Below are 288,358 nucleotides of genomic sequence, written 5' to 3'. Positions count from 1 at the left end.
AAGAATATTCTAATACTTTAATGTTTTATATTCATACACTAATCTATTAAAATAATGAAAGTCCTGCTGCGCAAGGAAAATGCATCCATTCTGTGACTCTATATAGGTAATATATAGCATAGACTGGCTGCTGACTAATAATTTGGTTGGTAGTCAGCTCCGTTTAGACTGGAAAGATGAGAAATATGATGTGTAATATAATTATTTTTCAGACTATTGTTATCATCAGATTGACTATGGAAACCAGGCTGTGTGTTGACTTCTGATTTCAAGAGATTGCACTCAAATTCCATCACTGCAGCTGTAGGGAACATGAGGCTGACTTTGTGAATAAAATATTATCTCATAGCCTCGGGGCAATTACACAGTATTGTATCAGGCAAAATGCCTACAGTGAAAACGGTTTAACTGTCACTGTAAGAGTTTTGTGTGGTTTGCATTTATTCATCATAACAGTTGGTTATGCTTTAGTGAAGACATTTGAAAAGGAAAATCGCTTTCCTTTAAAAAAAAAAAAAATCTTGCGAGGGTGTATTTTGCCTTGTTAGCGTGGTGACAATAGACTGATAATTTGACAAGTGGGCTTCGAATATTAGATGTGGGTCTAAGAGATGCACATACATTTACATTTTACTAAGGCTCTTTCTCTTTTTTTCAAACATGTTTCCTTTAGGCAAATATAATGACATATTAGAATAATTATAGCCCATCTTTTTAAACCATGAGAACTCCTGATAATAGTCTGTACACGTGAATCAGAGACAGCGACATTATTAATCCTTGGACTCTTGTTGTCATTTGTCACAATGCAATATGACTATCGAGAGTTTGGTTGTAGTTACCAATGAAGTTATACAAAGGTGATGAAGTGACATGGCTTGTGACTCTGTCTGGATCATATAAGTCTTTTGCAGACCCGTTAGGCTGTTTTTTGTAAGTCTAAAGTTGTTGCCCTTGCCATCAAACATTTGAGAATTTACTGAAAAGCTGTATGCAATTCAGCAGCTTCCAGAGTGCTATATTCTTGTTGATTCACAATGGTGAAAACATATTTTAGTGAGGTTCAATAGCGTGCCATACAGCTGTAATATGAAATCCAAACACTTAAAAGAGCAATTTTGTTTTTCATTTTAAAGCTGCATTTAAAAAACCTGCCACAAGAGGGCAGATAAACATTAATTATGCCCCTTCACTGTTTCTTCCTCTTCTATTTTTTACATCACTGACAATATGTCAGTATGACTGCTAATTATCATCAGTCTGTTGGAAAGGGACTGACATTTATGTAACATTTTTCCCATCATACTCAAAGCAATTCAGACATACCTAAATCACATTTAACCATAGATTTATGCACTACATTGTTCTATGCACTTTAACCACTTTATCTACCTCACACTAATGAGTTAAAATCCCCAGTTAGACTAACATACGTGCTTTTAGGCTGTGCCAGGAAGTACCCAGAAGAAAGCCAGCAGGCCTGGTTAGAATGCTAATACAGAAAAAGGTGACCATGAGGTTTGAAGCAGGGACTTTCTTGTTAACCACTGCCCCCCTGTGCTACCCAGGAATGGAGGAAAGTCACAATCCTATGTACCAGTGTCTTCAGAATGAATTGTGTTAGAATGAAGTCAACTTTAAAGTAGAATTTGATGTCTTTAGATATGAATTCCACAAAAAGAAAGCCTTTTTAGTTATTACATATGCTGGAAACAAGATGCTTATTAAATATGAACAGTATGGGTCGGCTGCAGCAAGAAAGCGGAGGAAGGGTGGTGTGCATTAATTACTTCTCCAGACAGATGGAGCCAGTGCAATGAATAGATAAAGGCTTTTCCTATTTTCCTAAAGAAAGACAAGTCTTTGTTCAAATAGAAGGGATGTTAAAGTCCCACGTTAATCATCATCCAGTCCCTTTTTCATGGCTTTGCCAACTTTAAAATGTTGAGATCTTGTTGACCTCGGATACTAATGCTGTATTTCCTGATTTCCTGCATTCCCACATTTCAAAATTCCACTGTTGCGAAAGTGGAGAGGAAAAAAAGGGCGTCACAGTCTACTGAAGGAGAAAATAAGCTGTTAGTTCAACTGAATTCAAAACACTGTTGGAGATATTTAAGAAAAAAAAAACTTTATTTGTGACATATTAACAAAACACATTACCAGATTGATTAAATCATAAGAATCACTATGATCACCTTTACAATGATGAGCAGGTGTACAAAAAAGTTATTAACAGATCTGCACTGTCACAGTCGACTGGTATGTGCCACTCACCGCCACACCCAACGACTGAGGAACATTCACTATACACAAGCAGAGAATACATCAACTTTATTTTTTTTTTATTTCATTTTTTTGTATTTTGATATTTTTTTTCTTATTTTTCTGCCTTTTTCTCTACTGGGCAAGGGAAAGGTACGGAGGGTGAGCAAATTATATAATTTCACAATAGTGTCTGTTTGATCATCATTTCAAAGTTGAACACAAGTTAGTTTAAGGACTGATTTTCTTATCCATGAAAATCATATGGGTAAAAACAGAAAGAAAAAAAGGCATTTCATAGCATAACACAATAGCATTATGTATATCTAGAAGATTAAATTTATTTTCAACATGATAAAAAAATGTGTTTCTTTTAGGTTTTTCCACAAATTGCTGTTGCCATGTCTGTATTTACTGTATGTTTGTGTCTGTATGGAGAGGTGTGTGTATTGTCTTTGAGAATGTGTATCAGAGGTATATGTAAATATTCCAATACGCATTTCCCAGTGGAAAAACATATCTATGTATATATATATAGTATCTATATAGGATCTTTCCTTTGCTTATAACATGCAAACAGCCACTTGGTGATCTGACAGCACAGAAGTACACCTGAAGAACGGGGCAGGTGAGGAGGGAATAGTGTGCATGGGAAGGACTGAGCAGCACCTATATACCCCTATAGTGATCGGAAATATGGTGGTCTAATAAAAGGAACAGTGAGGTGAGATTTTATGACACTTTCAATCATGTTGACGCTGCTCCCATTTCTACCACACTATGTTTATACACAATATCAGTGCCAAAACTTCCCAGCAAACTTTTTCCCCCCATATTCATGTGGAGCCATAAAGCAAAAAAAGGGAAATTTTAAGGTGATGCCAGGTGAAGCCAATGAACCTTGCATTTTGTTACCTTTCAGTCACAATTTTTATCATAATAGTAATTATCATAATTTGAATTCAGCCTCCAGCCTCTTTGTACTGCAGCTGAACTGTACTTCCCAGTCAGCGTTAACTGCAATACATGTGCTTGTGCAAAGGAGAAATGACTTGCCCAATAGTTTCTTTGTCTCCTACACTGTATCTACACAATGGACTACTATGACTACTATTTTCTGACTCGCACTCCATCTTGCCTCATATCTAGCATAGCATAATCTCAGTTCCTGCTAAGCTCTCAGGCGTCTTCGCAATTCAGTGCATACAAGTCATGCGAGAGATGACAGAGCTGTCAACAATGAGCAACCAGAGGAGACATTCTGGCAGAAGCGCCTAAACTCAGCTGAAGTTGAGACAAAAAAAATGTCTATGAGAGTGTGACATGTGTCTATATGTCTATGTGTCTGTATCTGTGTAAATATGCAAATACACACATGTTACTGTTGTACAGTTCATTGAAGCAAAGTGGAAAGATGTCCAACCATGTTGATTTGAGGAAACAGGAGTAGAGCGAGGAAACAGGCGGCGGGCAAGCACATCCTACAAGCACTGAAGCAGGCGAGGCAGTGGCGCAAGGCTTAAAGAACAACTATTTAACATTCAAAGACAGAAGAGGACGGATCGGAACAGAAATGAAGCGACAAGCAGCGTTCCTGCTTCCTAGCCATATAATACACTCCCATGTTAAGGGTGGCATTGGCCTTCAGTTTTTGGAGTTTCCACAAAGGGCTGCGTATTCTTTTCGTGTATTTTGAATTTATGTGTTCATGTGTGCGTATGTTTGATTTGTTGGATTGTGTGTAAGCGGCGGAGAGAAAATCAGTGTTTGTGTACAGTAATGTGTGTTTCAGACTGGGTGTGCTAATTCAGACCCCATTAACCTGTGTCATATTCCAAGAGAAGAAGCCATGTCAGGGGCTGGTTGCATCAGCTGCACGTAGGTTCCCTAGTTATGGCCGAAGTCGCCACTAATCCCATTTCAGGCATTGCTAAAATTACAAGCGGTACCACTACAGAAATCTGTCCAAACGTAACGTTAAGTAAACGCTAAAAATATTAAGCAAGCAATAAAGCAGGTGCAAATGATACAAGTCACACAAATGCACTCACTAACAATAAAGAATCTAGTTTTCTGCACGCAGCATTTTTTTTTTCTTTAGCAGTTCCCTGCTGTTTTGCAACTTGAAGAGCCACAGCCATGATTTTGAATGTTTCTGTCCATTGTCTACACATTGCACAAACACTTTGGGCTATTTTCAACTATTTAGTGTGTCATTCCTTTTCTGTTGGCATTAGATTCCATGGAATGTGAAAAATAATACGCTGAGACTGGCCTTAGGTACTGTACCTAATCTGGTTAATTGTGTCAGTGCAGTAGCTACACTATAGTGTGATGAAAATACGGCTTAAAGCAAGGACAAAATTCGATGTGTTCACTTTGATGAACAGTGTGAAACAGTTTCGAGTCTCAGCTAATGCATTTTTGTGCTATAGTCCATTAAAAAAAACAGGTAAAAAAAAACCCCAATAGAATTTCCAAAAACAAAATGATGTGCTTTAGAAAATGATTAGCCTTAAAAAATGATTGGTAGAAAGTGGACTAAAACATTCAAATACTAGCATTTTTCTTTAAAAGTCAAATGAGAATCGGCCATGTTTTATGCCAATCTAGTCCCAAAACCATCCAGTATATTGCTATTACTTATTTGCTACTCATTCTAACTTTTAATAATATCAAAAGATCTCACCTTTGAGCTCGCGTCTTAATACCTACTCTATCATTGAATTTAGCGACATGCTAATTGCAAAGGAATTAGCAGTTATGAGGCCACTACTTTATACCCTAACCTGGGAACAAACTTGCGCATAGTTGGTGCAACCCAGTCCAGGTTGCAGGTCCTCAGCCTCCACAATGTGCTATGTTACACTGAAACAGAGCTCTTTATTTGAGCGTGGTCTAACTTCTTTCAGGCACCTTGTAGTCTCAAAGGTGCTAATCCTATGCTACGCATACTATATGCTGTTGTCTTTGCTCATTTTATTATATTTTTTACGTATTTATTTTTTATAAAAGCCCACATTTTTAGATTTTCTACAACGCCTCCATAATACTGAAGACAATAGCCCCGTTTATTTTTTTTTTAAATTTTAAAGTTATTTCTTTTACTTTTTACTTACCCTTGAACTAGTCAAAAAGGAGGAGGGCCAGAGATGTCATCACAGGCAGCCTCAGTGGACAATGGTCGTTACAAATAGTACACCTTTTTTGGGTGCTATTTTTGTTGTTGTTATACAAACTGGGGGTGGGGGAAGGGGGTGGGGAAGTGGGGGTGGGCAGCAAATCACAAAGGCTAATCTAAGACAACAAATCATTTTCTGGTGTAATTTGGTCCATTCTTTCGATAAAGAGCATTTGTTTAACAAGTTCGCATGACGTTTGGAGCCAGGCCTGGTCTAATGAGGATTTGGCCACTATACAATGTCTATGCAAATATGGCGCAAGGAGGCTCCCTTGGTTCTACAATATGCATTTGGCTTAGTTTTCTGGCTCTCAAATTGGGTAGTTTGTTAATAGCTTTGCTGTCATATCACCACTTCTCTAGTCATCACCGCTTTCATCTTTTCCTTTCTCCTTCTTATCTTTCTTGTCCTTCTTCTTCTTTTTCTTCTTCTTGGCATCCTCCTTCTTGCCAAAGCTTATGAATTCACCCTTGTCATCCACAGGACCTGGGTCGTGGCGGATAGAGATGATGGCTGGAGATCCAGGAATGATGAAGGCTTCAGGTGGAATCTCTCCTGGTTTCAGGGGCTGAGGAAGGCCATAGCCTTGTCCAGCGCCGTATCTGAAGTGCCAGCTGTTGCTGTTAACTCCAGCGCCCACTGGAGGTGATAGCTCTCCACCACCTTCTCCATCTACACAAGCGTTATTAAAAAATGGAAAAGAACAAAAAGGAAAAAGAAAAACAAAGAAAAGAGAATAATTCATTACATTTTATTTATTTGTTAAAGGAACTGTTTAAAACTTTAGGGAATCGATATACTTAGCATTCTAGCTGAGAGATTCTGATTAAAAAAAATAAAAAAATAAAAAAAAATATTAACTTTTTAAAAACATCACATTATCTGGTACCCAGTTGCACCATAGAGATGCTAGTAAGCAGACTTAAATACCTTTAATCAGAGCTAGGCTAAAGCTATCCATTTGTTTCTAAAGCTTCCAAGCCAAACTATCCCAAAAGCCAAATAATGAAAAACTCAGCTAAATAAAATAAATGCAATATCACAGACCAAAATAATTTGGAAATGTTAAAGAAAGAGCAAAGTTAAATTGAAATGACAAAAAAGGAGAAAAAAGCTGAAATCAAAGCTATATAAGATATATTAAGGAAGTAAAATCTCAAATGAAAGCATCAATTGTCGAAAGAAGTGGTAAAGATGTGTAACTTGACTGATATTGACTGATATCAATTTTCCATTAATCTTTTATCAATGAGGTGCATTTTGTTGGTACATTTACACATACGCGTTGTATACTCTTTCACTGCGGCCTTAACACGCAGCGATATTTTGATCGTTTTGCTTGTAAGTGGTAGAAGCATGATATGATACATTTGGCATTACAGGGTTAAATGTTGGCCTGACAATAGCCAAGATTCATATACTTTAAGGAGAGCAATGCAACCCAGTTCACTGAAGGGACAGGAGGGGACTAACCTTTAAACCACAGGGATGTTTAACTTGGCAGTGCGATTTGTATTTGGATGATGGCTGCAGCATAATCCTACTCTCATTGGAAGCCAGAGACAAGGATTCAACAGTGCATGGATGTGAAAGATTAAGAAACCCAGATTGCGAATTGACAAAAAAATAAAAAATGAAGAAGGGATCTATAGCCTATATTGAATAATTATTTTGAAACGTGAGAAAAGGACCCATCTATTGAGGTCAAAGGGTCATACATTTCGTAATGCAAAAAGAAAGCGGATGCTAGATGAGATGAAGACGGAGAGAGAAGGGAGAGAGAGCGTGAATGAGAGAGAGGCAGTAAGAAAGATGGGGGTGGGCGGGTTTTGCAGACACGGCGCTCTCAGGCTCACACCAGTTCCCTCTGCGCTGACCTACTTTCAGCCTGGATAATATTTAGATCAAAAACGGGCCCCTACAAAAAGATTCTGTTTGATTTTTCTTTGTAGGCTATTTATGACATTGCTGGAGTGCTGAAATGATTTCAACCACTGCCCCACTGGGAAGTACACTATTTTGAAAATGTGTGCTCTTCAGACGCACAGTGTCCCACAAAGTCCCCACAACGAGTCCATTGAGTATAAAAATATATAACACGTACAGGCTACAATGACAGCAGATGCAATGATCTCTACTGAACTGGTCAGTCAGTCGCTCTGCATTATTGTGCTGTTTAACCTCAGTGAGCATATAAAGTGTATAGGCATTCTTCATATATGATTTATCATTGACTCATTGCAAGTACATTAGATATTAAATAAAGAAACTACAATGCCAGAAAGGGTCATTGATTTTAATATAGAAGGAGTAGTCAGATAAGAGACAAATAAATTATTAGTTCGAATTAGTTTCTGCTTGCAGAAGTGATCGTTTAATTATTACACGTGTTTAACATTTTATAATTAGCACATAGAAGACAAGGTGATGGAAAAAAAGCCAAAATAAAACAGAAACAATGGGGTATGGCCAGGGGTCAAATTGGGATTTGGCAGATGGGGGAACTGGAAGCTTGGGTGTCGCAGTGCAAAGTGGGGGAAAGAATTACTTAGAAATAAGTCAAATAATAATTTGTTTAGCAAGCTCAGTAGAATTTTCTTTGCATGTAGACTGCGATCAGCTGACCTGTGCTGCTAGTCCAATATTCACTGCTTTAGCCAAATGAATTCAGCAAGATTTAAGGTGATATTTAATGGGGTAATGAGGAATTATAAAAGGTAGATTCAGTGAGTGAATCTAATCGGCATCATCATCTTAAATATACATTTCTGTGTGCTACCCTTATTGTAGTATAAGCTAGTAATAGTACCCTAGACGTAACCAGCCCAGCATAGTGCATCACTATATCAACTATATGTTTTACCAATGTTTAAAATGAATGAGGGTATAACATGTAAGATTCAAGTTTCTAGTCTATAAAATTTAACTTGCTGAGCAGTCCTTTGAAAATTATCTCCTTTCCTCTCTTTCTTACATCTTTCTCCATCTCTGATAGTGTCACACATTAACGTTTTATTTTCTCTCCGTGGGAAATACCGCAATTATCTGATGGATGCATTTTGTGACAAACTGTGCAGAAAGCGTTTGTTTGTTTGCTGATATTTGTTGAGCTGTTTGAAAAGATACATTCGAGTTTATGCTCCCTCCTGTTCAGCAGCTAGTTAAGCACTTCTACCAACTTTACGTCTGCGCCGTGAACGCATCACAGGGAAGAGAAAGGAAAAAGGGATGTGTTGAAAGTGTAAGCGCGCTGTGGGATGTCATTATTTTCTTACCACTGAGCAAATACCTCCAGGCTGTCACTGAAAGCAATGCTAGTCTGCAGCGCATGAAAATGAACTCATTCAATAGTAATAAGCATTAACCTGCCTATCAGATTTTATAAGTCGCCAACTGTGGGAGCTGGACTGCTGTTCTAGATCCTTCCAGGCCACATTAACACCTGGGTATTGCTACTGAAGGCATGCAGAGTAATCTGGTTGACCTTTTTTCTTAAAATTCACCCAACTTTCTGCATTTTTTTTGTTTCTTTGCTTAATAACCAGCTTCTTAGTAATTATTTAGTGTCAGATGCTATTATCTTACATTAACATTAGTGGACTTACTACTAATAAACTCTAATGCCAGTCGTTTTAGGATTAGGATTATACCATTTGACGGTCTGTTAGCATATGTTTAATCTGTGCTCAACAAAGTCCGATTTAACTGATTCCATTGCTAAAGTGAGAAAGTCCACTTCTCATGTGGAGAAGAAAGAACTTTAAGTAATAAAATATGAAAAGATAGCTGCTCAGATGCATGAAAAACTGCGGGAGAAAATATAGTGCACTTTACCGCTCTATACATAGTATACAGTTCATTTTTATGTAACAGACACACCATTTCCTGTTACCTGATAAGTCCTCTTAAAGGAAGGTGATTTTTTTGCTTAAATTTTGGGAGTTCTAAGTAATATTGTCTTATCTAATAGTTAAATGTTCACAAAGGGTCTTTCCACATTTTACATTTCATTTTTACAGGTTAATGTATGTAAACATGCAATGTGAAAACACAGTATTAAAATTAATTTGGGGCAAGCGTTATAACCTGCAGTTTACTTTTCACCATAAAATTACACGTGACACAGTAGTTGAGAACAAGCCATTTAAAGGTTATTAAAATTTCAACCTCATGTATTATGTATAATGTAGTCGGTGTAATTCGATGATTACCATACGAGTTAGAAACATTTTGTGTACTTTAAGTTTATATTCTGGTGGTGAAAGGTCAGATTAGGAGTTCATCTTCATGGAATATCAAGTTTATTTAAATACATTTCAGGTGCCAAGGAAAATCCTGAAGTTCACCTATAGACTGTATATAAAAGAGACTTATCCATGTGATATGTGATGTCACACTGTTTGTGAATTCCTGTTCTGAAGGCCTGATGCCTGCATGGCTTGTGTTCTTTTGTGTGTGTGTGTGGTGGTGGTAGGGTTTGAACAAGCAGTGAGCATATTTGGATCAATGGATATAAAGATATCAGTTGTCAAATATCAAAACTCAAGCAGAAACTCTTAGAAGGTCTATACCTCACAGCAAACCATATTATTTGTTAGATAACTACACTAAAAATACTCCAGAAGGTACCAGAGAGACTTCCAGTTCAGTGACTCAAATTAGCTGAGGTAAAGCTTAGCGTCTACCTATCAGTCAAAGGGGCCATGGGCCTAATAATACATAGTGTTAAGCCTTTAAGCAATTTAAACAGGTGATCTCAATATATTAAAACTCACTCTAGAGTTCCCATAAAGGCCAAAACATTTCTGGTCTCCATAGAGGCTGTAAAACATTTATTTCTGCTGTCTGGCAATTTACCATTGGGAGGGAGGGATTGGCTTAACCTTTGAGCCAGGGCTGCTTAATTTTTCATCCTGAAATGTTGCTACTTGCGTTGGTGGAAACATCTGGATCTATAATCTGTAGTAAATAAATGTTTGGATGATCTTTAGATTTTCTACAATTTTAATTTTGATTTGTAACCATGTTACCATTACCTGCTTAGAGTACCGAATGTGTGTGGATATAGTATACACAGAGCAGAGGTCAAAAAGTTTGTATTTCTCTGCATGATGTACAGAGAAGTACAATATCCACTGACACAGCATACCGAAACAAATGGGTATCGCCTTAGTGTCTTGGAACATTCTAGGGCTTCATGCACTGCTTGAAAAAAATCCAGACCTCTGGCATTGTTAATTTAAAAAAAACAACCCACGTTTTAATTCAGACATTTCCTGTTTAGGTGTATATAAGCTCTTCATGTCACAGAGTGCAAAATTTTAAAGAGCTTTGCTGCCTTTGTGCTGCTGTTTATCTAACATGCTCCAGCCAGTGTTTCTTTTTAACAGCCTATACTTCACAGCAAATGGATTACACTGTAACTGCTAGTGAGCAGGGAAGTATAGCGAGGAGCATGTAGTGGCACCTGATGTGAAAATATAAGGGTGTCGGAAGCCTCATTTGGTGTAACCTACATTTAAAATAGGCTACTCCGAGACACGGTTCCATCTGTAATGAATCCCTCTGATGGCTTGTGGCACACTGAAATGAGACAGTCACAGTTCTCGTTAGGGCTGCACGATTAATCGTTAGAAAATCGCGATCTCGATTCATACTTATGTGCGATCTCATTTCCAAATGACAACGAAAAGACGACGACGATTGTACCGCATTTTGGTCCGGGACGTAATCTGCATGAAAACAAGCGCTCACTCTTCCTGCTCAACAAATGACAAGGGCGGAGCCTTATACCACGTGATACAGAAGCTGTGCCGTGTGATGCTAAAATTAGCAGGGAAAAAACAACGGAGAGCACGTCAGGGATGACGAGAAAGTGACAGGAGAAAATCCGTCCCGGTCAACCACCCAAACATCAATAACGGGAACCTTATACAGCGCTTCCCTATACACGTCGAACTCCCGCAGGCACAAAGAAATTACGGAGGCTATCACTTATCACCTGACCAAAGATATGGCTCCCATCAACACTGTGCAAAACGAGGGATTTAGGAAAATGATCAACACCCTAGACAAACGCTACACAGTGCCGTCCCGCAACTATTTTTCTATTGTTGCACTACCTGCTCTATACACGCAGTGTCGAGCAACGGTGGAGACGGAATTTCAAGCAGTACAACATTTTGCAGCAACAACAAAACGTGAGACATTTGTTGTTTTTATGTTTATTTATTGTTTTTATGTTCAGTCTCAACTGTGCAGTTAATAAGTGCAATAAATATTTATACTGGAAAAGAAAATCGTGAGAGAATCGTGATCTCAATTCTAAGCCAAAAAATCGTGATTCTCATTTTATGCAAAATCGTGCAGCCCTAGTGCTCGTACATATATGTGACATGTACCACATGTATTCTGCATAGGAAGCATAAACTTTGCTTTTCCACCTGCTATCCTCTAAAATGCCTTTTCTTTCTTTCTTAAAACCATGGTTTTGCCAAGTCCCCTTCCCCTTTACTCCTCTGTTTTTTTTGTCTCTAAATATTCCATTCAGAGATATGACCGGTTGCTATGGAAACTGCCTTCGCCCACTCCCTGCTGATGGAGGGTGCGGCTGCTGCAGCAATCTCTCAGTTAGACAGTGTTGCCAGGCAACAGGTCACATGGTGTTCCCTAGCAACACCACTACTGCAGGAACCTGCCAATCCTCTTAACCTTTCTCTCTCTGTTTCTCCATCCCCCCACACCTCGCTTTTTTTCCCTCCATCCCCCTGTACGTCTTCTCTGTTCATCTTCTAATCACAGTTTCTTTAAATGCTGCCACATCTTTCTTTTTTTTATGGCACTTTCTTGTTTGTGATAACAGCACATCTCCCCCACTGGCATCAGACAAATGTCTCCTCATCTGCACCAAGGGTCACTTACATAAACACAGTTTTGAAGGTGCCACATTTAGATGCATCACAGCATGTCGGAAGACTTCATTGTGATAAATCGCAGCAAAGATTTCTGGCACAAATTCACCTATTTCCAAGGTGCATGGAGAGGATGAAAGAATTCACAATGCAGGAACTCCAGCAACACTTGATGGAAGATGAAGAACTTTAATAATTGGCCAATTATTAATAATTGGTCAATTATTAAAGGCTTCATTGTGATAACAGTTTGCTACAGATGTTAAAATGTGTCACAATAAAGGATGACGTGTAACAGAGAGGATAAACCTGTCTGTGCTATTGCACTAAGCCACTCCTAAAAATGTATTTCCTAATGCATCAGCAACAACTGGAAGGACCGCAGTATGCTGAGCACTCCGCTTAAAGATAATATTTGAGACAATATTTGAGTCTTTATAGGGACAGAGTTGGCCAGATGGTTTCCATCTGCTGTAAGTAAAAAAATTGCACATTTTTTGCTGCACTCTGGCAGAGGGGAATACACTAGAACTGGGAAATGATGCAGCTGGTATCTCAAACAATTTCGCAACTTCCTTTTATACAGAGAGAAAAAAATCTTTATTTATTCATGTTTACTGACAGGCAGTAAAATCATATTCTGTCCCTGGTTTGCCAAGTGATTTACTGTGATGCTACTCTTCACCCTCAAGTGTCTACGTATGTCCTAATTCCTGAAGCCAGACAGAAAATCAATGAATGGAAGCGGGGGTGGAAGAATAGGGGGACGGTTCACAGTGCTGAAACATGGTTTTGAAATCTTGCTTACCAAAGTCTTCCAGCCTCTGTGCCCTTGTAAAGTTCCACACACAAACTTTTAAGCATGAGCTCTAAGACACACTTTCTGTAAAGCACAGGTCTATGAGTCCAGCTTTCTTTACACATCAGTTGTGTTGCAACATTTTTCAGCACTGTCACCCACTCACTAACTCATTCTTATAAGAGACAGCTGCCTTTTCTGATTTCTAGCTCTTGCTTGCTGCTGTTGTGGAAAGTGACAATATTCTAGGTATGAAAGTGCTCTGCATAAGAGTCCAACGGCTCTGGTGGCTATCTGACTATGCATGTTGCTTGGCCTATGGAACTCTGCATACATACTAATTTGTTTGTTTGCTGACAGTTACATGATGAGACAAATGTCAATTACTTATTTATGGTAAATATTAATGGTGGATAAAAAGTTATAGATTAGGGTGCTGGTTTAGCTGAGTGGGTGAGCAGGTGACTGGCCGGGTTCAAGTCTGACCCGCGGCCTTTTGCTGCATGTCTTCCCCCCTCTCTTTCTCTCCCCGCTTTCCTGTCTATCTACACTGTCTCTATCCAATAAAGGTTAAAAGGTCAAAAAAATGATCTTACAAAAAACGTTGCAGGTAGAGATTGAACACGGGTTCTTCTTCAAAAGAAGAACCCGTCAAATTTAGGAAAAAAAACTTTAAAATTTTGGCATAAGGTGTTGACCTTAGAACTTTTTCCTTTGCTTTATTTTATTGTTTTGTATTTTATTTCATTTCATTTTATTTTGTTTTATTGTGTTTTGGATTTTTAGTCTACTTTTTCTTGGGACACTTTTTTCTACTGTACAGTACTTTGGTCAACACTGTTGTTTTAAATGTGTTATATAAATCAACTTGACCTTGACCTAGATGGTTTAACCCAAATTATATTTTGGGCATCTGAACTATTTCTAGCTAAATATTCTGAACTACATCTAGCTAACACAAAATCAGTTTTAAAAAAATCTTCATCCTGTATCCTGATTCCTACATTTCCACTCACCTGCAGCACTAGATACAGTGGGCCAGTTCTGAACCAGCATGCCCTGGGCTCCCTGCATCACAGAGGACTCCTCCATGTGGACGGAACTGAAAGGCAATCACATTTAGTCAGTGAAAAATTTGCAAACATTCAAATATTTAAAAATAGGACACATTTTCCTTAACATTCGGAGATTTTGTTATGAAATTCAAATGATTGTTGGTGCAGACCCTGGAATCCATCCACAACTGAGCAATTTAAAATAATAGTCTAATAAGATGACATTTCTGTTTAATATAAGGCAAATTAAGTGGTATTCAAATAGCTTAAAAACTTTCAAACAGCAATACTGATTATTTTAGACATTGACAGTGGCTTTCTGGCTCTCCAGAAAGAGAAGTTGTGGATAAATTCATGTGGTCTTGTTGTAAGTGGGTACAGCCCCCCACCCCCACTTTAAAAAAAAAACCCAAACCCAAACCATCCCACCCTTCAGGCTGAATACCTGTGCTTTGCCTCCTATGACAGAATATCTAAAGACTCAGGGCTTTTGTAATGCATTTAAATTGGTCTAGGAATAGCTATGAAGAAAGACGGAGCACATAAAAGAATGAGCGACTTTTCACAGAATAGAAATATGCATACTGACGACTACTGTAGGACTACATGAAGTGCTCTTTAAACTTTGCTGCTTATAATGGAAACTGAAAATAGCTGTTCTGTCCCAGATAACCAGCTGTTTTATGTGGTTGTGTTTGTGGTTGAAGTTGACCAGGATTAAGAACCGCTAAAACAGTGCGCACCAGTATACACTATAACTACACTAAAATACTATAACTATGCCCAAACACCTTGCTACATGAAAACAGTGCCACTTGCAAAGAATAACAAAGGTACAAAGCAAGTCTTCATTTTCATTCATTTTGGAGCTTCTATGTAAAATATGACTTGACGGATTTCTGCAATTGTAATCGTTCCATAGCTTTTGAAATTTATAAGCATAATGAACTATCCTGATCCATGCTCAGTGTTTTGAATAGTAATTGAATATGTCTAAATGACTTTGATATCACAATAGAATAATGCATAAAATGCATGTTTCATTGTGTGCCTTTAAAAAAAGTAATTCAACACTTTAAGTGACAAATACTTTCATATTCACTTTGAAATAATAGCATAATGTAGGTTAATGTAGTTGTTACATGTTTATACAAATACACAAGAATACTACTGATGACAATAGTATATATAGAGCTTTTCAAATATAGAGCTTTTTAAAAAGATCAGTTAAACCAGTGAAAAAGTCATTTAACAGTCTATCAATCAAATTTTTTACTAATTACAGATTTAGTACAGTGTGAGACTTTGTTTTGCCATCATTTTTGGGTGTGCTAGCTTTTCATCTTCCCTGTGATCTTTGTTTCACCTTGTGTGTGTTAGCAGGGGCTGAGCTATAAGAAGCACAGTAGGGGAGAGACAGGTGAAGTGAAGACAGCAAAACTATTTAAGTTAAAGAGCACTTGCTACTTTTCTACGAGTGCAATAAGCCTACCAACAAATGTTAATCCGTTTGCATCCAAGGATGAGCAGATGTCGATCCCAGATGTCTGAAAATCAGGCCAAAATATCAGCATTTTCTAAATCAGCCAACCTGAATCTGCCAGCAGTAACAAGGTTGCTAGAAGTTCTCCTTCTGATGGTAGGAAAGCTAGTTCTGGCCAGTGCCCTAGCAACCCCCAAACAAGAGGAAGAGATCTGGCTTTCACCTACACTGGCTGCTAGAGAGAAAGACTAACAAGGGTACAATTAGGTGCAAAAATAGGAATTTAACTCAGTTCTGAGAAAGAAAAACAATTATTTTAGTTTGTCCAATTTTCTGAGTGACTGAGCAAACCTGCCCCTTTCCATCCTGGTCTCCAGTTTTTAAGCTAAAGGAAGCCAACTGACAGCTTGTTGTATAGCTTTATCTTTACCATGCTGACACCGTGGTGTGAAAACAACCACATTTGAGGAAATGCATTTGGCAGAAAGTCAAAATATTTGACTAAATATGAGTGTATGAGCTTATATAAAACTGCCACACCCACCCTAGCAAAAAATCTTTTCCCTCATCCATTTGTTATAAATATATAGTTAATTGTTGTTGACTAGGTTTTCTGCAGCACATTAATACTATCATCTGCAACCTGCATTATCTTGATTTCCCCATGAAGAAAAAATGACCAGGTGTATTCTAAGCAGTTTGATGTATACGAATATGACACAGAAAGTACTGATGTACTGCACTTCTGTCTACACTCAGAATATGGGTCAACAGTGCTGGTGTTACATGCTGTTACATTACAGCATGCCTGTGTTGTGGCTAAGTGTTGATGTGAGCCATCTCTGTGTCTCCGTGTGTTTTACAGTCACTGTCATTTAAGAAGTGGCAGCGGCAAATTGCAGTGATGATTTATCTGAATCCATGTCATGTAACAGTGACTTGATGACAGAGTGCACATGATCCATACAAATTAACACTAATATCCAATTAAATCAACTTAGACTAAGAAGATGACTTCACAAATGAGCTGTAAGCACTGGTACCATGAAATTTGGGAGAATTTTGCAGAAAGCATAGGCGTGTGAATAGTAAACACATTAATTCCTGATGTCCCTGCTGTTTTTAGATCAACTTATGGGGAAATAAATGACATTTTCTGACATAATCATGGGAAAACTGTTAAGTTTTGTTTTTGGGTAGAATTTTTTGTGATCGTTGGTGCTTTTTTCTATGATCCTCTTCATTTCAGTATTCTCTGATTTGCAGCTAATGACACTGCTTAAAGTGTAGTGCTTCATTAATTAGATATATGTAGGTGGGAATACTCGAATATTCATGAAAGAGCAAGCACACTAAAATCACAGCAATCTATTGTTGACACAATACCTAGGAGAGGTTTCAAGCCCAAATCTTAGAAATCATGATTTTAGGAGAGGATAATCATAGCTAGAGTACTACAGTGTTTGTAGACTTAAAACAATTAAAATGTTTTAGTTTAATATGTCTTTGGAGGTGTTGTTTTGTGTGGATTTGGTCTAGCAATAAGAAGTGGAAAAACTTAGAGATGTAAAAAAACATCATCTTTGCACAATAATATGTGATACACAGAGAAATGCAAATGCATGCATGGGGTGGTGGTGAGGGGCAGTTGTACATGCAGACACTGATGCACATGTGCATGTGATAATCTAGGAAATGTCATCATCTGCCTGTTTGTCTTTCATGCTTCCAGCTTAAAGACTGCAAGTGAGGGAGTGATGCTCAGAATGTAGATGACCTATATAGTATTTCACTGCAGAGGACCAAGGCTATGAATCCAGTGACCGAACCGCAAAGGCCTTTTCCCAAAGGGAGAGGTTGAGGTTAAAGGTTCAAACAAATGCTTAGGCGCCACTCACAGTCATTTCTGAAAAGCTACAGCATTAGTGTTGCAGTAGCTTTTTGAATCATTTCCATAGAGGTGTAGGGATAAATGTAACTGTAACATGTGAATAAATCATTTGCTTGGGGAATCGTATATGCTATAGCTGCAAGAGCAAAATGAGGGGTCTCTCTAATGGTGCAGACTAGATGGCGGCACGATGAGTAGAGTGGAAAGGTGGAACCTTTTTTGAGATGATAAAAAGTTGCACAAGACTTTAACGTGGAAAATGCTTACCTCTGCACCCCTGCCCTCAAAGATGCAGAATATCTCCAGTCAGCATTCGGGGCTTTGGGCTGAGCGAGCAAGAGGGAGAGAGAGGTTGCGAGAGAAAAGAAAATGAAGGAGAGAGAGGTAGAGACAGAGAGGGAGGATGAAGAGAGTAAGTTTAGCTTGATCTCATACTGTGCAGAGCCATGGCCTCATCAATTAATCATGATACGCATCCCAGCTCTGGACGTGATAGGAACACTGCAGTTGTGTCACTGATTGCAAGCACAAACACACACACACACTTATGCACGCTAGCACGCGCGCACACACACACACAAACACACACACACACACGAAAGGACTTTAAAAAGGACAATGACTGCAAGCCATATTGACAGCTTCTGGACAGTCTCTCATTCCACTGTTCTGTAAATGTGTGAGCTGGGAGAGTAATGCCCTTTAAAGGAATACTATGATGACAGTACAGACTGATGCGTATGTGTTTGTGTGTCACTGGAGTAAATCTGTCTGCTCCTGATGAACCTAGCTGAGTGCTTCAAATTCCCAGCAGCCCTCTGGTAAATAATTGCCTTTAAACTCCAATAAAAAAGAGAGACCAGCCACATCCAATATCTCTGGCCTGCATTGGTCCTTGCTATATTAAGATACGGCTATCTCAGCTATCAACACATAGTATTTATAAAAGTATTTCCTCTTTACTTGTGTTCCTTTTCTGAATATCTCATCTAAAACATTAAATTATCATTAATCAATGGTAACTGTATGGACACATTTTAATAGTACATAGCACATTCTATACTTGCACTGAAAACCTGATAAACAACATTCCACATGAGCACAGAAATTTAAAAAGTATTGGTGAAGTTCAGATCTGGGGCTTGAGGCTATTCACCATTGAAAGCCTGCTAGGACTCCCAGAAATGAGTGGAAGTCCCAATAGGACTTTGGTCATTGTAGATTTCACTGATGATTCTACATTTAAGTTCAAAGAACGTCCCCCTCTTTGCAATATAAATGGCATAGAAGGGGCAAGTCATTGTTTTAATGAGCTAATGCTTCACAGCCATTAATTATGCCGGACTCTTTCATAATCATGTTCTTCATGAGTAGGCACATGCACAACGCTGAATTTAAAAAAAAAACTGTGTTTAAGAAACAAACCTGCGCTGGCAGCAGCAAGTGTCCCAGATAAAGAAAGCACATCATGTTCCTTAGTTCATATCAGGGGGGAGTATTTTTTGCTGGTAGACCCAGCCCATTTGAGTAAATTTAATTTGCAAGGCTGATGAACACAGTGTGGAGGTTAATTTCATTTACACTGCTACATTTGTCTTGATCAGATTTATTTTTAAAATAACTAATTTACCAGAGACTGCCACCTGCTAATTAAGACAGGGAACTCGTGGAAAATCCAAACCTTCAACATCATATAAATTAAAAAACAACAACAACAACAACAACAAAAAAAGCAAAAAACTAAAAATAACTAAAAAATGAATATTTGCATCATCAGCAAGCATTAGTGATAAAAGCAGAATGTGTCACCCCAAACTTTTTTGCAAGAGTCATTTAAGACATAATCTAAATGACTTTAGAATAACTTTAAAATAAACACAAATGGAAATAATGTGCTCAGGAAATCACATAAGCCAAACCCTTGATTTTAATATTGCCAGTTAAAAAGCTCTATTATTAAATGAGGTTAACTCATTAATGATTCTCTCTTTTTAAAAAAAAAAAAAAATCACCCAGAAGTCATAAATGCAATACAGCCATAAAAATAAACCTCAAAACTAACCATAATCAGAAATCAAGTCAGGAAACCCCAACTGCTCCTATGTCACTGCCTTACTCAGTCACACACAACAAAAACACAGACAAATCAAAACTGCATGCAAAGAGGGTGAGCAAGTAGTAGGAATGATACATGACCTGTTCCTGGTGTAGACGTGATGACAATCTCAAGGTGAAACACAAATCTCTGAATCATCAGAAATAACATAGGACCCTTGAAAAGCATCACAACTGACACTAATTCGGTGTGAGTGCTGAGCTAGGCTACACTGAGTAAGTTTGCAGTGCAAGTGGGAACTAAACAAAGAGACTGAAGCTTGCAGGGATTCAGTTCAGGAGAGGGTAAAAACCTGACGTGCAACATGTCATCTCCCTGCAGCAACAAAGTGACAGTGACAGAGAATATGGTAACACTGCACACTGGCACAATATTGGAATGAAAAGTCCGGTTTGGCATGTTTAAAAGTGCCTAATACTGCTTACACCTTGGTCAAATTCAAGACACTTTTTAAAACTTGAAGGTTCCTGACCTTCCGGCTATGCGGACAAAAGGTAAAAATAAAAAATTCATGACCCACCTCTGGGCAGATTTGGAGGGAGGCATCGGGCATGCTCAGTCTGCGTACAAATCCACTTCCACTGGTGAAAAAGCGGTCGGCACCGCTGCCCCAGGTGCCGCTGATGGGTCGTCCTGTGTTGTAGAACATGAAAGTGTCACTGCCAGACGTGGCAGTCAAGCAGGTCTTGTAGCAGTAAGTCTTCGTTAGGGAGCCATTCCCACGTACTTCGATGTAGTGAGGCTCCACTTTAAGGTCTCTCCGAAGCACCACATTGTTATTAGGCTGGCCTGGAGCTCCACTGCTGCCACCTCCGCCAGCACTCACGCTGCTGTTCCCACCATCTGGAGGGGGTTTCTGTGACACACAGCATGGGGAACAGGACCCAGGCTGGGTGCAGTAGGCGTGGCAGCGGACGATAGCCAGCACCACCACAGTGACCAGGAAAACAAAGGTCGTGGCACTCAAAGCCACGGTCAAGTAGACGGTCACTTTAGACAAAGGGATTGGGCCTTGAGGTCGCATTATCCTCTTGGGATCAGACACCACTTTTGGTGGCACCTCCATGACTGCCACGTTAATAGTAGCAGTGGAGGAAAGAGCAGGCTGGCCATGATCCTTTACAAGAACAGTTAGAGTGAAGGAGGTGGAGTTGTCTTCCAAGATCCTCCGAGTGGTCCTGATCTCTCCGTTGTGTTCGTGCACCTTGAACAAGTCCGGGTCAGTGGCTGTCTCCAGCACATACCCCAGCCAAGCATTTGGACCAGCGTCTGCATCGTATGCCACCACTTTGGTCACCAGGACACCAGGTTCGGCATTCTTTTGTACCGTCTCCAAGGAGCGCGTGCCATTGCCAGGGGGGTTGACTATCAGTGGTGCATGGTCATTCTGATCCATTATATAGATGTAGACTGTGGCGACGCGGCTGAGCGGAGGAATGCCCCCATCTTGGGCTTTGACCTGGAAGTGAAACTCTCTCAGTGACTCATAGTCAAAGGCTCGCAGGGCATAAGCCTCCCCTGTATCGGCCTTCACAGACACATATGAGGTGACAGGAATGCCGTGGTTGTTGTCATTGAGCACTGTGTAGGTGATGCGTGCGTTCTCTTTGATGTCGGCATCTCGAGCTTTCACAGTACACAAAGAGGCCCCGGGGGCATTGTTCTCAGCCACATAGACTGTATATGAGGTCTGTTCAAATCGTGGAGGGTTGTCATTAACATCTGCCACATCCACCTGTATAGTCTTCTGGGAGGATAGGGGAGGATTTCCTCCATCTGTGGCACTCAGAGTGACATTGTAGGCATCAGTGGTCTCACGGTCCAGAAAGGCTGAGGTAACCAGAGTGTAATAGTTTCTGAATGACTTGATCTTGAATGGAAGGCCTGCTGGGATCTCCAAGTTCACCTGCTTGTTAGCTCCAGAGTCTCGATCAGTAACACTAATAAGGGCCACAACTGTGTCTGCACGGGCATCCTCCCTCACGGGGCTCGACAGAGATGACAACACTATCTGAGGGACGTTGTCATTCACATCCACAACCTCTACTACCACCTTACAGTGTGCTGCCACAGCACCGGGGCCCCTGTCCATTGCCTGAATGTACATCTCATAGGAGTTAGTCTCTTCATAATCAACATTGTTTCTCACTCTTATCTCTCCTGTATTAGTGTCCATGCTGAACATCTGCCTCACTCTCTCCGGGGTGTAGCTGCTGAAGGAGTAATAAATCTCCCCATTTGTGCCCTCATCCAGATCAGTTGCATTCAGTTTGATCACCAGGGTGTCTTTGGGGGAGTTTTCTAACACTTTCACTTTGTACACTGAGCTGTCAAATGAGGGAATATTGTCATTTGAGTCCAGTACCCGGACACTGATTTTAGTCGTCCCTGTTTTTTCCGGCGTCCCACCATCCACAGCACTTAGAATTAATTGATGGTAAGGCGTCTGCTCGCGATCAAGGGGCTTTTTGAGCACAAGCTCGATGTGCTTTGTATTTAGAGAGGGTTTGTTAGAAACCAGCGCGAAATGGTCGTTTGTGCTAAGCTGATACATGCGAACAGAATTTGACCCAGTATCTGGATCTTGAGCGTTTTCAATTGGGTAACGAGACCCCGGTAAAGCAGACTCTATTATTTCCAATTGATACTCGTCTCTGGGGAACTGCGGCGCATTGTCGTTGGCATCTACAATCTCCACCTCGACGTGGTGCACTTCAGTGGGGTTTTCAATCAGCACCTCTAGATTAATGAGGCAGGTGCTGGATAAATCGCACAGTGCCTCCCTGTCAATCCTTTCATTGACAAGCAATTTCCCATTTTTGGGGTTGACAATCACATTGCGTTTGCCGCTGTTGGAGGTTACCTTGATTTTTCGGGTGGCGAGCTTTCGAATATCCAGCCCCAAGTCATGCGCCAGATCACCAACCAGTGCCCCATTTTCTAGTTCTTCTGTAATCGAATATCGTAACTGTCCAAATGAAAGGCCACAAAATAATGAAAATATCACAAAATAAAAAGGCACATTATTCCCTATCCGGTTGCACAGCCCAGCCACAGCCATTGCAAGCTCACAGGATCCGCAGACGGATTAAATGCAGCCTTCCGCCTTTTTAGCTTGCAGTATCTCGCATCCCAGCACCTCATTAAGGTGGGCTAATTGGTCTCCCGGTAAATGAAACAGAAGCGGCTCATCCACTGTGATACCCGGCTGAAGCGAATCCTCTCCAGCGCATCCATATTACCTTTGTCCGTGAGGCGCTTTTTTTTGTCTCCAATGCGCGCTGCTGACGGGTGTGTTTCCCTGTCGCTGGAGCCGTTAGATAATCAAGGCAGGCGAAGTTTTACCTTATGGAATCGGAAAAGACTGCTGTCCCTTTCAAAATAAAATTATAAGCGGTCTGTGCCTAAGTTTGCTTGCACTAGAAGAGAAGAAAAAATGACTTAACCAATCCAATGTGTGGGATTATGTTAGGCGCTGAAATAAAAGGAAAAAGGTCACAGCTTGTCAAGGAGTTCTGTAATTCCTTGCTTACAAAAAAAATTTGTAAAATTTTGAACCATTATGAATAATAATTTGTTCATAATCACATAAAAATTGTGATATGTCACTTAACTATTACCATTTTAAATAGTTATTTTAGTATTGATTAAAGACTTTTATGTGAGACGTGATACTTGAACTGTATTACATTTTTTTATGCCTCATGTTGTATGACATGATTAAAAAGTATTATGTTTATGTATTTAATTTAGTTTAATAAATGGAACTATGAACCAAGCACTACGGATCAAATATTTACACAGTATGTTCTGTGCAAAAAAAATAAAGCAGTGCAGTCTGTTCATATTAGGTTTATTTTGAATGGATAACCGGAACTCATAAAATTCAATGTAGGTGACTTGACCTTGGAAGGACACTATCCGCCCTAGCGCGCACTCAGATTTCAGCTCTCTCCTCTCCGCTGTGGCGCAGCTCCCCGCTTCCCCCTCCACCCATTTCTCTCCTCTCATCCCCCCATTGCGATGTCGGTGTAAGGTCTGTGAGCTAACCACATATTAAAGCACCTCCAGAAAAAAAAAGAATGGCGACCACACAAAAAGACCACATAAATATTTGGCGTATGCATCCAGTCTCACCAGACTTTCATCCCGTAATTAAAATTAGCTGTGCAGCATGTGGCAAAATATTAATCGCAGACTTACAGGGAATTGATGATATAACGTGAATATTTAGTTAAAATGTTTTATTTGGCAGATTCTCTTGGATTCACTATTGCGCAAGAAGTGAGGGGTGGTGGTAGTGAATGGATCCGCCGAAACTCTCAGCGTAATAAAATACAAATGTGGGGAAACGTGTTCACAAACACAGACACATGTCCGGGAACTGGCTCATGTTTGTCGTCCTTTGTCTGCTCCGAAGTCGCAAGGATGGTTAATTTGCCAGTGGCGATTCTGCAGCGCAGCCTACCGCATGGCGATCATTTAGGCAAGGCACAGCAGCAAGAAACCATTGTACTGACAATCACAAGCTCCTCTCCACATGGATCACTGTCAGAGGCAGACCTCAGACTGTCAGGTCACATAATCGTATTAAAGAAGCCCCATAAAGGACCCCATAAAGCAGAAGTCTCATTCCTTGTATGAAACATGATATACGATATACGGGTGAATGATGACAAAATGATGACAATATATATATATATATATATATATATATATATATATATATATATATATATATATATATATATATCAAATCAAATCAAATCAATTTATTTATATAGCACTTTTCACAGGATAAAAACCACAAAGTGCTTCACAGTAATATAAAACAGAATACATTAATAATCAAACATACAGCACAAATCTAATTAAAAGCCAATCTAAATAAATGAGTCTTAAGCTGCTTTTTAAAAGAATAAATACAATCAAGGCGACGTAATGATGGAGGGAGAGCATTCCACAACCACCTCTAGTCTTAAAACGAGTTCGTGGGACTACCAACAGCCTTTGATTAGATGATCTCAGGCTGCGAGAGGGAGCGTGGGGTTCTAAAAGATCAGAAATGTAAGCAGGGGCATCACGAGCTTTAAAAGTCAGTACCAAGATTTTAAAATGAATTCTAAAATGTACTGGAAGCCAGTGTAATGAACGTAACACTGGTGTCTTAGTTAAAAGCCTTGCAGCAGCATTCTGGACTAACTGGAGACGGTCAAGATTCCTTTTGCCCAAACAAAGAAAAAGACTGTTACAATAATCTAAGCGAGATGAAATAAAAGCATGAATAACCATTTCTAACTCAGATTTAGACAACAAAGTTCGCAGTTTGGAGATGTTTCTTAGCTGAAAAGGGCAATTCCTAATCAACTGGTGAGAGTGTTGTTCTAGGGACATGACAGAATCAAAGATCACACCAAGGTACCTGAGGCTCAGGTGAACAGATGAGCCAAGAGAACCAAGATGCTGTTTGATTAGAGATATCTAGTATATATATGCGTGTGTGTGTGTGTGTGTGTGTGTGTGTGTGTGTGTGTGTGTGTGTGTGTGTGTGTGTGTGTGAAAGGGGGGGTACTAAAGGAGCAACAAAATCATAGGAAATGATCACAAATCATAGAAAACCATGACAGAGGTTTGCTAGGTCAGTAACCATGGCTTGGGGTAGAGCCAGAACATAACACCTATCACACTATGAATACAAAGGAAGCTCTACTGATTACACATTAGGAAGCTCAGAGCTTTATGGTGAATAACACGGAAGAGTAATGGCAATTTGAGGTGAAAGCTAGCAAACCACTGGAAAAAAAGAGTGACTTGTATCATTTCAATGTAAAAGGGCAGCATTTTGTTTCTGATTAAGCTAAGGTCTGGGAAATCGTTCCAAATCAGACAAGCAAAGTCGGTCACAACAGCTGGCAAGGCTGTCCTGATAGCCTTAAGCAGAATAGATCACTGGATGAATGCATCCAATGGAGGAAAGCCATAATGGCTCCTTTGGCTATTTATGCACAGTTAGCTGGACCACTAGAATGTGTTGCAATAATAATCAAAGTTTTATCAGTATTTCTGCAACAAAACATCACTTTAATGTCAATGCCATATGCTACTGAGATATCATGAATCACCACATAGCTGAAGTAAAGAAAAAATGAGGAGAAAATAGGTTAAAACAGCCATCGATGTGTTTTTATTTAGTACACAGAAGATATTTTGCTACTTGCACAAAGCTGTTTCCCATCCTGCCCTAGAATTAGCATGTCTTTAGTCCCTAATTTGGATTTTTACAAGCTATTAAATTTCATCTTGGTGCTAATGCAGGGTTGTGATAGTGAAAAACAACAGGCACAAAAGAATTAAAGTTTTACAATATTAAGTCTCAGACCTCCTAATGTGTGAACTCCGCACAGTTATGAAACAATATAATAATATAATAATAATGTAATAAAAAATATAATTAAGTAATTATTGAATATCGCCATATATAGAGAGGAGATAGAGGAGGTGGTGGACAAAATGGTGGAGGCTATCCAACCGGACATAGTGGTGGTAGACAAACATGAGAAGACGGCCGTAGTGATCGATGTAGCGGTTCCGAATGACAGCAACATCAGGAAGAAGGAACACGAGAAGCTGGAGAAATACCAAGGGCTCAGATAAGAGCTCGAGAAGATGTGGAGGGTGAAGGTGACGGTGGTCCCAGTGGTAATCGGAGCACTAGGTGTGGTGACTCCCAAGCTAGGCGAGTGGCTCCAGCAGATCCCGGGAACAACAGCGGAGATCTCTGTCCAGAACAGCACAGTCCTAGGAAAAGCTAAGATACTGCGCAGGACCCTCAAGCTCCCAGGCCTCTGGGAGAGGACCCGAGCTTGAAGGATTGACCGCCCACAGGGGCGAGTGGGGAGTTTTATATATATATATATATATATATATATATATATATATATATACACCAGAAGGCAACATTGCAGACATAGAGGACATAGAGGACAGTTACAAGTACCTGGGGATCCCGCAGGTTTATCACACCAGGCAAGACCCCAGGTGCAGGCTGTGTAAAGATGCCCCAGAGACAATCCAGCACATAACAGCAGGGTGCAAGATGCTAGCAGGCAAGGCATACATGGAACGCCATAACCAAGTGGCCGGCATAGTGTACAGGAACATCTGTGCCGAGTATAACCTGGAAGTCCCGAGGTCAAAATGGGAGATGCCCCCAAGGGTGGTGGAGAATGACCGAGCTAAGATCCTGTGGGACTTCCAGATACAGACGGACAAAATGGTGGTAGCTAACCAACCGGACATAGTGGTGGTAGACAAACAGAAGAAGACAGCCGTAGTGATCTATATAGCGGTTCCGAATGACAGCAATATCAGGAAGAAGGAACACGAGAAGCTGGAGAAATACCAAGGGCTCAGATAAGAGCTCGAGAGGATGTGGAGGGTGAAGGTAACAGTGGTCCCAGTGGTAATCGGAGCACTAGGTGCGGTGACTCCCAAGCTAGGCGAGTGGCTCCAGCAGATCCCGGGAATAACATCGGAGATCTCTGTCCAGAAGAGCGCAGTCCTGGGAACAGCTAAGATACTGCGCAGGACCCTCAAGCTCCCAGGCCTCTGGTAGAGGACCCGAGCTTGAAGGATAAACCGCCCGCAGGGGCGTGCTGGGTGTGTGTGTGTATATATATATATATATATATATACATATATGTATGTATGTGCATGTTATAGATAGACACATTTTTCATTCAGTTATTCTCCTTGCTGTTCACCTGTTCATCTGGTTATAGGAACCATTTTGCATTTGTTGCGTAAGACTTCTGTTTCCATAGCAACAGCAATTTGATGAATATGTGAGCTAAATTGGATGTGCTGTCCTCACACAGATCTATGCTTATTTATATTCCAACATAAAGAAAGGTTGTTACGCTTACCAACAAAGAAAGAAGTGTGGGAGTACACCTTTCACCACAGAGATTTTTGAACTGATCTTAACTTTGCCTGCTGGGGAAAGTCTGTGCCTGTTCATGTTAATGTTCGATTTAACACAAGCCTTTTGTGACTTCTGCGACAGACATGGCCATTTTGCCAAACTGCACAGTATTTAATGGACTCCTGCTTGCATATAAAACAACCAGCAGACACATCATAAATGAGTGCAGCAGTAACCCCATGGCAAGGGCAACCATGCACATAGATAACCGGCCACAGGCATCACTCAAGATGGAGCATAAGTCACACTGCACTTCACTCCATCATAGTACATCCAGAAGATTACCCTCCAGTTCAACATTCACTATTTCCATCACTGGTCTCCCTGCGAGTGGGAAGCTTGCTTATTAGTATCCTGGTTATTCATGTTTGCATATCCACATCTTTAATATTCAATACATAAAACAAATTACAACAAACATACAAAAAAAGACAGATGTTGTCTGTGGAGATCTAGTGAAATAAATGGTAAATTTTGTAGATTCTGCAACAGATTTGTATCAGTGTCTTGTCCAGTGTGTCTCTCTAAATCAGAGTGACAGCCTGGTCATGTCCTTTTCTGCAATAATGTAATAACTGTTTTATCTTTGTCACACAGCCTCCTCACAAAATCAAACAAATGACAGGGATACTTTGCAGGAAACCTCTTTAGTTTTCTTTTAGCTGTAGTCCAGACCAAAGCTCTAGGTGATAAGACTCATGACCCCATTGTGCATGGGCTCCAGCCAGGGTATCTTGGCTGCTCATCTGACTCATGCATAAATGGGTCAAGTTCTCACATGCTGTCTGACACTTTGACCGATAATGCTGCCAATCTAATAGCAACATGGATTCCTAAATGAAACAACAAGGGTAAGCTTGTGTAGCAGGTAAAGCTGCTCTGATCTGACCTGATTAAATCAAACGTTTAAAATTGTTTTTTTCTGAACATCACATCCAGATGACAAGTGTGATAACTATTTTATACTGGACGATCCAGCATTGCTCCTCTTCCATCCTCAGAAGTCAGACTGACCCAGTAACTTCTTGCCAAATCTGAGTGATGTCTTTATTATCCGATTTTAACAAATATGGGTCAGGTAAACCTTGTTTAACTCCGCCGTTGGAGGAGTTAAAGGAGGAGGGTTGGACCTGGGGTTAGCAACCCCACCCCAGAGAAAATCTCAACCACTACAGGAAATGCCAATAAGAAAAACAGAGACTAACTTTCTGGAAGATGGAGGACCCCCGGCAGTTCAGGGACGAATGACGCTAGGTGGTGAAAGCCGAAAGGAAGCCACCGAACCGATTCTCCTTTCAACCAGGAGAACCACTCTGGAGATCTAACTTTGGTGGCCCATACCCTGGGAGTGGTGCCGGCAGTAGTAGTAGAAACCTACGGTAGTTTAGAAAAAACTGTAATGCTAAGTTGGAGTAGAGATTCCCTGCTAAAGGATAATCTTAATATTGCAAATACAATAAGTCTTAAGAGTACACACATTTTACCATTGTTCACATTGATTAAGAGTTTCTAAATAATATTTTTGCCAAGGTTATCTGACTTTGCCTGAGTGTTCTGGTAGTGTAAGCGTCGACCTCACAGATTTTTGCCAAAAGTATTTGATTGTCTGCCTTCACACACATATAAACTTGTGTGACATCCCATTGTTTAGGGTTCAATATGATGTGGGTCCACCCCTTGCAGTTAGAACAGTGTCAACTCTTCTGAGATAGGCTTTCCACAAGGATTGGAAATATGTTTATGGGGATCTTTGACCATTTTTCCAGAAGCAAATTTGTGAGGTCAGACACTGATGTTGAATGGGAAGCCTGGCTTGCAGTTTCCGCTCTAATTCATCCCAAATATGCTCTATCAGGTTGAGGTCAGAACTTTGTGCAGCCCAGGCAAGTTCTTCCACACCCTTCATGTCTTTATGGACCTTGCTTTGTGCACTGGTGTGCAGTCATGTTGGAAGAAAAGAGGCCATCCCCAAATTGTTCCCACAAAGTTGGGAACATGAAATTGTCCAAAATATCTTGATATGCTGAAATATTAAGAGTTCTTTTCACTGGAACTAAGGGGGTCAACTAAGGGGGGGACTAAGGGGGCCTCCACACACCTCCACACCATAATCCCCCACTCCACCAAACTTCAGACAAGTTCTGCTCTCGTGGCAACTGCCAAACCTAGATCTGTCCATTGGATTACCAGACAGAGAAGCGTGATTTGTCAGTCCAGAGAACACGTCTCTAGAGTCCAGTGGCGGTGTGCTTTATATCACTGCATCGGACACTTTGCATTGCAGCTGCTGATGTAAGTCTTGCATGCAGCTACTCGGCTATGGAACCACATTCATGAAATTTGGAGGTCTGTAGTGATTGACTGCAGAAAGTTGTCGACCTTGTGCGACCTTGTAATTTGATGTGCCCTTAGTTGCAGTTGTTCCCAATCACTTTGTTACACAACCACTAACATCTGACGGTGAAATATTTAGCTGTGAGGAACATTCACAAGTGGACTTGTTGCATAGGTAGCATCCTATTGCAGTTTCACACTGGAATTCACTGAACTCCTGAGAGTGACCAATTCTTGTTTGTAGAAGCCATCTGCATGCCTACATGCTTGATTTTATACAACTGTGGCCGTGGAAGTGATTGGAACATCTAAATTCAATAATTTGGATGGGTGAGTGAATACTTTTTGGGAATATAATATGGGCTTATATAGAGTTATCTAGAGTGGACGATCCACAATGTAGGCACCAGATGTCTACTTTATATTTTAGGTATAATATTTGGTCATTGACTCCTTTTTTGAACTTCGTTTATTGGAGAAAAAAAAACCCTGCTTAAACATGTGTTTAAAGCAACTAAATCAAAATCACATTAATTCATAAAAAGGAGAATTGTTTTAGGTTGATTATAGTTAATGCAAATCCACACACTGAAGCTGATCTAAAGCTGATCTAAAAGAAGCTTTTACAGTGGCCAAAATATAGACTTGAGTCAGTCCAGATAATCTGGTAAAAATATGCTTAAGCAGCTTCCCCAAAGCTCTGTTTTGAATATTGTATCTCAGTACTGAAGATTAAAACACACTGCCACACTTAACGGATCGATATAGTGCTGTGTGATGAGCTAGCTGCAAACAAAAACATTTCTTTTTACTGTGAGGCAGATAGATTTTAAAATGATTTATAATGAAGCCCACACATTAGATATGGAAGCACTGCAGCATTGCAGAAAAAAGTGGTGATGATGTGTAATGGGGTGCTTAATTGCATACCTCTTCAGACCACAAAGTTGTCTGAAAAAAAACCAAAACAACTTCTACTACATTACAGATTACAGCAGAGAGGAGTTTGTTTTTTAAGTGCTGCTGCTTCACAATAAGTGCACTCTGAAAACACTTAACCTAACCTAACATCGGTTTGATTTTCCACATTTGCCTGCTCTGTTTGGGTTCACGGTGGGACAAGAATCACTGAACAGAGCACCCTGGGCAGGTCACCAGTTTTATTGCATTGAAACTGTGTGGATCCCTAAACAGATCAGAGCTGGGTGGCTAGACAGTGCTGCCCTAAATACTGCGGCACAGTTATTAGAGGTTTTGGCTTCCAGAGTGAATCATGACAGTTTATTTTTTATTGGTGGGAACTGTTTCAGTTTAGTCTTTCTGACAATTTACACTGTCAGGAAAATCATTCTTTTCTTTCCTCCTGAAATCTACTTTTTAATTTGTATTTACATTTTGGTTTACCTTTTAATTACAGTATGATGACCTTGTGCAGTACAGTACTTATAAACATTGTAAAACAGTTAAACATTCTAGGAACCAGTGTGATTAAAAGTACCCTTTTGAACTGTAGTTGCACTCTGCTCGTGTTTATCACTGGTGGGTTGCACAACAATTTCAATAACATGGACTGCATTGGTTTAAAAAACGTAGCTCTCCTGAGGGAAGAGTTGGCGGGAACAGCACTCAGCACATGGGATGTAGCCACAGTTGCACTGCTCATTTGCACTGACCTACTTCAGGGTCTTTTAAAGCACAAGTTACTTAAGAACTTTTGGGCCTTCTCTATAGTATTGTGTAATTTTACAAGGTGCTGTATTTCTGAACTGACCGGCATATAGCTGAGAAACAGGACTGCTTCTCAATTTTATTATCCAAATCTACTAGATTTCAGTCAATACTATTCTTAATAGTTTTATTATAAACAGGTATTGATTTTGTTTGAAAAGCAAGCCAGATCATTACTGTGAAAGACACTGTAAATCACATCAATCCAGGTATGGAAGTTGTTATTATTTAGCCAGATAACAGATAGAAATTTGCTGTTATTGATAACAGTGGCAATAGCTAGTGATACAAATTCACAGGACTCTCATACACGAGTCTGCCATAGGACTACAAACTAAAAGCCCTGTGTGGCCACAGCGAAGAGCAGACTACTGCAATTTGGCTCATGGCTTTTACTAATCCTGACAAAGCTATTATTTGTCTGCTTCTGTGATTTGAACTGCAGGCGCATCTCCTTTATTTAGTTTTCAATTTCCAAGAATTAGTACAGAGCGTTATAAAGAGAAACTGGGTCAAAATGTGTGTATGTGAGGGAATTTGAGAGAGCAAGGAAGAGGGGGAAGAGAGAACATCATATTCAAGAAGTCACTTCTGATCACTTCAGCTTCATTCTTCATTAGAGAAACAATAGAAAGACAGATTAAAAAGCTTTATTCAAACTAGCATGATCAGGCAGAACATTTAAGCCAAATAAGCAACATCAAAATCTGACAATTGACTAGACTTGAAAACAAAGCAAGACCATTCTCACCCATACTGTCTTTGATTCATTAAATGGGATGGAACTGGCTAACATTTGATGCGACTCTCAAAGCATACTGTACAATCTGACTGGCAAATAAGCGAGAAGGAGAAAAGTAAAAAAAAAACTGAGCTGTGTACGCATGAGAATTACTCACGTTTACAATACTGAGCACAAGCACCTCCTGTGCCATTCAGTCACAGTGAATACAGAAAATATCAAAAAAGTCTACTGTAGAAAAAACAAAGTACAAAGCAGTTCATTTTACAGTAAATGCATGTTTTTTTGTTGCTTTTTTTTGTTTGTTTCTTTGTTTTTAACTGAAAACCTGCTCTGAAACCAAAAGGCTGAGCCCCACCCAACAAGAAATTCAAGGTATTGTACCATGGGTGTCAGTGTAATTTGTAATACTAGTGGAATGCCATTATTTCATTCATCAACAGTCATGTTTATCTTTTACAATGCAGAAGGCACACAAAGAGCTCATCGTATGTGCAATTCTAAAAAAAATCATTTTAAACACTGTTCGAATTGGTTCAGGCATGAATTAAACATATAAAATGTTCTTCACAGCGAGAAATCGCTTATTACGTGACATCGTTAGCCTGACAGACAGCCAGAAAGATGTGTTTATGTCTGGGAAGCCTGGTGCAAAAGAGAGGAAGAGAGGTTCAATTTCACTGACTCTAAATGTGAAGACTGATACTTCCTGAAATCTTCTACCTTCACTGCATTACTGAAGGGAGTGCTCCGATCACATTTAGATTCAGATTCAAAGTGCTGGCATCTGCTTAATGCTTTTCACGCTCCACGTATGGGTTCAGCAGATTTCTGAACTTGCAGAGTCTGCACTTTAATGCTGTGAGCATAATTAACACTGCGCTCTTCTTCTCATAATTCAATACTTTTACCACATACAGTTACATTTGATCAATTAGCACCCTAATAAGTGGTATTAATAAGCTCCTTATTTCTGAGTCATGAAAGTCCTGGGCTTATTCGTAGTGCAACAGCGCTACTTTTGAGGTCAAGAGAAGTATTCTAGTTTTATTATTTATATATTAATATGTACACCATCAAAACAACATTACGTACACTAAACTACAAATATGCAACAAAAAATGCCCTCAAAGAAGCTCACAAAAGCAGCATTAAAAGTTACTACCAAAAAATATATAAAAACAATAATATTCCTAAATTGCCATGCCTGTACCTGATATCCCTTTGTACCCTGGCAAAGATAAATACATCTGGATATACTTGCTCTATATTATTCCTTTGTTTTCATATTAAATTAATCAATTTGCACTTTGTGCAATGAGTGAACACAGTTATTATTTGAACTGTGAACTTTTAAGGAAATGAGCCCGAAGAGATGATAGCTTGTAATAAGCAAATCTTCTTACAGACAGTTAAACTGACATTTGATATTTGATTGTGTTTTTCAAAATACGGTTCATTGTGTCTGAGAGTTGTACATGTCCCCCACTCTGGCCTCACCCCACTCTGTGATTACCTCAGTTAAAAAAAAAAAAAAAAAGAGGTGTAAGCACACCCCTCCTCCAGACCCCCTGCTTAGTACAACGTAATGAGACAGGCTCAAACTACAGTGTGAAAATGAAAATTGTTCAATATTTATGTAGTTCAATATTTTTGTGTAGCTAATACACGTCAGATAGAAAACGTAAATCTGTTGTTAGTTAACTTTTGTAATCTTGTTATCGTCCCTATACGACTAATCTATCTACAATCAAATGAAAAGAGAAACAATGTATCACCTATAATGTGTTTTTTTTTAGTTTTCTTGTCTTTCATTCTTTTTCATCACTTTGACACATTCATAACTTCTCTAGTACAACAAATACTGTTTAAAAAATTTAAAATTGAATAAAATCTTTTTTTTGCTCTTTTTCTTAGAAACTTACTACAGCTGTTTTCACACTTGCACTGTGGGCCTAAACTTTCCTCAGCATTAACCAGCAGAGCTCTACGTGAGAAAGCAAATGTCATTTTGGACATTTAACAGTCTTTACCCTGACAGCTCTTTAGTAAAAACACCATGTAACATCTGAATGCACCCATTTGAGACTAGAGCAGGTAATTGCCCAGTGAATTCACAGCAAGTGTGCTTTCTGCACACGCCGCCAAGGCAGCACTCTCGTCTATCTGGTAATGAGAAAGCATCTGACACCGACTATTCCCCTTTTGCGTGCTACATGTGAAAAGGGCAATTGTAGACAATGTCCTTCAGTAATTTTCTCAATATTTTCTGGAGCACATGTGTGAAAACAGCTAAACTAAAAGTATATGAATCTTACTAACCAGCAAGACCCATAATAGAGTAGAAACGTTTTATTAAAAACCGAAAAAGAAACAAGACAAAAAGGCTGAATCAGTGACATAACCAGCTGCAGTTATGTTATATCAGTATTATGGAAGAATCATATTCACCCTGATTCACTTGTATATTTAGGTTTAGGCATATTTTGAACTCTTGCTTATATGAAATGCTGCCTGACTTGAACTTAAGAATATTGCAAAGTACTGAAGGTTTCTACAACTACAACACTCAGCTTAAACTCTGGAGAAAAAAGGCAAAACTGTCTATTTAAAAGTTTCAGAACATCATGAAGAGAATGATTTATGACATGAGGTCTGCTCAGTAATGTCCACATATCCTGCCAGAAACTATTTCAAATTGTTGTCTGAATACTTAGTTGTAGAATCATGCAGATTCATGCTTAAAAGATTAACAAAGCTGGAAGGCTGAGGTGGTTAGTGGTCAATGGAGGAAGCAGAGAGAAAGAACAGCTGGAGCAGAGGGACTAGCAGATGTTTTTTTTGTTTCTGGTTTTTTTTTTTTTTTTTTTACATCTTCTTTGTGAGTCACAGGGAAGATTTTTTAGCCAAAGACTCCCATGAAGAGATGATTATATCATGGCAGTTCTCTTCTGGGCCCCTGCTGAGAGAAAGAACATAGAATTAGCCAACACAGGAAGTAAGTCTTAATATAAACTTACAGAAAGTCCTCACTCATGCAACAGTGGATCGTGACTGGTTACTGCCACCATCATTGACATGTCAATAGACGTTAGGGACATTTAAATTGAAAGATAAGTCACTAAATCAATCATAATCAGGATTGTTTTTTAAATTTGTTTTTTTTTAAAAATCAATCTACAAATTTAAAAATACAAAAAAAATTGTTTGACTAACATACATGACTAAAATAAAATATCAAAGTCATTAACTGAAATAAGGGAAGCGGAAAGTGTGACTAAAGCATGCACAAGCAAGCATCACAATGTGCTATTTGGTATTTTGGTATGCCAATATTAAACTGTCTAATGTTTTTTTGACGTGGGGGAAAAAAGAATAGGGCATAATTCATTTGCGACATTTAAAATGTCACCTAACAGAGTTTATATGTGGAGATCTGAGTTTATATAGTCACTGCTCTCAGGTATGCTGAGAATCCACTCAGGGCAATTCATTCTTTAATCCTTTTTTTTATGTCTGTGCCATCATTTTTGCCCTGAATCTCTACCAAGCTAGCCAGATGTGCGCAACACAGATCTGACAAGCAGCCAATTTTATTCTAATCTCAGCTCTTGTTATAAGCTGATACATGGTTTTCTCACTTCAGAGACCAGCCAATTTAGATTTTAATGCTCACAGTAGCAGTGAATTAGAGGGGAGTGTTGTTTTTTTGTGGACTAGTGTAACCTGTTCTATTTAATCAGGAAAATATCTTGGGAAAGGATTTCAGCAAAAAAAGGAAGAATCAGAAAAAAAAATTGTATAAAATCCAAATTTTTATTTTTAGAGCCAAACGAAGAACGAACACCAAATAGAAAGAGATAGAAAATGTCTACACAATTATAGTGGCTCTACAGATGTAGTTAGCAACCAGCATACCTCCAGTTGTAGAATGGACTTCCTTTCATTTTGAGTACTTAAGAATAGAAAAAAAGAGACAAATTCAGTGGTAATGCAGACACTCGAACTCACGCTCACAATACATCCACATCATACATGGGTGTTTGTCTCTTTCCCTCCATATGCCCCCGTACAACATGCATATTTATGCTGATCATTCAGCGGATCACTTGATTCAGTTTACTCTGCAGGTCCAGCTGTACAAACATAAACAACATCTGGATCATTTTTTTAGCATCCATGCATTGTTGATAGTCTACAGTGTGCCAGAACACTGCTAGAGACTCATGAGGCATCTCGCTTGTCCTTGAAGACAACCCTCCCACGTCTGATCTTCTTTGTAGTACTCCCCCTCTTGCACCTACCAGTTATGCTATTATTCTGTGCTATGCATCTGCAGTACATGACCTACATACTACATAAGACATCAAAAAGTGACAATTTTTTGTGGGGTGGGCTTGTTTGGCCTAATTATGCAATAGCAGCGCTGATGATTTGCTCTAGAAACACATGCTTGATGAAAAAACAAAACAAAACTAAATAAATTGAGCTGTCCTCTTACTTGTAACTTATTTCCAATAATTTTGAAAATAGGTGCATTATTATTCATTACAATATACATTTCACTTGATTAATGTCAATGAAATTACTTATAGTCATTATCAAATTCATCCATTCTAAAAACTTTAGCCCCACTTTTATTTTCAACTCGTATCAGATTTCAGACTGCAGAGAAAACTAGCCCACCAGACCCATGACACAGACCCAAGGTAAATAATAGAAAGCGCTTTGATTTTTCAGTCAGTCGTGTCATCCTGAATGCATTTCAAAGTACAAGCGAGGAGTCACTGCAGTGGAAGAAGTACTAAGATCCTTTGCCCAAGTTAAAGTACCAGTCCTACACTTTTAAACAGCCTGAATTAACATTCAAAATCCTTCATAAATATTATTATTAAACACACTGAAAAATTACACATTATTACATATTACAGTACGTCATTTGATTTATATACAGTTCAATAGTTTAAACTAAGCCAGGGGTTGGCCTCCTTCAGGGGATCCTGAGACTTGGTAAAATCTTCATTTCAGGGTTAACCTCAAACCTGCAATATTTACTTCTGAAATGTTGTCGAGCATAAGTATAGTATTTCTGATTTATACTTGAATGCAGGTTGAAGGAAACTTCAACTCAAGTGTTTTCACGCTTGTATGCTTTTCATACAAGTTTCACACAAGACAGATACAAACAGATACAAACTTTATAAGACTTATATATATCTTTTTACCAAACCCATCCGATATTTCTACATACCTCCAGTGTTGATGCTCTGGAATCTGTGGTCTCACTTGGCCCTATGCTCCTGGGTATGCTGGAAACAAAATACCCAGCTCCTTTGGGAATTATGGGCTGTCTCACGACCACTTTGCCCTTCCTGGTCTCTGCGAGGAACAAGCTGTACCAGTAGGCATCGCTGGAGATCAGCGTGGAATCTGCGATAGTGGAGCTTCTCTGGCTGATCACGCTGTTCCTGCTGATCACGCTATTTCTATTGGCTGGAGGGATCTTGATGGCCTTTGGCTTTGGTTTTTGACACTTGAGCACAATAATAACTAAGATGGTTATCAGTAGCAGAAAGGACACGGCTCCTAAACCGATCACTAAATAGAGGTTTAGGTCAGTGAACATGTCATAGTCTAGTGGAAGCTCTGTAGTCTCTGAAAAGGCCATTGCATGTTCCACTGTTGATATCTTGATGGTGACAGTAGCAGAAAGAGAAGGTTGACCATTGTCTTTGGCAACAATTACCAGCCTCTGTTGTCTTGGATCTCTGTAACTAAACATCCTTGTTGTCCGGATCTCACCGTTGTACTGATCCAGGCTAAAGAGGGTTGAATCGCTGATCTGAAGTAGCTGATATGTGACTCTGGCGTTCTGCTCAGAGTCTGCATCAATGGCGATCACTTTGGCCACCAAATGTCCCTTATCAGTCGACCTCGGTATCACCTCCTCTACAACAGAGCCCTGCGCGCGCCAAGGTGACACTATGAGAGGGGTGTTGTCATTTTGGTCCAGAATAATAATATGCACGGTACAATTGGTGCTCAGCGGGGGAACACCAGAGTCTCTTGCCTCAATGTGGAAAAGAAAGTCCCTTTCTCTCTCATAATCAAAGGTCTTCAGGGCATAAAGATCACCATTCTCAGGATTGATGGAAAACAACATCGACATAGAAGTGTTAACGATTTCTTTCTCCATTATGAAATAAACCAAGTACTGGTTCTCATTCAGATCTGGGTCAAATGCACTCAGAGATGTCAATAATGCCCCCGGTGGATTATTCTCCATGACATGGATTGTGTAGAACGACTGGGAGAATGTAGGTGCATTGTCGTTGATATCCAGTATCTCCAAAGTGATGGTTTCATTTTCCGATAAGGGTGGCACACCTTTGTCTGTCACTCTCAGTATGATGTCATATTTGCTTATTACCTCTCTGTCCAGTGGTTTTGACACTAGCATTTCAAAGTAACCCTCAGAGGACTTGTTTAAGAGAAACGGTAACGTTTCTTGCCTATTTAGAGAGAGCTCCACTTCTCCGTTGGCTCCAGAGTCCCTGTCGCTCACACTGACCACTGCAATCAGCGTCCCTACAGAGACATCCTCAGTCAGCGAACTTTTCAGAGACTTGATAGTCACTTCAGGGTAATTATCATTGAGATCTGTAACAAACACTGTGACTTTACAGTGTCCGGACAGAGGGTTCGTCCCTCTGTCCTGTGCCTGTATGTGCATCTCAAAACTCTGACTCACTTCATAATCGATCACCCCCTTCACCTTGATCTCACCTGAATTTGGATCAAGTGAGAATAGCTCTTGTGTCTTCTCCGATGTGTACAGTGTGTGTGAGTATACCAACTGGGCGTTTGTGCCTTCGTCTAAGTCGGTTGCATTTAAGGTCATGACCACCGTTCCTGCTGCCGAGTTCTCCGAGACATTGACTGCATATACCGGCTGACTGAATATGGGGGCGTTGTCGTTGATATCCAGGACGTTAATAATGATGCTGGCTGTGCCGGAGCGAGGAGGCACACCTCCATCCACAGCGGTTAGAATTAAATCGTGAACAGCATGCTCCTCACGGTCCAAATTACCACTAAGCACTAAATCGACATATTTGGAGCCATCGCTGCCGGTCTGGATGTCGATGTTGAAGTATTTGCTTTCACTGAGATAGTAGGTCTTGATTGAATTCGCCCCCACATCCGCATCCACGGCGTTTGTCAGTGAGAATCTCTCACCGGGAAGGGTTGCCTCCGAAATGTCTAAGTGCATTGTCTTTCTGCGAAACACCGGCGCGTTGTCATTTATGTCCATAATTTCCAGCTCGATGTTAAAAATGCGAACCGGGCTTGAAAGTATGACATCCATTTTCAGAAAACACGAGGTTGTTTTAGTCATGCATATGCTTTCCCGGTCTATCTTCTCGCGGATAACCAGCTCCCCCGTATCTTTGTTGATGTCGAGGTAATTTTTACTGTGAATGACATCGAGTTTTGCTTTGCGCTCCTCCAAACTGCGAATATCCAGACCCAAATCTGTGGCCAGATTAGCAACAAAGGAACCCTCTTCCATTTCCTCCGGAATAGAGTACCGAGTGATGGAGAGCGCAAATCCCCACATTGCAAAGAACGAAAAAACACCCACCACTAACCGTGTCCGTAAAGATGCAGGGATAAGCGCCATCGTGTTTTGGTATATATCTTATTATTATTTTAAAGGAATTAATGAAACAAATCCGTTCTTACGCTCAAGTTGTCTTGATGTAGGGGAGCGCCGGTGTCATTCTTGCCTCCACGACTTGTAGCTGTAGCTGCAGCAGGCCATTTACAGCACAGTGCCGCCGGAGGAGGAGAGGGGGGGCTCTCACAGCTCTGCTCTGCAGGGGCGTATGCAACATCTGAGCAGGGCTTGAGCAGACTGGCGAGGTCTCCTCAGTGAAATTAAAGGGTGCCCATATGGAACCCTTCTTTCTTTCTTTGTGTTTTTTAAAGAATATTTTTGGCATTTTGTGCAACAGCTTGCATCATGTGTTGTCTAATAGAGCATCGAGCAAAAAATAATAATAATAATGAATTGATTGATTAAAAAAAAAAAAAAAAGAAATGAATGGCTGGCTGACAGATGGCTGACTGAATTAAGAAACACAAAAACAAAGAAAAAACAGCAACAACAGCAATAATAACTAGTTCTGGTTAATGTATTTTTTAAAATTAATATTTGATAATTAACTCATTCTTTGCATAATAGCAGCGTCTTTGATTAAGAGCATATCATAGGCTTTAGAAAAATCATAAATTTGGTGAGCATGTGTTTGCTCATCTCTGGTCCTCTGATGTTATGAAAGTCCATTCATTCATTCATTCACTTCCACTTATCCTTTTCAGGGTCGCAGGAGCCTATTCCAGCTGTCATAGGGCGAGAGGCAGGGTACACCAGTCTGTCGCAGGGCTAACACACAGAGACAGACAACCATTCACACTCTATAATGATTAGTCAATTAACATACCCCCACAAACTGCATGTCTTTGGACAGTGGGAGGAAGCTGGAGTACCCAGGGGGAACCCACGCAACCACGAGGAGAACATGCAAACTCCACACAGAACGACCCCGGCCGATGGTGGAATTGAACTCAGGACCTTCTTGCTGTGCAGCAACAGTGCTAACCACCATGCCACCGTGCTGCCTGTTATGAAAGCCAAACAATATAATCAATTGAGTCAGAAGAGTTAACAGAATCATATCCCTTTATGTCTCATTTTTGAAATCATGTTCATTTCATCACCGTCGTCGCTCTGGGATGCCTTTCTGTGTGGAGTTAGCATCTTGTCCCCATGTTTGCGTGGGTTCTGTCAGGGACTTGCAGTTACTGGGGTTAGGTTAACTGGTGATTCTAAAATGTGGCATCAATGTGAGTGTGAATGTTGTTGCTCTCTTTCTCTGTGTTTGCCCTGTGCCAGACTGGTGACCTGTCCAGTATATCGGTGTACCCCGGTGTACTCCGGTGTACTCCATCTTTCACCCTATGACAGCTGGAATAGACTCCAGGCCCCCTCTGAAGTGGAGAAGCAGAAGAAAAGGAATGGATGTCAGAAACGGACGCCATGGAGGTGTTGCCAAATTTATCTGCTGTAGCTCTCACTGTTACTTGACAAAGAAATGAAGGAGACGCTTTTTATGACCCTCAAAGGTGCTCAGCGGTAAACATGATACAGTGCAACCTAAGGCACCCACACGAAGAAGAAAAATGTACCAAAGTGCCCAAATGGATAGAGTATGTATGAAATGTAACATTTTTTTGTAAGTACCCAAACAACAACAAGAAAACACAATAAAGTGACTTTGAATGAAGAATGGTGCTTCAATTGGGGTGAGCTGAGGAAAAGTGGATACTGGAGTTCAGGACAGTGCCTCATTCATTTGAATGAAAGTTGCTTATCAGTGCATATACCAAAGGTCCTCCATGAGGTACTTACATCTGCTTCCACATTTTTAGGCCCGTGAGCATGCACATTAGTTCTCATTTAGGACATGTGCAACCAAGACCCTCATTTGCTGAACTGATTGACTTTCTGTTGGCTCCCAGCACACATGAAAGGCCTCTGATAAGATAATCATGCAGCTGTTACAGACTCTCCAGAGCCAAATTAAATTTAATTCAATTCAATTCAATTCAATTTTATTTATATAGCGCCAAATCACAACATAAGTCGCCTCAAGGCGCTTCATAGATACAGAGAAAAACCCAACAATCATATGACCCCCTATGAGCAAGCACTTTGGCAACAGTGGGAAGGAAAAACTCCCTTTTAACAGGAAGAAACCTCCGGCAGAACCAGGCTCAGGGAGGGGCGGCCATCTGCTGCGACCGGTTGGGGTGAGAGAAGGAAGACAGGATAAAAGACATGCTGTGGAAGAGAGACAGAGGTGAATTAAACAGTTTGAAAAAAAATACAAAACAATAATTTCGGATGCTCTGAAAAAAAAAAGTATCCATCATCTTACAAGAGTTCTTTTTCCAATGTATGTGTAAGGGACAAACGATCTTTGGATCAGTGTGCATCATGTGCATTGTTCGTGTTCTGCTTTTGATTCTATTTTCAGGTTTTTTTAGTTTTAGATATGATTACTTTTTTAATCATTAAATATAGTTATTGTTTCACTTTTCCTGCCCTATTGTGTTCTATGTCTGTGGTTTAATCTCAGTTTCGGTGTTCATTTTGTTACATCCTGTTTTATTTGGGCAGCTTCAGTCGCTTGTGTTTATTCCCAGTTTGGTTTCTTGTCTTCTTGGATTCGTTTCAGCAGTATCTCATTACCCTGGTGTTTTGCATATCCTCTCCTCCTGTGTCTGTTTTCAGTTTGCTTTAGTTCATTGTCCCTTTGCATTCTTTTCCAGGCTGTTCTCTGAAGACAGCCCTCTGCTGTCGCCCCAAGGTTTTGTGCACTTTGTTTTTGGCTGCCACTTGGAGTGAAAAAAGCTAATCACTTAATAAATTATTTGGATCCACGAAACATTCAAACATGACAGAGTATCCTTCTGACCACTTAATGCATGCATTTCCAGTGAAACTGCTCCCTAGAGGCCCATACAAACTTTTTCAGTTTGCTTGAGCAACTGAAAAATGCAACTTGCATTTGCAACAAGAACGATTTTTAAAGGGTTATTCTGTTATTAATGGCCAAAAAGAGTCAAGCTCTTTAAAAATATGCTAAATGGAGGTAATGATTCAGTCAAAGGTTAAAGTTCCAAAAGCAAGGGGAAAAACAGAAGATTGTTTGCAATAAGGACAAAGAGTCCAACTTGAAAATCCAGGCATATAAAAAATATATATATAAAAGCTTTAATCATTTTAAATGGTCACATTTTGTTTCATGTATATTTTAAAACCATCTAAAAGTGTTATTTTAAACTGGAGATGCAGTCTTTCTTCTTCTTCTTCTTCTTCTTCTTTTTTTTTTACTAACTTTACTGATGAGGTGTCAGTGAAGGCAACCCGTCACCCTTTAGTTTAGCTTCTTTTTTTTTTTTTACCTCCATGTCTTCATGCAGCCTGAGTCTTCTACTAATCCTGTGATGAAAAGTTTCCTTTTCCTTTTGAGCTAAGCTACTGCAAAGAAGCTTCAGTCTCCCCCTTTAATACAGCCTATGCAGCATACAGTGCTTCTCATTATTTCTCCTAGCTGTCATATTTTTACTTGTCAGCTTTTTCTGCAAGCTTAAACCATTTTGTGTTGACATGGCAGATGACAAGATGAGGGTGATGCTTAATCTCTCTCTTTTCCTTTGGCTCCATCCAGTGACAACACAGAAAATTACAGAAAACACTGTACATGCAAAGCACACACCATGTTGTCTTTAATGCATTTGAAAGAATTGCTCAAACACTTTGCTCCTGTGCCATATATGTAAACACTGTTATGTTTTTATTACTATCGTGAATTCTTTCAATCTTTCCATGAGTTGACTTTGAGTCTGTGCAGAAAGTAAAATATAGTTCATTACATACCTTCTGTTGTTGGCTGTTTTCCTCAACTTATAACTGCGATTGCCAGGGCAGCAACTTCACATAGCCCACTGTTTTTGCGTTTTAATTAATTTTAATTAATTATGACACGTTAACTCATTTTAACCTTTTACTCAAGAGGAGGAAGAGATCAAGCTCCTCACCAAGCCTAACAAGAAGCACCACATACCCCATCCGAGCCTTAATTAGGAACAGAGATTTACTGAATCAGTTTGTTTCAGCTTGTTTAATCATTTGCTAGAAAGATTACAACTACAAGACTGTGCAAAAGTCTTGAACCAACCCTAATTTCTTTTTGAAAAGTGCCCCCCCTCACACCCCATCCTCCCATCCACATTAAATGTATTATTTAATTATGTATATATCCATGATAACTGGATACTTTTTTCATTTTGCGTTTTCAGTGCAGTCCTTGTACCTAAGCATTTTTTGTTTGTTTGTTAAACACTACCTATGAATCATTCAAACATAACAAAAGCATCCTCCTCAACCGATTAACCAGTGTTGTGTCTACATATAACAGACAACTTAGCAAAGAACCAATTTGTTCACATTTCTTGCAAGTGGCAAGCTTAAAAATTAAATTAAATTAATATATATATATATATATATATATATATATATATATATATATATTTAATTTTTAAGCTTGCCACAAGGTCTTGGAGAACTTGTGAAAACTGACAAAATATGAAGGGAGAAAAGAACCATCAAATAATGACCTGCTGTGCAAATACTATCTGACTATCTGAAACATCTGATTGGCAACAGGTTAATTTTCAGTAATCTCAAACAGTGTGAAATCACCTTGACAGAGGACAGAACAAGAGACTACCCACGTCCAAAAAAGAGCTTTGAATGTCCTTCAAGAAGACTGGAGGACCAGTCCTGAAGACTACTTAAAAAAATTACAATAGAGCTTGTTTAAAAAATTTCTGGCTATTTTTTTTTTTTTTTTTTGGCTAAAAAAAAGGAAGTCATAACAAATATTAACTTTCCAACTCAGAGTGGTAAAACCTCTGTTTTTGCCTTATATACTGGATTTCTGTTTTCAGATGTATCACTCTGTTTTCAGGATCTTGCCTTGTTCTGGTTTCTCCTGGCAAAGTTTTCAAATATATACTTTTAAAACATTTGGAAAAAGAAACAAAAACAATGAGGCATAAACTTCTCAGAATATAACACAATTCAGGTTTTCATTTTTTAAAATAATGGAAATAGTAGTAAAACTTTCAAATGAAAGGAGGTGTGCTTCAGGGAACATAAATTAAAAAATTTCATTTGAGTCTGTTTTACATAATTGAATTAAAAAGCTGCACTATCAATGAATCAGTGCTGACTTCCAAAGATGTACATCTAACATAGATTGAACACTACACTGATCAATAATTATATAATATATTATATCAATATATTATTAGGCTTTCATAAAAATGCATTTCAATTATTAAGGAAATTTTAAGAAAATTTCTTCATTTTTTGTTATTTTATATGTAACAGGAAATAACAGCCTTAACATGAATTTATTCCACTCCTAAACCTTGCAAGGTTTTCTACCAACTGATAACTCAATCAGTGATCTTAGAACAGAATGGTCTGACATATATATATATATATATATATATATATATATATATATATATATATATATATATATATATATATATATATGTCACGGCCCTGGGTCGGGTCGACCCAGTATTTTGAGTTTCTTATGTTTTGGTTTATTTTGCATTATGGATTAGTTATTCTCTGGTGATACTGTTTTGATTACAATTATATTCTGATTCTTTAGTTATCTGATGATGATGTTGATGATGATTATTTCTGGTTTGGGTTTTGTTATCTTGCCCTTATGTTTGGTTTAGGTTGCCTGTGCTTAGTCTTCTCTGCCCGTATGTCCCTCTGTTTGTCCATGATGTCATTATGCCTGTTTATGAATCTGTCTCTGTCTGGCGTGTGCTTCCTGTTTTATTTTGTAGGTCTGTGCCCTTTGTCAGTGCGTTCAGCTTTGTGCTCTCCCTGTCTCGTCAGTGTAATCAACGTCAGCCGTGTCTCCCAGCTGTTTCCTCTTTGCTCCGTTCACCTCTTGTATTTAGTGTCTGTGTCTTCCCCTACTCTGTGTCGCATCGTTAACGTCTGTTCACTCTCGCTTCCTCTGTGTGCTCCGTTTGCCAGCCAGCCTTCCTGCCTACTTATTCCGTTCTTCCAGTTTAGTTAGTGTTTTTCTGTTCTGCTTCTTACCAGCAATAAAGCTGTGTGTTTTGAATTACTTCCGCCTCAGTGAGTCCTGCATTTTGGGTCCTCTCTTCCTGCCTGCCCACACTCAGACATGACAGAACGATGCGACCACAACCTGGACCCAGCGGACTCGTCCCGGGAGTATGACCTCTCCCGCATCCAAGGTTTGATGAAGCGGATTTCCCACACCAAAGACACTAAGACCATGGTGGTTGGGATTAACGCCATCAAAGCCGTCCTGGAGGGGAATCCTCACCTGCGCCAGCTGAGAGGATTTATGGGCTATATGGACCAGCTGCACGAAGCCCAGGAGGTGCTACAAGCTCGGGAACTCGCGGCTTTTGCCCGCTCCCAGTTTGCTAACCCGAAGCCACCGCAGCAGCAGCCGCGGAGCACGGAGCTTCGCGCTACGCAGCAGCGACGGTCACGGGGGAGAGGCGTCTCCACTCCTCTGCCGCGGGATTCCTCCGCGTGCTGTTCCGAGCCAAATTCACCGGCCTCCTTCTTGGCAGCGATGTGGTCAGAGGATGAGGAGCAAGTTGTCATCCCTCCGCCATCACAAGTTTCCTCCGCCACTTCCGTTCCCTCGTCTGGGAGGAAACGCCGCTCACGCCGCCGGCACCCCTTACCTCAACTGGATTCGGGAACTTCTGAGCAGCCGGCTGGGGTGAGTGACAAGAACACTTTTCCTGTCTCGTCTGCGGGGGGCTGTTCCCTCTCAGGGGATTTAAAGGACTTTGTTCATTCTCCTGTGGAGCTTAGAACCATACACGACAAACCGAAGGTTAACCCAGAGACTAAAAATTCCAGAGAAGCGCTTGTTGCTGCTAAACTAGCGTCTCCTGACCCTATTGGGCTAGTGCAGCCTGCTCTTCCCCCCACTGGCAGCTCAGCCGAGCCGTCTTTGCCTCCTATTTCTACTAAGAGCCCAGACGTGCTCAGCCTGCCTGCTAAAGACTGTTTTTTACCTGCCCACTCAGAGCAGGGGAACCCAAGGAAAACTGTTTTCTCTGAGCCCATCCAGCGGGTTAAACTGTGCTCTGGAGGCTCAGGAGAACATAGGCCACCACCCTCTTTACGTTTGCTACAAACACCTCTTCAGCCAGAAGCTCAGTTAGCTGCCCGGCGGTCCCCGGTTCAGTCTCCTCCTGTTCTCCAGTCAGTTCAGTCGAGTTCAGTGCACTCTCTTGTATTGCCAGCACCTCAGCCACTAGCACTGCCTGCACCTCAGCCACCATCTCCACCCACTCGTTTTCAGGAGGAGGATAGCCTCACACAGACTTTTGTTGCTCCACAAGACCTGGCTACCTTTGTGACTTTTGCTCTCTCCAGGGCCTCCCCAGAGGTTAGATGTCAGCATTCAGTTAACTCTGGCCCCCTGGATGTAAAGAAGCCAGCGCTACCTGTTTTTTTTCCCTGCCAGAGGTCCTCGTGCCTGCTGGTTCTGTTCCGTGCCTGCCAGAGGTCCCCGTGCCTGCTGGTTCTGTTCTGTGTTTTCCAGAGGTCCCCGGGCCTGCTGGTCCTGTCCTGTGTTTTCCAGAGGTCCCTGGGCCTGCTGGTCCTGTCCTGTGCCTGCCAGAGGCCCGTGTGCCTGCTGGTCCTGTCCTGTGCCTGCCAGAGGCCCGTGTGCCTGCTGGTCCTGTCCTGTGCCTGCCAGAGGCCCGTGTGCCTGCTGGTCCTGTCCTGTGCCTGCCAGAGGCCCGTGTGCCTGCTGGTCCTGTCCTGTGTGTTCCAGGGGCCCCTGTGCCCACTGGTCCTGAGACTATTCTCACTGGAGGGCCCGAGGAGCCCGTCCAGCCTCCTTCCTCGTCAGCTGGGGGGCCCGAGGAGCCCGTCCAGCCTCCTTCCTCGTCAGCTGGGGGGCCCGGGGAGCCCGTCCAGCCTCCTTCCTCGTCAGCTGGGGGGCCCGAGGAGCCCGTCCAGCCTCCAGCTGCTCCACCAGCAGCCTCATCCACGCTTGCAGCAGCAGTGTCATCCATGCAGCCACCTGCTGCAGCGCCTCCGTCTGCATCCTCCACGCCGTCGCCTGGCCCGGCCTCTGCTGCATCCTCCACGCCGTCGCCTGGCCCGGCCTCTGCTGCATCCTCCACGCCGTCGCCTGGCCCGGCCTCTGCTGCATCCTCCACGCCGTCGCCTGGTCCAGATTCAGCATCCTCAGCGTCGCCTGGTCCAGCGCCTGCTTCGGCTTCATCCGCTTCACCTGGTCCAGCCACTGCTTCATCCTCGTCGTCTGGTCCAGCCACTGCTTCATCCTCGTCGTCTGGTCCAGCCACTGCTTCATCCTCGTCGTCTGGTCCAGCCACTGCTTCATCCTCGTCGCCTGGTCCGGCATCCTCATCAGCATCCTCGCCTGGTCCAGCCTCCGTGTCTTCACCCTCGCCTGGTCCAGCCTCCGTGTCTTCACCCTCGCCTGGTCCAGCCTCCGTGTCTTCACCCTCGCCTGGTCCAGCCTCCGTGTCTTCACCCTCGCCTGGTCCAGCCTCCGTGTCTTCATCATCGTCTGGTCCAGCTCCCGCATCACCTGCCGTGGCCCCCTCTTCAGCATCAGCCGCTTTGCCTGGTCCAGCTTCAGCATCCTCATCGGCTGCTTTGCCTGGTCCAGCTTCAGCATCCTCATCGGCTGCTTTGCCTGGTCCAGCTTCCTCTGCTTCTGCTTCAGCCTCGCCTGGTCCAGCTTCCTCTGCTTCTGCTTCAGCCTCGCCTGGTCCGGCCTCCGCTTCTGCTTCAGCCTCGCCTGGTCCGGCCTCCGCTTCTGCTTCAGCCTCGCCTGGTCCGGCTTCAGCCTCCTCACCAGCTGATGCCTCGCCTGGTCCAACTTCAGCTTCAGCATCAGCTTCGTCTGGTCCAGCCTCCGCTTCCGCCTCGTCTGGTCCGGCCTCCGCTTCGCCTGGGGCTGCAGGGGCCACGAAGCCTTCAGGTCCCCTACTACCGCCTCCACATCGTCGGTCGTCTGCCAGGCCGCTTGTTGGGCATCTCCGCCACCGTGGGCGCCCTCCTGAACACCCTCCTGGACGCCGCCACTGCCTTCCGCGTGGCCGGCCCCCGGATCTGCTCTGTCGCCGCCACTGCCTTCCGCGTGGCCGGCCCCCGGATCTGCTCTGTCGCCGCCACTGCCTTCCGCGTGGCCGGCCCCCGGAACTGTTTGCCCGTCGCCGCAGTTGCCGTCCACACGGTCGGCCCCCAGAACTGAACTGTTTTGGCCTCCTGCGCTGTCGGCCTCCGGGTCGGCCCCCTGAACTTGACCTTCTGGGTCTTTCTGGGCTCTGTCCCTCCTTCCTGGTCCCCCGCCGCCCGCCCTGGTTGGGTTGTTTTCTGTTTTTGGCCGTTTTTTGTGCTTCTGTTGGGCGGTCTGGGGCCTGCCCTTGAGGGGGGGGTACTGTCACGGCCCTGGGTCGGGTCGACCCAGTATTTTGAGTTTCTTATGTTTTGGTTTATTTTGCATTATGGATTAGTTATTCTCTGGTGATACTGTTTTGATTACAATTATATTCTGATTCTTTAGTTATCTGATGATGATGTTGATGATGATTATTTCTGGTTTGGGTTTTGTTATCTTGCCCTTATGTTTGGTTTAGGTTGCCTGTGCTTAGTCTTCTCTGCCCGTATGTCCCTCTGTTTGTCCATGATGTCATTATGCCTGTTTATGAATCTGTCTCTGTCTGGCGTGTGCTTCCTGTTTTATTTTGTAGGTCTGTGCCCTTTGTCAGTGCGTTCAGCTTTGTGCTCTCCCTGTCTCGTCAGTGTAATCAACGTCAGCCGTGTCTCCCAGCTGTTTCCTCTTTGCTCCGTTCACCTCTTGTATTTAGTGTCTGTGTCTTCCCCTACTCTGTGTCGCATCGTTAACGTCTGTTCACTCTCGCTTCCTCTGTGTGCTCCGTTTGCCAGCCAGCCTTCCTGCCTACTTATTCCGTTCTTCCAGTTTAGTTAGTGTTTTTCTGTTCTGCTTCTTACCAGCAATAAAGCTGTGTGTTTTGAATTACTTCCGCCTCAGTGAGTCCTGCATTTTGGGTCCTCTCTTCCTGCCTGCCCACACTCAGACATGACAGAACGATGCGACCACAACCTGGACCCAGCGGACTCGTCCCGGGAGTATGACCTCTCCCGCATCCAAGGTTTGATGAAGCGGATTTCCCACACCAAAGACACTAAGACCATGGTGGTTGGGATTAACGCCATCAAAGCCGTCCTGGAGGGGAATCCTCACCTGCGCCAGCTGAGAGGATTTATGGGCTATATGGACCAGCTGCACGAAGCCCAGGAGGTGCTACAAGCTCGGGAACTCGCGGCTTTTGCCCGCTCCCAGTTTGCTAACCCGAAGCCACCGCAGCAGCAGCCGCGGAGCACGGAGCTTCGCGCTACGCAGCAGCGACGGTCACGGGGGAGAGGCGTCTCCACTCCTCTGCCGCGGGATTCCTCCGCGTGCTGTTCCGAGCCAAATTCACCGGCCTCCTTCTTGGCAGCGATGTGGTCAGAGGATGAGGAGCAAGTTGTCATCCCTCCGCCATCACAAGTTTCCTCCGCCACTTCCGTTCCCTCGTCTGGGAGGAAACGCCGCTCACGCCGCCGGCACCCCTTACCTCAACTGGATTCGGGAACTTCTGAGCAGCCGGCTGGGGTGAGTGACAAGAACACTTTTCCTGTCTCGTCTGCGGGGGGCTGTTCCCTCTCAGGGGATTTAAAGGACTTTGTTCATTCTCCTGTGGAGCTTAGAACCATACACGACAAACCGAAGGTTAACCCAGAGACTAAAAATTCCAGAGAAGCGCTTGTTGCTGCTAAACTAGCGTCTCCTGACCCTATTGGGCTAGTGCAGCCTGCTCTTCCCCCCACTGGCAGCTCAGCCGAGCCGTCTTTGCCTCCTATTTCTACTAAGAGCCCAGACGTGCTCAGCCTGCCTGCTAAAGACTGTTTTTTTACCTGCCCACTCAGAGCAGGGGAACCCAAGGAAAACTGTTTTCTCTGAGCCCATCCAGCGGGTTAAACTGTGCTCTGGAGGCTCAGGAGAACATAGGCCACCACCCTCTTTACGTTTGCTACAAACACCTCTTCAGCCAGAAGCTCAGTTAGCTGCCCGGCGGTCCCCGGTTCAGTCTCCTCCTGTTCTCCAGTCAGTTCAGTCGAGTTCAGTGCACTCTCTTGTATTGCCAGCACCTCAGCCACTAGCACTGCCTGCACCTCAGCCACCATCTCCACCCACTCGTTTTCAGGAGGAGGATAGCCTCACACAGACTTTTGTTGCTCCACAAGACCTGGCTACCTTTGTGACTTTTGCTCTCTCCAGGGCCTCCCCAGAGGTTAGATGTCAGCATTCAGTTAACTCTGGCCCCCTGGATGTAAAGAAGCCAGCGCTACCTGTTTTTTTTTCCCTGCCAGAGGTCCTCGTGCCTGCTGGTTCTGTTCCGTGCCTGCCAGAGGTCCCCGTGCCTGCTGGTTCTGTTCTGTGTTTTCCAGAGGTCCCCGGGCCTGCTGGTCCTGTCCTGTGTTTTCCAGAGGTCCCTGGGCCTGCTGGTCCTGTCCTGTGCCTGCCAGAGGCCCGTGTGCCTGCTGGTCCTGTCCTGTGCCTGCCAGAGGCCCGTGTGCCTGCTGGTCCTGTCCTGTGCCTGCCAGAGGCCCGTGTGCCTGCTGGTCCTGTCCTGTGTGTTCCAGGGGCCCCTGTGCCCACTGGTCCTGAGACTATTCTCACTGGAGGGCCCGAGGAGCCCGTCCAGCCTCCTTCCTCGTCAGCTGGGGGGCCCGAGGAGCCCGTCCAGCCTCCTTCCTCGTCAGCTGGGGGGCCCGGGGAGCCCGTCCAGCCTCCTTCCTCGTCAGCTGGGGGGCCCGAGGAGCCCGTCCAGCCTCCAGCTGCTCCACCAGCAGCCTCATCCACGCTTGCAGCAGCAGTGTCATCCATGCAGCCACCTGCTGCAGCGCCTCCGTCTGCATCCTCCACGCCGTCGCCTGGCCCGGCCTCTGCTGCATCCTCCACGCCGTCGCCTGGCCCGGCCTCTGCTGCATCCTCCACGCCGTCGCCTGGCCCGGCCTCTGCTGCATCCTCCACGCCGTCGCCTGGTCCAGATTCAGCATCCTCAGCGTCGCCTGGTCCAGCGCCTGCTTCGGCTTCATCCGCTTCACCTGGTCCAGCCACTGCTTCATCCTCGTCGTCTGGTCCAGCCACTGCTTCATCCTCGTCGTCTGGTCCAGCCACTGCTTCATCCTCGTCGTCTGGTCCAGCCACTGCTTCATCCTCGTCGCCTGGTCCGGCATCCTCATCAGCATCCTCGCCTGGTCCAGCCTCCGTGTCTTCACCCTCGCCTGGTCCAGCCTCCGTGTCTTCACCCTCGCCTGGTCCAGCCTCCGTGTCTTCACCCTCGCCTGGTCCAGCCTCCGTGTCTTCATCATCGTCTGGTCCAGCTCCCGCATCACCTGCCGTGGCCCCCTCTTCAGCATCAGCCGCTTTGCCTGGTCCAGCTTCAGCATCCTCATCGGCTGCTTTGCCTGGTCCAGCTTCAGCATCCTCATCGGCTGCTTTGCCTGGTCCAGCTTCCTCTGCTTCTGCTTCAGCCTCGCCTGGTCCAGCTTCCTCTGCTTCTGCTTCAGCCTCGCCTGGTCCGGCCTCCGCTTCTGCTTCAGCCTCGCCTGGTCCGGCCTCCGCTTCTGCTTCAGCCTCGCCTGGTCCGGCTTCAGCCTCCTCACCAGCTGATGCCTCGCCTGGTCCAACTTCAGCTTCAGCATCAGCTTCGTCTGGTCCAGCCTCCGCTTCCGCCTCGTCTGGTCCGGCCTCCGCTTCGCCTGGGGCTGCAGGGGCCACGAAGCCTTCAGGTCCCCTACTACCGCCTCCACATCGTCGGTCGTCTGCCAGGCCGCTTGTTGGGCATCTCCGCCACCGTGGGCGCCCTCCTGAACACCCTCCTGGACGCCGCCACTGCCTTCCGCGTGGCCGGCCCCCGGATCTGCTCTGTCGCCGCCACTGCCTTCCGCGTGGCCGGCCCCCGGATCTGCTCTGTCGCCGCCACTGCCTTCCGCGTGGCCGGCCCCCGGAACTGTTTGCCCGTCGCCGCAGTTGCCGTCCACACGGTCGGCCCCCAGAACTGAACTGTTTTGGCCTCCTGCGCTGTCGGCCTCCGGGTCGGCCCCCTGAACTTGACCTTCTGGGTCTTTCTGGGCTCTGTCCCTCCTTCCTGGTCCCCCGCCGCCCGCCCTGGTTGGGTTGTTTTCTGTTTTTGGCCGTTTTTTGTGCTTCTGTTGGGCGGTCTGGGGCCTGCCCTTGAGGGGGGGGTACTGTCACGGCCCTGGGTCGGGTCGACCCAGTATTTTGAGTTTCTTATGTTTTGGTTTATTTTGCATTATGGATTAGTTATTCTCTGGTGATACTGTTTTGATTACAATTATATTCTGATTCTTTAGTTATCTGATGATGATGTTGATGATGATTATTTCTGGTTTGGGTTTTGTTATCTTGCCCTTATGTTTGGTTTAGGTTGCCTGTGCTTAGTCTTCTCTGCCCGTATGTCCCTCTGTTTGTCCATGATGTCATTATGCCTGTTTATGAATCTGTCTCTGTCTGGCGTGTGCTTCCTGTTTTATTTTGTAGGTCTGTGCCCTTTGTCAGTGCGTTCAGCTTTGTGCTCTCCCTGTCTCGTCAGTGTAATCAACGTCAGCCGTGTCTCCCAGCTGTTTCCTCTTTGCTCCGTTCACCTCTTGTATTTAGTGTCTGTGTCTTCCCCTACTCTGTGTCGCATCGTTAACGTCTGTTCACTCTCGCTTCCTCTGTGTGCTCCGTTTGCCAGCCAGCCTTCCTGCCTACTTATTCCGTTCTTCCAGTTTAGTTAGTGTTTTTCTGTTCTGCTTCTTACCAGCAATAAAGCTGTGTGTTTTGAATTACTTCCGCCTCAGTGAGTCCTGCATTTTGGGTCCTCTCTTCCTGCCTGCCCACACTCAGACATGACTATATATATATATATATATATATATATAACACCCAGCACGCCCCTGCAGGCGGTTTATCCTCCCAGGACTGCGCTCTTCTGGACAGAGATCTCCGATGTTGTTCCCGGGATCTGCTGGAGCCACTTGCCTAGCTTGGGAGTCACCGTACCTAGTGCTCCGATTACCATGGGGACCACCGTTACCTTCACCCTCCACATCCTCTCGAGCTCTTCTCTGAGCCCTTGGTATTTCTCCAGCTTCTCGTGTTCCTTCTTCCTGATATTGCTGTCATTCGGAACTGCTACATCGATCACTACGGCCGTCTTCTTCTGTTTGTCTACCACCACTATGTCCGGTTGGTTAGCCACCACCATTTTGTCCGTCTGTATCTGGAAGTCCCACAGGATCTTAGCTCGGTCATTCTCCACCACCCTTGGGGGCGTCTCCCATTTTGACCTCGGGACTTCCAGGTTATACTCGGCACAGATGTTCCTGTACACTATGCCGGCCACTTGGTTATGGTGTTCCATGTATGCCTTGCCTGCTAGCATCTTGCACCCTGCTGTTATGTGCTGGATTGTCTCTGGGGCATCTTTACACAGCCTGCACCTGGGGTCTTGCCTGGTGTGATAAACCTGCGGGATCCCCAGGTACTTGTAACTGTCCTCTATGTCCTCTATGTCTGCAATGTTGCCTTCTGGTATGTATATATATATGTATACATTTAAGACACACCAAAACACACCAGAGATGTATGAAGTAAACGCGCCCTCTGGTGGAGATTAGATGAAATCCCTGCACTTGGCCAGAGATATGGGAGCTATGGATTGGTGGGGGGAATAGTCACTGGAGATAAAGGAAAATAAAGCAGCACAGATTTGGCTGTGAATAGATTTTACACAGAGCAGAAGCTGGGCATATGCTGTCTGTCCCTGCTTAGAGCACATGGGACTGCTAAGCTCGGCTGTTTTTGCTTATGATACAGTCAAAGATAAATCTTGGCTTCGTTATCTGTAATTTCTGGCAGGATGTTGTTACGGGCATAATTGGACTTGTTTTCTAAATTCCTAATAGTCTCTGTATAACAGAGTAAAATGTTCTTTTTTTTTCAGGTTTTATCCTCATGACTTGATTTTCAGAGTCCAAAATGGCCCTTGGCACTCAGCTTGAAGCAGTTCACTGAGGCAGTCAGGCCCTAGCCCATGATTAACCCACTAGCCTGTAATAGCTCAGTTAAAGACAATGGATCCTGTGAATAATTCCCACAGTGCAGTTTAAAAGCCGTGTCTTTACTAAGGAAAGCTTCATGAAGAAGGTTAAAAGGCATTCAAAGCCATATGCCCAAACACATCATAGTTTTATCTTTAAAATATGACTGGATGCTTCACCTCTGGAACCAGTGGAGCCCAGCATTAGTGTCAGCAGCTGGCAAAGAACAACTGATTTAATGTGAAGATTAGATTTTTACTCATCGTTTTCTAAAAGCGTTTTAATGGAAGACCACATTGAAGTGGTCTCTTTTAATAGGTAGCAAAAAAACATCTATTTGTTTCACTCTTACACCATAGTGCACTGATGTAAATGGACGGGATCTTATATAAGACTTTTGTACTCTATCTGAACACTCGAAGTGCTTTACCTCATTCACGCTAACATTTACACACATTCGTACCCCCACTGGGGCACTGGAGAGCAACTTGGGGTTAGTATCTTCCCCAAAGACATTCAGGATGCACACTGGAGCAGACGTGGTTCAAACCACCAACCTTCAGATTAGTAGGTGACCTGCTCTACTACCTGAGCCACCCCATGTGCATAGTTATTCATGGTGAAAGTGACCATCACTTTTGAGTCACATTAACTTCCAAAGTTAACTTTGGTTCTTCACATAGCCATAAAAATGTAGCAGCTTTGTCGAAAGAGCCCCCCCCCCCAAAAAAGAAAAAAAAAACATAACAAAAACAAATGAAGTTTTAGAGCTGGTCTCAAGTTTATTCATTTATTCTGTACATAGCATATATACAGAGTAATAATTCCTACTAAGAATAATTATGTAAACACTCATTAATATACAAGCCCAACCACTAATAATGAATACATCATGAATACATGCAACCCATAAGTGAATTATGTGCTCTTATGCTTTCCATTTACTGTCCAGGAGCTGTAAGTCTTTTGCCATAACTTTACAGGATCTGCATCACTTCACTGGCGTTATTGCCCTTCAAAATGTCACCAACAATTCACTGTGACGTGTTAGTGTGATGGTCGACTGCACGAGACAGAGGAAATATATTATAGCTGTGATGTTATTCCCTGTAACAAAATCCCTCAGTGTAAGATGTACAGCTTCAGTGCTTACACTCTTCAACTTAATCCTCTTTTTTTATTTATATTTGACAGATTAATTGCTTTAATTAAAAAAAAAAGATGTTACATTGCTTTTCTCGACTTCTCTTTCGGTACATTTCCATACTGTTTTGCATTGCCTGTGCATTATGCACAGTAAATGGATAAAGACATGCAGGATACTAGTCGCACAAACCTTTTATTGTCGTAGTAAAACAGTTGTAGTTTTATATTTTAGAAAATAAATCCCACCTTAAAAGTACATTTGTTAAATGCTGGCTATTAATAGAAACCTATGAAAGGTACTGCTAGCACAGTTACAGTAGTTTATTCACAGCTTTGACACAGAGAAGCTACGGAAACATGACCAGTACATTGACAACAAGTGTTTGGCATGTCCTCGCTGACGTTTTGGATTACTTAAATATAGAATTACTTATATGACTGCCATCTTTGTCAAAAGATTGTTCATAGTTTGAGATGAATTTCTTTTTCTTTCCAAAAGTGGAGAAGGTGTTGTATACGTCCAGTTCTCCTCTTGGTGCCAGCTTCAGAGTGCTGTATCCAGTTGTGGTGCCCGGAATGTACACATTGTGCTGGTAGTCCGGTGTTTCAGGATGAGGCTGTGTGGACTTGTTAGTCCATGAATAGTTTGGAGCTGCTCCCTCTTGAAGAGGCATCTTGCAGTCTGTAAAAATATGCATGCATTAAAATTTGCTTTTGGAGATTATTTCTTCATATTTAAATACAGTCTTTTTGATTTGAATAAGGCGGTTTTAAAGGCATTTTCTTAATTTTTTTTGTGCAAATAACACTTCTTTCAGGGACTTATAATCCTCATGTTGATGCATTAAAATTCCCCCGGTTTAGGGGCCTGGTATTATCTCCCTTTTGGTTTCCCCATTTTTAATGTCGCACTAAATCCTCAGGCACAGAAATCCCAGCCACACCGCCACCCTCGTTTACATGAACAATAATGTGCCAAAATTGCACATCTACCACCCACCATTCACGTGGTTCCCCCAAGTCCAGTACTGTGGTGCCACAGAGCAGGAAAACCCATCAGAGTCAAATTTTGGTTGGCGTGAAAACGTGCCCTCCATATTTGCTGAGCTATACCTGGAAAGATAAGAGAAAACAGAAGTGTAAATTCAAGTGTGTGTGTGAGTGTTTGCCCAACTGAATCAGCTATGTACTCACCTCTTGTATGCCGAGTTGCGCTGGTTGTTGGTCCACGTCCAGTCCTTGTTTGAATACTTGAGCTGCCAGTTTAAAACATAAAGAAACTTTGAATATCAGTGAGAACTTCAGGGAGAACACTGCTGTGTAGGTGTAGTCTTGTTGGCTGTCAGCGGTGGATAGGTTTGAAGTTAAGAGAAAGCCAACAGAAAGTCAGTTTAAAGCTTTAAACTTGTGACACATTTTTTTCTGTCTTACATATCTTTTGCGACTGTCAAACATAAAAGTAAGGCTTTGAAAAGTGATAAAGGAGTTACTGCTTAATCTGAGAATATGTGGCTAATGTGAGGTGCAGACACTAATGCTGCTGACTAGAGCACAAATGCGCCAGGAGTTGTGTTAACATCAAAAGATAGCTTCAAGTTGGTGATAAAAACGTGTATCTCTTTTATCCCTGCAGCACCTTTTATGCCCGTGTTACACACCTTGTCACACTGTGATCTTCCAAACAGCAGGGTAGCTTACTGCTACAAGGTACAGGGTTGAGGCTGTATTTTCTATTTCATTAGTTACTAGGTGTAGAGTCAACCTTATTTGTTTTATTCCAAAAAAAAGGGATGAATAAAATAAAGTAGTAAAGTATATAATATATGTATGTATGTATCTTTATATGTAAATGTATCTATGTGTGTGTGTGTGTGTGTGTGTGTGTGTGTGTGTGTGTGTGTGTGTGTGTGTGTGTGTGTGTGTGTGTATGCGTGTACACAGCATACATAATAGCATCTAATCTGACTTTGGGATTTTACAGATTAGCATACATGTGTTTGGAAACCATCAGTAAAGTAAAGTAAATGATTTTGCTCCATCTTCTCCCAGCATATTAGATGTTTTATGGCAGCTATGCCTGTAGAAGGCCTATAAAATGCAGCATGGCAGGAAGAGGGCTGGGATGAGACATGACCGAGTGGATGTAGTTTGTGATGCCTTAAAGTGGATAGTAAGACAGAGAAGGAAAAGCACTGTCTTAGTCTATTCAGTCACTTCATTTCAGCACATTACCTCGTTTGGGGTTGCTGCTCTTTTGTTGGACAGCTCATTGTGGTCCAGCGCGCTCCATCCAGAAGTCAGGTAGTCTGTGCTCTTGGCATTATTCTGCTGAACTGACATTACCGGGCTGCACGGTTTTAGGAACATGAAGTCGCTTTTGGATGATTCTGGTGTCAGGCACATTTTGTAGCAATAGACCTGGGGGAGTGCGCCATTGCTGTTTACCTCTGACGCGCCCGTGGACATGCGGACATTTAAGTTGGACTTTTTGAACACCTCTGTGGTAGTGGATATTTCTGAACGAGAGCAGCAGCAGCAGCAGCTGATGGAGGGGAACTTGGACTCTTTGTTGGAAGGTCTGCCTTTCAGTCTCCTCACCGCAACGAGGACGATAATAGCCACTAGAAATGTGAAGGACACTGCGCCCAGAGACACGATTAAGTACAGTGTAAAGTTGGTGCTGTGATGTGGGCTTAGTGACAGGTCACCCAGATCGGGCGGGGAATCTGGCAGGCTGTCAACCACTGACAGAATGATGGAAACTGTGGCCGAGAGGGGTGGCTGACCATTGTCCTTCACCAGAATGACCAGTCTATGCCTCGTGGGGTCTTTCTCCACTAACTGGCGTATCGTCCTGATTTCGCCCGTATAAAGAGCAATGCTGAACAAACTCGGGTCTGTTGCTTGGAGCATCTCATAGAAAAGCCTCGAGTTCTGACCCGCATCTGCGTCCTCCGCGCTGATTTTGGTAACAAGATAGCCGGCGTCAACTGATCTGGGCACAGTTTCGCTGGGCGCAGTGCCGTTTTGCGGAACATGTGAAACTATAACGGGTGCATTGTCGTTTTGGTCCAAAATGAAGATGTTCACTGTAACGTTGCTGCTCAGAGGCGGGAATCCCGCGTCTTGAGCTTGAACCGTGATCTGAAAGTTTTTGAGTTGCTCGTGATCAAAGGATCGCAGTGCGTAAATGTTACCGTTGTCTGAGTTTACGGACACATACGTGGACACGGGCATTCCGTGTATGTCACCTTCTAGGACTGAATATGACAAGTACGCATTTTGACCAGAATCGGGATCCAGTGCAGTCACCGCACAAATAGACGCCCCCGGCGCGTTATTCTCTGTCAGATACACAGTGTACGAAGGCTGTTTAAAGTTCGGCGTGTTGTCGTTCACATCAGACACTTGCACTAAAATTGTTTTCCTGGTGAATAAAGGAGGGGAACCCATATCTCGGGCAGTGAGAGTGATGTTGTACTCCGCGACTGCCTCCCTATCCAAAAAATCGCAGGTAACCAAAGTGTAGTAATTCTTAAATGACGAGTGGAGCTGAAATGGGACGTGATGGGGGATCTCGCAGTCCACATTCCCGTTTTCACCTGAGTCTTTGTCCATCACGCTTATGACGGCTATTACCGTCCCGGGAGGAGCGTCCTCCTGCACAGGTGTGGATACAGATGTTAAGATCACCTCTGGGAGGTTGTCATTTTTATCCAAAACGCTGACCAGCACTTTACAGTGAACTGCTACGGCAGATGGGCCTTTATCTTTAGCCTGGACATAAATTTCATGCATCCTGGTCTTTTCATAATCTATCACTCCTTTGACTTTGATCTCCCCCGTTTCTGAATCCACACTGAAAAGCTGGCGCACCTTGATGGGAGCGTGGCCACTGAATGAATAGCTGATATCAGCGTTGGAACCCTCGTCAAGATCGGAAGCGTTAAGTTTTATAACAACTGTACCTTTGGGCGCGTTTTCGGCCAGCCTCACTCTGTAAAACGACTGATCAAACACAGGCGCGTTATCGTTTGCGTCCAGAACGGTGATGTCAATTTGCACAGTGCCTGATCTCTCCGGTGCGCCTCCATCCACGGCCGTGAGCACCATCTGATGCGCACTCTGCTGCTCTCTGTCCAGCGGGTTTTGCAGAACTAGCTCTGCAAATTTACTGCCGTCACTGCGCGTCTGTATATCCAAGAAGAAGTGTTCGTTTACACTTAACAAGTAGGTGCGGAGGGAGTTGGATCCCACGTCTAAGTCTTGTGCGCTCTCAAGTGGGAAACGGGAACCTGGCGCAGATGACTCTGATATGTCCAGATTAAATTCGGTCCACGGGAAATTAGGGGAGTTGTCATTCACGTCCAAAATTTCCATCTCTACCCTGTAGAGTTCCAGTGGGTTTTCTATAACCACTTGCAAGTGAAAAGAGCAGGACAAACTCTGCTCGCACAGTTCTTCGCGATCAATTCTTTCATTAACGAACAAAACTCCATTTTCCAGATTTACCTCCACATACTGCTTCTTAGTGCCAGAGACTATCCGGAATCTGCGCGCGGAGAGCTTATCCAAATCCAAACCCAGGTCTTCTGCAATATTGCCAACAAAAGCTCCATGCTCTAGTTCCTCTGGGATCGAGTAACGTATCTGTCCCCAGACTGCATCCAAGAAATACATGAACAACGCCAAATAGTAGACTACATGCCATTTCCCACTCAGTCTTTTCATCGCGCCCTGTATGTCCATCTGTAGGCAGAAGCAATTCGGCAACTCACAAGGACTATGTCTGTAGTGTACTCATAAAAGATGATTGAATCTGAACTGTCCAACATACAGCCGGGATAAAACTTGACACTGGCTGGACTGGAACAGCCACTGCCTGCCCGAGAGAAAAGAGAAGAGAAGAGAGAAAGGGACGCGCAAGGGCTACTCGCCTGCCTCAGATTACTGTGTCTGTGAGTGTGTGTGTTTATTATTGGCCCCACTGTTCCAATAGAGGAGAAACGACATCTGGTGGGATAATCTTTCGCCTACTAGCCTGATCAAATTTATGTCACAGTCTCTAGACTTTGACTGCAGGTCAAAAGTACAACATTCAATTTCTTATAACAGAGTATAACAGTGAAATGAAATCGGACATAAGCACACCTTACTGCAGTGTAGTCACGCTAACCCACAAAACTGGCAAAAAGTTATAATTGTGCAATGTAATCAAACTACTTTCAGATTTTCAAAAAATGCCTTTACTATATCAAAATAAGGAAATAAAAAGGGAACAAAAATGATCCTGTTACAAATGACTGAGAAATTAATAACACGTGTAGAAACTCATAAACTTGTTATCTTATAAAAAAAAAAATGGAACTGTGATAACGATTTATTAGAATAACATCGGTGTAAGAATCTCGTTTTAATCTTTGTCAGGTTAGAGGAAAATAAAAGGGAAAAACAATCAGTATATATTCATTTATGGCAAAACATCAATGAAGTTTCGAAAGGTTAATGTCATTCTGACTGCGAAGTCTGTAAGCTGTAAACATGTTATGAATAAGCGCAAACCCCATCAAAGTACCCTGGCAGGCACTGTTACTGTTTAAAACATCTTTTTCCGAGCATATTTCAGTGTATTAGTACTTAAATAGAGCAGTTGCATTATGTTTACTACCCACCTCAATGCTTACTTCACCCATTTGCTCAGAAAAAAAGAAAAAAAATCCCCATTCCCCTGTTTAAAACTGAAAACACAATCTGTCCGCAGGAATGAAACTGCAGCAGATGGTGAGGTTTTCTACTGGCTCATGCTCTTTTTAATTAATGGAATGGAGATTAGAGGGCATTTTCCCTGGATCATTAGTGAACAGTGGAATTAAGACATTTTGTGAGGAATAATCCCACGGCTATCCATGCGATGCACATGTGGTTTTCTCTCAGTGGTCATACTGACCTGCTTTTCATAGCCTAAGTACATGGCATCACTTACGCATAGCAGAAACTAAGTAGCTGGGATAAGGGGACACAACCACCACATTTAGGGATCAAAAACACAAAAGAGATTATCTTACTGTCACCCCCGACTCTTTCTCTCTCTCTCTCTCTCTCTCTCTCTCTCTCTCTCACACACACACACACACACACACACACACACACACACACACACACACACACACACACACACACACACACGCACACACCTCACTAAAGGGCTAAAGTAGACTATCAATCCCTTTGTCTTTAACCACTTTTCAGCTTTAAAACTGCAGGATTAGAAAAGGTTAGCCTACTTTTGCCTTAAAAAAAACAGAAAAACGTTGGAAACAGTGTTTTGCATTCTGCTTAAATGGTCTGCTCATCATGTAACATGCTCTGAGTGCAACTAATCATTTTGAATTCCATTTAACCCTTTACAAAACTATTGCAGATGTTACGCATCACCTGGCATGAAACGCCGACAGCCAACTGACAACAATGTCTTTTCACATGATCGACTGTCATGGTTCCAAGGAACATTCATAGCTACCTATCCTGTTTTTCTTGCCACAAAGTGTTTAGATCCCCCTCTTGTGTTCCTGTTATTTCATGGACAGTCACCGAATGGGGAAGGGGTGCTAAACACAAACATTGCATGGTTTGTAAATTGCTATGAACAGCATAAATTTCCACAGTCTGGTAAACAGGAAAAGGTTGCTAATAATATGCCAGTCTAGTGTGCATATTCATATAGGGTAGATAAGAAAGTAAGTGATGATTTGAGTTCATCAAATGCACCCAGTAAAAGAAATAGCACTACTGGAGAAAAAAGAGGGTTTACTTCAATTTGTGTAATCCATCTGTAAACACAGATTTTCATTAAAAGTAATTGAACAGTCTTGAAAAAATCCATTTGGATATTACCTCATGCGTGCGTTTGATTGTGTTTTTTATTAAAGTCTTTGTTGCACTGCAAAACTGTTGTTCTTTACCCCACAGAGTAACAAAAAAATCAGTTAATGAAAGAATGGAGAGGAAATTAGATGTTAAGGCCTTTGTCTTCATTCGATTTTTACAGAAATTGCTGTGCAGCAAGAATCGGCATACTATTCATCATAAAACTAGCACAATGACAGGTACTTTTTAACATAACACAGCAGTAAAATCACATTGTGCCTGTGCTGTCTAAAGTCTCCTCAAGGTTTTACATAAAACCCCTTTCCTCCCTGGACCAATAAAGCAGAATTCTTTTTTACGTGATAACATTATGTCTTGCTTTATCTTTATTTTGCATTTCCCCGAACTAAAAAACACAAAACAAAACAAAACAAGTCAAAAAGAAATCTTGTACTAATATCACCCTCCATTGGAAAAAATGAGAAGTCAGAAGTCAACATATGAGCCAATTAGTGGATATAAACCCAGCTCTACTAGAAGGACCTCTGAATTGGACTGTTTGGCGATATACGGATTGAGTGTAATATTATAGTAATTAGTATTCTTTCAGCATCTTATTTCTATATCTCTTAAAACCAAATAAGAGTAAAAACATGGCAAGGTGCAAAAAATGGATACAGATCTGCAATTCCAGTTAGATTCAAATAGTTCACGCACCATTCTGACTCCTAACCCCCCCCCCACCCACCCACCCACCCACCCCCAACCAATTCACACTAAACCTCAAGCTTAATTAGACAAATTTAAACTTTATTCATTTTTTCTTTAAGATTTCATTTGCAGATGACTAAAACTATGAAACACGTAACCCATGACTAGACCGTTTATTAATATTTCTTACACAGGTCTATTATTGCCACTGCAAAGTCACAACATTTTCTGACTTTGCAGTAAATAATAATAGTTGTAGTCATCACAGGTGAGAAACATACACACACTAACAGCAGGAAATGCCTTTGCCTCTAAAGAAGAAAGTTCGTCTTAACCGTTCAGGCTCAGAGATTATGGAATAATTCAGGTCACTGCCGGATACAGACAGCCTAAACAATTGCCCCCGCCAACAAGCAGATGTTTCTGTGCTACAGCTCACAAGCATGCTTCAACTCATAGACTGCTCACTCTGTGTAGAATAGTATTCTTCACTCATAGGACAGTCTGTATACTGTAGCATTTTGAGAGAAGTTTCTCCTTTCTTGCTGTATTCATAACTAGCAGGGATGAAGAATCAGTCTGGAGACAGGAGTTGGGACTTTTCTTCAACGTCTTTGACCTGCATTGTTAATTTATCATGATAGCTTGGTATCTGTAGGTTGTTGAAAATGTTGTCAATGGCATTCTTATTTTGTCACTATAATAATTTGAAACAGGATGTGTGAAAAAAGACACTTTGGTGAAAATGAGGGTCTCATAGCTGATGACTGAAATTTTTTGTATTACTGATGATATATAATAGGCATATGACACTGTCTTCAAAGGCACTGAGTGAAATATTCGTGTCTTTGGATGTGTTGCAAAAGCCGCAAGATCTTTGTTCCCTGTTTGTTTTGTTCAACCAACAATCTGGACCGAGCATATTTGCAATCATACCAACCAGCTAAAGTGGCATTTCCTCACACTGGACATGTCTATTCAGTAATCAGTATGTCTATTTCTGCTTGGGGTTTAGTAATTTTCATTTTCATTTTCAGTTGCCATTTTAACTTTTTTTTTTTTTTTTTTTTTTTTTTCTTAGCAAAACACACATGTATCAATACCTGCTGCAATTACATGCCAATTCACTGGCTTGCTCAAAGAAGTAAACTCACACTGCTGGTTGTAAATAATATGGCAGGTAAAACCGATTTTAGTTCTTAAAACCCAGAGCTTGAGTCACATGGTGTTATTGCAGTAACCTGTAAACATTGGATTTAGGCATCAATGATTTTGTAAGAGATTTGGCCAAAAATTAACACAAAGTAAACATCTCAATTATGTGGCAAGTTGGGAATTTTAGCACAGGAGTCTGTGGGGAGTGACTGACTTTTGAAGCCAGCTTCAACTCGTCATTGGCACTGACTTCATTTTTTAAGTCCCAGAGGCTGCCACATGGTTGTGTTCAAGCTTGATGAAAAGATACTTTTTAATTTTCCTGGAATTTTTTTTAATTTTTTAATTTTTATTCATTATTAAATGAATGAATACCATTAAGCTGCTTTCAGGAACTATGCCTGTTTGCTCACTGTTTCACTGTCATGGTATACAAAACTTTTCTCACTAGTTATTTACTCACTGGAATTGTGGCAATTGTGGCATTGGGCCAAGCAGCACGCACTTGAGCCGCATGAACAAGTTTGTGCGAAACCTTCTGTCAGCACGATCCGAGAGTTTCAAAAAAATTTCTTGTGACTTCAAGAATGCTTTGCTCTCTCAATTCATGAATATTGAGAGGGGTGGAGGTTAGATGACTGTAGAGAAATATCCATATCTGTCAGTACTCTTTGGTCTTCTAGTAGTTCTTGCAAAACTTTGAGGTGTTTTGGGGCTCATTATCCTGCTGCAGCATACTTCTCCATTCCTCCTCTCTCTGTTTTGTTTTATTTTGTCCTGTGGTCTGCCTTTCATGTGCCACAGAACAGGAACTTGCTGTAAACAAATTAGTCAGATCAATTTAAATATAATGCTTCTGAATTATTTACCAGTGAAATGACGAGGAAAAAACAAAGAGACCTTTAGCCATGTTTTGATGTTCAGAAAGTCCCTCTTGGCTTAGAAAAACAATTTTACTGTTTGAATCTCTTTAACCTAGCCCTGATGTTTCCTATTTTCATACTAATGTTTAGTAAGTAATGCTCAGCCGTAGACTTGACACACAGTCGTATTTCAAAGCAAGTGAAGAATAGCTGCATGCTGACAAACCTCTGATCTGTAGTTCTAATGTACACCTGTGAGGTGGTGTAAGGACTGCAGCATGATCCATCCACCCATCAAGCCATATTTCATAATTGGTTATCCAATTCAGGATCTTGGATTGGCTGGAGGCTATACCAGTTGTCATAGGGCAAGAAGTGGGGTTCACCCAGGACAGGCCCACAGTTTATTGCAGGGCCAACACATAGAGTCAGACAAATATGTACACTCACATTCACTGGAATCTAGAATCACCAGTCAACCTAACAAGCATGTCTTAGGACTGTGCTGGGCAGCTCAAGTATCCGGGCAGAACAGGTAGAACATAACAATTCCAAACTGGAGGATTAAAACTCAGGACCTTCTTGCTGTGAGTTGACAGTGCTAAGTACTTCTAGCCCCACAGCATGATCTGCATTTCAAAACCTTTATCAGAAAAATAGTTTAGCTGGGTAGTAATTGCTGTTGGATTGAGTGATGTCACACTGTGTGAAATCACTGTTTAAAAGTCTCTGGATTTTGTCATGTTTTGGACCTTATGTTGAGTGGACTGCAGTTAAGGTGTTCACTCAGGTGACTAAGTTGCTGAAATTAAGTTTTGTTGAAAATACACTGAATTAGAACCAGACACTCACTTAGAATTGGATTCTAAAATTTGGTTTTTTTTTTGTAACACAAACTTCACACCAAAATTTATGGCATTGAAATGCAGCAGCACCTGAGGACCCGAGGGGGACAGAGAAAATGAGGAAAAGCATCTGACTTTAGAGATAAAACCAGAGAAGCTAACATTTCATCTATGATAAACCGGGTCAGGCACCCCCGTTAACTCCTCTCCTGCCTCTCCACGGTCTGCGTCTCGAGTCGCAGTAATGGGCCTACACATGCATATCAGCGAATTTTATTCAAACATGTACTGAGATTCTGTACCCGAGTTGCCACATGTGAATATTTCTTTTTCTGAAAACATAATGAAATGTAAGCCATAATGCTTCACACATGCATGACCTATTTTGTGCTGCTGACCCTCCAGAGCAGCTGTAATCCAAGCACACTAATGAGTGGAAGGTTATTAAGATATTACGCAGAGATGGTCCATGCTGCCCCCATTATTTATTTTTAGGAAAATAAATGAAAATGGAAATGGAAAATTATGCTTTTCATTCTACATTACAATATGATTTTTTTTTAAGTTTAGTTTCATCACAGTAGTCTTGATTGAAGAGTGCTCTTTAGTCAAAAATGAATTTTTTTTTTTTTTATATATATTTAATTTAATTCCTGAGTGGAAATGCACCATTTTGGTGTACCAGTATAGCTTGCACACCACACATAAATATTGATTTAGCTGATTTTCAACTGTGTGTGTTTCACTGACACCACTTCTCTGTCATCCTCTTATCAACTCAAACCTATTATGCTATCCCTCTGCAATATGCACACCTCTCATGGCAGATAATCTATATATATCTGACAATTACTGAGCATGCCTATTTTAAATTCTTTCTCTCCATTGCTTACTTTTGGTGTTGCTGAGTGTTATCATTTCTCTGGCAATAAATCTTTCATGTCTCTGAATATGATTTGCCACTTATGCTCATTCATGACAGTGCTTCAAAGTACATAAGCATGCTCACAGTCAATACAGGGTTGCAGCTTGGACTTCTCAAACAAAAATACACACAGATTTACAATAAAGCCTTAATTCTTATGCAATATAACTGCTATAACTGAAATGAACTTTATATGATTAGAATCATCGCTACAAAAGTGATCAGAGGACGTATTTTTAATAAAGATCTCAGACTAATGGCATGCTTTTGTTTCCAGATAGCTAAAGCTGCACATGTTCATTCAGTATCATTTTTGATCATGTCTTAACACAGCATGTTCATAGCATTTGCAAGTGTAATGCTGCTTCTATACCCTGCGCTGTAAGCACTCTCCTCTGTCTTGCTAAACTCTATGGAATAAAGAAAGAGCCAAAAATCATCTTTTGTATTCTGTTTGTGTTTTTATGTTAAACAAGGCCTTGGGCAGCCAACCTCAGACAATCAGCAAAACAATGTGGTTTTGACACTTGATTTCATCAATGATCCAGTTAGCACTTATGATAAGAGGGGCAAACATCTGTAAGCTTTGAAGAAAATTGCTTTCTGTGAGACACTCTAGCTCTGATAAAAAAAAAATAAATAAATACTATATTCATACCACAGGAAAAAACAAGCTGATAAACCATATCTTAAAGCATTACAAGAAGAACAGTTCAAGTTCACATTTGTAGCGAACCACAGCTGCAAAGTAGCACAATTTAAATACAATTCATAACAAAAGTAAACATGCTTTTTTTTTACTCTTTTTTCTTTGAAGAAGAGAAAAGCGTTTAGTAGGCTCCCTTCTGTTGGGTCTGGGGGCAATTTAAAACTGCATAATTTAATAACAGATAAAAGTACACTGTATTGAACATCATAAAAAGCTGGCAGACACTGTCCTATTGAACCGCCAAAGCAGGTCTCGATGAGGACTTCATCCTGAGTCACCCCCGTGTCCATAGCTCATGATTGATCGATAATTTGCCAGTGCCTTCTCCAGTACTCCCAATACATCTCCTTATATCTTTGTAAGTACACAACCATGCTTAACTATTTATCTAGCTTTATTTCTATTTTTTCATTAGCTTCTTTCTTACTTTTTGTTCCTCTTTCACAAATGTCCTCTTTTAGACTGAACAGAGTTGTGCTTAGGAATGATGCACACACACACACACACAAAACACACACTCATTTTAATGTTTATACCAAATTATTATTTTGTTACTATTTTGTCCCGATATCGTCTTCTGTTCCTTTCTTTGGTTTCAAAATAAAATATATAAAAAAATGTAAAAACACTCAAGTAAGCAAAATCAGTATGATCAAATACCAAATGGTCCCCATTAACTAATGAACTGGTTCAAATAGATAGTAGCTTTTACATTACAATTTGGGAAAGTGAGATGTTGTGTGGGAATTTGGTAAGAAAGGCTGTTGATATGCTGGAAGAGCTGTCATTATTATTTCAAAACCGAGCCAGAGTGCAGACACCAGAGGTTTGTCCTATGATGCAGGATTAGGGGCTTAGTGAGGTAACCTTAACCTTAGGTTTTCAGACCTATGAAAGCAATTTATGAACAATGTAACAAATGGAAAATCTCTCTATGGACATTTAAGTGTATAGCTATAATCATACTACAATCCTGTCAAAGCTTTTCTCTTTTTCTTTTATCAGTACTGTTGCTTTCAGCTTCTATTTTTCTTTAGCCAATATTTTGATCTTTATTTTTAAAATATAGTGCTCTGCTCTGCTGTTAGTAGGACTGTCTATGTCTGTGACTGCTTAGCAGGATTGCCAATGTTGGTGTAAGTGAAGCCAGATAAGGGAACAATATTGGGTAATTTGAACTTGCTTTGTACTGTAGTGGAGGCCCCAGGAGGCAGACAGGCATGTGGATAATACAACAAAAGTAATTTTAACAAACTTGTGGGGTGAAAAACAAAAGGTGTTGTTTGGGAAAGCAGTTAAGTCCCATCAAAACACCAACATACAGAATAAAAAAAATAAAAAGCTTGATGATAGTTGATGAGATGTATTAAAAAATTCTAAATTGTCACATGTAGAGGTTATGCAGTACTACAGGGTGGGCCCTTTATATGGATACACCGTAATAAAATGGGAATGGTTGGTGATATTAAAGTCCTGTTTGTGGCACATTAGTATATGTGAGGGGGCAAACTCCTCAAGATGGGTGGTGACCATGGTGGCCATTTAGAAGTCGGCCATCTTGGATACAACTTTTGTTTTTTCAATAGGAAGAGGGCCATGTGACACATCAAACTTATTGGTAATGTCACAAGAAAAACAATGGTGTGCTTGGTTTCAACGTAACTTTATTCTTTCATGAGTTATTTACAAGTTTCTGACCACTTATAAAATGTGTTCAATGTGCTGCCCATTGTGTTGGATTGTCAGTGCAACCCTCTTCTCCCACTCTTCACACACTGATAGCAACACCGCAGGAGAAATGCCAGCACAGGCATCCAGTATCCGTAGTTTCAGGTGCTGCATATCTCATATCTTCACACCATAGACAATTGCCTTCAGATGACCCCAAAGATAAAAGTCTAAGGGGGTCAGATCGGGAGACCTTGGGGGCCATTCAACTGGCCCACGACGACCAATCCACTTTCCAGGAAACTGTTAATCTAGGAATGCTCGGACCTGGCACCCATAATGTGGTGGTGCACCATCTTGCTGGAAAAACTCAGGGAACGTGTCAGCTTCAGTGCATAAAGAGGGAAACACATCATCATGTAGCAATTTCAAATATCCAGTGGCCTTGAGGTTTCCATTGATGAAGAATGGACCCACTATCATTGTTCCCCATATACCACACCAAACCATCACTTTTGTTGTTCCAACAGTCTTGGAGGGATCCATCCAATGTGGGTTAGTGTCAGACCAATAGCGGTGGTTTTGTTTGTTAACTTCACCATTCACATAAAAGTTTGCCTCATCACTGAACAAAATCTTCTGCGTGAACTGAGGGTCCTGTTCCAATTTTTGTTTTGCCCATTCTGCAAATTCTGTGCGCCGATCTGGGTCATCCTCGTTGAGATGCTGCAGCAGCTGGAGTTTGTAAGGGTGCCATTTGTGAGTAGCTAATATCCGCCGAAGGGATGTTCGACTAATGCCACTCTCCAGTGACATGCGGCGAGTGCTACGCTGTGGGCTCTTGCTGAATGAAGCTAGGACAGCCACTGATGATTCTTCATTAGTGACAGTTTTCTTGCGTCCACATTTTGGCAAATCCAACACTGAACCAGTTTCACAAAACTTAGCAAGCAGTTTGCTAACTGTAGCATGGGAGATGGGTGGTCTCGTAGGGTGTCTTGCATTGAAATCTGCTGCAATGACCCGGTTACTGCGTTCACTAGATATCAACACAATTTCGATCCGCTCCTCATGTATTAACCTCTTCGACATGTCAATGGCTGTGAACAAAGAGAAACTTGTAAATAACTCATGAAAGAATAAAGTTACATTGAAACCAAGCACACCATTGTTTTTCTTGTGACATTACCAATACGTTTGATGTGTCACATGGCCCTCTTCCTATTGAAAAAACAAAAGTTGTATCCAAGATGGCCGACTTCTAAATGGCCACCATGGTCACCACCCATCTTGAGGAGTTTGCCCCCTCACATATACTAATGTGCCACAAACAGGACTTTAATATCACCAACCATTCCCATTTTATTACGGTGTATCCATATAAATGGCCCACCCTGTATTATAAATCTTCGATTGATTGCCTTTTCTGCTCAGAAGAATCCCCATTTGATTTAGGTCTTGTAGAATGTCACATGTTAGTCTCTAAAATTAAAACTGGTGAGTGCTACTCTTGCAATCACATATGATTTTCTTTACTTGGCTTCTCCTCACTGTGGAGGACTGGCAACAGTACAAAGAAACTCTGCTAACTTTACCATTCTAAATAAGACTTAAAGGTCAGTGGTGTAAAACATCATTATAAACAGCTGACCAGCTGACCGGTAAGCAGCAAGTTACAGCCTAAGCGAACCTTCTGAATGAGACCCCTGTGTCTGTCTTTAAACCATGTGCCAGTCACCATTAATGCTTGTTGCACCAGCATGGCTTTTCCTTCTGCCTGACACTCAGTTGTACTCAGTCTACCCTCAATTGCTGTCACTTGTGTCCTAAAGGCTGTCATCTCCACTTTGTGCTCCATTGCCGCCATGTCTTCTCCACTGCTCTATTTTTCCCAGTTCAGTCAGGCTTGTGGCTGTTTGTCAGTAGAGGCTGATTGCCCAGTTATTTGGTTTAGCTGTCTGCCTCCCTGTTGCTCTGCCACTACATTTTGTCTCCAGTGAGACATTTCATTATCTATCAGTGCCTCAGCAAGACCACATTTCTTAAAGTACCTCATGCTCATCATTTTGTTCCCTTTAATGAGCTATTGTTACCCTTTCTACAACTATACAGAGCATACAGCCATGTATGCCTATAAACTTTGCTTAGTAACAGGAGCTTTGTGCATTGCAAGCAATGTCAGTGCATCCTAGTTTGTTTTGATGAAAGCAACATTATGAGTCTCACAATATGAAGCGATATCCATCAACAATGCAAGGCAGCAACACACCTGTAGAGGTCAGCATCTGTCTAATCTTTTTCCCATGGAATATGGATATTGTGTTCAGTTTTAACAGCCTTTTCCTTAAAATTCTAAACCAGTACTTTTGACCACAATAACAGTCGGATGTGGTCTAGTCATAATAATAGTTTTAGAGAAAAAAAAATTTAAACAAACAATTTCCTTCTCGTTGTGTCTTTAAATTCAAAAGCAAGTGTATACTTTTCTGCTTGCAATATACGTTAAAACCTATCTGGTAAAAATAAATAAGTAAGCTGTAACACTAGACTATTTTCCCAGCTGAATTTGATGCATAGTAATCATTTCAGGAAATAATCATTTGATATATCTTGTCAAACAGATGGACTTATAATTCAGCAATCTTGTTTTGAGTAATTGTTTATGAAAATGAACTGTTTATTTGGCGCAAAATAATATAGTTGACATGCAACTATTTAAATTCTCTTTTTTTAATAGGCATAAGATGACTCGTTTAATATAGGCAATTTAGACAACTGTTGAACAGACGATCACAATTCTCAAACAAGCCGAACACATTTTTATTTCAAGACAAATAATAATTAATTGTATCAGTTCCTGTTAGTGCTCATGCCATTCTATTTGTCATTTCTCAGCAGAGTGAAAAGCCTGAAAGTTACAAGGCAAAAAAAATAAAAGCCCTCTGGCAACAGACATTTGTCAGTATACAATTCTTTAATTAACCATAATTATGTGTGCCATTTACCTATTTAAAACACAGTGTGAAACACAGTATATGTACAAAGTATATCTATGGGATGTAATCAAATTGCAAGTGGGATCACACCTGTAAAAAACAAAAGATTGCACGCTTCAAGTTAGTCTCCTTGGCAGGTTTTCACCACTCACTCACCACTCATTTGGATCATTCCTTGGTAGTCCTGTTCTTACCACTTGCAGGCATATACAGTATTTGTAAGAAATTCTACATTTCACCCACTTTGTCAAAATGTTGACCCTTAAACTTGAATACAAGGGAGCTGTTGAAAACAGGATGTTCAGGGAGCCATCTCGGGGTAATAGGATCACAAGTAGGGGTAAATGTCCTAAGAGATTACCTTATACCTTAATAGAGGTCAAACTTAAATCAGTGGTTTTTACTTTTTAGAGACACAGTGTCATAAATTCTTATCACATTTCAAATATAACTTCACTCACTCAAACATTTCTATTTCCTCTTCTGTTTCTTCTAAGAAAATTTGATAAACTGAAATTACTCAGTGTCAAAATATGGTAGAATAGATTAATATCTAAATTTATAGATGGTGACTGCCTAAGGTGTAGCCTGTAATCTATAACTCAATTACACCACTTTGCTATTTAATTTGCACAGCACACTTGGCACAACCCCTTTCTGAATGTCAGGCTAGTATGTTTTTTTTGCATTGTAGCCTTGATGAACATTACATTTTCTACTCTACTCACATTAATAAGAACATCCCTCATAGATACATAGCCTAATAATCTATTTCATGTGTACACTTAATTGGAAATGTCACGGAGCAAAACTGTCATCAGGATTGCATCTGGAATGTAATATCACTTTTGACTACTGCATCATCTCAAGGACTATATTATAAAGGACCATATTCTGTGTAAAGTCAGCATAATATCACTAACGTCACTCTTGTAATGTCACTCTTGTAATGTCACTCTCTAAATACTCCAGCACACAATTTAAAACCAAATCAAATGAACACACTGGAACTTGACAGGTGGTGTCACTGAAGGGATACTCGAGCTCATCTGACAGAGCTGTGGGTGGGAGTATATCAGACAAGATGATAAAAACACCCACAGGGCCACAAAAATGCAAAAAAAAAAAAAAGTTTAATATGTAATACTGCTGACATTTGAAACGGAGCATGTTGAATTTGATCCCTAAACATTCAGCAGAGAAAACGTCTCAAAAGGTGACAATAATATGAGGCAATTGTGCTAGGGTGACTGCTTTAGGTGGATAAACAGCAAAAGATCATTTACAATGTAGGGTTTGCATGGAGGCAGTCAGATGAGAGATGTAGTTCAGGTTGGAAGGCTAGCTGAGTAGGCGGACAGGTATTGGGAAGAGCCTGTAGAAGTGGCAGGCAGAGTCAGTGGAGATGGACTAATTCCACCTCCCACAAATCCTCCAACAGTTGATTGCCTGGGTGGGCAGTGTCGGAGGCAATCCTCCCTGCCCTCCTCTTTGCTCTGGCATTAGGCGACTGCTCAGTGGAGAGCAACTGGCAAGCAATGACCCTCTCAGCTGGATGACACACTGCAGCTTTTCCCCTAGAGCAAGAAGAAATGGAGCTATGGCAGACTGCAGAGGATATCAGGACAGTCTTGATTGCCGATCTTTATCCGAAGACAGGATATGTTCTGATATGTTTATCCTCATTATTTGTCACAAAGAAAAATATGCCTTTCTGTTTTTTAATGGAAAGCTGCTCAGCTCAGATTTTGGTGCAAGCTTAAACGATAGTAGCAGAATTGTTTTTCATTGAACATTTCTAAGGCAATAATGCTACAGGCAAATAAGACGGGCAAAGGCTTCGTTGATCTTTTTACACTTCTATTCCATCCTAACATTATACCATGAATTAAATTCATTTTAGAAATAGAATTTGATGCTATGACATGTATAGCAGTGGTGCTGCCTGTTATAGCATCTAAAAGCTTCTGCTTGAATAGAGCTTGCTGGCTACTACACTGAAGCACTGTAAATAAAATGAACAATGAAAGTAATTCAGAGCATGAAATGACCAGCATTTTTTCTGTTCCAAAATAATCTGTTTGGAATGTATGGTATGTGGTATTCCCCTGTGGTCAGCTAGTTCATCTTGTGGTACTCATAGCAGACTATGAGAGAAAAAATAGAACTATACAATTAAAAAATAACCTTAATTACATCCAAAAAGTAGTGGAAATCTTTTTGTTTGGCAAATACACAATCTTCTGATGTTCTGATCTTTCATTGTTCTGCGATTCTCATCATTCCTGAGTAATGTCATACAGGTGTCTGATTGGTCCCATGTTGGTGATGAAAAACTGTTTATTCACACGAAGAGCAGAGTCCTGCATTGTCATGGAATTAGCCTGGGATTATAACATTTTCTGTTTAAAAATAGTCTGTTCTAAGTGGAATGGATGAAATAAAAATGGTAATAGGTATCCTCTTTGGGCAGGTGTATATCATATTCAGTTAGAGTTAATCTTGTGGGACTCTTGGCAGAAAAAGATAGAAAAACAGAACTACACAATTAAAATATGCTTGATTATACCCCAAATGTAATGACCCAAATATACATTAATGTGTAACATTCCTGTTCTTTCATTGTTCTGTAATTTGTAGCATTCCTCAATATTGTCATCAATACTGGAGGTGTCTGATTGGTCCCATGTTGGTGAGGAAAAATTGTTTATTCAAATGAAAAGCAGAATCGTGCACTGTCATGGGATTTGCCTTGGAGTACAAAAAGACAGTGAGTGTCTAAATCCTGCAAAAAAAATCTGGAAATAGTGGTGTAATATTAAAGTAAAAGCATAGAATTACCAAGGCAATAATAACTGCATAAGCAAGCAAAATTAATAAAGGTAACGTGGTGATTCTTGAGGTAAGGCACCTTTCAAATGTGGAAAATTAGATCACTATCTAGTGTGTATACTATTTTAATATTAACAGTAATGTATTTTATGAGGTTTCTTACAAAGCAGGCAAGGCTGCTATATGGCCATTTTTTGTTTTTGTTTTTTCAGAGTGCATCTGAATATATTGAATGAAAACTGATGTTGCAGAGGCTCTGGTGTCATCTTGTGTCTTAGATTAGTAATAATATGATGTAGCTTTGTGAAGTGGAATTATGAATAAGCCAGCAGGGAAGAAGCATTCCCAAGTAGAAAATACAGAGCACTATAATGCATATGTTGTCCAAACTAATACTAGTCACATATTTCAGTGTTGTACTACTGATGAAGAAATTTAATCACGGTTTCATCATATTCAAAACTGAATATACTGAATAAACCTCTGTGAATAGTACTCATGGCCACTGTTATGACAATTAGCATATTAATGATCATGAAACTGACCTCACGGCCCATTGGTAGTCAGTGGTGTCACTCATTGTGCAAATGTACTGTTTATGAGAGTGGAGGAACCTGCTGTCAGCTGAGACTGAAGAAGTCACTTGGATGAGTGATGAAACATTGCTACCACTGAAAATGCAACATCCAGATGAACAGAATCAACTTTTTGGGATACTGAACCTTTAGCTGACCTTTAGCTGTGACAAAGGCAAATGAAATATTGACTACAGAGGGAAATGATCCCATTTTAAAGACCCATGAGGTCTGTGTGTCTTGTAGCATAACTCGCTGAATGCTTTGGCCATAGAAAAGGCTTTACATAGTTCCTAATGCATTGCTTAATTTCACTTTAAAAAACAAACAACAACAAAACAGTAATACACTATTTTTTTTCAGCATCCCAGTTGGATCTGTATGTTTTGCATTTTAAGGCTTACTGAAAAGGAAGTTTGAATTCCATTCCACATATTCAAGATTAATTAAAGGTTAAACTTTTTGATTAAAGGTTTTAAATGTACACTTAAGCTTAAGGTCATGAAATGATGGCCAGACAGTCTCTAGATTTTCTGGTAGAGAGCAGAATTCATGGTTCCATGAAACATGGCAAATAGTCCAGGTTATGAAGCAGCAATGCCCCAGATCATCTTTTCTCTTGTCAGTCCTCAGAATAAGTTCAAAAGTCTTGGAGATCATCAAAATGTTCTTTAGTATGTGTGAGAATCTTTGTGTTCTTTTTGGTCAGCAGGGTTTTCTTCTTGGAACTCTCGCATGGATGCCATTTTTGCCCAGCCTGTTTTTATTGTTAAATTATGGACTCTGACCTTAACTGTGACAAGTGAGGCCTGCAGTTTTTTAGACATTTTTCTGGGTTCGTTTGTGACCACCTGAATGAGTCATTAATGTGTTATTAGATTAATCTGGGTTGCCTAGCCACTCCTGGGAAGGGTCGCCACTCTTTAAAGTTTTCTCCATTTGTGGATAATAGCTCTCACCGTGGCTCACTGGAGTACCAAGGCCTTAGCAATGGGTTTGTAGCTTTTTACAGACTCACTTAGATCGTGGCATGATGTCTTTTCAGATCCTTTTGCCTACTTCACTTTGCCAGACATATTATGTTTAAGTGATTTCTTGATTCAACAGGTCTGGGAGTAATCAGGTCTGGGTGTGTCTAATGAAAATGAACCGAGTTTTCCAAAAACATGTGGTTAATTACGGTTATTTCATGTTAATAGGGGTGAATTACTTTTTGGATAACAAATGAAATGATCATACATCATTTAAGAACTGCATTTTCTATTTACTCGGTTATCTTTGTTTAATAGTGAAATTTGTTTCAAACATTGAAGTGTGACAAATATTAAAATATGCAGTCTTTGATTTTCAGGTTTTGCGTAGCTACTGTCATTTTCTTATTAGCAGATTATCATAAATACTGTTCACAGAATAGCACATTTATTCATCCATAATTATTTTGAATGCATTCTTTGACTTAGCATAAGAATTTGCTGGCTGCATATGCCCTGAGAGCCAAACAGTTACAGTCTGAATTTGTGAGCTGTTAGAGCAAAAGTTCTAGGTGAGAATCTGTGACTTCCCTGCACACTGTAGGAGTTAGTTGAGCAGCCACCATGTAGATCTTGCAATGAACTGAGCAAAGCCTGCTTGGTTTTGTTCTGTCACAGTTGAAAAGAAAAGTACATAACACTAACATGTGCACTACAGACTTCATGGACATGCACCTGGCAGTAGACTATATTCTAGAGACACCAGCCTATGCTTTGCTAAATCTAATAGGAAATGTACTTGAAAAGATCAATAGCTGTAATGTATAAATGTATAATAAACTAGACTATAAGAGGCAGAATTATATGTGCTATATGAATGTTAAATTAATATTTCAAATGCTGTTGTTTAAGTGCAGGTTCGCAGTATTTTGCATGCCATATTTGATTTAAATAACAGTAAACATCTTGCAGCAGACGAAAGCTATGTAGCATTACTTGTTTTGGCCAGCTGAAATGATGTATCATTGGATTCCACATTATATTAATACAGTAAATCTCTGTGTAGTTAATAAAAACAGAAGCACACATACATGTTTTTGCTTGCATATACCGCCCAAATACCACCCAAGCATAAGCAAGTATTTTTTTCGACCAGTAGATGTACTGGGCATAAATATGTTTTCTGGAAACAATAATGCCCATCATTGTATTTATATGTAGATTTATATTTGCAATATTTGCTTATCCAGGTTTACTGAAAGCACTATATGGCATTTACTGGCTGTATGCCCATTTACAGACTTGTTTGATGGTGGCATCTGCTGTTATTCATACTGGTGCATAATGAATGTGTTGTTTATAAAATACCACTTCATATGTCATGGCTATATGCTGGAACTATTATACATCTTAAGTTGTGAAAAAGAAAAAAAAAGTTTCTGTGATGTGACAGAAACTAGAAACCCAGAGCGTTCGATTTTTCATGAACTGACGTATAGAGGATTATCTACAGGCTCTTGATGAGATTATAATTCAACTTCTCCGTAGCAGTTCTCATTCCACATTACTCACTCTTATTTCATCCTGTTTTCAGCACTTGGGGACTTTAAACTAAATATCAACGATGAATTAGTAAAAAGCATACTTTCGTACATCAAGTGCAGATCTAAATGTCACATTTGGAGAGGCAGAGGCAATCGCTGCTTCTTTTTCTTGCAAACACGCACAATGGTCCATTCTAAGAGCAACCTGCATCAAAACCAAAGAAGAAACCAATGGTAGTTATCAAGAAGAAGCATGCTGACAATAGGCTCACCGTCTTTGTTGACCTAATAAGGGAAATCAAAAGCAAGGGCTGAAACAGACTGCTGAATCAATATAAAGCACTTACCCTGATTGGACACTACAACAGAGACATCGGTGTTAAAGCCGGTAAGGGGGGTTAGCTCACTTTTACTCTCTGCCTTTCTGTTGTCTCCTTTTCAAACAAAGAGTGATAACTCACATTGATGTAAACATCTATTATTAATACATCAACCACATATCATTGTTATGTTGCAGGATAGTTATTTTGTAATACAACGCAGAGCACATATAAAGAAATGTTACAGTACAGTTTACACTATCACTCAGATCTTTCTCATATGAAATATCCATTTGTTAAATGCAACTTATCATCAGTAGGACAACAGCTTACTACAAGAAGGCAAGCTGCACAACAATAAGAAGGCAATCTTTGTATAGCATTATAAAATACAATCATACAATCATAACTTTTCAGCAGCCATAACACAATAAAACACATTACAAATTTTACATGAGGAGGAAATCATCAAGTATCCACCATTAAACTTCATAATCTATGTGATGCAGCTTGTAAGGTATATTTAAAAAGTGGGATTGTTGCTCATGAAAGAGTGAGGGACGGCTCTTATCATGGTTTGGAAACTGAAAGGTTATATTTATTATTAATCATATAGATATAGTAGTTTCTCATAGCCAGGTACAAGTCCGTCTCAGGTCCTTACATGTTATGGGAGTCTGAAAGACCAGTTGATTGATTTCTCCTGAGGCTTTGAACTGTGCCCTCAAACAGCTCCACACTTTTGGCGAGTGGGAGCTGCCCTTATAAAAGCTAATGTATGCATGGTACGACACTGGGCTCCAGTACAATCAACGAGCACTGTTAACGGATGCAGTTCATTTTGTCCAATAATGTTATTTAAGTCTCTTACAGTAATTCCATTCCAATTAAGCCAGCTAAATTAACTTACTCTCCTGTCTCTTTAAACCACATATTGAACACACGCATAATCATTTTGGTAAGCATTATTAAAAACGACTTAAAAAAGAACAAAACTATACATAGTTTATGTTCATAAACAGCATCAGTAAACGTGCTGATAACACTGCTAACACTTTAGCAATCTTACCGCTTAAAAATTTTCAGCAATTAATATCTGTGAAGCTATTTTTTTTTAATCTAGTTTATTACACTTGCTTGGGAAGCAGGTGGGATAAAATTGTAGCTAAAAAATTGTTGATATTAAAATGTTCATATTTTGTTTCATGGACATTGTTTGTTTACATTTCAGCAGTCAGTTGAATCAAGTAATCACTTACAAGAACCTGTCTTTATTTGTATTTATTTTACCTATTTGTTTTAGATTAAACAGAGCACTGTACTGGGGTACAGTTTGCTTGACTTTTTATAGATGCACATTTTACTGGACATAAGATAAAAAAAACGGAGAATCCCTGCTACCTGTGTGCTGATGACATGTCTCAGTAACACAAGCTACGCTCATTCCTCCTCTTTGAATAGCGCCTCTCTCTGCCAACCTATCTGATGACATCACCGGGTAATGCAATTCTCTCCTTTTTTTTGTTTGAGTGTAACAACTGAATTCTCATGTGATGCAATTCATAGCAATGACTTTTAAACTATTGAAAAATAAAATGATTACAAAATCCCCAAAATTATACCAGCTGTAAACTACTTCTGTAAGAAAAAGAACCAAAGCATTTAAAAATACTGTATTCTGGGTCTCAATGTAAGAATAACACACAAATATATTACTTGGAATGTGAGAGAAGCTGGAAAAATTGAGGCCCTTGACAGACCTTGGGGTAAACTGAAATAGAAAGACGTTTTAAAATTATCCAATCACACACCACATAACTTGCAATATTTTAAAGTATCCAGTATCCAAACACTGCCTTAACCTCCTTATGAACTTAATCTACAGCTTTTTGCCCCTTTTCCTGTTTCAGTTTTTGTATTTATATGTACTTGATACCCAAGTGCATGACATTTGGGTCTAAGCTCTGAGATGTCAGACAAAATGTCACCCTTTAGGTGCTATAGGTAAAAATACACACTTACATTAACAATTTGACTTTTTTTTTATCCCCTTCTCCAATAAACCTACTCCTTGTACAGTATATTTGGTGCAACACATATATAATGTAAGGCTTTAAGACAATTATTTGTTTTTACTCATAAAGGCAGGATGCCACAAAATGAACTGTTGCTGAGTATTAAATTTCATTCAGGGCATTATGGGAATCAGCAAAATGCACCTGACTTCCATTGTGGAACTACACTGCAGAAACCACTTATGGTGACAGAAGGGTAATGATTTATGTTTTCTTTAGAGTCCTCAGAAAATAGACTGTAATGTAATTTATTTATGTGAATCACCCTTTCCTTACTGTGCTTCATTATTCTTGTAAAGGATTTGTTTCTCTTAGAGACAAAGTTCAGGTCAATATGCAAGAAGGATATAGGTAACAACCAGTAATACAACACAAACTATCAAACTCTAAGTAAATGTTTGCCAGATGGGCAATTAGGTATCATGAAACAAAAAAATGCATTATTTTATTAATGGCTTTACAACTTGAAAGGAATTTCAGAGAGCATTTTTTCGTGGATTATTTTATGCAGATGTTTTCATATTTTTTTTAGCTATGCAAATTATAAGTGGGGCAAATATGTTTTCCAGTCATATCATTATAGATGAAATAGATAAGATTTACCACCCGCTTACAGCCCTCTTTGGCTTTAACATAATTGTGCCTTCCTGCTGTATGATATAACTGTATGCAAGCTGACAAGCGTGACCACAGTATATTAATGCATTGAGCAAACTGGGTCACAGATTCATCCATAATCAAAATACACCTTGTACAAGGTTTTTTTTAATATTACAAAAATGTCAGAGATGACCATGACCAGAGAATGAGAAAAAAGAAGAAAATGCAAATATAGTTAGACTGTCGGAAAACAATGTGGTCTAATGAAATTCCACTAAGCTGAGCTATGATAATAGGATTTGATTTAAGGTTACCATTGGTTTTGTATTAGTGACTCACTGAAGTAATTAGCTTATATTGTCCTTTTGTTAATATGTAGACACTGGTGTTAAATAATGCCTATCAATTTACTAAATAAAGGCCACTGGAATTAATCATCCTGGTATTAATTATTGGAAAATAGCCAAGTAAACGATGAAAGAAAACCCATTCATTGTGCTTGAAAGCAGGATAGATGCAGTGATGGGACTGATTAATTTACTTCTTAAACTGTCAAAGCAGAGGACTCGGTGATGGGGAGAACCATTTCAAATATTCAAAGGGGTGAATGTTCTTGTGAAACATCTATTAATCATGGAGATTTTGGCCAGGCAGATGAATTGTGGTGTCGCTTTTCTATGCACGCTGCCACAGAATCATTAGCTACAACATTCGCTCAAGCCAGAACAGACACGGAGGCTAATCAGCAGCGGTAATGGACACACTTCATAATTGTCAGTCTTTTGGTAACGAGACCTAATCTGGGGAGACTGAGCGCATACTACGAAGGCAGCTTTGATCGTATGAGCTGAGAAAGCGATGTGCCTATATACTCATTATTTTACTTCAAGACTTGTGTCCAAAGAATACATCGGCTTTTCAGCATTTAATACCACAGTATTTTCAAACTACAAATGTCGTCCTATTCTTACAGTTACTGAAGCGAAGTGAGTTCTCTATAATTAAGGCAACTTTATAGGCACTGTTCCCAAGCGAGTGTATGTATGAGTACCTGTGTTAGATGTTTCATCTTTATTAGCCAGAGCATGGTAAGCCTGGCTCTTCATGCACTAATCCCCAGCTAAAGAAACAGCTTTCAAGGAATTAACATCAAAAGTAAAGCTTTGCGTGCCGGCGGGGGAGCTTTCAACAGAGCCTGCCTCAACTATCTCCTAAGTATTTTCAGAGCCTCGGGGATGAAGTGGAAGTTAAGTTTAACTTGCTCTGTGTTCTTCTGCAAGTCTTTGACCTTGTTCTCAGGTCTCTTAATAATCCCTGATACGTTTGAATCCGTACAGCGTTTGCGGCGTTTCCATGAGGCACTGCCAGGGGGTGAGGAATTTTCCCTGCGGCTCATTGCCCATTCTTCTCTTTAACCACGATTCCTGTGATTAGCAGGTTAGGATACAAGTGCTTGAGGTTTCGGATCAGCACCTTACATACAGAACCACCAAGAGTGTTGAATACAGTGCACAGCAAATCTGCGAATTTCCAAATGTTGTACATGTTCATTATGATCAGCTCAGTAAGCTTACAAACGATTGCATAAATGTATTTATTTATTTTATATGACATTTATGACGTTGCAGGAGCTCACGGCTGATTAAGTTGTTTTGTGGAATCATTTTCTATCCATTTAAATAACACTGCAAAAACCCACAACTCTCTCTCCTTCCTGTTCACTCCCATAAGATTTTGCAGATGAATTGAACTAGAAAGTGTTTGGGCGTTATATAATCTTTATTTTTAATCTCTATAAATTTGAGACAGCAAAGCAACACGTCACAGTTCTGCCTTTTAAAGCTCTTTTCAAGAGATGATTCTTTGGCCAGTAATGATTGCTTTCACAATACTTCCTCTTACTTATGTTCCCATAACTCATTTACTCTTTCATAGACTGTGACAGCTTGGATTGAGCTAAGGGACAGCGATGACTGATTCATTGTGTCTTTCCAAAGTACAGTTGCAGAAAATGACATTGGCAGCTTTGCTTTGTAGCTTAAAGCAATAACAAACAGTATATCTCCTGTCTTGTGAAGTCCACAATGAAATCTCCATGGCGCAATAAATTGCTTGTCTACCTGATGTTAACATCCCATCAGGCAATCATCAGCAATCCACTTTCTCCATTTGGAATATGTTTATATGTCTTCCTTGAAAGACGTGCTGTGGGATTTATTTTCTTAGACACTTCACAGGCTGCGAGCCTCTGAAACGGGCTAAACTAGGGTTGCATCTTAATGCCTCCATTACACACTCATGACAAAATGAGGTAGTTGGACTAGGACACCTTTTTTCCACCAAAGTACAATATAGTATAATAGCTACTATTGCACAGTTACATCTGTCTTTGGCCATAATTTTTTTCTGTTTTTGTAACTTTGTCTGTGTACACTATTCACACTGTCCACTTATATTGTGAATCACACTTTTTCAGCATTTGGCTGATTCTCAGCAGAGTGTGTAGCTCTGTACACGTGTGAATTCATCCTGATACTTTGTCAACAGTCATATCATAAATATACATTGGTGGCCCAGTTTCACTGGCAAATGCCCATACCAACCTGTTTTACGTCAGCTGGTTTGTCTATGAAGATGTGATTGGTTAATTTGAAATTTTTCTCTATTTCTGGTCCTTTATTTAAGCACAAATTGCTTTGAAGTGATGTATAATAGTAACACATGACTCTCACCAGGGTCATAGTAACACATGACCCTGGTGAGGGTCAGAAGCCTAAACGCGTTGGTCAGTTAATAAAGTTGTTTACCAGTTCCTGGTTTGTTAGTTTCTTATCCTCTCCATGCACCTTGGAAGTAGGTGAAGGTATGCCAGAAAGTTTTTGCTGTGATCATGCCTGTACCGTGCCATTGCCTCATCCATGTTTTACAGGCGTTACTTTCTATTTTTTTCTTCATAATTCTTGATTATAATTTATCTTTGTTATCCCTTGGTTTAACCAGTCATTTGCACCTTGATTAGATGTGACGGGTTTTATTCAAAAAAAGTATTTAAAAAAAATAATTCTGTCATCATCCACTTAAGCTGTTTTCTGCTGTTGCTGAGGTGGCCTTTGCATTTCTTTTTCTTTAAGAATGACCCATATTGTCGATTTAGCCACTCCTAAAGTTTTTGTTTTCATTTTCTCAGTCTTCACTCCTTTACTTAAAGTCTTAAAGTCTCTCTGAACCTGTGGATTTTCTACTGTAGATTATAACATCCACTGTAGATTTAAATCCACTGTATTTGTGTATTTGCACAACCAACAAAATAAAATAAAAAATGATGGCACTAATTAAACATTATCCAAAGACCTAAATTCGATTGAAATGGTTTTAACTATATTTAGGCTACAAGAACATGTTATGTGAAAAAAGCAATATTAACTAACATATATCCATTGACAAAATTCTTTTATATTTTTTGGTATTGATGCTTTTTTTTCAGTTGCTTAAAGCAAACCACATACCTAAATGGTCAGACACCTGAAAGATCACAAAAAATCACAAGAACCAGCTCAACTAATTCTTGCATTTTGACCTGGAGTAAAAGCTTTCCTGAGAGCTTCTATTCAATAGATCTTGAGATGGAGATGTTAGAGCGCTCCACTCATCTACACCTGACTTGTTTTGGAATTCTTTCAATAAACTGAACTTGAGGTTAATTTTTCTTTTTATGACCTGGAGATTTGAAGTTTTTCAGAAGGGATAGTTAGGAGTTTTGACATCAAACTGCATTTATAAATCCTGTGCAGAACAGCATGTTTTTTGTGTGACCAAGATGCTGCATCCACAGCCACATATATATCACATATATATGTATGTATGTATATATATGTGTGTGTGTGTATATATATATATATATATATATATACACACACACACACATACATACATATATATGTGATATATATGTATGCATGTATGTATGTATATATGTGTGTGTGTGTATATATATATAAAAAAAAACACCCAGCACTCCCCTGCGGGCGGTTTATCCTTCAAGCTCGGGTCCTCTACCAGAGGCCTGGGAGCTTGAGGGTCCTGCGCAGTATCTTAGCTGTTCCCAGGTACATATATATATATATATACACACACACACATATATATATACATACATACATATATGTATGTATATATGTATGTATTCAGCTTTGATAAATGATAGCAGTGTCCTGTAGAGAGAAGAGTCTAGACCTGCTTATAAATCCCTGTGGAATTTATCAATATATTGTTTCTTACTCATGAAATTGCAAGCGCAACAATTGAGATATGTCTTTAGAGAGTCGCCATAATTTTTTTGGCATCCCTCTTGCAGACTTTTTCATTTTTACTTGGACCTGGGGTTTGTCGGTATTTTACATTATACAACGTATTTACTTGTATAGCTGCTAAAGGAAGCAGCTCTTGCATGACTTTTGACAGCAAAGTAGGTGGTTTTAGTGATTTAATGACTAGTTGGCCAACAAACTACTGTCTCTTTATCTACAGATGGGAGTCTTGCCACTTTATTAAATAGGGTGAATATGAAAGTATGCTTTCAAATGTAAATTTATTTTACATGACAGAAGGGAAAGAGAGAGTTCTTATCAATAAAGACATGTGGTTATAGAAAAGAGGTGCATTTGCACTACAGATGTCTTTTATCTCACTCTTCTTTGCCTTTTTGGTGTTTACATGTAATTTACATGTGTTCAATTCATTGTGAGAAGGCTCCCTGGAAGCAGAAGTGTAGCAGTGCTGTAGATGGTAGTGCTCCTGGGAATTCTAAAAGAGATAGAGCATGTATATGTGCCGAGTAAGCTTTTTTCTGAGGAAAAAACATTCATGCTGACAATAAGGACACAAAACTTGATTGTCAGTATTAAAGACCACTGACTATAATTCCAACAAAATGCCTAAACCCTACACTACTGCATGTCTTATTGGACTGTAGAATGTTTGTTTCAGACTTTTACTTACTAACCAAATGTGGCATTAAATGTAAATGCCAGTTTAAATTTGTTTAATTTAATGATCTGCTGATAAGATATGACAAGGTTGCAGATGGTAAAATGTGCCTCTAAACTTTCTGCTAGACTGGTATTCTTAAGCTGTAGTTAATGATGTAGAACTGGTATATTTTTTCCTTTCCTTTTTCATTTGTTTTTTTTTTTAAACATATTCAAATAATTTTGTTGCTTAGAGCTAAGCAAGCCTTAAACCAAACCTTAAACCAAAATAATATTAAATGAAAAGGAGTATTTCCACCAGCCCCAAAAATAGAATATACATGTGTGTTGACACGGCTTCTTAATACTCATTGTTGTTAAAATACCTGTAGTAGCTGAGTTAAAAATCAAGGCCAAGTTCAAAGATGGGTGTGGTCCACCATACTGTATATCTACTGACTACTTTTGTAATATTATAACAGCCATGAAGGACTCATGGACCTGAACCTCAGCATGTTTACAAGCATTGAGACTGCTGTAATCTCATTATAAAATTGTCTTTAGCATTTATCATTCCACTGCAAACCACAATGCATAGCGATAGTAAGAGCTAGCAGCAATCAGCAATAAGCTTAGGATTTATGATTTTAAGAAATAATGATCTTATTGTTGAAAAACAAAACAAAAAAGAACAATACCTACTTTTTATACATGCTACTCTAGTTATAATCACTAGTGATCAAATGGATACTTGTCTTGATAAATAATTAGATTAGATAGAGTTCTGTACTCTACTTTTCTATTGCTCTTATCAACAAACCAGGGATGTTTTGGCAATTATAATGTCAGGGTTGGCGGAAGGAGAACCCAAATGCTGGACTTTTAGAATGGAGAAAGTGAGTCTATTTACACAGAAAACAGTGCCAACACTCCACAGTGTGTGCTTTCCCAATTCCCCGTGCCGTGATTCCTCTCCGTGATGCGTGGTTGTGCTTCGTCCTCCTCGGTGCCTGTGTTCAACTGTGTACTGCTCCATCCACACGTTTCCGTAATCACCCTGGAAACAAGAGATGCCACAATGAGTACTGCCCCATCCACTGGCCGACTAAACACGTTAACCATTCCAACAAGAAAGTATGGAAAACACGAGCTCCGCACTAACTGTATTTCTAGTTTAACGATCCCGCGCTGACTGCTGCTCCACTGCTCTCTTAAGTAGAGCCCCTTGATTAGGCAGATCAGCAACAGGTGAGTTATTATCACAGGTGTGGCTGGCTCCAAGGCAGGGACTCTCCAGACCTGGTGGGGCAGCAAAACTGACACAACAACACACAGGGAAACGAGGAACGAGGAGCAGATCACACCACAACCATAAATGATTAACAAAGACAAATAAAACTCATAATATTCATTAAACTCAAAAAATAACACATGATCCCCGGGTAACAGACCCAGGCCCATGACATATAAGGCATCTTTTTGCCAAAAATGTGTCCCAGCAAAGTCCCTAACTCAATATACACTTGGACCAAAGCCCGATAATCCTTAACAGATGCTTGTGTGGAGTCGTATCCCATTACTTACAGGGTTCTTTAGGCTTTATAAACCCAATCTGGGCCAAACACCATACTGTCTGATTGACAGGCATATTGCTGTGATCATGATCTGGTCTTTGGTATTATCTAGAGACACAGAAATACCCCTTTTTATGCTGTGGTTTGCATTAACAAGACTTGTGGTGGGATAGGTGTAGATGGTGGTTGTGTAGCAGTAAAGTAGATGGTAGTAGGGATTAACAAAAAAAAAATACATCCCATCCCATCAGAGGGCATTTTCCCCTCATCCAATGAGAAGTACAAGATGGGTTCACAATTTATTTTGCCACATTACATTTAATAAACTGAAGTTGGCAGCTGTTGGATAGTTGAGACTGGCATACCATTTAAATACTACTACTACTAATAATAATAATATGTTTTATTGAATGTTAAATACTTTCTTTCAGTACTACTAACAAGCCAAGCAAATACTTGTGTTTTTAGAAGTATCTTCCCAGCACAAACATCTTGTGATTAGACTTTGGTGATTTGACGTAGGTCATTAATGGATAATACTTCAAAACTGAAACATCTTGAAAATAGCACACCTAAAGCATCCAAATACAACTCATATAGTTGGTAGTATAACACAAAATGGATCAATATATAAGAACACAATATGCTTAATAACTAACTATAAATATACTAAATATATACATTTGTGTAAAGCACATGCATTTGTGTGTTAGTGTCACTCAGGCTCCTTCAGGTTGTGTCCTCTAGCACTTTTCACTCGCTCGTGTATGAGACATTTCTGGTTAATTTTCCTTTTTATTCTTAATATATTCAGTATAATACTGTATATAGTCAGATGAAAAAAAAATAAAACCTTGGTTGTTTCTAAACACTTAACAGAATGATATAGACATGTAGCAATGATAGATGCATATATATTTATTCTTCTTCTTTACAAGCTACATAGTCTACTCTGTAAACCTTGGGTTTTGTGTTTACGTGTAATACCGTAATGTTGATATAGCAGGGGATAATCACCAAAAAACATAGGTATTTTGGTATCTGGTCAAAATGACATACAATGAAAGTGACATGCAACAGAAAGTGTAGAATCTGCAGGGGGATGATGAATTCATCATAATTTATATGAAAATGAAAAGATCACAATTTGTAATAAGCCTTTTTTTAAATATAGACGTTAACAACTTCTGTTTGTGTATTGCATTTTAATGACTCTGTTTTTCTTGTCCCTGGTATTTTCCCCACTCTTTGTAGGTAACTGTTTGTCCCTGCTGTGATGCAGTTACTTCATGCAGCATCTTGTCTGCACATATTGGATTGAAAGCAGCACATGAGTAGCATGGCATGATATTCAGCCTGCAGCTAGTATTGTCAAAGTGTGTTCAGACACGGTATTGCTGCGGAAGTTCAAATTGACCCTCCTTGTTATATGATGAATTAAAAGATTAACTACCTATTTTGGAAAGCTGAGCTCAATATTGCTAACCAAACCCAGGCCTGATTACTGCCAGACCTACTGAATCAAGAAATCACCTGTCTGAAAAAGTGAAGCAGTCAAAAATCTCAAAAAGCAATATATAATGCCAGTTTCCACAGAAAATCAAGAACAGATGAGAAAAAGGTTATTGACATCTATTAGTCTGGAAATGGTTGCAAAGCCATTTCTAGGACCCCAGCGAACCACAATGAGAACCATTATCCACAAAGAGAATGTGATGAACCTTTACCTGTATGGCTGGCCTACCAAAATTATTCCAAGAGCACATCAATGACTCATGCAAGACATCATAACAAAATGCAGAACAGCATCTAAAGAACTGCAGGCCTCACTTGACTCAGTCAAGGTCTGGTTAAAAATGGCGTCAATGGGAATTTTAAGGTGAAAAACACTGCTCACCAAAATGATCATCATTTCATCAAGTAACAGCTGTCATAAAATTAACACAACAATTTAAAAAGGCCAATATGCCAACAGTCAAACATAGTGGTGCTAGTGTCATGGTCTAGGGCTCCTTTGCTATTTCATGACCTGGTAAATCCTGAAAAAGAATGTCTGGCCATCAATTTGTGACCTGAAGCTCAAGCACACTTAGGGTATGCAACAGGACAATCATCTGAATGCACTAAGTCTAACTCTCATCTACAACAAAATACATACTCAAAGTCTAGACTTAAATCAGATTGAGATGCCCTGTTGTGACCTTAAAAAGGCTGCTCATATTCCTTTTTTTTTTTTTTTTTTTTTTTTTTTTTTTTTGTGTCCCGTTTGGATCTTTAGCCATCAGAATTGTTGTCTTAAGGCCAAGAAAGATGCCAAGCGGATTTATTTTACCAAGTGGATCATCATGGCCTTGCCATATTGGTCCATTTGATTGACCTTTATTATAATTATGAATTTATTTTATTTTCAGTTGCTACAAACGGGACAGACATGACTGGGGGATAGGACAGGGAGAAAGAATGAAAGAAAGAGAGGGAGAGAAAGAAAACCAAAGGGGAGAAGAGACGGTGAGAAGGGGAAGAAGAAAGAAAAAAAAAAAAAACAAAAACAAAACACCTGGGTCACCTGTATGGAGAAAAAAAACAGAAGAGAAAGCAAACAACAAAGAGCAACATAATAAAAAAAACGGCACCATCACAATAAACTAGCTAGCAGTAGATATCAGTAGATACTAAATAATAAATGATATTGTGCAGCAAGCAAGATAGACAGCGCACAATGTGCTTTGAGGCAGCAGCCAAGAAAGCTGTAGTCCGCGTCTGTGAATACCCGTGTGTACACCTGTGTGCATACCTGTGTGGATCAGCATGCTTGCATTCCAAAGGTTTCTCCATGTAACGATCTGCTAGAGGGTGTGGGGGAGCCACAGCCCCGTCCTCCAGGGCATGAAGCAGGTATGGAGGAGATCAAAACTCCAGACATCCAGAGGCCCCCAGAACACAAGAGACCAAGGAAGACCAACAGAGGGGCAGCCGCGCCACTGTCCCAGTAAGAGCTGAGGAGAGTCCCAGATGAGGGCTCACTCAGCAGCCGCGGAGCAGAAGCCAGGGGGAGTTGCAGTGACGCGCCCGTGAGCTCCGCCGGCAGCCAGCTGTGCCTGAGTGACCTCCGAAGTGGCCCGAGCGAGCCCCAGGCTCCAGGCCCCGATAAGCGGCCGCCAAGGAGTGAGCCGGTGTGTACCCGGACGCCCACCCCCAGACACAAAGAACCACCAACGCACCGACGCCTGAGGGAGTCCGCCACTGGCAGGGGAAGTGGTGGTGGGTGGAGATAGGCCTCCAAACCTTGGAGGGCCTGAGATGTCCCCAGAGAGGTGGCGTCTGATACCCAACCTGACATATAGACACAGACATACAGGCACACACAGACACAAACATCCATTCCCACCCTCATGCTCTCATATGCACTTAAGGCTGCTCATATTCCAAAAGACTCACTGCCTAGACACCCTATACTAAAAGAAAACATTGCATCACATCGACATTGCAAACTGATCCATGTTTCCTTCTTCAGCATGCGCACGACTATGTGAAACTGAAACTGAAAGTTCCTGCTGCTGCAGCTTCTCATTAAGAACTAAATTTACTAAGAGGGAAAAATCAGTGTGGGGACAGTCGGAATGAAGCACTGAAGGAAGTTGAGAGTTCAAAGGTAATATACTACGGATACACTAGTTAATGAACACAAACACAATCAGTTCATTTCTACAATGACCACCGCGATCCACAGCAGTGCAAATTAGCTGGTTGCAAGTTAACAGACCTGCAGTAGCGGTTTTTGATACGGGCGACATGGGCGGTTGCCCGGGGCGGCATCGTGGTGGGGGGCAGCATCACAGGCATTGGCAAAAAAAAAAAAAAAAAATTTGCTCGTACTCATGCTGCCCCGACATCAGCCAGCGCATATTGGGAATGGCATAGGCACCAATCGGTTTTCTATCGTCCATTTGCTGGGAGTAAGGGCGCCCTTCGTTTGCGAGGTGCGCCTGCTGCTTGCGGCACAGGGAGGAGAGGGCGGGGCAGCGGGGGATTCTCTGGCTGGCTGGAGCGGCATCTAATAACCAACTCGCAAAATAAAACAAAATAAAAACAAAACAACAAACACGAAAACACCAGACATCATGATACAGACTTATAATTCTATATGCGAAAAGTGAGCGCAGAGCCGTCAGTGCGCCTGCTCGCTGTTGAAGTCAAAGTAAACTTTGACATACAGTCCAGTATATATAGAGACGAGACTGCTGCTTCCAAATAGAGCACATTTCATTTATAATGTTGTGAATCCAAAGCCATCAGATGCTCAGTTTAGAAAAAAGAGAAAAGAAGAGGAGGAGAAACGAGCTAAAGATACAGGTAAGCAGATGTGTCATTGGATCACGGCAGGTCATCCTGAAACAATCAGAATCAGAATACTTTATTAATCCCTAAGGGAATTATGTGGGTTACAGTTGCTCCAAGAAGAAATGGTAAAAATAGCAACAGTAACAGACTAAACTCCAAACAATACATCATGTTACAGATTTTAATATTAATTAGTCATTGTCAGTTGTTGATTTGTCCTGTTCTCATTGTATGACGAATTACGATGGCTGTTTGGTAGCCATTTGCATACAATGCATACTCTTGCTCTCTTCATATGTGTGTGTGTGTGTGTGTTTCTCTGGCGAAATTCAGTATGGTTCCGACAACAGTTTTATGTTAATGTATAATCCTTAATATGTTTTATATGTGTGTGTGTGGGGGTGGGGGCACGCGCCAGAGCAGTGTTGCCAACTTAGCGACTTTGTTGCTATATTTAGCGAGTTTTCAGATCCCCTTAGCAACTTTTTTTCCTAAAAAGCGACTAGCGACAAATCTGGCGACTTTTTCTGGTATTATTGGAGACTTATTTATGACGATTTTTTGACGTATCGCTCTTACTCTCAACAAGCAGCGGTGCTGCCTTGGGCACCTCACCTGTGCCAAAGCGCTCACGGGCGGAGGATAGTCCTCCCCCAGCTGCTATTAGGGCAGGAGACGTTCACACCTGTGCGTCCAAACGGCAAATGAATCGCGCATGGGCTAAGCCGCTGCTCCCGCACTGACTGTAACGCAGTCAGTTCTTTTACTGTTATGCTGTTTTGTGGATCACAAGGTTTAAAACTACTTATAAACACTCACTCTCACACACAAAGTAACTCCACCAGAGTGCCTATTTCGGGTCACTTTTGCCGGTCCAGGCCCGGATAAAGGAGCAGGGTTGGAATTGTGACATTAAAAAACAATAATTGCTAAAAGAAATTTAATTTGTAGTTCTAAATAAACTCTAAATGCATTTAGGACGTTTTTTACTCACTTCATGTCTCTTCCACGATGTTATTTCTCTCTCCAACAACGTAGGTTACAATGAAATTAGCATGACTAATTATGCAAATTAGGCGATGACGTCATTTGGCGACTTCTAGCGACTTTTAGGACAACCAATAGCGATTTTCCTTACTGAGGAGTTGGCAACACTGCGCCAGAGGGAGTGTTCGCCCGGGGCGCCAAACAGGCTAGGACCGCCACTGCAGACCTGAATAGGGAGCTACGCGCTGCTTGTTACTAGCAATGTGACAAACATAATACAGAGTGATCACAGGTCTACACCTTTTTTCTTCGAGGAACAACATGACACGCAGTCCAAGTAGAGACAACAGAAAAAGGATCTATATGCTTCAAATTCTGTGCTAGAAAGTGAGGGGTGAGCTGTTTTCTGCATGAATCGTGAGCTTAGATGAAGCACAAAATTTATCCAGAGGAAAGCTGCTTCATTTCAAACTGTATAAGGCTGAAATTTGCTTCTAACAGATGATCTGTTGGATGTGTAGATGAACATGGAATATTATTAACACCAGGTCTGATGTTGAATAAAGTTGGTAGTGCTGTGCCACATGTGCAGATACCCACTTAACATAATTTTTCCTGCATGTGGTGTGATTCTCCACATATTTATTAAAGTCAAAGGGAAGAAAAAAATTGATAAACAGCCAGCTGCAGGCAACAAACAGGACATCAGTAAAACTACTTATGTTTCTGTAAAATCTGAAATTACATCCAGCAACACCTGAATAGCAATATTGCCAGATTTGGACTTTAATCTGACACTCTTCAGATCTATCCGTGCACAATAATAGCTGTATTTCAACATATTATGTTCAATATGTGAGAAAAAAATAATGTAAGTTGATTTGTGATGTTGGGAATCTTTGTGTGTGTTTTTCTGTGAAAAACATGTACACACTGAGGATTTGGTGCACTCTGCATTTTTGACTGCAGGACTCATCTATGCAAAAACAAGACTAATATTCTGAACAGCTACAACTTGCTCCATTCACCTCCAATGCTCTATGTTTAATTCTGTCGTATTAAATTAACATTCAACATTCAGGACTCAGTAACAACCCAGAGGATGGACCCAAAGCTCTGGCACTGCTCTCAAAGCAGTGCCAGAGCATCCATTTATTTTCACTTAAACAAGCAGCTGTTTTTTATGTGCATTAAAGCTGTATAAAAAGTTAACAGTGCAGATGTAAATTTCTTGCTGAAAGTTTAACCAAAAAACATTTCCAGTAGAAATGGGCTGACATATCTTGAGCATAAACATGTATAATATCCACTGAAGTTAAAAAGAGGTGCTTTGCAACATTAAACTGCAGTGTGCCAAATAAAAAAAAGTCCAATACATATTTTTCGGACCATAAGGTGCACGAGATTACAAGGCACATTAAGCGAAACAAAGCAGTCAGATAAATCAAACTTTATTCAACTCATTCTTCTTGCTTCCTCCACTTCTGTACCATTGATTCATTAATGCTGTATTCTATCACAGCTGTTCTATTCCCATGTTGTTGTAGTATATTAATGACTAACCTCGTATTGTGGATGGATTATCTCAGTTGTTCTCCTGACTGAAGTTTGGTCCGTTTACAGCATCCTGCTATGCGATTGCATTTGTCTCTAACCATCAGGAACCCTCACGTTAACTTTTATCGAGTGGAAAAAAGTTAACGTTCATCCTCCAGCTTCCCTGTTTATGTTATGCTAACATAGCTGTGTCGCTAGCGATCATGTTGCACATCATTATATACCACCTAGCCCAACTTCAATAACCTTACAAACGTCACTGCTGTTTAGTTTTCTGTCTTCATTTATGTTGGAAGTGATAGCAGAGCTGTACGTTTGAATTTTTTCAGAAATCTCTCAGTCAGAACATGCTACATCATGCTTAACTAACAAAACTAGCGAGCTAACTTCCGCTAACTTCCTGCTAACTTCTAACTCCGTTAAATGTAATAAATTCTGTTTTCATGGATGCCTGGATGTTAAACTTCATAGTTACACCTGGTAAAGCAGCAATGCTGATCGTTTTATTAAAGGTGAAAGAATTTAGACAGTTTTTAACTCTCAGTCATGCTGCAGTGTTCGTTTGACTTTGGGACCTAAAGGGACGGAGTTTAGGACCCAGATTTACGAGCACCTTAGTCCGACAAATACAGTAATAACGACGGCCCGCTTGCATGTTCTACAAAAAAAAAAGTGCTTTGGTGGGTATCTGACGAACAAACACCAAACCAGTTCCACATCACGGAAGTTGCACCATTTTTACAAACCAATTCTGGTTCATCCGTTTCACTTAACGATCCGCTTTCTCCCCTCTCATGCTCCGTTGCCGCCATGCTTTTTCGGCCATGTGCGTATGAAAACAAAGGCACTGCGCATGTGCGTTTTACCCATATTCTATCGCGATATTTAATTTTCTTATCGTTGCCTAACATTGTACCGGTATTACCGTGAACGGTATAATATGGCCCAGCTCTAGTGTGAATCATATTAGTGAAGGCTGTACAAGGTATTAACTGCCCAAACATGAATTCCCCTCTGTTGTGAAGTAATTACTGAAAATGCAATGTTTGCTTGGGATCTTAGATCTATCACTATCATTCATCAAAACACATCTAAAAGGCAAAATAGTGAGCAGTTTTGGCATTTTTCAACAAACACACACAGCATCTTCTTAGAAAAAATAAAGCAAAGACTGCTTCTCAGCAGGTAAACAACTTTTACTTTTATGATATGATGTTGTCCACACTCACGGCCACTGATGGGTTGTTACTCAAAAAAGTATCAGTATTAATAGTTATTTTTCTTCTAAATACTTTATTGCATTACTTAATTACTCATCAGGGAAAGTAATGTGTTAGACTACGTTCTACATTACTATATGTACAAGTAATGTAGAAATATGTACAGGTAGAAATGAAAGAAAATGAAAAGAATGAAAGAATTATACATACTCTGTTCTTCCCCTGTACTGTATGCAATAATCACTGCACCTATCTCCCATTTTCTTACCAAATCACAAAGAAATTATAATGGATTCAAGACTTTTGCATACTATAGTTACAGCCCCTATACAAGAATAAGAAAATATATATCATCAATAGTAGAAAATTAGAGGAGGAGTTATGTTATGTCATAATGGATGGTGTTAAAGTGCGATATCACAGTCCTGGTAGATATCACAGAATCCGTTCTATATGTAGTTGTAACAACAGCTCAGAAATCTCATGAAAAGAAAGCAAACTTTAAAAAGTTTCATGTGCGATACCACTGATTTTGTTTCCGATCCGATACCAAGTAATATTCAGGGTGGTATCGACGATACTGATCCGATACCGATACTTTGTACAAAAACTTATTTTATTTATTGTATCTCAAATTATACCATCATAATGATTACAGGACATCAGATTACTTGTTCTTATCACTTAATAATGCAGGGTTCATCATATAGAAATAAAAAAAATGAAGTTGTGCACTATTTGAACACCTTGCCTGCCTGCAGCACTAAAGGACTCTGTGAGAGACGTCTGTCTCGCCCTAGCAGCACCTGTCCCTGTCCTTCTCTTCAGTTCGCCTCAACATACGCTCCTCATATTCTGTGATATGATTTACTTTGAGGTGTTTGATAAGGTTAGTGATGTTGCCACAACCATACATGCCAACCCTCCCGATTTTTCCGGGAGAATGCCGAATTTCAGTGTCCCTCCCAAAAATTTGGACAGCCCCGCTGTTTCCGGGTCGGCCAATAATAACGGTGACATTTAACGTATTTTATCCGATAAATAAACCCTGTAAAATGTATTTACCCGCCCTCCCAACAGCCCTTTTAAATGTCTCCCTAGTATGGCCACCAGAGAAAAAGTAATCAGATTACAGTAAGGCGTTACAAGTATTGCCTTACTGTAATCTGATTACTTTTTTCAGGTAACAAGTAAAGTAAGGGATTACTATTGCAAAAAAAAGAGTGAGTGTAAACACACACAAAAAAAAAATTATGTGCTGGAATGTGCAGAAAATAAGTTTAAATGTTAAACAAATTTCTTCCAGCCAGAGAATGTTGCATATAATAAATTTTTTTCTTGATGCATAAAGTTAAAAGATTAAAACTAATAAAACAAGTTTTAAAAAGAGACTTTTCCATTTGATTACATTTTGTATGATGGATTATGTAGAAAAAGTAGAATTGGGCTGAAAGATCTCTCGCCTTATCACCTTTTCAGGTTGTAAATTGCGTTTTTAGAAAGTAACTAAGTAACTAATTACTTTTGAAAATAAGTAATCAGTAAAGTAACGGGATTAATTTTTTGGGGAAGTAATCGGTAATTAGTTACTGATTACTTTTTTCAAGTAACTTGACCAACACTGATGGCCACAACACCTCACTCTTGGAGCACATGTATCGCAAACCACGTCTCAGCTGTTTGTGGAGGTAAAATAAGTCCGCACATGACTTCAATTACACTCAGTCATTGTTGTGAGTGCGCATGCCAAGGGGCTGCGAGACATTTATACAGCCGTATTTCGCACATGACTATGAAAGGCGGAAGAGGAAGTAGTTCCTTTGAATGTAGACAATCCAAATGTTATAGTTTCTTTCCACTCTGTTCCTGTTAATGATAAACTACAATTTTTTTCTAAATTATTAAAATATCGATATTTTAATGTGAGAATCGATTCTAGAACATAGATGATTGGTATCGGAGGAATCGATATTTCAGGATCGATCCACACATCACTAGCGACAACTGTAATGCTAATTTGGGAAGAAGTGTGAGAAAACCTGTTTGGTGCAGCTTGTGTTGCAAACTCATTTATAAACCTTGAGAATTTATAAAAAATGAAACACTTTAATAATTCTAAACCTTAACATTTAGCTGTGTTCCCTTTAGCATCTTCACAGATGACATTATGCTGCACCAGTGAATTCATCCATACTAAACTTTGTAACAAAAAATGAATGAATAAGTACTTTGTAATGATGGCAACCTCTGGAACTTAGTAGTTTGTGCTACACAACAATGAAATGGTAATGAGACTATAAAATATAAATAATACATATTACAAACAAATCTACACAACAACAAAATATACAATGAATGTTTACTGAAAATAAACCAGGGAAATTCTTCCAGAAAGGTAAACAATGTAATGTAAAGCCAAGATTAATGACAAAATTCTGCCTTAAATAAAAGTGTCTAGTATTTAGTGTATTTACGATTGTGTTTTGTATTCCACATCTCTTGATATTTTACTTTGAGATAGAGTTTCTATTCTAATTTAAACATATTTTCACTGCTGTGTTCACACAGTGTTCTCTAAAATACTTTCTCCTTTTCAGTGTTAAACCATTTGAGAATTGATGACCTGAATTTAGCTTAACAGGGACTGCATATAGCGCTGTAAGAAAAAAGAGGTGAAGGTCATTCTTTGTTTTGTTTTCTTTCATTTATCGTTGATCAATGAAATTGCTGGATATATGTTTACATAAGTCTAAGCTTCTACCCTTTAAGTGGACTTTTATAGGTTGCTTACAAGAGCTGTCTCATTGTGTCTGCAAAATGATTTTAGTAACCACAGCCACCAACAGAGAAGATTTAGTTGGAGCTTCCACTCTACACTGGCCATGTTATGACTCGGTGATGTAGTTGAGAAGACAGTGCATTCTCATGGACAAAGCTGAGAACAAACAGGATAGCAAAAGGGACTATCCGTGTTGCATATATCTGAGATGCCCACATCCCTCTCCGTACGGTAGGATGAAGCAGGCCTGAAGGGGGGTGATTTATTGAGTGTGTGCAGGGGCCTGACAGGTATGGCTCTCATTAGACAGACAGAGTTTTAATTAGTGGGAACACAGCAGTGATGCAGGTGTTTACATTTGTGTAGAAAACTATGCCAAGAGCACAGGGGCTCACACAGCTCTCTCAAATATAGAACAGCATGAGTGAGATGCTCTTATAACCTCAGAGGGCTTAAACTGAGCAATATTAGTAAGTGTAAAAAAAGAAAAGAAAATAATCATGGAAAAGTAAGACAAAAAAAAAAGAACAGCCAGATTGGGAAATAAGAAGACAAGTTCGGTCTTGCTGATTGCTTGTGATAGCAAGCAATCAACAAGATATCAATTCTGCTCTTACAGTACACGCACAGGGAAAAATTGCTCTCACCAGTCTTCCTCCCGTAGAGGTGGTCGCCAACTGTCTCTTTTGATCAAAATCAGAATTTAGCCTTGCTTTACATAAATATTTTTCTGGAAGAAAATGTAGCAACTGTGCCATCCAAACTGGGCACACAGCTCCATACAAGCAAGGAAATATTGATCCCTATTACACAAAGCACATTTAAAGTTATCTAATTAATGTTCCCCAGCGTCAGTATAGTCCCATCTTGCAGTACATTACCAAATCAACCAAAACCCTGTTCTAAAAAAGAATGTTTCGCTTCACCATTGTCATAAACTGTGATCATAAAGTTTAACTGTGTCTCCATTTCTCACTTGTACTATGAGCCATGCTCTGGTGAGGATGTGGATGTGTGTATTCAGTATAAGCTGCAATGAGCTGTATAGCAAACCTCCAGGCTCAGAGCTAGTTCTAAACTCCCAGAGGATAGTTATGTGCACGGCAGAACCAAAGAATATACAGATTATATCTATTTTTGTTTTCTTTTTGACTCTGCTTTTATTTGTCAGCATCGACAAACATTTCTTTAGAAACATTTTTAAAAGCTTCATTATTCTCATTTGTGAGATTCTAATATATCCTATCTAATTTCTCCATATTTTGAAATGCATGCATGTATTTCTGAAGATAAGCAGACAAGCTGTCCTGGCGCATTATTTTATTAAATGTGTTTTGCCTTGTTGTTTTGCTTTTTCCATGCTATAGTCTGTGAACAGTCCAATTAACCTGAGTGTAAAGTGGAGTAATACTTGCATCTGCCACTTTACACTGCCACGTCTCTAACACACCAAGAAGGAAATAAACTGGATCCTAGTGTTTGAAGAGGAATGTAGTGCCTGGGTGCTATATTTGACGGGACCAAAAGACAAAAAAGTACAAAAAAAAATGCCCTTGCAGACCACAGATTGTAAATTTTAGGATTGAAAATGGTCTTCATCGGATATTTATACCCAAAGCCCCTGTAATGTAAATAATTTTTGCTTAAGAAAGTTGGATGATTATGTCTGCCTGCTTTCTCACTATCATCATATCTGTGCACCATTAGCCCATGCCTCATTGGATACTGTCACTCTGAGGCTTTAAAATGACTTGTCGTGTTTGATTTTAAGATTAATGACTGACTGGCGCTGGAAGCTGAATTATATTGATCTCTGGTTAGATGCCATACCTAGTATCCATGGCAGCAGACCTGAATACTGTGAAGTTGCATATCAATCTGAAAGGTCAGAAACTGCATTTGTCATCAGTAGTCACTTCAGGATTCTACATAGTGCTTGAAAAATAATACCAAGACCAAGTCTTAATTTCATATTTAAAAAAAACCCCCAAAACATATTAAAAGCTTGCATTCTATCTCATTGATGCTAAATATCAAAAGATCTGCTTGTCAAACAATACCTCTTTTTTATTTAGAGAGCACTGTGATTCAGAACGCATCTATCAGCTCTGTGTGTGTTGGGTGGATTTGTCTGTATCATGTAAGATTAAAAAGCAAGATTAGAAAAACAGTCACCAAATGAACATCATTTATCATGTATTTCTGGTGACAATGAAGCGTCAAAAACTGTCTCTGAAGATCAGTGATATAAATGCCCATCAATCATAACAAAAAAGGAAAAAGACTTGGATATAATAAGGCATACTGTAATGAGAAATGAAAGCAGGTCAGGCCTTTGGCTGACTGTTAGTGAGCCTTTATGGTCAGCATTAGCTGCAGTGCTGGAACAGCTCCTAAAGGCCATTAGTGCTTAATAATGACTACGTTATTACTTGTGTACTGTATTATTCATGACTTCCTCATTAGACGAGCAATTCTTAACCGAGAAGATCACATTTTTGTCCACGTGTGCTTAATTGTGAGTATGCTATGCTATGCTATGAAGAAGAATTGGATACAGCTGGTAGAACAACTGTTTACCCTAAATGGTATGTTTCCTATGTGGGCTAACTATAGCCCATGAGAATATGAAAGTATGAGATCTTACAGTGGAGTTTTTCAGAAACAATCTCTGCAGTGGAGAGAAAGAAAAAAAAGTGTGTCTACAAATATGCCCAAAGCTTATACCTTAATTTTGGAGAGAAGCATTGGCGATCATAATGTGGTCTTAGACCTTACACTTAAAAAAAATACATTGCTATGTTAATATAGTGTTTTTCTGTATCTGACAGGTTAATCAGATCATTAAAAGACTTGTATTATAGTTGTCTATTATACTATATACATTATGCTGTGTACTACTTAAGGTATCCTTTCAAGAAATAGTAAGAATTATATAATTATTGTATTGCCTGGTCACATCGATACTATGTACTCCAGTATTTGACAGATTAAATCTTCATCTCAGAACAACAATAAGCCGTAGTAATTATTAAGTAGTACATGATATAGTAAGTAAAATGCTACATGTGTCTAATAAGTCTAAGGAATTTTGGGGGGGCTTCTATAAGCTATGATAGTATGCATGCTACTATATATAATTCATTAAAAATGAATTTATTAGAGAAAGATAATTATCTTGTTCAGGTGAATACTCACAACATAATATGAATTTGATAATAATAGAGAATAATAGAAATTTTCCTGCATTTATGAAATTGCAACTTTTCATACAGTTTAAGGAACTTTAGATGTATCACACTTCCATTTATCTTCTATGTTTTTGTATGTGCTGCATAGTGCACATTAGTGTGTAAATAAGAAACTGTACATTTTACATTTTTGATCACTGGAAATACTTCTTAGAACCCAATCTATCGCTAAAGTCTCCCCTTTTGATATGTCTACATGATGTTTAAGCGGTAGTTACTACTACTTTATATATTATTATGAAAACAAATTAGCACAGCTGGCCACCAATTTGACTCCATGTTCAGCAGTTATATTTACCTCAGTGACCACAGTGAAGACTAAAAACTGAGCTAAAAGAGAATGTGTTTTTTTTTAATTTACATTTGCCAGGTGGCTAGAAACACAAGATTCAAATTAATTATCCTGTTGCTCTGTAACTGCAGGATGTGAAAATAAGGAACTGTTTTCTAACAAGTTGCCATAGCAACTTGAAAGGTGATGAATGCGTCGTTCACAAATTGCTTCTGCTGCCCTGAAGCATTTTAAGGCATGCAATATGCCCAAAGGTTTTTTTTTTTTTTTAAATATACTGAACAGGGGCCAGTCAACAGTGCAGTGATATGTTTATTGAAACTAAGTCATTAGCAGAACTAGAAAAAGGCTCAAAATGGGGAAAGAATAGTTAACTTAAGAAGAAGAAGCAGTAGTTTTGATCTACAGATATTACAGGGCTATGAGCAATGAGGTCATCTTTTGTTCCTCCTTCTTTAGCAAAGGTGTCTTAGAAACAGAAATTGTGTAGGAAATAGTTGTTTCTAGATATACTGCCTAGGCTCTCTTGTATGAGTACAAAGACACGGGCAAGGTTAAGAACCGGAAATGCAGGGGTCGGCCTCGGAAGCCGAGAGCATCGGAAGACAGACACATCAAGCTGACTTTCCTTTGAATTTGGACGATTTCCAGCAGTGCCGTCACCTTAGAACTGGCAGAAATCAGTGGGATGCCAGTACGCCCTACAGTCTACAACCAGGAGAACCCTTGTCAGAAGTGCCTCTATGGAACACTTGCAGCCAAAAAGCCATTCATCCAGTGTGAAAGAAAGGCAAACAGCTCACCTATGCACAAAAACAGAAGAGCAGTGTGCAGATAAATGAGAGCAGGTGCTGAATTAAAACTTGAAACATTTAACTCTAACAGAAGACGGGTTGTCTGCCAAAGTCTTAGGGAGCCATAATGAGTATCCGTATGCCACAGTAAAGCTTGGTGGACATATAATGGGATTGTACACCACTTATTTTTTATACATTGTAAGCTTTTCATGTGCAACTGTTTACACTGCTGAATCGGGAGGTGTTCATGTAGCATTCTGTCAGAGAAAAGTGTGGTCCTCGTGTGGATAGCTTGGTACGCATTTATAAGTAAGTATCATAACGCAGACCTATTTTGTTTAGTGTGAAATCTTGGTGCAGCTGATTTAGTATAGAGAGAATTCTCTTGGTGCATTGCTGAGTCCAGAACATCAGCCAAGCCACAGAAGCATAGTAGGGAACAGTGTGTAATATCCTGTCTACTACTGATAGGATGGCTAGCTGATGATGCTTGTGAACCAAGGAGCAAACATTTAAGAATAAAATACATTGTAAAGGGGGTGGGGGGGGGGATGAAGATTCCATGTTCTTAGCCAAAAAAACCACTAGCTTCAATGCCTTCAAGTGATTAATGTAGTTTACATAAAAATAGTCAAGCAACAGACAGATATACAGAGCAAATTCCTGTCTACACTGGATAGTACCATCTTGAAAATATAGCATTTGGCTGATTGCTGTTAAATTCTTTATGCACAATCATAACCCCCAAACATGTTTAGAAAACCATAAAAGAACAGTCTTCAGTGACAAGAAGGAGGCTGCAATACATGGTTTAGTCCCCATGACTGACTTCCACTTCAAAAATATTAAGTCAGTCTGTGATTATTTGAAGAGACACAAAATGTTTTGAACACCACAGCACATAATGTTTTTTGTATTCACTATCCACAATTGGAATTGGAGTTTGGAAAAACTGCTGTAATTTTTCATCTTGCAAAAGGTTAAGTTATAAAAAGAGGCCATAACAAGAAGAAGATAATGCATTAATGTGTACAAAGTATCATATTCAGCAATATGTGGTTAAAGAGACAATTTAGCCTGGCAGACTTTAAAGCTCAGGTAAAGTAGTCAGCACTGATTTTTTTTGGTGCATGCTTTTTCTGGATTTGTGCCTACTAAGCTTTAACACAACTACATCATGTTTAGCAATTTTTTGAAATGGCAGTCAAGAATATGCATTTTTCTCAAAAGCATGTTCTGAAGTGTTTTTACGCTGCTTGATTGGTATACTGATTGCTTCTACTGTGCTGAAAATTACACCGCTTACACCAGCTACAATATTTGAAGTTGATTACAGTTTGGTTTGTTTGCTTCTGTTTTCTGTGCTCTAAAGGCATTCTTGTGTAGCAATTTTACAACACCACAATGGTTTTCCTACAGTACAAAAACATGATGCTGTTGAATTCTCTATGCTATGATACTGCTTTCTCAGTAGTACTTACATTACTTACATTTGGTGTATGGATGTTTTAGAGTTTGTACTTGTAAGTTTAGAGTGCTTTAACAAGATAAACACTCTATAAGAATTACAGAGAGTCCTCAAGTGGAGGTTTTGGCTGAATGATTTATGCTAAAGAATAACTAGCAATGCTTATTATGCAACACGGCTGAGCTGCTGTAAAAAATTTCTAGAGTATGTTTGTTTGTTTTTTAAACAATGTCAGATATAGACATTCATGCCATGTTGCTATGATTTGGTGCTATACAAATAAAACTGAACTGAAATTGGATTGAATTGAATTAAGGCAGTAGAAAAAGCATATTTTTATGAGAGATCACTCGCCTCCAATTATTACCCTGCCGAGTGTCGAAGAGAACAAAAAACAAAAAAAAACAAAAAACAAGCAACTAAACAAAAAGTATTCTGGAATAGAATGAATAACACACATCACTGACAAATTAATAAAGTATATCAAAATGAAAAAATAATTGTAAAGCCAGGTTGTACTGACAAAAATGATACTTAACAAAGGTAAACAGTTTTTAAAGGTGAAATATAAAGGTAAAATCTGATAGGTTCGTAGCATAAACCTATTTGCTGGAATGTTCAAGACAATTCTACTACACAGCAAAAGAAAGACACAAGTAGGCAAAGTACTTTGTGTTACTCATGCATGAGGGAGACTCAACTGGAGCCAAGTGTCGTTCTGCCCACTTGACCTCTGTCAGACTCTCGGCCAGGTTCCCTGTAGCGCTCCTTTTATTGTGGTTACATGAATATGCATAGGTTCATTAACATATGACGTCTTACATAGGTATACATATGAACCAAGAGTACCTTGTCTGTGTGTTGTGTAGGTATGTGTGTGTGTGTGTGTGTGTGTGTGTGTGTGTGTGTGTGTGTGTGTGTGTTCAAGATGTGAACCTGTGAAGACTGCCCAAAGCTGGTGCCAGGAGTCTAGCGGTCCATCTAAACAAAGGGCTCTTAAACTCAAACAGATATACGTGTGTTTGCTATACCATATATCAGCAAGAGAAGATACGACCTCTCCTAGGAGGTGTGTGATCTATGCCAGAACACTCTGAAGAGGAGTGAACGCACTCCCCCCTTCATGCTACACTGAGTTGTTACAGACCTCCTAGGATGAGACATTCTTTCAATATGCAATCAAATACATACTTCTAAGAATATATAAATATATATTTCTAAATGACAATCCAACAATATAAACCTGACAAAATCAATGTCAATGGTAGTCAAAAAACGCCAATTACACTGTTGACCCCAGAGGGTTAATTTTATCAGTAGGTACATGGCAGGTATCTTGGTAAATGGACAGTCTTAGATAGTAACAGACAACAATTTTCTCAAATGAAAGCCCAGGAAACTGTTCTGTCAGATTGAAGGATATAACAAACTAGCATTGGCCATTTAATGCTAGTAGGATTAATGCTGACATCTCAAATGCCAAAGGATGACATCAGTTATAGCCCATGTTGTCTTACAAACTGACGCTACATTGAAAAAAGTGTGAAGGACCTGACCAATTACCAAGAAACTGCACAAGGGCAGGGATAGCTCAGTAGGTACAGTGGTTGCCCCATGATCGGAAGGTCGGGGGTTCGACTCCACTGAACGGGTACCCCTGAGCAAGGTTCCGTCCCTACACACTGCTCCCCAGGCGCTGCATTGGTGGCTGCCCACTGCCTCACTGGGTGAATGCAGTGTTGCCAACTCCTCAGTAATGAAAATCGCTATTGGTTGTCCTAAAAGTCGCTAGAAGTCGCTAAATGATGTCATCGCCTAATTTGCATAATTGGTCATGCTAATCTAATTGTAACCTATGTTGTTGGAGAGAGAAATAACATCGTGAAAGAGACAAAGTGAGTAAAAAACGTCCTAAATGCATTTAGAGTTTATTTAGAACTACAAATTAAATTTCTTTTAGCAATTTATTTTTTTTTAATGTCACAATTCCAACCCTGCTCCTTTACCCGGGCTTGGACGGGCAAAAGTGACCCGAAATAGGCACTCTGGTGGAGTTACTTTGTGTGTGTGTGTTTATAAGTAGTTTTAAACCTTGTGATCCACAAAACAGCATAACAGTAAAAGAAGAACTGACTGCGTTACAGCCAGTGTTGGGCAAGTTACTTTAAATTAGTAACTTAGTTACATTACTAGTTACTTCCATCAAAAGTAATTCAGTTACTTCAAGTTACTCGTTACTTTCAAAGTAACTAGTTACTAGGGAAAGTAACTTTGGTTTTACTCAGACTTCTCTTGTTAATGTGTTGTTAACTGGATACCCAGCAAGAGTGCCAGTCTTCTAGCTTGCTTACTTGCCACAAGTGCACTGTGCCACCTACCAAAGGAAAAGATAATGTGCATATTTCCACGAGAGAAATCCCATGCCTGGACCGTCGTTGACCGCCGCCATGATTCTAGCCTACGTTACACCGTCATGTGCGCTTTTTACGTCCAACACAAAAACTGCAGTCGTGGTGCTTTTGATTGTACTCAGAAATTCTGCCTTCCGAATAGGAAGATGTAGGTAACACCAGACTGCAGATGAGCTGCATACAGGGCTGGACTGGGACAAAAAATCAGCCCGGGCATTTTGACTAGAGACTGGCCCACCATTATAGCAAAAATCATAAAGCCTTTGAATGAAAACAAACACTGTTGTGACAGTGATGTATACTGTCTTGATGGTATATATGCATCAATCTATCAATCATTTGTGGTAAGACTCAGATAATTATTTTTTAAAGGCAAGACATTTGAAATGAGAATAAGAAAGAAAAGTATTTCCTTGTGCTCCCCTTTCCCTGTTAATGCCCTACCTGGCCCCCTGGCAACACTTTGCTAGACCCGCCCCAGCACAGTTACCAGCTGTCAGCTACTTAGAAAAGGATCCTGGTGTTATTTATCTCTCAGAAACAGTTCATAACTTCTCTTCAACTCATTCATATCACCTAAAAGGTAAACCTGTTTCTCCATCACCTGTTCAGCTCTGATGATTCAGTAAGGACATCTCCTGGTTTCATCTTCATGTTTTCCACTCACCACGTATCCAAACCGATATCATGACCAGCAGCTTTTACAGCTGTGACTCCAGCAAACATCAGCCGACACTAGAAAGTAATATTAAATAAATTCTAACAACAGCTGATCAAACGTGCTGCTGTTGTTTAACGCGACATCCGGTGGTTTCCTCTTTCTGGCGCAAAGTGGACGATAAATAAACAAGAGGGAAAAGCCGATCAGCTGATCATTGATCAGTTTCATGATTAAAGTAGCAACAGGAGAGGGAGGGGAGAGAATGAGAGAAGAAGAGGCAGCTGTGAAGCAAAGACAGAATAACTCCAGCTTTGTGTCTTTTTCATTGTAGCTGAGGTCCGGGACAAACTGTTCCTTTTCACCTCAATACGAAACGCATAATAATTTCTCTGCATACGAGACGATTCCGTTTTTTAGGGAACGATTGGCAACTCTAATAATTAACCTATGAACAAAATAAAGTTCAACATCAGTAACATAGCACCACCCAGCTGTATAGAAACCCCGTCATGCTAGCTAGCGCGCAGTACGAAAAAGTCAGCACAACGAAAATAAACTCCAACTAAACTTGGTTTATATCTGACCCAGATAGACTGCAGGTCATAACGTCTTACCTGAAATTCAGTTCACCTGACACTCGGCCGCTTCGGGTCTCTCCTCTTGCCTCCCCTTTCTCTCATCCACCTGCTGGCTTCTACCACTTGCTAATGTTACTGAATCTGTGGAAGCTCCGCGATAGCCACCGCACGAAGTAACGAATAACGAGCCTATCTAAATCCCAGCAACGAGTAACACGTTCCTGATTTTGGCATAATAACTAGTTACCGTGCTCGTTACCACAATAATAACGTAATTACTGTAACGCGTTACTTAATAACGCGTTAGTCCCAACACTGGTTACAGCACCCGCTGCTTGTTGAGAGTAAAAGCGATACGCGCTTTCACGTCTTTTTTTAGCGACTTTTTTTTAGAAAAAAAGTCGCTAGGGGGTCTGAAAACTCGCTAAATATAGCGACAAAGTCGCTAAGTTGGAAACACTGGGGTGAATGGGTTAAATGCAGAGAAGTAATTTTCCTACGGGGACTAACACATACACATTATTATTATTAAGCTTCAGTATCTTATCAAATGTGAAAACACAAAGTATGACCCTGATGTGCATCAAGCTAACTTTACTTTTTAGATATAAGGAAGTCCGTTTTGTTAGTTAGAAGAAGGACGTGGCACTGGATGAACCCCTGGTTGGACCAGAGGTCTTTTACACTGTATTACAACAGAATTCACCTATTCATGTGTTCGTATAGTACAGTATAGTTATATGAACAGTGAAAGAAAAAGGGCTGAGAGAAGAAAATGAGTTTAAGTTGGTTTAATTTACATGTTATAGAATTACTAATGTGCACTAGAAATAAAATCTGGCTTGTTAAAGCCGAACTGAAAAAAGGCTTGTTGGCGAAGAAATACTGAAGCTGAAAATAAGATGCAGTACTACTAAAAAAAAGGTTGGGGTGGGCGGTTGTACCTAGGGTATAATCTGCTTTTTACAGGAATCCTACAGATTGTATACTTAAGTGAAAAAGTAACAGTGGTGTCCAAATGCTCATATATTTCACAAGAGCTAGGTAAAAACAAAAATGTGATAAGACATTGCTCCCTAGATGTAATACACATCTTTAAGGAGTAGTTTATTTTGAAAAGGGAGAACAGCATGACAGACAGCGAGCGTCAAAGCAGTAGAGATATGAATCACCACCTCTGGTTAGAACTGTCCGAATAAAATTAGGAAGAAAATATGATGCAGAGATCTGTGAGTTGGACCTTTTGCCCTGAGTAAACGTGACAAGCTTTGTATCCAGGCAACTATATGGGTGCATAATTATGGGATCACACGGTTTCACATGAATTTTGCCAAATCTGTCAGGAGAATTTTAATTCAGATGTAACTATTTGGTCTGACCAGCCACCCATGGAACTGCCACCCAAAACAATGAATAAATACACAAGAAAATAATAATTATCGTCATTGTTCAAAGAAGAAATCGGAAATGAGTTATATTTTTTGGACCATGAACTTGACCATGAACTTATCATTATTAGTTTATTTAACCTGACGAAACAAATAAATAAATGGGGCACTTTATAAGCCCCAACTTCAGGTTTGCTTTTTCTTCTTGGCAGTCTTTTCACTCTGACTTTTTCCTTCTGTGCTGACAGGTTCTTTTCAGTGTCAGAGCTTTTCAGTTTCAACTCTCTGTCACTGTTTTGGCATTGGTAAAGGGCTTGAGGGGCTGACAAGAGCATGGTTTCCGTAGAATCTGCATATAATTTGCATACTGCAGAGAGAGAACATCACTTTTCCTAGGCCACCGTCTGCCTAAAGCCTGGATGTATTAACACACACAAACTGATAGATTGATCTGATAACATCCAGCTCTAACAGGATGTCAGTGGTTTTGTTGTCCTGTACAGAGTGAAAGCTGTTGGCAACTGACTTGATTGCAGCTTTTTGCCGCCCGCTTTCCAGGTAAGCCCCCAAAAAGCCTAAGGCCTTGCAACTTTACTGGCATGAGGTCAGACAGTAAAAAAAAAAACTCCAGAGAAAAGAAAAGAGTAGTATGTATGTATTTAGGATCATTATGTCATATTCTGGTATAGGGTAACGGACTATTTAAAAAAAAAAATGTAAAAAAGATGGAAACCTAATGTTTAAATCATGACACCCAATGGTTTTATTTAAGTGGAAATTCCCCCAAAATAATGGGTGGGCAATTAATTTTCCCAAGGGACTACTTAAAAAACTGGTACTAGTTTAGAGGATGATGCCAATAAGCTGAACATGATTCTGCTCAGTATTAATTTATCTCTTTATAAGCTCATTGCTGCCACCCTCCACATCAGTCCAAGTTTTTCATGTGGCCCCTGGGAAAATCAATTCCCCCTTTTAATCATGTAAGAACATAGAACCAGAGATGGGCAGTAACGCGTTACTGTAATCTGATTACTTTTTTCAGGTAACGAGTAAAGTAAGGGATTACTATTGCAAAAACGGTAATTAGATTACCGTTACTTTCCCGTAGGAACGCTGCATTACTGCGTTACTAAAACCGTGATTTTTTTGCGAGAATGTCTCATGACAGTGACGTAAGCGAGTGCAACGTTCGTGACAACAGCTGTGTGCAGATCAACAATGGATCATATATCGAGTGCGGGAGAGAGTATGAGCGTGCAGCGTTTAAAGCGTGGAAGTACTGACCTTATTTTGAGTTTGATTCCATAAAAAGTGACAAAAACATTAGTGTCCGTTGGGCGTGGGAAGAAAACTTCTTTTTACAGCAAAAAAACCCCCCCTAAACTTCCAAGCAAGCACTGGGAATGCGCTACCACGTAATGGGAAACTCACAGAGAAACTCGCGGATTCTTCAACTGACCGCTGCGGCACACCTGCACCAGGGCAAACCTCCGCCTACGCCACTCCTGCTTTACAGGTGAAAATAGAGCAACAGGACCGCTGAGTCTTTGATGTTATTTATTTTCTGCTGTGTTTTACTTGCATCTATTTGAAAGAGTGAGTGTAAACACACACAAAAAAATTATTTTATGTGCTGGAATGTGCAGAAAATAAGTTTAAATGTTAAACAAATTTCTTCCAGCCAGAGAATGTTGCATATAATAAAATTTTTGCTTGATGCATAAAGTTAAAAGATTAAAACTAATAAAACAAGTTTTAAAAAGAGACTTTTCCATTTGATTACATTTTGTATGATGGATTATGTAGAAAAAGTAGAATTGGGCTGAAAGATCTATCGCTTTATCACCTATTCAGGTTGTAAATCGTGTTTTTAAAAAGTAACTAAGTAACTAAGTAATTAATTACTTTTGAAAATAAGTAATCAGTAAAGTAACGGGATTACTTTTTTGGGGAAGTAATTGGTAATTAGTTACTGATTACTTTTTTCAAGTAACTTGACCAACACTGCATAGAACACATCCTATTCATAAACTGGGGCTAAGGTTCATGATACCTGAGAGTCATGGGAAATATGACACTAGCTCATAGTAATGTACAAATGCTATGCTGCACAATCAAAAAAGATCAGATTTCTCACACTTCATCCAAATCACAACCACAAATCCTGAACACAGAAGTCTACTCAGAACAACTGTATATAGTTCTTAGATGCTTCACAGGTTTACAGCACATATTTTCAAGATTATATAACACATACAGAAACCGATCTCTGAATCTTCTTCAGAGAAACTTGAGCTTTATAATGTGCTTGTTTACCAGTTAAACCACACAAGCATATGGAAAAAATGCAAGCAAATTAAATTTAACTTAACAGGATTTTGACATTAACTTTGAGTCTATATTTTTTTTTAGCTATACTAAAGATTCTGATTCTGGTCATACATTATGAAGGTAAGAATTTAAAGTGTGCAAGATTCAATAAAAGCTTTAAAACTCAAAATAGAACAGCGAACAAAGGGTTTTTAAGTATAAGACAGGCGTATGGTGTTTAGGGAAGCAAGAGATTGCAGGGGTTTACCAGTGAATTTGAGGAAGTGTGACATCTCGTGGGATCAAACTGTGGAGGTGATGTGTTACCTCAGTCCCAGAGGAAAGACTGTGGTAGACACAGTATCTCAGGCGGACAGGAACAGTGACAGCTCTTCCTGACCCTTTTCTCACTCTGGCATCATTCCTTCCTGTTCGTTGATCAGCAGTAACACAGAGAAAGTATTCTGCCCAAGCTGCTGAGACAGAAAAACTGCTGTCTTGTAGTGTAAATAGGAACTTGGGCTCATTGACAGAAGCTTTACAGTTGCTACGTATACAGTTTTTCTCTATTAACCATCTTGAATTAAAATAATATTCCAAACAATTTATTTCCATAAGAACATTACTTTGTTCCCAACCTTGAGAAAATTGCAAAGTCTTTATCCGTCCCCAGTAACGCTGCATTCCCACTAATTCAGCTTCTCAACTCCATCCTTTCAGATCAGAGAACCAAGCTGAATCAAAATCCCTTCTTGCCTCCTTCTCTGTTCTTAATCACTATAAATCCCATACCGTTTTGTTTTTCTCCTTATTTTAGCAAGTCACACCATTTACCTGAGCACATGCAATCCTTCTTCTGAATCCATAGATCTCCCCTTTCATTTGTCCCTCTGAGCCAAATTACTTCTGTGGCCTAATCTCATGCTCCTTTCAAATCACTGCCAACCATCCTTTCCTTTGGCAGCTGGACAAATTTTGGGTCATTAAATCACATTAGAGCATTTTACCCACGTCCTACGTCCCAATCACTGCCAGTGTACTCAGCAGCACTTTATAGTTTTCCAGCCACATCAACGTACACGTTAGTACAGCCTATAAAATTATGTTTGGCTTTAATCGCTTAATATAATAATACCAGTATTTATCTTTGTAATAATTTTGAGATTTTTTTCTATAATTTTCTAGATTGACTACACCAATTTTGATTTTTGGGTCTAAGATAAATATATAAAAAATACTACAAAAGAAAAGATTTTCTTTTGAATATAAAGCATCCCTGGAACTTTTGGATAATATCAGATGCTTACTCAACATTTTTATGGCATGGTCTCATCTAGTCTAGTTCTGGTAGTGGCTCCTTTTTCACCGAAAGACAACAAAATCCTGTGTACATACTGTTCAAGACCTTTACTAGTATTGTCACTGTATCACAGTGATGATACTGATACGTAGGTACCTAAAAATCTAGATAAGCAAGCGTACCAGATAGTTCATCTTCATATAGACACACACAGACACCAGACACCACTGCAAGAAACCTAAGACAAGCAAGAGTAAAAGAATAATAAATAATAGAACTCAGGACTTAAATACTAAAAAATGGGAATGTCAGTAAAAAAGGCCCAAACTTTGCAAAAAGGTGTGTGTCTACACCGTTTGTCTGGGTAGGTTAACAACAGTGTTGGGACTAACGCGTTATTAAGTAACGCGTTACAGTAACTACGTTATTATTGTGGTAACGAGCACGGTAACTAGTTATTATGCCAAAATCGCATTACTCGTTACTGGGATTTAGATAGGCTCGTTATTCGTTACTTCGTGTGGTGGCTATCGCGGAGCTTCCACAGATTCAGTAACATTAGCAAGTGGTGGAGGCCAGCAGGTGGATGAGGGAAAGTGGAGGCAAGAGGAGAGACCCGAAGCGGCCGCCCGTCCGAGTGTCAGGTGAACTGAACTTCAGGTAAGAAGTTATGACCTGCAGTCTGTCTGGGTCAGATATAAACCAAGTTTAGTTGGAGTTTATTTTCGTTATGCTGACTTTTTCGTACTGCGTGCTAGCTAGCATGACGGGGTTTCTATACAGCTGGGTGGGTGCCAGTAGCGGTTTTTGATACGGGCGACACGGGCGGCAAAAAATAAAAAATTGCTCGTACTCATGCTGCGCCGACATCAGCCAGCGCATATTGGGAATAGCATAGGCACCAATCGGTTTTCTATCGCCCATTTGCATCTAATAACCAACTCGCAAAATAAAACAAAATAAAAACAAAACAACAAACAGGAATACACCAGACATTATGATACAGACTTATAATTTGCACCGATGTTTTTTCGAAATTCTATACGCGAAAAGTGAGCACAAGAGCCCTCGGTGTGCCTGCTTGCTGCTGAAGTCAAGGTAAACTTTATTGTCATCTCCGCTACATACAGTCCAGTATATAGAGAGACGAGACGACGAGGCTCCAGTTACAGCAGTGCAAGTAAACAAACAATAAATATAAGAAGAGTAAGAAAATAAATATAGACTTTAGGACCAGAGGTAAAGGGATCAATAACAATTTAAAATTTATAATTTACAGTTTGATGATTTAAAGTCTCACACACAACCCGTCGAAAGCGGAGGGGGCCTACTGCTTCCAAATAGAGCACATATCATTCATAATGTTGTAAATCCAAGCCCATTATGTATTCATGATTTGAATCCTGGGTTGTGTGAAATCCCAGAAATACACCTTAGACAAAGTGAATCTGTGAACTAAGGTGTAGGTCTATTAGGTTATGTTGTGGCGATCCTCGAGTTGGGGGATTTGTGTTCATACTGGAGTGCAAAATTAAAACCAATGTAAGATGGACAAGAAAAGTTCAAAGCCATCAGGTGCTCAGTTTAGAAAAAATAGAAAAGAAGAGGAGGAGAAACGAGCAAAAGATGCAGGTAAGAAGATGTGTCATTGGATAATGGCAGGTCATCCTGAAACAATCAGAGTCAGAATCGGAATACTTCATTAATCCCTAAGGAAATAATGTGTGTTACAGTTGCTCCAAAAATAAATGATAAAAATAGTAACAGTAACAGACTAAACTCCAAACAATACATAATGTTACAGATTTTAATATTAATTAGTCATTGTCAGTTGTTGATTTGTCCTGTTCTCATTGTATGACGAATTATGATGGCTGTTTGGTAGCCGTTTGCATACAATGCATACTCTTGCTCTATTCATATGTGTGTGTGTGTGTGTGTGTGTGTGTTTCAGTGTGGTTCCGACAACAGTTTTATGTTAACCCCTTAGCAGTCCTACAAATTTTGCCTAAAAGGGTTAGGAGTCGGACGTACCGTGGGCGGTACGTCCGACTGCTAAGGGGTTAATGTATAATCCTTAATATGTTTTATTTGTGCGTGTGTGTGTGGGGGGCGCCAGAGCGAGTGTTCGACCGGGGTGCCAAACAGGCTAGGACTGATGTTGAACTTTATTTTGTTCATACGGTTAATTATTAGCGTTGCCAACCGTCCCCTAAAAAACGGAATCGTCTCGTATTCAGAGAAAATATTAAACGTTTCTTATTGAGGTGAAAAGGAACACAGTTTGTCCCGGACTTCAGCTAGAATGAAAAAGACACAAAGCTGGAGTTATTCTGTCTTTACTCTGTCAGCTGCCTCTTCTCCTCTCATTCTCTTCCCCTCCCTCTCCTGTTTCTACTTCAATCATGAAACTGATCAATGATCAGCTGATCGGCTTTTCTCTCTTGTTTGTTTATCGCCCACTTCGCGCCAGAAAGAAGAAACCAGCGGATGTTGCGTTAAACAACAGCAGCACGTTTGATCAGCTGTTGTTAGAATTTAGTGCGGCTGGATGAGTTGCAGATAGACAAAAGTCTTCACAGCTTTCACACTAACTTCAAGCTTCAGTTTATGGATGCATATTTTGGAAACTACTGAACTGCTCTTCAGTGAATGAAGCACACGACAATGGGACACCTACTTGACCCTACGGTGTGCTGAGGTCACTTCCACTTCAGCTACTGCCTGCTCCCACTGGATCAATCTCTATTTCTGTCCAGTAGGTGTGTCAGTACTGGCATACTGACTTCACTTTACTCTGAGACATTCAGCTTATCCAGCTAAAGAACACTTTGGCTCAGTATCTTATATGTTCCACAATTTTGATTTGATGCAAAGCTCAAACCTCTGTAACACAGTTGTGATACTGTATTAATTTACAAGTAAGTTGTGATGTCCCATGGTTTGTCATAGGACATCAATATATTTTTTTGGTCTTACCAGAGAAACTCTGGAATAGCCGCCGCTATATTATTTAGACTATTAGTAAATGTACTGGTACATACAACCTGTGTCCCAAACCGTAGGCTGCATCCTTCGGAGGACCCGGCCTTCGCGGTCTACGTGGGCCGGGTCCTTCGAAGACCGAGAAGGCCGGAAGTGCGAGGCTGTGAAATGGGACGGTCTAGCCTTCAGATTTATAACCACCGCTGTGTCGGTGGAGTTTAATAAACTCGGCCATCTGCTCCTTGCTATCTAAAATATAACAGGACACTGGCGTAAATTCTTGACCGTCTCACACTTTAACGTTTGACGTTTATTCAGCTGTGTGAAAATCCCGGAGGAACCCACCCAATGGATTAATAAAGTTTTTTTTAATCTAATAATCGAATAACTTTGATCTCAGCCAAACCGATTTACTCCGGAACAAATACAACACCGAAAAAAGCCAAACAATTACATTTTTAAGTTATCTGAGTGACTTATATATCATGTTTAACCTGAGTAGCGAAAGACAGCGGGGGTCTGAAAATGATGAAGCCGGGAGTCTGCAGCTCTCGCCAGCTCGAGTGACCATTGAACCCCCCGGCTAGCTATCGAGCGGGTGGGTAACAGACATGTCCGAAAACATCGGCACACTTTTGCAAATATGCGATGTCTTGATAAACCAAGCAGATAAGTTTACACAGCTACTTTCTCGCCTGAAAATGTGTTAGAAGGTTATTTTGTGACCCCCTAAGATTAATAAGAATAATTTTAAAACTTAGTAGCGGCCGCCATTGTTGGAAACTGAAATTGGCTGGGCCGCGCTATGAATTCTGGGATATGGTGGGCCACGAAGGACACACCCGACCCATCCTTCAAATTCGGGGAAATGAAGGCTGCATTTGTCGGCCGCATTTGAAGGAGTTGACGAATTGGGACAGCCTTCGTCGCCTGGCTGTGACGTAATCGGCCTTCAAATGCGGCCTCCGAAGGATGCAGCCGACGTTTTGGGACACAGCTACAGTGTTGGGGAGTAATGGAATACACGTACCAGCTTTACATATTTAAAAAACAAAGTATGAGTAACTGTAGCAACTATAGCAATAAGAGGTTCCGACTGGAAATCTGACCGTGCAATGCAACCAACCTGCTCTCCAAGCAGCAAGCAAGACTCCACCTGCAACATAAAGAAACATCTGGAAGTAAGTTCTTTTTTTAAAAGTAATGTTCGCCTACTGCAACTACCTTCTTTTAGTTGTGGTAGCTACCTGGGTTATGTACCAGTTCACTATCTTTGATGTGCTATTGCAGTGTGATTTTATTGCTATTAATGAAGGCTGCATTTCAACCTGCCAGCTGCAAATAATCATGTGCAGTTCTGAAAGCAGACAGAAAGAAAACATATTACTGGTACAGAAATAGTTTTCTATACAAGATCACTGCAAAAAGTTCCTTAATGTCCACCCTACTCTTACTCATTTTATAGTAAGTTTTATAAATCTAGTTGGCATTGCTTTCAGAACTGCACATGATTATTTGCAGCTAGCAGGTTGTTAATGCTATCCATCAAGTTAACTAACGTCAACCAACGACAATCAATCAATCAATCTTTATTTATAAAGCACTTTTCATAAAGAAATGTAGCACAAAGTGCTTTACACGGTTAAAAGCAGCCCACCCCACCCCCACCCCGCCCTCCAACTCACTCCCCACACTCTCATTAACATAAACATGGATACATACATACACATCCCCCCCACCCCACACACACACACACACTTAAAGAGTAAAATTGGGCTGGGCACACATGAGCCAGGTGAGGAAACACTATCACAGGGAGCCGTCTGCACCTGGAGCCGGTCACAGACCGCAGCCTCCAGGCTGGGTACACAGCAGGAGGCTGCGTGCCCAGCCTCTTCTTCAGAAGGGGCCTCACCACCGCCGTTTTCAAGGCAGCAGGAAAGACACCCAACTGAAGAGAGCAATTCATCATGTATAAAAGCTCAGCTTCAAAAAAAATCCATAAAGTGTTTTAAAAAGTGAAGAGGGGATTGAATCTAAAAGACATGTGGTGGGTCTCACTGTGGAGAAAACTTTCTTAAGGTTCTCAGCATTAACCAGGACAAACCTGTCCAATGTCTCCTCAGGTACAATCGAGCCCTCAGATGTGTTTAAAATCATATCACGAGAGAATAAAATATCACATCTGATGGCGCTGATTTTTCCCCTGAAGTGGCTGCAAACTGCTCACAGAGTGAGTCTGCGGGGGTTCTTTGGGAGCTGTTAAAATCAGGGTTAAATAAATGATCTATGGTGGAAAAGAGGACCTTGGGATTATTTTTGTTAATACTGATTATTTTGGTGAAGTATGAATTTCTTGAATTCCTTAATGTATTATTGCACATTTTAAGTTGCTCGCAAAGTATTTGATGGTTGATTGCATTTTTATTTTTCCTCCATCTCCTTTCTGATGCCCTGCAATTTCTTTTGAGTTTTTTGACTTCTTCGTTTTCTCCAGGGTGATACATGTTTTACGTTAATCTTTTTGGTGGTGAGTGGAGCAACGGAATCAAGGTTTTTCTTCAGTTTGCTGTTAAAATAATTAAAAATAAAATCGCAGGGTGCAGGAAAAATCACAGGGGGGCATTCGTCTAAAACCCTGGTAAAATTTGCAGCCACTTCAGAGGTTAGATAGCGCCTCCTCACAGTTCGCACCGAGGTCTCCCGCTGAATAAAACCGGTGATGTTAAAAAACACACAGTAGTGGTCAGAGACAGCCAAGTCAATAACAGAGGACACGCTGGTGGACATCCCATAGGTGATGACCAGGTCCAGAGTGTGTCCTCTGTTGTGAGTCGGCTGCGTGACGTGCTGGGTAAAATCCATACAGTGAAGAATGTTTAAGAATTCTTTTGATGCAGGGTCAGAAGGATTATCTATGTGCAGGTTAAAATCACCGGTTAAAATGATCATGTTATATTTTGAGTGTATGTTTGTTAAAAATTCTGAGAATTCCTTGATAAAAGCAGCACTGTCTTTAGGTGGTCTATAAATTGTGACAGATAAAACTGGGCTGCTAAAAACAATAGCATGGAATTCGAAAGTGGTAAAATGGTCAAATAAAATTTGTTAAAAATAAACAGTCAAGTTTATTATCTAAAATTAAATCATTAATAATAAAAGACTTGTTCAACAGAGAGCGGACATTTAAAAGTGCCATACTGATCGAGACTGGTGGATTTTTGACAGTAGAGTTCAATGGATGTTGACATTTTTGAAGGGGCCGGAGGTTATTAATGTTTTTGCAGTTACTGGATTTATGATAATTCTGTTGCTCTCTGTTTGTGATTATGACGCGTATTGTGTTGACTGTGGGAGAGAGAGGTCCGAGTCCAGAGTTTTGTGTATTACTGTTAAAAGTGAAACAAATATAGGAACTGGGACCAGGGGGACATCAGTCAGTGGCGGACAGATCAGCAGATAATGTCGGTTTGGGGTAATGACAGGGCCGTGTGCGGGAGTGCTGTACGCCAAATGCCAAATTGGCGGACAGCAAACGGCGTCCCCAGGCATCCCAGCTACCAATGTTAGCTCTGTGGCAAGTAGCTTTCAGTAATAGTAATAAATCACATAGCAATAGTACATTCATGTATTTGTAAAAAGCATGACAATATATCAAGTAATCCAAAGTATTCAGAATACATTACTCACATTAAGTAACTTAACGGAATACTTTACAAACTACATTTTGGGCCATGTATTCTGTAATCTGTAGTGGAATACATTTTAAAAGTAACCTTCCCAACACTGCTTACATTTCTAATGACTTTTGAGCACTTAAACCATTTTCTACTACAAGTCTAATTCACCCAGTCACACACACACTGGGTGTTTTGATCTATACCTAAGCACTTCTAGCTAACATTCACACACTCAAACCCAATGAATGTGACAAGGGCAACTTGGAGTTCAGCATCTTGCCCAAGGATACTTCAAGACATGGACAAGGATCAATCCACTGACCTTCTGATTGGTAGACAACCTGCCCTGTAACCTGAGCCATGCTTGCCCCCAATTAATTTTCTAACCCAAGCAACGAATTAACTACTAAACACTTACTTTGTACCTTACTTGTCTTCTAACTTTCAGCATACTTTTGACAGATTATAACTGCCTCCTTGCCGGTCTTGACGCTAGAAGGCAGCATACATTCATACAAAATACCAAAAGAACACCAAAGATGAATGAGTTTAATATTTTAATATGCAAGATTTTAATATTTTGTTGTCCTTTCCCTTATTTAAAATCACAAAAAATCAAGTTTATTTTTTTGACATAAAGATACCTTAAGAACCTATAGTGTTGTACTAGAGGTCTAGCAGTATGTTTTTCAGTGCTGCAAACAAGTGAGTTCTGTGTGTGCCGCATGCGTCTGGTGTTCATTGGAAGTCCAGCTTTATGACTGTAATGCTTAGAGAAGACAGATACTTGCTTAACTAAGTATGTTTTTGTATTGCCCTTACAGCTTTTTAAAATGCTTACAATTGATATTGTATATGGTATTGTATTTTTATTTTTGTACTTAATGTTCACTCAAAGGTTAGAATACTTGCTTCACAATCTAGGAAAGCATTTACAGCTTCAGCAAACTGCATGGGGAGAACAGCAAAGCCTGTTTGTTCTCCTAGCCTGTGAAACTTTTCAATAACTTACCACCTGACGGCTGCTAAAAACTTCATGTTTGTGGTGTATCTACTGTGTGGTCAATGGGGAGTCAAAATAAATGGTCACACAACTGTAACTGATAAAATTTGAAACTTGATGGTCAGTGGCATGTCTAGAAAATTTTTGTTGGGGGGGGCAGGTAGGGGCACAGATTTGGAGAAAGGTGGCAGATGTAATTGGCAGATAATGTTTAAAAAAAATTCTACCAACCGTTAACCATAATTCAATAACCCTATAAACCTAATAACCGAATGCGCTCTTAACTCTTATTAGAATGAGATTTTAACCACTACGGTGCAAAGTTTTTAGATACTGTGTTGATAAAGTACAAGAGATACAATCAATGCTTTGTCAGTGTTTATTCAGCATTCAAGGACAGCAATATTTGCATAGTATTTTTACTGACATATAGTGCACATATGTTTTGGGCAAAAACATTTTTGAATATTAAAATACGAACATTTTTAACATACAATTGGCAAATTAGCCAATGCCAATGCAAAACTTTATCTGCCTATTATAAAAAACAAGCTGTTGTTTGATTTTGAAACAGGAAAAAAGAGGGGAAACAACTGAAAAGACTAACATTTGAATAAAACCTGAAAGCAAGTAAATACTTTCTATACTGCCTTATGGTAAACTTTGGTAATATTGATGTATAAAGAACAACACTGGCTGATGATGAAATACAGACAGCTGGCATGGTGACCCTGCCAGTATTAACCTGCTGGGCTGGACTGGGACAAATAAATTGGGCATTTTGACTAGAGACCGGCCCACCAGGTATTAAAGCCATAAAGCCTTTGAATGAAAACAAACGCTGTTGTGACAGTGATGTACACTGTCTTTTTGGTATATGTATGATTTCTATACATTTTATGTCAGATAAAAACTTTGTTCCCAAGATTCAGATAATTATTTAATAAAAGCTAGATATTTTAAATGAGAATAAGAAAGAAAGGTATTTCTTTGTGCCCCCCTTTCCCTGTTAATGCCCTACTTGGCCCCTCTGGCAAAACTTTCCTAGATCCGCCCCTGCACAGTTACCAGCTGTCAGCTACTTAGAAAAGGATCCTGGTGTTATTTGTCTCTCAGAAACAGTTCATAACTTCCCTTCAACTCATTCATGTCACCTAAAAGGTAAACCTGTTTCTCCATCACCTGTTCAGCTCTGATGATTCAGTAGGGACATCTCCTGGTTTCATCTTCATGTTTCCCTCTCACCACATATACAAACTGATATCATGACCAGCAGCTTTTACAGCTGTGGCTCCAGCAAACATCAGCTGATACTAGAAATTAATATTAAATAAATTCTAACAACAGCTGATCAAGCTTAAACGTGCTGCTGTTGTTTAGCGCGACATGTGACTGTGTTGTTTTCCCCTTGTATTCTATAATTGCATGCATGTTTACACTTTTTTAATAAATCATCACATCTCTTTGTTTTTATTTCCTCGCAAAACATAAAGAATTGAGATTATGGTTCCAGACTTTAGTACGGGTATACACACCACTGGCTAGCCAAAGCAAACTGATTCCATATCTATTTGCTTCAAAGCTAACTAAACTAAATTACTTACTTATATTACTCTGCAAAATGACCTGAAACACACTGCCTTAAAAACACCAGTTAACAATATAAATCTTAAGCTACAGTGCCATACAACAACAAAAGTCCCTATCCTAATGAGGACACACATATGATCTTTCTTTTAGTTCACATGTATGAAAAAGACAATACAAGGGAACATCAGAGTCGGCATGTACTCAGCTTTAATATCACTCCGGGTTCTTGACTAGCTTTGCATTAGTGTGCTGTTTGTGCAAATGTTTGCAAAAAGTGGAAGTTGTGCTAACAGTAAAATTCAGCTGTTCTGTCCTGAATGCAGTTTTCACTTTACCATTGCGCTCTTGTCCTTTTGTGTAATAAAAAGAAAAGATAATGTCACTGCTCCATTCATGCAGTATCAGCATTACAGATGGGCCACAGGGTCTAGGCCCACCCAATACAGTCACCGTGGGCCTCAGCTGAATTCTTCTGATACTCAATAACTATAACTTAGACTAATTCATCGGTTTGGCAACGAAAAACACAAGACCTATATCACCGATAAATACATGTAGGTGGTAAACTCAAGTTAGTTAGTTCTGTTCAAAGGTAATCAAAGGCTTTATGATTTTTGCTATAATGGTGGGCCGGTCTCTAGTCAAATCCGGCTGATTTTTTGTCCCAGTCCAGCCCTGTATGCAGCTCATTCGGCAGTCTGGTGTTACCTACATCTTCCTATTCAGAAGGCAGAATTCGGATCGGAGTACAATCAAAAGCACCACGACGGCAGTTTTTTGTGTTGGATTAAAAAGCGCACATGAGGTGTGACATAGGCTAGAATCATGGCGCGGTCAACGACGGTCCAGGCGAGGGATTCTCTCGTGGAAATATGCACATTATTTCCTTTCTATTGGTAGGTGGCACAGTGCACTTGTGGCAAGTAAGCAAGCTAGAAGACTGGCACACTTGCTGGGTATCCAGTTACGAAAGCAACACATTAACAAGAGAAGTCTGAGTAAAACCAAAGTCACTTTCCCTAGTAACTAGTTACTCTGAAAGTAACGAGTAACTTGAAGTTACTGAGTTACTTTTGATGGAAGTATCTAGTAATGAAAAACACAAGACCTATATCACCGATAAAATAATGTAGTGTAAACTCAGTTTAGTTGTTCTGTTCACAGTAGTTTAGTACTTGACTGCAACAATCGTGGTAACCAGCATGCCTGAGGAAGCTACTGGGCCAATGCAGGTCAGAAAAGAGGTCATTCATTAGTTTGTGCATTTAGTTTTAAAGCATGACCCTACTCAAAAATTGCAAAACAAATGGAAATGTGTGAAGAACATTGTGCCGTCTCAGTCAACTGCCCTAGTGTGTGGTGAGTTCACTGAGCCACTTCTTCACCTACAGGAAATATCTCTACTGTTTGTCTCCTGCGTTGCCTCTGCAATTTTTGCACTTTTAGAACTGTGGCTACATTTCTCTGGAAATATTGTTCTAAATGTGCATAGCACCATTTAACAACTGTCAAGCAGTTTTTATGAGACATGTTATGTTTGTTGGAGGAGTGATGATTTGGAACCTTGCAGGCAGTGATTTGACCATAAACTCATCTTTTTATCAAATTATTCTAAAATCAAATGTGAGGTCTTTTTTTCCCAACAACTAAAGCTTATTCCAAATCAGGCCATGCAGCAGGACAATGGTCCCAAGAACATCAGCAAATCTGAAAAAGAAATGAATCAAGGTGTTGCTATAGCCCAGGTGCAGTTCACCTCTAAACCCGATGTGGCAGGACTTTAAGAGAGCTGTGCATAAACAATGCCTGCAAACCCCAATGAATTGAAAAAGAGTGGAAGAAGAAGAAGGTGCGAAAATTAAATGCAAGAGACAGATAAAGCCAGTCATATTTTAAGTTATTGCTGCTTAGAAGTGGTTGTACAACCTAATTAATCATTTGGTATACACAGTTTTTTTTATATGACTGCATAGAGTTATTGGAAACTTTCCTTTTCACATGACTAATTCTGGAAAAAAAAACCCCACAAATAAATAAAAACAAAATAGAGTAATGAAATGGACAAATGACACCAGTAAGGGAACAGCTCATGATTATACAAATACGCCTATCAAACATGGTGGTGGCAATGTTATAGCATGAGTGTTTAGGGCTGCTACTGGAACTAAGCCATTAGTGTTTATTAGTGTCACTGCTGATAGTTACTTTTCACAGTGCAAATGGATAATGATCCAAAGCATACTGCAAATGCAACCCAGTAATTTTTCAAAGCAAAGAAATGGAATATTCTTCAATGACTGGTCACCAGATATCAGCCCAATAGAGCATGCTTCTCAGTTACTTAATACAAAACTGAAGGCAGAGAGACAAACAAGCAGCAACTGAAAGTGGTGGCAGTAAAAGCCTGGCAGAACATCTCAAGGGAGAAAACATCCCATTTTGTTATGTCCATTGAGATTTTGTTTGTTATTTAAGCTACAAAGTGAAGTATTACTAACTTACATTTAATTCAACATGCTACAATGGAAACTAATGTAGAAATTTCTCCAAGAAGAAATGGAAAGCATGTGGAGGTCAAATGGATAAAATTAGATATCTGTTATTGTCTCTGTAAAAAAGCAAGCTTTATTGCTGAAAACTGCAAAAAGGACAGACAAACTCTACTTAACTGATCTGATTGTTTGCTATTGAGTCTATGGATTGCTCCACAGCACTCCTACCAATTACTTACAGGCTTGTTAGCTGACATCCCAGCTTGTATGCTCACCTCCCCTTTAGACAGAGTGGGATGCTTATAGCTTCTACAAAACTCTAGACTATTATCTACTATTATTTTATCAGACATCACTGGTATAGTTATAGGGCTATCACCCTGAAGCACATTGGTGCTGTTAGAAAGTGTGTGTCTGTGTGTGTGTGTCTGTACTGCTAAAGTAATGCTAACAGCAGGGTTATGGGAGAAATGTCTATGTAATTGGTTGTGGCATTGTTTTTTTTTTCCTTCACTCACAATTTAATGTAGTTATGTTTACTTTGACAACTCTGTTGCAACTCAGATATTATTTAAATAAAGGTAGAATGTTATCAATAGTTGTGGAGAAACTAGAAAATTAAATTTCATTTGAATAATGTTTGTGCATATTTGCACTGCATATTTGATGCACTTAACTTAGATTTAAATCAAATATATAATATAATATATGAGTGCTGAAAATATATATCTGCTGTTGGGATTATATGTTCCATGACATTTCATGGGAGGGGGGGGCGCAAGATCTCTGTCTAAATAAATAAATAAATCTGGGTAAATTCCCAGATGATTAAACATGCAACTGTTTTGCTGGTAATAACTGAAATGAGTAAAGAAAATCAATAGCCTATTTATGCAAGATAATTCATAATTTTATTCGGGGGGTTATATTGGTTGGGTCTGATTATTGGGGGGAGCATAACCCCCCTAACCCCCTGCCTGATATAGTTTCAATGCATCTGTAGAGTTAATTTATATTAAAGTTAAGTTATATTATAAGTTATATTAAACATCAAGATAGTCTGTTTTCTGGTATGTGGAAACGTTTTTCAGTAATCCAGAAATTTCCCAGCCTGCACTAACTCACCTAGACATGAAATCACTTGCTTTGCTGTCACTGAAACATCTCTGACAACATAAAAAGACTTTCTTTTTCAGAAATCTTAATGCTCCTGCTGAGATTTTCAAGTTGTCATAATATGAGGCAAAGTTGTTTTTTATTACCTCTAAAATGCTTGTTGGCAATCCAGATCACTGCAGGTAACTATCGCATGAAAGTGCCTGAAAATGAGTAATTTTACCTTGATATAATCTGAAGTTAAAACAATATCATAGGTAAACTGTTTCAAATCATACATCAGTACAGTTAATACTTGTCAACTGTGGCAGAACGAATAGTAGTGACAGAACTATTAAGCATTAACATTATTGTGCTTTGACAATAAAATTGACATCAGACTACAAATTTGCAAAATCAGTGAAGGCAAAGATTAATAAGTATAAATTACCTTTTTATACACAATTAAGAAAATATGTGTATCCTCCGTGCTACATAATACTGCATGTTACATTGCAAAATGACATTTAACTTGATCAAACTGCCCTAATCCTTTGTATTTGAAACTCTTGAAAATACTTAGAGTTCAATGTACTAAACCCGACTTTAAATTTCTACCATAATATGCGAGCTATTTCACAGTAAGCAGTAAAAGAGTCTGCGTTTCTCAACTGTTAATAAAAAGATTCTGGAATCAGATTGTGTTCAGCATCTGAGAGAGGAGCCGCTGTGTTTGCTTTGCTAATTCTCAGTCAAGCCTTACCTGCAGTGCTACTGGCCAAGAAAACAGGCTTAAAAACCAGTGCAGCTGTTACACTGCTCTTGCTTATTTTAATTGTGTTAATTTAAGTGTATATAGTTGGCACTAAAAATGAGACATAAAGAGCTGAAAAGATGGGCAGAGGAAATACAGGATTAGGCGCACAGTAATGAACACAAAGGGAGCTAGAGGACAGGAATAAATGAGAGTAGCAAAGATTCACAAAAGAATCACAAAATAGGAAAGAGAGTTGCAAGAGAAGAGTCAAAGGAAAGATACAAGGTGAATAATAAAATAGGAAGAAACAAAAGAAAGCTGAAAAAGTGCATAACGTTAAAGTACGAGTGGGTACTGGAAGATTACTACGGGCATATACAAATTGTATAGAAAGTATGGATATGAAAAACATATCAAACAACAAAAACAAGGCTATGGCATAAGTTAAAACCCCAATGGGATAAGTCAACATGAGCAAAAGTAATTTTAAATAGCACAAGAGTGGTCAGTGTAATAAGTAGGAAAATAAATGTCTCTAAGCATCGACTGGATTACTTTTATGAAAATATCATAAAACCTGGAATAGATTTAGGATCGTCGAGTGAACGTCTTAAAAAAAGTATTGTCAGAGTGGATATTTAAAGCTTTTTTCACTTATTGGATACATAATACGGATATATTCTCTTCATGAGCATATATATATTCATCTGTAATTTTATGATAGCACAAAGAAACTTTCCCACTTCATCACAGCAATCAGAAAATAGTCTTCTAGTGACAAATTTGACACACATCAATCTACACACTGAAGGTCAAACACCCAAGGGAATTTATAATGACCAACATGGAGCAGAAAATATTTTTTTAAAAATATCTGTGATAAAAATGTGTAACTCTAAAGTTGCCACTGCTTTGCTGGCAAGATTTATGAGCTTTTTTCCCCAATTGATCACAGATAAATGATGATGATATATCAACAACACCTGCCAAAACATGCTCCTTTAGCCTGTGGAGGAGTGATTCCTAAACTCTGCTTAAGTAATTTTAGTCCTTGTGAGCACCAGTAAAAACAACCTGTATCTGAGGCACTGCTGTTGTCTTCATTTTCTTTCTTTTTTTTTTTTTTGAAAAATGAATGATTTAAAAAAAAAATGGAGCATTTGGGTCTTATAAGCCCAGACCATTTCTTCCACTTTTGTGACAGTTGGTTTGATTAGATGCACATAGCTGAAAATAGCTGTTACAAGGAGGTGGTTGAGCACAGTGCAGCTCCTTCTGGAAGATGATAGAGCTTGATTTTGATGTACACTCACAGAGTATCAGCGCTAACTGGGTCTTAATTCTGGTACTGTTCAAGCACAAAATCTGTGGAAGTATTAATTGGTACGATCTGCTTAGGATTATTGGATCCATCATTTAAATGCACCTCGATACATACTTACTAAACCCAGAATATCCAGTCCTTACTTGTAGTTGCTTTTGTAGGTGTTTCCTACATGTAATGAACAGGTTGAAAGCTTGTAAAACCTTGCCATAATCATGTTATCAGACGCTTTGTCAGTGATTGTTACTCAGTTTTGCAGACCACTCCAGTGCATCTGTCCTGGTTGGAAGTTCTTAATTACGGATTTGGCTGAGGTTGCTGAAAGGCAGCATAAAGTATTCACTGTTCTGTCTTCTCTAAGCTCTAGGCCATGTCTGTTGGCTGAATTAATGATTGGGCTCACGCATGAAAACGAATTAGTCTCGCCCAAAGGGTACACTGACCTGTCAGCTGGAATAATGACTGGATTGTAGCGGATCACTAATGAGAACAGTAAACAGTCAATTGTTCTATAGCATGGCCAGAAGACAGAAGAAGTTGTACAACACCCTGGTTGAACTGCAACGCAGTAAAAAGTGAAGAACACAAGATTATAACAGCAGAACAGCAGTTATCATATTGTTGATCATTCAGAATGTTCTTCAGAAGAATTCCAATTAAACCTGTGACACTGTATGTTGCCTTTGCTACAACAAGAAAAAGAGTAATTTAGTAATTTAAAAGGTACTTTTAAGAAATTAATATAATGACATATGTAACAGACTTACCCTTTACATGCTTTACCCAATTGAATAATAGAATAGAATAGAATAGAATAGAATTCAACTTTATTGTCATTGCACATGCACAGGTACAGGGCAACGAAATGCAGTTTGCATCCATCCAGAAGTGCTTTAGTGATATAGATATATTACAATAAATATTAGCAATAATATAGATATGTAAATATATTACAGAAATGGGTCTATTATGGAATGTTATAATGTACACGGTATGAAGTATGTTGTGAATATTCTATAACTATAAGTATGTTCAGGCTGTAGTGAGTACAAGCTATGTACAGGCTATGAACAGGATATAAATATGAAAAACTATACAGAATATGAAATAAATAACTTTACAGAATCTGAGATATACAGTTATACAGAAATGGGAACTGTGCAAGTTGTAAACAGTTGTAGGGTTAAAAATTATCGTATGTACAGAATGATTATTTACACAGAGCTATACAGTAGTGCAGTTAAGATAAGTGAGATATGTGGATAATTCTACAGAGGCTATATAAAGTGCTGGTGGTTGTGAGTGGTGGTTCAGTCCATGTTATTATTGTGTGTTTGAGGGTACGGTTGTCCATTGTGGGTGTGTGTATGTTCAGTCCATGTTTTAACGTGGGTCAGATGTCCGGAGGCTCCTGTAGCGCCTCCCAGAGGGCAGGAGGGTGCAGAGTCCATGTGATGGGTGACTGATGATTTTCCCAGCCCTTTTCAGACACCGCTTCCTGTAGATGTCTTTTATGGCAGGAAGTGGTGCTCCGGTGATGCGCTGGGCAGTTTTCACGACCCTCTGCAACGCCTTCCGGTCCGAGGCAGAGCAGTTCCCGTACCAGACTGTTATACAGTTGGTCAGGATGCTCTTGATGGTGCAACGATAGAAGTTCACCAGGATGTCTGAGGACAGGTGGTTCTTCCTCAGAGTCCTCAAGAAGAAGAGGCGCTGGTGAGCCTTCTTGACCAGCTTGGAGCAGTTGGTCGTCCAGGTGAGATCCTCGGAGATGTGGACTCCCAGGAACTTGAAGCTGCTCACACGCTCCACAGCCGTCCCCTTAATGTGGATGGGTGGATGTGGGTCAGCATTCCTCCTGTAGTCCACGATGAGCTCCTTGGTCTTCTCGGTGTTAAGCAGCAGGTTGTTTGTGTCGCACCACTCAGCCAGACGATCCACCTCCTCCCTGTAGGCGGCCTCATCGTTGTCACTGATGAGGCCAATCACCGTGGTGTCATCTGCAAACTTAATGATGGTGTTGGAACCATCAGCAGGTCTGCAGTCGTGGGTGAAGAGGGAGTAGAGGAAAGGGCTCATCACACAGCCTTGTGGTACACCGGTGTTCATTGTGATGGTAGATGAGCAGTGGTTATCCAGCCGGACATGTTGGGGGCGGTTGGTCAGGAAGTCCAGTAACCATTTGCAGATGAGGGAACTGATGCCCAGGTCTGTCAGTTTCCTGATGAGTTGTGAGGGGTGGATTGTATTGAATGCTGAACTGAAGTCTATAAACAGCATTCTGGCGTATGTGTTGTTGTTGTCCAGGTGTGAGAGGACAGAGTGCAGTGCGATGGAGACTGCATCCTCTGTGCTCCTGTTCTGGCGGTATGCGAATTGGTGGGGGTCCAGGGTGGGGGGGAGACAGGATTTGAAGTGTGCTAGGCCCAGTGTGCTAGGACCAGAATAACTCTTAATAACTATTATTGATATCAGAAAACTGACAGTTGCCACAGGTTTTATGACATTTTCTCATGATTGACACACATATCATGTTATTACTGTTGTATTTGTTAATGATTACTAAATGCTGTTGTTATTTTATAATAAATGCGTTGTAGCTGATTTGTAATTCCCAGTAGGTCAACATATGAGAAGTCAAATGAACGCCTATTGTTAATGTTGTACCTTGAAGCACTATTTTTTTTGCATACAATGTTATCAATGTGAGCAGGTATATTCTAACACATATTGTTGTTCTAAACTCATTCTAAACTCAATGATGTCAAGGAGTTATTTTGATGCCGAAGCCTAAACCAAACAGCTTGAAGCAAATTGCAGTAAATGGCAATTTAATATGAAAAAATAAGAAAAAACACGACTGGTTCACAGTCTTGTGATTTACAGCACTCCACATGCCACACTTAAAAGCTCTTTAATATTTCTAGAATTTCTATTTATAAATAGACACACAAATAATATGCACTGACTACACAGCATTTAATAGCCATTTTGAAAAATGCATAAGCATAAATTCTAACTTTACATTATCACTGGTTATTTTCATGTCATATTTAAATGGTAAATAGCTATTACTTGAAGCTTAATTCACTATTAGTTCACTCATTCTATATCAAAAAGCAAACGATAATGCAAACAGTGGTGGTAGAGTTTGTCAATATTCAGTTTGTTGTATATTTGTTTGTTGTATAGCGATTGAGTTAGATTTGGGATATGAATATTTGCTTCACTTCAACTACAGAAATCTTTTTGGATTGGTGATTGCAGTCTGTGAGTGTAAGCTCTCACCTCTTTATCTTTCCAGCTACTTTGTTCAGTGGAGACAGTTGTGCAGACAGGAGGGAGAAGCTGGCCCCTTGAATTAGTTGTCTGCCCAGCGTTGTTCTTATGGTTTGTTACTCACACACAGGCTGTGTGTTGTGTGAAAAAAGAAATACGACTTTCTGTCACTTCTAATTTTTCATTATGGATGTATTATAGATGAAATCCCAACTTGTCAAATGTCTTTAACTTATTTGTAGAGTGATTTTTGAGAGACAGTGGTTATGATATCAGACAAATTTCCTTTCCAAGGCATGTTTGCTCCGGAGCCCAAAAATGATCCCTGCACTCACAACTTTTATCTGCTCTGTGTGAATATCTTTTTTTTTTTCTGTCACCGTGTGTGTTTGCTTTTCTTATATTCAATTTATCCTAGTGTTGAATTGCTTCGTCATTGATTCATGTGTTACTTTGCCAAGGCACACTCACTCCGTTGGACTTGGAGGTGCACTCAAACAATTATATTTTTTCATTTTATATTTATATTAAATGGTCGTCTTCTTGAACTCACACGTGGTGTGGGTCATCTTATGTATTTTTTTCGGTGGATGTATTATAGATGAAATCCCAACTTGTCAAATGTCTTTAACTTATTTGTAGATTGATTGTTTGTAGAGTGATTGTCATCCTGCACAACCAAATGATAACTCCTGAGAATATATGCCAACTCATGCATTTAAGACTATAAATATCTGTACAACAATACAATTTTTGCATTGTTGTCTCTGTACCACCACAGTGGATTTTAAATTAAACAGTGAGAATATGATTGGAGAATAGACTTTAATTCAAGTCAATCACAAATGTCCTAGGTTAACTGTTTAGGACATATAGCCATGTTGTACACAATCCTGCACTGTTAGAAGCAGAAACGTAATTGACAATTGACTGATAAGCAATTTCACGGCCAGGTGTTCAATTATCATGACAAATTAAGTAGTTAAAAAGATCTGGACTTAATGTCGTTAAGTTGCATTTGGTAGCTGGTTGATGAAACTCCCAATATGAGGTGAAAAGACATGTTGATGGAAGTGAAGGAGGCTGAAAAACCAAGAAATAAAGTGATTAGGGAAACAGCACAAACAAAGTCGCCATAACAACAAAAGGGAGAGTACATCGTTATCAGTCTGTTTACTCTCCTGCATCATATTGTATAAATCATATGTTTGTAGTGGCTGTCCTGGGGGGAAAAAAGACAAGTTGTTCATGAGCTCGAAAGCACAGGTTTAAATCTTGATTAAAAAAAACATTAAAATATATTAATACCAAAAGATCAGTTAAATTAAAGGCTTGAAAAGTGAAGGAATGTAGGTACTGATAGTGTAGGTAAATGCCAATACCTACAGGGGAGATTAAAAAAATATTAATAGAAAATTAAGGTGGAACGTTGGCAAACCAACTGGTTAAATGTATTATTAAGACATTCTCATACATGCTTATCAGAAAGTTCTGGCTGAGCCAGCATCTGGTCAGCTTGTCTTTTTTATTAGACCTGGTAAGAGATGCCCTCTCCATCACAATCAAAGCTTCCTTGGTAATGTAATAAATCAGTTTTTAGGACTTTTTTTTTCACATTCCATCTTCTCTACATCACACATGCTGGCCAGAGTGGTTAGTCAAGAAAATCAATCACTGAAGGTCGTTTACTTGCTAATCCTAGCTGTGCACGTGCAAATCATAACTAATCTCAGAGCAGTGAATGCAGAGCCAGCATCAGCTTGTCTAGTACAGTAGTCTCCCATCAGTTCACCATAAAAGATAAGAGGTTTATCCACAATATACATACACAAACCATCAGAAAAATAAAGTGCTGGCATCTCAGCTGGAGAGAGCTACAGTTCCCTGGGAGCATGAAACAAGCAGCGCTTGTAGCCAACTGTAGCCACTAGAGGGCAATAATATAAAGATGGATCCAAACAGGGCAGGAGCTTTATGACATACAGTAGCTCTCAAAAATGATAAGGGAGATTGATTTATTTTTTTGGTATATTTGAATTTGCTATATCGATTTTAGAATTTACATTTTTATTACTGTATCTCATGTTACTAAGCACGCCACATCATCCTTGAAACAAACTTATGTTATGGGCTAGTAAGGATGCCATTGGAACTGGGTTGTGAGTGTATAATAATGATGTGACTGTTGATTGAAGTAGCAGCATACATATTGAAGTGTAAGTTTCTCAAAGCAAAGAAATGGGATACCGAGTTACCAATAATGGATGCTTTTTGGAAAGCAAAAACTGAAGGCAGAAAGATCCACAAAAGAGCTCTAGTTGTAGGTGGCATTCAGCAAGGGCCTGGTGGAACTACTCAAGAGAAGAAAATTATGTTAAAATTATTTTAGATTCTCCAACTACTTTAGAGTTTCTTAAAACATCATACTTTTTTTTTAATTAAAAAAAAGGTTGTGCATCACTTCTGTTAAACTACCTGAAAAGTGTGCAACAGAGGCAGAAGAATGCAAAAGTATGCATCCATTATATGTTGTGTGGGCTTCCACTGTCTATCTCACTGTTTCTTTCGATCTAGCTTGTCTTTTTGTACAAGTGTGGCTGACACAATGTTTCAGTTTTTACACCTGCTTTTCCCTGACACAAAATGTCAGACACAATTTCCTCTCTCACAGTGGTCAGTCTGCATTAATAAATCAGGCCTCTTTGCCGGAATGCCTTAAAGTACATATTGCAACAGACCAAACGTGTGATTTTCTGTGTTGCTGCGTTTCCTTCATTTTTCCAAAACCATTTCTTCTTGAGAACCTATGTGGCACTTGATAAAGCAGACACTATTTGACTGTTTAGGGCCTGAAAGTAAATAGCATTTTGCTTACTAACAATTAATAATTAATTCTGTTAAAGGACTATTTATCTATTAAAACTATCTCAATTAATATGCACAAAAGATATTCAAATACAGACTTCTCGTTTTAAACTCGGTTTCTCGGTTTTGTGAACATTAGTTTTTCTTATTTAAAACGTGGTCTGTTTTCTAATGACAATACTTGGCCAATGACATAACCTCTTGTAATTTGAGAATAAAAATATCAACTTCTCTAGATTACTGAAGTGAAAGCAAATTTTTATCTTCACAAAAGAAAATGTTTTATAATTGAAACATGGGCAGCAGTCACTTTTTAAAAAAAACTGTGCTGTGGTTAGGAGTTATGCTCTAGGCTGTCTTGAATAGACATATGCGAGTGTATGCAAGAGTCTTAAAGAAAGGTTCTTATTTTATCAGTCCTTATAAGACTGGTTCTGTTAGGCAAACCTTGCTGCTCTTTCATGCCTTGCTCATATCACCATGGCAACACACCAGCCCCTGCAGGCGTCTGCCAAATTGACAGTGTAAAACAGAGCGCACACATCCACCCATTCATCCAACCCCCTTTCTTTCTTTGGCACAGAGATGGTGCGTATATAGTTAATTAGTTTACATATACGTATCATAGAGGTGATTTATCTCTTGATACAAATTACCATACGTTGCTTATAAAATCAATGATGGTTTTTTTCCCCATTTCCAAGGGTTAATTTGTTGGAATTCAAGAGAAGCAAATTGCAATAGGTGTTACTGACCAAAAGCCTTACAGGTTGAGATAGAATCAGGCGTAGGAGCAGGATCAGAGTGTAGGAGGATTTAATAGACCCTTACCTGCAGGGTATACAGGCATTTTCAGCAATTGAGCTGTGATGTTAGTAAGCTGTTATAAAGCTGGAGATGACACATGCTGTGACAGTTCACTGCTGTCTCTCTACATAAAGACCATCTATGTACTTTCAGCACACAGCATGCACCAATAGATATGCTTTTTAGCATTCTAAATCTATTATTTTTGACATTTTGAATTTTGATAAAAGAGCAAAACACAGATGTGAGTAACTGCTATGACTAACGTATAAAATTGCATGCAAAAATTCTAAAATATATATCTGGCAGTGTGATTTTGGATTGGATTCCGTGAACACAAAATGAACAGTGCAACCTTCAAAAGACTTTTTTTTTTCTGGGATCTGTAAACTATGAACTGATACCCAGCAATCTGCAAAAGTATTTTTAATAAACAATCCCAAAGAATGGCAGGAATATTCATTGTATGATTTATAATGCACTTGCCACTCTCAAAATTTCTGGTAGCAAAAACAAATTATTACAATTAAAATGTTGCTTTGCAAAAGATTTTAGATCAGTCAAGACAAGTAAAAAATGAATCCTATTTACATAGTAAATAACGGTTTTAATCTATTTTGAAATCGAAGACTCATCTATATAATGACAGTTGCACAGACATATTTCCAGCCATTATTGCACACAATAAACAGTTATACCACAATCTGTACATTCTTATGAAAAAAACATTTCCACATATATGGTCAAAGGCAGGTGATGAGGCCTTGCTGTGCTAAAGATTGAGATGATCTATGCTCATTAACAGTCCCTCGTGCAGTCTAATTAGCATGTAATAGGACACTAAATCCAGCACAGGAGGCTTGTTATTTAAGGATAAAGCTCATCTCTCATTTGAATGCATTTTTCATAAGCTGCTCTAATTAAGTTTCATTAGCATTATTAATTAAACATGAAAAGCTTCTCATTTCCTCTGTATCTTGGCGTCTACTTCAAAACAGCATAGAGTGACAATTCTCATGGTCATAAAAATCTCCATCATGATAAGCGATAACTATGTCACAAAATCTAGGAAACTTGAACCATACAAAATATCAGCTCATAATATGACTCATGACTGAGTTGTAAGGTCAGCTGTTCCAAAATATTCATTCATAATATTCAAAATAACTACCTGTGTGAACTTCTAGCCCAATGTGACCCTGTGGAACACACTAGTGCTTTAAAACATTATAATAAAAAGTATCACAATATGTGGTTGAGGACTCCCGCAATGGATTAAAAAACACTGCTGCTCAAAAAACTGTTGATCTGTATCCCCTAGGTTCACTCAGGAAGGCTGTGAAATTCACAACTATTCATTTTCAGTCCAAAGCTGAAGCACTGTCATCCTTACCATTTCAAAGAAACGACTTTTAAAACCATCTTAATTCTGTTTCTCTGTCACCTCTAAATCATGTAGAGTCACAATTGTAGAGGCCATCTGGCATACTGGCAGAGTCTGGCCTTGATTTCAGTTAGTGCACATTAAATACAACTTATTACCACATGATGAGAATGAAAAGCCTTAAATTATCTTATGGCATTATTGTAAATTAAACCCCATATTATATTAAATTAAAAAAATAAACAAATAAATATACAAATACATAAATAATAATACAAAGAAGCAGATGCAACTTTGGCAACATAATCAAGAAATGCTTCAACCCCACTTTACCGTGCATCACTATTGTAACACTATTTATTTATTGATTCTTTTATTTTGCACAGTTTTGGGTTGTAACAATAATGAGGCAACATGTTAGAAAATAGTTATTTTGAGGATTGGGATGCAAACATATCTTTAGATATAATATCTATAGCCGTTATTGGGTGATTGCAGGCAAAAAAATAAAAATAAAATTTTAATGTTACACAAAATACACGTGTTTAGGCTTATATGACAGTGACAGAGGAAAAGAAAAGAAAAAACACAAATTGTGTTGCTGTTCACAACAGAAGCCACATTATCCAAAATACATTTATGTGTTTGTACCACAAAAAGTTGGCAACAAATGAAGTAGCAGTGTAGAAGGTGGCAGCAAAATAAAGAGTTGTGAAATAACAAACAAAAGGAAATGCAAGCATTATAGCTGCTGAACACACGCGTACTCCAAACACTTTCCATGGTTGGCACACTCTTCTGGTAATTGTCTTTTTCATTGCCTATTGGTGATCCATCCAGTAGATAGTTTGCCAAATGTATATCAAAACAATTTCAAACTAGCAATAGATACAGCTGTGGTCAGAAGTTTAGATACACTTATTATGGCAATGGATGTCACAGTAATTTTAGGCTTTAAGTTGTTTATTTAAACCATTTTTTTTCTATGGTGGAATGATTGTGCAGCATGCATCTTTAATTACTTTGGAAAAACAAGAGATGGGTGCACAAGTCTGAATGTCTTTTGGACTTTCTCTAATCGACACAGGGTAAAAACTATGTGTTATTATGCATAATAATTACGTAGTGCTGAAAGTTCTAAAATTTATTTTAGTTTGACAAGGCTAAGGCCGATTCATTTCTTGTTGGTGATCATGATTGACTACAACTGCTAGTTTCTCCTTGCCAGCTTAAAAAGGATTTGTTTGACAGTACACATTGGACGGGCCAATACTGAGACCAAGTGAAAAGTCCAAGGAACTCAGTGAACATCTAAGAAGAATTATAGTTTACAGAAGTTGGAGAGCTCTTTGGGAGGTACTTAAAAAAAACAACAACTACAGATTCAGTTCAAACAGCTGTGCAGAAGTACAAGCTATTCAGATGTCACCACTTTGCCAAGGTCAGTTTGAAGACCTGCACTGTCACCCTCAGATCTTAGAAAAAATGAACTATCCATGAACCACCAAGGGTGAAGACTACCATGAACTAGAAACTGCTAGAAAAACTCAATTGAAATTTGCAGCTATATTCATTCGTAGGCCAAATGCCTTCTGCAGAAAATCCTCTTGGAGATTGGCAATATGCAGCTACATGGGGAGGTAATCTGCCACTACATTAGACTTGCCTGGTCAGTATTGGATGGTGAACCTAAAAGACTGAAATGAGAGGTACCACTGGTTGTCCCTCCACGGAAATGGTGTAAATGAATCAGTGGGCTTCCAAATCAAATTCCCATCCAAATAAATAATATTGGCGTTTCTTCAGTGCCCTCTTGCTGGCTAAGTCTTCCTTTTCCACAGTGAAATATGTCATTTCACGTGGCAACTGGAAATGTTCTTCTCCAGGATTTCCTCGGGCCAGGACTGCTCCAAGGCTGAATGAGGGAGCATCTACTGGCAGCAGAAATCTTCTGCTGAAGTCAGGGCTCCTGAAGACTGGAGAGGGAACACAGGTAGGCTTTCAGAGTATCGAAGGCATTTATTACATGTTACTGGGTTCTTTTGGTCATTGCTGAAAGAGGGACTGGGGTAAATCTTCAACCAGTCCTAGAATGGAATGTAACTCCCTTTTTGTACGAAGCTAAGAGGAATTCCTGGATGGCTTCTACCTTATCCACCTGTGGACACACTTTGCGTCACCCCACTTGTTAGTCAAGGTAGTGCGTCTCCTGCTGTGCACACTCAAATTTAGAAGAGTGTCAGTCACGCCCTTTGGTATCCTTCCAAGGACCTCTGACAGGTGCTCCAGGTGCTCTTCCCATGTATTGCAGAAGATCACCTGCACTGCAGTACTTGCTCCATCACCCTCCTGAAAGTGGGGGTTACCCTGTGCACAGTAAATTGGGAGAGTCCAGCTGGTGTTTGGAAGGCTGTGTATGTTTGAGAGGACTATTTCATTTCCACTTGCCAGTATCCCTTACACAAATCCAGAGTGGCAATGTACCTGGCATTTCCAATCTTCTCCAACAAATCCTCAATGCATATTCACAGCAACTCATCCTTTTTGAAGATTACTACTGGAATGCACCACTCTGAGTGGGAAGGCTCTATCACCCCAATCTTTAACATCTTCTCAACCTCCTGTTGCAATTTTTCTCACCAGTTGTTGTGGAACCCAGTAAGGATGATGCCAGATGGGTCATCCATTCTTTTGACCAAACTTTTGGTCATCCAAACGTTTGGCCGGGCTGGTATTCATGGTGCTGTGCCTGCTGGTCACACCAGTTCTTTTGTTTTTTTGGAGCCTCGTGCAGGTTGATCTCAAACTTCTCGCTGTGTCTTGCCAGTTAATCCATCATTTCGAGTACACACCATGCTAACCCTTTATCCCTTTTAGTGGAGCAAGGCGACATACTACCTAATGGGGAAAGATACCCTGATGGATAGACAAGATGCCCAGTGGGAGGAGCAAATGTGTAAAGGAGGCCTATATCATTAGACTAAATGCGATTACAGTTACTTGTGGGTAACTTGTGGTCAAGCCGTCACGATAAGTTGGATGGCTGAGTTATAGAAGAACTGAGTTTAGAGGATTTGACTTTGTAAATAGTGTATTTTTTTTCTTTTTTGTTTCTTTGTTTGTTTACAAATAGTCCTTTTGTGCACTTTGAGAGGTGGCATAATAAATTACACCTTCAGAAAATCGTTGCCTAGATTTTTCCCCATCACCTATTGGACCAAGGTATAAAAAAACCCATTTGACATATGGTGTGACTGTGGGACATAAGGGGAAAATGTGTCTCCCAGTCCAGCACACAGGGCTTCCAGGTCCACCTTATTTAATTAAATAAGGTGGAACTGTACTTGTTGTAAATGCTGATATCTATATCTTTGGCAATTACAATGCAATGCACAGAAATGGTAGTGTGTCAAAAGAGTGCTGTATGTTTTTAGATTGGAGATAAAAAGTGGGAATAAAACTACACACATGGCAAACCACATTTTAGTTTCTCTAACTTTGTATTTTTTTGTGGTAAGGCAGTAGTTATCATCTCCAACACTGGAAAGCTGGATACTAGCTTTAATCTTTTAACACAAACAAGTATATAAGCAACTTCAGGATCCCCCTGGCAATTTTGCAGTATAGCCTAAAAGATATTGTATGGGGTACGTCAGATGGTGAAATGTATGTATCTCTTGGTTTCTTTAAGTGGCTTCCATTTTTCTTGTATTAACTAGTGTTACATTTCTCTTTTTGGTGGTAGAGGTGATTGAAAATTATGATACTGTCAAAACTCACTGCAAGAAGTTGCCCTGAATCCTCAGCATAGCGTATGTTACCCTGCAATTTTAATCACAACATTGACTAACACAGGGAGGGCTCAAATCACAGATAGAACTAAGAAACTAGCAATGTTCGGCCCCCAACTGATTACCTGCCAGTGTGGCTGTTGGAAATAAAATGATATAACAAACTATTTTTAGTACAACCCACTTACTGGTATTGTACCACTGAAATAACAATCAACAGCATTGTCATACCACAAATAAACACTGTGGAGAAATACAATCTCTGAAGAAAAATTAATATAACTACGGGAATTTCAAATTCAAACAAACAAACAAACACCTAGGAACTAACTTTTTAAATGCATCTTTCATTTCACCTCTGTTTGTGTGTGATTCACAACCCTAAGTTCTTTTAACAAACCCAAAAGTTCTACAGCATACTTAATGTTCTCACTGGTCATGACACAGTGGGCAGAAAAAGGGAATGTTTTATTCTGTGTCCAAGCTAAGGAGTTAAAAAAAGGGGGGGGGGGGAAACTTGTAACTGCCAAGCTTTACATTTTACTGTGAATAAAGGCAAGAACAACCAAGTTTTGAGAAAAAACTGTGACTTCATTTTAAAAAGTATATCCCTCTTGAGCTCAAGTTAGGGTAGTCTGACAATGAATAGTAAAAAACAGGAGTGCCCAAAAATAGGTAAAGACTGAAGAATCTTTGAACCCATTTACAGCAGTGAAGTAGTAGTGAAACTAAACTCAGTCTAGGATATTTTTTATACACAACTCAAGGTTTTTGCTGTTGCTTTTCAATTGAACTAGTCTAATTTGCTTATTTACAGTCATAAATTCATAAATCAAATATTTAAACTGACAAAATTACTTTTACAGTGTAGCTTCAGGCACCAAAATAATAACCAAAGTCCCAATCTATTGGCAAATTTAGCAAGTGGAGGCAGTCAACAGATAACAGGTTTACATGCTCATGATGGTTACCTGAAACTATTAAATGCACTGGTTCAAGCATTGAGTATGATGGCAATTACCTGACCATTTAAAGCAGAGGCTGATACAGAGTGCTGTACACTGAAAAAAATATGTTGTTGGATTTACTTAATTCAATAGTGGACATTGGTTGCACACAGATGTTTTGCTTTGGCAGCAACTTAAACAATTGAGTTAAATTAACACAATTTATTCGTGTTCAACAAACCTGTGCAATTTTTGTTGATTAAATGTGACTTAAACATGTTTTGATGAAGTAATTTGAGCTCAACAGCAAAACAGAGATTTGTGAACTTTTCAGTAGCACAGAAGAAAATGATCCCAGACAAAAACTCTTGACTTTTTAAACCAGTCAACATGCAACACCAGCATCTACAAAGCAATATCAAAAGTTCCTGTTTGACATCAACTTTATGGATATATAGTTTCCAGAACATATATTTTTAAAAAAAAGATACATTTTTCTCATTGGGCCAGTAAATGCATGATGAAAATTATGGCATCCTGGAATCAGTACTCACAGGTAATAGTTGACTGTTTCAATGGATGCAGCATTACTGACCTAATGCAATACATATACAATTTGTAGTTAAAGAATTTTAAAGTTCATACTGTCATCATCTACATCCTTTAGCTTTGTGCCCTGTTCCCCCGATCACTTTGCAAACACTTTCAGCAGACTGTCAGAGAGAAACTCAGCTCCGTCAGAAACCTTAATTGTAAAGGCATGGTTGGGATGCACTGGAATGCTGCATTTTATCTGAAACGACATAAAATTATTTTGAAATAACAGCAGGCACTGTGCTTGGTTAATCATTAATGTTTTGTTGAATAAACCCTGTGTTTCCAGATCTTATGCAATTAAAAAATCCAAAGATGTTTGTTTCTGATTTGCAACCCAACAACCCACAAGTTACAACCTCATTTTAGTTCAAGTGTGCATTAATGTGAGTCCAGTAATCACCTTTCTGACAATACATACAGGTATAAGTTAAACCTTTGGCAGATTTTGGATTTCTCAGTTGTATTAATAGGGTGGTCTGTTTGAGTATGCATGCACCTAATAATTAAAAAAAATCTATTATAATTAAGTTACAGACACCTTAAGCGAAAATAGAATATACTTTCTCACCATAACACCTTGAACCCACAATCCATCAGCTGACTCCTGGTGAAATGCAGAATAGAGGTCATCTCTCAATGTGCAGCAAAAAAAAAACAAAAAAACAAAAACAAAAGGACAGCAGGTGAGGGCAGGAGGGGTAGGGATGTAAGCTAGCATAATGCCGCTGATGATATTAGCTAAAGCTGTTCAATGTCCAAAATCTCACTAACACCACGGTGCAGTAAATACACAATGTAACTGAAGAGTCAGTTGGCAAATCTATTCACACAGAAAACCAAATTATGTTATGAGTGCCTCGTAATTAGGTTTAATGTGATATTACGGCTCTTGTGCCAAAGACAAATTCAAATGAAAAAGCACCAATTCTTTGACAACAGATAAAACAGCAAATAAGCTAACGGCTCTTTTTTAGCATGTTACATGGCGACACTCTAGACGTTTAACTACATTTGGCTGAAATATGGTAAATATTAATTCAAAAAATCTAGACATACCAAAAAACGTAGAGTTGGCTGCTCGATGTGACTGAGATGGATGCCTTTTTTAAACCACGATCCAAAGCCCGCGAGATTAAATCATGCGTGATTTCATGAGATTTAACGTTGCTATCTTATTGACTTACTTCACCTGAACATGATATGAACAATTTAATACACCCTTTCTGCATATCATGTAGTTTTTATACTATATAGTTACATTTAACTTTAAATGGTAAATGGCCTGTATTTGTATAGTGCTTTTCTAGTCCCTAAGGACCCCAAAGTGCTTTACACAACTTGTCATCCACCCATTCACACACAGGTGATGGCAAGCTACATTGTAGCCACAGCCACCCTGGGGCGCACTGACAGAGGCGAGGCTGCCGGACACTGGCGCCACCGGGCCCTCTGACCACCACCAGTAGGCAATGGGTGGAGTGTCTTGCCCAAAGACACAACGGGCCTCGAACCGGCAACCTTCCAATTACAAGGCAAACTCCCAACTCTTGAGCCACGATCGCCCCGTGGCTCAACAGTTAAAAGATGAGGCAATCGTGTTAAATACATGCAAGCTGCTTACATAAATCCAAGAGACAAGAGGCAAGGGAGGGATGTCTAACTACTTGACAAGACTGCTATCTAGCAAAATTTGCTCTGCCCCTGAATTCACTAATACTCAAAGCTGGGAAGCCCAAAAGTGGAGGGCGTCAGTGCAAGCACGGACCGGAAACTCAATGATGGTAGACCGGAAGCACTGACCTGTAGTTTCTTTCCTTGTTTCTCTTGCAAAGCCAATTATGTAATTGTAAAGTGAGCGAAATGAGATCCTCGAAAGAGGAGGCCTCATCCCTGGATGTTAACTGATCTATCATATGATCATTCAAAGAGTTCAGAAACACACCAGCACATTAGCTGGCCAACCTGAACTTGTGATGAGAGTGCGAGATTCAATTATGTGTTCCACCGCACTTTTGTTACTCTGCCTAAGAGCTAGATGCACAGGCACCATGACATCACTAAGAGGATGGTCAAATGTCCCTTAAGCTCTTTAATAAATGTTTCACAAGAACAAGCAGCAACTGTTCTGGATAGCAGGTAAGCCTCTGCCCGCATTAACGCTTTACAAATAACCGATCACAAAAGAAACCTTAGAACCATCATTTCAGAAAGAGAGAGGGGAGCACACAAAAGCCAAAGAGCACAAGAGCAGAAACCATCCACAGCAACCGACCTCTCCCGAAAATGGCTCAAGTGGAGGAAGAACGGCATCACAAAAACAGCCAGTGATGCTGCTCCCTCTGAAGCTCCAGTGGAAGAGACGGGGCAGTGCGAAGGGAAAAAACTTACTAACTTTGACACACTTTATTCAATTAACTGGGTTACATGGTCTAGTCACTGAGTTGTGAGTTTATGTTGGGAACCAAGGAATTGAAGGGCGGGCATGTATTCCCACAAAAAGGCTCCCGCTTATCCACGGCTCTTTTGACCAGGTTTGGTGAGTCCATAGGTTTAGATCAGATTACACTGTCAAATTTAGCAAGGTATGTCTTGGTGCCTGCTCAGTCATCCAGGTAAGTAAATCCCAAAAGGTTGATTCTGTTCGTCTGGACTTAATGTTTTCAGTAGGAGAAACGTTTCATCACTCATCCAAATGACACTGGAAACAAGGAGAAATCTGTTAATTTGCAATTTGTACTTTGACTAATTTGTACTTTTTGCAATTTGACTAAGTGTCTTAGCTGGGTTGTTTACCAGGCTGGTGATCTGATAATCTCGCAAAGACTAATGGCCGCGCTGGTAATTTTGAACGGGTTTGATGGCTTGCAGGTGATCAGAGGTGGAGAGAGAAACTCCAGCTCCACCCCAGCGGGGTGGAAGATAGCAGCTGTTACTCAAAACATACAGCAGGCTCACAAAACCAAGCCACTTATAACATCTACTAGTCTAATACTCCAATCTTTGCAAATTCTGTTACTGCATATGACTATTTTTAGAATTTCTGTTCTAGAAAATTCTTCACAGTATAATATTAATGCTAAACTAGCATTATTTCCTAAATAAATGGCATCCCACTTGAAACAAATGCTTTATATTTGATTTCATATCATGTTGTCAAGTATTCCTCAAGGAAAAGAAATGCCCCAGTACAGTATGTAAAATGATAGAAATCCCAATTGTAATTCTAATTAAAAACTGGAGGCCAGATGTTTTGCTACAGTCTTTTCCCCACAGTATTATATTGGCAGCCTCTAGTCTCTGTATTTTTCAAGAAGCTATTTGGATGCACAATAAAGCAAGAAACATTTCTTTCATTTTCAGCCAGTAGGTATTCATATATAGATGGTGTTTGCTGAATATTTCAACCAAAAATGCCCTTTCAGTCCACAATGTGTGTTTTACTGGCCTGATCTCTTATCATCATTTTCTACTTTATTACCAGCATAGTGAAGACTTTAACACACTGGATTTGTGTGTCTTCTTTATATGCCACATTGCCTCACATAAAAAAAAAATGAATGCAAACACTATTTTTTTATTATTTCTTCCTTTACAATTGTTTCACCACTGCTGATCCAATATAGCATGCCAAGGCTTTTGTTCATTGACCCATGAGATTTTTATAGACACTTATGTTTTATCATATTATTATTTCTTTCATTCTCAGCACTTTAAAGATGAGGATTATCTTATTTTTCTCTTTTTTGGACATTCTCTCATTCCTAAATGACAGCATAGCCGAAATGGACATGACTCACACAACAACACTAGTGCTTGCAGACTGAAATGCAACAAAGTTTGCTTTTTAAACCTGTACTGGCAGCATAGTCAAATGTATCCCTTTCTCCCTTTCTTCATCCTTATCTTTAGATTGTTGATTTATAGTTTTCAGGTTTACTTATGAATTTCTTGTTTTGTTTTTAGGTGTTGATTGTAAAGGTTTAGGCACATACAAAAATGCTTGCTTAGTTGTAGGAAAACATTATGGTCTGGGTTTAAAATAGACCCTTTCACAACATTTACCACATGTTAGAGCGCCTTCTTGGCAGAAGGACTTGAAAGTAAACTTCTGCTGTGTCTTGGTGGAGTATCACATTGCAACTGAAGAACTACAGCTGATGAGGACAGTAGATATTTTACTTATACTTGTTCACATGACTGCATTAGGTCCCCTAATTAAGCACTGATAATTTAACCACAACTAACCTGTGCTGTTTTCTTTTGAGATAGAGCAGATTTTACAGAAAAACATATGAAGACAACATATGAAGTGTATCTTAAAGCATTTAATCAAATTTGAGTCCAGACTTTGACTTTGCCACCCCAAAACCTTCTTTTAATTTTTTTTTGAAGGATTCAAAAGTGGACTTATTGGTGTGTTTTGAGTTGTTGTCTTGCTCCATAAGCTGATTACTCTTTAGCTTCAGGACATGATCTGATGCCAGGGCATTGTTCTTCAGCACTTTGCTGTAGAGAGAAGAGTTCATGGTTTCATTAATTTTGCAGCTCAAAAATATTACAACTGTTGCAACTGTTAATATTACGAAAAAAATAAATAAATAAATACATGATCAGCCCAATTTACAGGTTTTGGATAAAATACAACAAATATTTTATAAAACCCCAAATCAAATATAGCATCCTGTCTCTTGTAGAAGAAAACAGTATCTGTATCAAGACGGTGATTGTGGCAAAGAAATTTGACTACATACGTTATTGTGTCAAGCAGTAAATGTCTTGGTCTATGTTACTGTCATAAACCTGTTAAAAAAATTAACTTGTTGGGTCATTTCATGTCAGACAGTTTAAAGAGTGTTTTTCTTTTTAGCATTTTCAGTAACTAGAATTTACTCATTTATGAAAAACATTTAGACATTGAACTCTTGAACACCTGTTAAAAACCTTGAGATGTGTCTAGACATAAACTGAAGCTACTCAACCACTGATGAGGAATTTAGAAACTGTTGCGATTCATTTAGTGTTTTTGAGTTATTTTTACAATTGTGATGCAGTCATATAATTGCTAATAAAAATAAATAACTGAGTATATAAAGCTTAGTAAATGATGTTTTACCGACTATATTGGATTTTACAGTCTAAAAAAATGCTTCAGTAATGTGCTTTTCAAATTAATGTGTTACTCTTGAAGTTAAATATGATGCTATTTCAAAAACATTAACTAGGTTGCACGTTTACTTTTGTTTTCAGGCAGTGGTAGCTCAGCTGGAACAGGCTTAGCTTTGCTTCAATGGACTACTGTATAGTCAACAACAAACACTTTGCACAACTAGTAAAATTAACTTCAGTTATTGGGGGGGGAAGTATTTTGTTATGATGGCAAAAGCAATATCAAGTTGGATTTTTTTAAAACTAGAAAAGTAATGTCAGGATAAAATGAATGAAGCGCCTTTAAATAAAGTTGTGTGTGCGAGTTCTGATATGTTCTAATAATTCATTCTAAAGATTATTTCAGCCAACATCTACCACCGCTTGAGGAAATTAGTGGCTGTAGCATTTAAAAAAACAAAGGCAAAAAACAACACAAAACAAATTCATCAGTAAATGGTTCAGTTGATTTCATTGGTAACTTAGGTCTAAATGTGTCTGTTTCTAAGGAAACAGCCCATCTACCATCATATGGAAGAATATTGTATGACAAGGTGAGCAACAGTGTTAGTAGTCAGGTACACACAAACACTACTGTCTTTTTATCTCATGTTTGTTGCAAATATGGTGTTTGTTAAGTAGACTTTCACATTTTAGGCATGATAACAAAAAAACTTTGATTTTGACCAGTATCAAAATGTGGAATTTAGACACCATTTTACCAACATCACATAATCAAAACAACAATATAGTCTACTGTCTTTCTCAGTGTAACTCCCACATACAGTATTTCCAATTTATATTATATTTATATTTAAAGTTTTATGTTTTGGACCTTTTGGAAGTTTTACAGATTTTCAGTATTTTATTTTGTGTTAAGACATTTAATTCTTTTATCCCTCAAAATATAGTACACTATTTATTTAAGGGTTATGGATCTTTTTCCATGTGAAAATACACAAAAATGATCCCCAAGAGCCATACATGATAATACGTGTATGTGATCATAGTCTAATTTGCTTAAGTGCCTCACTCTAATGTTTGAACCAACTGGCAAAAGGAATAGGAATTCAAAATGAACAGCTAATTTAAAATGTTAAAGGGAGATAATGAATACCCAAATCAAAATGCAGGAAGTATTTTTGCAATAAGTTTTTTTTTACAAGCATTTTTTCCTCAGATTTCTCTTCTGCAGCCGTGCCAACAGGTTAAAGCAGACTAACTAAATACCAACCTGCATCTTCTATTGTGTTGTTTTATTAGTAGTAACAGCACTGCCTAGCTTCTTGTATTTATTTCATCCATGTTAGACCTCTATGACTAACTAGGTTTGAAGGCAAAATAACTTTATCTTAAGTCCAGCTTGTTGGTCTCTGATTTAGATTGTAAAACGTAAGTAAATGAATGATACCATTTGCGCACCAATTCAAATTGACAGTCTTTATTTACGATTTTCTACATAATTTGAATCTTTATTTAAAAAAAAACAAAAATCAAAATGCTAAGTAGCTTAATTTAATCTCACTATCTCTTTCCCAGTTTCTGTAGATGGTTTAGGGTTAGGAACTGTGCCGTGTGACAAATGACTGGAGGGATGTTTAAAGCCTACTGTTTCTCTATCAGAAGTGTTATTTTTGCTGCTTTTTTTAATCATGTGAATATAATCCAAACCCAGTAGCAAACAAAAACAATGAACACGAAGAAGAAATGCAAACTGCTCTAGCTCTTGGAATTCCTAAACACAAAGCTAACAAGCATGCTCCAATAAGAGGAAGAGTGACATCCATATAGCACATGGAATAAATGTAGCCTACTCAATATGATAAGAAAGCCTTAGGATAAGACATGAAGACATGCTTTCATGACAGTAACAGGATTACTCACTCCCACAGTGCTATATACTCATCATATTCACTAAAGTGTTAATTAATTTTAAAACATCTCCCCATTCGTTGGTTGTTTTGAGTCCAGTCTGGTGAAAATGAAAGTGCTATTTCCATAGCACCTTGTTTTCATACATTTCATTTACACATGGGACGGGTTATATGGATCTTCCTGCCTCTCAATACTCTGCTTGCAAGAGAGCTCTTTCTGTTAATTAACCAAACCACATGGGTCTAAACATAAGTCCAAGTGTCTTCTCTAACTGTAGAGTCTCCTCACTGAATAAAACCTAGCAGCATAGTCTGCATGTTATTTTTCTACCAACATATACTGTCTGTGGTATTCTACAAAGGTGAGGTGAGGGTCAGACTTTGTACAAAAGGAATAAATTCACAAGAATAAGCAAAGCCTTAACCAATGACTGCAGCCAGTCTTGACTTTTTACCGATGCTTTGGCTTTGTCACTGAGCTGACAATCTCTGTATCTCCCTTCAAGAATATATAGCGCCCGTGTTAATGCTAAGCTCCTCGCTGGTTTCATGTATGTCACTGTGTGGGGGAAAAAAAAGGAATTATACATTATATGTAGCGACAACAGAACAGAATCAGGAGCTGCTGGTGGAAATATTACTGCTAAATTGTTCAGTCTTTTTAACTGCAGATCTTAAGTGCACACATACACAAAAACACTCTCTCTCCCACACCCAACGCCTACCACACACTCAGACACCAAGGTAAATCTTGACAGGAGTGACGGTGAGTTGTTCATGTGGTGCTGACAGCTTTATAAACACACATCTTTTAAGTCTCTTCTGATGCCTGTCTGCCATTAGGAAATCAGCTGTCCATTACCACATTTTACTTGTTAGATCATTTCCACCTGACGTGACTAATATTGTTTCTTTTATTTATTTCATTTTTTGAGCTGTCTTTCCTATTGACATGAAAAACATCAAATTTAGAGTTTTACCACAAACTGTGGCTTGTATTGTGTGTTTGCAGAGGTATTAATATGTCTGCAATGATATAGGAACATTATGTTATAGATAATCCTCACTTTTCACTCATCACAAAGGAGGGATTTAAAGTTGTGTAATGAATCAGTAATGTCAAAATCAAATATGTGATATTTTCTGATATTCTAAAACTGTTTTCTTGGCTAAACTGAAAAAAAAAATGGATTAGACCATGCAGAATTACATCACTAGGGATCTTCATATAATTTGCACCAGATTATGGAACGAAATGTAATGGATTAGCAATATATTAAGAAACAACAAAAACATAGACCCCAACATTTTTATACTTGGGAGGTTAATAAAGTTGCTGCTATGATCAACTTGTTACTGTTACAGCAAATTGATGGACGTGATGGACGGTTTCTTTAATTCCAACAACTGATGTGCACAGAAGTAAAAAATGTGTTTAATTATTTATGATCTCAGTCAAAAATATTTAATTTTTTAAAGTTCACCTTCAACAAATGAAAATATGTTCATGTAAATTATTTTTGATTTATTTATTCATTTTGATATTCAGTGACATATTTATTGCAATTTAACATTTTAACCATTTCTCCATGACTAATTATTGTGTCAACTTTTTTTTCATCCATCAGCATAATCATTTACCATTTTTTCTTATATATTCATTTTATTAGACACCTGCTTCAATTGATCAATTTTGCTATTTATTCATTACTTTTAGCTTTTTCACCATTTTATTGTTGAAACCAAGTATCTATTACTTGAGGGTAAATATTCTTAAGACATCCCTCTAGCATTACTGCAGAATTGTTTTAACATTTATCTCTTATTTCTATAAAATTATGAATCTATTCAACAAAAATCAGAAACTATACATCTTTAAACAAATCAGATTTACATTTTTTTTGGTCAAATCTTGCCTTATAAGTTTGTTGCTTGTCTGTCTCTCTGGGCTGAATGGCTAAAGAACAGTGAATTTTTTCTCTTCGCATCAGTGCTCCCTCTATCTGTCAGTTGACCCATATGCTTTGGCTCCACAAGTAGATTTTCTAAATATTTGAATGCATCATATTCTTCAACTGAGTCAGCACAAGAAGGAAAAGGAAAAGAAAAGAAATATAAGAAAGATAAAGGATGCTCTTCCCCACAGCTGACATATCTCACTTTATTTTTATTGCAGTGACATTTAGAGAGTAAAGTCGCTCCAGATCACATATGGCAGAGAACTACTGCTGCACTGATGCCTATGGGCTTAAATCTTGTAGTATGTCTGGCCACACCCTGTGATGGCACAGCGTGTCTGCTCAATCATCTGTCAAAAGGAAAAACTGACTGGGATGTGACAAGAGTTTCCCCAACTTTGAACATTTGTATCTATAGAGAACATTGTGGGAAAAGTTTTTTTTTTTTTTTTTTTTGCCCATTATCATTCAGTATGGATTTGCTCTTCAAAGTATATACTGACAGCATTTTCACCTCATTTTTTCTGCTTTTGATGTCCATTTCTGTTGCGTGTGTGCCACCTTGCTTCTTCATGTTGTTGAGTCTGTATTTGTCGTTTCTCTGTGTATGCCTCCTCTGAAAGTATGTGTTTGTGGGAGGAGGGACGGTGCTCCAGGTGTGGTTTATGATAAGAGAATAGATGTAAATGTATACAGATCACATCCACATGCTGTGTTGCTGTGTGCTTGTGAGAGCAAACAAACCACAAGCTTAGAATTCTAACATTCCGTCTGCCTAAGAGTATTCAAGCTTACAAAAGCTTCCAAGTTTTTCAGCATCAGTTGACGTAATTGGAAATGGGTCCTGAAAACATATTTTCTGGAGTACTTGCCAAGTTCTTAATTGATGTTTGCTGAATGTGCTGGCTGGACTAGGTCAGCTTTGAAATAAATCAGATAAAGCCAAGTATGAGACTGTAGTATTCAGGGTGCTGGCCACAGACAATGTGCTGGCTAGATTGTGCATGGTGGGCAGGCCCTTTTGGGAAATTTGATGGCATAATCTGCCTTTCTTCTGATGCACCTATTACCCTTCCCTTGTCCTCGTTTTTTCCTCACATCATAATATGGCCACCAGGAAAAAGAGAATGGGAATCAAACCTGCCTGCGCTCTTTAAACTGGCTAATAAAGACATCAAATGCAGTGTTTTAGGCTACACTGAACCAGTTATACCTGAAATAGACAATAGAAATGTTAAATCATGGCCTTGGTCTGTCTCAGCTCTCTGGTTAAATAAAAGCATGAATATGAATGCCAGATATCCTCATAAAATCGTTTTGAGTGAAGCTTTAACAAGGTCACCATCAGTGTTGGTCAAGTTACTTGAAAAAAGTAATCAGTAACTAATTACTGATTACTTCCCCAAAAAAGTAATCCCGTTACTTTACTGATTACTTATTTTCAAAAGTAATTAATTACTTAGTTACTTAGTTACTTTTTAGAAACACGATTTACAACCTGAAGAGGTGATAAAGCGATAGATCTTTCAGCCCAATTCTACTTTTTCTACATAATCCATCATACAAAATGTAATCAAATGGAAAAGTCTCTTTTTTTAACTTGTTTTATTAGTTTTAATCTTTTAACTTTATGCATCAAGCAAAAATTTAATTATATACAACATTCTCTGACTTGAATAAATTAGTTTAACATTTAAACCTATTTTCTACACATTCCAGCACATAAAATAAAATATTTTTTGTGTTTACACTCAGTCTTTCAAATAGATGCAAGTAAAACACAGCAGAAAATAAATAAAGTCAAAGACTCAGCGGTCCTGTTGCTTTATTTTCACCTGTAAAGCAGGAGTGGAGTAGGTGGAGGTTTACCCTGGTGCAGGTGTTGTAACGTCGGGTTGCGTTTAGTGGTTGAGAGGAGGCGGCAAAACACTTAGCAGGGTAGCCAAAAGAATACACACTCACGCTGGCGTTGGGAATTCCACAGTGTGTTCTTTAATATACCTTCTCTTCATCAACCATATAAGCCCGGTTGAACGGCTGCAGCTTAACAAACATAGTGCACAGTGTTCGTACAACCCATAACGTTGCAAACAAAGGTGTCTGGAGAGGTAAAACATAAAATCCGTCCCTCCTCATGCACTAGCGTGCAAGCACATGTCCACACAATCACAGAGAGCGAGAGCAGAGCAGTGGCACAAACTGATGACACCATCAACCCTCGACTTGGGTGTCTTAAAGGGACACCACACCATAGTGGCTGTTACAGTGTGCCGCGGTCAGTGGAAGAATCCACGAGTTTCTCTGTGAGTTTCCCATTACTTGCGCACTCGGTGCTTGCTCGGAAGTTTAGGGGTTTTTTTCGCTGTAAAAAGAAGTTTTCTTCCCACGCACGATGGCTAATGTTTTTGTCACTTTTTATGGAATCAAACTCAAAGTAAGGTCAGTACTTCCACGCTTTAAACGCTGCACGCTCATACTCTCTCCCACAATCGATATGTGATCCATTGTTGATCTGCACACAGCTGTTGTCACTAACGGCGCACTTGCTTACGTCACTGTCATGAGACATTCTCGCAAAAAAATCACGGTTTTAGTAACGCAGTAACGCAGCGTTACTACGGGAAAGTAACGGTAATCTAATTACCGTTTTTGCAATAGTAATCCCTTACTTTACTCGTAACTTGAAAAAAGTAATCAGATTACAGTAATGCGTTACTTGTAACGCGTTACTGCCCATCTCTGGTCACCATACATGTAATCAGTTGTTTCACTTTAACTGTCTTGAAACACTGCCTTCAATTTCCAATTGTCTATTTAATTAGACAGGAAAAGATCAGCAAACAACCAAATAACAAAAATGATTCTTTAACACATAATGAAATATAATGATTTTGCTCAAGTGGGTTGGTCACTTTGTTGGAACACTGACTCATAATCGCCTAATTATTTTGTAATTGATTTTCATTTGTATGCATAAAATGTTTATTTCTTCTCCTCCAACATTTACCCTTTCATTTTGTAGGCTACCTTGCAGTGTTCTCAGGCGCCTTCTGGGCCACCTGTGAAATTACTTAAATGTTATTAGTATGGCTGTTGAAAAGCAGCATAGCGGTGGCGATGCGTGGGCGGGAGCTCTAATATGATTGGCTCAGGGACACTGTAAGCCTGAGTGGCAGCCCTTAATGGGAGCCCTGGAGAGGTAACCCAACAGCTGTGTGTTTGCAGCTAATGAGAGATGGGGGAGGAGTAAAGGATCACAGACTGGAAACACTCTGATAAACTCTTGCTTCTGAATAGCTTGGGAAGATAGGAAATCAAGTTTTCTCCGGAGGACATTGCTTAAGGCTTTCCTTTGTGACAAAACCCTGCATTTGACTCATTACTCCTGGTCCATTGCTTTATGCCTAAGCAGTTATGATCACTGGCATCAGTGTTCAGGAAGAAAGGAAGAGAGTAACTGTGGCGTGGGATGAATTTCTCTCCCTGCTGAGCCATGCTGATTTATAGCCCTGAGCAAAAGCATTGTTTTTTTTAATTACACTGCTGCAGTTTTAACAGATGATGCCACACATTACTAGTTTATTCCATTGTACACCAACAGCACAGTTTGTTTCACGTGCAGTTGATAGTCATTGTCTCCAAGAACAAGACAGTGTAGCGCATATTACTCCTACATCAAGCATTATTAACAGTTTCCTCAGCAGATATAGCCTGTGCTGCTTCTCTTCTTCCCTATCATAACCGCCTGAGGGTGGCGCCAAATGAATAAATAGTGGCCAAACAGCTTCCATTTTAGGCCGCTCATTTTGCTACATGTAATGCATATCAACAAGTAAACCGCCGGCACTGGCTACCTGTTACATCAATTTTGGACACGTTGTGCGATTAGTGAGCAGTTTTGAGGGGAAAGGAAAGACTGACACGAATTAAAATAGTGCAAGGCAAGCGGAGTGATTTCTTGATAAGCTTATTTAATAAGGTGCATCCCCCTGTTTGAGCTGACCCAGTTTAATAAGATCCTCTTAAACTGTAGGCATCACATAATTTCCTGGTAGGCAGCCTTGGCATATTGTAGAGTATGAAGTTGCTGTGTGCTGCGGTGGATGGGAGCCCCACCTCCTCCCACGCTCTGATGAGTAGAGAGAGAAAAGAGAGAGGGAGCTAGGGGAGCAACTAACGTACCCACTGTATCTCACCACTTGCTGTCTGGAAATGCTTCAGATGGGCTTCTTGTTTAGGACCGGTTAGCGGTTTCTTTTTGCACGTTGCGAAAATGACATTTCTTTTGCTGTGTTTTAGACATCCAGTGCGTCCTTAGAGTGCGCTCTAAGCTACTTAGATCAGGGCTGGAGAAACTTGGACCAAAGGGATGCGACAGCGAGTGCAAATCTTTCCAAGGATCAGTTACTGAGGATTGAAAATGGCACACAGTAGGGCATCTTTATGGAATGAGATTCTTGGTTTCCCATCTCTATCATAAAACAGTCTATACAATATAATTGCTCATAAGTTACAGCCGCATATTCTCACGGACTGAAAACTGTCTCTGTTCTTCACACTGTCGGACGGCGGTGAACGAAGGATTCTGAATTTTCATGCGGAAAGTTCTGAGTACTGTCTATGGATTTTGTGGCTGCTGAAGTGATTTTTGATCTCAGCACTGTGACGGAGGTTTGAGGGTTAGACACCTGCCTCTGGGAGCACCGCTGGACATATCAGCCGCGGGAAGAATTGGCTACGCGACAAGCGCTCACGTAAAAAGTCTCTGGCTCAGGTACTGAAATTACTGCAGAAATAATCAAGAAAGTTGATTTGACCGGTGGCCACTGTGCGTGATTCATGATGCAATGCCAATGAAGTTTATAGGAATGCATTTCGGACTTGTCTGAAGTGTTGTCGCTTAACACAGGCCGTGGCTCAAACAGATCGTTTATACAACAAGTTGCACTTTATAATAGACACACACAGAGCACAAAACAGCTGGCTGTTCGGTGTTACAGGTTGATAGGCGGTACAAAGGCTAGATGTGCCACCCGCAATAAGGATCCGCTGCATGATAAATTAGACGATGCATTTTAATTAAAACCTATCCGAGTAGACACGAGTTCCAGCCTGCGTCGGGGTTGGTATTAAGTCATTAACTCTGCATATCATTGCACTTCAGCGACAATATGAGTGCGTGCGCTTTTCAAGCTGATCTGTACCGGCGATCGGCTAATTGCATTTTATTGCACCATTATGATTCTGTGAAGCAGAAAATGTGAACCATTTGTATCATCCTTCTTTCGCCATTTATCCCATACTAGCTGCAAACATCATACTAATTGCCTTTATTCGTGCATCTTGATTTGGCGTTGTTTACTCTGAACAATTTCTTGCAAACAATTCGGACTTCTCCTGCAGCCTGTCGTGTTCATAAGTGTTTTACAGTTTTTCTATGGAGAGATTCGTGCTTATAATTGGGGGGTGAAATCTTTGATCAGATCGTCCGCACGGGTAATCTCCTGTGCTCTCCAGTGAGAGTCTGGGGTGTTGTTTCTCGCCACTCCGCCGACCACCAGGCACATTTTAATAGTCTGCTCTACGTAATGATGTCGGTCTAAGTTCCCACACATACTTTAGGCTACAAGGCCGTCATAACAGAATAGATCAAACAGGCCTGTAACCTACTTGTAGCCCAGATCTGAGAAACTGTCTGTAAGACATGAACCTGTTAAATGTTATTATCTAAATCATTCAGTGAATGAAACTTCTATCTATCTATCTATCTATCTATCTATCTATCTATCTATCTATCTATCTATCTATCTATCTATCTCACATAAGAATAGACTGTAAGGCTAATTTCCTCTGCCTATTTTATTTTTGAATTATTACCAGTAGGGAACTTTCCTCTGAATATTGTACAATAACATGCAATGTGCCATGTAATGGGGTTGCTGAAGGAAGGGTAAGTGTGTGGTAAACGGATCAAATTGTGGAAAGGGCACAAAAGGATTTTTTTCTGACTTCTCCAGCAGGTATTTGAGCTTGAGGGAGTGAACCTTTACTGCACAAAAGCAGTACAATAACCCCTATAAGGAAATTAAACTCTGTTTTAATCATGTTACACAGAGCAGTGAGGAATCCAAATTATACGACCTGCCAGTTTCTTTATATCTTTATATAAAGAACCTTTTAATATTGGAATGTGGCCTTTTTGATCTCAGTGTATTTCTTTTTTTTAAATTTTACTTCTTTGTGACAGGAGTGACACAAGAGTGTTCTGTGTTTCAGCATGCATATGGATAATTCCAGTGCTCACGCCTTTAGAAAGTGTTTCCAACCAAAGGCTGTTGCTTTCTCATTACCGAAATCCACAGTTTGCAGTCAGTATAAGAGTGCAGCCTTACATTTGGCAGTAAATTCCATTGGTAGATCAGCAGTGTAAGGAGAGACCCATAGCTGTGATACTACCTATCATAAATCATGCCGGTGGGAGGGTAATGGATTTTACCTGTTATACTAGCTAAAGGCGCAGAGTCAGCCAATACATCAAATCACATCAGTTGAGAAAATCATTAAATCATCTGTTATCTTTCCACACTCTGGCAAAGCAGGAAGGAGCACAGAACAGCATTGTACAGCACAAATTCATGAACCTGAGTCCCAGCATGTAACAGGTGAAAATTCAGGCCCTGCTTTTATCAGTTGCTGCAAAACAAGCAACTACTACAAAATAGCCTATTTAATTCCTCTGATGATTTTTTTTCTTCCCGGCACAACTCTAACCTTTTTTCTTATGAGTAATTTACTATTATGCCTCAGTTAATTCTGCATGTGAGTCATTTCTGCTGGACCTGTGGAGCGGCCAACTTAAAGAGCAAATGTCACCCAGTCAGTCTCTGAGTTGACTCAGTCAGAAGATAGTCTGTCTCCATGGCAACCAGAGCAGGCGCACATGCTCCGCAGCACAATTATATTGTTCTTCATTTTTATAACTACCTTTTTTTTTAAACGTATAATACCAACACTTACATAATCAGGCACAAACTCCTTTATCATTTTTTAAAATAATTTCATTTTAAGCCAAACATTGTTCTAAATCTTTCACAAACAATGCAAATTACTTTTGCTTTGCAATAAATTGTTACATACTGACACGTAAAAGATGTGTTATTTATTTTTCAATTACAAAAATGAAAAACAACATAATCACTCCATATTTTATACAATGTTATTGTTAGCTGAAGTACTGCATTAACTTTTTTATTAGCATTTATCTTACCAATTATTTCTGTTTAATCAAACTTCACCCTCCTACTTGTATTTCCTTCCCTATATTTATCAGAGTTACTTACAGTAAATAAAGTAGTGCTAATTCTATCTCTGTCTCTCATTTGTCTCTCTTTCTCTGTGTTTGTTTGTGTGTATATGTATATATATATATATATATATATATATATATACAAACAAACATATAGTTTGTGTGTGTCCTCAGAATGAAAATTGTAGCACCATTTTTTTATAGCAGTAAACAGTGGTAAAGATATCTCTGCACTTCTCTCCAGTTGATTCAGGACTGGATCTGTCATATAGGCTTGGATGGTACCAATTTTTCAGAGGTCATTGTTATGACTGGGTTCAGCAACCACAGCCTTAGCGAGGCAGGGACTTGTTTCCTTGGGAACCGCAGCATAACCTGACACAACCTAGGCTGGCACTTTGATTGTAGACACGCAGAAGTTGAAAAGTTCTCTTGAACAGATGGGTCAACTGGGTTGTGCACTGTGTGAGGGCTCAGTGTGAGGCTCAATCAGACCTCGTAGTTTGACTGATGTTTTAGCTGCCTGTGAAGTTTTTCACCTTCTCCTCAATGAAGAACAAAACATTGCAGCGGTGGAGTGGAGGAGTCCTGCATTTTTATCTATTCATTTATTTTAGAACATGGTGAAGCGCATCAATGATTATTACTTCTTCAATCTATGATACGCAGACATCAGAAGGATAATGATGGAAGATATATTGTTAGGAGACAACAGTATTGTTCTGAATATATTGCTGAAATTCAAATCAAAACAGCATATTTTCCCACAGCACCTTTTGCATGTTTTTTTCTGGCAAATAAGAAATGGTCATTTCTTTTAATTATTACAAAGGTCTATGGTTGTAGAAAAGACAAACTAAATTTAGCACATAACACAATTTCACATTTAATGGTTCTATTTGTTTCTTTTTCTTTATAAAAATAATGCAGCAAAAAGTACCACAGTACTTTACCAGACACTTTTTTCAAGGTTTGTTTTTTTGCCTTCAGGTCAAGGAGTTGTGTAGTCAAATAGCAACCTCTACACCTCTACACTACATTTCAGTAAAACTTGAACATAAGTGACAACAACCTCCCAGGTGTGAAAGTGGGCATGAGTGAGAACCACTTTTCTTCCCCTCTTAGAGACACTCTTATCTATAGAGATCGTTGACAGGTGAAAAAGTATGCTTGGGTGAGCTTCTCCAGCAAATTGTGAGTCTGTGTAATGATGGCCAAACTGAACATAAGTCATAAAACATCGACTCATTTGTCTGGACTTGTACTTACAGTTGGCACTCCTGATGGTCTTAATAAGCTAAGGTTTGGCCAGGCAGAGTTCTTGCTGTGTGGCAGGTCAATCCAGATAAACCTTGGGCTCTTAAACTCTACTGCTAAGCAGTTTTGCCTCGACTGCGTTTTCTGTTGCAAAGTTAAATATCTACACAAAACAAACAACAGACACTAGACCCATCGGGCAGTTTGAGGCTCTCTTTGAAAGTCCACTTCCATACTGTGGTACAGGCTGCCTTCAGCATTCATTTTTCAGTTTTTTCAACATAGCAACCATCTGGACCATTGCGTGATCACAGCATGAGGTTTTGTGGTGAGTGCTGCTTCACTGGTAGACTTAAAGTTCCCTCCTCAGTCAAACAGTGGATGCCTTGATTGTATTTGGAAGGATTTTGTTTTTTTCCCTAAGAATATGTGTTGCTCTGGATCACCTTCATAAGGTCTCTGGCTCAGTATGCTAATTGGATTGTCTATTTGAACACGGTGTATTTTCCAACAAACAGTGCTCAAGGGAATTAGAGTCACCTAGGCCATACACAGTCTCTACAGTTCTGCCTCCTGGACTTACACAAGTTGTACTACAGTTGGAGTTACCCAAGCAAGCAATGTCAAAGTTGACCCGTGGAGCAGCTAGCAAAACATAATTTAGAGTTATAATTGGTTGTTCAGACGACAAATGAAAAAAAGTTTATATTCAGTGATTCTTTTTTAGTTTATTACAGCAGTGCTGCCACAATACTTGGTTGTTGACAGGGTGAATTTTAATAACCAAAAAGATTTCATTTTCTCAGCCTAGCACTTTCTCAATATTGCAGTCTTGCAATGTCTGATCCAGTTCAGTATTTTTCTTCCAGAGCTGGCATTTTTATAGCTGATTTCATTCATTAAGGAAGCTAAAATCTTAATTTTGGAAATGACTAAGAAAAGTATTTGATTTTTTGAGCAGTTCAACAGGACTCAACTATGACAAAAACATTTTATCACTCTGAGAGAACTAACCTCTTGTTCCTCCCTTTGATTTTCTGCTGAATTATGTATCGCGATCTGCCTGAATCAGCTTGTAGTCTTGTGGGTCTACCATCTGGGATGACAGATGATAACTAAGTTTTTTGGAGAAAAAGAGCTGAGATGCAGGGAATGTCACTCCTAGTTGTGTTCAGCACTTCTAATTTATCAATTTTGCTGCTCAGGTAGTAAATTTCAGTGAGACATCCAGTAGTCCAAGAAGTTTCACATCCTCCAGTAGGGAAAAATCTCCTGTTTCCCTTTGCCACCACCTCAGAGCACTTTGAGATGAGAAAAGGAAATCTGGCACTGTCAAGCTTTTGATAAAATATTTGTGCGAAAGCTGAGGAATGTGAGATAAAACCCAAAGGCGTGGTGTCAATGATATTCAGCAGAGATTCTCACTGAGTGATAGCAAAACGCATATTTTACGAACAACATGAATTTTAATGTAAATGTAAACAAAGAAAAAAAGGACACTAATTCACTAGACTGTCAGGCATGGTGCCATCTGGAAGACAGGCATGAGGCCAACTGGAAAACATTAAGTCATGAGTGTCATCAACCATAACAATCATGTCACTATCAAAGCATGGCTATTCATTGCAGAAGTGGCTATAATATCAGGGGAGCAGTTACAACCAAACCATTATAAAATCAGCTACGGTATGCCATTTTTAGATGCCACATTGTATAATACATTTGAAAACTTTGAAATTTAACAGTGAATTTTAAAATAGAAATGAAAAAAAAAGATGATGCACATATCAAGTAAGCTAAAGTAATTTTTACTGAATTCTCCAAATACCAATTTAATTGAAGCAATACATACATGCACACCTCATAAGTTCACATATCTTGTTGAAAGCATGTGTTTAATGGAATGGTAGGCAGCAGTATGAAACATTTACAGTGTGATTTATAATTCCCCTTAAAATTATATCCCATGGGATGCTGTTAATGTCAGTCTTGGGTATAAGAAAAGTGTATCTGCTGATTGCGTTTTTGCTTCTTCCTGCCTTTTTATACTGCAAACATGAACTGGAGAAAGCGCAATCACTGTTTATGCCACATTGACTACAGGTTCTCCTCACAAATGTAAAAAGGGAGACATTGATTTTTGAGCAATTAGTGCATCAATAACTAGCACTTTCAATTTTAATGTATTCCAAAGGAATTGGATTTTTCATTGAATTTCTGTATATTTGTGTTTTGCTGTCTAGCTTAATACTCATTTACCTTACTCCTGTATGGAACATTGCGGCATGCAGTTGCATTTTAAATAACTCCATTTGCTGTCGTGTATGTATATTTCTATCAGCTCTCACCCACACTGACTAGGGAAGCATTGATTCCTCTTGTTCTTTTCCTAATCCCTAACCGACGACATAGACCCACACTAGACTGAGCACCTGTGTTCTTTTCTGTTTCAGTTGAAAAACTATTGTGGAAATAATTGGAACTATTCACCTGTGTTTGGATTAACATAATGATTTACTTCTACATAACTTTTTAAACTAGAAGTAGCATTTTGTTTTCGCTGTAACTTTCTTTAAAAGCCTGTGAAAATAAAGAAATGCTGTAAAACAGTGCAGTATTGAAGAGACAGTGACTGTGACATGGACTGCTGTTGTCTAATTATAACCCGAGTCATTAAAGCTGGTATTGATCAGCATATTGAAGTTTTGCATTAGTAACACAAACATAGCACAATAAAATCGGATGCACTGAAATGAACTCTACTTGATTAGTAAGTGGACACTCACGGATTCAGCACACACACAATTTTTTTAAACTGTTTTCACGATGAAGTTTTCCAGAGCATGAGACCTTGATACTTAACCCCAATGATTGCTCCTATTTCAATTACCAATAGGACTCAAACACACACACATGCATATACACTCACACAGAAAGAAAGAAAGAGAGAGAGGGGAAATAATTATACTCTAAAATCATTGCAGCATGAAAAAAAAAAACAGAAGTCTTTTGCTAGAGGGAGTAAAGATCAAAGAAGACACTAAAATAATGGGTCATAATTGTAGAGTTGAAAGGTTCAAAATCAAACATAATAATTACAGTGTTTGAGCTAGCCAGTGGCAATGGAGTGTGGAAATATCTGCATTGTGCAATGTCAGGTGGAAGCTGGATGTGATGATAGTAGCGAAGTTGCATAATTGGCATGAGAAAGAAATTTGACTCTATGACCTTTAGTATGCAAGTGTTCATTGTCAGACCCCTCTTGGGTAAACAAATTGGTCAAATATTTCATTTCTCTCAGCAGACAAAATCTTCGCTCGTAAGGGTGTATTCTTGAGCGTGGATTTCAAACCATAGGTTATTTTAGAGCTACATTGCGTCCCTACTCAATGTCTAGCTGTGTAATACAGAAATAATGAGTCTCTTAGGCTGTGAGTTTTTGTATTACATTTTTATTTGATTATTCAGCTGAAACAATCCACACTGGCCCTCAAGTTTGTTTTGGATGTAAGCTCACAAGATATAATTTCTTGTTCCTACATTCATTTTTCCATGAATTTCATAAAGCTGAGATATTCATTGAAACTCTTGAAGCTCTGAGACTGAAAAGAAGCCATGCTGGGATAGCTATGATTGCATTTTTTTAAATGCCCTATTTTCTCTTTGTTATTGTTGTTGTCTAATTATTGTGTTGTGCTTCTAGGTATGCTGTATGTTTTACTGCAAGTTATTGAAAAAAAAACAAACGATTAATTTTATAGCTGTAGAGTCATTATTCAAAAACACAGTTCTGCTTGCTTCCCCTGTCTAATGTTTCACTTTGACCCTCTGTTAGTTTTTTTTTTTTCATTTTTGAATAATTAAATAAAAAGTAACAGCTATGTAAATATTGCTTTATGGAGCTAGGTTTCAGCAGAAAGGGAACCAGCTTTTTGACCCATATTGTGTTTTTTCATTTTACAGGCAGATCGTCTGATGACCTAATGGAACTGAATTTACAAGTGATATTGTGTTGGGTCGTGGTGCTGCACTGTGGCTCTGCTGAAGGCAGTATCCTGTACCGGGTCCAGGAGGAGCAACCTCCAAATACTCTTATAGGTAGCCTGGCAGCAGACCAGGGACTGCCAGACTCAGGTCACCTTTACAAGCTAGAGGTGGGTGCCCCTTATCTTCGTGTCGATGGAAAGACAGGGGACATTTACACCACAGAGATTCCTATAGACAGAGAAACCCTGAGGGACTGTCGCTCCCTGGCTAAGGGTAAACCCTGCTACCTGGAATTTGAAGTATCAGTGACTGATCTGATACAAAACCAGAGCCCACGGCTTATTGAAGGACGCATTGAAGTACAGGACATCAATGACAACACCCCCCAATTTCCTTCTTCTGTGCTTACCATCTCAGTCCCCGAGAACACGATCATGGGAGCGTTATTCTCCATACCTCTAGCTACAGACAGGGACTCTGACAGGAATGGGGTAGCTGACTATGCGCTGACTGCAGGGCCAGATGCTGCAACCCTGTTTGGTTTGCAAGTGGCTGATGACAGGGGAGGGAAGCTCCCACAGCTCATTGTCCTGGGCAACCTAGATCGTGAGTTAAAGGATTCTTATGACCTCACCATAAAGGCAGTGGACGGAGGAAACCCTCAGCGCTACAGCAGTGCATTACTCAGAGTGGTGGTGACCGATGCCAATGATAACGCTCCCAAGTTTGAAAAGTCCACCTATGAGGCAGAGGTTTCGGAAAATAGCCCTGTCGGACACTCTGTGTTGCAGGTAATTTAAAAACTTTTTTTGTATAATGTTGTAGTCTGGATTGCAAAGTTAAATTGTAACCAGCAATGTCTTTCTGAATAAATGTATAGTTTTAAATTTTGGATTTTACCTTTTTCAATATATTTTTGAAGAGAGCATTAGCTCATTATCCTTCTACAGGTAATAAATGCTTATATCTTGTATTGACAATGTAGTTGCAGAACAGTGTGAGATATTATTTTCGGAGTATAAATTGCTCTGTGCAGGATTTTCACAGCATGTTGCTGCGAATTTACACTGATTATCATGAAGGAAATGTCAGGCCTAATAATTTACAACCTTTCATTGAATCCTAGAAAAAAGAGAAAAGAAGGCTAGTGATGTAACTATCAAAAAACAGAGGAAAAGCAATAGCCAAAACAAAGTTATCTACATGCTGTGATTTAAAGTGATCAGACCCACACAGATTCCTGGATTAATTTATTCAGTGACCAATGATTCATTAGTTACATTCATTGTTAGTGTTGTAAATAACATTAGTTACAACACTAACTGTTGCGCATATTTAATGACTTTAACCATTGAATATGTTTTGATTACAGGTTAAAGCAAACGACTCTGACATGGGCCCGAATGGAGAAATTGAGTACACCCTTCACCAGGCAGTAGACCCAGTGCCGAAACTCTTACGAATTGATCGGTCCACTGGCATCATCTATGTCAAAGGACCACTGGACAGGGAGGAAATCAGCAGCTTGTCCTTCTATGTGATAGCAAGGGATAAAGGCCCTCAGCCTAAAAGCTCTAAGACATTTGTAACCATTGAAGTGACTGACCAAAATGACAATGCTCCAGCTGTGGAGATTCGTGGGATTGGCCTTGTGACGCACAGTGAAGGAGTGGCAAATATTTCCGAAGACATGCCAGTGGGAACAGCTGTTGCTTTAGTTCAAGTATCTGACAAAGATGAGGGAGAAAATGCTGTGGTCACTTGTGTGGTAGCAGGTGATGTGCCATTTCAGCTTCGCCCTGCCAGTGACTCAACCAGTGACAACAAGAGGAAGTATTTCCTACAGACCACCACGCCTCTCGACTATGAAAGAGTTAGAGATTACCGAGTAGAGATTGTGGCTGTAGATTCTGGAAACCCAGCACTCTCTAGTACAAACTCTTTGAAGGTTCAAGTGACTGATGTGAACGATAACTCTCCAATATTTTCCCCTACCTTGTTTGAGGTTGATTTTGCTGAAGAAAACCAACCAGGAGAAAAAATTTTAGATGTTATAGCCACAGATGCTGACAGCGGCACTAATGCCGAACTTCTCTATAATATTTTGCCAGATTCATCCATCAAAGGCTTGTTTGAGATTGATCCAAATACAGGCGAAGTAAGAGCCAAAAGCTCTCTTGATCGTGAACACAAAGAACAATATGAGTTTCGTGTCACTGCAGCAGATAAAGGGTCTCCTGTCCATAAAGGAACAGCAACTGTTGTAATAAAAGTAATAGACCGCAATGACAATGATCCCAAATTCATGCTTAGTGGCTACAGTTTTTCAGTCTTGGAAAACATGCCACCTCTGAGTCCAGTTGGTATGGTGACAGTCCTAGATATGGACAAAGGCGAGAATGCCCACGTTCACCTCTCTGTAGAGCCTGATGAAGGAAAGTTTGTTGTTCAAAATGGAACAGGAACTATTCTCTCAAGCATCTCGTTTGACAGGGAGAAAGAAAGCAGCTATAATTTCCGTCTAAAAGCAGTGGATGGAGGAGAGCCACCCAGGTCTTCATATGTGGGTGTTACAATCAATGTACTGGATGAAAATGACAATGATCCTGTGATAACTAAGCCCTCCAACTCTTCCTTCAGACGCTTATCACCTCTAGCCTCCCCAGATAGCCACGTTGAAGTAGTGGAAGCTGAGGACCTGGACAATGGCCCTAATGCAGAGCTGGTGTTCAGTATCGCTGGTGGAAACCCTTACCAGTTATTTCGCATTTCCCCCTCAAGTGGAGAGATCACTCTAGCAAAGGAGATGACACGCAAACATGGTGGATTACATCGCCTAGTGGTGCGAGTAAGTGACAAGGGGAAGCCTGCACGCCACGCTACTGCCCTGGTCCACATCTATGTCAATGAAACCATTTCAAATGTCAGCTTAGTGGAAGCCTTAGTGGGACACAGTCTTTACACTCCACTGGACAGGGACATTGCTGGTGATCCCGACAATGGTTTTGCTGCTCAGCGTAGTAATATATTGTTTGGAAGCCTTGCTGGTGTAGCAGGTGTTGTAATGTTGATCTTGGTGGTGGTATTTATTCGCCACCGCATCCAAAGAGAAACCAAGAGTGGATATCAAGCTGGCAAAAAGGAAACCAAGGACTTATATGCACCCAAACAGGCCCCAAAAAACACCAAAGGCAAACGTGGACGCAAAGGCAAACCTCAGAAGTCTCCAAAACCACTCGGGGAAGACGAAGAGGTCAGCCTTCAAAAAAGTCTGAAGTTCAACCTTGATGGAGTCAATGATAGCCCCAGGATACATCTGCCTTTAACATATTCACCAGGAAGCCCTGATATAGGCAGACACTACCGTTCCAACTCCCCTTTACCCTCCATCCAGCTGCAAGCCCAATCGCCATCTGCCTCACAGAAGCATCAGGTGGTCCAGGACCTCCCTGCCACCAACACCTTCGTAGGAACAGGAGGAGACGACAATTCCACTGGCTCAGACCAGTACTCAGATTACAGCTACAAGACGGGCCAACCGAAGTATAACAACAAACAGGTACAGTTATCTCAAGCGCATAGTGAGGTCTGTCTGAGGGTGGGTGATTGGTTTGGTGTATTTTGTGAGAATGTTGAAAAGCAGTGATTTCATTATAAGACTTGCAATATTTTATTCTTATCATCTACAGTCCTGAAAATCACAGATTCAACAACTCTCATTCATGACTACTTTGGCAGTTCTAGTAATTTGATATGATTTACTTTGACAATAACAGTCCCAAATTTGAATTATCTGAATGCCATTTTTGTCATTGTGCCATCTATCTGGATTGTAAAAATGTAAAACGATAGTTAAAAATTTAGTACAAATTTGTTACTGGCTGTTTTACTCAGTGCATAACTGTAAATTGTGTGTGATGATATACGAAGAACAGACCAAATCATTTCCAAAATTATATTATCCATTCTTTCTCTTACTAGTAACTGTCTGTTTTGCTTCTCTGGGTAAGGCATGTATATATGTAAAATTGCATAGACAGAAAGAAAGTTGCTGCAAGTATTTGCTCAATTGTGGCACTGCTAAAAAATAAGATTTTGTCAGGTTGGCAGAAGAGTTGAGCAGGGATGGTCTGTTCTCACTTACTTCTGCTCTTCTGCTTGACCTCTAGTGCTCTGTAGTGATCTCGGCAGGTCACTTGCTCTTATCTCCCTGCTCCTTATGCTCTTATCTCCTCTTATCTGTACAACATTTGGGCTTGAATCACCATGGAAACAGAAATATTAATAGAGTCAGAAGGGATTACGAACAGAAAGATTTTAGAGAGTAAGGCTAGAAAGCTAGTGTGTCTCTGGGTTTCTGTGTCATCTGCAACTGTGTAAATGTGTGTCTTGGACTACACAAATATAAATTTGTGTGCAGGAGGGGATAAGGCAGATTATCATTATCCTTATATAGTAGAACATCCCTTATTATACAGAAAAATGTCCAGATGTCTTGATCCCACCAGTTACACAGCCATGCTTGAGCCACTGAAATGGATCTGTGGTTTTTATTTATTTACTTTTTTAGTTAAATATGTGCTGAACTCACATTCAACACAGAAAAAAAACAGCTAGTGTCAGTGAGAGGTAAGATGCTGATAAGACAACTTCAAAGAATACCCAGCACCAAAGACAGCCTTGCGCAGGGGCATTCCATCACAAACAACCACAAATTCAAAAACTCGGGGTATGATTAGCAACCTAACATGACTGATTCCTCTGAACCACACTGAGTGAAAAGTGATATATTTGTGAAACACACACCAACTAGATCTAACAATACTTTATTCATGTCGCTACTGTGGCATTCAAAGGATGGCCATTATTTAGTACTGAAAATATTTGACATTGATGTAAACAATTTATTTTCAACCAGGACGAGTTGACATGAGCTTTCAAGACACTTCCTACATTTCAGCTGTACAAAACAGTTTGACATTCTCCAAGGCTTTGCAGATAACGTTTGCCACATAAAAATTAGCAAAAATAGAAGGGGAAAACATGCCGCTGAGTTCTGAACATGTGTAGGTGACACATTTTCTGTGGAGATATCTTCAGAGCCAGTCTCACAGTTGGCTTGTTGGTAGTTTTAGCAGATGTTAGTTGACAGCTTAGGTGATCACAAGCCGTTGTGGGTGGAGTCAGTTTAGAGAACAGTCACCACTGTCTTCTTGATGGACAACATAAGGGACCAAAATGACTGCAAGCCACAGGGTGTGTCTGGGTGTTTGTGTGTAGTGCCAATCTCTCTGTTTGTATGTAGATTTGCTCCTTAATCTAAGAGTGTTAATTGTGTCTGGCACAGATGTAAGCTCTCAGCATTTAACAGTATTGTGTGTGTGCTTTCTCAATATGATCGCATAAATACATATGCAACATGACTCAAGTGAGTGACAGGCTGTTTAAAAACATGGACAGATGTTGAAGCTCATGTGACATACCTCAGCAGATGTTGTCTTGTGTATGGCATCCCCTCTCACATCAGGAAGAACAGATTGACCAAAATATATAATTAAAGCAACTGCCAAGTGATGTGACAGATCTAGAGTGGTGCCATTGTTTTAATTAACTGTGCTGCACTCAACAACTAGTTTTGTTTTTTTGTTTCCCCAATATGGTCAGATGTCTATTTTTTTTTTTTTTGTCAAATCTCAAAGTCTCAAATTTCCAGCGTGCATGTTCAGGGATTATGAGCATATGAAACATTACAAGCATTTAATGATATTTTTTTGTTTCAAGCAGTATCTTCATGCTTTAGGCTTTAATTAGAGACAGTTTCCTTCTGAACACAAATCTATTGTCAGGTGGCATCTGAGCGGATATTAAACAAATTGATCAAAAAAACTGATATAAAAGTGTGCGAGTGTGTTTGTGAGTGTGTTAGTGGTATTAGACGTTGATTGCAGAGATATATTTAAAAGATGAAAATATTTTCCCAGGTTTAGATTGCAGGTGCAAATAGACTGATAATGTAAAATTAGATGGAGTGTAATTAAAGACTGTCATACATGCATTAGTATTTATTTGCAGGTAAAATATTGTCTTGTTTGCTGCACCTACTTAACTCTTCATTTTGAACTTATTTGTGGAGCTGGTCATTACAAAATTATTACTTTTTCATCTTCTCTATTTGAACTTATCAGAAGCATCTCTACATTAATATGCTAGATTAATGAACAGCCCAAGGCTGAATAGTAGAATATTAAAGTACTATATTACTCAAGAACCCGAACAGATGTTTCAGATGTGCTAATTAGATCATCATATTACCTAAGCATGTGCCAGCTATATGTGCAAAATAATATTTGTTTAGTTTCCTACACCAGGAGCTAGTACTGCTATCAGTTCAGAAACATTTTGATCTTTTCCCAAGACTCTGTGGAGAATGTTTCAGCCCTGTAATTGTTTTAGATTAACCCACTTCTGCAAATATTCCTAAAATGCTGTTTCCAGGATGTAATGTTTCGCAAAAAAGAAACAGCAACAGACACTCAACGCCACTAATCACACTTCTAATTTTGCATTCCATGTGTCTACAAGCAATAACATTCAGTAACATGGACAGTGCTTTTGCTGCCAACTAGCTCCAAAGCTTCTGAGAACCATTGCATCAGAGGTGGAAAAAGGATGATAGGCACTAAAGAAGCCCAGCTTCATTCCTCTGTGGTCCTTTGTCAACACCCTTTAGAATAACACTCATCAAATGCTAAATTAGAAAGTTTTAGATCAAGAAAAATTACTGAGCACTAATGTAGCATCATAGTCAGCCCAAATGGTTCTATACTAGATTCAAACAAACATGTGGGAGACTTCAAATAGTGGGGTGTTATAGCCTCACTGTACTGAATATGCATAGAGGTTCTTACAGTTTCTGCTTGCACCTGTTTGGGTATTGTTGTAATTAAAGTAGGGACACTAGGAATTTTCCTCAGGGTCTTGGCAAGTTAAGCCATTTTTAGATATATGCCACAATTTTATTCTTGGGCAAACAATATATTGTACTGATTACTGCATGTGAAGTTACTATCCATACAAATAGTGGTTCCTTGATTCTTAAGATTTAAAAGGAAACTTTTTTATTTTATTAACAGAATATGAATATTTTAAATAAGTGTGTTTTACCCAGTGTCATCCATTTGGACATAATAAAGCAAATGAATAGTAGTAGTCACGAAAGTAACATAGCAAAGTAAATGTTGGTACATAGTTGTATTTTGAAAACACAACATTGTAAGCTGCACATTTCTAAATCCAGGCTGCTAAAGGTTGCACCTTTTGTAGTTTACCCCCTCATCACCTTTGAATGTGTGATATTGCATGATGGTTGCTAGAGAAACCAGTGACTCACATTAGCCATTAGACCTGATAATTAGCTCTGTTGGGTCCAAGAGCTGGCACCTTTTTTCACACTTCATTTAATGAGAATCTTACATATGAACAAAAAGCAAAATGAAAGTCAGGAAGGACTGAAAATCATCTGTTACACAACAATCATTACTGCGTCACTGTATTTTTTATGCATCAACGCATGCTGATAAAATGTTCTATTCATTCAATGAGGATGAATTTTGTCCAGCTCTGGCTTACTTGTTCATCTCCATGCCCACCTGTAGTAGAGTGAGTCAGTGTGAGTCTTAATTAACCTGCTTCTTTGTTAAGAAGGGCCCACACTTTGTGAACTTTAGGCATCCCTTTGAGCTGGGATTAGCCCGATTTAGTCCAATGCGGGTATTTGAAGTCAGCCGAGGTATATTACAGATGAGGCTGGAAGCACAATTTGTTCTTTGAGACTGTGACACACTGGCCCTCAATTACTTAGGTGTGTTTGGAAGTCTTCTTACCGTGCACAAAAAACAAGTGCGTAAAATTACTATCAGATTAATCGAGCATGTGCACTGCCCTTTTTTGCCCTCATCACTATAGTCATGTTAGCAAAACAGAATCATTCTGAACTAACAGATTGGTACAATCTGTATACACGCATACTATCTGCACACGACATTATCTATATAAGAAAATGCATTTACCTCTAGGTTAAGTGAGGAAATTAGTGGCAATGAAAGCACAGAATGAAAGAAAGAAAGAATGAAAGCGAAAACCCTGTACGCTTCACTGAAGCAAGGAAGCAAGAGAAAGTCCAAATGAAGAAAGTGAAACATTTTTGTGCAAAGAGGAAGTCAAAAGACACAGATTCCCACAAATGTTTCCACCAGACTGAGGATTGTTGAAAAAATAAGTCTGTGGCTGAAATAATGGGGGTTCTGAATGTTGTTTCCCCCTGAGAGAGGCACTGTGACTCGGGGAAAAAAAGTTTGGCTATCAAACATTCTATAAAAAAGAAGAAAACAGTGAAGGGGAAGGAGCACGTAATCTGTCAGATCAAGATGAGAACCTCACTGCAATGAAAAATGAAATTAATTAATTAATTAATTAAAAAAATGTGATAGTGCCAAGAAACTGACTTAAGAAAATGACTGTAATGATGTCATCCAGGAATGATATGGCATTTTTAATACCGTTGAAGCCTACAGTTTTCCATTTAGTATTCTGTTCAGGGTTTTTTTTTTTTATGTTTTTGATTAATTGTAATTCTGAACATTTTGCGACTTATGGTGTTTTAGAAAACAGCAAGTACTGGCCAAATTAGCCCTGGGTCTTTGATCTCGTCCTTTAAATGGAGTGCTAATAGCATTTAGCCAAAATTAATCGTTCTGTCTACAAACAACAATGGCATGGCATCTTCATATCATCATATATTACCATTCCTTTTGTAGGTAAAGTTAATAATGTCTATTTTTCAACAAGCCTGTCTGAAAAGGGCTTGATTATTGCACGTTTGAAGAAATAGGACTGATGAAGTCACTGGTATCAGTGAAATAATATTCACATTGTGGCTCTGCCTGAAATTAATCTTGATTCAAGCTGCAATGACTCTAGGCTGGCTGTAAGTGGTTACAAGTTGTACAGGGCAGACAGAAATAAATTTGGTGTAGGCGTTGCTTTTTATCTCCAGGAACAGTGATAAAAAAAATGTGTAATGAGTCCAGAGATTGAGAATTTTTGGTTAAAGATTTGTTTTTAACATTTATGCCTATTTTATAGGCTGTTGTTACAGACCACCTAATTCTAATATACAGTATTTTGAAAATTTAAGTGTAATGTAAGAGAATAGAATTTTCTTTTTCTTCCTGGTGACCTGAACTTTTATTGGTTTCTATCAATCTTAATGAATCTTAATTTCTTAATAAGTACTGCTCATTTAGAAATAAACCTTATCTGAGTTACAGGGATCTCTAAACTTTCCTCAAATTGTGACAAGGTCAACAGTTTCTGTAAATAACCGTAGTAATAAAATCTCTATGTGCACTAATCACATTTGTAAATAATAAAATAATATGATCAGGGTCTGTATTGGTGGCAGTTGGGTTCAACATTCATAATTTAAACTTGGAAAACAGCATTGTCCTTTGTAGAAGTTATGGAAATTTGATATGGATTTATTTTTGAATGATGTTATATTGGTCAGAATTATGGTAAATGGCCTGTATTTGTATAGCGCTTTACTAGTCCCTAAGGACCCCAAAGTGCTTTACACATCCAGTCATCCACCCATTCACACACTGGTGATGGCAAGCTACATTGTAGCCACAGGTGCCCTGGGGTGCACTGACAGAGGCGAGGCTGCCGGACACTGGCGCCACCGGGCCCTCTGACCACCACCAGTAGGCAACGGGTGAAGTGTGTTGCCCAAGGACACAACGACCGAGCCAGGACTCGAACCGGCAACCTTCCGATTACAAGGCGAACTCCCAACTCTTGAGCCACAATCGCCCCATTATGAGGGGAAATCTTGCAAATAGGGCTGTAACCGTGTTTATGGATGATCTAATGTATCTGTTAACCCTTCTATACATGAATTATGACAACCTCAATCAGGATTTTTTTCTTAAGTATTTTTATTAATCTTTAGCCATGAAAATATGAATAAAAATACTTAAGCAAAAAATCTTGATTGAGGTTTTTTCAATTCATGTATGAAAGGGTTAAATAACAATAATTACAATGAAATACGTCATACATCTATAGTAACATTAAACAACCAGTGGGTGGCAGGGTATGGAGTGACACATCAGTGCCCAATGTAGTGGTTTATGTGCAAGTATACCATCAACACTGACACAAATATAAGAAAACAGCCTTTGAATAGCTGTCCACTGTAGTGGCCACTATGCGTGAAAGGGTTCCACTTAGGAAGCGCTCAGTGAAGGAACCCTGTCTTGATGATAAATTAAGATTAGCAGTGCTTTACTGAGATAAGGCTAAAGAGATTCCTTAGAAATGATGATGTATTTCTGACAGAAGATGCTAGTGTAGATTAAGAAATATGTCAACTAAATTGTATTATAACAAAAAGAAGTAATAGATTAATAATATAAGGAAATCCTATACATTTAATAGGCTGGCAGTTGCATTATGGGGTACAGTTGAATGTTATTTAATGCTTTGATCTCAGCAGGGAGACTAAAATATGTTTGTCCTACAGCATTCACCGTAGCTAGGATTATTCACTTAAATTTGGGAGGGTAAGAAAAAAGAATTCAGTTGACCACAGTCTGCGATTTACGGACTTTACTGTAACTTTAAAAAATATATAATACATACATTTGACATAGGAACCTTTTCGGGCCCCAAGGATACTAGCAACCACAATGGAGAAGCTAATGGGAATCCAAGTTTTATAAATAATCATAAGAATAATAGTCAGCATGATTCATTATAGTAGTAGTCATAGTAATCATAGTAGTAGTAGTAGTGATGGATGTATTCATTTTAACGAGTTGTGTGTATGTTTGCTAAAACAGCCTGGGCTTTTTTTCATTTTTTCATATACATGGTTAGGGGCAGTTTTCAATTTGTTTGTGAAGCACAAACAAATTAAGGTGCGAAAATAGTGATACATCACCGATTTGTGTGTGATATGTTCGTATGCACGATTCCGCAGATTTGTCTTATGCTTATTTTTACTGAAGACCGGTGGAACCATGAAATCACTGAAAATTTGTCATCTGCATTTTACCGAATAGTTGGGAAAGCATGGCGTGCTGCTAAATTATCATTTCCTATCTCACTTTCCAATCTGCCTCCCAGTATTTTACAAACAGACACAGGCACACACGCAGACATACTCACCCACAGACCAACTCTCTCATTCACACACACAGGCAAGCACACAAACACACAAACAGCTCTTTGTGCACCACATATTTGCCCTGGCTGATTACTCAGAAAAAGAAGGCTAGAAGGAAAGTGAGGTAATGGTGGAGTAATTTGCCCTGCCTGCACGGCATGTTTTCTTACTGTTTTATAGTGTCAATGCATGATTCAATACACTGCATCAGTATTGCATTGTAGTGAAAGCACTGCACATTTGATGCTGCTCTTTCACAACTTAATACACCCAGATAATAAAGAAAAAAAAAAATGCCACAGTGATCTTAGTTCAGAGCAGTTTATTACTTTAAAAATGCAGTAGTGTATAATTTTGCACCTACCTTTTTATAAAGCATAGTTTTTCCTGTGGGTTTTTTTTTCCGGGATGGATGGGGAAGTTGTACAACATGTACATGTACATGCCACCCAGCCCCCCCCCCCCAAAAAACCCCCCAAAAAACTGGTGAGCTCTATTAATTATCATTTCAATTTCTCATTATTTGATTCATTTTTCTTAACAGTGTAGAAAAATATTTTTTAATATTTAAATTTTTTTGTAATAATGGTTGGTTAAAATGTCGACCAAAAAGTTTGTTGAAAGAAATGCTCAAGTTTAAACATGCCAGGCCCAGATAGTCAAGGGGAGCCCATTGGCTACGCGTACCTAACAATAACCACATTGGCCATCATCTCTCTTGTTATTCTCTTTGTTCAATACATTACTGTGTTTGAGTCCACATAGTAAGTTTGATTAAAATACTGACACGATTGGCTTAAATAATTTGAGGCATGTAGTCCTCAACAAGGAGAGTGGTTTAGACATTCACAGTAGAATCTGTAGCTTTATAGCACTCGAGATCCCCTAAATTTTAGACATCTATTCACTGTAACAGGTACAGGCAGTTACTGTAAAAGGCAAACACGCAACAAGAAAAATGGTCAAAGTCAGGAAGGTAACATAGCCTGGTAGCATCCAGCCTTCTGCCTATACTGTGACTAATTGCTGATAAAAAACAGCCTGGCAAACAGGTGACAGCACAAGGTGATGTACAGTTGGAATTGACAAACATAGGAGAATTTGGGGAAAAGCAAGAAACAGAGGCTTTGTCTGAATTTGTGTCTCTGAAGCTGAACAGAGAATGAGATGATGCAAAAGGTGCTATGACTTTTCCTATGTGTAGCTAAGCTGTGGGTGTATGAGTGAGACAACTTTATAGGATTTATAAAGGCTGTGTATTAAATATATCTCTAAGCCTATGTAACTGCTAGGTAAGGACTCACAGGTCTTACTGTATTACAGAGGAGACAAAAAATACAATAGAGAGGAGACAAAAATACAAAAATATAATAGAGTTTTGACTGAATGTGAACTTGGCATTTGAATGAGCACAATAATAAGCAAAGTGTTGCACTCCAGTTTAGTGTAGGAAAACAGAAAATACCAAATTCCATGCAGTTTTTTTTGCCCAGATACATACAGTAGGTCTTTTGTAAGCACTCGAGCTACTTCCATACTGTCTTTGCTGTTAGAGAAGGAATTCAGAGACATCAGAGCCTGTTCGTTATTTTTTGCTGAAGCATTGCTTTAAGAGATAGTGTGCTTATAATTTCATTTTGTTTAGGATGGGTGAACACAAAGACTCAACTGGCAACCTCCCTTGGGATGATAATTAAATTAAAGCATAATAAAATGTTCTTCATGCATCCCAAAAATGGTTAGGGCTATTGTACACATAAAAAAGAATATTCACACCAAAACTTCATATAACTGTTTTGCCAAAAATAACTTAAAAAAAACCAGCACATACAAACCTGACATTTTAATTAACTGCTTTTCACTTTTCTACATTGCAGTTTTTCAACAGTTCAACTTACTGCCACAAATTGTGGGCTTTGGACTGCGACCATTCTGTATTACTGCATGTTTATTGTACAAAAGTGAAACGATAAGCATCAAATCTCAGAACTTTATTGCGTTTTCTGCAGTATGAAGAGAATACAATCACTGGCCCGCATATTAGGTACAACTGTTCAACTGCTCATTAGCAAAACTGTCTAATCAGTCAACCACATGGCAGCAACTCAGTGCATTTTAGCATGTAGACATGGTTGAGAAAACCTGCTGAAGATTCAAGTGAGCATCAGAATGGGAAAGAAAGGGGATTTTAAGTGAGTTTGAATGTGGCATGGTTGTTGGTGCCAGATGGGCTGGTGTGAATATTTCAGAAACTGCTGATCTCCTGGGATTTTCATTCACGATCATCTTATCTACAGAAAATGATTAGAAAAAGAGAAAATATCCAGTAAGCAGCAGTTTTCTGTGCTGAAAATGCCTGGTGGAGGCCAGAGGTCAGAAAGGAATGGCCAGACTGCTTTGAGTTCACAGGATGTCAGAAGTAACTCAGTTAAGCTACTGTTTAAAAGCAATAGCTTCACTGAGCCAAGGTATGTAGAAGCGCATCTCTGAACACAAAACATGCTGAACCGTGAGGTAGATGGGTTTCAGAAGACCACACTGGGTCCCATCCCTGTCAGCTAAGAACATGAAACTGGAGCTACACTTCACACAGACCCATTAAAATTTAACAACTAGGCTGATTTGATTTCTTGTGTGACATTTGGATGGTAAAGTCAGAATCTTGCATAAACAACATGATAACATGGACCAACCCTTTGTTGTATCAGTGGTTCAGGCAGATGATGTAATGATCTGGGGGATGGACTCAAAAGGCTTCCACAGTCACATATCATAATCCAGTAGAGCACCTTTGGGATGTGGTGATTAAAAATTTGCGATATAATTGATAAATCAATGCCAAGTTGTTAGGAATACATCTGTGTTCTCATGCAAGTTCCCTTGCATGACCATTTGATTGCTTATTAAACTAGCATCTACACGTTCAGTAAGTTCCCCACTTTATTTTCTTTGAAATCCTCTTTATTTGGAACAAAACACTTGTTTTTGATTGGGCTGTAAAACAAACAAACAAACAAACAAACAAAAAAGCCCATAAAAAAACAAGTTAATGAATATCAACAAGAAGAAAATCCAATGTTGAGAAAACTGCTGCAGCTAAGGGCAACATCTATGAAGATGGTAATACCTGAACTAATTAGGGGCTAATACACGTTAAGCAGTAAAACTCAATCTCACAGCAGTTTACAAATGTATAGATGTTAATGGTCATCCTAAACTGATCTAATATAACATTTAAACATTAATATTTAAACATCTAAAAAATATAACATTTAAGTTCGATAACACTAAGATTAAGATATGGGTTGTAGTGAATGCATGCACATTTGATGGCTGCATGGAGTGACTGGAGAAAAATCTATTCTAAATAGTAGGGAGTGAAAGTGGGGTGCTTTTGCCTACTGGAAGCCTAAAAAAAACAAGAGGTGTGCAATCTCAATTATATACTTTGTTCTATAAAATGTGCACAAGCAAGGCAGCTGACAAGAAGGCTCAAATGCTTTAGCCGATGATCAAAATAAACCTTAATAACATAAATAAGTCACTACAATTTGATCTGTCGACTATTACGTTATTCTTCTTATTTCCAGCAATCATTTCACTGTATGGAGCTCGTGGGCAGTTGCCTAAAATCGTTAAACTTCACCCATGACAATCTTCTTTGATGTGTCTGCTAATTAACGTTAAAAAATTGTGCTAGGCAGGCTGAAATATATGCCAATAATATTCACATAACATCCTCAGACATCCTTTGAAGTGTCTTGCCAAGATAGAGAAGGTGTGTTACCTTGAGTTACTGTAGACGGAGATGGATGTCAGCTGTGCGATCTGGCTCAGCACAGTAAAAAAGATGGCACACCTCAATAATCAAGGCTTATGTGGAAACACTGATGTATAGGCTGCCTGTCATATTGAGCACATTTACAGTTTCTTGGCACCCTCCATGCACCCTTCTGATGCTTTCTATTTCATGTACTGTTAAAGGCTGACTTAAAGTCCAGGATACGTCCTAATTATTATCCAATCAGCTGTCAGACCTTGGATCTATATTGTTTCTTTACATTTCTATAAGTAAACTAAGACGAAATCTTAATTGAAATCTTTTTATTGTGTACAGTGCTCCTTAATATGCATATTTTTGTCTTTGCATTGAATGCTGGGCTTGTTAAAGGGCTCCAGGTGGTTGAGAATATTACTGTATATCATGTATCGTGATGTAAAGATGGAACATATTCTGCACCTAAACTGCACTTTTTTTTTTACTTTGTAAAACACTTTGGTCAACCTGTGTTGTTTGTTTAAATGTGCTAAATTGATTGAGAAAGAGGAAAACAACAAAAAAAAACCAACAACCACCCACTGTTTTACTGTTTTGTAAACAATGATCTTCTGCATTGTTCACAAAATACACTTTAGAAAATATAACAAGTTTGAAATGATGTACTTAATGTAGCATGGATTTGTGAATCATATCATCGGAGTTAAAAGTGATGGAAATGAGAAATTCCTTACGAACACTCTTGTGAGTAGATAATATTATACTCTGAGCTCAATGTAATATAATTATATTATAATAAAAGTTTCCCAGTAGGTTACAAAGGAGTCATTTATTCCAAAGGCTCTGCATGAAACCCTTTAAGGGCAAGTGAGACAGCAGAGAGGCAAGTGCATTCAATTAGCAGGCTTGTCCTAATTAACAACCATCCCTTCAACTAGGACATAGGGATTGATTTTATTTGCATTTCCTAGATTGAATTATTAGTGTTAGCCCTTTGAAACGGTTTGCCTGAAGTGTGATGCGGCTGATATGACAGGTGTGGGTAATAGGCAAAGTTTATGTGTGGGTTTGATAGAAGTAAATATTTTAGTTTGCAAAGGATGATAAACTTATTTGTAAAATGCTACCTGGAGATCTCCTTTTCTCAGGTAGTCTGTCTTCCTTAATCAAGGTTTTACAAAAGATGGAAAATGTGCCTACGAAGTACATAATGTGAACAATAGGGCAACCTCGGGAGCTGCAAAATGAAAAATGAGGCTGGTTCTAAAATCATATTTACAGCCTGGTATAAAAATTTGTTTTGGCCTCTGTAGACAGTTTCTCCCTTCACAATAATGCTGACTAGCTTGCATGTTTTTAGTTTTCTTTTGCATTTCTGTAACTTATGGACCAGAATAATTGAATTAGGTGCGTGGTCACTGTAACTGACAGGTGTCCCAACACAGGCAGCTATAGCCCTAGGTCCCATCCAGTACTTTGAGATATTTAACCTTATATCATTGCTGTGTGTGCTGTTGGAGCATTTTGGAGTATTTTTAATAAATTATCTATGGCTTGCTGAAGGGTACAGACCATCCAAAAAGCCTGAGCTTCACTTTTGGCCAGTGAAATTCTGCTACTTTTTAGTATTTTTGTTTTGCACTAATTAGCTGATATATGTGTGTTACACCTATATACAACCAAGGTAACTAGTGTTAGCAGATAAAGTAACTTTCACTCGTGTTATACAAACATGGTGGTGGCCTAAAACCAGCAGGTGATCTCTTGGTGGTTATGTCCATCTTTTATACCTTTTTATACTATATGTGAGGGTGATATATATTACTTTTACATGTGTTTTCTAGATTATCCTGGATTGTACACTGACAACATGGCGAGGTAGCTCAACATTTTCATTGCGCCATGTGGAGTGTTTTCAACAAAGGCAAATGTTGTAACACTGCTTTTGTAGCACGCCAACATAAAACAACAACATTACTAATCTCAGCTAAATGAGAACATAGCAAGATTCTAACCTTTTTATACCTCTCACAAACACTCTTGTATTTGTTATGTCAGCTTTCATGTAGTAATTATTCATTAAAAACATTTCTAATAATGTAACAAGTTCTTGATTTATGTAGAATGAGCAATTGCCAAATTCTTCCTGATGGATGGCAATTGCAACTTTTTGTGCAGCAAGTCCTGACTGCCAGCCATCAGCCCTCTTGATGTCATCAAGATGCTTAGCACTGCTGACTTGCTCTTTGATGTAGAGGGGAAATAGACCTGATTAAAGTGATGCTGGTGATCCATGTGCGCATTAAAATGTGATGGTCTCCCTATTGATCAAGTTTAATGAAATATCTGATGAAAAGCTATTGGTTGCTGTCATTTTTCCTCAGGCTCAAATGCTTTCTGTGAGTGGCACATGGTCAGATTCCATCTTTTATGTAAAAAATAAAAAAAATAAAATAAAATAAAATAAAATGAGTTCTTCTTTAGGTAAAGCTGTGTGGAGGCTCAGCTCCCTGATGGCATTGCCTTTAGCTGAGATATTATATCACCACACAACCCAGCCTCCTTACCTTCTGCCAGGCAGATTAGTGCTTTTATCAATAAGCAGCTTAGCACCAAAGTGTTCCTCAATAATATGCCATGTTTTTTCTCCCGCTGCTTTAACTCCTGGGGTTCTTTTTGAAAGTATTTTGCACTTACATATTCTCATATTCTCACATTTCCTTATTTTCAGCCTTCCTCCCTTTCTCCCAAAAATTCTTCTATAGGTCTAAGGATTACCCTCTGACTCAGACAAACAGCAATACATTATGTATTCTTCTCTTCAGGTCACATTAGGAAACTAGACAGGGCCCAAGAGGGCAAGGGAGCAGCATCCCCATCAGACATACTACCCCATTAGAAGCCTGGAGTTCACCATAAAACCCATTAAGATCCATTAGGGAAGTGCTCTGGTCCACAGACACCTTTAAGGCCAGTCAGCCACAAAGGTGCACAGTTACAGATGGTGTAAAATTTGATTTGTCACTGGAATGCCATGTGTTCCTTAGGATATTTACTCAAAGCCATGTGTCAGATAAGGTTGCATAAAAGCATCGGCCCATATGGCGATGTGGTAAAAGTTGTGTATTTTTCCACAAGATTCTGACATAGTCTCAGAAATTGTATTGAAAGACTCATTTCTCAATAATTCTAACCATCCTAAAGTGCAGTGATGTTTGATGGCACCTGCTTTAAAAATATAGTTAAATATATACTGTTTTATTTTTCCAGTTAGCAAACCAGTACACAATGCAAAGTATAGCTATAAATATAAATTAGCATAAACATTATTGAGCCCAAGCAGATCCCAGCTGAGATTTCACTCACTCTTTTGTAAATGCTTGAACAAGCTCTCCAGCAAATGGCAGCTCTTTCACCCTGCTCCGATTGGAACAATTGCATACAGCTGTGAGGTTCCAGCATACTGCCTCTCTTGTGATTAGAGCGCTGCTTATTACATTTGATGAGCCTGACCCAAATCTTCCAGAGGCAGACACATTTTCCAAAGTGAGTTTGAAATTTTAAATCCTAGATCAAGTCAAAGTTGAATCCTTTGCTGGGCCACAAATAGCCATTTCTGACACCTTTCGGGATAGAATTGGGCACAAAAGGTTCGCCATGACATGCTGTCTACCACTTCGTTTTTACGAAGGGTTTCATGACATTTAATAAATGTTATCAGCACCCAAAAATAAGAATACTAATTTTAAAGCAGTTTGATGTATTATGACCTCATTAACCATTAAAGTTTGCCATATGGAGGATTGCCTAATGAATGTTTTTTTTTCTCTAGCTTCAGGAGTGTTTCTCTTTGTGACAAACTGTTGTGAAGTCGTGATTAATTGTGTGTTTTTCGTGCTTTGTTTGCCAACTCATAGATCTGACATGGAAGCATGAAGGAAAATGGATTCTTTTAAGTTCATTAATATAATTTTTTATACATCCAAGAGTGTATAGCTCCTCATTGCACTTCTCTCTCTTAGATTTCCATTGCATGGCTGCAGCTTTGAGTGTGTACTATAGCCTGGAGGCACAGTTTGATTACCAAATGGGAAGAGAAGCCAACTACCCAGGGTCCCCCAGAAATGCTCAGGTTTACTACTATTTTCTGTGCCAGCTGCTGTAGACTGTTGTTTAATTCTATTTATAAGACCTTCATTGTTTGTAACTTTGCTTAGATCAAGTTACAAACAATGAAGGTCTTGATTGCATTTAACTGGTTGCAGTTAAATGCAATCAGTTTTTCACTGATAATTAAACTTCTTAATATGTAACCCCCCCACACACACACACACACACACACACGCGCTCACGATCAGTTGAATAAAGCAAATTTTTCCCAAGCAACCAGTGTTTGCCAGGCAGTTGCCAACCAGTCTCTAGGCGTGTATGACTGGGGTCTAATCTGCTTATCTCCTATGTGGAGCTTCATATGTCAAGTATGAAGTCACTATGAGCGGTGTTCATATTTTGGTTGTGTTCTGAGACACTTTTACATATTTGTTTGTGATTTTCTGTTTGGTTAGGAAGAGTTAACATTATAATTTTATAATTTATGTAATTAATTTAGCTTTTAACAGAGACACATGCCCGATCTGACATGTGCCTTATAACCGTAGTAACGCACACAAGACAAACTCTGCAAGGTAACATGAAATGGTGTCTAGGCACATAATGTCAATCTAGATAATGTCATATATCTGCAATGCAGTTCGGATAAGACCAGCGTTATTAAATCATTGCAGTTAAATGTTGGCAGCAGTGCATTTGCTGACACTTCCTATTTCTCCAAATGACTTCAATCGCTCACTGCAATTCGCAATCAGCCTGATCCGAACAGGCGTGTTCTGAACAGGTAGGGCACTAGTGACTTAAATGATCCATCAAGAATTAAAATTGTTGGCAGTTAATTCTGTCACTCATATAATCAATGAATCAACAATTTTTTCTGCTATGCAGTATTGGTTATTGTTGGTTGTGCCTGTATTTAATGAAAATCTCACAACAATCTTATTTAAAGTGATGATCACAGGAGGATAATCCTAATATAGGTGGGGTTGGGGCAAGCTATGGCGTTTGCTATGAAAAGAAAATTCACCATTAAAGATCCATCATCTTTTATGTATATAGTTATATATTTGAGAGTTTTTGTTATTGTTGTTTTATTTCTACAACAGTGCCAGAGAAATTGAGATAAGCAGCATAATAAGGGAAATTACTTTTCTGCCTAAAGTATCCCACCGAGCAAATTTCTCTTTACACATTACAAGTGGCATGCTATATTCTTCTGGTGTTTCACTTCTTTTCCTGCACACCCGATAGGTCTTTTAAAATGTCTTTTGCAAGTAATATATATTTTCAAACCTTTTTTATCTGCCTTATTGCTTTGCATTTACAACACCTTTATTCATGTTGTAACTTATAATACATATTTGATTGGGGAAAAGCCTGTTGATGAGTTTGTAGAAAATACTAATTTTTTTATGTGTATTTAGCCTTTGATATAAGAATAATAACGACTACCCCTAGAAATATTGTACTGAATAGTGTGTAACTCACGTAACATGTAATCCACGAGCATGATTTGTGATTATCAATACCAGTTTAAAAGAGCTCTGCAAGCTAGTTAATAGGGCTAATCTAACAATGCCATTTATGTGCTTAGACACCTTACTCGTCATATGGTTCTTAACAGAAAGGAGAAAAGACAGAGGATGAACATTTACAAAAGGAAAGAGTCTCATTAATTTTGATGTGTGCAGAATTTAAATATGAATAACAATGTTACATCAGAATTTCTCATAAAGGTTTCACTTAATTAGTGGAACGAGTTTGCCTTTCCAATTAACATTTGTGAATCTGCATGTCCTGTCTGATTATGTCAATCTTTTACTTTAACTGGAGAATATTTCAACAGCTATTAAGTAATTAGTTATTCATTTTAGATTCAGATAGTGGTGTAAGTAGTTCCAGTCCCATTTAGTTAGTAACTTTTGTAAAAGCCATGAGAAGTGTAAGAGCAGATCCCATAAATGTGATAACAGGAAACAGCTTTTAATTTAAAAAAAAAAAGGATGTTTTATTTATTTATTTATTTATTTTTATTAATCTGTTGGTTTTCTAATAGCTAGATGAGATTTTACAATTTGCTTTAATGTACCTCAACAAGTCTACTTGAGGGATCCAAAGTTTCTTATACACAGTCAGTAGTAGTTTACAAATTACTGTAATCTAGAGACAAAAATCAAGATGTTTAAGGCAATGCAATTTCTGTTAGCGTTTAGAGACTTTGCTGCTTGATTCACTCATAAACTATTTCATAACTATAACTATAACTATATCATTTCTAAAACGTTTTCACTTAACTATTGCAAGAACTTTCCCTTCCTATTGACATTTGTGTAAAAAACTGATATACTGTGAGTATATCTCAGCAATTTCAGCAATGCACAACCATCTCCTGACCACGCTGGTATGTAAGTATAGCATAGTATAGCAACTATTTAAACCTCCAAAGCTGTAGCTGCTTGGTGTTTGTGATCACAATTCCTCTGTCAGTCAAACAATGCAGTACAATTTGCAGTACTAAAAATATTAATTTAACTACTCGGCAGTTGTCAGTCATGAAACCAAACTGCGATTATTACAGTTTTGAATAATACTATATATGCCAAGATCTACAGGGTTGGTTGTAGAACAAGCAGTGAATAAGTTCAGTGGTATGCAATTTTATAATACTCTGTATTGATCAAACAGAATACATCCTCCAATTGTATTGATCCTCCAATACAATTATTGATAACTGAGCAAATGTACAACATGTTGTGTATTCCTTTACATACCTAATATCTTCTCATAGACATGGATTGAAACTGTTATATGTAGCTTTACTAATTCAGCAATTTAATGTGGTATATATAAAGGTACACACTCAACTACTGATTTTAAAGTAATTATGTATATGAAAGATGAAAAGCCAAACAACAAATGGGAAAAAACAAGTTGTTTATGGTAAGCCAGAGAGGGCTGGAAGAAAACTTTTAATAAATAAATAAAGAGTCAAAAGTAAGAAATGGAATCCGTATGGAAACAGCCATGAACCTTTTTTTTTACCTCTAAAACTCAACTGCTTGTCAGGAAACTACACGAGCAGCAGAAACATCTCACAGTTAGGAGCAGTAATTGCAGAGTTACCTACACGCCACAAACAGTTCAGGTTAATTACACCCGGTGAAAGATGCGTAGACACATTACCCACAGGGGACTAAACATGCAATATGATTGCCAAATACATTACGCTTTCTGAGCCAAGAAAAGTGTTTTTTAACCTCCGACTGAGAGATTTTTACTGAGGAAGCACCACCATGGTGCTCATTACAAGGCCCAGGTTGGTGTAGACACTCAGCCAATAAAGGGTTGTCGAATTCTGCCTGTGATGCATCCAGGAGTGCTATATCAGCATGCTGCCTTGATTGCACTGCAGGAGGTACATATAAAGAAGAAAAAGGGACTGTGGTCAAAAAGAGCTGCAAGTGGCTCTTCTGAGTTTGCATTATGTTTCATTTAAATTAAACAATCATCTTCTATAGACAGTGTGACGTTTATAGAAGACTACAGTTGCATGGCTATACCTCAGGACTTATTAAGATCTGAAGAGCTCATATATTTTAGACATGCCAATGGATTGAGGATTTTACTGCAGGCTATAGGTTGTTACTGCTACTGATTAAGCTCAGTGAGCTTGTCCATACAGGCAGACACAATTGTGTGTATACTGTGTGCACTGCAGCATAGTTTATATCCTCCAACCAGTAATAGGAGAGAGGGCAGGTGCTGGCAGAGGTTGGAGGATAGATGGTGATGGGTGGTTGGCTTAAGAACGGGGAAGATCGGGGCTGCGTTGTGGGCCAGATCTCGTCCTTGCAGTTATGAAGGAGAAACAAACTGATCTGACAGTGACAAATGAACCATCTCCGCTTCCCCAACTGCCAGTTTTATGCCTCTGAAACTCCTTTCTCACCCTCAGTCTCTACCCTGTACCCCCCCTCCACCACCACCATTTTCTTCTTGAGCGCCCTCAACCCCTATTCTATTCATTCTCACCTACCATCTTTTTTTTCTGCCTCACTTTCCCCTGGCCTACATTTTTACTTTTCTTTTGTTCTCCCAGCGATGCTCTTTCACTTCTCCCACCATTACCTTCCCCATTCTCTTTTTGCTCTGTTGCTTGAGAAGTATTGGAGGTTTTTGCATCTGAAGAGGTCCTGCTGCCTTCTATTATGCAGTAATCTTACTGCATTATTTAGTTCATATAATTGATAGACTGATTCTAGCGCACCATAATTACTTCCCTGCTTCAGTTTCATGTCACCAACTAACATAGCATTTATATACTATAAATTGCATTCCATGTATTAAAATGTGACTTCGTTTGAGTGGAATTGTCATAGCTGAGTGCCATTAACGAAGAAACACTGAAGTAGCACAATGGATGAAGGCATAGCTCAGCAGTGATTATTGTTGAGATTTAATGACTGTCCTGCTCCTGTAATAGACCTTCTGGGGTGTTGAAATGAGATGCCAAGCAGAGAAGACAATTAATTGCTTGGTTTCCTTTTGTCCCCGCCCCCATCCCATGTGTATTGGACTGAAACTTGATAAGATAAAGGCTTAGGGCCACCCTAGTACCTTAAGAGACTCTTCTGTCTTGCAATATCGTGGTTGCATTGTGTGAGATAAGTTGCCCCACGGTGCTGTTTGACACCGTGGACTGCACCTTGTCAAAACATTCTATTATATGATTTGCTGCTTCTTATATAGACTGAATAATCTCCTGACTGATTGAATAACAGTTTGACTGACTCGTAATGAGCATATTGTGGCCATGTTGCTATTGTAGTAAGGTACCCGACATTAATTATATTGTTGTTCTATTATAGTATTGATGAATGATATAGCATAGTAACTAATAGCAAGATAAACGCATCATGCGTACTACGTCCTTGTGCAATTTGTGGAACTGTAGCGTATGACAGTGGCAGGTTATTAATATAGGGATCATCACATGGCAAGCCTGATACTTCTTTTAGGCAAATCTGTTTACATCTAAAAATTCTCAAACACAGTTTTGTCAGGAATAATTTCTCTAATTTAAAAAAAATTCATTTCCCAGTAACTGAGATATTATGTGTGACTCTAGAGGAATGAAGAAGTGCTGTACTTTAGCGCCCCCTTGACCTAATTTAAAGCAGTGACATGGGTAATTCCCTCAAGTTCTGTCGAAAGCTGATCAGTTTCTAAACAACAGTTCCACTCGACAGTGATAAGAGACACACCATTAATTTCTCTCAAAGGCAAGCTTACAAACATATCATATTTTCTACATGGCTATGACCAAAGTCCATGTAATTTAGTGCTGCAGCTCACATCTCAGTCATCTTTGTATTTCTGCTAAAATACATTTTTTATCGTGATAAGTCTTATGCGCAAGTAAGAGCAATTTCATACCAAGGAGTTGGTACAAAATACTACGACCATGCACACAGTTAAATGGTGGCGTAAACATATTCTGTGAAAAAAAAAAAAGCCACAGTACGCACTCTTGTTTATGAGCATTAAAAATGCATTGGTGTTCTAAATCATTATAATGCAAATTCTGAGTCTGTTAAGCAGCAGTACACTGCACACGTTAGATGAGTGCAAATCCATCAGGCACAGCTAAAAAATACAGTGCACTGAATGTAATTGGAATAACAAATAGTAGGCTATATTATTCAACATATGGTCAATACCATACAGATTGGAGACAGAGTAAATAAAATAGCAAAATGTGCATGTTTGCCATACCATTTCCTTTGGGCAAGCACAATTTGCAATGCTATTAAGAGAACAGCTCGCCACGGTTAATGGAAAGTGTGATAAATAATACAACCTCACATAAATGCTGTCAATCAGTTAGTGGTAAAGATTAATAATAAACAAAGCTGGCATTAACACTGTCATGCAATTTCAGTACTTTGTTTTCACATTTATATACTTTTGCATGTGTTACTCAAGCAAACCTAACATAGGCATTGATTTTCAAAACTGATTTCTGCCTCTTCTTGCTTTGTGCTAAGTGTCAGTACAAACAAAACACTTAGACTGAGGACTAAAGCATTGCAGTGTGGAATTTCAGCTCTCAACATAATGACTCTCAGAGGCTGCAGCAGCTCATACAGGGAAGGATTGTTTCTGGTTTGCAGTCATATGAAATGTCATCTGGAATTTGACAAGATATGAAGAAGCAATCCCCTTTGAGAGCTTCACTGAACTGCACATTTTCTTGTATTGTTCTCTTGTTAAAATCAGGCCCTTACGGCTGACCCATGTCATTGTGTGATAAAACTAATTATTTGCCAGACGAATTATTGTAGGCTCTGCTGTCTCGAGGTCAGAATAACTGGCAGCCTTCTTATACTATTAAACTGATTATACCGTGTCACTGGCCAAGAATTTAAACACAGTGTTGATATCAGAGCCAAGCAAATTCCAAGCTTGTTTTTTTATTATCCCTATATTCTCATTATAAGATGTTAGCAAACCTGTGCTGTTTTATTTTATTTTTTAATATCATTTTTTAGAGCATTCCCTTAGGCACTTGTCCTTTGTAACTTTTACTGACCTGATTATAAGAGTTCAATGTAATTCGAGTTAGTGAGCATCCAGAATGATGAAATGTTTCCTTTTTTCCCTTTGAAGTCTTGCTTGCAGTTGCATTTTATGCTTGACAATGAAGAAAAAAATCCTCTGATCACAGCACTGATCAGATATGTTTCTGTGATAAATATATCTGTAGAATTCTCTTAGTTCATAGACTGGAGATCAGTAGGTGTTCAAATCCCTATCTTTTTGTTTTGTATTTCATTTTTTATTTTTCAAATTATAATGTATAATTCATGCATTCAAAAACTATCCTTGCTTTGCCTGAGAAAACAGGTCTTGAATGCAGGGTTCCAGCTGCTGAACAGTTCAGTAGCACAGCTGGATTAGGTTTTTGTCTAAAGCTTCTTTTGCACATCACTTTGATATTTCCATTTCTGCACAGTGTGTGCTCCAGGGCATCCTACAGTAGGACAATTGTCCAGCTTCCACTTCAGTTCAGACACTATGCATCCATTGCAGCTGCATTCACTGTTGCATACTAAAAGATATGATTTTGTGCATACAGTCACAGGAGAATGCATCTCATGTTGTCAAATGCAGACAGTGTCTGCTGAAGGGTTAACATAATAAGCATACCATTCCTATAACTCCAGCAAAACATATTAAGAGTCACATAAGGCATTTTATATTTCCAGAAAATCAAGTACAGGAGAGATGAACCAGGAGAAGGAAAATCCATTCACTGGATAAAATGAACTGTTTGGTGTATAAAAGTTTCATTTTGGTGTATAAAAGTTTCATTTAACATGAAAATTTCCAGCATTTTTTGTTCAAGTGGTCTTTTTTGCCTAAAGGTTTTTCAATTGCATCTTGTAACATATATATATATATATATATATATATATATATATATATATATATATATATATATATATATAAATAAGGTTCAATTAGCAAAAAAAGCAACAAAAAAAAAGTAACAGGCTTCTTCATTTAATTTGTTATATATTTCAAATGTAGACCATACAGTTCAATCAACACCTACAATTGATGTTTATGGCTTCAACAATTCAACAATTTTTTTGAGTTTAAAAAAAAATCTGAAACATTTGATGCTTCGGACACTAAATTCACTGAAAATTTAACAGCACAGCTCTGCTTCATCTGCTTTGAAACCCGTTATCTCCAAAAATACCAGTGATGTAAGACATTTACAATTTAGGAAGCAGAAAACAGCAAACTTAGACATAACACATCGTACCAGGTCCACATTTTTTTTAATCAGTTGCAGTTGTGTGACTATTCTGACTCCCTACGGACCACACAGTAGTTATTACCAAAGGCATGAAGGTCTTAGCAACCATCAGGTGGTAAGTTATCGAACGGTTCCACAGGCTAGAGGAACAAATAAGCAGGCTTTGCTATTCTCCCCATGCACTTTGCTGAAGCCAGAAATGCTTTCCCAGGATATGAATATGTGGAGATATGGAAAAAAAAAAGTCTTGATATTTTTGCTTGGAAAAAAATCGGAATTAGGTACAGCAATTTATTCACATATCTGTAAATATATATATAGAAATATTCAATTCTAACAAGCTTCAAATTTAATATTTGGCAGGATCACCTTTACTCTTCAGCACAATCCAAATTGCCTTAAGGAAATTTTCTTGCCTAACACAGTTCTTGAAGATTACTACTTTATATAGTCTTCAGGAATAGGCTTCTTGAATGACATTCCCAAGCTCTTCTCTGGATGTTGGCTGCCATCTGTTTCATTCTCTGTCAAGACGATCCCACACTGCTTCAGTAATGTTTGGGTCCAGCCTTTGGGGAGGACAATCCATGACCGATAGTGCTCTATTGTGTTTTTTTTTTTCTATCCACGTTTGCATTTACTGCATGAGCAGTGTGTTTGGAATAATTGTCATTGCTGAAAAAAGTTGTTACCCATCACATGTTTCCAAATGGGTAGTACATGGTGGACCAAAATCTTGTAGTTCTTTTCTGCTTTTCTGACTTCATCAATTTCAACAGATAAGATCCTTTACACCACTGGCTGAAATGCAGGCCCAAACACATGACAGAGCCTCCACCGTTTTTTACAGATGGCTATAGACTTGCACTGTCGCCTCACCTCCTCCCTACATACTGGCAATGAGTTGAACCATGAATTTCACATTTGAGTTCATCAATCTGTAAGACCTTTTTCCACTCATTTTCAGATGTTTTTGTTTTCTTTCCTTAAGAAGACTTTTCAAGAGCCAGGCTTCTTCTGAGACCATTTCTCATCATGTTCCATGAACAGTAGATGGATCAGCTTGGGCTAGATCAGGGGTCGGCAACCCTGGGCACGCGTGCCAGCTGTGGCATAGCTGGACTGGCCATCGCTGGTGATTTTTCGTTTTTATGGGCCGATGATTTTTTTTTTTTTTTTTTTTTATAAACAATGAAAGATGGTGGATTGGCCAGATGCTGGCAGATGTGTAAAAATAACTCAGTTGTTTGGTGGCGGATATGGCGGAGCTGCCACAAGAGGCCAGGTGGATGAGGGAAAGGGGAGGCAGGAGGAGAGACCCAAGGCGGCCGCCGGTCCAAGTGTCAGGTGAACTGAACTTCAGGTAAGAAGTTATGACCTGCAGTCTATCTGGGTCAGATATAAACCAAGTTTAGGTCTAGTTTATTTTCGTTGTGCTGAGTTTTTACAGTCAGTTACAATAACTCGTACTGCGTACTAGCTAGCATGACAGAGTTTCTAAACAGCTGGGTGGGTGCTATGATGTTACTGATAGTGAACTTTATTTTATTCACAAGGTTGGTTAATAAAGTTGCCAACCGTGCCATAAAAAACGGAATCATCCCGTATTCAGAGAAAATATTATTGAGCTGAAAAGGAACATAGTTTGTTCCGTACTTCAGCTAGGATGGAAAAAGACACAAAGATGGATTTATTCTGTGTCTTTACGCTGCAGCTGCCTCTTCTTCTCTCATTCCCTCTCCCTCTGTCTCCTGTTGCTCCTTCAATCATGAAACTGATCAATGATCAGCTGATCAGCTTTTCTCTCATGTTTGTTTATCGCCCACTTTGCGCCAGAAAGAGGAAACCAGCGGACATCGCGCTAAACAACAGCAGCACGTTTAAGCTTGATCAGCTGTTGTTAGAATTTATTTAATATTAATTTCTAGTATCAGCTGATGTTTGCTGGAGCCACAGCTGTAAAAGCTGCTGGTCATGATATCGGTGTGGTTATCTGGTGAGAGGGAAACATGCAGATGAAACCAGGAGATGTCCTTACTGAATCATCAGAGCTGAACAGGTGATGGAGAAACAGGTTTACCTTTTACGTGACATGAATGAGTTGAAGGGAAGTTATGAACTTTTTCTGAGAGACAAATAACACCAGGATCCTTTTCTAAGTAGCTGACAGCTGGTAACTGTGCAGGGGCGGGTCTAGCAAAGTTTTGCCAGGGGGGCCAGGTGGGGCATTAACAGGGAAAGGGGAGCACAAAGAAATACTTTCTTATTCTCATTTAAAATGTCTGGCTGTTATTAAATAATTATCTGAAGCTTACAACCAAAGTTTCCATCTGATGTAAAATGTATAGAAATCATACATATACCAGCAAGACTGTACATCACTGTCACAGCAGCGTTTGTTTTAATTCAACGGCTTTATGGCTTTAATACCTGGTGGGCCGGTCTGTAGTGAAAATGCCCGGGCTGTTTTTTTGTCCCAGTCCAGCCCCGTGCACGACACGCAGTGAACTAATCTGAGAGGGTGCATTAAAAAATAAATGGCCGGGCCAGCGGTGCACATCACAAATTAGCTCGCATAGACACATTAGTTGTGCCACTTCTTAATGATGGTATCTTAGCTAACAACCCCAACTATCAGATTCAACTTGTAATTGGCTAAAAATCACTTAGCCTACTGGTGAGAGGGACGTTGCTAGCTGTCAGTTTTTTCAAGCGATGTTGAAATTTCCACATTCCAACACTTCAAATGCTTCAGGAGCTCTCCGCTCAGCGCAGCAACTGTTGATATACAGCGTTATTAAATTTATTGCTAATGCAATTATATGGCATATTGACTTCTGAGGAAATTTTAGATGGCACTCGTCATCAAAAAGGTTGCCCACCCCTGGGCTAGATGCATCTCTAAGGTCCTGCATTAGTAGAATTTTTTCATCATTTTATTCAGGGTGTGACACTGTTAATCTACTACAGATAGTTTTTTAGGCATGCCACAACACTGGTTCATTCCTTTAGTTAGGTAACTTATGTATGCTTGAATGATTCATGGGTCAGTATTAAATGTTTAATAACAAAAAGTGTGTGTGTTTGTGTACAGGTGACTCATATTCACAACAATATGCTTGTTATCAGGATGCCTATATTCTGGCTCCCTTGTGTACTTCTTTAAACTTTTCCCACCTTGTTAACTGGGTAGGAGACTGTCCGTAGAAGTGGATAAGCTCAAATGTAATATATCAGAAACCTGATTCTGATATACAGAGATCTGTTTGTGAAAGCCTCAGAAATATGTTAGAAATAGCATACGTATTTAACCTATGTGCTGCAAAGTATTATTGAGGGCTATAGTAAAGAAACAAACTATAGACTTGAGTTTAAGCCCATCCCTTTTAGTTTGCTTTCTTGAATTTAACAGGGTGTTTTTGATCCTGACACTGCACATTTAACTTGAAGCTTAAGGATATCTGTCTGCAGCATTATACTGAGTTGAGTATATTATCAAGAGAGATTTTGTTACAATCAGTGAAGTACAATTGTGCTTATATCTTTGTGCCGGTTGTATTTGGTCAGATAAATTTGTGTCTGACCAAAGAATACAGCCATATGGTCATAAAATATGATTATTTATAAACTCAGGGAATACTAGAATCTATATGTAGTGTAACACCTAAGCCATCTTAATTAATTTTTTCTCTGTATGCTATGCTGTTTGCTTGGAATTACAAAGTCCATTTTTGTTTACTGAAAGGTAAAGCAAGAGTTATCATTATAACTTGTTCAATGCCAACTTGTTTCACAGATTGACACACTGTCTGGTTGTAATAATAGACCCATTTGGTTTATGCTTCTGATAAAAATCTGTCAGATAAAAGAGATAGGTATAGCTCAGAGAGATTTTATAGTGTTAGAATATGTATTTGATTTTAGCCATTTGCAGTTTGCTTGATTCTATGATTTTGTGCATGTGTCTCTCCAGCTGGGAGCTTGTTTGTGTCTTTCAGCTTGTCTGCTTCACTGTCGGAAACAGTTATTGACTCAGAAACAATTACCCTTATGACTTGAATATAATTCAATTAATTTCCTTCATTTCACATGTAATAACGCATAACGGAGTTCATTTTCCCAGTTTCTATAAAAGACATAGGGTTTTCAGAAAAGGGTAATGTTATCATTTTTTCTGCTTTCTCTGAGACGTTGTTCAATCAGTCATACAAGATTATTTATGAGTTTGTGGTGAGATTTTAGTTTCTTTAACAAAATGTCCAGTAATTTGTAGGACAACAAAATAGGCGCACTGCAATTTTGCTTCCTTTTAACCCCTTTATAGTGTTTTCCTCCTGCCAGTCACAATGAGGACAACTGAATAGTTTGGGAAGGAGAATTCACTTCACACTTTCAGTGTGAATTTGACATCTATTTAATAATATGCCACAGCCCTGTTCCAGACATCTTGACACTTCTAATCTGCATCTTGATGAACATCGCTCTTATGTAAAGACTTCACCACTCTTTGAATATTTTCAAAGAATCTGTGAAAATGATGTCAGGGCTTTATGACAATATTTGATGCAAGACAAAACATTTCATCAACGTAATCCTTGCAAAATGATCTTTTGATATATAATTTCTTTGAGATAAGATCAAGGATATATAATTTTGATTATATATATATATATATATAGTATTGTGTATGTATATAGATAGATATATAGATAGATAATCATTCAGCTTCCCTAAAGCTTAAAAATTTGTTCAGATTTATTATCTGAATTTAAAGCAGAACTATGTTCATACTAACTTTTTGTTTCACTACATTTTTTAGGCACATTATCCTATAAACCAGTGTTGTCATCATATTGATAGATGACAGGTGATTGATAGAAATGATGGAGATCCCTAATTTTAGTTGTAAAAAAGAAAGACATCTTTCTGAAGCAGAGGTATCACAGTGGCTCCATTTACTGTAAGTGGGAGGTAGCTTAAGAGGAACATAACATAATGAATTGTAACTGTTGGATTGCACAGATGATATAAAGCAAAACTGTACAGTTTATGTATATAGTAGCATTAAAGAAAAGAGAGCACTGAGGTTCCTGTTTATTCTTTCATAGATGTGTTTCTGTTGAAATGAGTGGGTTAGGGTAAAGGTGAAGAAATAGTCTAGTAAGAAATCGTAGGAAGCTACTCACCTGGGGATGGGGTCGGGTACAAAGAGCAGAGACAGTAGGCAGCGAGAGGTACGTGGGATTATGTAGGCGTATGTGTGAGTTTTGCAGTATTGTTTGAAATTGAGGGGGGTTGCTAGGATACAAGGAAAGAGATTAGATGGTCTTGAAGAGCATACGCAATTTGTCGACTGGATTTGGCATAAAAAATAGAGCCAATGATTAGTACTTATTCAGGAGAAGACTACTAAATTTTAGACTATGTCAAGGCCCAATGCAAAATCAGCATTTTACCACCTAAAAACATAGACAAAACATGTTCATTACCAAGTTTATCACATTGGATCATTCACACACTTTATACAGAAAAAAAACAACTCTTTTTAAGGTAAGAGGTATAACATTTTTGGACTCGCTTTGGTACACAGAGATGGCCGATATCATTGTGATACACTAGCACTGAATGGACATGTTACTGAGACAAATGGGTAGATTTCTCTCTGAAGAAACAAGTCTGACACAGCAGAACACTCTGCAACGTGTCAAAAGGAGAAATCACTACACACAACCTTATCAGCTCTGTGTATGCATAATTTAAAGGGGAGATGTTCAGTAATTGGCAAAGTTTAAATATCTTGAGCTATAGTAATTGAATAGTCTCCCCACTAATGGAAATGTGTCAGACATGCTCTTACATCCAGCAGACCGCAGACAGTGAGTGACGGAGCACCAGGGCAGGAAAGTGAGGCAAAGAAAGAAAAAGAAAGGAAATGTCTGCTTTCTTATTATTTGCTTGGCTGTAGAGAAGAAGATGTCATGATGAGAAAGAGTGGCTAGGTCATATTGTTCTGCTGCCATCAAGCTTGGAATTATTCCATCTGTTTCTTCTAATATTTATCTTATGATAAACCCACTGTTAGCTCCAGGGCTACCCAAGTCCTGTTGGTTTTGTTCTCATCATAACCCTCCTGGCTATTTAGTTAGGCCTACTGCAGACTAAGAAAAAAAAATGAAAATAACAAAAATCTATTCTTTCTCTCAGGAGTTATCTTACGCACATGAAAAATACTTTTTCAAGATACTTAGGGAAGTTTGAATTTGTTTTAGCTGAACTATTGTCAATATGTGTCAGTCTGAATCTTTGGGAACTACAGCACTGCAAATTGCCATGTCATAAAAGGCGTTGGTTTGAACTGAGTAAGACTTAACAACTGTGCTCAGGGCTAGAGAATGACTACCATACACAGTCAAGCTGAAGTATTTGGACAAGGACACTGTTTTTACAATTTTCCTTCCCCACACCACCGCAATGAATTTGAGAATCAATCAAAATTTGATTGAATTCTAGACCTTTATCTTTAAGGGTTCGACAAGAATAATCACATCAACTCTCAGAATTCCATTTTTTTACACAGTCCTTCAGGTTTCATACATGTAATTTGACAACTAACATCACTGTAACATTAAATTTAAATTTGAATACTTGCATGCAAAAAAAGAAAAAGTTATCAGGGAAGCCATTCCAGAAATTCCATAAGATGACAACAAATCAGGGACTCATAACTTTCAACATCTTAAAGTCCAAGGAAGGCATTCGGTTTATTATTTGCAACTCGGCTGTAAAAAGACAATAGTTCAATTCAACAGCAGTCGCCTCAAGGCGCTTTATATTGTAAGGTAGACCCTACAATAATACATACAGAGAAAAACCCAACAATCATATAACCCCCTATGAGCAAGCACTTTGGCGACAGTGGGAAGGAAAAACTCCCTTTTAACAGGAAGAAACCTCCGGCAGAACCAGGCTCAGGGAGGGGTGGGGCCATCTGCTGCGACCGGATAGTGACACTATTAAAAGCTGACAGGATATTGAGCACGGACGTTATTTTGAAATGCTACATTGCCACACAACACGCCTTCAGTTGGCAATGAAAAAACTACACACAGGGACAGAAGTATACCTTCACTTCTGAAATAAGCTTCTGAAATACTTCATTTAAACTGGTTGGTTTCCTGACATGGACCAAGGTTTTAAGCATCATCTGCAAATTTTAGGCTTGAGGACATGGCTTTAGGAATGGCCTTACAAGGCTGTACCCTATCCCAGCTGTCATAGGGCGAGATGAGGCTATACCCCGGACAGGCTGCCAATCTGTCACAAGGCCAACAGAGAGAGACTTACCACTATTCACTCTCTCATTCACACCTACAGTTAAACCTAATCCACACGTTTTTAACTGGACATTCGGAGAACATGGAGACCCTCTAAAGAAAGAACCCAGGATCTGAATAACTAAGGTAGCAAGATAAAGACAGACAGACAGATAGTTCGTCTGCCTGTCTCTCTCTCGCTCTCATAATTATACAAAATCTAATTTTTCATAAAAGTAGTCTAGACAGCTGTGATCCATTTAATAATAACCAATATTCAGCAGTCCCAGTTTTCATATTAAGTCAGAGATATAACATTTTCAAGGTGGCATTGCTCTTAAGAGCTCTTTCTCATAGTCCCTTTGTCTGTTAGCAATATTGCCTACATATTGCCCAGACACAGCTTTTTTTTTTCCAATGTGGTGACTGTGAAAATTAAATCTGTCTATCAAAAGTTGTTGTGTAATATAGCAGCAATCACAAGGTTAAGTGGTTAAGTCTCTGTTGTAGAAAAATTCTGCAATTCTGAGCAATAAGCATCCCAGCAAAAAAGCCCTTTTGAATTCATTTCCACCAGGATATCATAACAAAAGAAGCACATTCTAATATGCTGTTGTGGAGGATTGTTACCTACAGCCTCCTGCAAGGCTCTACCTTATCTTATAATATTTATTCTCCAAGAGAAATGTATCAGAAAGATTGAATACTCCATTTCATAACTGAGTTTCAAATCCCATAGTGTTGTGAAATTAATGTTGCCAGTTAATAATTTTTGACATTTCAAAGACGTCAAAAATCACATTTTGAAGCTGAGGAGAACAACCTTGAACTGCTGAAATTTGAGACAGACCCATGATATGGCATGAGTTAAAATAGTGCGGTTCAACAATTACAGCTGAACTATGAAACAGTGACGAGAGAGAGAACAGATTATACCACGAAACTGGATTAGAATGTAAAGGATGTGTGCAGATCTGCATTCGTTTTCTCATAGATCAAAGCTATACTGAGGCACAAAATGGGTTTTTGTGGGCGTGCATAGAACGTATCTGCAGTCATTTTGTACCACCCTTAGTAATTGCTAAGTTCAATACATCTTGTTCTTTATAAATCAAATTAACACATTGATCAGCCAGGAAGCTGCCTAATAACAACAGAAAGGGGGCCAGGAGAAAGTAGTCTCTTCAGTATTTGAAGTCTGCAGCACTTGCTTCTTTTATAATTAATGCAAATACACATTTGGCCTTATTGAAATGGTTTTTGCTGGTGGATTTCAAAACTACAGAAGACTAACTGTAGACTAACTGCATGTTGTTATACTTTAGAAAACACGCTAAAATACACTATACAATTTGTGAAACGGAGCATATTCAAGTAAACGGATTAACTAGCAAGCAAAGAAATAAACTGGCAATGCACTGTGTTTTGAAAATCCACTTTTGTTTTTCTTTTTGCCTGTCTTAAGACTACTAAGTATGAGCAAATGGCAAAGGTATTCACACCAGAGGCCCTAGTTAAATTGTTTTGTCTTCGGTGAGGTGAAATGCAAAATGTCAGCAGTCTCTCCTGTCAGACAGTACGAGCTCCCCCTGAATCTATGTCAAGAGGACGGTTCAAACTATTTCTGTTGTGATTGACTGGCATGCCAGCAGCTGAGCAACCATCAACAGCTGCAGAAATAACCCCACATGGGGTTATAGCTGTTTGTTTTATGGTTTGATTTTTGTGGGTCAGGATGCAGAAGAACATTACTTAGAAAGGAATATTTAACAATCTGCCAAAAACTGAATATCTTGGGACACACACACACTATTGAAACCAGGACATATTCATCTATTTCAAAAAATTTCTCTGGACACCTACTGTGTCACTGAAACTGGAGATACAAGCTATATTTCAAGTGATCTATCTAATATCTCCAGCTGTAACAGAATGTGGCGTGATCTTTGTCCTTTAAGCCAATAGAATGGATGGGCATTCCCATTCTTCCACCAGGACTAAACAGTTTAATTGGCAAAAGAAAAAAAAGGTGGGGGGAGAAGCATGCAATAGAACATAATTGAGCTTTGTTGCATTAAGCACTGCCAGATATACTGTTTCACTCACTCTTTGAACCCTTGATTGCATCACCCTGCAGGATAATAGGCCTACTATTCCTTTTGTGTTGGTCCCCAGTGTAAGTAAAAAACCTTATATGTGCTTAAAAACAAGCTAGAATTTGACTGGTGCTGTCTGAATCATTACCACCAACAACAACATAATATAGCCTACAGTATATTAGAGGGCTGCTCTATCGTAATATTCAGACCATTTGTCAGATTGAGGACAAATAATTGTGCTTCACCCGTTTAACTAAGAAATGTGAGTCATTGTAGATAGAGAGCAAAAGAGAGATGGATTTGATGGGGGTTGGGAATAACAGTCTGACACGAAAGAAATTAATCCTCAATACCCACTGCTCCCAATGCACCTCCACAATTGCAGGCTCAGGCTGTCTAGTCCATTCATGAATCACTGGGCCTAGGAGACACACTGGAGAAAACCACCAGCTCTCATAAATAAAGCAGGAACCTACTACTGTAGTGCCAATGAGTCATCCAGGTCTGTTCTCATTCAGTTTTGGAAAGGGGAAAAGCACAACAAACCACCTCGAACACTCACGAAAACTGGCCATGACTGTATTTACTCGAAAACTTAACCTCACTGCCACCGTTTCCATCAGCCCAGGAGCTGTATTAGACACCAATGCCAGAATGTGAAAACAAACTGTAGTTATGAGAGGAACTCTATTAAAATGACACAAAAAAACCCATTAGGTTTCCCTTTATTGATTGAGGGTGTTCATGTGGATTTTGGATGCAGCAATCGAACACTTTAAAAAAACATTTTGAATATATATATATATATATATATATATATATATATATATATGTGTGTGTGTGTAGCCTACTATGATGTGAAGTACTCAACAGAGGTACTTCACATCGAAATGTCACTAAAATGCCACCAGGGAAACAGAAATATTTTTCTCAAATACCTCTAATATCTGAGGGAAAAGGAGTTGTTTATCTCTATCGGATAAAATGGAAATGGTAATGCGCGGAATTTGGTCTTTAATGGCAGTAAGACTGTTTAAAAACTGTTTAAATATGCAGCAGAAATAATGTAAATTCTCAGTTTAACTGAAACTACATGTTATTGTAGGTAAAAGTGCTATTTTATATATCTGTTGTCATCTATAAGAGCAAGAAACTATACAAACTGGTCTACAAAAGCTGAGGACTGGATTTGTTATGCTCTGCACCAAGCATTCAAAAAACTACTGACGGTCTTTAGTGAAGAGGTGCAGAGTCAGCTTTCTAACTGAAAGGCACGGACAGTTACTTTTACAGCTGGCCTTATTGCATATTTGCATATGCGTTTCCCTTTTAGAGTGGGGGGGTTGATATAAATCGATGAAACAAATGTGATTTACGACACACAATTTACTGCAAATTGCAGAAAAAAAAGCATGTCTTATTTAAGGGGCATCCACCAGCCAACATGGAAAAAACACTGCAGGTTCTCCATGTGCCAGTTGAGGCTGAATCTAAAGGGAGGCAATCCACATCAAATGTCCAACTTCACAAATTGAAAAAGTTGATTTAGATTTTTCTTTAAAGGTTTTGCTTTCAGTGGATCATTTTCTCCATCAACAACGAACTGACAGGGGTGAATTGTTTTTGCAGCTTTTTCACTTGGATACTGTATTTAGCGTGGCTAACTGCCTTGATTGACAGTTATCCTGATAATAACACCTCGACCCATTTGGTGTGCGCTAGGATTCAAAGAAACTGCAACCTAAGGAAACACCAGCAAAGAGAAAAATTCTGCAAAAGCACACAAAACACAACAAAAGTTTTGAACATTTCTTTTTGTTTGTGTTTTCTTTGTGCGCTTGGCTTCTCAGGGCCACTGTGCTCGTCTACAGCTACTGGAAGATGGGACCTCTTCACTACGTGTTTGTGGAATATTGGTGTCTGTTGGAGCATTTCTGATTCATATTTGAGTAATACGATGGATCACTGTATGGTACAGACCACACAGGTAGTGTTTTATTAGTCCGTTACTGAGAGCTAATTATCCAGTATGTGTGTGTCTTCTGCATCGGTAGTTTTTAAGAATAAAGCTTACTAACAGTTAGTTGCACTCCATCCTTTTATCCATGTAAGGTAACTGCACTCAAAAAAATCTGTTGTTGGATGAACACAATTTAATCATGGCACCTTTTTCCACGTGATTTATCCAAGTACAATAACCCATTTTTGACCATGTCAAACCAACACATTTGGCATTTGGTGGGGGTTTGTTTTTGCTTTTTTTAATTGACATTTTAGAATCATTATACAATACCATCAACTTCAGCTATCTGTCAGTACATATATTTTTTTCTTTTTTTTCTTTCTTCTGTATTTAAACAACTAAAATATCCATACAATAAGAATGAAAGAACAAAAATACATATATATATATATATATGTGTGTGTGTGTGTGTGTACTGGCATTTGGTGGTTTAATGTAATCAGATTATGTTGGATAAACGTATTATACTTACATTGACTTGAAGTGATTTATTTAAGTATTTAGAGTGAAATTTGCTTTAATTCATTTTACACAAGTTAAAAACTTTAGGAAAACACAATGAAATCTTGTTGTTTGAACAACTACTTTGTCAATCAAGGCAATTACTGCTAGTCTTGCTTAATGAACCAATATGGGGGTTGATGATTTCATAGAGACAAACAACCATTTGCACTTACATTCATGGGTAATTTAGAATCACCAATTAACCCAACTCTAATTACACACTGCAAACCACCCAGATTGTGGATTTGAACCCAGGCCCTTCTTGCTGTTAGACAACAGCACTAACCATCACACCACCAAGCTGTCAATCCAGGCTTAACCAAAGTAGGAAAGCTATGACTACAAGGCTTGATGCAGACTTTTCTGTACATTTTTGTCCTTGACAGGTTAAACCACAATAAATAGCGATAGCATACACGTGGTGTGGGTGTAATTGTCTGCCTCTTAAAACTCCAGCGATTTTCCTGCAGTTTGACATCTAATGTGATCTTGTGAATTTCATGAGTCCAGGCAATTAACAACTCTTACTAGATTGTATCATGTCATCTCAACAGAACAAACTAAGTTGCTGAATTTCATGCAGATGCTACATGATTTAATTTCGTTCACCATAGAAACATGAAATTGTTTAGTTCCAATTACAAGTTTGAATCTTGTACATGTAGCAACCACCCAGTTTCATTTTTTTGAGTGTGCAGAATCCAAAAGCAGTGGGTGATTTCAATGTGGCTATGCTTTTACAGTGAGCAATGTGTTTGTAGTTTTTAGTCACATTAATACCCAAAGATGAGTACATATCAACTCTTGTGTGGGCACACATCTTCTCCTCTTTTGGAGACAAACACATAAAATCTGCAATTAAACAGTAGTTATATTTGTTAGTACATTACTCGCTTTCACATTCAAAGGAAATCTAAAACTGTTTCTAAAGTTTTGAAGTGTAGCCCAGGCACTTCTATTTCAAGCTCTACTCAAATTAGAGATGGATTTTTGTGTAGTTGCAAACTATAGCTTGTAAACGCAACAGTTAGACATCAGGTCAGTGAATGTTCTCTGTCACATAAAAAAATAAAAATAAGCAAATAAATATAAAGTGTCAGCTTATGCATGATGTTTCTGCATTTGCTTTAATTATTTAATTCTTGCATGACAAGCTCTGTCATATGAACTGCAGGAGCCGTGTCCTGTGAAGAGATTTCAAATCTAGAGCTGCACAATTGTGGCCAAAACGATTATTTCATTCAATCCTGGGAGGATTTTTCATGATTATTCATGAATTTTTTTCATGATTATTCATTGATTTTAGTGAGGGGTTGTTGTTTTTTGCACTGTCATACAAATAGAACATTGCTTTTGAATCTGTGAAAGACTTTCAAAGACCTCAAAATAAATTTGGCCTCCATTCTCTTAAGTAAAAAAAAAAAAAAAAAATCAAATAGGTGCAATAGATATAAACAGAACTAAATAGAGCTCCAAGAATCCTTTGCATTTCCTTTGCAGTGTTTAGGATCCCGCAGAGGTTTTGCCACTTTGTGAAAGTAATTGCAATAGGATCAAAAATCTTTTGTCCAGCATGTTGTCCATTTTCCTAAAATGTTCATTACTTTGTTTGTTGGACACATCTTTGGCCAAGTTGAATACGATTGTGTTGGTCATTTCATTGTATGTTTGTAAGCTGGATGGACACGTTGGCACATCCAGAGGCATGCTGTTACGGACATGAAGGCAAACTGCACTGTTTTTTCCTGACCCCGACTCTGGTTGCAGTGTCTTTTCAGGTGGTTGCTTTACAGCACAGACAGCACTCTTTGGATCTGATTTGCTTATAGTTAACATGTGTGTTAAATCCAAAGTATTTTCAAAAAAACAGATGATGATTTGTTTTGAAGGACAAACTCTTCACTTTCTGTTTTGTTAGATTCGATTTTTGTTATGTATCTCTCTTTTAATATCTGTCCATTACTCATCCAAATTAGTTCAGGAAGCTTCAAGCTACCCGGTGCAGGGAACAGCTGGCTCCTGCAAGCATGTGAGACAATGATTTAGGAAGTGCTTGATTTGCTATTGCTTTGTGTTTTAAATAGTTGACCAAGAAATTTAAACATTGCTCAATCATGCTCATTTAATTGCAGGAAGCCAAAATTTGATTATTGTCCAACCATACTAAAAACTTTATCCCACATTGATGTCTTCATTCTGAAAATGCTTCGAGTTGTGGCATTGATTATTTAACACCGTTTCTTTTGCCAAAATCACACAAATTTACGTCTTCAGTGAGTGGGTTTATAGACAGCTTGACTCACATCAAATTGTGAGGACAATAAAATAGTTCCAATCTAAGTCAAGTCTGATGAAAGCCAAACCACTTTTAAACCCATTAACTTTATTCACTGTGGCTTTGTGTGTTTGTCCCCCTGAAAATGGAGCTAAAATTATCATTTGGAAAAAAGAAAAATGTTTTCCACCAGCTATCATTAAAGATTTTTTGTGAAAAAAGATAGGACTTGTTCACAGCATTAACTAAAAGCTAAAAGTGATAGATTGACTCACTAAAGGTCATACTGCAATGTCAAAAGAACTTACTGGAGGTCATTGGCTAAATTATTAACAATATGTTCATGGCTAGTCAAGTAATATCCTTGTTTTGTAACTACTGGATTCCTGTAATCCTATGAAGTTAATTCCTTTCAGGTAGTACTGAAAATGCCTTGCAGATGGTGATCAGTATTGACATTTAAGGTTGTTGTTGAATGTTATGAAGGAACAAATAAATATGGCATGCTGGCTTTTAGGAAGCCTATTGATCTGTGTAACATACAAAATATTTCATAACAGGCCTCTGGTCAATTCGAAAGCAAGCCTGAGAGTTAAAATGAAGAACATGCTTTCATTTAATAGATCAAATAAAAGGTCAGATAACTGAGCGAGATACCGGGAAATTCTGGACTCATAGTTAATTTCACCCCTGTTGCTCTTTAGGTCTCGCAAACCGTAGCTATTATTTAGAGTTATTGAAGTGTGGCCCTTTATCTATTAGTGACAAAGGTTCTGACTCTGTAGTGTAGAAGCCTCGAGCCTTTCCATGTGCTGATGGACAGGGTCAAATACCATGATCTGTGTTTATCAGCAGGATACTGCTCCTATGCTGTAAATGTGATTTTAAAGCCTCTTTATCCTCTTTTTGAGGATTTGCAGTATAGCAGATCACATATGAGTCTCCCTGCACTTAAGCTACACTATTAGCAGCTTGGTAGAGTATCCATAAAAACACTTTCCCTTCTCATTTTTTTGTTTGTTTATTAATTTTTTTTCTATTAATTTTTATCTTTTTGCATTTATGGAGGAGCTATGCTCATTGGATACTGTTCAAATTTATAAAGCAATCTACTAAGTGCCCTAGCATTACTACTTCGGCCCAGTGGAAGTATTGTGGAAGAAGTATCAGAATTGCATCTGCCTTTTGTACATAAAAAAACCAATCATAAATAACTAGTTCACTTTACGAAAAGAAGAAAACCAGATTAGATGAAAAGAAGCTTTAGTCTGTACAGTAATGAGGTAAATATTTAGCTTTAAATTTAAAGGCTTCTCCTCAGAAATACGAAAACTGCTATAGTGTTTGTGTTAGTATAGAGGGGAATGAAAACAGATGGAGACTAAAGCGAACAGAAGGTGTATTCATTTGATGTTGAAAGCATCACAAAATGTGACTGTTTCTTTATTGTATTTGGTGAGACAAACTATCTCAGTTGCTTCCTTTGTGGTTGAGATTCATTAAGAGATACTGAAATAAAGACTCTTGTTTACTTATTTATGCAAAGACTAAAGCTTAGATCTCTAAAATCATGTTTAAATCAATAACCCACTAAAAGAACTGTAAAATCAAATGGAGATCATATGCAGAACCGCACTGACGATAATTACACAGTTCTCTTTGCTAAAGATATAATAATGAATGTCCATTTTATTAGACTATGATCCAATAAGCCACCTGCTATCTCCATTTAAGGACTATTCACTGATGTTCGAGTATAACCAGCTAAAAACAGGACATATTTGAATTATAAAGGTTAGATTTGATTGTATTTGATGGCCTGTTGGTTTAGGTGCTGTTCTAAGACATTCATGAGCCAATGCTTGTACAGAAGCAGCTTTTGGATATGTGCAGTTATAAAATACCTGCTGATGTCAGAAGCCTATGGAACTCTTATAAAATAAAGATTTTGTTGATCAGGGCGTGTGGTTATTATTGTTACGTCTCCCAAGCTTCTAAAGCTCCTCAGCAGTGTCATCTTATTGTAGAGATGGCTTTCAAACATGACATTATACAAGCTTACAAAAAGCAAAGGTAATATGTAAGTGAATCTATTTTGGCAGCATGTTCTGTAACCACCCAAACAGACTTCATAGGGAATAAAGAAAGTGGGGAAGCTGAAGGGGGAGGCAGCCAGTGAGGAATCATGGGCTGTCAGAACCGTGTCTGTCTAAGCTTCAGGAATCCAGGAAGCTAATGCTGTTTGATGTATTAACCATGATGGAGGGGGCAGTGTCTGTGTGTTCGCACGCAGTCCTGTAAGGATTTGGGTACACTGTGTCTGTGCGCGCGGGAGAGTGTATATGCATGTATGTGTGTGTAAGTTTGCCCCTATAATGTGTACGTAGGTGTGTATGTGCGTGCGCACTCATTGACAAGTGGAAAAGGAAGGAGAATTGATGTTGTTTGATGTATTAATCATGCATATGTGGGATTGAGAGGCTCTGTGATGGGTTGCTTGGGTGCTGATTCTATCTTCAATCAGTGGCTCATTTGGGTCCCTTTGTTTAAATGCTTAACGTTGTTGGAAAATAAGCAGTCTGCTTATTTGTGTGTGTTGCATTTGAGAGAAGGAGAAGCGGAGTGTGGGGGGTAGAAAGTGTTTCTCAGATTTTTCATCTTGCTTATACATAAAGCATTTTAGACACGTTGTTTTTCATGAACCAGTTCATGATATGATATTTATCAAGCCAAATGCCAGATGCAAACAGGAAATGTGTTATTCAAACAGCAGCTCTGCATATGAGTTAATCAATAATTTCATAGAAAAATATGTGACAGTGATCTATATACTATTTTGATTTATCAGCTTCACGCCCACCCTCATGATTGTTCATAGATTCTAGCTGAAGGCAGATGAATAACAGCTTCCATTAAGACGGTCCATTTAAAAACTGTACAGTTAATTAGTTGTGCTTATTTTGTGCTCATTCAGCCATCCATATCAGGTAGCAGTCAGTGTTCAGAAAGTTATTAAAGTGCAGAAAATTATTTGCCTTTCCCAATTCACTTTGCCCACCTTACCTATTGAAATCTTGTCCAAGAGGCACTCCTACTGTCTAAAATTTAATCCATGTTGCCTTTGGATTACAAATGTATTTCGTTTGACACTTTAATTCACTGCAGAGCTCTAGTTCTGTTGCCAGGCAACTCTGTTAAGGTGCACACAAAGGATCATTATAGATTTCTGGGGTGCAACTGTTAACTTGTACTCCTTTTAAAATATACTGTACCATTCTGTATCCTGATAAGGCTTCTGTTGCATTTCCCCATGCTTTCAGTGCACTTCTCGCATACGGTTCAATATAAAGCAGTCAGGTTCCCTCTTTCTTTTTCTTTTTTTTTCCTCTCTCCTTTTTTTTTTAAAAATATTCAGCTAAATAGGCTTTCTTGCAGAAATCATTCCTGCCTGTAAATTTGCCAAGCCTGGGCTCCAGCTCCTCTGCAACACAGTGAAAGAATCAAGTTGAGTGCCTCTTCTTATGCATCTATCAGACATATGTTACTAACAGGAGATGACAGCATGGCCCACAGTATTTAAGTGGTTCATGGTGCTTGTACTCTGATGGCTACGATATGACATGATGAGCCATAAATATGTCAGATATGACTCAAATGAGCTCTGAAAGGATATGGCAATAGAGTATTCATACAAGATATTCTGCTTTGAGGCCCTGTCTAAACCCCATTGTGGAGCATTCCGCCAAAATTTCATCAGTAGATTAATCAAATCTGTCATCAATATCATACCATATCTGTATCAACAGAGTCTAGTGGGTTCTTCCTCAGTGTTACCAAAACTCTAAAGGTGTGACAAAAATATGTTTATATTTTTCAGGATTTTAAAATGTGATTTCTCCTTTGCTGCAGTTGAGGCATTTATTTTAGCAGCTCTCTTTTCAACAGTTTTTTTTATTTTATTTGTTTGTTTGTTCTTATAACTGTGAACTTTACCAAGCTTTGGTAATATTTGCTGCCTGGATGTATGTATGTTGAAATTTTGGAACAGCTCAAGCATTCTCCTGTGTGGAAATCAGCAGGGCATCATCAAAAGGGCTTTTTTGTCTGGATGAAAGTTGTAAGTCATCTTTTGTTTGAAGCCTCCAGGAAGATCAATGCTCAGTTGCAGACTGTTGTTGTGGATAGCGGACAGCAGGGATACAAAAGAGAGAGATTGAACATAGGATTTGATAATGAGAAATGCGGTGGGATTACATGTGCATGTCTGGCAAATGGGCCTTGAGACAGAGGGCAGGACTTGTGTGAGTTTGTTTGCACAGTGATTGAGATGCAGTAGGTGGATTACAGAGCTCTTCTCACAAAAACGTGCTAACTCCTAAAGGCCTCAAAAGAGAGAAGCTCACTCAAACAGAGTAATCTCTTCATCTGATGATATTTTTGATATGTTGTTTTTCTGACTCGTTTCACTGCGCCATGGTCTTCTCAATCCCCAAGTCTGCAGAAAGATCAATGTTGAGAACACATTCTGCTTCAGCAGTGACTGGGCGTTTGTAGCCAGAGATGAAAAAGGTCACTATGAATCTAATTAACCATGATTTTTCAGTTCCCTGATAAGATGGCAGAACATGAGGGCTCCCCATCCAGTTGCATTGGAACGATTACTTTTAGTGGAAGCATGAGATGCAGACACACTTCTGAAATCGCGTAGCTCTTGGAATGTATTGCCAATCGGCACATCTTGGATGTGGGGTAACAAATCAAGGCAAGCGAGACCATGAGAGATGCTATTTATAGCAACACATAGATGGCCATGCACAAGTTTGCACATGCTGAAATACCAACTTGCACACCCCTTGTGCACATATTAGAGGAAGTTTTAAGTATGGTTGAAGGCTTTTTTATCCCACTCCCAAATCCAATTATGTTCCAGTTCAAACAAATGGAAGTGTATGCATGGTTTTCAGCCAGATGCTGCAGCAATAGAGATATAAACTCTGAAGATGGGAAGTTTGAGAGGCAATAAGGTACCCAGCAGAGACTGGATATTGAGGATTAATTTCTCTCATGTCTGGTTCTGACTTTATTTCTGTCATCAGTCCATCCTCTTCAGTGTATGTCTTTACTTCCCTGCACTATTAACTATATTTCTTTCACAGAGACACTTTGGAAGTTACTTATATTTTACAGTATATTATAGGTAAGGCACAAATTAAATGTGTTCAAATACCCTCTCTCTCTCTCGCTCTCTCTCTTTCTACACACACACACACACACACACACACACACACACACACACACACACACACACACACACACACACACACACATATATAATAGGCCTTTGACTTTACTCCATTCCATGTCTTTCTGTTAAAGTATTGCCTTTAAATTCTGTTTGCCTTTAATTCAGTTTTGTTTAGCACCACAGCTCTTTGAGATTGAATTGGAAACTTGCCCTAGGGACATTTATTTAGATGAAAAATACAGCTACAGTTGACCATTACAGGGCTCTGAACCCACAGCCAATCACACACAGATACTGCAATTTGCAATGCTGCCAGGGCTCCTGCTCAGCAACATTATAGTTTATGACCAGATGTGATCTGACCAAATTTGGGGCCAATTCCAGATATTTATGTAAAATTTGGGTTCCTTTTTGCTCAGAGGGGTAGTTTTAAAGTTATTTAAGTGACAGGAAGCAGTTTGTGAAATTAAATGGCTGTTGCTCCTTATGTATGGACACTGCTTGTGGTGTACCCAGGGGTCAGTTTTGGGCCCATTTTTTTAAACTTATACATCAATGACATTTGTAAAGTGTCAAAGTATTAAAAATGTTACTCTTTGCTGACAATACAAACTGCTCTGGTCATGATCTGCACCATTTACTGGATGAAATGACTAATAAAATAAGTAAAGTGAAGTTCTAGCTTGATAAAAACAAATTATCGTTGAATTTTAATAAAACTAATGTAATGGTATTTGGAAATAGTAGTTTATGTACAAATGCTAAGATTCAAATAAATGATGTTGATATTGAAAGAGTCAGTGAAAATACATTTCTGGGGGTAATAATAGATGAAAAACTTAACTGGAGAACTCACATAAGATATATTCATTTCAAAGTATCAAGAAGCATTGCAATCCTAAACAACGCAAAGAAGGTACTAAATGAGATATTACTTTATATTCTCCACTGTTCACTGATTTCACTCTATTTAAGCTATTGGCAAAGGTCTGGGGCAATAACTATAAAAGTACATTACATTCACTTTTTGCTCTTCAAAAAAAGCAGTTTGAATCATCCTCAATGCAGGTTATAGGGATCATACAAACTCAATATTCTTGCAATCTGAAATATTGAAAATTGCTGATCTAATGAAATTTCAAACTCCACAAATTCTGTTCAAAGCAAAAAATAATGAACTACCAATTAATATTCAGAGTATGTTGTTTGTTTTTTGGGGGTTTTTTTGTTTTTGTTTTGTTTATTTTGTAAGAGGAGGAAGCTGTAATTTAAGGGGTTTTTATAACTTCAAAGCTGTGAAGGCACGTACCAGAAGAAAGCTTTTGTGTTTCTGTGGATGCAGTGAAGCTCTGGAACAGCTTGAAGATGGAGTTAAAGCAGTGTTCAACCATAAAGCAGTTCAAAAAGGGTTATAAAGATATGATCTTCCTGAAATATGCAGAAATTCAGTGAATGTCTCTGTTTAGCACATTTTATGATGTGATGTATATATTATATCAGAAATAGGTTCCTTATTATTACTGCATTATATCAGTAAGGAAGCTGACTAAATATTGACCAATGACTTATGACAAAGGATTGGGATTAAATATGTGTGGGCTTTTTCCCACCTTCCTTTTTGATATGTAACTGAATCACAACAGTTGAAGCAATGTTGAAATGTATTAGCTTTATTTTGTAAAGCAATTTTCCATCTTTTTTCTTTGCTAAATGAACTTTGTGTATTTTTTACATAATCAAAATAAATTAACAAACAAACAGTATAAGTACGATAATTTAAAAAAAACATACAGTCTTCAAATGTTTCCACATTTAGAAACCTTTTCAGAGTCATTGGATACAAATTCCAAGAAACATGTTTTCAAGAAAACACCAAGAAAGACAAAACGATTATGCCACCTCTCCTTCCTGGCGTAGCTGGCCAGTTTCCCGAAATAGCGTCTTATCCCTCCAAAGGGCAATACAGAAAAATAGGAAGGAAAACTACCATCTCCAGAACAAAATTAAACAGATTGAAGAAGAGAAACTTCAACTGGAGGAGAAGTGCAGACGAATGGAACCACAAAATAAACACCTGGAAGAAAGACAGCAATACCAGCCCGACATCAAAATTATTAATGAGGGCTGGGGAATAAAGTTTGGTCAAGCCCGAGAGCAGATTGTGTTTCTGATTAAAGAAAACAAGGAAAAGAGTGCTGAACTAAAAGAAATGTCCGACTAGCTTCAAGACAGGAAAGCTACTATTAAGAAGAAGCAATGGGATCTCCAATACATGGATCATAAGAATAAGGTGCTCCAAGGAAAGCTCGATGACGCTTTGGAAAAAACTAAAGAAATCCTCAAACAGATGGAAGAACAGGACATAAAGCAAAAAGACATGCAGTGCAAGCTCAAAGGCCTTTAGGGAAAATACAAAATGCTGAAAGTAAGCTTGGATGAAACATGGCGCAAAAATAAAGAACCTTCAAGAGAAAGAGCAACAGCAAGAAAGACTGAAAGAAGAAAAACTTACTCTCCAGGACTTTGAGAGTAAAATAAAATCAAATTATTCAAGAATTTTGTTGAATTGAAGGACAAAACTACTGAACTGGAAGGCGAAAAGGAAAAACTGGAAAAACAACGTTCACAGATGGAGAAAAGGATCAATCAAATGGCAAGAAACAGCTCAGAGCTCATTAAGGGGGTATTATTATCCTTCAACAATTTGAAGCACGAACATACTGAAATGCAGGTGCAAAAGAAACAACAAGACAAAATACATGAAGACCTGCAGTGTATGCTCCAAGAAATCCAGAGAAGAACTCAGCAGTTAGAAGACATGCACAACGAGTACAACAGAGAAATGCAGACCTGCACAAGGCAAAGTTAACACAGGAGGCAACATACAAAGAAGTGAAAGAAAAGCTTGAAGAAAAACAAGTATCTTTAGAAGAAGTGGAACAAAGATGCAAGAAACTTGAGAAGCAAAACGGAGAAACAATCAGACAACAAACAAACAAGTTGAAAACTCTCATCCTGGAAAAAAAAAGTACTTCCACTTCCTCCACCTCTGTTCACCCCCCAACCAGTCCCGGCAGTTGACTGCCCCCTCCTGAGCCTGGTTCTGCCCGTTTAAAGGCAATTGTTCCTCCCCACTGTCGCCCAGTGCTTGCTCAGAGGGGATTCTTGGGGGTTTCGCTCCTCTCTCTCTCTCTCTCTTTTTTTTTTTTTTTTTACCTTGTTTCTTTATTTACTTGTTTAACTTTTTTTCAACTTATCTAACAAAATAATAAACCAACTTTAATTGATCCTTTGAGTATTTTTCATCTAATCTTTACAGGATTTTTACAAAACATTTTCAAACATTCAGACCTGTCTTTTATTTTCTTCTTGAAACCTCATCAATGGTGACCTAAAAACCTTGGAATGGTTTGAAACATTGAAATAGTTTCACCTGAAAGCAGCGAATCTATACGTGCATGTACGTGTATGTGTGTGTGTGTGTGTGTCACAAGTGACACGGTGTCACTAGTTAGGTCATCTTAAAAGTGGTAAGCATACTGCATGCCTTGGCATTTAATTCAGTTACCTGTAAGGCTCAGATGAGCACAGACCTTTTAGATATTACATTCCTATTTCCTGAGTACTATATTCGGCCACAGCTTTCACCTGGGTATCCTGCATCTCTATTTTCTATAGTTCTATAATATAGCAAGTGACCTGTTGTCATTTCCTGTTTGCCAGTTGTTTGCAAGTTGTTGTGTCTTGTTTTCACATCCATTGCGTTATTGGAAACTTGATCAATATGGAAAAAGGAATATTAATTCACATTTATAACTTGGCAAAACCAAGGTGGAGGAAGAGTGGCCTTGAATATGAAAAAAAAACCCTGAAATTTAATGTGGTGGATAAGATGATGATAGAAATTGATAAGGTACTGTAATGTATAACTGTTGAAAATTTTAAAGAGTAAAAAAGTAATCATTAGCGTTATATACAGAGCTCCAGGTAGTAGTAGACTGGATAAAGAAAGAGCTCACAAAAAACTTTCATTTGTGGAGATCTCAATAATCATTTGCTAAACCTCCATGAAATAAAAATCACTGAGGAATTTAGTAACACAATGTACTGTTGGAACCTATTCCCTAACATTACTGGACCTACCAGGATCACATTATTATTGTGCAGCTCTCGTAGACACCATTATTACAAATGACATTGTACGTGTGATTAACGACATCAGTGACCATCTCCCAATTTTTACAGTCTACGATAGGAATTACAAGATTAATGAAGTGGACAGTAAATAAGAGTACAGACGAGTAAGAACAGAGGAATGAATAAATACATTTAAAACATTTTTAATGAAACAGAAGTGGGGTGAAATATATCAGAAACAAGACATTAATGGCACCTATGATGAATTCCTTAGAATATTTACATTATTGTGTAATACAAACCTTCCAATAAAGCAATATAGTAGGAAACATAAATATATGGACTGTCCATGGATAAGAAAAGGTCTGCAAGTAAAAAGAAAAATGCACTATACAGAGATTTCTTAAGAACGAGAACTGAAGATGCTGAAATGACATACAAAAGATATAAAAATAAGTTAATAAATATACTAAGCTATAGTGAAAAAGAATACTATAAGGACCAATTAGATGATATAGAAATAATATTAAAAGATTATGGGAAATACTGAACAGTGTTATAAAACATGGGGGGTCTAGACTAAACAACTATCTGATGTATTTCATTGATAAAATAAAGAATCTATTATGGATGTTGTGGCATTTTTTTGTAACTACTGGACCAAATTTAGCAAGAACAATCACTGACCCTGGGTAAGCACAGGAAAAACTGGATACACTGATGGAAACACTTATTGAATGTTTCTCACAGCCGTTGATGAAAATGAAGTTTCTGAAATTTGACTTGAAATTGTCAAAAAATGTAAAAAGCTGAAATCTTTGGATTGTAATGATATTGATATGATAGTGGTTAAAATAGACATTGAGACTATTTTAAACCAATTTACATACATCTGTAATTTATCGTTTCAAACTGGTCTATTTCCAGACAGAATTTATTTATTACCAAGATATGCCGAGCTGCAAATAGTGCAGGCATCTATCATTTATCTACTTAAAAGCGATCCCTGCTGCTTACTTTCCCGCATGCTCTCCTGGCTTCCAAGTTAGCCACAATATAGTCACTTTAATACAACAGCTCTTGGCTAAATGCAAAATTAGTGGTTGTTAGAGGAAATTACTCAGGTTGCAAGTGTACTTCAAGAGTGTAGATGTCTGGGTCCAAGAAAACAGACAGTCTTACTGAGCTTAATCACTCAAAGAGAACCTGATTAAAGTTTAAATCTAAATAGTCAGAGCAGTCAGTGTGACCATGAGAACTTCACATGAGGGAAATAAAACAATATGTTTAAGTTATATAACACTTTCTTATGGTGTATTGGATAATAAAACACAAACAATGGACAAATGAATAAAGGCACATTTGAGATCACAAGCTCGTGACTCATTAAAAAGATTACAATGTGGAAAAAAATTAAATATAAAACATACAAGATTTTGGAAAAAAAAATCATGGCAAGGTAGAGCTTCTGGACTCTCCTTACATCTCTATGTTTCACTCTTGTCTTTTCTACACTGTGCCCTGTGTTTTAACCTGTCCGCTTGTTTTGGGTTTTTCATCCTTTATGAGCATTTTATTTTTCCCAGTGCATAGTAACATTTTCCTTGCAAAAGCGCAACACTAAACGCTGCCTTCATTATATTTCCTATTAGCTCAATCATATTACCATATAATATTAGCATATTTAATCTCTGAAGTTTAAGACAATGAGTGTGTCAGACAACACCATCTAAACCCTAAACCAATCAAAATTTTAATCCCGTGCCCTTCCCAATTAAGTTTCAACACTGATCCTTTCTCTGGCTTCCCCAAAGCTTATCCCCCCCCCCGTCTCCAAATCTGACACCAAAGAATATTCCACTTGTGCTTTCTCATTCCATCATCTTATGGCATTATGTCAGAAAAATACTAATTAACCAAATATAATATGCATTATAAACTAGGTCTGACTATGTGATAGTCAGAACTTGCAGTTCAAAGCTTTGACTGTGATTTTTATATATCAGTATTAACGTTAATATTAAACCCACCCAAAGTTAAAGAAATAGTTTGCCATGTGACTTGAATTACAAATAAAGGGATTGTTTGAATATTTGATTAACCAACATCATACTTAATGTGTTCCTTGAATTCTTCAAAAGGTATTTTTTCTGTCAGTCCAACTTTTTATGCAGTTGCTTGCTGGTCCTACATTAAAGTAACACATATAGCCCTTTTCCAGTAACACCTACTTGGCTCGTCTCGACTCGGTTTTGGTCATTTTTCATTGGAATCGAGTACCATATAAGTTGCGTGGCAAAGCAACCGAAAGTCTCATAAGGTCATTTTGTATGCAACATAAATGGCACAACAAAGGATTATTTCAAGGCAATGGTATGCCTGCTGCTCAGAGTATGGCTTTATGCACTGGCCATGCCGCACATGAAAAGGAGACCTGATACTGCTATAGTACATGTCCCAGTCTGAGCAGCAATAACCCTCCTGGGAGTGGGGAAAACTCTGCCTGCTGACTGTCTAATGCTCAGCTGAAAGATCTGCTCAACAAAGATGTTACCTTTACTCCTGAAACATAGACAGGAAGGCAGTAGCTGTTTGTTACTCCGCTAACATGCCAACATCCTATAATTGCCTTTTGTGTCTGATGACTCAGGATCTCATCTATGCTTTATGCAGATGATGTAGCTCTGCTGGATCCTTTGAGGGATATCTTCCAGCTTGCACTTGGGCCACTCACAGTTGAGCTGATAGGATGAGAATGAGCACCTACAAATCTGACGCTGTGGTTCTCAGCCAGAAAAAGGGTAGAGTGCCCACTTGAGGTCAGGGAAGAGTTAGTGGCCCACTCACAGAAGAGCTTCACATCTAAAGTAGCCAGCTGAGGTGGTACACGCAGTTGATCAGCATGCCCCTGAGCTTCTTCTAGAGTATCTGGGGATCTTGTTCATGAGTGACTGGAAAATGGAGCGGGAAGATGACAGATGGATTGGTGCAGCATCTACAGTAATGTGGACTCTGTACCAGTCTGCTGTGATGGAGAGAGAGCTGACCCAGCAGCTGTTGATTTACAGGTCGGTCTATGTTCTACCCCTCACGTATGGTAACAAGCTCTGGGTAGTGATTGAAAAAAAAATGAGATTGTGGATATGAGCAGAAATGAGCTTCCTGCGAAGCGTGTCTGGGCTCTCCCTTAGAAATAGGGTGAGGAGCTCAGTCATTTGGGAAGGACTCACAGAAGAACTGCTATGCCTTCACATCCAAAGTAGCCAGTTAAGGTGGTACAGGCAGTTGATCAGAATGCCCCTGGGCTTCTTCTAGGTGAGGTGTTTTGGGCATGTCCTAGGAGATGAGGAGGCCCCGGGGCAAATCCAGGACATACTGGATCTTTGGCTGGCTAGTTATGTCTTTATTTCAGTGATTTTATACATAGAAATGATGCAGATCCATTTCATCTGGCCGATTTTATTATTTAAATGATGGTAACGCCATTGCTGTTTTGTGCTAGATACAAGAGTATTCTCTTGAAAAGGAGAGAGGACGAGCTCTACGGGGTTGTTTAGTACATCATGGTAGCACAAAGCATTCACAAGGTATTGTTGTTTGAATACAGACAGAAAAATCAGCTCTGCCCAGATTTTACCATGTGAGCATCACATTTTCATAACTCCTCAACCATTTTGGTGTATGAGAGAAAATTCAAATAGTGCGCGAAAGATGTTTTTTTTTTTTTAATTTTACATTCAAAATGACAAACTAACTCCAGGCATCCTGTATAGTACCTAGGAGATAAAGGATAAGTAACAATATGGAGCATACTTGGGATGAAAGTTGCAAATTGTATTAAAGACAAGTATAGATTTCAATTGTATAAAATTATCAACCTAATTGTAACACTGCAAAAAATAATATTCATGAAAAACCATTTTTTTGCAACAGGCTAGGGACCTGTCCAGTGTGCACCCCACCTCTCACCCTACGGTAGCTGGGATAGGCTCCAGTCCTCCCTGAATTGGAATGAGAAGGAAATTAATGGATGTTAGATAATTACAAGATTAATAATTCTTAAAGATATTAGGTTTTGCTATTATCATTATTTTTATTATTGCTAGCGGTGGTGGTACTTTGTTATTATGATTACTTCCTACGGTAGTTTAGTCTTGAGGGTCCAGCTGGCAGTTCCTCTGTGTAAAATATATTGGTAAGATGAAGGTTAATATTGAATATAATAGTCAAACGTGCTGGTATTGTACAGTAATATCATTTTATCTGTAACTGTGGCTTAGTGGAAAAGTCAAGTTTTAATTTTTTGGACCATCTTTATGCAGTTTAGGGTCTATGCTTACATAAGAAAGCCCAACACATACACAATGCGTGTATTTATTTATAGACTGCAATAAACCGGCGCAGAGCATCTATACATGCGGCGTGTGGAGAGGAGGAGTTCAACAACTTATTTTGCATTGACACAGCTCTCTACTGCTCTCCTCTTCCCCTCAGAACAAATGACTGCACCACCAGAGCAGTCTTAGCATGCACCAGAATTACCAAATGAGTGCAAGCAGGGGCAAGACTTCTGTTCCTAGTTTCACAAGAAAAGATGACTTTTTAAAACTGACTTGTTTATCAGCATTTTGCATCTTTCATGTTCCTACCAGTCGCTAAATGGTTGTAATTAACTTCAAATAAGGTCAGAGACGGTGGGAGGTTTGTATTTGTGTGTATTTATGTTAGCTGTGGCACTTGGACAAGATCATTGCTGGATGATGCCGTGCGGCTGACAGCAGCGAAGCTACCAGAATCAGGTTTGTAGGTTCACTTGAAATGTGTTCAGTAGTAAGAAGTGTTCTTGTAATGGGAAAAAAAAGACATCCATAGCTCATTGTGGGACAGAGAGGCTGACGGAGATCTTTTTGTCGAAGGGTGATGCATTCACACCAGCACTCCCACATCCTGTCATATGGAATGGCATGAACAGTCAGATTTGTCATTAGATGTGGCAGCTATATTCACACTTGGTGGGTCCTGCTGCAGTAATACTTGGTTTTACTGTGACAACATTATGGTATTTCAAGGCCAGTGCTCCCATTGAAATGTAATTCTGTGTTGAATTAAAAAAAAGAAAGAAAGAAAAGAAACTACTAGAGAATAGGCAGCAGCACAGACAGTGAAGAATGCAAATCCAGTCTTGCCTATCAAGACCATTAAGGTCTATGTGATTGTTTTTTAATGCATTCACTGAGCTTTCTTCCCCCCCTCTCCACTTACAGTATGCGAACAAAAGGACTTCTGGTCTTTAACCACCCCTCACCCCCACCCATACCCTGTCTGATCACTTCATCCTCCACCCAAACCCATGCTGACTCCTCTGCACTCTCCCTCCCCCCCCTCCCTGCCTCATGCTTATGTTCTTCCCTCCCCCTCTCTAGCGTGTCCCCTAGTTTTCTGGTAGCTGTGTCTCTTTGATAATCCAAGACTCTTTGAAGACTCCAATTCCACGCTGCTTGCCTCGGAGCTATTGCACCTACAAAAACAACTGTGTGTGTGTGGGTGTGTGTGAGTGTGTGTGTGAAGAGAGACAGAAAGAGAGAGGAAGAGAGCAAGAGAGAGCAGTAGATGGGATGAGAATGGAGGACATAATGGAGGAATAGAAAATAAAAACAGTTCCATATGCATTTGCTTTGCAACTGCTTCTGTCTTTATGGTTTTATGCTTGCTGCATACACTGAGAGGTGCACTTCTTCATTGTCATATTTGTTGGTGCAGCTCATTTTTTCTGTGCCTTCAGAGGCAGCAGCTCATTGATTCCTGCATACACGCCCAAAATGCCAGAGCCAGGATGTACTCACAAACACAGTAACAAAATGAAAATTCTTGGTCCCGCACCAGGAGAGCTCTCCCGGGCTATCAATGATGCACGTTCTGTAGCTAATGGTACACTTAGAATCAGGCGCACATATACGGCAGGCTTACTGTGAACCACCCCGAACACCGCTTCACCAAAATTAGAAGTTTGTCCTGTTGGATCGCAACAGAAAATGACTTTTTCTGCTTCTCTCAGATGCTGCTGAGAGGTAATTAGAGAAAATTAGTTGGCTTTACTTAAAATGCCACAGTGATCAAAATAAATCATTACTAAAACATTTCTCTTCTATCCACTTCCCCCTCCACTTTGTATTACTGTCTTCTCCTCTTACCTTCCGCTAAGTGTGGCTGCTCTCTCTGACTCGTCTCCATTTCTTCATTGTTTCAGTCTCAGTCTTTAGTGCTTCTTTTTCCATCTTAGTCTCCAACCCTCCCTTTTTGTCTCTGTCATTCTGCCTCTCTTTGGCAGAGGAGCTTGCCATTGGGATTTAGAAGAAATTGAATTGAATTATGAAGGAATTTCTCCGCAGTACGATTGGCATCATTTCCTCCACACAATAGAACATCATTCTCATATCTCTCAGTGTGAGGGAATGAAAATAGGCCGTGCACCATTCTTTCTCTCATCCTTTTAAATTGAATTTTTCATATCACAGGGGCACTGAGACATCAGCCGTTTCCTTTAACATGGGCAGAAAACCCATTTCATAATATCAGAGAGACACATAACTGTGATTCAATAGGAAAAGTCTGGCTGCCAGCACCAGTACACACACGATATACCTCAACTCAGGATTGATAAACAGAGCCACATACTGTAGGTTTACTGCAGCTTGAAAAGTTGAGAGTATTCTAGTGGAGTATAGTATTGCTGTTTGGCCTCACAGCCGGTTAAAAGCATGCCACAGTAAGGCAAGGCAAGGCAAGTTTATTTATATAGCACAATTCAACAACAAGGTGATTGAAAGTGCTTTACAAAAAACAAAAACAATAAAAAGCATGATTTAAAATTGATCAAAAGAAACAGTAGATAAAATCAGTAGTTAAAATATAAGTTTTGAAATTTAAGCTTAAAAGTGTGGATTTGGTGCTTTATTCAAATGCAGCTGAGAACAGTAAACTAAAGAATGTCCTTGTTTTTTTCTCCGTCTCTCTTTTTGTGAAACATAGTCCACATTCTTTACCTTCTGAAGTCTCCTATTAAACCAGTTTACTTTTATTACAAGTGCTCCTTCTTGTTCCCTAATTATCTTTCCAAAAGCTATATTTTCCACTTTCAAATTGCACCCGAGATGCTATTAACCAGTAGTGATTGTGTTTAGTTCATTATTATCCCCATTCATGTGTCTTGTTCAAAGTTATGAAACTTGGGCTCTTGTTGTGCTCTGCTTCTCCAAGTGAAATTCTGAATATTCAGCATGTTTTTCTGGCCACAGTGACTCAGCTTGAACAATACCACTGTGTAATAAAAAATTTAAATGAAAACATTTGGCATCAAACTAACTGTGACAAATACAGTGTTAGCCATTGGACTTGGAAGCAATGAAGAGATTGAACTTTTTTGTTTTTTTTAGCATTGTTGCAATGTGGCAGTGAGTTGTAGTGGCAAATTTTGATTCTTTTTCTTGCATTTGGCATATCTATTTTCATTGTTCTACACTGATTTAGTACAAGTTGCTGTCATCACTGGGATTAAATGAAAACTTGAGTGATTGTGTTTATCATAAATTCATTTTAAAAAAGACAATAAGGGACTATGAGCCAGACAGGTTTTAGCAAGCTTACAGAGTAGTATAAATAGAGGTAGTAGTCAGATGCAGAATTTTGAAACCACTTTGGTTTCAAATTCAGACTTTGATGTGGCTTATATTAAATGCTAGTCTCAGGCTAAATCTTAAATCTATATTTGGTAGGTTAGGTTAAATGGTGTTTCTAAACTGGCCGTAGGTGTGAATATAGAGTGAATGTTTGCCTGTCACTGAGCCCTGAGACAGACTAGCGATCTGTTCACGGTAAGACTCACTGTGACCCTGAACTGGATAGGTAGAAGAAAATGGATTAATTCCATATTGTATATAGGGCTGTGTGTTATGACCAAAATCTCATATCCCAGTATAAGTCATCCCATATCCCAATAACAATACATCATGACATACACAAGTTTATAAAATGTGTAAAATAGTGTATTTTTTGTAACATTTTAAATGACATGCTCAAAAAAGAATCATACATGTTCATATGTGATTATTTTTATCTTTTTATTTAGAATGTCAGCTCAAATCATTAATTTAAAATGTTAAAATATTAATTCATAATAAACAAAACAGTTTAAAAAAATGATTACAAGCCCAACATAAATGATTTTTATATAAGCACTTGACGGTTCTTTTGTGCTTGTCATTTCTAAAACTCTGTCCATACTCTCTGTCTAATAGTTCTTGTGTAGGTGGTAGAAGAGGTTCGTGGTGTTTGAGCCTGTTGTCATGACTGGCAGAATACAGTTTTCTGGTTTGTATCAGATTTTCACAGTCAAACCACATCCATGCTACAGAGGTAGAACTTCATTTAGGAACGAGCTCCTCGATTTGCCTTGTCTTGTCCGTTTCCTGTTCCGTCTCACCCTCACCAACCATGCTGTTATTCGCGTGTCCATCTGTATCCATGAGGTACCGTGTAAAATTGACATGGCATTTAAATGCTGAAATATATTGTCGTAAACAATCGTGACACTGCAAATTAAACAACAGTACATAATTTGGTCATCCAGTGTATATAGTCCTAACTGTATAAGTTTTGAAGCACATACAATTCAGTCAACAGCTTGATCGCCATATGTTTACTCATAGATGAATGAAAAGACAAATACAAACTTTGGAGCAGATGGGCATTCAAAAATTCAATGTACCTCACCTGAGATTCTTCCGGGAGTTTGCTTAAAAAGTGTCTTAGAGCATGAAGAATTTGCCCATCTGCATAAGCACTAGCAGTGATGACCAGGGAAGCCTGGCTGAATGACAGGGCACCTGACAACATGGTGTTGGGTAGCCCTAGGACATCTACAGTGAACTGAGACCTCCAGCACAAGAGCACAGCAGTATTGGGGTCTGTGGTCCCACCAGGGAACAGTAGTGCAAATCAGCAGTAATATTAGAGATGATCTAAAATGCTATCCTTTTTGCTAAAGCACAGCTGTACACCACCACAATGTCTTTCTACTCTTCCATTCAAGCTGCAGGCACCTACATTATTATTATTTTATTTCAAAACCAATCCTTTGGACAAACTGTCCACGCTATTCTAATATAACCATTGACGATAACGCATTTGCGTCAGTTGCTATGGAAACGGCATAGGCGTAAATACATTCACAAACTGGTAGTGCCTTTTCCCAATGCAGACACAAAACAGCAGGCCACAAGCTGGGTGAATAATGGAGATGTATTCTCTCACTCTTCACACTGTAGCAATATCTAGTCACAGTGCACAAGTCTTCGATCACGCCAGAAAACATTAGTGACAGTCCGCACCGAGCTAGCAGTTCTCTGGGTGTGACGTCACTGCTGTCTGTCAAATACAAAGTGATGTAAAGGATCATTTGAAAGCCAGTTTTTAAATCAGATAGCAACCCGCTCGGGAATTTGGATTAAATCTGATTTGAAAAATGAAATATTTGTTCTGATATCTCAGTCTGCCAAAAATTTAATATGGGCTGCCAGTTTAAACATAACCTAAAATGCACTCTTGAGTTCAGACCAGCAGGCTTCTCTTCCCTTAACCTCACACTCAAGATTTAACTCACATAAATCATCACTTGTGATTATCTGCGCCAGACTATTTCACTCCTTATCAGTTCGAACGTAACCAGTTCTTGTTTCAGGCAAGACATCACATAATGTTGTGTTATTCCGTTGATTTGATATTTTGATGTATTTAGATGAAAGTCTGGTCCTTGCAATTCAACTTAATAGATTTGTCCCCACTGTGTTATATGTTTGCTTCTACAAACCAATGAAAGGGTGAGATAAAGAGAAGGTGCAGTCCTCATTAATTTTTTTTAATTAGTTGAATAGATAGTAAATTAAAATAAGTAGTTCCAGCTTGCATAACAACTTCAGATGGAAGCACATCAAAAGTCTTTCGAAAATAGCCTTTTTTTTTCTTTTCTGTGACAATCCTTATTTATTTGCCACTTTGTCACACATTTTTTCAAAATATTTAGATGGTAAAAGTTCAAATCACATGACCATTCTAGCATTCATTCAGTTCAATTCAGTTTTATTTATATAGCTTCAGATCACAAGAGCAATCACCTCAAGGCACTTTATATCGTAAGGTAAAGATCCTACAATATCACAGAAAAAGCCCCAATAATCAGATGGAAGGAAAAACTCCATATTTTGTCAAGGGACTCACAGTTATTCACAGTCACAGTCAGTTTACCTGTGGACAATTCCCTGGCTTTTATTTTGAAAGTTCATTTGCTGCTAATGAGACAGCTCATGTCTGTTTTGTGGTTTCCTGCCATTTAGCTCACTGTTGCTCATATTTAGTAGCAACTCCATGCAGAGAAGTACAAGGAGTGCAGTCTTCAGCTATAGTCCAAGGCCTTACAGTCAGGTTATATATGCACTGAAAAGACTATTAATCTGTTATGTGTTTATCACAAAGCACTTGGTTATTATGGTATTTGCAAAGGAGCACTGTATGAATGTATAATTAAATAACCTATTTAAGAAAGCACACAGCAGCCTGCTCTCACAAGAGTGGAACATGGTCATGTCAGCAAACTGTAAAGAAATTAAGAAATAACATCATCATCTTACTAGTAATCAGCATGTACGTTCAGCTAAAACTCATTCAGTTATAACCATGTTTAGCTCGAAATTGTTCTGTGACAGCCTGACTAAGAATCCCGGGGGGAGGGAGGGGGGGCAGTTAAGCAGTGGACAATTGCTGTTTATGTAAAAATGTATCTTGGTCCTCTTATAAAGACAGAATCATGCAATATCTTTCCATCTGCTTTGGGACTACATTATTATGAACAAGGCCATTTTAGCAAAATCTAAATAGGGTTATGAATTCTAGATGTCATCATAAATGTCCCGTCCCTCATTCTCAGCCCTGTAGCTTCTTACTCCTACAACAATGCCCAAACAATCGTACTCTCCCGCCTCCAGTCTCCCAGAATCTAATCCTTCTGCTTGTCCCCTCTAGCCAAAGCGCCGCCCGTGTCTGCCTGACCAACTCCCCACTCCTGCTCAGCCTCCCCTTCCATCCTTCCGTCTTGCCGCATCCCTGCAGCCCCCAAGGCCTGGCAAAGGATTTTTGTTCTGACTAAAAGGGGAATCTATTTCCCATCTCTGCAGTCTTTGCTGGTTATCATACTCAGGAAACATGCTGACTCTCTGGAGTGATGCCTTGAGGAGACGTGTAAGCAAGAATCCATATTTGAACAACTAAACGCCCCCTCACTTTAAACATATAAGGAGCCGAAGAGATGACCAATCGGATTTTAAGAATGCACCACTGGAATATATAGTTTGTCTAGTCATGTTTGTAAAATACCATAGAAGTGAAAATCCTTAGCAGCCAGGGTGATGGAGGAGTCTCTATTTTGAATTTGTGTGTGTTTGTCGTGGGATCTTTCCACGATTCATACTAGTAATATTTTCAGAACTGAATTAGATCAGCTGAGGTTTGAGTATAATAAACAGCGTGTTCTTGCTTTGTATGTTTAATTTCAAATGAAGCTTAAAAATGTTTTATGTGTCTATGTACAATCAAAGAGCACGTTTAATAGAACCCAAACACCCCCTAACTCCACCCCCACCCTCCCAGCACCTTTTCTTCATTTGTTTACACTATATCTGAAACAAAAAAGACATAGAAGTCTTTTTTATGTTTCTTATGTATATAATAATATACATAAATCTATAGAATCCAAGATGAGACTATAATTTATTGATGTAGTGTTGTTGTAGCTTTCTTAAGAGGGAAAAAGAGAAAAAATAACTATGAGGCACCAGCGAACTCACATAGTCATTATTCAGATAAAAATCGAGATGCATCAGTGCACTGAGAAAAAACAGTATGATGGGTTGGGATGATGGAGAGATGAACAGGTTTCTGGAAACATTTTGGAGCCCGCTAACATGCTGTTGATAGCACTTACCTAAGCCCTAAAAGCATTTCTCAATATCTGGTGTGTGTATGTACTAAAAGCTGATGGTTCGAATGATTTCTAGCATGGATTTGTTTGCCAGAAAAGTGGTTGAACGGTAGAAAGCGCAGACCCGTGGTATTGATCGGGGCTGACTCGTGCAGCACTGGCAGGCCTGTTCTGCTGTATCAGTGCTTTCCTGACTTTTACGAGAGGTGCTCATGTGTGGGGGTGGGGGACGATTGCATGTGCACTGCAAGGAGTCATCTTTCTGTTGTGGATCGGCGGGTAGGTAGCCATTAGTAAACTGATCTTTGGAAGAGGAAATTTAATGGTCTCCTAACTCTATTTACAAGCCATTCAATTTGATAAAGGGTGTGATCTCAAATGATTTATCATTTGTTGCTCTGCTCCTCTTCAAGCTATCAGTATTTTCATTCATTCATTTACTTTTTACAATCTTTCATCAAATCTTATCAGCATAAACCACTGAAAGCAAATTTAATGAAATATTCTAATGCTGGCAAATTGATGTGTGTCACAAACTTTATTTGCAGTGCCCTTTTTGTTGCTAGCCTTATTTAGATCTTCTTTGGATTCCTTTTTAGTTAGATTGTGGAAATATTGTCTAGCTTTCCACTCAGTTAAACATCAAAAGCTGGGGAAAGAGAAATATTAAAATATGGAGATAGAAAGTAGCTCACTGGGGCTACTGATTAGTGTACCAATCATTGTCATCAGAATTCATTTGGCAGTGGCAGATTTAGAAAATGAAACTTTTGTCTGACTAATAATGACAGTGACAGCAATAATCGTACATATCGCGGTTACAATTTCTATGACACCATGAGACGTTTGTTTAAAATGTTTACTTTCATGTCCATGGATATCAAGGAAAATCAAACTTTGACAGTTTGCACTACAAGGATGCTTTGTAAAAAAAGAAAAAAAAAAACGAAAGAAAACTGGCACTTATTTGTTGCAAACTAATTTCAATCACTTTCCATAAACAGTCAGAATATTTAAATGCATGCCCCCCATTCACACTTTGATGCATCTATTAATCTACTGTAGAATATATTGGAATGTTGTGGTAGTTAATTCATTTCTGTTCCTTGTTATTGAAGTCCATCTTCACTCCTTTCATATAATTCTGACCTATTCAATCTTCAGAATAATAATAGACCAAAAAACGATTTAATATTTAAAGGTCTTTAATATTTAATACTATTTTCTGACTTTTTATTAGTGAACTTTATATGGCCAGCACAATCTACAGAATAGTTCTAAATGGATGTGTTTTGAGCTGTGAATGTAACTGTGCAGACCAAAAAGGAAACAAAAAGAAAAAAAGGGTTATAGGGGGTAAAAAAAAAAAAGTGTCTTTATACTGAACAAATTCATTTGTTTTCTCTCTGTGTGTTAGCATCCCCATCGGCGAGTGACCTTTTCCACCACCAACCCTGTGCAGGACCTGCAGGATGCCTCTCAGCACAGCTACTATGACAGCGGCCTGGAGGAATCTGAGACTCCAAGCAGCAAGTCATCGTCTGGTCCTCGCATTGGACCCCTGACCCTGCCTGAGGACCACTATGAGAGAACCACTCCAGATGGCAGTATTGGAGAGACTGAACACCCAGAAAATGGTACACTGACAAGCCTCTTTATTCTGGCATATTCTTTATGAATATGCATTTGAATGTTGATGGCTCTAACGGGCTTTGGTTGAGACATGCATTATGTAGAAGGTTTGTTTGTGCTCCCTGGCCATTTCAGCCCAAAAATGTTGTGGCACGCTTGACGTTGACTTGCTGTGGTTGTTGATGACTGTGTGGAAATGTTATTGGTTTTTGAGCAGATCTGTGCTGCGTGGGTGCGTGTGTATGTGTGTGTGGGGAGTGTACCAAGGCTGGAGTAAGCAGTGTCTCCATCCCCCTCATCAGCAGGTCCTCTGTCAGACATCCTTAATGACCCTCTCTCACAAGTGTGCTAATTAAAAAGCCCAACTAATGAAGCATTTGCCCTCTAAATAAATCTGAACCATGACATCTGTGCAGACTACACTATGTTTACTCATAGCAGTTCCTTCCTCCTAGTCGGACACGAGTTACACAGCAGCTAAGGCGTGCAGGTGCCATAATTTCTTGGTTTAATAATCAATCCACCAGCAGAACACTGACGGTCTCACTATTAGGTTTATATTGTAAAGAACACCCCCCAAAACAAACAAACAAACAAACAAACAAACAAAAAAACTTATAGCTAAGGCCATAGCTGCAAATCTGTGAGCAGTGCATCAAAATAACAATTTTGCTGCCTTACGCTGCCAAACACAATCCATTACATGTCTATGATAAGTGATACATATGGTGCATTTCCAATTATTGTAGCATTTTGTGTTGCAGTGCTGCCCGGTTTTACAATTGTAAATTCTGATATTTCACTTCTGACCTACAACACCTCGCCCTCCTGCTTGCATTTCTAGAATGTTAACTTTCTTCATTAATGTGGTCTTATCTCAAAAGCAGTGAGGGCTCAGCTCTGTTAGCATATAGATTTTAAAGGTAGACCTTTGACTGCCCCATAAAAGACAAATGCATCATTGAGGACTTGATGAATTGCTGATCAACACTGACAGTTAAGGTGTCACACTGTGGGTGAAACAGACCCAGATGCATCTTTTGTCAGTGCAAGTATACATCACGGTTGGAAAAAGATTAAGTGATGAGAGGGGGAAAAAAAGGAAGACTATTTCAGTCTCAAGCATTCCCAAGTTACAAAACATTGCAGGATCAAAGGCTAAAATGTGTCACTGTCACCTGAAAGCAGCAGATGATAAAGTTCCATTTTTAGTAAAGCATCTTGCATTGTGATGCATTGCCTCTTCTTGTGCTGGGTCACATTAGTTAGTTTATTCATCTCTGCTGCAAATGTTGGTGTCAATTAGTGACATTGGAATTCAAGACTGGAGTAGTGGTTGTGCAAAAAAGGACAAGTCTCCCAAATGTTGCACTTCCTTCTGCCTCTACACAGATCTAAGTTTACTAAACATCAGATTAAGTCAGCCCATATACAGTCTCGCTCTTGCGGGTTCAGGAGCCAGCAGTCAACTAACACATTTCTATCTTGCCCACATAATTATGTTATGGGATATGTATGATTTCTTTTTTAGATTGTTGTGGCTTTGTTGCATTTTTGCCATCTGGAAAACACATGTTTTTGTGAGGAAAAAAAGGGTTGCCTTTGTTCTCAGCAGCAAGGGAGCAAGATGGCAAGTGAAGACAGAGCAGTTAAAGAATGGAAAGGTGGCACAGGATGGGGACAACGTTAGATTGTGACAGGATGTAGGGAATCTCTGACAAGGATGCAAAGCCCACAGGATGAACACATAGGACAGGGAGATGCGAAGATGAACTGCTAACCAAGGAAAGACCTAATTAAAATGTGATTTCCACTCCAGGGAGATAACAGGGAGCCTACATAAAATGAAAGATTAGACAGAAAAATCAAATGAGACAGAGGAATTCCTCCCAAGCTTCACCTGAATAGTGACATGAAGTCTTTTTTAAGCATTTTGAGTGACAGGCTGTACTGGTACAGAGCTTTATTCATTGCAGTAAAGATGACTGACAGGCAAAAAATGGGGAGGTGAGGACAATGTGTCACTCCATTTAAGTTGGATAAAACGCAATATATGAACCCCAGACTGTCAGCCTTTGCATCACCGGGCTTGGAAAATATCGACATGGATGTGTGTTTTGTTATACAAGTTGAACTCTGACACTGGCGAATCTACATTTTTACAAACTTTGTAGTTCAATAGTCCATTTCAGTTTGGGGATTTAGTGAAATTCTCATTGTAGTCAGGTTTTTCATTCCTATAATAAACTGGAAATACAGAATCACTTTTATTACTAATAAAATTACACATAGAAAAATTACTATTATGCTTGTCGCTATTAATTTTAACACTGCAATTAAAGCTGTAAATAATTTATGAGGTAAGTATATTAGCTTTTCGGTTTATCTATAATTAGTGGCACTTTTTTATTGATTGATTGATTAAATGCTTGCGATTTAACCAAGACTTGTTGCTTTTAGGCTGATTTTTTTTAATTCCCTTATCACTAAAACATAATTTAATATGGTGCTGAAACATGCATCATAATGTTGTGGATAAGTAAAATGCCCAAGATTTTCACACCCTTCTATCGTGTTGGCACCCAACTAATGATCTCTAAACCAATCCTGCTAGTTTCTATGTATATTCCCATGCTCCAGTCCCAAAGTCCCATCTTATTAAAAAACACATTGAATAAATTTGTTCCCTAAAATAAATAATTTACCTTTGACTGACAATTTCCATCATCTTAAACAGAATTTTAACACATTCCCTCTGACAGAAGCACAATATCATCTGCATATGGCAAAATGGCAAGAATTAAATTGTCAAATGTGTACTTACGGTTTCTTACTTTCAAGAGCCTAATCTGGTTAACAGCAATGGGAGTAGTGCTGGGCGATATGAAGATATATACCGTGTGGACGATAGAAAAGTGTCTATCGTGCCATTTGTCTTCTATCGTTTCTAACCTAATTTTATAAATGATTACATAAAAAATATCATTAAATAGCCTGTGGCAAATATATTAGTGTTGTATTCTCACTATACATACTCTTAACTTTAGCAAGAGAAAATAAAGTATGAAAAATGATATTTTTCGCAAAGAAACTCCATCTTGTGGTTTTGCGACATGGTGCTGCTTTATGTGCACCCGGATTTGCGACATGCTTTACGGTAACTCAAAACCATGGATGTGCGACAGTTTGCAGTTTCATGCCCGGACATGCAACAGGCAGAGACAGCTACACAGGCAGCCCAAGAAGAAGCACTTTTACCGAAAAGAGGGGGTACGTCTGTGACTTGGTTACATTTTGGGTTCAACAGCACCAACACAGAGCAGAAGACGCCCATTTGCAAGCTATGCTATAAAACTATTCCTGCACTCAATGGCAACACAACAAATCTATCACCTACAGAAGGTCCATGAAAAAGAACACTCAAGAATCTATTAATCTAGTGCTGGGCCAAAGTAGAGAAGGATGTTTGCAGTGTCGTGCATTATGCCTTGATGATTGACCTATGGACAAGCAGAGATACGCAGCCCTACATGAGCGTAACCATCCATTTCATTAACAAAGACTGGACCCTCCCCGCTCGCTGTTTACAGACCGCGTACTTTCCAGATGACCGCAGGTCAGGTGGTATATCATGATATATATCGTCATCGTGATATAAATAACTATAATAATAATAATAATACAACTTTATTTATAAAGCACACTTAAAAGCAAGGGTATGCCAAGGTGCTTAACAAGTAACATCGAGAATAAAAGGAAGATAATATGAAAAGGACCAAAGCAGATCCCATAATTCATATTGTGATAAATATTTTTTCCATATCGCCCAGCACTAAATGGGAGTACTGAGTAATCAGTTTGTACATGGGGAACATAACAGCTGCATAGCCATGTAATAAAGAAAAAAAAATCTAAAAGAGGTGTCTGAGTAAATACAATCAAAAGCCTTTTGAAAGTTAAAATGAACAAAAGAAAAAAATTTTCCCTGTCTGCTAAGATTCTTGCAGACTAAAGTAATACGACCTTGGTTTTACTGGGCTGAGTAGCTCAAAGGAAAGTGTGTATGTAGTCTGTAACAGCTTCGCTCAAGTGGGCATAAACATATTCCGTTATGATTCTTGGCTTTGGTATTAAGAGTTCATTCAAAGTAGAGTAATAAAAAATTCCGCTATATGACATCTATGCTGTCTGATCTGCAGAAATTAATTTCTGGAGTTCCTTCCCCCCCGCCCCCATGCCTTAGCAGCTGCTCCCTCCTCCCACTTTTTCTAATTCTTGTCTCCCGGCTGTGTTAGAGTGCACTCCATTTCAGTTTACCCGTGTGCATTTTCCACTCTTACGTTCACGGTGTAGCATGCACATTGCTCAACTGTTAATCTAATCAGAAATGAGCACATGCATCCAATGTCCATTGGATGCATGTGCTCATGTGGGGGGCATGGGTGGGCGCGCATGTGCACCTGAATACAGTGCATGGATGTATTTGTTTGCAGTGGCGGGTGTTGCATCGTGCTCTAAATCTCTAAATCATTTTGATTACAGTGCTATTTTACTTTAATAGACTCTCATCATAATCACTGAGCTCTGTAATTCCATTTAAATCGATTGCTTCAGACAGCATGAAAACTGCTTATCTTGTATGTCTGGTTGCTGTCAAGATGCATGATTTGTCATCCACAGTGAAATCACAGATAGACTGACGACTGGTCTCTGTTTGTCCCATCTGTCCATCCACTGTATATTAGACATTACTGATTAGATTTTGATTAGTGGTAATGTCAGAGTGATTTACAGTATTTATTACTGATTGGCTCAAAAAGAAAATGCATCGTTTTGGGGATTTGATAAATAAACAGACATCAATATCAAAAAACTCTCAGTTACACGAGATAGCATCAGGCATCTTTAATCATCTTTAATCCTGAGTTCACTTGATTTCATTTAAAGTGTTTTTTCTTCAGTTGCTTTCAATCACTTATACTAAAACATGACTGGAGTTTTTGTTCATTTTTGCCAACATTAGCTTAAGCAAAACAAATATATTGTGTTTCAGCTGGAGTCACATAATACAACATATAAAAAACGCTCACCTATCCCAGACCTCTGAGTAATAAGTCCCAGGACCTACGATAAGCCCTCCTCTCTTTTTGGGACACTGGTTTGACCATCAGTCCCGCCTTGTTCACTCCAGCCTAGACAATAATCACTCTTCCAGGGATCAGTGGATGGGGATCTTGGCTGTGATATGAGGGCTAGCACAGACATAGGTAGATTGCAGACAGGTACTTACATGCACCCCCCCCCCCCCCACACACACACACACACAAACCCCAATTGACCACAGATGGAGGAATTTTGATGTGGCCGCTTGCCCAGCATGAGGTCTCCCCGTGTCTTCCTCTGTGCGGACTCACTGCCATATGGGCTATTGAGAAGGTTGAGATAAAATGGGAAAAATGGCATTTGCATGATAATAAGGTTCTTTAGAAATGCTGTCTGATTTTCCCTGCCTTAGATCTCACAGATAATGCATGAAGCGTCATATATTTGTTCCGTTTGAACTGTTGTCATGGGGCTTTCCTTTGCTTTCCTCTGCTTGCCATATCAGTATCACACAGGCAGCACTACTGTTTTTGCTAGTCTTCACTCAGGACATTGAAACACACACACACACACACACATACACATACATACATACATACATACATACATACACATATATATATATATATATATATATATATATATATATATATATATATATATATATATATATATATGTTAGGGGTGCAACGATATTCGTATTGATATTGAACCGTTCGATACAGTACTTTCGGTTCGGTACGCATATGTATCGAACAATACAAAATTTCTAATTTATTTTATCAACTTTCCTTCTGACTATGCTGTCTGTGTTGAGCGCTCAGTGGATCAGCGCTCGACAGTGCAGCCTAGGAGGAGTAGTCGAATGCAGATTCACTGAGCGCAGGGCAAGTTAGCGAGACAGAAGTTAAGCTCTCCTTGCAACTTGGCAAATTGAACCTCCCCCACCCTCATTCAGATCTGGCGTTTGGAACTATTTTGGTTTTCATGTGAAGCATGACCCTGAAGGTAAGCGCGTCATGGACAAAAGTAAAACAGTATGTCAGATGTGCCACGTAATGCACAATTACATTGGTGGGAACTAGTGGTTAGCGCAGTTTGCTCGTTAACGGGTTGGCCGTCCAGCCCCACGCACGGGGCGGTCCGCGGTAACTCGTTAACGGAGATTTGCCGTGTTGTGGCGTTAACGTCATTTCAACGAGATTAACGCTGACAGCACTAGTGGGAACACAACGAATATGACTGCACATTTACTCCGACATCATCCTAGTGCAAAGACAAGTGGAAGCAGACAAAAACAACAAGCACGCATGCTACAAACTTTACCCGAGTCATTTAGACAGCCGTTAGCACATGATTCTCCTTATGGGGACCTGATATGTTTAATATGCTGCTGAGAATATAGCCCAGAAGAAGCGTATAGTATAGCTTTTATTTTGGAAAGAGACATTTCTCTGTAATAAACTCTCTTTTCCAAAGATGAGTGATTTCTCGATCAGATAGATTTATTTATTTTTATTACTTTGTTGTTTCAGCAACATTAAATTTAAAAACTGTACTTTTGAGTTAAAATATATATTTACAATTTTAATAAATGACAAATTAAAAAGCATGAACATCTTTTTTGTATCGAAAAATATCGAACCGTGACACCAAAGTATCGAACCAAACCGAACCGTGAATTTTGTGTATCGTTGCACCCCTAATATTAGGAAATTATTATTTAGCAAATAAAGATGTACGGAAAAAAAACAAAAAACTGAAAGATGGAATAACTGAGCCTGTTTGTCCATGAGTGCCTGCTTGGGCTCCTGCCTAGGTGCCAGTAAAGCATGCTGATGCAGGGGTGTGAGTTTCTTCCAACTGATGCCATTATACATTGTCAGTGTCTCTGCCTGTTTGTACCATTGAGTGGACTAGAGTATGCCAGGCTACAACAGCACTGTGGCCTATGCCAGCCACTGCTGGAACTGCCACCACCCAGAGAAGGGGCAGGTCATGGGACTGGCAAGTTTGTGGAGGCTTCTGCAGAAAAAAAGTCCTTACAAGCGGTCCCCTGAGGCATGTTGTCATGAGTAATACGCTTATAATCCTGAGCTCATTCTAGCACACGCATTACACTATGCTCACATCAGCTGCTGCTATTTTGTTACCCCCTGATTGTTTGTAGGTTTATTTCAGAGCAAATAGGTCACTGGAAGAGCCTAACTGGAGCAGAATTAAACTCAATAACCTGAATGTGGCTTTGACACCATGGACAATGGTAAACTATAACGCTTTTACAAATGACTTCATGGGACAATACAGCTGAATCCAAAATGGCACTGATGATGTGTCAACACGTCACAGTTTTGAATGTGTCTAGATTTTCCTTTGCCCAATTTGAAAATGTGCTCTCGCTTGTGTGATCACTAACAATGAGCCCCGTGCTCTCATCCCAAACTTTGGCCACACATATTAGACTATTTGTCAAATGACTGCAGACCTTTGAAAGGGGCTTTGTGACAGAAGGGACATGTTATTACATCTCAGACCATTAACTGTAGCAAAGTACAGAGTTGGCTTATTGTCTCTTCGAGTGAACTGACTTATTGTGTGCCAGAGATTGCAGCCACATGTGAAATAGATGGAACCCGAACAGAAGTCCCATTATCCCAATAAATCTAGCCCTTGCATTTGATTTCAGACTACCTTCTTTTACACATAAAAGTGATTTCTCTGCAGTTTCATCATTGTGACCAGCTGACTCAAAGGCTGTGGTAACATCCCTTATAATAGTATGTTTTTATCAGAACCTGGAATTTATTTGGGCTTTAGTTCTTAATATTGTAATATTTGTCCAGTTTTATTGCTTGTTTTGCAAAAAAAAAAAAAAAAAAAAGGAAAGCAAATAAATGTGAGAATTTGTGGAAGGTCTCTGTTTCATAGGGACAAGTCCATTGCCCTCTTCAATATGATTTACACAAGCCACTCAACTCTTATCCACATGTATATAACATGGCTGAAAACCCAGATAAGTGTTTAGAATTATGTGCTGAAAGGCGAGGACATGCATATAAGCGCACATTAGGCTCCATAAATAGTGCTTTTTACACCATGCTGCCACTGAAATTGTCCGGTTTTAGCACTAAGCTTGTAAAATGAATGAGTGAGCCAGTGTGCCTAAGCCACTATCCCTAAGCTTTAGATGTGCTCATGTATTACTCTAACAAAAGTGGATAGCTCCCTATACTTAGGCAAAAATTGGATAGCACACTGCCTGCTCTTGCCGTGCCAGTGAGTCTGGGCAACAGAGTGCTGAAGCAGCAGGTTTGGAGGTGGTGATGTGTGTGTAAATTTGTGCTTAAAACTACAAGTTTATAAACGCACATAAAGAAAGTTTTCTTAATTAGCTTGGCGTCGCTCGTGGCTTCTTTTCAGCTGAGTGTCCACCGGCAGAACCAGGGGATCTTGACTTGAAACTTCAGGGATCGTTATGGAGGCAGAAATAGAAAGTGGTGGTAGAGCTCTGTTGCTCTCACTGGGTCTTACCCAGTCTATGTGATTCATAGAGCAGGTAGAGTGCTATGCATCGGGGGGGAGGAGAGGCTGGCTAGGGGCCAGTTCCACTTCAACCTCAGTTGGTTGGGCAGCTCAGGCCGGCATCAGAGTAAGCCCGGGGGTCATCTTTCCATCATAGTGTGATGGGGACTGAGAGCCGCTGAACCTCCCTCTAACTAGTGTTCTGCCCTTCAATGATGGATGGCACTTGAGGGACTGGAATTGTACTGTATGGGTCTGACATGCATTTCCTTATTTCCAGTGAGTCTCACAGGGACAGAGTCGCTCTCGCTTTAAGGCTTTCTTACAGATATCGCAGAATTCACTACAGTTCAGGGACCATACAAACTCAATGAGGCCTGCATCCAGTGAAACTGAAACTGTCCTCTGAACACAGAATGAAAAGGAACAGTGCGTTTTTTTAATCTCTCTCGCTTTTTCCTCTGGTGGAAGAATCAATTCTTAATTTGCAGTTTTATGTTAACATGGTATATCAGGCAGTCAATAGCATACATGCCTCGAGCTAAATAAAATGACCTGAATTAGTCTTGCTTACCCTCATGGCCAAATATAATACAGTTGTGCATTTAAGGTGACATCACTGACATTTTACTTCCATACTGAACTAAATCATCAGGATATTTCCAGGGCCCTGCCCGTGTTTTTGATCCATGTTGCACCTCACTGATTATTTAATCAATTCTTAAATTCTTTGGATCTTTCAAAACTCTGTTTAAAGCTACATTGTATAGTGGACTATCCCTAAATAGTCCTTGTTTCAAGGCAAAGTAATTCTGACAGAATATTGCATGACTACACAGCTCGGTCTCACCATGCATTCCTGTTAGATCTTCGGTCTAATTAGAGCGTGTATTGACTCTGCTGTTTAATCATGACTGATATTTTCTAGTTCCCAACTACAGAGCTGGAACAGAGACATGTACTGTTGGTCTTCATGCAACCTCTTTTAACTTTAGAAATTATATCTTTTTCTTTCATTTTTTTTTTCAATTTCCCTTTGGGTAACTTCCTCTTGGATGGTCATGCCATGTGCAAGGCCCCAACACTTGTCACTCATCTTGATGAGCTGTCTACTGAAACAGTATCTAGCCTGGAGATGAGGTACCCATCAAACATACAGCCGCCACAGGCCCTGAGAAAACAGATGGCGAGAGAAGACACTTTAATGAAAAGAAAAATCTTCAGATGTTTACTCTTGTTGTGCCTTTGGTATTTGTTTTTTTCCTTCAGGTATTGATTTCCCACTTAGTTATTTTTATTACCATGGCACTTGATTGCCTCCCACTAAGCATAATTACATGGTAGCTAAAATGTAACACTAAAAAAAAAAAAAAAAAAAAGACATGTTTTAGCCAAACAGGGACTGTATGCCATGCACACCCAGGGTCACAGACAGACCCAGACGACTGCTGTGTACATGACCCAATTTGCCCATCAGTGCATTAAATTTTCATTTTATTATCTCATAATGAAGTGTATGTCCTGGCCATTTATGACATTTTAAGCTGATAAAACATTTATGGTGCTCCTTTAAAAGTGCCTTTAATATATTAGATGTTACTTAAGTGAAGGTGTGGTCCTCATTCTAGTAACCAAAATACTCAGTCGCCCAGACAGGCCACATTACAACTACTCCTGATTCTCCACTGAGAAAATATTAAGTTAATTTGTTATTGTATTAGATGATTACTTCAGTAATGTCAAAAAAACATCAAAGTTGACTATTCCTCACCAAACAAAAGCTTCATAAAAGTCAAACAGTAGCAGCTAAATGCAACAGATCAGAACAACAGGAGAGGGCCGAATCAAGCTGGTATTAAAAGCTTGATGACCCCCTGCCGTCTTCGTGCATATTTAAAAACTGAAATTTTCATTTTCCTTTAATAATTACATATTCAATCATGTTTTTGATTCCATGTGTTATTTTTCCCCTTTCCCTAATCAAAGCCTTGTCAAAAAAAGAGGATAAATGGGTGGAGAAGCACTGGGAGATTGCCGCTGTTCTTTTCCTGTAGAATTTCTGCTACACAAAAGGCAATTTTCATATTCCGCTGTGTTACAAATTTGAATTGTCCTGCTCCAAACACATAGCTGTATTGTTGAGAGCATTGTGGTAACAGAGCTTTCCATCTCACTGCGTTAGTATGCTGACTTTCCAGAGAATTGTCAGTCATGCAGCAACACTATCTACAGTAAATAGTCGAATAAAGCTTTGCCTCTCCTGGGTCATTATTTATCTGCCACATGGGCGGCTTACGCGATTCTAAAGATCGGATTTTGTGAGATTATGTCAATGTTTGTCCATACTGGTGGTGGAAATTATGTACCTCCTGTTAATGTTTTATTTAAAGCTTTTCATAATAGCTTTATATCACATGTCGATACATGGCCTTCAATACATGTAGATGAAAAGATACTCTACTATAAATCCAAGTCTGCCACATTGGTTTCTGGTTAAAGGATATGAATTAAGATTAGGTGTTAAAAGTCATCACGGAACATGCCGTAGGCGAGGTTCTGTAACCTACTAAAAATATATCACCTCAGATTGGATACAGTCTCTGTGTGTGACTTTATCATTTCTATTCTTTTTATTCAAAGCCCTGTGCAGGTGTAGGCTAATTAGCAGCTAATGTTAGTGCTCCCAAGTTAACCATGTCTCACATTGCAGACTGCTGAGATCAAAGGCAGAATTAGCAAAGCGATACCATCTTGATCGAAAGGTGAGGAAGAACAACAAATGGATTATGGAATACATCCGTGTTGCATGTCAATAAGATCAATGAGCGAAAGATAGTGAGCATCAAAGTTCTGCATAGAAATATACTCCAGGGGAAAATCCTGAGAAGGAAATAATTCCTCTTTGATAATTAGACATGGACATCACATGTAAGGAAGGCTTTGATTTTCTTATTGATGAGGGAAAAAAATGTTTCCAGTGCAACCACTTTTTTTTTTTTTTGCTGTCATTTGAAAAGCAGAATATTAATATTTATTAAGTATATTGTGCTTCTTGGAACTTGAATTCAACAAACACTAACAGGCTGGGGACTCAATGTTTAGATTTTCTTTTCAGCATTTACAAAATGAAACATCTTCTACCTGCTAGTATGTGGCCATGAAGTGCTGCCACTCTGAAAGGGGCCATAGAAAGGGCCTAAAGCAGGAAAGGAAAGCTTCAAAGGCAGGGACCAAGAAAGAGACATTCAGACAAGAGGAAGAAAGAACGTTTGGGTATGAGACAGGAATAGACAAGTGACTCTTGAAGTAAATGTCACACAGTAATCAGAGAATGGCTTGGGTGATGAAACGCTCCGCTTAATTATCATGACAATATTTCCCAACCGTAAACTTCACATAAAAGGTATTTTTGGTGGTCACATTTCTCGGCTTCATCTTCTCTTCCAACCTCAGCACTGTCACCAGTCATTACACCATTTTTCCTTTTAATAATCAATTAATTTGCTCCAGCAACTGACTTCAGACAGACACATAGGAGCACAAAGGATAGCAGTTGATCAGATTATTAGCTAGAAATCAAGTTTTTATATGCTGATGACAGTCACAATGTTATATAGTTGTATCAAGGAAAAAAAAAGAACACTTGATTATTGAGCATTCAGTCACAACCCAACACCACAGGGATTTTGTCTGCATCTCCAGGAGTATTTCTAATTAAATTATAAGGAAAACTGAATGGGAAATTTGAGGTTTCCTATTTCAGGAGTAAGAGAACCACAGCGTGGAAGAAGCAAAGTGGGTTTAAATATAATTATGCAAGTATAAATATATTATAAGACTACAAAAAGCACTGGCAAAAAAACCTGCAAAGCTAAAATGTGTATGTAATCATTTTAATTCTTATTTAATTTAAGATGTTCTTCGACTGTATTGACAGTGACAAATAATTCATGTCCCTTTATATTGTATTTAACTGTGTTTAGCATCGTAGTTAACATATTTCTGAAACTGTATATTTTAATCACAATCAGTGTCTCCCTGCTTAGCATTACATCCTTCATCAAATGTGGCACAGCCCACGGTAAAGATTTAAATGAACAGCATTAATAAAATACCTGCATTGGCCTGAAGAACATATGCAAATTTCAAGATTTACAGTAGATCACTGATGTCTAACTAATGTGAATCAAACTCAATGCGCACATTCAACTCTGTCCCCGAAGCTCTCTCTGAATGAATATGAGAGTGAATACAGCATACAGAGTAATACTGTTTATAGTCTCCAAGCTTCCAAGCTGACTGCCTTAATAAAAGATTTAGGTGAAGTGATATAGGTAATTATTTTTACTTTAGTAGCGTAAAACATGCAGAGTAACAAGCATGATACATCCACATATATATGGACATGAACTTTATATTAAGTATGGGCTTTTAAGGATGCTTTTCATTTCTTTTTTCACCCCCACTAATATTTGTTTGAATGTCCCTCAGCAACTTTCACCTCAGTCAGATGCTTGTGGTAGCCATCAGCAAGCTTCTGGCAAAACTTCTGGCTGGATATCTGACCGCTCTTTCTCGCAGAATTGGCAGAGTTAATTTATTTATTTATTTATTCGGCACAGACCTGTTTTTTAAGCATATTCAGCAACTCTTCAGTAGGACTGAGGTTAGGGCTATTCTCTACAGTGTTATCATATGAAGCACAATAATTAAATCAAAGGCTATTTGTTGTATGATAAAATAAAATAAAAATTCTCAAGAATCCTTTTTTTTTTAAACAATCCCTGTCAACCTTTTAATACTGAGAAGTTGTTGTGAAACATTAGCTTACCCTGGCCTAAAGAAATAATCTATCACAGGGATAACACAGAGATACAAATAGCCATTCATGTTTAAATCCACATTCACAGCCAACTTAAAATGATCTGTTAAGTCATGCTTTTGGACTGTGGAGGGAAATGAGAGACTCCAACGTCCAACGAGGCAAAATTTGCTTCAGATGCTATATCATGCTACTCCTTTGAATATGTCTCATAGATAAAGGTATAATGATCATGCTTTTGTCCTAACAATATGCCCCCAGTCAGTTTACAAAGAGTCACTCTCTGCAAGCTCTTTATTAAGATTGGTTAACATGGTGATTAAGCCTTTTTTTAACTTTATTTCTTTCTTCCAAAATCCATTTGACCTTAGTTGCAAATAATATTTGATATTAAACAGATTCCCCAGTCTCTGGCGACCTTGTTGCTGGTTACAGGAATGCAATAGCTTGAATTTAAGTTTCGTGATAACGAAATGATATGTTGAACTTACTCGGTAGTACAGGCCCCAGGTGTTACAGATCAATACTTTTGCTGTCAAGTTTCAGGATCCAATCTCCAGTCCGTAATTGGCCGGCAAGCCAAACATACAACTGTCAGCAGAAGCATGAAGCTTTTCTCCACACACATTTTTCAAACACATGTTTGTGCACTAACAGAGAAACAATTATATCACTCACGAAACAACGCGTATTGCTATCTTGCCCAGCCTATCACCTGTGTTTTGAATCTATTTTATCTGAAGACGCCTTGCGTATGTGTCACAGTTTGACAAAGCCTTAGTATTGGTTGACATATCACACCGCATATCAACTTCTCAATTGGAGGAGCTGGTGCATAGCGTGATCTGTCAGCAGGTGCTAAGGCTTTGTCAGACGCAGTGACACAAAAGGCAGTTTTCAAATAAAGGAACTCTAAGACAAAATGGTGGATGGTGAGAGAACTGACAGGAGGTGTACCATCACCCAATGAACCATCTACAGCATATTTTCCTGACGTGCGGCTGGCCGACATGTCCACTCATCAGCCTCTGTCAGCGAGAGGCCGGCCCGCTCAGCAAGCTGAGAATTCAGATCTTAAAGAGTCTTTGAAGGAGGTTCTGACATGTGTTTTAAAACTCAATACACATTCTTATCCTGCCATCACGTTCTGTACAGTTTCACTGAGAATTGCTGAACCTGTCTCCACCAAAACAATCAACCATTAAGAGTTCAAACAGACTGAAGTTTTTCATTAACAGAAACTAAACTATGCTTAACATCGTCATCTTTAGAGCATCATTTCATGCAACCGTATGAAAGAAAAACATAGTGATCTTGAAAGCGGGGGTTGTTCCACAAAAACAATGCTTTAAGAAATCTACATCATCTTTAGCGCGCCGCCACAGTATTATAACAAAAAGAGCTTTACCGTGCTTTATCTCACCCATCAGTTTCTGTGTAGTTAAGGTGACAAAGCTTACAAGCCTGCATGTTCTAGTTAGGCTGGCAAGATGTGAAAGTGCACGTCTGAGGTTACAAACTCTGTTTTTGTTCTTCTGGATTCCATTACAATGAGCAAGGAAAATGTGCACGTCAACACTATGTTTGTGCACTTGTAGCAAGTTTCAGTCCTTTAAAAATGTACTCCTCTGGAGAGAAAAAAATGTTTTTGGTAGCTTCTGCTTACTGTGCTTACTGAGAACACTTGAATAACAAGGCTTGACATGTCATAGCTAAAGAAATACAAAATCCTGGTTTCTTGTTTTTCTTCGCAGAGGATGACAGCCACACTATGCATTCACACCCAGTTATTATACCGATAGCCACCACACACACACACACTAACGTCTGTGATCTGGGATATTTCTTCTTCTTCCTTTTGTTTGTTGGAACTTCTGTAGTCATTTACCTCATAAACTGTTTGCAGGTACCACAAATATACCGTTGATATCTCTTGCACACTCCCAAATGATTGTAGCTGGGTTTTTTCCACTGTTATCCCTCCGTAAGCTGTAGGTCTCTCATATTTGTTCACCATCGATCATAGCGGTCTGGCGCGTACGCTGGAAAGCAGCCGGTGGGGAGAGGCAGCATTTGCAATCAAACAGAGAGGAGCAGTGTGAAATCTCAGGAAGAGGCAGCTTCCCCCATACCCGTGGGCAGGGGATCAGACGATGAGGAAGCCTGCCTCAGACACTCAACACCTCCCACTGGCACCCTGATGCAAGCAGCATGCAAACCCACCCCTCACATGTATCTGTCAGCCAGGGGGTTAAGCTCTGTGTGTACCCCCACTCTGTAACTGCACTGTGGCGTACATGTTATGCTACTGCAGCTGAGGTGCTTTTAGAAGCTTGGCTAAGGTTCACTGCAAGTCGCTGATGTGGTTCTGAATTTGGGAGAAGGTAGAAATTGCTGTTTTTCTTTTCCATGATATTGCTTTAAGCAAGCAGATGGGACTGACCCACTATAAAAGGAGAACGCTACAGGTGCAATCTATCTGTGAGTCTAGAGGAAAAGGATTCTGCTGTGCAGAAAGGAAGCAATGTCATTGAGTCACTGCTCTTCAAAACCAAATCGCAAGCTCTCTAAATCCAGTCAGCCTGTTTCAGCCACTGGCATAATAGTGCTGTGGTTTGCCCATCTGTTCTCAATTGTCCACCTTGGCTCGCCATCCATGACATACACGACTATAAACTCTAAAGGGTTTGTTCCAGACTGTGAGCAGATTTATTTCAGGTATAGGTACAGCAGAAAACAGGCTTGAGTGGGTGAGAAAATACCTATTTTCCCACTGCGCCTTTGGCTGCTCCTTCAACCTGTGGTTGACCCATTTGCTTCATTGTGTCCACCAAATATTCAAACAATGATCATTTCAGCTAAGCGTGGGAGTGTGTTTTGATGCACAGAGTGGACAGTTTTGTGCCACACTGTAAGTGGACTGTAGTACAGCTACAGATGGCTAATGGCCACAGCAAAAGGCGAACACAAAAGTATAATTACCAATATTGATTTTGTGTGTGTGTGTGTGTGTGAAAATGGATTTGAGTGTGACAGAAAGGTCAGTAGAAGCAAATGTAAAAATTTGTGCTTTCACAAATGAGACACACTATCATAACATTCTGTCATCACTACACAATAACTAATCCATTATTATTGCACGTTAAAAACTGTTTTGAGCTGACATGGGTGGCTGGGAATGACACGCACTGCAGAGTGCTAATGACAGCATGCAGCAGCACAGCGAGCTGAAGTTGAATATACCCCTGCTATTCGCTAAATTGTGCATTAAGAACAGCTTGTATGTCAAAGCTAGATTATAAATAAAACCATATGAAATTTAGATAAAGCACTAACAGTCAAGGTAATGGCCTACTAAAATATCTGACATTAAAGTATCTGCTGTATGTTCTCGCTTAATGACGTGTGATATGTACTTTGGCACCGTCGGAAGAAAATGGCAGACTTTGGCAAGCTAGTCGTGTATTTAGCTGTCACTGCTGATTTTCTGGCCCTTGATGATGATGAGCGTGGCTCAGAATGTGCTCTAATTCCTGTCAGTGGTGCATGGCATCATTTCGCATTACATGTTTTCTTTTAGTTAAATAATTCCACATTATATTTTGTAAAAAAATAAAAAATACAGCCGACCTGAAGTCAATAACCAACCTGACAGTGAGTGAAGACGTCACAGTATTCAGTGTTCCCCTATATGGCATTTATCTCTACTGAGTTCAAAGAGAAATCATAAATTAAACAGACCAACAGGACATTTGTGAATTTCAGGAGTTTGCGGTCCTATATGCAGACACATAATGGCAATGCCTAATTTATAAGGAACATGCCCAGTTGTGGCATGTGAAGTCTCTCGGAAACCAGTACAGTGAAGTCTTTCCTTTTTCCTGTACAGTAATTCGTAGATGTGGAGCTGTGCTGATTTTAACACGAGGCCCTCTTGGTGTGGCATAAACCTCCTGGAAGCTGTGGAGAGGTTTTAATCAAGTGTGAAATCCTTTTGGGGTAGATTCCTACACAACTGTGCCTGCGCTTAGAAACAGACTCCTCAACCCTCTCTCCAGCTCTCTTCCCATGAACATCTTTTTGTAGCAAGAGTCCACTTTGCTGCAGCGATGCATACAGACAATGCTCTTAGCGGAACTGAGAAAATGAAACTCCAGTCATCTTGCATGAGGCAATAAACACACACACACACACACACACACACACCTCAACGTGTACATGCTCGCATTCCTCATTTATTGTAGCTCCTTGTTCTTAATCAACCATAAAAGTGTTGTTCATTCTTATGAAATTAATATTAGTTCGCTGACACTGACCTACTAAACAGATATAGGAATTTGCCACTTAAGCATAATGATGTAATTAAGCATGAATAAGAACAGTGCTCAGTTGTGAAGTGAAAGTATTAAATAGCCTAAACATCTAGCTGTTTAGGATTACAGGAACAATGAGATTAACTGCAACAATAGATGCCCGATCATTATTATTATTATTTTAATAAACAAAGAGGTAATTGTATGTAGCTTACCCAGGGGAAATGAATATTTTAGACACAAATAGGGACAATGAATTAAGCTAGATGCCATGCTTTTATTTTTAGTAAACATCAGAGATTTTAACATCTTTAGCACACAAGCTTTTCCCACTTTCGCCTTTGATTGACTGAATCTTCGTTGAACCAGATGCTGTGCTTTTTTCTCTCTTTTTTTTCCGTAGCCTCAGAGATCTGGCATTTTTGTGAGATAATTATCTTGCCACTGGTCATGAGCACAATACTGATGTTGTGTCTCACAGGCTTACAGTCAAACTGGCATTTTCTCTGTTAGCTGTGAACCGCTGCCTCTAATACGTCACCTCTTGTGGTTACATCATTCACATGCACCAGCTTCTTTCAGCAGCGGGCTTTCTGCTTTCTCAACAAGAACATTTGCTCTCATTCGCACGCCGTCCTGTAGCCGCAAAACAAGACAGCTCTCCCACGACGGATGTCTCGTTCGATGGTGTGGTCACTATTGTGGCATTTGCAGTAATGCATTTATCACGGCAATCAAAAGTTTACACATCAGCGACATTGCACGCACACGCGGATCTCAGCTGTCTGCTCTTCAGACATTGATCTGGCCATCTCAGGCTGAGTCTGAAGGGATAACAAAGATAAATTGAGTGGTATTTAAATTTAATACGGGCTGTATGTTTAGTTTGTCAACAGGTGGTTTGCTTAACCAGTCTGCTGCCTGGCAGCTGAACATTAGCGATGAATAAATAAATGGGGCCTTTGTCGCTTTTACAAGCATGAGAGAAACATGTGAGTTGCGAGAGCTAGCTGAAGCAAACTTATTTTGGAAGATTTCACAGCTTCCACAGTGAAACGAGGTCACTGGGTCGTGGACCCATTTATTTAATTAGGAACAGTTGAATAAAAAATTGATGAGAATCAAGGGCAGGGGAACTCATTTCAGTACTGTCAATCAATAACTCATTCAGCAATGGTTTTGCCCAGAGGGATCGAGCTATTCTCTGTGTAACCAAACACTGTACTTCCCCAGTATGTGTGGCTGTTCCATTATGTCCATTCCTGTAGTATTTTTTTTTTTTTTCATGTTGACACCTGCTTGGAGCATCAGTTGCAGCATGCAAATCACAACTAATAGAAATTAACTCACTGCTGTTGAACATGTTAACAACACGATGATATATTACAAACATAGCAGACAAACTGCTGTTGGATACTTCTAAATGACATAGACACAGCATGCCGTCTCTTGAATGTATCACATCAGCTCGTGGGCTACACACACACACACACACACACACACACACACACACACACACAGTAGTGCTCATTACACAGTGCATAGCAACAGCTACATAGCAACTGCTGCTTACTGCTTAGCAACAGCTGCAAAGATCTCAAGGAGGGGGGTGGGTTTCACGGGGTGTTTCAAATGACACCATTTCTGTTCACAAATGCCTTTTTACAACTTTTTTTTTTAAATGAAAATTGCTCCAGTGTTTGTCGCTGTGAAACTCCCTCTGATGGTGCTTTTCTTCTCTCTCCTGCCCACAGATATCCGCTCCCTCCCTGATGTGGCAATGACTGGAAACTGCACAACCGAGTGCAGTGAACTGGGCCATTCAGACGCCTGCTGGATGCCTGGGCATCCCTCCCCTGTACGCAAGACCAGGAACCCCCCGAAACTCTCCACCTTCGTGCCTTACCAAGACAGAGGGAGCCTGGGACGCCTGGCTAATGGGAACGCCAGGCTGGGTGGTGAGGAGCATCGGCCGCGCCTTCCGCCCTCCCGCAGTGCCTATTCCAGCAGTGGTCATGATGCCAATCAGGACTGCCCCTTAGAGGAGGTGCCCCTGAGCGTAGCCTCTGAGTTTCCACCCACCTCTCCTTCTGCTCACACTCCAAAAAGAGAAATTTACCTGTGAGGAACATATTCATCTGATCAATACACAATTAAAGAAAATACACACTCCCCTCAAGAAGGAGAAACAGGCTGTCCACACATTGAAGCCAATGCCCAATCTGAAGTTAACAATATAGGCTGTGACCCATTCGATCACTGCTTTTCTCATTTTCTCCTTAAAATATTAATTTATTAGCATATTTATGAGTGACTCCACAAAGTTAATTGATGCACTCACTCATTTATTTATTGAAAATCTTGATGGGATACAATTCAGTCAGATGAATAGGAAACACAGATTGAACCTAATCATTACTGTAGTTAGCAAAGTCCCATTCTGTGAAGTGATCTCTTGAAACTGAAAGTTGTGATCAGTGCTCTTGTGCCATTGCTACATCTAATTTAATAGACAGCCAGTCAGGCCATATCAAAAGGCTTAACACTTTTGACTAACAATCAAATAAAATGGTCTATCTTAATGTACAGTGCTGTAAATACATTTGAATGGTGTGTTCTACATATATTTTTGTCTGGCATAAGCTGAAAAAAAATGCCTCAGAGTTTTAGCATATTTAAGCTTTTCTTTATGCTGCTGTTTAAACTTGATTAAAACCATCTCCCGGAGTGGAGCTCAATATTGTGGAAGGCATTTATCCGCTTCACACAATCACACACACGCACCCCCTTCGACCCCTAATCATAGTAGAATGGCCTTTACCTCTGCTCCCTGTAGAGCTCTTCCACTTGGTGGAGAGAGCTGTGTGGCAGCATTTAAACTGACATTATGTCCCACTGACTCGCAGCACTGTGACCTATCGTTCATCATGAAAACGGTTGACTTGGCCACAGTACCCCAGAGTCACAATGACCAAACGCAGAGTACTCGCGAGACACGTTCTGATTGGCTTTTTACTCTGCTGATGACAGTATACCAGTGTATCGGTTGAGAAAGCTCTTCTCTGTTGTGACAATCAGATGGGCTCTCTGTGTAATTCACAGTCCATTTTTTCTAAAACTCATACTGCTTTCCGCTCACGGCTTAGGAGAACTTGTGTTGATCTAATGAAGGCCTAAAGAATTATTTACAGGAAAGGGCACTTGAGTGTTGAGAGACACTAGAGAGATAGAGCACTTATTGAGCGTGAATATGATGTGAACTGGATAGGTGGTATGTGCCATTTTCAATGTTAATTGTCAGCTCTCACTGGACACATGCTTCTGCAGAGGTGAATTCAATACACACTGAAATGAGAGATTTAACAATGTTGGTCTGACATGAAAGATTCCAACAATAAAAGCTGAAATAAATATTTAATTCATTTCAGTAAATGAATACCTGCAAATACAGTGACAGTGGTAGGAGTAAGGCTCAATCTTTCCGCAACTGCCTGTTAATTATATATTTCCTTGTATTGAGGACAACATGCTTAATAAGTTATTAGGCATTTATCCTCCTCTGGCTATTGAGCAGAGAACAAAAACAGGGCATGCCCATGGGCTTCATTTATCTTCGCAAAGATTTTCCAAGTGAATCTGAAGGATACTGTGTGTCTGAAGGACACCATGTATTAGTCAGTAATTGGGTGTTAATGATGACTCCACTAGCCTGCCTTACAACATCGAAGAGCTAGTCGTTGTCTTTGATTTAAACATTGATTTGATTAGATTTGTAGATACCTTTCACCTCTGTATAGTATTTCCACAGTAAGACTGTGTCTCTGAATAAGGGCGGAAGAGCCTGGAATGGACATTTCCTAATTAGGGTGAGTAATAAGTCCTGAGCTGGGGCATGTGTGAGCATACCCCAGGACACGGCACCCACCAGATAATGCAAATCCACCCACAGAGCTACAATCAGTTAAAGGGGGTATTTTTTTATCAGCACTTACCTCATCATGCTGCCATTGAAAGCCACGTTTAGAATAATTAACGCAAAAACATATGGAAATTACTGGACATGGCCATGATTAAATAAGGTGGGCGATTATCCTGCCTTGAGGGGGAGAAAGCACATTATGCTGTTTTCAAAGCCATTTAGCGACTTACGTAAAATTCAAACAACAGCCATGATACACTGTGATTAAACCCCCACGGCTCTCCCGAGCTCCCCTCTCATAGCTGTGGCTAGCTGCTTCATGAACTGAAAACAGCGGGTAAGATCACTGACCTGGAATTAATAACAAGTGAGAAAGATACCAATGAGGGATAAAATCAGTGTCACATAGCTTCAGTCAAAACTCGATCTGTCTAAAAGCATTGACTGGATTCAGATTCAGCTCCAGCCTATGTGTCACGATGTAAATTTGGAATACATGTTTTGATTTGTGTCTTTGATCACACAAAAAATATCTATATATATGGAATAAATAGGCTTTTAGCAGATGTGTCAGAACTGTCGGTTGCTGATCCAAATGGATGGCGAGAGTTTGATTTAAGTCCAAAACAAAAACAAGCCTGGGTTTCTTTTCCCACTCTCTTGATAAGTTGGACTCTCTTGCTCCAGCCAATAATGACCTCCTGCTACTCACTTCTGGAACAATACATCACCAGGTTTGACCTTTCTTTTGAACTCATGCTGAATGAACTGTGGTTACTTCTTTCTCAGACACAGAACAGTTCTCCTTGATCCAAGTAAGAGGACATCACGGAGCACCTAAATACACTCGAAACTATGTTGAATAATGTTTAATTTGTACTTAACATTGATTTAATGTTGAATTCACTTGAGTATCTTTTGCCTATCTGTAGTGTGTATTGTATGGTGATCATTTCTGTGGACAGATGGACAAATTACCGTTCTGAAATTGGCAAGAGATTTTTTTTCTTTTTCTTACTGATCAAAGACTCTTAGCAAACTGGTTGTGTGAAAAAAATAAAGAAGTCTGTTGGTGGTGTAGTGTACATAGATCTCCACAACGCTGTGCCTGCTGTCAGGCAGGCAATGATTTTAGCATGAATTCCAAAGATAATTGGTAGATACTGTTTACTCTTTTTTCTTTATTTTTAACTTTCTGAAATGTCAGTGCTGGTTCATATTCAGAAGGCCCTCTCCCAAACGAACTGAAATTATCTGAACATTTCATTTTTTCACTGTTCATCTAGAACAAAGACAATTGCCTTGAAAATACGTCTTTGCAAGAGAGAATCTAGTTGTTATCCTAATTGTTGGTATATTTATATAGGATAAAATGCTTGTGATGCCATGTTTTTGTACAGTTTTATGTACATACAAGTGAAGCTTTCTAAAAGTACTGAGAAAAGCCGATGGCATATAAAAATTGTAACATGTTTTCTTGAGATGTGCACATCTTGCCTTGGTTGGATTGACCTTTGCTGAGTCAGTGTGAATGTGGCCGTTCTATGCCTGCACTGTAGTCATTCACCGGCTCCCACCTCCTGAGGACTTAATCAGTTTTTATGTTTATCGTGAACAGTGGATTGTCTTATCTTACCAGTTTGTTAAATCCTGTGTTCTGCTTTGTTCTGTTTCAGCATGTTGACAAATTCTCTTGTAATACTGTAAGTCCTCATGAACTTTGTAATAAAATCACTTCAGGGAAAAATGAACACTGTCAGTGTTTTCTTTGTTTGTCGTCATTATTCATCACTTCCGGTAGCTAAACAAGTGTTTGGATGTTAGGGTTTGGGGTTGGGTTTTTTTTTTGCTTTTTTGTAAATGGTTTTGCAGCCTTAGAGATACATTGTGTAAAATGCATCTCACTCCAGGACCTGGGCTCATTAAGAAGAACTAGTATTCTTGTCATGCGGGAACAGGCGGCTTATTTCTCAGTCAGGAAGCCTCTGAATGTTGAGAGGGAAGCATTCCGGAGGTTGAAGTAGGAAAGTCCCAGGACCTGTGTTCACTACTTCAACTAGAAAAACAATGTGCCAGAAGTACACAGACCCAGTCATGCACTTAGGAAGGAACATTCATTCAAATTGCTTGTTGCGACACATTTAGTGCAAGGATAACAAGGTTGCTGCTGTGTTTTTAATATGCATGTGACTGTAAGATATTTAAATGCCATGGCTTGAAGTCAGAGAGAATAGATATTAAAAAAATATATACTATCCTATTTTTCTTTTTCTTTATGTGTACCTACAGTGTATGTTACTTTAATACAATTGCTGATCTGATACATATTAGTTAATTATGTGGTAACAACAATAACGTAACATATTTAATCGAGAAAGGTTTAAACACAATATTGTGTCCAACAGCACAGCAAAAAAATCCCTGTTTTGTTTGTTTAGCTACTCTTCTGGGGTGTCTTTTCACCTGAAAACAGAAAGCCCACATCCTACAAAATCACTGAATTTACCAGAGGGGTTGGATGATATAGATGACAAGAGACTGCCCTAAAGATGAGACAGTGAAAAGCTCCAAATAGTTCATAGTAATGCCAACAGCTCTGTAAGGCTATAATACTGTACCCTCTGAATCCACTCTTCAAACTACACAGTGCATTTAAGGTACCAAAGGAGGAGACAGACGCCCAATGAATGTCAGTCTTCAGCAACTTCTCCCAACTCCTCCAGGGGGATAGCCATCCAAACCCAGAACAGTCAGCCTTTGCCCAGCTAGCTATTCTTAGTAGACTTCTGTGAGGGGCACTCACATCAGGTGAACCTCCCTCAAATGGCTACTCACTGCATTTACACTGAGACCAAATGATAAATCAAGACCTTTGTCTTGTGGCACAACTACCTCTACATTTCCTCTTTACCAGTAAGGCACAGTACAGCACCCAACTCTCACCGTCTCATTATCCTTTCTTGCTGTCATTTCCCCTGAGACCAAGTATTTTAAGAAATGTTTGATACTTTATGTTATATGATTCCCCTCTACTAGAAAGGAGAGTGCTATCCTTTGGCAGAGCAGAACAGTGGCTTTCAAATTTAGATGTATTACACTCAGCTGAAAATCATTCGAATAAGCACTGGAGGTCCTCCTGAAAGAGGCACAGAAAAACACTGGAAAGCAGATCTCCTGGCTTTTCTCAAGCTATGTCTCGAAATCACATCTGGAAAAACTACACCAATGGAGTTGAGACAATGGCAAAGTTTGCCACCTATCCTGTCTAAAATGCAAATATAACAGCTGGCAGAAGTGGTTTTAACATCCCTTACTCCTTAAGAGCTATGGAATCCCTTGGGTAACCCAGGCATAAGCCTTCTTTTAGTCTGCAAACCAATCCAAAGTAAATTGGACTGGCAGACTTCCAGCCCCCTTGATCATTTGTTAGAAAGTAAAAAGCTGGTCCACTGTTCTACAGCCTCAACAGAATCTGTGTTGCCCCTCTGAGAGCTCAGATATGACCATCACTTTTAAGCTCTTTTCCAGTACACAGCGTAGGGAGGGAAGGAGGCTGAGGATATTGGCGAACAAGTGCCCCCCACCCCCAGTATGCAAAAACAGATCATTTAACATGGCTAAGTGAATAACTGTACTCTTGCTTTTCACAGATTATCTCAGTGAACTGTGCTAAAAAGAAAAAAAGGGGGACACTGAGTATAAAATGATTTCACAAAATCACATTTAATTGGATGTGTTAAGGATCACTGTTTTCATTCCTAAATATTTCTTTTTCAAGTAAAATTTCATATTCACTTTAACATTTGATCTACCCATGTGAATGCGATGCTATAATCTAATAAAAAAAAAGCAACACATTTACCCGGTACAATGAGTATAATACTTTAGATGCACTGAATGGCTAATTACGAAGGAAGGGAAGCATAACGCTCTTTTACTTCCTTCCGTTTTCACCTTTTAGCCTTTAAGTGGAAAGATATATCCATGTCAAGATGTAGAAACTCTCAAAATATTCACACTATATACACACACTGTGCAGGGGCCTTAAAGGCTTGAGTTTTTAAGCCTTTTACACATACCATTACAGGCCATCACAAGTCCATGTCTCTTGAGAATGCAGTGTACTGTATGTTCTTGGATATGGTGTAGATTCAACCTTTTTGCTCCCGTGGAGCTCGCTAGTAGTGCTTAGCAAAAACCGAGGCAGAGGTATATGGGCATTGTTGAGAACAATGCACACTGGAAAACGGGGGAAAGGCCTGACTTGAACCACAAAATAAAGTCTAATAGAGACCTTGAAATCTTACATGCTCTGGAAAGTGCAAGGCATAATTGTAAGTTTTTCTCAAAGATGGAGAATTAAAAGTGAAAAGTAAATCGTACTGGACTCGAGAAAACTCCAAGGGATGTTGGAATGAAGTATGAGTTCTGCTTTAACAAGGCGTAGCTCAAAGAAAGCAAAGATCTAACAGCCTTTTATTTAATGGCAAGAGATGGATTCATGTTTGTGATTTTACAAGACCTTGTCTTAAGGCATGTCTTAAGGTGTCTTAAGAGCCGCCACAGTTAGAGGAAACTCTGAGCAACATTGCATATTTATTCATACAGCTCCTAACAGAATGCTTTGACATACACAATTTGTTGTGGTGGACACTTCTACAGTCACATCTGAGCCCTTTCAACACAATGCAATATTGACAAAAGAATATCTTGCTGACAAAGTGTCGGGGCATATGTGGTGCCTCGTGGGGCAGTTGCTTTCTTCACACAAATGCAGAATTAAGCAAAAAGCCCACACAAATCTGACGTGACCTAAAACTTGCACCCATCTCATTTTTCTTATTTTCTTGCAAGAGTTTTATGATGTGCATTTGTTTACTCCAACATTCTCTTCTTTTACTGTTTGTGCAAAACAGACCTTGCATGAGTAACTTTGCTGAGTTTATCAGGTCTGATGCCATGCTCAACTTGCTGCTAATTTTAGCTCTCAGCTTCCCAGGGAGTGAGAGAAAGCCAATATTATCAATAACATCTAACCTTAAAGCTGGGCAGGGACTGCTGCAATAGAAACTCAAAAAATGAAGCATTTTGATGAGGCATGTACAAACTGCATCACTGTGTTTGATAGACCAATAAGTTAAGAACTACTTCATCAAACCAGACAATCCACATCCTTGGTGCGGCTTTTTTTTTTCTTTACCTTTCACAGATGTTTTGTGATCTCAATAGCACAGGTTCAATTGTTACTCAGGCATTACAACATTTCCATTCTCCACTGAATTCTGACTCAGGGTAAGGGTTCCATTTTATAATTTATTAGTCTATTAAACCTGCTCGCCATTCCCTTCACTGTTGTAGTGAAAGATGACATAACTGCCACCTTCAAGACCTATTTGCTTCTGGAAATTTCTCCTGTGGCAGTAACTGAGCTTCTTAAAATTGTCTGGCGATGCTGGCTTTCTATCTATCTATCTATCTATCAATTATTAATGTGTCTATGTTCTACTGGAGACCCTCCTACTTGAGGGATGTGCTGTCTCAGTATTATGGTTATTATCTGCTTTTTGACTCATGGAAGTGTTTTTCTATTCAGGGAAGTCAACTTGAATTGGACGGGAGAGACCCGAGACCATGTGGTAATTGACAATCATATGAAGATGGGGCTAGGAAGATGATAAATTGAAGATGTTAAATTGAATCAATAACTCCATACATATCTCATGAGCAGCCTGACTTATAATTCAGTTATACAGATCAGATTCTCTTAACAGTCCAGCAGCCTGGCTTCACCTGTGGTAACGTCTGAGGTTGTTTGTGGGATAAAGAAGTGTGAATACCAAGCTCGGAACTCACAAGAAATCTTAAGAATTTGAGCCATGACCATTAATAAGAATTATTTATTTGAGTAATGACAGGGCATGAGTAAGTAATGTTTGGCCACAAGTTAGGGAGCATGTATTTTACTGGTGAAATGTAGAAAGTTGAGGGTATTGTGATGCATACTTATAATTCTTCTCTAATTTAAACATACATACAAACTCAAGGCTGTTTTGCAAGATGTCCTCATGCAGTTTTTCTATGAAATAAAAAAAATCTTTGCAATATATAATACTTTTGACAAAAGAATACTTTTAATAGGGTTGTGTAAACCGTATTTGTATATATTATGAGTGCAGCTTAATTCTCACATAGATTTAGTTTGAATGAGAGATTTTATGACGCTTAATGACATTGTGAATCAGATTTGATATTGTTTTAGTTCACATCAAGCTGATTATTGCCTCATTGCTCACACTGGCTTGTTTAAAATCTAAGTGTCTTCTCTTAAAAATCTTGACAGTTCTGTATACAGCCATAATTATGGATATTACAAGGTCATATTATTCAAACAGTGAAAAAGCCATCCCTGAATCACTGGGGATTTGGGGATATTCCCTTTAGCAAGTTTTTGCTTTATTTCATCCATTACTGACCGTTAGGCTAATGCAACACATCGGCTACGCTCTGCCTATCTCTCTGTTTTCCTGCTGGGCATATTGTGTCCTACTTGGAACACATGACACACATGGATGCGGACCATTGGCAAAAAGGAAGAGAGAGTAATTTCTTCATAAATGATATTTTAAAATAACCAAACTTTTATATGAGCCTAGGCTGGAGTGCAAAAGAAAAGAAAAAAACTTGAACCGCTATTGTGAACCATTGTGTACGTCTGTAATTGATTAGGGATACATAAGAGTTTGCAGATCTATATAGCAGTAAGATAAGCAGGGCAAAAAAATGACTAGACCATTTCTTTGTTCAAAACCATGAGACAGAAGGCTTTCAAAGCTTTGGCCCAGTGCAGTTACTTTAAAGCTTGTACGCTATAATCTACTTGCGAAGTGTCCTACTCAAGTCTAATCCTGAAGTTTGGAGGAAAATTGTTTCTCTGGTGGATTGTAAAGGCCTTACTCTACAGGTTTGCATGCATCTTTCAACTCTGCAACATTTCCACAAATATATCTATTACTGTATAGATATTCATTATGGAGCTGCAGGAAGCACCGCCGGGAAACACTGCTCTCCTGTAGCCTTTTCCTCAAGATGAAAACACTACTCAGCTACCGCTGCTGTTGCCTTGGAAACCTGGTCACTCTCACTCTTTTACCCACACTCTTCACCACTCGCTTCATTAAGTGCGTAGCTGCTGGCAATTAGAATAAAACCAGCGGCAGGGCTGGCTGTCTTGAAATGCAGTCTCCAATTAAATACTTTCAAATAGCAATGTTTTTCTTTCCAAGCTACATCTGCTTTCCATATAATAAATCATGCACCTGGGAGCTATGCTTCTAAAAGTCTACACTATGCTTGCTATACCATTGAATGACTTCAAAAAATCTGTCTTTTAGTACTGTGTATACAAATGTAATATGGATCAGACATCGCCTTGTAACTAGTGATGTTTTTCCCTTTCTTGCTCAAGCTCAAATAGGCAAAACAATGTTCTAGACATCGCCACGGTTATTTCACAAGAGCAGAAAATGCCTGAATGATCAGTGCAAATCTGCATCAATGTGTGTACACTTCTATTTCAAGTACAGACAGAAACACACAGCAGTTTTTTTGCTCATCCATTCAAGGCGATTGCTATATAAATGATTGATAACTGAAATATAGGTGGAATTAATGACGGTCCTTAATGAAGTCTTTTAGTCTGATCAAACTCTCCAATTTATATTACTTCCCAGCATTTTTACTAACTGAGCAGGTTATTATTGCATTAAAATTGATGAAGTAAATTAGAGTGAATCATCATCACGGGACATTTGCTTTAAGTGAAAAAGTACTCTGGAGAAGTGCACTTGGTATGTTTCTTGTACAACATCATCATTGATTTAACCTTGCCCGTCAGCTCCTCACATGTTCTAAAAACAGAGAAAAAAAAAAATTAAACCCTCACCATGCACTTCATTAAGTACACCTTTTCAGCTGCCTGTTAATGCAAATAATTAATCACTCCGTCACGTGTAATCTAGAGATGGTCAAGACAACCTACCCAAGTTCAAACTGAGCATCAGATTGAGGAGAAATGTGATTTAAGAGACTTTGAATGCCATATAGTTGTTGATTTCAGATCTGAGTGCTTCAGACATTGCTGCTTTAGTGTGATTGTCATTTGGTAACAATCTCTTGGGGTTTATAGACATTGGTCAGAAAATATGCAGTGAGTTGCGGCTCTTTGGGCAGAAATGCTTTTTGTTGATGCTAGAGGTCAGAGGAGAATGACCAGACAACTGATAGGAAGGCAACAGTATCTAAAATCACCTGTTACAGCCAAGAAATGCAGAAGGCTTTCTCTGAACACACAATGCATCAAATCTTGAAGGAAATGGGCTATAGCATATACTACAATGCCACTCCTGCCAGCTAAGAACAGGAAAAGCTTCAATTAACATGGGCTCACCAAAATTGTACAATTGGACAATCAAAACTCATCACAACCTTTCCTGTTATGATGAGTTTTGATTTCTGCTGCAAAATTTGGATGGGAGGAGTAGAATTTGGCTTAACTAAAAAGAAAGAATGGATGCAGCCTACCTCATATAAATGGTGCAGACTGTTGGTGTTGGTGTAATTGTGTGGGGGATATTTTCTTGGCATGCTTTGCATCCCTCACCTGAACATTGTTTGAATGCCAGAATCTACCTTAGAATTTTTGCCGACCATTTCCATGTGTTTATGTCCACAGTACGCCCAGCAACATGTCACAAAGCTCACGACATGTCTAAGGCTACGGTCACACTGCAGGCGAAAGCGCATCACATACGACTTTTTTGACCCTATGCGACCCATACTCGATCATGGTATGACAGTTTGAACAGCACAAATACGATATTTTCAAATCCGACCTAGTCACTTTCGTATGTGGTACTGAATCCGATACATATCTGATGTTTTAGAAAGCGACTGCTGTTTGAATGGTCATGTCGCATTAAATCTTTTATGTCACTGACACAAGACAGACGCCAATTATTAGCGCCGGAGAAGACAAACAAGAAAGCAAGGTGGCAGAAACTGGAGACGGAGCGAGTCAATGGACAGAAACTGAGGTTTTGGACTTGATTAGCATATGGGGAGAAATGATAGACTGCTGCAACAACACCTACTAACTCTGTAGCCGCCATTTTTACTTCCGTAAACAGAGCGCGTTGTGTATGATGTCTTCTTTTGCGCATGCGGGCCGCTTTGAGGGCCATGAACCGTTCACACTGGAGCGCATTTGCTGTCACAATTTATTTGTAGTGTGAAAACCAGACAAAAAAATCGGATTTGATCAAAAAATTGGAATTGAACTTTAAGACCTGCAGTGTGAATGTAGCCAAAGTGGTTCCTTGAACATGGCAGTGTGTTCACTGTATTCAAATAGCCCTCACAGTCACCAGCTCTCGAACTGGTTTGTTAAAATTACAAATTTAACCAAAATCTTTGAGCAATATTTCCAGCGTGTTAATTCTATGTGAAGGAGAATTAAAGCAGTTGATTTCAGTGCTATTTTAGCAAAATGAACCATCGCACATCTGTCTCCAATACAATTCTTTAAACACTTTTGTTGCTCTTTGAAGGGTCTCACCAACTCTAGCTTTAGACATGGCTATATGATAACACAGAGGATAAATTTACTTACTGCCACTCAAAATATAATCCACTTTAACATTCCTCAAAGTTGTGTACTTTCAAAAGTTCTCTAGTTGAAATCTTGAAAAATAAAGTTATTTTTTTCACCTGAACAAGTACTTGTCTAAACAGAGCCAGTGCTTCAGTTTTCGTTTTTATTAATTCAAAAGATGAGGTTTTCTGCCACCAAGATGGAAGACATGTTAAGATTCTCTGAGTGAGATTAATTGTAGTTTGTGATAATGACTTGCTTTATAAGGAAAATTTGCAATGGCTGAGAGGCTGAATGATAGAGGGTTCACTTTTAAGAATGATATCGTTTCTTAAAAAAAAGAAAAAGAAAAAGTACACATTAAATCAGATAATAGGTCCACTTCCTGTGCAATTACTGTAAAGCAAATGTCTTTTATCCTTCCCAAGTGTGTTGCCTTTCAAAGAATTCTAATGGGAATATAACTTGCATCTGCTCATCATTTCATCATCTAAACCAAACATGATAAAAGAAACTAAAATTATAACTTCCTAATAAGCTTTTTTGTTATATAAATAGATAGAAAACATTGCTGGTACCAAAAGTGCATAAAAACTACACAATTAAAACCTTTTTGTTAGACATCAAATATCTTAACCAATTTAAATTTAAATTGTACTGAAATATTGAAGACATATTTTTAAGGCAAAGCATTTTAACAATGTTTCACCAACAGGGTGAAACACATAAATATAGGATGGCATCTATTACTTTAATGAGAATTGCATCATATCTGAATTATTATTTTGCACAAAGCTAGGAACTCCTATTACATGAATGGCTTATGACTTTATTGGCACATTAAAAGACAATCAATTACGGTATATTCGGCACATGCATGATTCAAGGGTGGAAGGCTCAGTCTTTTGATTAGAGCTCCATTTTCCACTACAAATCTCAAATTTCCACATCGTTAACGGCAGCGAATGAATAAAACAACTCCCCTTTCCTGTGACATGAACTGAGACTTGTCCACAGGTAACAGTGAGCCCCTGCGAGTCTCCCTCGAGCACCTGCTGGCTTTCAGGGTCGGGGCTGACGAGTTAATGCGGTTCAGGTGTTGTAATTGAAGATTGCCACCAGCTGGTTGTGGTGTAGCTTGGCAGGGCAGAGAGGAGTGCAGTTGGCTGTTGGGTTGAACTGGTGAGCAGCGCTTCAGTGCTTCTGGCCCCTGTTCATAACAAGACCCTTGTTTATAGAGAGGCACTTGTGTCCCTCTAGGTAGATAAGGACTCTAACAATAAAATAAAAAAGTAAAGAATGAGTGCTTCATTGAATATTAATTTGAAACTGAAGATACTCTAAAATGAAAAACCTGCTAACCTCATTAGCATCATCTAGTTGAACATTTGAAGTAGAAAGAGAATGGAGCCAAAGTATCAAACACAATTTCATTGTCCAAATACTTTCTGAGATGACTGTAGTACCAAATATTCACTTAGATTAATATAAACCACCCACACACTCAAAGGCACGTGGGCCAGTCGCAATCAGCCACAAATTCTGTTCCAAACTCTACACAAGCTCTCTGTTAGCCAGGGAGAGCTTGTTCACTAACTCTTTGTAGACTTAAAGGATATATTTAATTCTTCCCATTTACATCTCTAAACCTGATAAACATGACATTTATGCATTAATCTAATAAGCCACTGCTACAGGTCCAAATGGAATTAACACAGTTTGCATTATCCTGAGACACATTAACAAATACATATATGTTTTCAGATAACCAGATGCCTGGCTTCTCTCATTAACAAGATCAGAGGACACAGCGGAAATCTCTTTTTTTCCTCCTTTCCCACGTACCCACTTCATTTTTTTTTCATATCCTGTTAGAAATCCACCAAAACCTATTGCATCCATATATGCTTAGAAAATTGATTGCATTGTATTAACAGCTTATATTTTATTTCATGTGAACACATGAAAACTATCCAAAAACACTAATGGGGGTATCAATAACATGTCTTATGTAACTGAACTAATCTGGAGTAGGCAGGCACACTAGAGTACACACTGCACATGCTTTCAAATACAAACAGCAATTTTCTTCATCTTTTTATGAGGCTTTTTTTAGCTTTTGCTGCCAGGGGGACATAGAATATGTGAGCACAGAGGGAACAAACAGTAGCTGATACTGCCCAGTGAAAATGCTGCAGGCAAAGAAGTTTGGATTCTCTGGTTATGGATTAGTTTGTGTGACCATTGGCATTCCCTGCAGCTCTCAAGAAATTTGAAATTGATCATTGCATTTACACACTGTGGCACTCGTGTAGGGATGGGTGCAAAGCCAGCACCTTATGTGTCTCAAACAACTACAGTGGCACTGCACCGTGAGAAGCTGCACCACTCTGTACAGAGACAAGTCAATAAACAGTTACTTGGGCCATTGGGTTGTTTGTCAAGTGCAATTACAGGAAAAAACATTTTTGAGACTGATGTCACAGTTCAAAACAGGTACACGCTGGAATAGAACGTACATTTTAATGGACTATAAGAGGCTTGTAATAATATTTATTTTTAACAAAGCAAGGGTTAAATGAGGGCAGGGAACATGTGCATAAAGTAGACAAATGATAATGACACACACACATAAATATTAATGCAAATACAGTGCTATAGAGTCACAAAAAAGATTGCTCATTGTTGAAAAAAGAAACACAAATAGGAGTGCATTTATTCCTCAGAGTGTATTCCCTTCGGATTTGAGAATTACCAGCAAATAAAATAACATAACATATTCAAAGAAGACTCTTACAGCCAATGAAATGTTAAAGAGGAGCTACGTGTGGAACATTGTAATGCCCGAGGACATTATAGTCTGTTGGAAGGTAGTCTTGGTCTATTATATTTTTATACGCATGGTTTGTAATTAAATATTAAGTCTAATTTGCAGAATCTTTCCTGGTAATCCACAGCATCTGAGTAAACCTTCAGTAAAATCAAATGGCATGACATAATATTACAGTCATTATCAAAATAAAAGTACAGCGGAAGTTCTCGCTTCTAAATATGTATTTTTAATATTGCCAGTGGTGCATTGAGTGCACAGTGTAAGGTTTCTAGGTATTTGACAGCAGAGGCTGTTTCAACATTTTAAATGTTTCATTATGTTTAACTAAAAAGTAAGAGGAAGCTTGTTAGGGAGTTTTTCAAAGAATTATTAGCTTTTTTAACATTAGTTCTTGTAACAGTTCTTTAAGAGCAGAGTTCACAGCCCAATCATCTGACACTTAAAACTAATCACCGTCCTCATACAATCTGTCAACCTTTTACAGAGGCCTCTAGGTGATAGAATAATTGGTTGTGGTTCACTTTCTTCTAGCGGGGAGATGTTGTAGTTCCTCTTTGCTTTTTTGTGCCTTCTTCTCTCTCAGGGTATTTTGGTCTAATTGATGGCAGAATCTTGTGCAAAACAGAAACACTCAGTGACATTATCAGGCAGTGGTTTGACTTTGGTGAGAGCCAACTGTCAACTTGAGCAGATCCCGATAATTGATTGGCTCATTATCCTAACGCCATATTTTCTCTGTGTGAGGCTTAACATTGTTTGGTTGCAGCAACCTATTATTTCACCAGGGGTTTTATTGCCAAATTAATTTGTGAGTTCTTACCAGCATCATAACTAACATACTGCACTGTTTAAACACTGCTGATTTTGTTCGTAATTCAATGATGAGAGTGAAAGTGGCTATTAAAACAGTCCATAGTTTCTGAACATTTTAGTTGCTATCTGTGCTGAGATGCTCTTTCAGAGGTGATCAATAATAAATACTAGCAAAATGTATGTTACTTATCGCAGTGTATTTCTTTTACTCCTAAAGAAAAGAATGAAAGATATTAATACTTTTTCTATTTTAGGTGAAAAGTAACTCTGTCAGTTAAAGCATGTGAAACACGTATTTTCACCTATTCAGAGCCTAATTTACTCCATCATTCTGCACATTCCCCACATACAACCCTGCCATACAATGGTGGCAAGCTGACCGCTATCTTCATGAATCCCTCATCCTCTTCCCTACAGTGACAAAATGTAACCTTTGGGAGGAACTGACCCATCTCCTCAGGAACAGTCAGCACAGACAGCAAATTCACAGAGACCAAGTCTTTTAAGAGGCATCAAAAGGGCACTGCCTTGTTCGGGGTATGCCTGGATGGGGGTTGGTTCGCATGTAGTTCACGAATGTCAAACCCTCGGAGCTTTGCCGGCTCACCGTTTGATAATTGGTCATCTATCTACTCTCCTGTGATCACCAGTTTAGTTCCAGCTCCATGCATCAGTCATTTATTTCTGGTCTCATTGGCGCTTGTTTGTTTCCAGTTGTGTAGTCAGCTGTTTACTTCTGGTCGTATGATCAGAAATGTATTTCTGGTGCTGCAGTCAGTAGTTTATGACTGGTCTCAAGGACATTGCAGTGGATTTGTAGCACTGCAGCTGATTTTATTAATTGGCCTTAGACTTACTTAATGCACTGGAAACATTGTGTTTTGGTCATAAATTCATACGGATGAGAGAGAAAGAAACCCCATTTGTGCTCGCTCTCTCGTGCACTCTCTCTTTTTCTGTGTGTGTATATATAGATATAGACAGTTAGAGTTATATTATAAGAGTGTGGTATGTGTAAATGCACATTTGAACGGAACATTTTCTGCTTTTCTGCTTTCATGCCAGCAAACAAGCATTTCTGTATCCTCCTGCAATACTGCAAGTCCCTTCAAGTAGGAGAGTAGTCGAGGCTGTGAAACACAAATGGAAAAGCAGAACATAAAGCCATGCCTTTCTTTTCTTTTTCTTCTTTTTACTATCCTTTGCTTGTTTTTTGCTTGTTTGTTTGTTTTGCTGTGAGTAAGCTCTGGTTGCAAAATTAATTTGGGAGAGACATCCTCATGTGCAATACAGAATGGAGCCATAAGAGCCGAGTGGGATCATGACAGATTGAGTCAGCTCTATTCACGGAGAGAATGAAATAGGTAGTTGCTTCCATATTGACAGAAAATTTGGTTGATCTTGAAATCTATGTGAGAAAAAAAGCAATTCAGTATAAATATTATTGAAATTTTCAGAAATTTGGGTATAAAGTGATAGTGGTGATGGTGGTATCACCCAAATTTCAATCTCACAGCATTCATGTGTTATGGAAAAACAATGATCAACTGGTAATGGGATATTATTCTCTTTTAGTAAACAAGTTTATTAAACCCACTGCTTTAAAATCACCCTGGGGAAAGATTTCAGTCTTTCATTTACATATAATGATTGGTTCAACTTATTGAATACCAAAATGGTATTCAAGGGAGAGAAGAACTGGATTCATTTCACATTTAATCATTAACCAATTCTATGGAACGCCTCACACTGTTTAAACTCCATTTGAGAAAGCATCTCCATGATAGGTTTATAGTTACCATTCAGAATTGGTTTGAAAACACTGTAATACAATAATACTGATAGTCATCCAGTTTTGTGTTTGACACCCCAGCCCATGCTTAACATTCACATGAGACAACACAGGTCAAGCAGCACTTATGTTCAGCTGGATGCTAGTTTAAAGCTACTATAATTAATATTTAATAGCAAAGGAAAGGATGACTGTGCAGCTTGAAAGGGGCTGATCAGAGAGATGGGCCAACATGGAATTATTAGACTGCAGTTCATTGTGAGCATTGTTATACTTTTTAAGCCTTTTTTTGAAAAATCTGAAACTTTGCTGTTTTGCTTCATGTGCTGCAAGCAACAGAGAGACAAAGTCAGATAAAAGGTGCTGAACACAGTGGAGCATTTAGTATAAAGAGAAAGACATTTCCCTCGGGATGGTAGAAGCCAAGAAAAAGCTTGAAAGAAAGAAAGAAAGAAAGAAAGAAAGAAAGAAGAGGAATAGTGGATAAAAGCTAGTTTTGAACCATCAGGTTTTGTTACTAGTAACCTATAGCATCAAAAACCAGTATAACTGAAAGTCCTAGATGTACGTATTTATGCATTTTATATTTTCATAATAAGCGGGAAACCAATTACGCTAACACAACTTACATTATTATTTAGGCAAACACAATGCTATTTTCACCATGCCGTAGAAACAATGCATAGTTACATTATGCATTATGACTATGAAATTTAATTTATTTATTTTTTATGTTGACAAGGCAATCTGTCCCCAAACATTCACAGTCCTCGGACTGACTGCAACGACTGTAGGACAAGTTGGCAAAGGTTTGCAAATGACTGCTGCCTGATTTTTAAACACAAAAAACTGCCAACACATTGCACTCTGAGTCAGGCTGCACTAATCTCTGCGATACACCCCTATGTTATAGGGAACTCAATTCAGCTAGTTATATTCTGACTATATTCTGGTGACATTCCCACAGCGCTGTGAAATAGTACTCACCCCATTCTGATTCTTATTGTTTTGCATTTTTCTTACACATTTTTTCAGATCATCATACACTTTTTAACATTACACAAAGATAACCCAAGTAAATCCAAAATGCAGTTTTCAAATGAAAAAAATTCAAACACACTTGGTATTTGTAAAAAAAAGAAAAGAAAAAAAAAAAAAAAAGGAATTGCAAACTAAACTTAATAAGTAGTTATGCCTTGGCAGCAATTAAGCATTTGTGACAATTCTCAGTGAGTCTTTCACATCGCTGTGGAGATGATTTAGAGGCAAAACTTGCTGGTATGTTTCAGATAAGCCCATGTGTGCTTAAGCTTCAGGGCATTAACTGATGACCAGACAGTCCTTCAGAATTCTTTTGGTAAAGAACAGAAGTCATTCAAGTTTCATTAGTCACAGCAAGTTCTCCAGGTCCTGCAGCAGTAAAATAGCCCCGGGTCATCACACCACCACCATGTTTGACTGTTGTTATAATGTTCTTTTTATGAAATGCTGTTAGTTTTACACCAGATGTAACCGGGCTCAAACCTTCCAAAAAGTTCTACAGCTTTGACAGTGATCAGGCCTGGGTGTGTTTAGTGTTACTTGAACTCACGCAGTTACTTTTTCACATTGCGACAGGTAGGTCTGAATAGCTTTTTTCCCTTGATAAATGAAACCATTATAGAAAGACTACATTTTCTGTTTGCTCAGGTTATCCTTGTTAATTTTTAGAATTTGTTTGATAATCTAAAACATATAAAAGTAACAAAAACGCAACCACTTTTTCATAGCACTGCAGTATATAAAGCCATTCAAATGCAAACTGATAGCTGACTGATTCTGTCTCACTACCTTTTTATCGCTATCTTGACTCACTAAAGTAATTTAGGCTACGTTCACACTGCAGGTCTTAATGCTCAATTCCGATTTTTTGATCAAATCCGATTTTTTTGTCTGCTTGTTCACACTACAAATAAAATGCTCTAGTGTGAACGCTCAAAGCGGCCCGCATGCGCAAAAGAAGACGTCACACACAATGCGCTGTTTAAACCCAGACCAAACAATATTGTTTGACTGATGGCCCTTAATATAAAGATTTCGGATTTTACATTTCCCAATTTTTGCTTTAAGTTATTGTGTTATTTACATAATAATGTAAATAACCGAATAATTATCCTTATTGCTGTTTTAGAGAGGAGTGGTGTTGAGAGGAGTAGTTGCAGATTTCTGTCAGAATCTGCAGATTATACAGTACAAATAACATGTTCACGTTGTCTTCCCAACAGTTCCACTGACATCTTCGCTGGATGGCCAGGAAGCGTTCGCGATGTCTTCGCGGGCGCTTCTCCGGCGCTGATAATTAGCGTCTGTCTTGTGTCAGTGACGTAAAAGACGGATTTAATGCGACATGACCGTTCAAACAGCAGTCGCTTTCTAAAACATCAGATATGTATCGGATTCAGTACCACATACAAAAGTGACCCAGATCGAATTTGAAAATATCGGATTTGTGCCGTTCACACTGTCATACCATGGGTCGCATAGGGTCAAAAAATCGGATTTGATGCGCTTTCGCCTGCAGTGTGAACGTAGCCTTAAAGTCAGCAACTGACCATAAGTAGTTTAAACCAGCATTTCACTAATTCATTCCACTGCAGGGCAACCTGCCACTGCATGTGGCGAATAAACTTTGAACTTGAACTTATGTTTCTTTAGGGTTTTTTTGTTTGTTTGTTTCTATTTTTTTCTTCATATCAATGTATTTGATCGATTAAATATAATCACAAAAACAGCATGTTTAATGAAGATGATAAAGCGGTTATTTGACTGTTTACGCAACTGTTTCAGATGAAAGAAAAGCTCATTTAAAGGGCACTGCAGAACATTATTATTTCCATATTTGCATAAAAAAGATAATTGTTTTCAGAGAGTTTTTAAGCTGGAGTTAAGAAAACACCACAAACTGTCAGCCAGTGGCTAAGACATAATAGTCAGTTTTATCATCTTCTTCTCATATTTTGCTAATACTAGTGTCACGAAAAGCTGTGAAATTACCAAGTAAGTGTCGACTGGAAAATACCTGCTTCTTCATGAAGACACTGTCACTTTACAAGTTCACCGAGCTTCATCTGTTCTGAGACAAAATTAGGGACATTGGTATCATGGAAATTCAACTGACAGGAAATTCATTCACTAATGAAATAGACAAAAGAACTAATCGCTTGTTATCTAAAATGTAGCCCAGAGTGGTTTTAAAAAGTACACTGGCCATGTATCGCTTTCCTGGTTTCTTTCAGCTATAATGAAGTCTCTCATTCAGTTGAGTGATCCCACTTTCAAAATAGTTTTTTTTCAGACATACCTAATTAGACTTCACAACCTCTCACCGTCAATCTTGTCTAATTAAAGGTCTCTCATTCTTCCCCTCACCTCCTGTGTCTAGTACTCATCAAATAAAGGTCTCAGTCTTTCTTTTCGTTCGGCTCCCAACTAAATAAACCCAATTCCTCTTCTTTCATGTCTTTGGTAAATTAGAAAATCTGTAATTGAATATCACTGTCTCCCTCCTTAGGCTCTAAGCATGCAGTAAGCTACTTCAACATACTTCTCACCTTAGTTCTCAGCCAGTAAGGTTTTCTTACTTGTTTACTTCCTCCCTGCAACTCTAGTGTTCTTTTTCAGAATGTTTAAGATTTGAACATTTTATATGTTTCCTGCTTCACTGCAGAAGGTTCTGGTTGCGTCTCAGGAGGTCTCTCTTTTGTTGCCTTAGACATATGGGACGCAAATCTGTTCTATGAAGAAAACTGAACTGCACTACATCTTCTGTATAGTTTCCCCCCGTTGTGCAGCCTCTAAAAGAACACAACAAATGTAAAACACGTCATTTTTTTTTCACAATATGTAAAATTCTCAAATTTTAACTGTGCATGTTGTCTCTTTCCATTTCTTTTGGATTTAATGGAACAGAAACACAAGATACATATTTCTAACACATATGCAATGTATTTAAAAGGGTTATGGAACAACAGAAATGCAAATGATGTTGTCAGCGATTCTGTTTTCATATTTTGTTTTCATTATCAAAGACTCCATAGACTCCATATTTTCTTTATTACTCAAATATAAATGTGTGCATGTGTGACTTTTACTGCAATTTTAAAGGCAACACTATTATCCCCAAAATGTATTTGATAACATGGCTGGATTTGGCTTTGTTTTGAATTTCATTTTAGTTTAAAAAAAGATATATATATATGTATATGAAAGAAGTTGTGTCTTTAGTGGCTTTGTGAATGCATGCACACCTCTGACCACAACTAAACTTTTACTTGTTTACTCAGAAGCAATCCCTCGAGGTTTCCACTTCATGCTGTGCAGGTGTTGGGGGCATGGTCGGGGGTAGCTGTAGCTTGAGAAGTTGGAATGTAATGCCGGGCTGCAGCAGCTGCTCACGTCCTTGAGCCTGGTTGTTTATCTCCTACTGAGCAGCAAGTATCTGAGGAAACTGATGTAGTCTATCTGGCTGCCAAGTGCGATGTTTAACTTCACGTTTCCTCCCAATGGATCTATTTAAGATTGAAGATGTTTTAATTTTGTGTTGCCTAATGAGCCTGAATTAGGTTTTTGCTAATGTATTTGCTTGCCCACTTATCGAAAGATAACTTTTTTTTTTCTGATTGAACTTTCTCAAAACTTTGGGAATGCGGCGTATCTGAAGGCAAATTCACAAAAGAAGCAATATGGACTGCAGCGAGAAAAGTTGAACAGTTGGGGACACTGCTTGCCAAACATTGAGTTTCAAGACATCCAGACTTATTTGATTGCCAAGCATGTGAGTATTTCTGGAAGGTTACACAAGAATTTTGAATTCGTGTGTGTGCTTAGCGGTAGCAAAATCTAGTCATGATAACTCATTACACAGTATTTAAGGAAATCTTAAAACAGGGAGGAATTGTGATTGTGGTTGGAGAGATTTCACTGCAACACCTGCTTTGTTTACTAGGATTACAATTTGCTGTTTAGATTCACTCGTCTTCTTAGCCGGACGGAAAGTTTGTAAAATGAGCAAAACGTCTTTAAATACAAAACACATGTGCACAGAAAATGACAGAAAGAGATTTTTGCACAGTGTGAAGATGCTCGGAGGCACAGATGATAGCTTTATTTAAAAAAAACAACAACACATTATGTCAAGCTTGATCTGTAAAAAGTGGAAAATGAGTTGGTTTTTTTCCACAAGTTTTATTGATATCAAATTTCAGCTCACATTGAAAAAATATTCAAAATATACTGTTTCACACAGTGTGCATATAATAATATATATATATATATATATATATATATACATACATATACATACATATATACATACATACATACATATATATTAGGGGTGCAACGATACACAAAATTCACGGTTCGGTTCGGTTTGATACTTTGGTGTCACGGTTCGATATTTTTTCGATACAAAAAAAATGTTCATGCCTTTTTAATTTGTCATTTATTAAAATTATAAATATATATTTTAACTGAAAAGTACAGTTTTTAAATTTAACCCTAACCCTTGTGCGTGTTTTTTATTTTGACAGCGAATGCGCACCTGCGGACCACTTATGTGCACCCCTGGTTATATAGCTCGTCATATTGCAGCCACAGAAATTATTTTGTCCATGAAACCATAAAGCTGCACTTTCTTTTTGCCTTATAGTCTGATTTGTCATAACTTCTCCGTTTTGTGGTAAGCTTTTCTTTGGCTGTCACTTCTTCACCCTGACCTCTCTTATTTGGCTCAGCAGAACTAAAATATATATCCTGCTGCTTTTACATACGCACACACATAACGCTCAGCGATTCTCTGCGCGATCAACCTCTCACATGTTTAAGCTTGCTGCGGGAGATTTCACTTGTCATGTTTGCATAGTAAGCTAACGATTGATAAGACGATGTCAGAGGAATTGGTGCGCAAATTATCATCACTCACCAATCAGTACTGTCGCTCTCTATACACAGTTCGCACGATTGCAAAGTGAAAGCAAAAAACAAGCGAAAATTCAAACACGATTTCAATATGTCACATATTGACAGTGGCTCACCGATGCCAATGACATAATTACCCAGCTACATTTCCGAAAGAATGCAAAAGCATTGACATATATTTTTCCTTCCTACAATAGCCCGACGGGCAGGGCAGAGATAGATTTTGGTAGCCAGACTGGAAAAATCGCTAGCCCCGGGACTTCGGGCTAGCGATATCGCAAGCCCTGTATCTGATTGCGGAATCACTCATCTTTGGAAAAGAGAGTTTATCACAGAGAAATGTCTCTTTCCAAAATAAAAGCTATACTATACGCTTCTTCTGGGCTATATTCTCAGCAGCATATTAAACATATCAGGTCCCCATAAGGAGAATCATGTGCTAACGGCTGTCTAAATGACTCGGGTAAAGTTTGTAGCATGCATGCTTGTTGTTTTTGTCTGCTTCCACTTGTCTTTGCACTAGGATGATGTAAATGTGCAGTCATATTCGTTGTGTTCTCACTAGTGCTTTCAGGTTAATCTCGTTGAAATGACGTTAACGCCACAACACGGCAAATCTCCGTTAACGAGTTACCCCTGATCGCCCATGCGTGGGGCTAGACAGCCAACACGTTAACGAGCTAACTGCTCTAACACACTAGTTCCCACCCATGTAATTAAGCATTGCGTGGCACATCTGACATACTGTTTTACTTTAGTCCATGACGCGCTTACCTTCAGGGTCATACGTCACATGAAAACCAAAATAGTTCCAAACGCCAGATCTGAATGAGGGTGGGGGAGGTTCAATTTGCCATGTTGCAAGGAGAGCTTAACTTCTGTCTCGATAGCTTGCCCTGCGCTCTTCCTTCTGACGATGCTGTCTGTGTTGAGCGCTGAACACAGCATCGTCAGAAGGAAAGTTGATCAAATAAATTACAAATTTTGTATTGTTCGATACATATGCGTACCGAACCGAAATCACTGTATCGAACGGTTCAATATCGATACGAATATCGTTGCACCCCTAATATATATTAGGGTATATATATATATAGATAGAGAGATAGATAGATATATAGAGATAGAGAGAGATATATCTATATATACCGATCTCTCTCTCTCTCTCTCTCTCTCTCTCTCTCTCTCTCTCTCTCTCTCTATATATATATATATATATATATATATCTATATATATATATAATCTTTTTAAATGTATAAATAAAACAGTGAAGACTGTTGTACTCTACCTGTAAGAGATCAAACATTTCACTTTTCCTGTTGCTTTCCGCCCTACACAGCATTCTATTGTATTGCATCAGTTAAAGACTGAAGTAAGAAAGAAAGAAAAAGGAACATAGCCCTCTGCAGGTAATCTTTCCTCAGAAACTACTCATTTGTGATATTTTCTTAAACCAGTGCTTAAACTAATTCTGTAGCTGTCAGACCATAAATCAGATCTTGTTAGAGTTGGGCTACATGACACACTGCCAGAGGGAACATTTTTTATCCAGTGCAAATCTTGTCACGTTTACTGTAATTTTAAAGATCTCCTATTATACAGTATGAAGTTATTATCAACACCATATGCCACAACGATTAGTTGTTTAGAAAGTTGTTTAACAGTGTAGTGAATTTCAAAAATGTCAATTCCATAGCTGCCAATAGGACATATTTCACTTTCATAATGAGATGTTCTTTCACACTCGGCTAAACCTGTATTTCCCCTCCGTACTCTTACGAGATGAAGGCCATTTTTACAGTCTTTGGCCATCACAGTAACAGTCAAGAAGATTTGACAAGCATGGCAGGTTTCTTCTTCACAGCCTAGAAATGGAGGGCAAGAAAGTTGCAACTTCTGAAGCCAATTACTTAAGTTTTGCCTGTTTTCTTTCATTCGCCTCTCACAGGAAAGTACGGAATGAAAACTTCCTACAGTCCTCTTATCATATGGTAATAATGTGCCATGCCCCGCATGATTTTACATGCCAAGTCATCTTCACATCATTTATTTTCTTTATTTTGCAGGCCATTCTAATCTTCCTCCGAAAGAAAGGTACTTAGAGGATCTGTCTGAAGAATAGCTGGTTTCTGTGCAGCTGAAGTGTGCCAACAGGGAACATTTACTCAGAGATTCTTTGCAGTGTTTAGATAAGACTTTGGATGCTGGTGACAAATCAAATGCATGTCTGTGGGAGTGGGAGAGGACAGCAGTACAGCCAATCATGCAAAGCTGTGTTGCCTCTCTGCCAAAATGAGATTCATATTGAGAGTGAATAGCTGTTTTCTGGAAAAAAAAAAAGAAAAAGCACCACTGAATAGTACAAAAATATCCACTGAAATGTTAAAAAAAAAAAGCATCCATGCCAAATAATTGTGATCACAATAAAACTAAGCAAGCAAGTATTAAAATAAAATAAGATTTTAACTCTTCCAGAACTGTCCTACTTAACACCACACGAGAAATAAATCAAAACACATACAAGTGTAGGATGCAAGCAATTTCCACTCATACTAGATGTTAGTTTAGCCTCATGTTAACCACAGTTTTCAGTTTTATTTCATTTTATTTATTTATTTATTTTTTTACTTCAGATAGTTTAAAAGGACAAATACAGTGTTTGTAGCTTCATAATGAAATGTTCTAGCTCAAGGTCTGTGACTCTGTCAAAGGGCTAAAGTTAAAATGACCTCCTTCTCAATTTTGCGTGTTGGTGTGTTGTTCCAGTAGCCAGAGGGGATACAGTGAAAGAACGGAGGAGGACGAGCCAGATGCAATCATCTGTCTGTGTTTTCTAGTATTGCAACAAAGAGCCTCTCATCTTCTGTGAGAGCAGTTAAGAAAATCATGGCTGTGCAAATTTTAAGTACTTGCAAAAATAGTATTCTATATGTAGAAGAAATTTGCCAGGATTTTCGGCAGTAAGTCCATTATGATCAGAAACTTGATAGAAATATTCAAATACTGTCAAAATATTCTTTCTTCAGCAGTATTATTTTGTTTGATAATTCATTGCATGTGTATATTTTGATATTACATCCACAATTAAAGGATTATTATTCTATTCTATCATACAGGTGAGCAAATGGTATTAAATAACATTACATGAGTTAATTTAAGTAACTACAGCAAACAATTGAATGTGCAAAGATGCATTCGAATGTAGTCTGCTGTATGTGCTCATAAAAAAATAAACAACGGCTGTAGTTTTTCGTTGCCTACACATTCAATACTAACAGAAAAATACATGTAAATGATATTTGTGCAAAGAAAAGAACAAAAGTGCTTGATTTCTAATCTAATGAGCATTTTTGTTTTTTATAACTGAATACATAATTCACATCACCCCAAAGGTGTTATTCCATTTTATTCAATATCATAATCTGACCATGACTGGTCTAGATGCTACAACCTCAGTTCGCACCTCAACATGAAGGACTTGTCTCATGTCAAACATCCACCTGGATGTTTAGATTAATTTGCCTTCTTTATCCTGTAACATCATCCATCACAATATTAAGCAGCTTTTTGTTTCTTTTTAAAAAGTATAATTTCAGATATATTGTTTGTCACAAAACTGAATGCGAACGAGACATATCTTTGCAAGTGAAAACACCCAACTGCATAGCTCAATAAGTTTGATGAATCATCACCATCACAACACAACAATGTCTGTTGTGTCATATAGATGTCTGTTAAGCTTTACTCAAACTGATTGATGGATGACACTAATAAAGCTGCAGTCTGTTCTCTTCTTGATCAGACTGTCACACAACTTGTCACTTTTAATTTTGAGTCCCCCCATTCGCCAGTCAGTGTTATGATTTAGTAGCAAATGCCTGCCATACCATAAAGATGGTGATAAAAGTCTCCCTTTCGTCAGCAAGTTTTAATAATATAGCAGTATTCTCTCACAAGCCAATAGCATTTAAATACAGTATACCGTTGCAACATTAAATTATTATCACACACATTGGATTTGATGGGAATAAAGCTATCAAAAATTATGACTTGGGTTTTGTTCAGTCAGTGAAACCTACTGCATATGTGAATGTTTATGCGGCTCAAGAGGGATGCGCATGGAGTCTGATGTACTGACTCAGTTGGGTGGGTGGGTGGAATTAGAATGGGTTGAGCTCACCAGATCTCTTTAGCACACTACTCATCTATGCCTGAAGCTGGTAAAATGAGAGTAGATGAATTGCTAAAATGAAACTGATATGAAATGTATATAAGAAATGGACACGGACAAGTTTCTGGGTCTGAAAAGCACAGCCAGTCAACAAGTGTACTAAACCTGTATTCATTTTAAAGAGCAACAGAGAGCAACAGTATACAGGAAATAATTTTCTAAGAGTTTATCGTCTGAATAGTGTGTTTCATATCTTAATCAATAAATTTAATAAATAATAGACCTGGTTAAAGTAAAAAAAAAAAGAGGAAGATTAAGGGTCAGCCTGTACTGTTATGGGGAAATTGCTACTGTATGAGTGTCCAGTATCCACCAGCACCAGAACCACCAAACACAAGAGGATGATGGTTAGGAAGCTTAAGGTGAATTCCAGTGAATATGTGCTTGTACAAATCTCAAATGAAACTGTTGCCGACAGATCCTATAACGCAGATGAATGCAAAAAATAAAAGGTGGCAATATATGGGCTTCTTCTGCATTGATTTTCAGCCTTTAAAAATGTCCATTGCAAGCCCAACAATGCTACAATTATTCAATAGTCTTTTGTTTTAAGATCATATATTGCATGTTAACCAAACTATATAACTATTGTCTCTATCTACATTTAAATAACAAAAATAGCCTGTGAAAGGGAATGTACTAAAATAAAATGTTAAGTCAGATGACAATGCCCGGCAGAGCTGCTTTGAGTCATGGTGTTTCCTCACCTGCTATTTCCAGTGTTTTACATCGATTGATGTCGGTTCTTTTTAATTATAATCTTGAGGCTATTTCGGTTCCTCTGTGTCTGTTTTGAGTGTGGAGCGACATGTTGACACTGTTGTCTGAATACTCTGACTATTTTTGACTCAGACTGGCACAGCAGACCAAAACATACACACAGAGTATGCACTGTCAACTCAATATTGACAAACAAAAACCCTCACAAAAAAATAAATATTAAAATAAAAAGCATGATATTTTACTGAGCGCAATCTCACTGGATAATAAAGCCTGTTTGTGACATTTTAAAATGGGCCAGTTATTTTATTATAGACTGACAGATAGTAACTATTCTGACACAGTCACTAACCTTTAGTCGAACATGTAGACCCAAATCATGTTTTTGACCTTTCTCTCATTTCATACATTCTGACAGTACGTCTCATGCTGTCAATATTTAGTTTAATAAAGATTGTTTTGTATTGTTCCTTGCAAATCAATCAAGACAAAGCCTCTCTCATTGCACCATTTCTTCCTATCTGTAGTAATTCAATAAAACTGTCTGCTTTTTTGTTATGATTTCCAAGTATTTTTTGTGTGTGTGTGTGTGTGTGTGTGTGTGTGTGTGTGTGTGTGTGTGTGTGTTTGATATAACTCATTGTGCATCTGCTGCCCTTCTAGTTTGACTGCATAGACTTGACTGTGATCACTCATTTGAAAGAAAAAAAAAACTGTGAAAATGTGAAAGCTGTTACTGAAATAATACATTGTAGTGAGACAACAGACAGCTTTGAAAAAGAAAAAAAAATAGATACCTGCTCTTGTCTGTCAAGCAGACCTGCGAGATGATTGTTGAACCTCATCACGGAGAACATTTGTTTACACAAATAGATGCTTCCAAACATCCTCAGCACGCAGGCAGCCTTAAGGCGGAGTTGTGGTATTGTGTCTGAGATGAAAGGGGCAAACTCCTTTGCCTCCAGAGATTCAAACTTGGCCCTCAGTGGGCTGTTCCACTGTAATTAATTCAGCTCTATGTGTCGGTATTTTGGAAAACTCTCTCTTGCGTCGACTGCAGATGGTTTTGTAAAACTTTCAAAAGTTTATTTATGTGCATCAAGGTTTGTAAACCAATTCCTAAAATTGCACCTTTCCTATTGCGTTTGGCTCTCCTAGTGAAGGCAGTTTTGTCTGAAGTGCCTTTTACTGCAGCATGCATATTCATGAATGCCCAGTTTGTGTCCTTCCAGTGTTACATTTAGATGTTAGGGGTATGGAAATTCTCTGTTACAACACATAGAAAAGACAAACTGCTTCTGCTTTTATTCGCCAGCTCTACAACAAACATTTCCCTTACCAGCCATGAAACTGGTAATGTCCTCACACATTTCATAGAATCCGAGCAACGCTCAAAGCAAACATGACTTCTCCATTCTCTCCTTCAGGTAATGCCCCATTTCAATTATACACTTACTTTGTCAGCTCTTTATTCATTTATTTATTCAGGGTTTTTTTTTTTTTTTTTTTAATTCCAAGGTGTTACATGGACCATTCTGTTGCTTGATTTTTTTTTTTTTTACATTTTTGGTCTCTGTTGAAAAATATGCCTGGCACAGGCAGTGATGTTAAGAATATTAGGGTTTTGGTATTTATAGCTTGTGTTGTTTGGTGGATGCGATAGTAGAGCGGGGTTGAGGGGTTATGCATGCTAGGGCTGCTCACTGGTACAGCAGCTACAAACAGTGACACTGTATGTAAAAAAAATATGTGTGGCTGCCTACACCCTCTCCAGGCCAGCAGCAGAGGCACTCACACTGCTGGGAATTGGCCATACTAAACTGGGAATTTGCAATGGGCTGGGTGCCATCTGTGCCTCCAGTTTCAGAGTTGAAAGTGATGATAATTATGATATTACACAAACTAGAAAAAAATAAAAATAAATAAATAAATAATTCTACTTGCGTTTCAGTGCCACGGTAATAATAATCAGAGTATGTGTATTTTATGAAGTGAGTCACTAATTTATAGTGGTCTCTCCTTTATAGATAAAGCTGTCATTGAAGCTTGATGTGAGTGAGACACTGGGGGTAATCTAATGCAAATGCATATGTCTTGTTGGCAGGCAAGCAGCCACCTCTAATATTCCTGCGGTGTTGTTTTTGGCACAGCAGCAGCACAAACATGTTGCCACGGAAGTGGCTACTTCTACTGTAATGTATTTACTGTCTAATTTGTGTCTCAGTGAGAGACCATATATCCTGTTTAGGGAGTGACACCTCTCCTCCTCCACTTTATGGAGCGGTGCAGGCATTTGATGGGGACTTGAACATGCTGTGCTGATGGATGAGCTTGTCAAGGCAGCCCCATGATGCTCTCCTCCCCACAATGCGCAGGACTGGAGAAGCTCACTCATATAGAATAGCATAGCTCAAAAGATGGTTAATAACGCATTCACCACACCTGAAAATAATCCTCTTAACAGTATAAGTGTCGTGGGTGAGGAATTCTTTACAGTTTACGGGCAGGTTCAGTGTCACTTTTTATACATAGTTAAAAAAAAAGAAAGGAAAAAAAGTATATATATGACATTTGGCAAAAAATGCTAATTTATTGTGTTGTGACAACTTACTTTTTTATACTGATAAACACCCCTAAGGTTGAGGGTGTACATATGTCAACAAGCTGTTTTTTTTAAACACTCATTCTTGCCTTCACTAGTCTGCTGTGTACAATGTTGAACACTATTCCTTTAATGTCAGCTTTTCAGCTTGAGACTGAGAGTTTGATTCCCTGAGGCAGAAGTACTGAATCGCTGACAGGTGTTTCAAAGTGTTCAATTTGTGGATGTTCTAAAACAAATTCTTGAAACACTGTGCTCTAATACATCTCTTTGAGAGACTTTCTGCACTATTTTTGTGCCTCTATTTTTACTCTATTTTGCTCTTCTGTGCAAAATTCCAATCAGCAGCATTCCTGAGTGAAAGCTGTTCTAAAGGGCTGAGTAACTCACAACAAGTACTAACCCAAATTGGAATATAATCAAACTGTAGAATCATTCTGCATTATACATGGAGCAACATGCTGCTGTTTAACTCAGAACTCATGTAAAAAGTTACTTGCATGACTGCTAGTCATCCCGAGGCAAGCTTGCAAGGCGGTGCATATCCTGTTCTCCCAAATGACTGCAGGAGCTGGAACAATGAAGGTCTTTTATTTACAAAGGCTTAGACTCATATAGTGTACTTGAAAATGAATAACACAGATGGATGAGATACCAACAAGCTGGTACACAAATACTTTGTCTTCATCTATGTCTAATACATATATATACACACACATATATATATACACATATATACACACACACACACACACACACACACACACACACACACACACACACACACATATATATCTCAATCACACCTTTCTAGGCAATACCAATGCCACATACAAAACAGAATCTCAGCTAAAGGAATAATAGGATTACTGATATAATAGATATCTGTATTCATACTGACTTGCTATTGTATTGAATAGTCAGTATGCACTTTAAACTTAAATTACAACTTTGGTTACTTTATCTTATATGTTCAGCATCATCTTCTTCTGTTTTATTTCTACTACATGCACTGTGATTTTCTTAACAGCTTTTATAGACCTCAAGGGAAAGATAGATCATACTGTTGTTTCAAGGCTAAACAAGTATGAGTATGCGCAAAGGCAGAATATGCATTCTCTGCACCAGATTGCCGCATGTTATACATAACCGTCACAGTAAGATTATGCACACATGCAAAAACCAAGGTCTGGACCTTCTAACACTGGAAAGGCTTTTGTGTGTCATGCACAACCATCGCATACTGTAATCCGAGCCATATTTATCGACGACACATATCCTATCATTGTTATTTGTGTATTAACTGTAGTATTTAAGTGGCAATATGTTGACATTTTTTTTCAGAATGACAAAAAATTTATATTGTTGGAACCCAACAGGTTATTGCACTAAAATCTTTTCTGAATAAAATGTCAGTCACGTTTTGAGTGAAAAGTTGTGCATGCATGTATACCGGCGGCCCCCTGATGTCTACTAAAGCTCTGACAGCTGACAGGTAAATTGTGAAATATTACATGGTTCTGTCAAGGAGCTTATACACATCTCCTCTCTCCGCTCCTGGTGTGCCTTCCGTGGTAAACACAAAAAAAAGTCTTTAAGACAGGCAACAGAGAGAGCAACAACAAGCATCACATTTGTTTTTCATATTGAGGAGCATGCTAAAGAAATATCCACTATACTGATTGCAGAAATAGTTGGGAAGAGATGCTCTCCTGCACACTAAGTCAAGTCACCAATTTAACCATTTAGGCAGACAGAATACATTTTGGCTGGAAAAGTTATTAATTATTGGCAATTTTCTTCAAGTAATAACATCTCAAATAACACCACATATTGATTTTTGAGCCTTGAGAGATGCTCAAGTAATCCCACTCTTCTGCCAGACAGCAATGTTGTCACTAAAGAACATCTTGTTTTCTCTCACTGATGCTGTTGCGATGCGTCACTCATTGGTTTTTGAAAGGACGCAATTATTTCCAGAAAGTGTGGCTTATGACTAGAACATGTTAAATAAATAAATAAATGCAATACAAGTCTTACAGCCATCAGATTCACAGAGACACTGATTTACCTCACTTGCATGAGTTGTCCAAAAAATATATACTCTATTTCTGTGGCTGTGTGACCCTGAAAATGTCTGGGAGATTTTATGACACTAACAAAAAAGATTCGCCAGTTTTGCTGACTGCATGTCTTATGCTGTCACCGGTGCATAACGGATTCCTCCATTCAAAACCACTAATATACTAAATTGTCGATATATACAGACGCACAGAAATGCACACCTCGAGGGCACTGTAAGGGGAAAAAAAACCCTCAGGAAACAAATGTTTAAAAGCAAGAATGACAAAGAAATAAACAGTCTGGGGGTGAATTCGTTTGGGAATCATCCCCGACACATTCTAACTGATTTATGTCTTTGTATAGGCTTCGGAGTTTGTTCTGTTCATTCTATTTCCATTATTTTTTTTATTTTTATTTTAATTTTTTTTGCTACAGCATTATACTTTTGCTGACAAAAATAATCTCATGCTTCACAAAGTTGTCCAAACTTGTTGTCTTATACCCTTTTATCTTATTCTGTTAGTGGCACAACACTTGACTTGGCACTTTTACTCTCAGAAACACTGACAGACAAAAAGAGCAAGAGTTTGAGGTGAAACAGTTTGTTTAACTGCGAAGAAATGCTTCTACTGTTTGACAAAGTATTAGATAGACTTGAAAAATCAATAAAATTGCGTCTGTATTTCAAGCTAAAGGAACTACTACGCTCTTCCGGAGACATTATGCAGCCTAGATGAATATTATATTGAAATCTATAGCTGGATTCTACAGTAGTAAAGATGGTGACATAAATCCCAGGGCAAAAAAAAAAAAAAAGTCAATTTAGATCACTCATAACTACCCCCCCCCCCCCCAAAAAAGTGTCCAAAAGTGCTCTACTGCATTTTGTTAGTGGGTAGGAAACATGTTTGGCATTTCCAGCATATTGCAAACCAGACTTCTAAATCTGCTCTGGGGTCTGTTTTCATGAATTGGAAAGTTTAATCCATTAGGAGAGGCTTTAGCCAATCACAGATCTTTTCAGACCAGATAAGGCGTGCAGTATAAAATAATATAATAAGCAGCAAAGTCCTCGTTGAGAAAAGTCACAGAGGCACAGTGAGATAATCAGAGGCCTTCACCTGGGAAAGCTGATCTTTAGTAGTGCCAAAAGTCAGCATTGATTTATTTTTAGTATGCCCATGCTCATCTGGTGGTAAGGGCTTTCAAATTTGTCTTTCTTTTTCCTTTTACGGATATCTGCATAGTGCAGCTTTAATGTTTCTTAAATTAAGCATAAAATTCGGTTGCATCTCAATTTGCCTGGTTTTATTAGATACCTCTCAGTTCGAGTGAATTTCATACATGCAGTGTAGGCTTTTCAAATCCACAGTCAATTTCACATGTCAGTGCTTGATGTTTTCAAAGTGAGAGTGGTTGCGAGTGGAATGACCCCCTGTCAAAGGACTCCCTTATCTCCTTAAAAAGTGAACTGTGTGTGAACTTAATGGGAGTGAAGTCCTCCTGAGAGGCATAACACGTTTATTGGGTTGTGGATAGGGAGAACCATGTATATCTGTACTGAAGTGGAGAGGATGTAATATACTGTATGATTTGATATATTTGAAGAACTAAAAATAAACTTGCTTCATTGTGTTTTAACTTGGATGGCTCCTCCAGCAGGGAAGCTGTTGACTAAAAGTGCAGATTAAATAAACGTACCGGAAGCTGAAGACATCTGCTCCACATCAAACTCCACATCCAATCAGAATGCAGTAGAGGTTAATAATTTTGACAGTTCTAGCCACTGAAATATTCTTTGGAACACTCCAACTAATGATTTGACTTGAATTCCAGTTTTTTTCCCTTTTAAGGAAAAAGTTCTACACAGTGACATTTGCATGCTTGGAATGAGATGTCAGGATGACAAAAAGCAGCACATCAGCATACAAATCTGACCACGTAATTCACAAAAGTACATCACTCAAACAAATGACACACCACACAGCTTGGATTTAAGATGAGGATAACCTGAATGGAATGAATCTAACACAAACAGAACTGTCATGATATAAGGATGTTCTTTTAGCTGAAGATAAGGATAGTGTGAAAAGGAATTCAGGGAGCACAGATAAGAGATATGTGACCTTTACAAAAAGCTTGGTAAAAGCTTCAAATCTGAAGGCGTATATATATTGAAAAAACTTTTTAAAAATGTGTGTGTAGTGGTTTCTTGGGGGGGACTTTTTTGCTTATTTGAATGAAAAAAATGCAGGCAATTTGGTGATTAATCAGTGGTTAGGGGGCATGATCATGTCTCCTATCATGGAATTTGATAGCTATTAACATTTTTGCTGTAAACAAGCAATGGGATATAAATTAACAAAAAAAATCTACTGATTTGTTAATGATTGGTTTCTTAAACATGGTTGGGATAAGGGTGACAAATTATCCTATTTTATGTCGGAAAGGATAGCATATCCCTCCCCTTTCTCCCAATGTCCACAGTGTTAATTACCTCTTTAGTATCATGTCCCACATTTTCATAAAAAAAAAGTAAACTGACTCAGTGATGCGAGGGAAAACAGACAGCCACAAACACTACCTACAATGAGGGAGAATATGGCAGAGAACAAAGGGGAACACAGACAACATATACACACAAAGGATAACGAGGAAACGGGCCACAGGTGGGAACACAGCTGACACTAATCAGACTGACGAGACGGGAAGCAAAACTAAACTTGATGCACACAAGGCGGAGACTATCAAAGTAAAACAGGAACCAACGCCAAGACACAGATAAAGACACATGAACTTACGACTAGGACTGGGAGTAACCTGACAAGGAGACACAACAGACTGGGGAGACAGAAGGGAACATAGAACCCGGGGACAAGAGATAAACAAACATGAAGATAAAGTGGCAGACATGGAATGTGGAACACAGGGGAGGCATGGAAACAGAAAATGAAAGACAAGATGACAAAACTAACACCAGAATGTACAAATACTACACAAAGCAGAATCACAACAGTAAGAACCACTTTAAACTTTAAAACTTTAAAATATTAAATAAGTCCGAAACAAATCGCCCAAGGAGGTGATCAGTGACAGAATGCTGGCAAGACTGCTGGCAATCATGGACACTGACTCCCACCCCCTCCATAAAACACTGGACAATCTGAAGAGCAGTTTCAGCAACATGTTCCCTGAACCTCGCTGTCTGAGGGAACATTACAGGAGGTTGTTCCTTCCTGCTGCTATCAGACTCTTTAACTCATCCACTTGGGTTAGGTCCACACATGTGGAAGACAATTAATCACACTTCAGTGCACCCTGTCACTTTTGAACACATACTTGTCTTTTTATATTTTTATGTATATTTATATCTCTATCTCTATATGTATCGATTTATCTTAATATTTATATCATATATTATATCATAACTCTGTTTCTACACTCGTTTTATATGAGTTTTTGTTGTTTGTTGTATATTTGCTGCTATGACAACTAAATTTCCCTCTGGGATTAATAAAGTTTCTCCGATTCTGTAAGCCTGGTCACGGGCCCAGGAACATGACACTTAGCAGCAGATTAGTATCAAATGTAACAACATTTTATACGTTTTTTGTTAAATCACCAAATTAATGCATGCACATTTCCATGAAAATGCAACGGACAGTGGTTTTAGTAAAGTACAGCTCAACAGTTTGCATATAAGAAACATTTCCTCCCAACAGAGAATCTATATTATACTTAAAACATGCTGTAAGTCAAAAAGTAAATGAAAAAGCAGCGCTTCCAGAAAATTTTAAACCAAAACTCTGAGCATAACTTGCGAATGGCAGCTTTGGCTTTTATTCTCTTAGGGTTTGAGAGTAAAGATTAAATATAAAAACAGAATTCAAACATAGAGGTCTACGTTCAAATTTATTATTCTTTATGTTTAAGCCAGAGCTTGTTATATAATAATAACTTCAATAGCTGAAGTGATTGGTAATCAGAACATTTTTTATATTAATCTAAATATATCTATTTCTGATATTTAAATGACTATCAGTTGTTTAATATTATGATTGCTTTAATATATATGGAATTTAAACAGGTTGTTTATAGAAACCTTTGTGCAGTCTAAATAAATGCAGTGAGTATTTCTATATAACTGCCTGTTCCCATATTGTATGAGAAGCACTAGATACAAGGCATATAGCAAGGACCAACAAACAACCTTATTTATTGATGGAATGAGAGGCCCCTTCTCTCCAGTGCAGTAATTGGCACGTTTGTCATTTTTTCATTTTGTCTTCAGCATCAGATGTGCATTTGACTTTGCAAAACATTAAAATTACTTGTTAAAAATGATACTGGTATTGATATTTTTAGTCAAAAAGAGACATCAGGGTTGAAGATATTGGCATTTAAGCATTGATTTGCACATTTTAACACTCTGGAGGGGTTCAAATCGATAGCAGGGATAACACATAGACAAACATTCACACTTATTTTCACACATGCGCAGTTACTGACTTCCAATTCAACCACGCTGCTTTTCTTTGGAGGATAGGAGGAAACTAGTAGAGCCCGGGGGAACTCACAGAGCAAATGAACAACACACAAAAAAGAAACAGCCAATTTCAAACCTAGGATCATCATGCTGTGAGGCAACAAAGACAACCGCTGAAAAATACTTCTGCCTAATATGCCGACAAATATGGTGACTGAGCAGTCACCAAATCCCTAATGAATATTTTTCATGCAGTTATTTGTGCAATATACATAAAGACATTTACACACCAGTCACATGTCACTGTTGACTATTTTACAATACTGACATGCCCTCCAGTTTCTTTCCATGTCAATAGCAGCAGATTTTTTTACATCACCATTGCTCTTCGTCCTGCAATCATTTGCTCAATCATAACGTAATTCCCTCTGCTTCAGTTCACTTTGCATACCACAGTTGTGATAAGTAAAAATCATTTCGGTCCATTCCTTACACCACTGAGCACAGAATAACAGGATGAGAAAACAACCAAACCCAACTCGTCAGTAATTCAATGTCTCCATTAAAGGATCATGATCTGTTCTATGATTCATGATGGCCACGCATGAGAGTTATGTAGTTGGAGTGTACAAAGCAATGGCCCTCTCAACAGGGTTTCAGCTCTGCTATCAGAGTAGTTACCGTTCCACTGTCACTTCTCTCCCTTTCTAGTTGCACATCATATACACATCAAAGTCATATTCCAGCACTGCACTGCAGTAATGAATGCCCCACATTTCTGCTGTTTAAATTGGATGATGTCCCATTGAAGCTATCTTTTTTCTGCAACTTTTTCTTCATATTCCATCAGAGCTCTGAATTTCTAAGATTATTATGGTATTGTAAGTGATATTGCAATTATTTATGTTACGGACATTTTTCTGATGTGGACTACACGTATTTTGCAATTTTAATTCTTAATTTAAAGTCGCATTGAAAAATGGACAAAAATGTCGTAGAAGAAGAAGGGACAAGAAGACATAAAAGTAAAGGAGACAGCTTAAATGTAGGGAAAATGATAAAGATGATACTTTGTGCAGAGTTTGTGTTTTTTACTCAGAAATATACACTATTTCTGCAAAATATTGCAAAAAGTACTAGTTATTACATAAAATGGCAAGTGAGTACAGTAAAGGACAGACATCCAAAAGTTTATTCAATTTTTTTGTTGATAATTTTGTTTTTTTATAAAATAGTCACTCACCAAAGTAAAAATGTAACAAGCATATAACAAAGACAAAAGTGCAATGAGCGGACAGAAAAAGGATTATTTAAATAGGATAAAATCTGAAGTATGTACTGCCAACAGAGATGTCTTTCAAAATTGGTCAAGGACAGACAAAATGTTTAATCTAAAAACAGAACATAAAAAAGGTATTTCAGTCATGAATGAATTACACATAGAATTTCCAGCTTCTAAACCAGGATAAAACATGTTAGATGTATGGCAATAAAACATATCGAACTTACGAGTGGATATATTAAACTGGGGTTTTGCCGGCGACTAAAATATTTCAATACATTTCTCATGTTGGTCCTTTTATCTTACTAACATACTCATAGGCTGTGCTGTAACAATGAAATTGAACTTTTTGCAAAAACCCAAAACAACTCAGCCTGGACTCATTTTATTTTCTTTTTTGTTCAAAATATGTCAACATTTTGTTTTTGTTTTTTCTGTATCCCTCCACAACTTGAAGTCCTGTTTTCGATGTTTTTATCCATTTGGGAGTCACTACGTACAATTTGGTAATTTTTTTGTTTGTTTGTAGACATTTGACATTTCCAGTGTAAAAGAACAGACATATTTTCTTCAACACATCCACTCAGACGTGATAAAGGTTTTTATACAATGACCTATGATCAGTTCAGTCTGCTATTGAATTTATATTGGAACTTACAAAAAAATAATTTTTTTCTGTTAATCTCTATAAGTCCGAAGTTAAATGCTACCAAATCTGATTCACAGATTTCTTGGATACTAGAAATCACATGCTGTATGCTAGTCAGATATACCAAGCGATGAACCTTGCAGTGTCATACTGCATTTAGTAATGTATAATAGTATTGCATTTGACATTAGACCAGCACAGTGCTCTTTTTGTTGTTTCCTTAATTCTGACACGGATTTTTTTCTTCTTGCATCATGTAGAAATATGCAGGAAGAACACTGAAGAGACTACGCTGTCTTACCCCAAATCATTTACTGCAGCAAAGGAGATTAGAGTCCAGGAATAGAGATTGACATATTCAAAGCCACTGTCCATTTTAAAAGCCAATCTGATAATTGGGCACATTTATATAAAAATATTAAAGTATTGCACATTCTTCTCTGCTTTCTGAACACATAAATGATTTGACAGCTGTTACAAAGGCGAAGTGACATTTTCACTATGTAAGGCGTTGAACAGATAACATGTTTTTTCTTAAAGGGAAAGGCGGGCGCTTTAACTCATTTCTATTTTCAGATAAATTCAGAGTCATTACAATCTAACATGTACACTCATTTATCAAGCATTGGTCATCCTTAGTGAGTCATGTTTATGAACATGGATATAAATGTTAATCTTGCTTAATAAGCTCACATATAACATGTTTAAAAAAACAATGTATTATAGCTTGAATATGTAGAAAAATCTTAGGTCAAATCTTTCAAATGGTGTCACTGCATACACATTTTCAATTCATTTCAATCACACAAATACAAAAATAATTATTTGCAGTATTTTATCTGATTTATTATCAGTATAATATAGCTGTGAGACTCAGAGGAGCACAGACCTTTTAGATATTACATTCCTATTTCTTGAATACTATATATTATGACTAAAACTACCACGCAGGTTAGTATAGGCGCACAGTAGCTGAAAGATCTACTTTGTTATAAAAAAAAGTCAGGGAACTGCATACAGAGTGAGCCCTGGTCTAATACCAGTGACCATTTTATTCAGGTGTGTTTCAGCAATGACACATTTAAAAGTTTCAGGACAATGTCAAACTCCAGCCCTCGAGGACTGGAGTTTGACATCCCTGTTATAGAGAGTCACAGATTGTGAATTACCATGGGCCAGTTTTGCGACACTCCCACCTTTTACAGCAAACAAATAC

General features: G+C 39.0%; 5 protein-coding genes and 1 long non-coding RNA gene across 12 annotated transcripts; 3 read left to right on the top strand and 3 right to left on the bottom strand.

Moving 5' to 3' along the window:
- Nucleotides 1-2,110: 2,110 nt before the first annotated feature.
- Nucleotides 2,111-23,032, bottom strand: LOC120723294 (protocadherin alpha-C2-like). 2 transcript variants are annotated; one of them, XM_040014667.1, is made up of 4 exons: nucleotides 20,223-23,031; nucleotides 17,854-17,912; nucleotides 14,174-14,259; nucleotides 2,111-6,119 (listed from the first exon to the last, which is right to left on the bottom strand). In XM_040014667.1, the coding sequence occupies exons 1-4, from the start codon at nucleotides 22,761-22,763 to the stop codon at nucleotides 5,806-5,808; spliced, it is 3,000 nt and encodes a 999-aa protein (XP_039870601.1). In that variant the 5' UTR covers nucleotides 22,764-23,031; the 3' UTR covers nucleotides 2,111-5,805. The 2 variants fall into 2 exon arrangements, with proteins under 2 accessions (XP_039870601.1, XP_039870602.1); XM_040014668.1 differs by lacking the exon at nucleotides 17,854-17,912 and having other exon boundaries at nucleotides 6,010-6,119; nucleotides 20,223-23,032.
- A 9,350-nt stretch (nucleotides 23,033-32,382) lies between these two features.
- LOC120723311 (protocadherin alpha-C2-like) lies at nucleotides 32,383-40,364 on the bottom strand. 4 transcript variants are annotated; one of them, XM_040014699.1, is made up of 3 exons: nucleotides 37,742-40,363; nucleotides 36,409-36,445; nucleotides 32,383-35,452 (listed from the first exon to the last, which is right to left on the bottom strand). In XM_040014699.1, the coding sequence occupies exons 1-2, from the start codon at nucleotides 40,172-40,174 to the stop codon at nucleotides 36,434-36,436; spliced, it is 2,445 nt and encodes an 814-aa protein (XP_039870633.1). In that variant the 5' UTR covers nucleotides 40,175-40,363; the 3' UTR covers nucleotides 32,383-35,452; nucleotides 36,409-36,433. The 4 variants fall into 4 exon arrangements, with proteins under 4 accessions (XP_039870633.1, XP_039870632.1, XP_039870634.1 ...); XM_040014700.1 differs by having other exon boundaries at nucleotides 32,384-35,449; XM_040014698.1 differs by lacking the exon at nucleotides 36,409-36,445 and having other exon boundaries at nucleotides 32,383-35,449; nucleotides 37,742-40,364.
- Nucleotides 40,365-45,963: 5,599 nt separating this feature from the next.
- LOC120723295 lies at nucleotides 45,964-50,218 on the top strand. Its single transcript, XM_040014669.1, has 6 exons — nucleotides 45,964-47,663; nucleotides 47,760-47,839; nucleotides 48,222-48,611; nucleotides 48,768-48,885; nucleotides 49,158-49,382; nucleotides 50,213-50,218. Exons 1-6 carry the CDS (start codon nucleotides 46,350-46,352, stop codon nucleotides 50,216-50,218), a joined length of 2,133 nt encoding a protein of 710 aa, XP_039870603.1. The 5' UTR covers nucleotides 45,964-46,349.
- A 5,750-nt stretch (nucleotides 50,219-55,968) lies between these two features.
- LOC120723327 (protocadherin beta-15-like) lies at nucleotides 55,969-61,685 on the bottom strand. The gene is made up of 4 exons (XM_040014716.1): nucleotides 58,751-61,685; nucleotides 57,713-57,774; nucleotides 57,519-57,631; nucleotides 55,969-57,200 (listed from the first exon to the last, which is right to left on the bottom strand). The coding sequence occupies exons 1-4, from the start codon at nucleotides 61,265-61,267 to the stop codon at nucleotides 56,929-56,931; spliced, it is 2,964 nt and encodes a 987-aa protein (XP_039870650.1). The 5' UTR covers nucleotides 61,268-61,685; the 3' UTR covers nucleotides 55,969-56,928.
- A 33,554-nt stretch (nucleotides 61,686-95,239) lies between these two features.
- LOC120723319 lies at nucleotides 95,240-119,776 on the top strand. The gene is made up of 4 exons (XR_005693707.1): nucleotides 95,240-95,250; nucleotides 98,546-98,550; nucleotides 98,651-98,661; nucleotides 118,935-119,776. It is a non-coding gene; the product is annotated as an uncharacterized LOC120723319 (long non-coding RNA).
- Nucleotides 119,777-139,608: 19,832 nt separating this feature from the next.
- pcdh1a (protocadherin 1a) lies at nucleotides 139,609-251,813 on the top strand. Of its 3 annotated transcripts, XM_040014629.1 has the most exons (6): nucleotides 139,609-139,621; nucleotides 155,880-156,405; nucleotides 164,158-164,972; nucleotides 165,554-167,740; nucleotides 228,169-228,388; nucleotides 247,898-251,813. In XM_040014629.1, the coding sequence occupies exons 3-6, from the start codon at nucleotides 164,178-164,180 to the stop codon at nucleotides 248,266-248,268; spliced, it is 3,573 nt and encodes a 1,190-aa protein (XP_039870563.1). In that variant the 5' UTR covers nucleotides 139,609-139,621; nucleotides 155,880-156,405; nucleotides 164,158-164,177; the 3' UTR covers nucleotides 248,269-251,813. The 3 variants fall into 3 exon arrangements, with proteins under 3 accessions (XP_039870563.1, XP_039870562.1, XP_039870561.1); XM_040014628.1 differs by lacking the exon at nucleotides 139,609-139,621 and having other exon boundaries at nucleotides 154,865-156,405; XM_040014627.1 differs by lacking the exons at nucleotides 139,609-139,621; nucleotides 155,880-156,405 and adding an exon at nucleotides 159,654-160,522.
- The last annotated feature ends 36,545 nt before the right edge of the window (nucleotides 251,814-288,358 follow it).

This window comes from Simochromis diagramma, unplaced genomic scaffold (genome assembly GCF_900408965.1).
Source record: "Simochromis diagramma unplaced genomic scaffold, fSimDia1.1 OVJJ01000676.1, whole genome shotgun sequence".
Classification (NCBI taxonomy): Eukaryota; Metazoa; Chordata; class Actinopteri; order Cichliformes; family Cichlidae; genus Simochromis; species Simochromis diagramma.
Note: the sequence above shows the minus strand (reverse complement) of the source record. Positions and strands in the feature narration are given on the sequence as shown.

Excerpts from the sequence above, each read along its gene's own strand:
- LOC120723294 (XM_040014667.1), bottom strand. The coding sequence starts at position 22,763 with ATGGCTGTGGCTGGGCTGTGCAACCGGATAGGGAATAATGTGCCTTTT. Across the intron at positions 17,913-20,222 it reads CCCTCCAAATCTGCCCAGAG|CCCAAAGCCCCGAATGCTGA; the intron begins GTGGGTCATGAA and ends TTGCTCGCTCAG. Across the intron at positions 6,120-14,173 it reads CACTGTATCTAGTGCTGCAG|ATGGAGAAGGTGGTGGAGAG; the intron begins GTGAGTGGAAAT and ends ACGCTTGTGTAG.
- LOC120723311 (XM_040014697.1), bottom strand. The coding sequence starts at position 40,174 with ATGGCGCTTATCCCTGCATCTTTACGGACACGGTTAGTGGTGGGTGTT. Across the intron at positions 35,453-37,741 it reads CCAGAGCATCAACACTGGAG|CAGGGGCCCAGAAGAGAACT; the intron begins GTATGTAGAAAT and ends TCTTTCTCTCAG.
- LOC120723295 (XM_040014669.1), top strand. The coding sequence starts at position 46,350 with ATGACAGAACGATGCGACCACAACCTGGACCCAGCGGACTCGTCCCGG. Across the intron at positions 47,840-48,221 it reads CTGTCCTGTGCCTGCCAGAG|CAGCAGTGTCATCCATGCAG; the intron begins GCCCGTGTGCCT and ends CCACGCTTGCAG. Across the intron at positions 48,612-48,767 it reads CTCATCAGCATCCTCGCCTG|CTCCCGCATCACCTGCCGTG; the intron begins GTCCAGCCTCCG and ends CGTCTGGTCCAG.
- LOC120723327 (XM_040014716.1), bottom strand. The coding sequence starts at position 61,267 with ATGGACATACAGGGCGCGATGAAAAGACTGAGTGGGAAATGGCATGTA. Across the intron at positions 57,775-58,750 it reads GAGCAGCAACCCCAAACGAG|CTCAAGTATTCAAACAAGGA; the intron begins GTAATGTGCTGA and ends TTAAACTGGCAG. Across the intron at positions 57,201-57,518 it reads TTGGGGGAACCACGTGAATG|ACTGCAAGATGCCTCTTCAA; the intron begins GTGGGTGGTAGA and ends ATATTTTTACAG.
- pcdh1a (XM_040014627.1), top strand. Across the intron at positions 164,973-165,553 it reads TCGGACACTCTGTGTTGCAG|GTTAAAGCAAACGACTCTGA; the intron begins GTAATTTAAAAA and ends TTTTGATTACAG. Across the intron at positions 228,389-247,897 it reads GACTGAACACCCAGAAAATG|ATATCCGCTCCCTCCCTGAT; the intron begins GTACACTGACAA and ends TCCTGCCCACAG.